Source organism: Dendropsophus ebraccatus, chromosome 9, assembly GCF_027789765.1.
Source record: "Dendropsophus ebraccatus isolate aDenEbr1 chromosome 9, aDenEbr1.pat, whole genome shotgun sequence".
Taxonomy (NCBI): Eukaryota; Metazoa; Chordata; class Amphibia; order Anura; family Hylidae; genus Dendropsophus; species Dendropsophus ebraccatus.
The window spans coordinates 97,128,871-97,383,869 of record NC_091462.1 but is presented as its reverse complement, the minus strand read 5'-3'; the positions used below and the strand labels follow the sequence as shown (position 1 = coordinate 97,383,869).

Below are 254,999 nucleotides of genomic sequence, written 5' to 3'. Positions count from 1 at the left end.
TCATGGTGGACGGAAAAACTCTCCACTACAGGGCTTCCCTGTCTGTAGTGTCTGTAAAATAGGGGACGTGGAAAAAAACCCTTAATGTCCCCCATGGTGTTTACTGCTGTTTTGAAGTGAATTGCGCCTTTGTGGTAAAATAGTAGTAAAATCACAACAAAAATTCCATGTGTAAGCACAGTCTATAAACGGGTCAGTCATAGAGAAGGATACATGGAAAAGGGCTTCTACTGTCTAAAGTCTAGCACAACATGACCTCTGAGCCGTCTTGGGATAATAGTATATAGCAGGGAAGACTTCATATCTGTCTAGTTGTAAATTAGGATTAGAGGCTTATCACCGTTTATTAGGACTCCAAGGTCCCTTCATGTGTAGCCGGATAGTAATTATTCACCAAAAGTGACAAAAAAAAAATGAAATAAAGAACTCTGGATACACAATAATCACAATCTCTACCCTCTTTCCATAAACTGATAGGAGATGCTAATGTTTCAAGCAATCTGACCACACTACAATCGCCCATCTGTAACACACAGTGTTACACACACAGTGGTGCCTTGGATTATGAGCATAATTCGTTCTGGGACCGCGCTTGTTATCCAAATCCACTCTTAAACCAAAGCAAATTTTCCCATAAGAAATCACTGATATGCAGACAATTGGTTCCACATCCCAAAAGTTATGATTTATTATTCTGAATAACATGTAAAACAGATGAAACAAACATTCAGAAGCAGCAGAATATGTGATATTATAAGTTACTGTACAGTAATGGAGAGGATGGGAAACACAAGGGCGGATAGAGTCTGCAGGGGGCAGGAAGGAATGAGCAGGGCAGATGTGGGCACCGTATAGCAGCACTCTCTGTCTGGGAAGAGAGGGGTTACAGCTATGGAGAGATTACCCCCACAGTCCTGTCCTCTGAAGTAAGCCCCAGCCTGAAGTGGATCTGCCATGATTTGGAAGGTGAGGGAGACTTCCTGGGTCAGAGTACAGTGCTGTAGACCCCGCTATGCAGACCATGCCCCTCCTCCACTCGTGCTCCCACCCAGCATAGGGAGCTCTTAAGCCAAAACAATGCTCTTAAACCAAGTCACAATTTTGAAAAACTGTGAGCTCTTAAACCAAAACGCTTTTAAACAAAGGTACCACTGTATCCTCAATTCATCGAGACTTGGACTCGTAAATTAGACATGGATCAGACTTGTTTCTCCAGTGGACTCAGATTTCCAGCAGAACATTGCCCATCACACTGCCCCCACAAGCTTGACTACTTCTTAGGGTAGCTTCACACGTTTTTAACGGTGCATCTTTAATGCTGCGTTTTTGGTGCGATTTTTACAAGCGAGTTTTGATTTTCACATGAAAATCATGTGAAAATCAAAACGCGTATGTAAAAAACGCACCGTTAAAAACGCACCGATACGGTACGTGTGGAGCTACCCTAAGGCCCCGTTCCCACTGAGCAAAGGTAGCGGACAGGGCAGGAGCGCGCGCCTCCCATAGACTCCCATTATGAGCGGGAGGCTAACGGCATTCCGCGGCGGACAATTCCGTCGCGGAATGCCGTTAGCCTCCCGCTCATAATGGGAGTCTATGGGAGGCGCGCGCTCCTGCCCTGTCTGCTACCTTTGCTCAGTGGGAACGGGGCCTAATACTGCATTCTGGTGCAATCTCTTCCCCTGATGCACCTGAGTGCCCATATGATGTGAGAAAATGTGATTCATCAGGCAAGGCTGATTTTGGCCGTAAACAGGAAATAGCATGGTCGCTCTGGGTCTGTGGCTACAAAGTAAGCTACAATGCCCTATGTTCTGACATCTTTCTCTTATGGACAACAGTCACACCAGTGTTCACACACATAAAAGGGAACCATTCGGCACATTGTGCTGACTAAGCTCCTGGCAAGGCTGCATTGATGTGGTAAGCAGGTCTCCTACCATATCTCTTGGTAGCTTTATATCTTGGCCAACGTTATTTAATCTGACACCATGCGGGGGAGAGAGCTGTGAACTAGTCATCTAAGCAGTGTCGGGGCCACGACTAGTCGCGGCTCTCTGCCTGTCAGTGCGCAGTGTGGAGATGATTGACAGGCAGAGAGAACCGTTGTGGCCTCTCTGCCTGTCAATCATCTCCGCAGAGTGCGCTGACAGCCAGAGAGCTAGTCACGGGGAACTTCAGGTGACTAGTTGCCGCATCTTTTTCCCTTTTCTGAAGCTACTGCTGCAGCCGCAACTGGTATGCTGCGCTAGATGCACAGTAGATCTATACTCTGCTGATGGGAACAATCGTGCTGATTGGTTCCCTTTAAGGCCTATTGGTGTATACATAATACAAGAATCTGATAAGAAATAACTTTGCAAGTCGTAACAGACAGGGATGCTACGTATATATACAAGAATCACATGATATTTCATGTGACCGCCACCACAACTGTTTATATGCTCTCCCATCCCTACCAATGAGGAAGTGGAAGCAAAACTTAAAAATATATGGTAAAATTAAGTCTTAGTTATAGGCTAAAGAATACTCTATAATTCGGCTATCATCATTAATAGCATAATGCTAAAAATGCTTTTCCCCTCCAAGTCATATTGACAGAGGACACAGGGTACCACAACCGATCAGTTAGTTGTCCCCTTACCTGTACATAGGGGATAGCTTTGGATTTTGGGATAACCTCTTTAATTATTTTAAGATTATTAAAACATATTATGTATACATAAAGGTTTTAAGAGACAGAATAATTACAATGATCTATTTTAGGTATTTATCAACAATTTCAGAGAAACTCTAGGCCCGCAGCCAGCTCCTGGATTATGAGACAATGTTGAGATGAGAAATATGTCGGCTTACTCCCTGGAAAGGAATCTCAGGATAAAGGTGACTCACTCTGAAGTAGCATTAACTCTTATCTCTGTCATGAAAGACAGCAGGATGTCATCTGAGAGTGCAGAATTTTACACCTTGTAAGATATTTCCGCACTCGTCTACTACTTAGCATCAGCAGCTTCTCTCCCCTGAGGAGAAAACAATAGTTTGTTCCTCAGTGTCGGTCCATCTGTTGCTGTTTTTGCAAATCCAATGATTGTCGCTATGTGATTTACATAAGACTGCAACCCCCCTCCTCATAGTACATGGGAGCAGCTTCCAGAGAGGACTGCAGATGACAGGTAGGAATAAAGCTAATATATAGGGCTATCCTCTACCTAACTGCAGACACCACTATGGACCGCTATACCTTTTAGAAACTTGAGAAAGATGTCAGAAGTTTTGATAGGTGGGGGTTTGGTTTACTGATTGCTGCTCCTCTTCAGATTCATAAAAAATATATAAAACTTTCTATGAATCCATACACTGCCTCTCCAAGGAAAGGCAACAGAATCTAAGACACAGCTCTCAGCCGGGTACTTCTGTTTTGTGGCCACCAGCAATGGCATATAGACCGATGTCGTAGCTGTGGTGAGAAGGATATGCAAACCAGCATTCTCTGGAGGTAGTGCCTGACTCCGATCAGAAGCCTTAGGACATGACTGGGAATGTATGCCAAGCCAGACAACTCTCAATGTGGAAACTTATTAGGCCATTTATGCAGCCAACCAGCAACCTGTTCTGTACTGATGAGGGGTAATAACGTTAAAACAGCTGTGCACAGATGAGTGGACTCTCCCCCAGAGTTGTCTGGCTTGGCTTAGATTCCTAGTCATGTCCTAAGGCTTCTTATCAGGCACTGACTTCGAGGGAAAGCTACCCCTAAAAGGTGACACCAAATAGCTGCTTCACATATACTTCTTCCCAGAATTCTCAGAGGATCATGAAAGGCCTATAGGTCACCATACATCTTTACATCACTGTGGTGGTGTGGTCATGATACATAATTACTGGAGGCCTAAAAACAGAAACTGGCAGAGGACCAGGGAAGCCTCACCAGGGGATAAGATGCAAACAAGCCTCTGCATTATAGACACTCGACCCCAGATCTATTGACCCGCACTGACAACATTGTATGCAGTCATGTCACATTATTATGACCAAGTCCTACTTTTAACATCTGCAGAGTATGGCTCATAAGCCATGTGTGGTGAGCCGGCTTGGTGGGTATATAAGGTGTATGATAGGTTGTCTGCACACATATCCCTTATTGCTGTCATGGGTAAAGGGCGTGTTATCAGAATCGCAAAAAGAGAAGATGTTGAGGTGGTGTATAGTGAGTGGACAAATGGCACCATTGTGAAGCCTATGTGGAACTGAGTAGTTAATGCCATTGATGTGAGAAGTGAACATTGGCTACAAAAGTGTGCAAGGGCATGACCTACATGCTATAGTGAAGCAGCTCACTGCCAGAATGAAGCAGAGGCACCACACACATCTAACACTACAGATCAGTGAATCCTACTGCGTATGGGGCTGCTGACCAGAGGGGCGGTTACTGCACCTCCACTAACCAAGTTGCATCAGCAGACATGACCTTAAAGGGGTTATCCAGCGCTACAAAAACATGGCCACTTTTCCCCCTCTCTTGTCTACAGATTGGGTGGGGTTTTAAACTCAGTTCCATTGAAGTAAATGGAGCCTAATTGCAAACCAAACCTTAAAGGAGAAGTCCGGCTAAAACTATTTTTTAATATGTTATTACTTATGGAAAGTTAGGCAAATTTCTAATGTACATTAATTATGGGAAATGCACATATAGGGCTATTTTCCTTAATTTAGTAGATCAGGAAGACTTCAGATTCTCTAAAAAAAGATGACGTCACAAACGGGGGGTGTAATTACAATGGAGTGTCCAGAAGTACCATTGAATTCTACAGTATATATAGTGCACCCCTGCTGGACACTCCATTGGAATTACAATGGATGTGTATGTAAATGTAATATACAGTGTTTTTGATTGAATACATTTATGGAATACTTTGGGGAGCAAGTGTCCTTGCTCCCCAAAGTATTCCATAAATGTAATCAATCAGTACATCACAGTAAGCCCCCAAACTGCCGCCGCCCGCCGCTACCGAACGCTGCCGCTCTGGACTACACTCAACTACTACTCTCATCACCCGCTCATAGCATGAGCAGGTGATGGGAGGTGTAGTAGCTGGGTTATATCGCTGAGATCCCGCCGCCGTCACCGCTGATGCTGCTGATGCTGCGCAGGGGAGTCGCTCATCACTGTGCAGAAGCCATAACCCCCCTCCGCTCCCCCCTCCTGCTTCTTCTTCCGGGATCTGGGAAAACTCTGTGATGAACCCTCCCAGCATTACAAAGTTGCAGATAGGGACTTGTTTACATCAGCTTTCGGAGGGGGAGACAGAGATAACAGCTCACACATTTTTTTGTGTGTTTTCAGCAGATAGCAGCAATAAGAAGCTAGGAGAATTGTTATGTCTGAGTGGAATATCCCTTTTAAGTGCAAGTTTATACTCCAAAATAGAGCCTAAAAAATGGTCCCCCAGAATAATAAATCTCTGTAGAACTAAAAATGACTACGGCCAGACAGAAAAGAAAGTAAGAATTCTAGTAGAAAATTAGCTTTGCCTTAAGGGGGTATTTTGAGTTATCCTTAGAAAAGGGGAGTCTGTCAGATTACAGGGGGACCCCCCCATTATTTCCATAATGCCCCCCTTTCTTTTTAAATGAGCAGCAACTTGTGCATGCAAGTGCAGGGCTCGGCTTTCTTTGACAGCTCGATTGACAATAAATAAAGGGTGTGTGAGTTGCCACTCCATTCAAAGCAAAGGGTATCGCAGCTCAGTTCCTATGAAGTGAATGAAGGCTTGTTAATAAAACCACAAATACGACATGAGGACAGGTGTGATGCTGTTTTTGAAAGAAAGCGGACATGTTTTTCTAATCTTAAAAAACCCCTTCAACTCAGAATACCCCTTTAAGGCACAGCTCATTGTTGGAGAGTTATCAAGCAGTTTTACTGTAAGAATGTTACCTATAGCAACCAATCACAGCTCTGCTTTGATATCATATCACGTTCTTGTAAAATAAAAGCCAAATTCTGACTGGTTGCTATGGGCAACAAGTCTCTGTTTCCCATAGCAACCAGTTAGCATTTGTCTTTGATTTTACTAAGATTACTATTAGGCTTTTCTTCAGATACAAGTTTCTTTCTTTTTTGCTAAATTGTGTGTATTGGTATACACCTTCTTGTGCTGCTTTTCTCAGTCATGCGACTGTGCACGATTTTTCTTCTGTTTTTTTTTTTTTTTTTTTACACCTATAAAGGTTTATGGGATGACAAATGCTACAAAATCAGGAGAAAAATAAACACAAAAAAATCCAAAGTAGGTCTGACATTTTGGCTGGGGCAACACAGACACAAGATCAAGTGATGCCAAACTACAATGTCCAAGCAGAAAGGCCATACCTCCCAACTTTTTGGACGGCCAAAGAGGGACACTTGTTGTTCAGTCTAGGAACATTTTACAGACATTTCTATACTTTTTTAATTCAAGGATACAATCACACAGCAGATCCTGCATCCTTAGGTTCCATTCACACAACGTGTTCTGTAATTTCGGAATCATGGAAAGGATTACAAATATGTTTCAGTAACTGTTGGCATTTGCACGGACCCACTGTCACATAGGTGACACAGACGCACAATGGCTTAACCCCTAGCTGCGCCAGGATGTTACTGAACGTCCTGGTGCAGCTGTGGGAGTTCAGGGGGGTCGCTTTTGAACTGCCGCGATCCCGGGTGCTACGTGCAGCCCGGGACCGCGGCTATTAGCGGGCACGGTCCAATCGCCGTGTCCACTAATTATGTATTTAGATGCAGCTGTCCAAGTTGACAGCTGCTTCTAAATACTTATTGTATCCCTTCCCTGGTGTCTAGTGGGAGGATCGCCCCCCCCCCCCCCCCGCAACTCGATCATGGAGGGTCGATCTCCGCATCTGAAGTCGGCCGGGGTCTGCGCTGTAATGGTTCTGATCCCGGCTCGGCCCTCTACTGCTCCCGGCTGCGGCAGCCAAAAGCAATGGAGCCCAGATCTCATTGATCTATGCAGTATTACTATACTGCCTAGATCTCAATGAGAGATCAGTGTGGCTTTACTAGAAGTCCCCCAGGGGGGCTTCTAGTATGTGTGTAAAGTAAAAAAAAAAAAAATGTTTTTTTTTTATTAATATAATTCCCCTCCCCAAATAAAAGTAAGAGTCACCTCCCTTTCCCCATTTTATAAATAAAAATAAATAAATAAACATATTTGGTATCGCTGCATGCGTAATCGCCAGAACTATTAAATTATCTCATTGCCGATCTCGCACAGTAAACAGCTGAGCGCCCAAAAATTCCAAAGTGCAAAATTGTGCATTTTTGGTCGCATCAAATCTAGAAAAATTGTAATAAAAAGTGATCAAAAAGTCACATATACGCAATCAAGGTACCGATAGAAAGAACACATCAAACACGCAACACGCAGGAAATGACACCTAACACAGCATGGGAATAGAGCAATTTTAAGGAACATATATATATTTATTTAAATAAAAGTTATACAAGTTACATATCATTGTAATCATAACAACTTGAGGAACATGTACAACAAATCAGTTTTACCCTAGGGCGAACGGCGTAACCCCCCCCCCCCCAAAAAAAAAAAAAAAAGAAAAAAAGAAAAAATGTTTTTTTTCCTATTTCACCACACATATAAATTTTTTCTTGTTTCACTGCATATTTTAGGCAAAAATGACCTCACCATTGCAAAGTACAATTAGTGGCGCAAAAAATAAGAGCTCATCTGGGTCTCTAAGTGAAAAAATGCAAGTGCTATGTATGGCCTTATATACACAAGGATGAAAAAACGAAAGCGCAAAAATGAAAACTGGCTGTGTCCCCTAAGGGTTAATCATTTTTTTGTTGCAGCACGGATCATGTCCCCAAAACGGATCTGTAATACCTACAGATGTGTGTATGGGGCCATAGAAATCAATCTGTCTGCATGTGTGACATATTGTGTGACAGGGGCCATAATGTCACATGATTCATGGGAATCTAACAATGTTTAGGATACAACCTGCGCCACATGATGAAATAATATACAAGTTTGGGTCTATTATACAGCAAGAAACCAGACACTTTCTAGAGCAACATAAAACATTTATTAATGCCAATCTAATTCTCAGGCCAAAAAGAGGGACATGTAAGGGGCAAAGAGGGACAGAGGGACGTGGGTCAAAAAGAGGGACACTTGGGAGTTATGTAAAGGGGGCTGTGGTTTTGCGACAGCCGGAGAGCCACAGAGCCACAGGCACTTATATATATATATATATATATAGACTGAGAAAGGTTGCTAGACGGCACTGTGTAGGCTCTGAGGCTCAGGTGGGTGCACGAGCTCAGGTAGCCAGACCCAGGCTTCCGAATTTCCAAGTAGTCGAATGAGGCGGCACTCCAGTATAAGTGATAAAAAAGTGGTTTTTATTCACCCATAGTAAGCAACGTTTCAATCTCTCTTTGAGATCTTTTTCAAGCAACTTGAAAAAGTTGCTTGAAAAAGATCTCAAAGAGAGATTAAAACGTTGCTTACTAATGGGTGAATAAAAACCACTTTTTTATCACTTATACTGGAGTGCCGCCTCATTCGACTATATATATTTATATATATATATATATGTATATATATATATATATATATATATATATATATATATAGATATATAGATATATATATATATATACTTCCAAGAAGAATGGAGGCAGAGAAGCCAGAGTCACGTGACACTAAGGACTGCAGTGACTGCTTGGTCGCCGCATCCCCCTTGTTTGAGATCCGCCGGTCACATGACCATCTCTAGGTCATGTGACCTAACCCGGAAGCGGCTGGCAGGAGGCTGCTGTTTGCCTTGTGTTCCTGGGGAGGGCGATGACGTCACCTGCTGTCTGATTCCCAGAGAGACAGAGGCTGGTGGAGCTGCTGCACCTGTGCCTCCTGCTGCCTGACACTGTGCCCACCCGGCCATGCCCGCACCCCTGCCATCCTGAGCGATCATCCTCACCATGCCCAGGGGGAGACTGCAGCAGCGGCGGACAGGAGAGCGCAGGGTCAGCCTCCATGCCTGAGGCCTCATCTTACACAAAGACAGCAGTCAGCTGAGCCATCACCATTGCTGCCAGGGAGAGGAGGATGCCAGGGAGCCTGCCCTGAGAGGTGAGATGCCCCCCTGCCATATACCCCCATCAGCTTGCTGTAAGTCACTCATCAGATGCCACAATGCTATATATTCCTGTAAGCTTTGTGCCCCCTTCCCCATGATCAGTAGCCCTGTATGTATCTGGGGTCTCCGCTATACAGACAGGGCAGTCACTGACCTATATACATAGTTTATTTGCTGTGTAGGAGCCTTGTGGGGTCCCGATCGCCCCCTAACAATGCCATCTTCCTAATATGCTTCTTTATGTTTGTTGTCAGTGAATGGAAACCATCATAGGCTAAAATCAGTATGGATCCTGTACGGTTAACATAGGGGTATCAGTCCTTACCGTGTCAGGTGGATGAGACCCCCAGAAACTTGGCCTCCTTTAGGTTTTCTGCTGACTGTCAGTGAATGGAAACCTTTATTGTGTGCAAACAAAGGCTCAGATCCCGAGGCAGGGGCTCCAATATGATAGACGAGCGTTGTGGTCAAGAAACATCTTTGGGAACATTCTGCATCTTTCTTTATGTGTTTTTTAAGTATTTTGTTTGCTGTCGGTGAATGGAAACTTTCATTGTTTCCATCAGTTTGTATTGATCACGCACAGTTGACACTCATGGATGTGATACCTGGAAACTCAACTGGTTTTAAGATTTCTGCTGGCTGTCAGTGAATGGAAATTGTTATCCTTTGCACCCATTCTGGGACCTTCGTTGTTTCATTGTTATATTTGCTATTATATTTTTAGGTTTTCTGTTTGCTGTCAGTGATTATAAACCTCTATATCAGAGATGGGGGACCCTTCAGGCGTCCAGCTGTTGCAAAACTACAATTCCCATCATGCCTGGACAGCTAAAGCGAAGCTTTGGCTGTCCAGGCATGATGAGAATTGTAGTTTTGCAACAGCTGGAGGGCCAAGGGTTCCCCATCCCTGCTTTAGCTGGTGTATGACCTGTGTTACCCCAAACACTTGAGAATTCTGATCTATCCCATGCCGCCAAGACCTGTTAAGACCAGCCATATATATATCTTTGTTCACATTTTTACCCTGGGGGGATGGGGAATTTACATAGAATGCAAATTTCCCAGCAAAGAAAACAATGGTTTCCTGGTCTGGTAGAGAAGAGAAGGATCCCCTACCCATTGCACAACAGCGTTACAGCTTTGCATTGACCCTTTGGTCTTATTGACCTCTGTGATGGCAGGAATAACCCTCTGGACTGCAGTGTACCTGGGCCCAATAGACCTGTCCTGCCTTATATCACTGCGGGATGAGATTGACATAGTTGTCAGATAACCTGGACGTTACAATGACGTCCGACATGTTGTGTGCATATGTAACCTGAAGGTTGGAATCCGGTAGATCAGGACTGCCATAGGTCACATGGTATCTGTAGGTTATTTCTGTGCACTTTGTTAGTTTTGCATTGTGGAGTCCGCTTTGTATTATATGAAGTATAAGCTCACTTTTGTTAAAGGGGTTATCCAGCGCTACAAAAACATGGCCACTTTTCCCCCCCTCTTGTCTCCAGCTTGGGTGGGGTTTGAAACTCAGTTCCATTGAAGTAAATGGAGCTTAATTGCAAACCACACCTGAACTGGAGACAAGAGAGGGGGGAAAGTGGCCATGTTTTTGTAGCGCTGAATAACCCCTTTTAGTGAAAGGTGAAGCCTTTCTATATATTATATAGTCTGGCGCTCTCCACCTTGCAGTTCTCCAGCAAAGCTACAACACCCATCATGCTGGTAAAGCCCTCCTCTAATGTAGTTTTTCTATCTGAATTGCTCTATTTTATGACATGGGCAGCAGACAGTCAGCAGGTGTGCGCAGTTTTATGACTGTAGTATTCACTAAGGTTTGCAGTATAGTTCTGTAGTATGGTAAGCCAAACTTAAAGGTGTTTTCAGGACTCTAATGATAAATATAAAGGTGTTAACTATCACCTCGCACACTGCCTATATGGCACCCACATATACAGGAAACAGTGTCAGAAGCAGACAGCGCCAGACAGTGTGAAGTGGCCATGCTGGGTTACTGCAACTCATCCTCCATTAAAATGAATAAGGGCTGAGCTGCAGTAACCCAGCATGGCCACTATACGAAGTAAGACTAGCTGAGAGCGACAGATTCGGGTATCAGGGCGCCGTAAAGACTTGCGCAGTGATGCATATTCCCATGGACTGCAGCTGTCGGCTGACAAAGTCCATGTGGCTGCGGCCTCATCCAGGGGGGAATTTACTTTCTTTTGGAAAAGTTTCCCTCCATCTTCCATAAAGTAATGGGAAGGTCACAGGACGGTATCATTGCTTATGGAAGCGTTCCCCAATGCAGAACTACAACTCCCAGAATGGTTCAGGCTTTGGCCGTCAAGGCCTGCAGAGTAGGGGTACAAACACACACACCATATACGCAGCAGATTTGATGCTGTGTTCAGTTATTTAGATCTAATCTGCTGCGTATCGCAGCAGTAAATACGCTGCGTATACGGTGTGTGTGTTTATACCCTGAGGAGTGAAGAGTCCTACCTGCCAGCATCTCTGTAGCAATAGGAGTGTTTTCATCCGTTTTTGGGGATTATGGTGCTTTTTTTATGCAGGTTTTATAGGATTAGTATTGGTAACGACTTTCCATCCCATTTTCTGATAGTTGGGACCCCACCTATTGAGAAAACAAGGGTTCCCTGAACCCCTGGTCTGCAGGAGATCTGGTATTCTAAATAGGAGTTGATGGCAGACCCCTGGATTATCTCCCCTAAGAACAAAGGGGAGTCCAGCTGCCTATTCTCCTCCTCCCCACCATCATCATTCTGTGGGGTCGGGAGGCTCCCATTCACCTTATACTGTCAGCTGGACCTGACACCAGCCGGGGGTCAGATGACTTTACATGTTACACACCAAACATATAAATCCAGACCCCTTTGACCTTTGTGATCATGTCTTTGGCACATAGAGCAATCTACTGATTCACCAGGGAAGCGACCAGGTAGCGGATTGATGCTGAGGTATAATACTTTATATGTATATTGTCTGTATGTAAGCAACAGATCATATACCAGCCCGGTGAGCTCCGATCCGTCCAGCCTGTCAGGTCTGGATTTACGCTCAGACAAATCCTTCTTTCTGCAGGATAGATGATCTGATGTTTGTTCAGGAGATGAGATAGTGGCCATAACTGGGTGACATCAGGTGGAGGCGATATGACCCTTATGCTGCGTTTACACGTAACGATTATCGTGCAAATTTGCGCGATAACGGTCGAATTGGAACGATAATCGTACGTGTAAACGCAGCGAACGATCGAACGACGCACGATAAATCGTACATCGTGATCTTTCATCAGGTCAGCAAATCGTCGTTCATCGTACGCAAAAAATTTGCAAATCGTTCCGTGTGAACAGTCGTTCGCCGATTTAACTAATGTGTGAGATAGGCTTAAACGATCGCAAAACGATCGCAGTGCGAATTTTCGTACGATATATCGTACCGTCTAAACGCTGATCGTTATAAAAAAAAAAAAAATGGTATATCCGACATCGCTAATCGTACGATCTGGCCAATAATCGTTACGTGTAAACGCAGCATTATGCTTATTGGTTGGTTGTCATTGGTCTTTGTCCGGCAGGTGGAGGGGGTGGGGTGCTGCTATTGATCAGGCAGGCTGTCCGGCAGGTGGCTAGCAGGCCAGATGGCCCATGTATTCAGTGACAGCCTCAATAGCTTGGATACGGGCTGCAGCTTTGTAAAGAGATATGTGTGTTCAGATGTATAGCGTATGTTACATCCATATAGGTTGAAGGCTGGCTGTGCGTATGCTCGTGCTTCAGCAATGAGCATACGGAGCAACCCGGCAGTCATACCAGTGCCGTCACCCTAATGGGCTGTAATGGTGGAAAAATATGGAGTCTTATAGGGGTTATCTTCTCATGGCAGCTGCTGTGGCCATCATCCAGGAAACAACTGATCTAGATGAAGGAAACTGTGGCCAGACATTGTTTGAAATGCAAGGCTTGTCTTAATTTTGTATAACAGGGATAGGGAACGTTGGCTCTCCAGCTGTTGCAAAACCACAACTCCCATCATGCCTGGACAGCCAAAGCTAAGGCTTTGGCTGTCCAGGCATGATGGGAGTTGTAGTTTTGCAACGGCTGGAGAGCCAAGGTTCCCTACCTCTGATGTATAGACACCCTGACTGTAGTAGGGTGGGTTCATATTACGGAATCCGTACAGATAAATTCCGGCGGATTCCGGCACTAGTACGAGTGGATTCCGTGATGTGAACCCACTTTTAGAGAGAAAGCTGCTGCACTCATATACATGGGGGTCTCTCTGTAACAGTGTTCCCCATCCTGTGGCCCTCCAGCTGTTGCAGAACCACAACTCCCATCATACACTGACAGGTGGGGGTTGTAGCCATCCAACAGCCATTGAGTCCCAGGTTATCAGACTAGTGTCATCCCTCCCGTATAGCCGGGTTGCTTTGCCTTCTTACAAAGGATTGTTCCCTTGCGTGTCCCCGTCTCATGGGATGAGGGCGCAGGGTGATCACACATGTACAATTACCGCCTGTTGCCTGACAACATGGTAGTGTAAAGTTTACGAGGCCGCTGTGTACTGATGGTAATAAGGGGTGTGGATGTACTGGATGTGACGATAACAGATCCTATCCACGTGGTAATACACAATGTATAGCAAATCCACTGCATCTCTGCTATGTAACCTGTAGGAGCTGTGTGTCCGCTGATCCCCCCCCCCCCCTCCCCATACACATGCATGTTCAGCGTTCATGTATTCTCATAGACCAGGGATGGGGATCCCTCGCCCCTCCAGCTGTTGCAAAACTACAATTTCCATCATGCCTGGACAGCCGAAGCTTTAGCTTTGGCTGTCCAGGCATGATGGGAATTGTAGTTTTGCAACAGCTGGAGGGCCGAAGGTTCCCCATCCCTGTCATAGACCATGGAGACGAGACTCTTCTTATATCTGTGAGAACAAAAGGATCAGGCAATTTACCCGAAACTTTGCTACCCTGACGTCGTCCAGGCGGCCGCCATAAACATTAGGCAGTCAGCTGGTCCAACTGTCTTTCATTGAAGGGTGGTGGGACAGGGACAAGCCAACAGTAACTACCCCTATTCAGGCAGCATGAAAGTCCTGATAGGTCCCAATTAATATGGACAATGAATAGGAAGTAAAGTAATGTGCTGCAAATGAAGATTATGGGGGAGATTTATCAAACATGGTGTAAAGTGAAACTGGCTCAGTTGCCCCTAGCAACCAATCAGATTCCACCTTTCATTTTTCAAAGAGTCTGTGAGGAATGAAAGGTGGAATCTGATTGGTTGCTAGGGGCAACTGAGCCAGTTTCACTTTACACCATGTTTGATAAATCTCCCCCTATGTTCAAGACTGAGGGTAGCTGCACACGTACCGTAACGGTGCGTTTTTAACGGTGCGTCTTTAGCGCTGCGTTTTTGCTGCGTTTTTTATATGTGCGTTTTCATTTTCACATGATTTTCATGTGAAAATCAAAACTCGCATGTAAAAATCGCACCAAAAACGCAGCGTTAAAGACGCACCCTTAAAAATTCAGCGATACGGTACGTGTGAAGCTACCCTCATGGTGCGTTTACACGGAGCGATAATTCGCCCAATCGAACGATTAACGATTCCAAAGTAACAACGTGTTTTTCATAACGATCAGACGGAACGATGTAAATCGTTTGGAAAAATCGTTATTGCGATCGTTTTAAGATCGCTTAAGCCTATCTCACACATAGGGTGAATCTCTTGAAAGATTGTTTACACAAAGCGATCTGCGAATTTTTAGCGAATGAACAATGACCGTTTGCGAATATGTTGAAAGATCACAATGAGCGATTTCTCGCTCGTCGCTTGATCGTTTCCTGTGTTTACACGAACCGATTATCGATCAAAAGCGATCGTTATCGCGAAAACTCAAACGATAATCGTTCCTTGTAAACGCACCATTATCTAGGTACAGGGAGCCCAATGCTGGTTTTCTGCACCTCAGTATTCCTTCCACGTATTTGCGGTTTAGCATTGCCTTGTTTTCTATAATTGGAGCCTAATTGATGATGTGGTCTCTGCAATTATATCTGAATTGACTCTCTGTGCTCGGCCATGTGATCAGCACCAGGCCGACTGTCATCAGTGATTATCGTCTGCGGGAGCGTTTCCTGCTGTCAGGGTTGGGATGTGTTAAGCAGCGAGTGATCAGCCAGGACTTGAAGATGACGTTGGAAGCAAGGAAAATGAGCAAGAGTGAGCGACTGACAAGGGCCCAATAGTAAAGTGTAGGTGACCGGGTCTTGTGTGGGGTAGCTGGTATGTAGTGGTTAGTATCTACCAAAAGTGCCCAATGGAAAGACCCTCGGTGTACGGGGACAAATCTTGGGTCTTGATAGAGAGTAAAGGGTTGCCTGCCTGGTAAAACTGTAAAGCGCTGTAAAGCAAGCTGCTGAAAAAGTTGGCTATGATAAAAAGGAGTCAGATCAGAGAGAGGGGTTAAGTAGTAAGGAAGTTAAAGAACCGTGGAGTCTGGAAATGCTGGGATCTAGACAGGTAGAATCTAGCTCCGCAGTCCTTTGGGGACACGTATGGTAGACAGCTGTTACTTTCCTACAAGGCCTTTTCTATTTCTGACTGTAGAGAACACGTCCAGTCTCTGCCCACCCTCTTACCTGCCGTGATCCGGTCTCCTGGTGCAGCTTTCCTAGTGATGCGTTGTCTCCGGCCTGTATAATGTGTCAGACGCTGCTGGGTCAGGTCTGGCCTGTCATGTTACCGCGCTCTCCAGGGTTCTCTCCGGCTGTCAGTCTCTCTCTGTGTTGGACTGTGTGTGTGTATGTGTATATATTAATATATATGTGTGTGTATGTGTATATATTAATATATATATATATATATATATATATATATATATATATATATATATTATCTCACTTCTGATCTTTTACTTTTTACTAACTAAGAATTATAAAATACATAAAATGCATCAGTAACTTGACGGCTTCATATAGGATAGCTGAGGCGAACTTAGTGGATGGTAATAATTGTAATATGGGATTTGAGGGTGTCCATAGATCTGTCCTGCTCTATCCCCTACATGAGGTCAGTGTGATATCACGTATGGGGGCAGACACTGCATTACTCTGCCGTAAACACAGCATTTTTATAGGAAGCTTTGTGTCACCCATGTTGTATGAAGTCCTAGGTTATTGGACCTTACTGAGATGTCGGTAATGAGAGAGCAATTGTGCTTAATAATGTGGAGATGTGATCTAAGGGAAATGTCTGTTTTATGTGATGTGGAATGGCGGTCAAAGACAGGAGAGAGAGAGGGGGATGGAGACAGGAAAGAGAGAGAGAGGGGGGATGGAGACGGGAAAGAGAGAGAGAGGGGGGATGGAGACGGGAAAGAGAGAGAGAGGGGGGATGGAGACGGGAAAGAGAGAGAGAGAGAGGGGGGATGGAGACGGGAAAGAGAGAGAGAGGGGGGATGGAGACGGGAAAGAGAGAGAGGGGGGATGGAGACGGGAAAGAGAGAGAGGGGGGATGGAGACGGGAAAGAGAGAGAGAGGGGGGATGGAGACGGGAAAGAGAGAGAGAGGGGGGATGGAGACGGGAAAGAGAGAGAGAGGGGGGATGGAGACGGGAAAGAGAGAGAGAGGGGGGATGGAGACGGGAAAGAGAGAGGGGGGATGGAGACGGGAAAGAGAGAGAGAGGGGGGATGGAGACGGGAAAGAGAGAGGGGGGATGGAGACGGGAAAGAGAGAGAGAGGGGGGATGGAGACGGGAAAGAGAGAGAGAGGGGGGATGGAGACGGGAAAGAGAGAGAGAGGGGGGATGGAGACGGGAAAGAGAGAGAGAGGGGGGATGGAGACGGGAAAGAGAGAGAGAGGGGGGATGGAGACGGGAAAGAGAGAGAGAGGGGGGATGGAGACGGGAAAGAGAGAGAGAGGGGGGGATGGAGACGGGAAGAGAGAGAGAGGGGGGATGGAGACGGGAAAGAGAGAGGGGGGATGGAGACGGGAAAGAGAGAGGGGGGATGGAGACGGGAAAGAGAGAGGGGGGATGGAGACGGGAAAGAGAGAGGGGGGATGGAGACGGGAAAGAGAGAGGGGGGATGGAGACGGGAAAGAGAGAGGGGGATGGAGACGGGAAAGAGAGAGGGGGGATGGAGACGGGAAAGAGAGAGGGGGGATGGAGACGGGAAAGAGAGAGGGGGGATGGAGACGGGAAAGAGAGAGGGGGGATGGAGACGGGAAAGAGAGAGGGGGGATGGAGACGGGAAAGAGAGAGGGGGGGTGGAGACGGGAAAGAGAGAGGGGGGATGGAGACGGGAAAGAGAGAGGGGGGATGGAGACGGGAAAGAGAGAGGGGGGATGGAGACGGGAAAGAGAGAGGGGGGATGGAGACGGGAAAGAGAGAGGGGGGATGGAGACGGGAAAGAGAGAGGGGGGATGGAGACGGGAAAGAGAGAGGGGGGATGGAGACGGGAAAGAGAGAGGGGGGATGGAGACGGGAAAGAGAGAGGGGGGATGGAGACGGGAAAGAGAGAGGGGGATGGAGACGGGAAAGAGAGAGGGGGGATGGAGACGGGAAAGAGAGAGGGGGGATGGAGACGGGAAAGAGAGAGGGGGGATGGAGACGGGAAAGAGAGAGAGAGGGGGGATGGAGACGGGAAAGAGAGAGGGGGGATGGAGACGGGAAAGAGAGAGGGGGGATGGAGACGGGAAAGAGAGAGGGGGGATGGAGACGGGAAAGAGAGAGGGGGGATGGAGACGGGAAAGAGAGAGGGGGGATGGAGACGGGAAAGAGAGAGGGGGGATGGAGACGGGAAAGAGAGAGGGGGGATGGAGACGGGAAAGAGAGAGAGAGGGGGGATGGAGACGGGAAAGAGAGAGAGAGGGGGGGGATGGAGACGGGAAAGAGAGAGAGAGGGGGGATGGAGACGGGAAAGAGAGAGAGAGGGGGGGGATGGAGACGGGAAAGAGAGAGAGAGGGGGGGGATGGAGACGGGAAAGAGAGAGAGCGGGGGGATGGAGACGGGAAAGAGAGAGAGCGGGGGGATGGAGACGGGAAAGAAAGAGAGGGGGGGTGGAGACGGGAAAGAGAGAGAGAGGGGGGGTGGAGATGGGAAAGAGAGAGAGAGGGGATGGAGACGGGAAAGAAAGAAAGAGAGAGAGAGGGGGGATGGAGACGGGAGAGAGAGAGAGGGGGGATGGAGACGGGAAAGAGAGAGAGAGGGGGGATGGAGACGGGAAAGAGAGAGAGAGGGGGGATGGAGACGGGAAAGAGAGAGAGAGGGGGGATGGAGACGGGAAAGAGAGAGAGAGGGGGGGGATGGAGACGGGAAAGAGAGAGAGAGGGGGGGGATGGAGACGGGAAAGAGAGAGAGCGGGGGGATGGAGACGGGAAAGAAAGAGAGGGGGGGTGGAGACGGGAAAGAGAGAGAGAGGGGGGGTGGAGATGGGAAAGAGAGAGAGAGGGGATGGAGACGGGAAAGAAAGAAAGAGAGAGAGAGGGGGGATGGAGACGGGAGAGAGAGAGAGGGGGGATGGAGACGGGAAAGAGAGAGAGAGAGGGGGGATGAAGACGGGAAAGAGAGAGAGAGAGAGAGAGAGAGAGAGAGAGGGGGGGGGATGGAGACGGGAAAGTGAGAGAGAGAGAGGGGGGATGGAGACGGGAAAGAGAGAGAGAGGGGATGGAGACGGGAAAGAGAGAGAGAGGGGATGGAGACGGGAAAGAGAGAGAGAGGGGGGGATGGAGACGGAAAAAGAGAGAGAGAGGGGATGGAGACGGAAAAAGAGAGAGAGAGAGGATGGAGATGGGAAAGAGAGATGAGAAAGCGAGGAAAGAAGAGCTAGATATGTATAATATTAGAGACTTTATGCTTTTCTTATGTTTCAGTGTCTGGGGGTCCCTCTCTGGGGTCTGACACTCTACAGTGTCAGAGGTCTTTTGTACTCACACTATGAGGGTCCCTGTCTGTCGGCCTGTGTAGGTGGACCCTAAAATACAGGCGTATTTTTTACTTTGCTCCAAGAAAATAGAAATACCTTTAAAGCAGAGAGAGAGGGAGAAAACACTATGTCACAGCTGAGTAAACAGAAACAATAAAAAATGTCACCCGCTGACAGTGAGCGAGTGGCATGGTCGCAGTATGGGGGTATTCACTCTCCGTACAGGAAGGCCGCACTGCTGGTTATATTTCTCCTACATAAGCATCTCATTGTTATCACTAGGGACGAGCAACGTTATCCATTATAGAGGAGATCAGCCGCCATTGTGACATGGGGAACATCACTCCAGAACAGGGATGAATACAATTCACAAGCCACGGTACACAGTTCTGCAGAGCGTCTCCCCACGCCCCAAGAGCCAGGACCTGCAGAGCATTGCGTCACTCCGGTTTTATTTCTGGAATGCGACATCAAAGTGTTCGAAGTGTGCAAACTTGTGTGCATAGCATTGCACCACGGCCTGCTTGTGTCGCAACCCTCTGCGTCATTGAGCGCTCCCTTCCCCCTGCCGAAGTATTCCGCCTAAAATTCTAGGGTACTTCATGGCGACAAGTGCTACCTGTTCTTAGAGAGATGGCCTGTAGGATATTCTACTCAATCGGAGGAGGGAGGGAATAGTCACCATCAAGTACATTACACAATACAGTAGAGAACCTCTCTTCTGTTACTTACCCTGTATTTCTTCTCCACAGCCTCTGAGTGAAGGTCGTCTAGGTGAACCACAATGGCCGTGTTACGACAACTGCAGCTCCTTCTATGGAAGAACTACGTCCTACAGGTAAAATATAAGGTCATCATGGGGTGGGGTGGGGATATATGTGAGACAGTGCCCATTACAAGGTATGGTATAAAATTGCTGCAGTACACAGATAAGTTCCTTTACATTTGTTTTCTTCCTAAGGCTATGTTCACAATACATATATTTTCATAAAACTACGTCCGTTGTTGCGAATTATACAAAAATATACGTTACCTTGCCATCTATGGAATCTCTAGCGGCGCCACAAACAACTGACATGTCAGTTTTCTGCGATCGCTATTCATTGAAAAGCGGCCGCAGAAAAACCTGTCAGTGCACACAACGGAGCGTGCGGCTCCGGCTGCCTGCTCCATCGTGTGCAGTGGAGAGTTCTGATGTGGGCGCGCACGGATGCAGTATCAGCTGGGATTATCTTTTCTGAGACCGGCCGCTCCGTGACGGCCAGTCTCATACGTTGTATAAACATAGCCTAATTCTGGATGCACAGAGCAATGCCTTTTCCTTAAAGTGTATATCAAAGCTCTTTTCTATCTGTTCTCTCCCCTCAGAAACGCCAGGTCCTGGTGACAGTGATTGAATTGGCGCTGCCGCTCCTGTTTTCCGTTATCCTTATTGCGTTGAGGCATAGGGTTGAGTCTGAGAACCACCCCAATGCTACCATATACCCCAACATGGACTTTCTCTCCTTGCCCAGTGTCTTTCGGAATATGGAACCTTGGGAGATAGCCTATGTTCCATCTGATAGCAAGGCCGTGCAGGAGATTGTGCGAACAGTGGAGAAGAAGCTGGATATTCAAATCAAAGGTAAATGCAACCAAGTCCTGTTGGTCCCATTTCTGTAAGTCCGTGTTTTCCAATGTATGGCTTTCTTGCTGTTGCAAAACTACAACCCTCAGCATACCTAAAAAGCTGGAGACCCACAGGTTGGGATATACTTGATGAGATTTATGAAGACACTTTATATGTCATTTTTAAAGGGGAACTGTTTTTCTTTCAAGTCAACTGGTGTCAGAAAGTTATATAGATTTGTCATTTACTTATTTCTCAAGTCTATTTCTCAGTACTTACCAGCTGATGTATGTCCTGTAGGAAGGGGTGTATTCTTTCCAGTCTGACACAGTGCTCTCTGCTGCCACCTCTGTCCATGTCAGGAACTGTCCAGAGCAGGAGAGGTTTTCTATGGGGATTTGCTGCTGCTGTGGACATTTCCTGACATGGACAGAGGTGGCAGCAGAGAGCACTGTGTCAGACTGGGAGAAAGCACTTCGTTCCCATTTTTCCCTGCTTGTTTTAGCAGTCTGTTAGGATCTGAACACCCAGATCAAAACTTTTGACAAGTCTCCTCTCACCTGCCAATCTCCATATGATGAATTAGGTCTCCGTCATATAATCTACACGCGTTCAGTCTTTTAGGCTGAACACACAGGACTCTTGCATTATCCCATGTCTGACTCTCGCCTTTGTCCGCAGCCCGGGGGTTTCCCACAGAAGAAAATTTTGAGAAGTTTATAAGACATGACAACCAGTCGGGCCAAGTGCTAGCAGCCATAGTCTTTGACCATACCTTCAATAACAGCGATGATCCATTACCGCTACAGGTAAGGAGGATCCAGTCATGGAGGATATGGGAGAGATTTAGGGAGGGGTACACAGGGATACAAGTCATGCAAGAGTGTAAGAACAATTGTGTGGTGGCCAAAATGTAATCTCAAAAAATAAAAAAAATTCTAATGGAATCTAATACACAGAATCAACTAAGTCTTCCTTTTCTATGTGGCTTGGCACAGGTCCGCTACAAGCTGCGGTTTAAGTACAGTCCTCGCAACGTTCCGATCAGTGAGCAGTCTGCACTGAACCCAAATGTGGACCGCAACTGGCACACAAGATACTTATATCCACTCTTCCAGCTCCCGGGGCCTCGTGAGCGGACTGATATAACTGGAGGCACACCAGGTAAGCTTGGGGCTCAGGACTCTGTGTGGCCGTATTTCCACAGGTTTAAAGCGTACCTATTATTTCATGCTGGCGGCAGGATGCACTGTGACAACCCTGCCAGTGTGCTGTAGGTTCAGGCGTGCCAGAGATGGAATTCTTCTTGGGGTGGGAAGGTGAAAGGTACTAGCATTGGGCCTACTTGCCAAACTGTTCGGGATCATCAACAACCTCTGAACCAGAACGCTCTGCATTTGACTCCCAGTGGCTTGAGAAGTTGGTTGCGGCCCTAGGGAGTCCTGGAAAACATGGATATGTTTTCCTGGCACTCTTGAGACAGTGGGAACCTACAACTGGACAACCCCTTTTAAGGACCACATCATAGGGTCACTGATGGAGCCTTCTACCACCAACTACTTAGGTACTTAGGGCTGGGGTTAAAGGGGTATTCTCATCTCATTCATTTATCTCTTATGCACAGAAAAGGGAAGAACAAAGTGATTGTTGGGGGCCTGACTGCTGGGATCAGGAACAGGATCATACGTAGCATAGATCGTACTAGCTGTGTGCACAGAATTACTTGAATGGTTGAGGAGACCTTGAATAGTAGCCTCTAACTCAGACGTTAGCCTAACATCTTTAGGGTATAAACCCACACACCGTATACGCAGCGTATTTACTGTTGCGATACGCAGCAAATACGCAGCAGATTAGATCTAAACAACTGAACACAGCATCAAATCTGCACCATCAAATCTGCTGCAGATCTGCTGCGTATACGGTGTGTGTGTTTGTACCCTTAATTAATATATATATATAGGTTTTAAGTAACGATGGGAGGGAGGCGCAGCCAGCTGTATGGTTGCCAAAGCCGGAAGCTTCTCCAACAAGATTACTAGTAATAAAAGATAAGCTTGTGTCATTGTAGCAGCCAGTTCTATGCATCTGCCCTCAGCCTGTACTAGCCATTCAGGACATACTTGTTAGTTATATGGGGAGAGATTTATCAAACATGGTGTAAAGTAAAACTGGCTCAGTTGCCTCTAGCAACCAATCAGATTCCACCTTTCATTCCTCACAGACTCTTTGGGAAATGAAAAGTGGAATCTGATTGGTTGCTAGGGGCGACTGAGCCAGTTTCACTTTACAGCATGTTTGATAAATCTCCCCCATGGTGTCTAAGCTCTGCCTGAGGTAGGAAATGCACAGAAATTGAGCTCTGGTCACTTGACTGCTTTGTACTTAGCCTTAATGTTATTTTATCCACCCAGGATACTACAGAGAGTGCTTTCTGGCAGTGCAGCACCATGTGGACCGGGCCATCATTCACTACCATGCCAACGAAACAGGACGGGCCCTTCTGGAAAACATTGATGTCTCCATCCGACGGTTTCCCTTCCCGTCCTACGTCAATGACCTCTTCATCCTGGCTATCCAGAACCAGCTTCCTCTGCTGCTTATGCTCAGCTTCACCTACACCTCCCTGAGCATCGTGCGAGCCCTGGTCCTGGAGAAAGAGCGGAAGCTGAAGGTGAGGACAGCGGTCACATGGCGGTGGATTATTTTGGAATATGATGAGGATTATTTATCATAGCTCATTGACTGACATATACATGACTTATGTTACAGGAATACATGCGTGTGATGGGACTGAAGTCCTGGCTTCACTCTACTGCCTGGTTCATCCATTTTTTCCTATTACTTTTTGTGTCCATCTTTTTCGTCACTTTACTTCTGTGTATTCAGGTCAGTAAAACTTAAGTTTAGTTCAGAGCAATGTATATCTGCTCAGTGTAAATTTGTGGGGCCATCAGACCCCAACAGATTTAAACTTTTGACATGAGTTTATAATATTTCAAAACTTTTTTTTTTTTTTTTAAGTGACATGTACACTTTAATGTAGGTGATAAGTTTGATCTCTGCGATCTTTAGGTGATAGCAAATTACTGGAATCATATGATGAACCTGCCCCTTTAATTCCGCCTTAAAGTGTCACTGTCATTTCATTTCTGTTGCAGAAATCAATAGTACAGGCGATTTTAAGAAACTTTGTAATTGGGTTTATTAGGCAAATATGTTATTATCTGCATTCAAAAAGCCTTTCCCCAGGTCCCTTCCCCTCCTCTCTCATTTACTGCTCATTACTAGGAAATCTTGACTTTTTTACACAGTTTTGCCCTGTGTAACCTATGGAGAGGGGAGGGGGAGGAAGGAGATTAGTCGGCAGCAGAGAACAAAGGATTACACAGCAGGAACTGTGTGAAAGCCAGTATTCATAGAGGTCAGTGCTGACCCCAGAGTAGATAGCCCAGTGAGGTGCCTCATCTCCCTCCATGGGACAGGGGGGAGAGCTTCAAACTGCTTTTTCATGATAAAAATTCATTTTTCGGCTAATAAACCCAATTACAAAGTTTCTTAAAATCGCCTGTACTATTGATTTCTGCAAAAAAGATTTAAACGACATTGACTCGTTAAAGATAGAAACATTGTGATGCATTGTGCACATTGTCTATACTTTGATTAGAATTAATCCTGGACATCCTTACACCCTGATGATCATTCAGCCAACAGTTATCTCTCCCGTCCTCACCATACACAGGAACCTTTGGCACAGCTGAACATTGCTGTGTCTGTATGGGGAACAGTAAGCCACAGCCAGAAGTGCTCTGGCTGCAGCTTATCTCTCCCAGAACAAAGGGGTCAGGCACTGAATCTTCATCACACCCAACCCGTCTCCACTAACATTATATGTCGTCAGGTATGGTCAACAGAAGTATAAAGTGTATGGGGACCTCGAGCGGCTGCCCATTGTCTTTCATTGCTGGGTGGCTAATGAATGACTTTCCATTTCCTTTCAGGCCAGTGAGCAGGGAGCAGTACTCACTCGAAGTGACCCCACTGTGGTCTTTGTCTATCTTCTGATTTTTGCCATTTCCACCATCTCCTTCAGTTTTATGATCAGCAGCTTTTTCTCACGAGGTAGGAATGCAGTCATAGTGCGTCCCTATAACTATAACCAGGCATGCTGGGAGTTGTAGTTTTGCAACAGCAGGAGGGCCTGTAAGGTGAAAATACATGATCTTTTTATTCCCTACAGCAAATGTGGCAGCGGCCGCCGGTGGGTTCCTGTATTTCTTCTCCTACATCCCCTACTTTTTCATCTCCCCCCGATACGACAGGATAACTCATAGCGAGAAGCTGACATCTTGTCTCATTTCCAATGTGGGCATGGCCATGGGTGCACAACTGATCGGAATGTTTGAGGGGAAAGGTGAGTGTGAACCAATGTATCCTTATTCTCTGTTACTTGTCTCTCGATGAAGCAGCCAGTTTAGAGAAGTCTTATGTTATTTGTTCCTCTTTAGGTACGGGAGCTCAGTGGTCAAATTTGCTAACCCCAGTCAGCGTGGATGACAACTTCACTCTGGGTCAGGTGATGGGAATGCTGCTGCTGGATTCTGTGCTGTACTCCGTCATTGGGTGGTATGTGGAGTCTATCATGCCAGGAGACTATGGAGTTCCCCAGCCCTGGTACTTCTGCTTTCTGGTAAGAACCATTTTTACAGCTTAACCACTTTCAGCTAAGCCATCAGTTCTTTACCCCTAACATTGGAGCATTAAAGTGATGAAGAAAATCTATTGTGAGCATTGATCCAGTGTGTCCGCATTGCTTAGACATGATTTTTTTTATGGGTCTCTTTGCAGCCTTCGTATTGGTGCGGAACTCCTAGAGATGCAGAATTTGTGGAGAAGGAAGATGATGAAGATCCTGAAAAAGCTTTAAGGGGGGAGTATTTGGAAGAAGAACCCGCAGACCTTGTCCCAGGCATCCGTATTAAACACTTAACAAAGGTGAAGCTCTAGCAAATGTCCACTAGATGTCACTGTGTTACCCTTTATTGTAGCTCTGATACTACCATGAAAACCTCTGACATGGCACTATGACACATCATAAGTCTATAAAACACAAAGCTGAGACCCCCTACCGACATGGAGAATGAGCAACGAGCAGTGTGCGGCAGTGAGCTTCACGTCCCCAGTGTCAGTCATCTCTGTCCAGCAACCCCATAGACTTATAATGGAGCCTCCTGTGAGACAGAGTGACATTCATTACTATGGGCTTCTCTTGGCAAAGTATTAATGTAGACACTGTTCTACTGCATTTCTAATAAAACTATTTGTGCTTAATTCCTAATACAATCAACCGTAATAGCCTGACTATGATATAGCGGCCCTATCACTTTGTTCTTCGCTCCTCAGGCATTCCGTGTGAACGGTAAGAGACGCGTTGCTGTACGGGATCTCACACTTAACATGTATGAAGGACAGATTACTGTACTACTGGGGCACAATGGAGCTGGCAAGAGTACCACCTTATCTATGCTGACAGGTATGTGATGTGATACACTGCAGGGGATAGATAGATAGATCTATTGTTGTTTTTTTATTTTTATTATTATATATATTCTTTTTCAAGTCTTCATTTTCTTTAAAACCAATGAAAGGCAATCTGATAATATTCATTATATAAAGGAAACCCATCCTCACATTCATGCTGCCTGAACCATGCATCATCTCCCAGCGGCAGCTTCTTCCCATTCCACAAGACATGATTGATATATCTCTCCCTGTTTGGGTATAGGGAGAGATCTATTAAAGGAGAAGTCCAGCGAAAATTTTTATTAAAGTATTGTATTGCCCCCCAAAAGTTATACAAATCACCAATATAGACTTATTACAGGAAATGCTTATAAAGTGCTTTTTTTTCCCTGCACTTACTACTGCATCAAGGCTTCACTTACTGGATAACATGGTGATATCTCTTCCTGGATAACATGGTGATGTCTCTTCCTGGATAACATGGTGATGTCTCTTCCTGGATAACATGGTGATGTCACTTCCTGGATAACATGGTGATGTCACGACTAGAGATGAGCGAACCTGGAGCATGCTCGAGTCAATCCGAACCCGAACTTTCGGTATTTGATTAGCGGTGGCTGCTGAAGTTGGATAAAGCCCTAAGGCTATGTGGAAAACATGGATATAGTCATTGGCTGTATCCATGTTTTCCAGACAACCTTAGAGCTTTATCCAACTTCAGCAGCCCCAGCTAATCAAATGCCGAACGTTCAGGTTCGGATGGACCCAAAGCTGAACCCGGTTCGCTCATCTCTAGTCAAGACCCAACTCCCAGAGCTGTGCGGGGGGGGGGCTGCTGGAGAGGATGATGGCAGGGGGACACTGAGCCCTCACAGCTCTGGGAGTCGGGGCATGACATCACCATGTTATCCAGGAAGTGACATCACCATGTTATCCAGGAAGTGACATCGCCATGTTATCCAGGAAGTGAAGCCTTGATGCAGTAGTAAGTGCAGGAAAAAAAGCACTTTATGTGCATTTCCCGTAATAAGTGTATATTGGTAATTCTTTTAACTTTTCGGGGACAATACAATACTTTAATAAAAATTTTCTCCGGACTTCTCCTTTAAGGCCGATGGGCAGGAAGACGTCACTGGATATGGGTGACTTGTGGGTCAGGCAGTATAAAGGTGATGATCGGTTCCCTATAAACAATATTCTGATTTCCTTTGTCCTGATCATGTGATGTCACAGCCGCAAGGTTGTTATAGTGCAGTTATCAGAGATGACTTTGTTAGGAACCTTGCACTTATATGAAGCCGATGAGATCTATCCATAGAGTTCCAATAAGTTGCATAATTTTTTTCGCTATACATCCAGCTTTCCCAGACCTTCTAAATATAATATCTGTCAAGTTTTGAAGACATTAGGGATATCTCACTGAATGACTTGGAATACCAGACAGTGGCCATGTTTCTGAAGAAAAAAAAAAATCATGACTTTCTTAATCCCCAACAAGCTATTTGCTTTTCATCAGATGAAGTTGTTGTCTTGTTGTTTTTCAGGCCTTTTCCCTCCATCTTCTGGTGAATGCTACATCGGGGGGTATGAGATCTCTCGGGACACCGCTCTTATCAGACGCAATCTGGGACTTTGTCCCCAACACGATGTCTTATTCCAGGGTCTTACCGTGGAGGAGCACTTATATTTCTATGCAGCTGTAAGGGTCATATAAACCAATGAGCGTTTTGACGATAGTTTTTGTGTCTAACATGGGCTGACCCTTATGTCTGTGTCCAGCTGAAAGGTTGTCCCCGTTGGCGCTGCCCGGAGGAGGTGGAAAAGATTCTGGAAATCCTAAGAATTGAGGAGAAACGTAACGCTTTGAGCACTCAGTTGTCAGGAGGAACCTGCCGGAAGCTCTCCATTGGGATTGCCTTAATAGGAGGGTCCAAGGTAATAACTGTATGCAATGTAGCTGCGGTCCATAAGCCATATTGTATAGGTACCTGATCTGACTACAATGCTATACATTTCAGGTTGTTATGTTGGATGAACCTACCTCTGGAATGGACCCGGCCTCTCGCAGGGACACATGGGAGCTTTTACGGCAGCACAAACATGACCGCACTCTCCTTCTCACCACGCACTTCATGGACGAGGCCGATATTCTTGGAGATAGAGTGGCCATCCTTGCCCAGGGACAGCTGCAGTGTTGTGGGTCACCGCTCTTCCTCAAATGCAAATATGGTGAGGGAGAATTCTGTGAATAGGATAAGTCTGTCAATGGCCATAGTTCAGTGAACTTATTCTTTTATAGTATATCCATGGATAAATAAGCCACATATATGAACAGTCTTTCTACATATGCTTTGTTAAATCCTGTATGTATATTATGGCCCCGTTCACACATTCTGTAGCTACAGTGCTTTAACACAAAGTTCTCTGACAGATCATTGAAGCCAAAGCCAGGAACAGACTATAAACAGAGAACAGCTCATTTAGGAAAGACTGAGATTTCATCTCTCGTCAAATCCATTCCTGGCCTTGGTCTCAAAAATCTGTCAGATAATCTGTGTTTAATTTAAAGAAGGTATCCAGCGCTACAAAAACACAGCCTTTCTTCCAGAGACAGCACCGCTCTTGTCTTTAGTTTTTTTTTTTTTTTGGCGCGGGGGGGGGGGGGGGGGGGGTTGCTTTGTTCCTTTGAAGTGAATAGGGCTTAATTGCAAACCGCACCTGAACTGGAGACAAGAGTGGTGCTGTCTCTGGTAGAAAGTGGCCATGTTTTTGTAACATTGGATAACCCCTTTTAAGTGACACTGTCACCCCCTTTTTGCATTCCGACTTCTCTACACAGCTGTAAAGGGTAAATTTAGCAGTTTTCATACCTTATTTTACATCAGGCTGGCCTAAAGGTCTAGGCCCCACCCCCTCTAGGTCGGCCCATACCAATGGGCGTCGAGGCGGCCTATGTTCCGATGCCGTCCTGGAGGGGTGGGAGCCAACGGTGGCGCTGTGGGCAGGGCTAAGTGGCGATGTTGCCATGAAGCCCTGCCCACGTAGCACAATCTGCAGTTGATAAAAGATCACTTTTTACTTGAACAAGCACCATGACGTATGATATAAAATATGGTATGAAAACTGCAAAATTTACCCATTACACCTGTGTAGAGAAGTCAGAATGCAAAAAGGGGGTGACAGTGTCACTTTAAGTTTTGCAACTCTGTATAGCCCCATTCACTTGGGTGGGACTGGGTTGAATTTCCTATTAGTTCTGTGCAGGAGACTTCCATAGGGACTTTATTCTCCAGTTCTCCACTTTATTCTCCAGATTGAATGTTATGACATCCTAATCCTAAGGACAGGAATAACCCTTTAAGGGGATATTCTGTGTTAAAATAAGTGCTGCTGAAGGTAGCAAGGCTCTGTCCTTGTAAATCTTAAGCAGTTTCATAAAGAATCAAGACAGGAGCAGCATGTATATGCGAGTCCATTCATAAGAAAGACTAATGGCCCTATTATGTAGATCGCCTGGGGATCCCAGCTGTTAGATCCTCTGCCATCTTACCAAAAACCTCTTTATAGATACCTGGTTATTGTCAGAATCTATGGACTACAAGCCTCTCCCTCACCAATACACCCTAGGTCTAGTATATAATCCTGTCTGTACGTGTATTAGTAACGCCTGATCTATGCCGGGTCACTAACTAGTCGCACATCCTACTTTCCTGTCCTGGCTTTCTGCAGGTGCTGGGTACCATATGGTGATGGTGAAGCAGCCGCACTGCCAAGTGGAAGAAATCACAGACCTCATTACCAGCTATGTCCCCCATGCCACTATGGAGAGTAATGCCGGGGCAGAACTATCCTACATCTTGCCCAAAGAAAGTACCCACAGGTAAGATTAATATAAATGACACTAAGCACCCATCATTTCTGTGCATATGACATCTAATAAATGTGAGGGGCAGCATAGTACCAAATACCCTGACCTCTTGTTCTTGCTTTAGCGATTGGATGAGTTCTCAACCCCTTTCTCCTCTTCTCGCCCATCTTCCTTAGGTTTGAGCCACTGTTCTCTGAGCTGGAGCTTCGTCGGGATGAGTTGGGTATCGCCAGTTATGGAGCGTCGGTCACCACTATGGAGGAAGTCTTCCTAAGGTGAGGGATACTTTTTCCTAATAGTAATGCAGTGTTCCCCAGCGACATTAGAGCAGCAGATTGGGGAACACTCCATTAGTATTATGGAAAGTCGTAGTTTTGCACAGGTTGGAGAACACTAATGTCTCCTCGTACAGTGGTTCCTGTCCTGTCCTGTAATAGATCTGATTCGACTTGTTCTACATCGTAGGGTTGGGAAATTGGTAGACAGCAGTTTGGATATACAAGCAATACAGCTACCTGCTCTCCAGTATCAGCATGAGCGACGGGCAAATGACTGGTCTGCAGAGGAGTCCTGTTCTATGAGTGACTGCACCGAAGACAGCGGGGTCCTGATCACTGAGGACTGCTCCAACGTCAAGCTTAATGGAGGGGTAAGCAAACAGAAGCATTCGTACAACGCATTACTTACTAGGGTGCTTAAAGGGGTTATCCTGCGAAAATCTTGTCCATGTCAGGAACTGTCCAGAGCAGTAGCAAATCCCTATAGAAAACTTTCCTGCTCTGGACAGTTCCTGACATGGACAGAGGTGGCAGCAGAGATCACTGTGTCAGACTGAAAAGAAAACAGCATTTCCTGCAGAACATACAGAAGCTGATAAGTACTTTAAATAGAAGTAAATTACAAATCTATATAACTTTCTAAAACCATTTGATTTGAAAAAAAAAAAAGATTTTTGCTGGACAACCCCTTTAAAAAGAGGCCAAAGTTCTCTTATATGTGAGAAAGCAAAGTATAAAGTACATATGATGTTACTTCTCCTTGCTATCCTAAAAAATTCATGTTCGTAAGATGCAGGGGAAAGATAAAAGGGAGTATGGCCGCAGGACCAGACTACACAGGGTTTGTTTGTAGTCTGTCACCATGGAGACACACTGCTCATATGGAGACAATTTTGCTTCCAAATTTTAAAGGAGAAGTCTGGCCAAAATAAAAAAAAAAAACCATGGCTAGATGGGAGTTGCGGGAATATAATAATGAATCTACACTTACCTGTCCCTGTGCCGCAGCAGTACTGCATCATCGCTTACAACGTCCGGCTCTGGAATGCCCGCTCAGCCAATCAGTGACTGGCTAAGCGGGCCCTTCCTGCTGGGTCATGACGACATCGGAACTCGGAAGAAGCTGGAGCCTGGTGGCGTGACGGGTTATCCGTATAGATGCTTTTTTTTTTTTTATGTTCCCCCACCCTGCTGCTGTCACAGGATTTTCTATTTTACCCGAAGTTCTCCTTTAACTACATTTATATTAATGTCTTTATGTACTGAGCTGTGTATATAAGATGTTGCACACTTGAAATCATCATGTAAATGACACCTTTTTATTCTCCTTTCCCTCCCAGTGTTCCCTGTGGTGTCAGCAGTTCTATGCCCTATTTGTAAAGCGAGCCTCTTATAGCTGGAGGAACTGGAAGATCGTGGTGGGGCAGTTCTTAGTTCCCTTGGTGTTCACCACATTGGCCCTGGTTGTAGGAAAAACATTCCCTGGACCTCAAGACTCCCCACCGCTGGAGCTGAGCCTGTCACCATACGGACATACAGCAGTGCCCTACTCGCTGCCTCCTAATGCCTCTCTCCTACTGCAGACCCTGGCAGAGAACTTCAGAGACCAGCTGGATGAGAAGCACGCTGAGCCCCAGGAAGTGATAGGTATGTTGTGGAATGACAGGGGTTAGAATTGGCAGCTTTTGGCACTATAACGTACACTGTTATCTGTATTTTTATTTTTATTTTGGACCTGTTCTTCCCAATGTGATAGACTACTATAATTCTAGGGCAGGGGTAGAGTACCTTGGCTCTCCAGCTGTTGAAAAAGTACAACTTCCATTATGCCTGGACAGGCAAAGCTAAAGCTCTATACCAGGCATGATAGGAAGTTGTACCCTGTTCTAAGGTATGCCTAAAGGCCCTATTCCACAGGCCGACTGACGGGAGCAAACGAGCGCTATTAGTGGCTGTTTGCTCCTCGTTCCCCGCTCACTGCTGCCACTATTCCACGCTGGAGCAGCGAGCGCATGAGTCTGGTGGGGGCTGCCCGAGGGATCGCTGATTGTCCGGGCAGCCCATAGGATACAGCAGCGTCTGCTGCCGCCGCTCCTATTCCGCAAAGCAACTGTTCAACTGCAACAATCAGCCAATATGAACGATGTCGGCTGATCGTTGCTGTCAATTCCACGGGACTATTATCGTTTGTAACGTCCGATATCGTCCAAATACGGCCAATTATCGTTCCGTGGAATAGGGCCTTAATTCTGTTTTATTGTACTACCTGCAGTACCACTTTTCACTACTGGGTTAGGTTGAACACTTAATATGTTGGTGTAATAACATATGTTGATCATGAGGGTTTAGATCAGGCATGGGGAACCTGTGGCCCTCCAGCTGTTGCAAAACTACAATTCCTATGATGCCTGGACAGCCAAAGCTTCGCCTTGGCTGTCCAGGCATGATGGGACTTGTAGTTTTGCAACAGCTGGAGTGCCGAAGGTTCCCCATCCTTGGTTTAGATGCTGGATCCTTGTAGATCAGTTCACTGATGCTTTATGAAAGCGGGTTGTCTTGGGTGATCAGTCCCTTGAAAGAATTACATGATATGAAAAGTTCTTTTTATCAAGTCGGGGCTGGGATGTTCAGATCTCTGCCAATCACTAGATCTCCCCAGCCTCCAGTCTTCCCTCCATACAGGAAATGAGGTCAATAGTATTTCTATGGACCCTGCCTCAAGATAAATAGAACAGAAAGCTGAGGAGAGAAGTGCAGAGCTTAGTGCTTCTCCTAGCTCTATCTACCAACCAGCGGGGGCCTAAATACCCTGACTTTGTGACATGTAACAGTGACATTTTAAGTAATAATTGTTACTTAAGGAAGCTGTAGTATAGGATAACTCCAGGATAACTCATTATTTGACTCTCTTATATCTCTGTGATGGATACTACATAGTCAGTCCGCAGACCACTGCCATATCTCTCTGTTTGGCCCCAGGTGACCTCGATGACTACCTTCTGGCTAAGGCCACCGTGGAGGGTGCCCTGTTTGCTGAACACTGCTTGTGTGCCGCAGAGATCCTAAGCGTTGGCACACGTTACAACATCACCGCTCGCTTCAATAACCAGCCCTATCACACCGTAGCTGTTGCCCTGTCACTGGCTGATAACACTCTGTTCAGACTGGTGGCTGGCGCCAATGCTTCTATTTCAGTGACAAACTACCCGCAACCACGAAACACCACCGAGACCGCTAGGGATCAGCTTCTGGAGTAAGATGTCTTTTATTTCATTTACTTTTCAAAAAATTATAGATTGCCCTCAGTCTAACACTTTACACAGGTGATCCCCCTCCTTCCCTTACCTTAGACCTAAATCCACAGCACTTCACCTTTCTACAGGTTGTAAGCGGTATTGCAGCCCAGTCCTAGTCACTTAAATCAGGGGTAGGGAACCTCTGCCCTCCAGCTGTTGCAAAACTACAACTCCCATCATGCCTGGACAGCCAAAGCTTTAGCTTTGGCTGTCCATGCATGATGGGAGTTGTAGTTTTGCAACAGCTGGAGAGCCAAGGTTCTCTACCCCTGACTTAATGCTGAGCTGCAATATAGCTCCTAACCTGTAGGCAAGTGCGGTGCTGCTTTTTATCAACACTGCAAATATAAAATATAACATGCGCTATGTGGTAACGGACCACTAGGGGGAGCTAACTGCATTATGGACATTTACAGCTAGCTGTGTAGAGCTGCATGTTGTGAACGTCCCCTAGTGGCGGCTGCAGGTATCTACTGTTACACTGTGAGATGTATAATGAGTCATATAGAAAAGCTTTCTTTTAAGATATACATAATAAATTCTTTTGTTTTCTTCTACAGAGGTCAGACAGGATTTGCCATCGCCATTAATCTTCTGTATGGTATGGCCTCTCTGGCCAGCACATTCTCCCTGTTGCTAGTCGGGGAGAGGGCAGTGAAGTCGAAGCACGTGCAGTTTGTGAGCGGAGCGTCGTCCTTTAGTTACTGGCTGTCAGCACTCACCTGGGATCTGCTAAACTTCCTAATACCGTGTGCGCTCATGCTGGTAAGTGACTGACCTATTGTCTTCATTTCCTCTTCAATCTTACAGATTTCTTTAGTCGTTTTCACTGAAAACTTAAAAGTGATTGTGCGCCATTTATCATCTGGCATTTTAAGGGCCAAAATTATATTCTGCATAATATGTACAAAGTCATCAATTACCTAATGCAGAGCTTCAGACCTTCATAGATTTCCTTCAATCTTCCATGTTAACAAGTTAGGGCCCGTTTACACTGCAGAAAACAGGTGTAAATCCGAGCGGAATCCCCACCTCGGACTCCGCTTGGAATTCCGCCTGCCTCAATGTTAAATATAGGGCGCCTCTACTCTCTGCGGCTCTCTGCTGAACAAATTGACATGTCAAGGTTTCCCACTGAAAACTAACTTTTTCCCTATCAAGTGAGAGATTGTGGTGGTCTGACCTCTGTACCCCTTGGCGATCTCCAGATTGGCCCTCGGCTCCTTTGTTTTGAATACAGCTGCGGGTTGGTACGTGACCTGCGGCTCTATTCATTCTCTATGGAGCCGCTAGAGAGAGCTGAGTACAGTACTTGGTTCTTTCCAGCAGCTCCAAAGAGAATTGATAGAGCTGTGGGCTCGGCATGGAGTCAAAACAAGGGAGCTGGGGGCAAATCTGGAGATTGGCAGGAGGTTTGGAGGTCAGTCATTTAAAAAATCCTTTTTGATTGGTAAGGGTCTGGATGCTTTAACCCCCACTGATCAATAGAAGTGCTTCCCTGTCTCTCTCCTCGCTGCAGGATACGAGCTCCATAGACCTCCTATAGAATCTGCCCCCGCCCTGTCCTCCTCATATAGACTTCTTACCTCTATGTTTTTCCTTATACCTACAGGTGGTGTTCCAGGCCTTTGGAGTGCGTGCGTATACGGATGATCACCACCTGGTGGACGTGATGCTGATGTTACTCCTGTACGGCTGGGCCGTTATTCCTCTTATGTACCTATTCAGCTTTCTCTTCACCTCCACTGCCACTGCATACACCCGGCTCACTATCTTCAATATTCTGTCAGGCACTGCCAGCTTCTTATCGGTCACTATCATGAGCATTCCAGGTAAGAGCAGAGACTTTCTCATCATGTTCTTGGTAGATAACATTATTTCCAGCCATTCATCTCAGGCTCTCCAGCTGTTGTAAAACTACAATTCCCATCATGCCTGGACAGCCAAAGCTATGGCCTGAGTTTGACACCTATGTTGTAGACAATGCAGAACATTCTGATATAATAGGACAGTATTTATTTGCAGCCAATCACAGTCTTGCATATTGGTTGGAGTATTTTTTGGAGAAGTTTAAACTGCACTGTGACTGAGTTTCCCCAAAAGCACAACCTCTGCCCATAGGCCCCATGTGATGTTATAGAGAGGGTCCGTTGCTTGGTGTCCTCTTTCTTAGGCTGAGCAGAGAATCTATGGCAGGCCCAAGGTGACAATATAATTTATGGTTGGCCATTGAGTTCACTAAGAGTTATACTGATCGGCTGCTCATATACTGATCGGCTGCTCACCAGAGTGACTTACCTTTTGAGGAGGTTTTTGAATGTTTTTGCTTTCCCCCCTTTTACCTGACTTTCTGTTTTTCGCCAGCCCTGGGCTTGGTGGACCTCTCTCGCACCCTGGACCTTGTTTTTTTGGTGCTCCCCAATTATTGCATGGGACGATCATTCAGCGACTTCTACCAAAACTACCACTTCCTGGAATTCTGCACATCATTTTTACCGCTCTCTGATATTGTCTGCCAGAAACTGAGTAAGTAACTTGCAGCTGTCTGTCGTCAAGACTAATCATTGTCAGAGTCAGGTAGGAGTGATGTCAATGTGCTGCCACCTACAGCTGGTGTCTGTGGAGGGGCTGTTTATAATCTTACGGTTTTATTTTAATTGGCCTTTTTTTTTGTCACTTTAAAAACTTTTGACACGTTACATAGACATGTCTAAAGTTTTGATCAGCCAGGGTCTGGGTGTTCAGACTCCTTTGATTGTTGGGTAGAGTTGCTGTGCACAAGTTACAGGAACAGTCTCTAGTTTTTACAGCTCCCATTCAAGTTAACCGGGGAGACAAAAATGCCTGCACTAAAAATCTTTCATAGGATCTGAACCAAATTGTGTTTTATATATTGCTGCCCTTATATACAACATAATAAGCAGTCTGTTCTGACCTTACCATGCTCCCCTGAGGTCTCCAGGTCCCCTACTGAATGCTCCCACCGCCACTTCCAAAATGACTTGGTCTTTGCAGTGACAGCCTGCTCAGCCAATCACTGGCCGCTGCGCTGTCCTGTGTCTGTCAGTGATTGGCTGAGCAGGCTGTTACTGGCGAGACCAGTTCTTCTGAAAAGTGGCGGCGGGAGTATTCAGTAGGGGACCTGGAGACACCGCAGGAGGACCCCAGGGAGCATTTTGTGGTCAGAATAGGCTGTTTTTATGTTGTATATAATAGGGCAGCAATAACACCCATTGACACTTATAGTGGTGGCATTCTCAGGCATGTTGAAAGCCGCTAAGTGCCGCAGCCTTCTCTCCCCTGACATCTGCCTTCAGTGGATAGTCAGGAATACTCCATACACATTACATGTTCAGAGGGTTAAGCTGTGATGTTCTCTGTTTTGTTCTTTCCAGATATCACCTATCAGACCAACTATTACTCTTTCTCCGCGCCAGGTGTGGGGCGCTACCTGACGTCCATGGCTGTTCAGGGCCTGGTCTTCCTTTGCCTTCTCTTCATTATCGAGAGCCAAGTCATCTGCCAGCTCTGCCGGTTCAGACGCCATCGCTGGGTATGAAATCTGGGGAGGGTGGAGGTCCTCCAGAGAGTAGTGATCTGTAATATATGATAACTTGAGTTATTGTTGAGTTTCTGATTCCATGTTGTATAGACTCTCTTAGTATATGTATATACCTATAACCTGTGCTGTCTTCATCTTAGCAGTCTTCACCCCCTGAGTCTCCAGTGACTCCTTCGGAGGATCGGGATGTGGCCGATGAGAGAAAGAAGGTGTTGGAGTCTCCAGTGGAGCAGCTCTCGGCACTTAGTAGCCCATTGGTTATCCGGGAACTCAGCAAGGTCTGTTATAGGGGATGTGACTGGTTATAAAAGTATGTTGGCGGGCCTTACCAACATTGGGACAACCAATGGGGAGCCATGTTCAGTGGTGGTAGAGCATGCTTACACTGTAGTTTAGATGACATGTGTTGGTGGCTGGAATCCCTTTAATTGTATGTCTTTTATTCTGAAGGTTTATGGCCGCCGCGCTCTACTACTCGCTGTTGACCGCATATCTTTGGCTGTGGCTCGTGGAGAATGCTTTGGGCTGCTTGGTTTCAATGGAGCCGGTAAGACGACCACATTCCGAATGCTGACTGGAGATGAAAGCGTCAGCTCTGGGGACGCCTACATCGATGGGCACAGCATCCTGCACAACACAAAGAAGGTAGTGGGGAGACGAGTAGACCAAACATTTCCATGGGTCGTTTCTCGTATCCTTATCTTATCAAAATGTCCTTGTATTTTTAAGGCCCAGCAGCGGATTGGCTATTGTCCACAGTTTGACCCTTTACTGGAACACATGACTGGCCGAGAGACCCTGTGCATGTATGCCCGTCTACGGGGGGTCCCTGAGCTGTACATCAATAGCTGTGTGGAGAACATGCTGCGGGGGCTTCTACTGGAAGCTCATGCCAATAAACTAGTGAGGGCCTACAGGTAAGTAGATGTGACCACTGGGACGCCTCACATTTGGGGTCTTAATTTGATGGAATGTGATTTATTCTGTCCAATATTTCTCAGTGGTGGAAACAAGAGGAAGCTCAGTGCTGGCATTGCTCTGATCGGTGGGCCACCTGTCATCTTCATGGACGAACCATCTACTGGAATGGACCCCGTGGCTCGGAGATTACTGTGGGACGCAGTGACCAGAACACGAGAGAGCGGCAAGGCTGTAATCATCACGTCACATAGGTGAGACACTATTGTAAACTATTGAGTACATTCTCTATTCTTCATAAGAAGGGTTCTTTCATAACCACCTATTGTCTTTCAGCATGGAGGAGTGTGAAGCTCTATGCACGCGGCTGGCCATCATGGTGAACGGTCAGCTTAAGTGCCTCGGCAGTCCTCAGCACCTCAAATGCAAATTTGGTAGTGGATACACGCTACTAGCCAAGACTTCTAGAGGCGGAGATGATCTGGTTGCCTTTAAAGATTTTGTGGAGACCGTTTTCCCAGGTGGGTATGTTAGAACAGTAACATCATGGTAACACTATGGGAAAGTATTAGGTCAGAACCTAGTGAGATCCCACCTAGAGAACCTTCTGTACTGCCCTGATGGGGGGCTTCCTATGACAGATAACTTTGTAACCCATGGTGTATGTTTTGTTATCTCATGCAGGTAGCCAGCTGAAGCACGAGCACCAGGGTATGGTCCATTACCATATAACAAACCAGGATATGAGTTGGGCACAGGTAAGAGCGTCATCGTGTTCCCATATGCACATTACATTTGTGAGGAGATTCTTCTTATATACTAGTTACAGACCCCATTTCGCTCTTTCCTGCCTCCTACTTGTAAGAGCCGACAGGAATAACCTATAACAAGTGCATAGGATGAAGCTGCATCTCATAGGAATTACTTGCTGCATTTATATAGGAAGTTCAGTGTTGGGACTCCAACATCATGGGAAATATAAGTTGCATTAGGAAGCCATAACTGAGGGAAAGAAGTCAAGATGACAGACAACAGGAATATGCTGACCCCTGCGGCCTCCTACGGAGCTGAGCACTGCGGCCTCCTACGGAGCTGACCACTGCGGCCTCCTACGGAGCTGAGCACTGCGGCCTCCTACGGAGCTGAGCACTGCGGCCTCCTACGGAGCTGAGCACTGCGGCCTCCTACGGAGCTGAGCACTGCGGCCTCCTACGGAGCTGAGCACTGCGGCCTCCTACGGAGCTGAGCACTGCGGCCTCCTACGGAGCTGAGCACTGCGGCCTCCTACGGAGCTGAGCACTGCGGCCTCCTACGGAGCTGAGCACTGCGGCCTCCTACGGAGCTGAGCACTGCGGCCTCCTACGGAGCTGAGCACTGCGGCCTCCTACGGAGCTGAGCACTGCGGCCTCCTACGGAGCTGAGCACTGCGGCCTCCTACGGAGCTGAGCACTGCGGCCTCCTACGGAGCTGAGCACTGCGGCCTCCTACGGAGCTGAGCACTGCGGCCTCCTACGGAGCTGAGCACTGCGGCCTCCTACGGAGCTGAGCACTGCGGCCTCCTACGGAGCTGAGCACTGCGGCCTCCTACGGAGCTGAGCACTGCGGCCTCCTACGGAGCTGAGCACTGCGGCCTCCTACGGAGCTGAGCACTGCGGCCTCCTACGGAGCTGAGCACTGCGGCCTCCTACGGAGCTGAGCACTGCGGCCTCCTACGGAGCTGAGCACTGCGGCCTCCTACGGAGCTGAGCACTGCGGCCTCCTACGGAGCTGAGCACTGCGGCCTCCTACGGAGCTGAGCACTGCGGCCTCCTACGGAGCTGAGCACTGCGGCCTCCTACGGAGCTGAGCACTGCGGCCTCCTACGGAGCTGAGCACTGCGGCCTCCTACGGAGCTGAGCACTGCGGCCTCCTACGGAGCTGAGCACTGCGGCCTCCTACGGAGCTGAGCACTGCGGCCTCCTACGGAGCTGAGCACTGCGGCCTCCTACGGAGCTGAGCACTGCGGCCTCCTACGGAGCTGAGCACTGCGGCCTCCTACGGAGCTGAGCACTGCGGCCTCCTACGGAGCTGAGCACTGCGGCCTCCTACGGAGCTGAGCACTGCGGCCTCCTACGGAGCTGAGCACTGCGGCCTCCTACGGAGCTGAGCACTGCGGCCTCCTACATTATTGACACCCATGGTGTTTATTTATTCCGAAAAACGTATTAGGACTAGAATCAACTGTGCAGGTTTTGATGCAGGTTTTTTTTTTGTTTGCTTTTTGAGCCACAGTCAAAAAGTGGATCTGGCAGGAAGAGGAAAAGTCCTTTCAGTATATTCCCCTTTTTAGTTGCATCCACTTTGACAAAAATCTGCTCATGTCATTCCAACCTAAACAGTTTTTTTTTAGATTTGAGATAGAACAGAAAACAGTTCCAGTGTTCCATCTACAATAGCATAATCCCCATGAAGCTCCTAGGGTGACTTCTAGTGCAGTGTTACCTTGTAGTAACATGACGCCCATGTGAAGCCAAAGTAACCACAACATGCTGCCATTTTGGCCACACTCCTATAGAACATTTATTAGCCTGGGACTGACTATGTTGGGGTTTACCAAGATTTCTAACCAGTCGGTTTCCGGATTGTTAAAGTGTTTGTTTTTGTGCTTTTCCTCCTCTCTCAGGTGTTTGGAACTTTAGAAAAAGCCAAAGAGAAATTTGATCTTGAGGATTACTGTGTGAGTCAGATCTCGCTAGAGCAAGTCTTCCTGAGCTTCAGTCATTTCCAGCAGCCACCCGAGGTGGTCGTAGTATAAAAGACAGCAGAAGAACCACAGTTTGCTGTGAACTATCTCCACGGACTGCAGACGCTGCCTTTGATGCAGATGGACTGTCTCATAAGTGACAGCGCCCTCTTCCTCTGTTCGTCCATCCACGGTTTACCTTCCGTACCACTTTCTCCGTCCACGGCTTCTACTTTTGTTGTCTAGCCAAGACTTGCACCTTCCATAGTAGAAGAACCAAGATTTCCGTGTCTGTCTAACCATTTCATTGTGAGAATTATCCGTCCACGATGATCCTGATCCTACTTACCGCTGGACTTTGCAACCAGCTTTTCCTATGCTGATGACCAATCTCCTTCAGTGCCTCCTCCTGTCATCAAACACCCGCCGCCCCAGCCTCTAGTATTACTTCCGTCATTCTAAGCTGGGAGTGACTGCACTGAAATCTACATCTACCACCGACTACTTCACACTAGACATATGAGGCACTGATGGATCTACTAAATGATGATTGTAATATTGCCCCCGATTGTTTTATCGCTGGAATGGAAATTATGGCGATCACTACGTTGATTTGAAAAAATGCTATTTTTTTTCTTTTGTTTTTAAATAATGGGACACTTAAAGGGAGTTCGATAGAGAAGGGAATTCTGAGCACTAAACAATGGACTTATCAATGCAACTGCCATCATACCATTACATGGACTGCTAACTCTACTCCCGCAGTGCCTTCTAGCTCCACTGAGTACCTGGACAGAGGTGCCAGGAGCTTTAAGGAATGTCAGCTTCAATTTAGGGTACTGTAGTATTCTCCATCCTGCGGCTCTTCAACAATTGTAAACCTATAACTCCCATTATGTACTGACAGTCACATCCTTCTATGGTATTTTACTATAAATCACCCACAAGCACAGTATCAGCTCGTTCAGCCCAGTGCAGTTTCACCAGCACTATGTCATGGCATAACAGTAAAGACTAGCTGCTGTGCTGTGATTAACCAGACAAGTAAGGGAAAGGAAGCCTTGTCTGGGTACTACTGGTGAACAGCCCAGCTCTCGTTTCTCCCCTTAAATAAAGAAAAGGAAAAATAAGGGACTCTCAGGGGCTTAATAACAGGCTGTCAGGGCATGATGGAAGTTGTAGTTATGCAATTGCTGGAGAGCCACAGCTTGGGCAGTGCTAATCTAGGGAGTGCCACATAACATATTATCCTTTAGCCTTACACAAGGCTGAAGTGAATGTATGTGCTCTGTATGGACAGCTGTGCATGGTCGGCACCGATATGACCCTCGTTGCAAAACTAACCCCAAAGCTTGTGTTCTTGTGCAAACAGCCAGGGAACAATGTGTGTGATGCTCTGTCAGGTCCCGAAGTCCTTGGAGCATTTTGATGGCTCCAAGCAGACGTTTGATTGTAAAAACTCAATAAATCTTATTTATGCTGCTCTTTTGAAAGACACCGACTTTGTATTGTTTATTCTATGGGAAAACACAAGATTCCCAATGGCCATGATACCAAGGAGCAGGAGATTCATGTGTTGCCTATCTCTAATAAGATAAATTGGTCACACTTGCACTGGGATAAAAAAAAAGTGCTATGATTCTGTATACATTTTTTTTAAACTTTAATTGTAATAAAACAATTAGGAGTACTAATTAAAGATATATTGTTTTGCGTATACAGCTCCTATGGATAGAGAGTAGGGATGGTCCGAACCGAGTTCGGTTCAGTTTCGTACGAACCCGAACCCTCGGTACAGCTAGGCTGTATCCCAGTTTTCCAGGCGTTACTCCCGCTGTATCCGCCCGCTCCACGGAGCAGGCAGACAGCGGGAATCTGCTGCCGAGCGTTGGGGTTCATACGAACCCGAACCTCGGCAGGTTCGGACCATCCCTAATAGAGAGACTACAAACTGTAGTTTGCCTTCTAGAGCAATCATGTCAAACACTGGCCCATGGTGCCATTATTTTTGGCCCGCCACACTTTTCCATTGATGTGTTAAATCTGGCCCTCCTGACGTCGCAGCAGATTATAATATGGGTGGTCCGGATGGCCGCTCAGACCACCTATTTAATAATCTCATACTACTATATAAGAGACTATTTTAGGGACTGGCTTCTATATAAGACACTTGGGGAGGGCTGGCTACTATATAAGAGACTATTTTAGGGACTAGCTTCTACATAAGAGACTATTCGGAGGGCTGGCTACTATATAAGACACTATTGGTGGCTGGCTACTATATAGGACTCTATCAGGGGGCTGGCTACTATATGGGGCACTATTGGGAGAGATGGCTACTATGTGGGGCTCTAATAGTAGGCCTGGCTAGTATGTGGGCCACTATGGGAGGGCTATAATTGGATATAATGGGTAACTACCATGTGGGGACAATTACTTTAGGATAGGCAGTGCCAGAAATGCGACATGCATTTTCCATTAAATATTAAGGTTAGCCCGTGACTTTGTCCAATTTTTTAATTTTGGCCCACTGTGTATTTGAGTTTGACACCCCTGTTCTAGAGGAAACAGAGTATGTATAGATACGATCACTCTGGGGATTGCTTGTAGTGTGTAATTCTGGAGGTCTGCATAGAAGAGGTGGACACAAAACAGTAAGTTATTGGGGCAGTCTCAATTAGATCCAGCTTTTCCAGGCACCCAGGGAGGAGCGGCATGGAGTTCAAAGGCAGCAGGCCGATGGCCGAGCTAACAAAGTGATTTGCTTTGCTACTTAAGGCTCGGTTCACACTACGTATATTTCAGTCAGTATTGTGGTCCTCATATTGCAACCAAAACCAGGAGTGGATTAAAAACACAGAAAGGCTCTGTTCACACAATGGTGAAATTGAGTGGATGGCCGCCATATAACTGTAAATAACTGCCATTATTTCAATATAACAGCCGTTGTTCTAAAATAACAGCAAATATTTGCCATTAAATGGCGGCCATCCACTCAATTTCACCATTGTGTGAACAGAGCCTTTCTGTGTTTTTAATCCACTCCTGGTTTTGGTTACAATATGAGGACCACAATACTGACTGAAATATACGTAGTGTGAACCCAGCCTCATACTGTAAATTTGCTCATCTCTAGTGTTCAAACATATAGTCCAGAGCTAGATTCACAGATCTGAATGCTTCAGAGCTGGAATCTACCAGTATTCCTTGCCGACAAAAACTATGCACAGAGCTTACTCGGATGGGTCCTTTACATTGTAAGGTCATGATCACTCAAACAAAGAAGAAGTCATTGATGAAAATCCAAGGTGTAGTCTATTTGATGCAGATTTTTTTTTTTTTTGAGAATTTAAAAAAATCTGAGCAAAAAAAACTGTGACATTAGAACTCTGATTAATCCTACTGAACCATGCCAACTGGCAAAGTCCATGGGTTTCTTACATTGATGCTGGATTTGATGGAAACAACTCAAGGGCATAGTCACATGGACTCTAAAATCCATGCGAATATGCCCTTTGGGTTGTATCCGTCAAATGTTTCAACTCCTTCCAGCAGAATCTTGAATGCAGCTCTAGAGTATAAAACAGTCAGTAACCTAAATAAATAGTGATGGTGCACTATGCTATTTTCTATGTAGAAAGATGAAACCCTACTATGTTAGGGTATGTGCACACTACGGAATCCCGGCGGATCACCCGCAGCAGATTCCGCAGCTCGCCCCTGCTCACAGACGCGCACATCTCCGCTGGTCCCATAGGCTTCGTTATATAGTTTGCCAGATTCCTCCGTCTGCCCGAAGAATGAACCCGCTCATTCTTTGGGCGGATGGCGGAATCTGGCAAACTATAGAATGAAGCCTAAGGGACCAGCAGAGATGCGGGGGCAAGCTGCGTAATCTGCGGTGGGTGATCCGCCAGGATTTCGTAGTGTGCGTTTACCCTCAGGGTGCCTTTACAGGTGTAATGTACAGACTTGTAGGTTCCATGATCCCTATTATTGCATATATCAAACAAATGTAAAGTACTAGCAGCAAGTTAAGTAGCGAGAGTGCAGACATTGGATAATGTATTCTGAAAAGGTTATTTGGATGGATTTTTTTTTTATTAAATAGCACCAATTTCAGGCAAACAATTTATTTAGAAAAATAGACATTTCCCGCTCTGTACAGATCCCTCTAATACAAAAAATGAGGACAAGACATGAGTGAGACCAGCTGTGGGCATCACAGGTTCATAGCTCTTATAAGAGGCCCAGGACCCTACAGACGCAGACAGGGAACGATAAGGGGAAATGATCTGCTCGCCGCAAGCAGAGAGTTAATGGGGGGAGGAGGCGATCAATGTGTGCGTGTGAGACCGTTCAGGTTTAGACTGAGCATTAACATCGCTCAGTGTCAAGTTTTCACTATTGCCCCATCCGTTATCTAGGCAGTGGGTCGACAAGCCGTGGTGAGACTACAACCCTCAGCATCCCCCAGCTGCATGCTGAGCGTTGTAGAAAGCCACAGGCTGCCAGTTACCGCTGTAGTGCATAGTAACACCTTGCTGGTGTTCCCTTCCCCTCTGGTGATGGGTTTCGCCATCTGTGTCCAGTAAAATAACCCACCCATAGTGAACCATGAAGCCCGGAGGACATCAAGGACGGTATCCAGTACCTAGTTGTTGTGTGCTTTCTCAAGTAACCTTGAATACTGTAATCCTTGTAGAGCAGACATCAGAGAAGCAGTCACAGGAAAGGCACATTGTCAGCACTGCAGCGTCTCGCCGCATCCATCTTGTAAGTTCCTATAGTGTGAACAATGCCCCAATGCACAAATGGATTCTTGGATGCTACTGCAAGAGGCAAAACGTACATAATGGCAGAGGTGGGATTCTTCAGGCACAGTTCTCAATGTTGGCCAGAAAGCGTTCAGCCCACCAGTCCTCAAGGTCAATAGGAACAAAATCTGTAAAGAAGAAAGAGGTTAAAAGATTGCTCCATACAACATACACTACTCCCCAATGGGTCTATAATGGTGGTTTGCTAGCTGGCCCTGGATCGCCATGTTCTCAATAAATATTCTAGATTCTGCCAGTCCAATAAAATCTTCCCTGTTTCTAGGAGAATCTGATCATCCAGGCATAGAGGTTAGGCATGAATGGCCAACCAAGCTTTGCAAGAATCCATGTTATTTCAAACATCACTTCAAGTCTTGGCCACTAGGTGTCTCCCTTTTCTACTTATTACCAAGGGAAATCTGTCTCTGTAATTTAGAATACAATTACTGGAAGTGGGGGCTAAGCTTAGCTTGTGCTATGTGCAGGAGAGTAAAGGAGTACCTGAGAAAGCCTAGCCTATATACCTGTAAGCTTAGCCAGTCTTACTATTGATAGTGATCCACACTGTTCCTCAAGAAGGTAAATCAAAGCTTTCCTCTCATCTTTTACCATCCATAAAGTTCTGGACAGCAGTCCTTTGTTTGTAAATGCCAGTGTACATACTACTACTGTATGTGCTGCTGTGCTGTAATCTCCACTTCCCTTAAGCTTCTAACTAACAGCAGAGCTTAGTATAACTATTTGTATTGATCCTGTAGCTACTTTCCCTTCTGCTTACATAACACCTTGCAAACGCAGTACATCAGTAACCCCTTCTCTCCCATATGCCATCTAGTTAGGGGCCTATTCCACGGGAGCAATAATCGGCTGAATCGGCCGATTATCTCTCGGTGGAATAGAGAGAACGATCAGCCGATGATTGTCATCGGCTGATCGTTCATTTAGGTTCAAACTTAAAATCATCGTTCGCCACCCGCACATCGCTATGGTGGAATAGTGGTGTGCGGCAGCGACCAACGATCCAAGCAGCATACATTACCTAGCAGGCCCAGAAAATGCGTTGCTCGGCCCGTGGAATAGGGCCCTTATACACCACACAGCACAATACAGCCTGTTTACTCCATTTCATGGCATAATAGGGAAGAATGTGTGCTATTTTAGCCTCCATAATGCAGCTGCAAGATCAAAAGCACATATAGATACATCCTGGCCTTACAGCTTACTCCAATCCTTAAACTAAGATTTCATGCGCCACCATCATGAACTTTGTACAAAGTGGTAGTACAGTGTATCTAGTTTACTATTACTGAACGCTTGAAATACTTCTTCATAATAAATCTTTATAGGATGGTTTAATGATGAAGAAGTGTTACATGTTAACAAGTATGTGGGCAGTACGGCTACGCTGCAGAAGAGAGTGTTCTTACAAACCCATAACCACCGTAGAATTGTGTATATGCTTGAATATGGTGGAAACCATGGCTCTGATTTGCTAGTACAAAAGGTGCCAGAATTCTAGAGCAATTTGTACATGCCAGACACAACAGGCCGCATTCACTCGTACTGTGTTTCCCCTGCCCGGGCAGCATCTGTGATAAGATGCTGGAAGCGGGGGAATTGTACACATATGCACCGTCATTATGGCAAGGTGCATATCTGTACAGTTCCCCTGCTCCCAGCATCTTATCACAGATGCTGCCCAGGCGGGGAGAAGTCCATTACAGGCATTCCAAGTCCGTGTGGACCACAGAACGTGTGAATGCGGCCTAAAGGGATATTCCCATTTCAACTAATATAGATAAATTTGTAGGGCTAGTCGTTCATTTAGCAAACTTGTCTCCTTCTCCTGATACGCTGCTCTTTCCATCCCATTGTTGACAGCTCTTTGTCTAGGTTACCAACCACCACTCTGCTCTAAAAGCAGTGTTCTGGCATATATATGGCCAGTCACAACTCCGCTTTCGTGTCTCACATTGTTCTGGTAAAATAAAAGCCGAGCTCTGATTGCTTGCTATCGACAACAAAGAAAATCTGACTATAAGACAATGTGACAAATCTCCCTCTATATCTCTATACATCTACACCATTTCCATGCTTTTACAGCAGAGTGGTGGTCGGTAACTTAGACAACGAGCTGTCATCAATGGGAGGGAAGGGCTGGCATATCAGGAGATAGAGGCAAGTTTGCCAAACGTCTGCATCCGACATTGACCGCTACACTGTCCGTCTTGGTCTGTCAGCGTGAGATGCAGAGACATGGCAGGAGGAGGACACCAGTGGAGCGTGGAGAGGAAAGTATAAAACATGTTTAGTATGCAAAGCTGCATGGACGTCCCCAACACCGTCCGTACAGCTCCACTCACACGAATATTGAGCCGTCCAATACGGCCTTTAGATGCAGCACATTCACTACAGTGGTTCAGGCTGACTGATACATCCACCACATCCTTGGACTGCCTAGACTTATTATTATTACATGCCGATTATGTACCCAACCGGGCAGATCTTGCCCTGTGTAATAGCAGTTATCCCTCACTTTTGACATGTCAAAATATAATATGCCGTTAGCCACACGATTATCGTGCCATGTAATATGGCTGTAAATGGGAGCCTAATTCTATCTTAAAGGGGAGCTGTCACCAAGACAATGCTATCTAATCTTTTTGCCATCATGTTACAGAGCAGAAAGCTGAGCAGATTGCTATATATCTTTGTAGGAACAGTTTCAGTATAACTTGTTGTTTGAAATCCCTGATCCTTTGTTTTAAGGAGTCCAGTGGGCGGTGTCACTCTATGGACTGGACTCTAACATGGAAATACAGATGTCAATCAATAAATTACAAGGTATTCTGAATCATTCTTAAGAATACAGTATATACACACACATCAATCTGCTTAGCTCCTTCTATAACATGATGCCGATGGCTTAGGTGGCATTTTCCTGGTGTCTGGTTCCCTTTAAGTTTGCACTGTTTTACTTTACACCAACTATTAGCTGCCTTAATTCAGGCAAGGGTAGTGTGCCATAATAAACCAAACCAAAATCATAGGTTTGTAATCTCCTCATATCTATGATGGATTTTCCCAAACACCAATATAAAAAGCTTAAGTTTTATAGTAATTCTGTACCAGGGCCTTAAGTATCATCAGGCCTTCCATTCGCCATTTAGAACACTGGTGTCCTATGTGGCAAACGAACAATGGACCCCCTGGGCCACCAGGGCCCAGGTAACACTGCTCCCTCTGCACCTTCTATAGCTGGTGTAAGCTCTAGAACAATCTATACACAGCCATACAGTGCTGCATTGTATGATGAAACAGTAATGACACTAAGAATTTTAATGTACATTTCTGAGCTCAGCGCATTGCAGCCATCTTTTCCTCCGGTTGTCATGGTTACCACAAGCAGGGCACAATAGCAATGGTAGAAGTCTGGGGTGTTAAAGGGAGACAGGAGTTTGAGGCCGATTTACAGGACGAGTCTACGTCATACGACTAATCGGCTTACATAGCTTATAGCAAATACATTCACTTTTTTCCTATTTAGATGGCTTGTATATGAATGGCCGGGCTAGCAAGCTAATGAATGGTAATAACATTGCAAGACTAACATACAGTGTGGGAAGTGGCCCAGTCACTAGGAAACTACATGGTGGTGGTATACCTCTGCCTCCAATTGGACAGGAAATGAATAGGATATAGGCAACACAGCTACAACACTTATAGGTTCTTACTCTTAAGAGATGGATTTGGTGATTGATCCTGGTATTGCTGGGGTCTAGAGCCGTTAAGTTCTGGCTTCTCCAGCTGATGCTGCACCTCTTGCCAGGCTGACGGACACATGTTAAAAAAAAGAAAAAAAAAAGAAAAAAAAAAAGAATTAGATATCAGTAAGTGGAGAATTTGAAAAAAATCAAATAACTTGCTAAAGTGCGTATAGCCTTTAGGCCCTAGTTACTTGGTGACTACAATGAGACACAACAGTCACAACACTCACAGCGATCCTATGATTTCATGCAGCTCAGACATTACTGGTAGATAAGGAGTGATAAACATTAGGGAACAGCAACTTAAAGGGGTACTCCAACAGGGGTACTTTCAGATCAACTGGTTTCAGAAAATTGTATAGATTTGAAATTTATTTCTATCAGCTGTTGTACATCCTGCAAGAAGTGTTTTTTTTCTTTCCAGTCTGACACAGTGCTCTCTGCTGCCACCTCTGTCCAAGACAAGAACTGTCCAGAGAACAAGAACTGTCCCAGAAAAAAAAACATCTCCTGCTTTGGACAGAGGTGGCAGCAGAGAGCACTGTGTCAGACAGGAAAGAAAACACCACTTCCTGCAGGACATACAATAGCTGATAAGTATGGGGAAACTGGAAATAGAATTAAATTATAAATCTATATGACGTTCTGAATCTGAAACCAGTTGATCTGAACAAAAAAGGTAATTGCTGGATAACCCCTTTAATAGTTGAATGCAGGTCTGAATGACCCATAGAGCAGTGCAGCAAATTAAAGAGAGGGTGCACATACTTGTAACAATAGTTAAAGACACTAGCTCTATTCATTCAGAGCACAATTTTCCTTCATTCTTGCAATTGGTATTGATTCCAACAATCAGACCCCCATCAATCAGCTTGACATCACCTTGGCCACTGAGGGCACCTTGGTCATAACTGGATTTACCAGCAAGTTTCGTTGTGCAGCTAAAATCTTACAAGATGTAACCGATAGAAGTCAGTTTGTAACCTCAGGCAGTGCAACTGCTAAAACATACAGATTTAACTGGTACAACATAGGGTTAAGGTGATGTCCTCTTTATTAGAACATGTGGACATCAGAGGTTGGGGGTTCCCAAGTCAAGGCCCACCTCTATGCTTCTGAGATTGTAAAATAAGAATAGAATTTCCAACTCTGGAGGACTTGGTGTGGCCACGTATTACATCAGTGGTTTCTAGCTGTAAATAAACTACAAATTCCCAGCTAGAGATGATCGAACATCGGAAAATCTTAGGTTCTATCGAACTCGAACTTTGTCGATCCTTCCGCATTTGATTCCCGATGCCTTTCTGGTCCACGGGGAAGAAGGAGACAGCCCGGGTACGGCCTGGAATTCCGGGATTCCGCCTATTACCTAAGCTGAATCTCAGGCGGCACCCGGACTGTCTCCTTCCACACAGACCGGAAAGGCATCAGGAATCAAATGAGGAAGGATCGACAAGGTTCGAGTTGGATAGAACCTAAGATTTTCCAATGTTCGATCATCTCTACTCCCAGCATGCCTGGACAGCAGAGTTTTAGTTTCTCAACAGCTGAAGATCCACAGCTTGGAGATCACTTTATTACATGGTCACCCATACACCGTAATGGTAATTTCATCCCTGCAACAGTCCAGATGTTTCCACATGGGGAACCACAGCTCAAAGGTTAAATAAAAGGGCACTTTTGACATGTAGTAGAGGGTCAGGGTCAGTCTCCACCAAGAGGGAAATATAGGCAGGGGAAGAGTATACTAAGCATGTTCTCTCCCAGCTCTGTCCGTGCAACAGAGAAGTACTTCTATAGACCTGTCCTGCGGACAAAAAGGGGAGAAGCTCTCGTCCTTGTGCTTCTCTTCCCAAGTTTTGACTTTTCACAAAAAAAGGTTAGAACAGGTGCACTATAAACCCATTCCATATGAACAGTCCCTGTACTGAGACCCTCATACACTGCAGTTACCTCGCTTGGTCTTACCCTGGTATACAAAGCGGACGTTCTCCTCATGTGCTGGTGTGTAGATTTCCTCTTCTGACGTGGGGCTAAGAGAAGCGCTGCGCTTGCCATTCACATGATTGAAAACTAGCTTTGGAGTAGAAGAAGAACTATAAGAGAAAAGAGATCCATGTCAGAATATTACTGGCTGTGAGCTAGAACATGAAAACATAATATATAGACAATTATTATAATCATATACTCAAACATTATCTTATTTGTCTATGATTGCACTCTGGATGACCAATCTCCCCACTTTAGCCAAGACATGAGGGTCCTTAAATGTAGACAATCCCCCCATTCACCATGGCCTAATAGGGTGTATGAGAATTTTTTTCTCTTCACTGAACAACCCCTTTAAGTATATGGATAGGAAACACAGCTAGCATCCAATAGAGAGAGAGGACACAGCTCCTGACCCTGTGGGACCTGTAACACCTGCTCCTTCCCCCATAAAAGTGCAAGATACACTGGACGTTTTCAAAACAGTGACTCTCGCTTAAAGAGGGGTTATACAGGATTAATACCACATAGCCGCTTCCTCCAAAAACAGCACCACACCCGTGCTCAGGTTGTGTGTGGCATTGCAACATTGGATTTTGCTGAAGCGTTTGACACAGTTCCTCATGGACGTCTGATGGGTAAGTTAAAGTCTATCGGTTTGGAAAGTGTAATGTGTAACTGGATTGAAAACTGGCTTAATAATCGTACCCAGAGAGTGGTGGTCAATGATTCCTACTCCGAATGGTCCCCGGTAATAAGTGGTGTACCCCAAGGGTCAGTACTGGGCCCTCTTCTGTTTAACTTGTTTATTAATGATATTGAGGATGGAATTAACAGCAATGTTTCTATCTTTGCAGATGACACCAAGCTTTGTAGTACAGTCTATGGCGGATGTGCAGATGTTACAGGATGACTTAGACACTTAGGGGGACATGTATCAAGCAGTGTACCTTGTGCTCCTTAGTATTTTTTGGCGTAAGTGTGATGTGCACAGCCCTTCGTCAGATTTACTAAACAGTGTAGCTCGGTGTATGTGTGAATATGGCAGCTTACTCCAGTTTTTTGCCTTCTTGACATTTGTGGGCGTGGTTATCCGTAAGAATATTCTCAGCCGGGATTTATCATGTGAGAATTTTGAAATTTTCGCATTTTCGTTCGCATCTGTACTCCAGTCCCAGGGTAGCGGAACTTTTTTAACCAGGGTCAATTCATGAATACCTGCAGTAAAATGCACAGCGCCAGGGAAGCTATAGCAGGTGATTTATGAACCAACATGTGAATGTTCATAAATACCTTACTAGGCTGCAAACATATAAGCCAGTGCACAGTGCTAAAAATATTCGCAAAAAAAGGTGCAAATGATAAATGTCCCCCTTAGTGTTTGGGCGTCCACTTGGCAAATAAGGTTCAATGTGGATAAATGTAAAGTTATGCACCTGGGTACTAATAACCCACATGCATCATATGTCCTGGGGGGAGTTACTCTGGGAGAGTCGCTGATAGAGAAGGATCTGGGTATACTTGTAGATAATAGACTACAGAACAGCACACAATGTCAGTCAGCTGCTTCTAAGGCCAGCAGGATATTGTCATGCATTAAAACAGGTATGGACTCACGGGACAGGGATATAATATTACCGCTTTATAAAGCTTTGGTGCGGCCTCATCTGGAGTATGCCGTCCAGTTTTGGAACCCGATTCATAAAAAGGATGTTCTAGAGCTGGAGAGGGTACAAAGACGGGCAACTAAACTAATAAGGGGAATGGAGCATTTTAGTTATGAGGAGAGATTAAAAGAATTACATTTGTTTAGTCTGGAGAAGAGACGTTTAAGGGGAGATATGATTAACTTATTTAAATATATAAATGGCCCCTACAAGAAATATGGGGAAAAGATGTTCCAGGTAAAACCCCCTCAAAGGACAAGAGGGCACTGCCTCCGCCTGGAGAAAAAAAGGTTCAATCTCCGGAGGCGACAAGCCTTCTTTACCATGAGAACTGTGAATCTGTGGAACAGTCTACCACAGGATCTGGTCACAGCAACAACAGTAGAGGGCTTCAAAACCGGCCTAGACAAGTTCTTAGACCAAAATAATATAAATGCATATGTATAGAACTTATCACCCCTCCCCCTTCCCTGTATCCATCCCCTCCTTGGTTGAACTTGATAGACATGTGTCTTTTTTCAACCGTATTAACTATGTAACTATGTATGTAACTCAGCTCTATTCAGATCAATAGGACTGGGCTGCAATACCGCACACAAACTGAGGATAAGCGTGGCGCTGTTTCTGGTATAAAGCAGCTATATTATGATAACCCACTTTAACATGGCCTAAATCTTCATAAGAATTCGCCGGCTTTATCTGTTATCCTATTTCTTTTACACAGTGAAAGTGATTGTGCAGATTTTTTTTTTAAACATTTTTTGTGCTTTTTAAAAGGAATCCAAGCCAAACAAGGATATTCATTAATTGACTCATCCGAGACTTTCAGATTCTTTTATTCTGCAATTTTCCAAGTAAACACATTCAGGACGTCGCATAGCAACACTGTCACATGCAGGCAAAACAGACAGGCGTCCAGGCACTGGCAGCGTGTACTGATACAATGAGCAAGTGGTGCCGTGCCAGAAGAGGGCCATCCCATCCCAGGGGGCTTCATTCTGTGACATCACTATACTTATAAGAGCCATCTAGAAGGGGGCAGGCATACAGAAATCCTGTTGCAGGTCTTTCAGCACCTTACAGCTGTCATATACAGATCCTGTGTTCTATGCACAGCAGAGGGGCTGCTGCTTTGTGCTGCCAGCCATTATAATGGCCCCTCTAAGGTCACATGAGGTCAGCTATTCAAAGGAACCATAAGAGGGTAAGGTACTACTACTATAAGCCAAGAAAACGCAGAGACATTGGATGTCAACAGCAGATGCCCCCACTATAGTCTCTATTTACTATGTCTTTCATTTCTATATCTTTAAAGGGATACTCTGACGTATGGACCAGCAGGGGTAGGGAACCTTGGCTCTCCAGCTGTTGCAAAACTACAACTCCCATCATGCCTGGACAGCCAAAGCTAAAGCTTTGACTGTCCATGCATGATGGGAGTTGTAGTTTTGCCGCAGCTGGAGACCCCAGGTTCGCTACCGCTGGTTTAGACTGTTATGTCTATGCACACACTGCGGGTACACCATGGTATATGTCAGGGCACCTTATTGAATGCATATCGTCAAATTTAGACCCCCAAAGTGTGACAAAACTAAAAATAGGTGTTCCAGTTCTCCTTCCCACTCCAACACAATCCAGCCGTCATACACTTTCAGTGTTCTATGCACAGCAGAGGGGTCGTCACTTTGTACATTTCACATTACAAACCTATTGAATGGTTTTTCTAATCTGGATTAAATATTCGTCCTCTACAAGGACAGATCAATGTCAACGCAAAGCCAAGATCTTCCTTCAATAACCGGATTGTATTCTATAAACCCCCCACCCCACCCCCCCTAGACACACATGTGACCCTTGCAGGCAGCCAGCACTGTGATCTGCCACTGATAGGGTTAAAAGAATCCAACCCTCCTGTCACACCCCCCAGCCTAGCCACGCCCTCCCTGTAAAGCCATGTGACAATGACACCGTGCGCATGGTAACCTCTGCACAAGGTCATGCAGCGCCGGTGCCTTTCACCCCTACGTAAATGGAGCCCCGTTGCCAACACCAACCCACCACAGCCGTGCACTCTGGAAAGGAGGCGATTAAAAAAAAAAAAAATTCTAATAAATTCTAAATCCGGGTTCCTCCCGTACGGAATCCCGATTAAAATGCGTCATTAACCCTTTCCTTTCCAGGGCACACACTTAAAGGGGTAATGCCCGAAACCCCCATATGTACAGACCTTGGGAGAGGGTCCCAGCCGTTGGACAAGGTGGGGATCACCAGCTGCTGCTTGCCTTTCAGTTCCTGCAGCTTAGTGTCAATCTGCTGTTTGGGACCTGGAAAAGAAACAAGATAGCGTCAACACTTAACAGAGAGATACATTGTAATAGATGCCGGATATTGTAACATTATATAATATTACAGACTACTACATAACAAAAAGGGAACTATCATCTGCATAGGAGGGGATAGCCGGACAAGGCTGGTAGGATATAGAGTTATATCACTACAGGGTAATGTAATAACCATATAATACACATGCTGGAAGGTCAGCGCACACACACACACACATCCAGGCTAACCTGTTCTCCTCTGGGTGGTCAGCTTGCTGGGTCCTCGAGTGATGGTGTACATGACGGGGTACGGGACCACTTGTAGGGTGAGCCCCCTGGTACCTGTAGGGTGAGCAGGCTGCCTGTGACTTTTGACTGCAGCAGCTGGCGCTTTAAGAAGGCATGTGCAGCAGGCCACGCCCCCTCGTCTCTCTTAAAGGGACAGCACTGCTTGCTTATCTAATAACATTGTGCAATGGGAGCTGCCTGTAGATAGTGCTGCTGGTGCTACAGACAGGTCACTGTATATACAGTACACATGTAGGAAGCGTCCATCAGGAACAATAAAACCCCTTAGTTGAATCATTCTGAAATTTGCAGTTCCCCTAAATCTGAGGTGGCAAAAGTAGTACTTTTGTTATACAGTGTTGCAAGCAATTTTAAGAAATGTCTGAGGGGAGAGAAGATGAAATGAGCAGCATGTGATTTAGTATTTGCATCACCCCCCCCCCCCCCTTTCCAAAAATGCGTCGCAAGTGAGTTTACAGCTTACATTGAAGTCTATGCTCGCAAAGTTTTGTGCGACCAGTGACCTTTAACCCCAAATCCAGCAGCTTTGAAAATTTTTGCAACGGTCACATGTATCAACGTGATCGATCACATTCATTATTTATGATTGTGATCTTCATGTCGCGAGATCAAGGTGGCCGTGTCCCCTTAGCCCATGTGTGATCTCTGCAGCTCTGTGATCACTGGAGAACTTTAGATGACTTGGCCAATGTGATCTCAAGGTCATGTGATCAAACATGTTGTGTATGTTGTTTTATTGATGACCTTCTATAAGGATCAATGGAGTATGAACACCCAGATCCCAACCGATCAAAACTTTTGACTTCTCTAGGATGTGCGAAAACTTTAATGTAAATGGACAAGGGACTGGGAAAGCTTGGAGTAAGGACAGCATGGTACCTGGTGGGAAGGGGTGTGAGGGAGGGGCAGAGAGATCCCTGGTGGGAGGGGGGAGTATGGCTACTTGGTATGGGGACAATTAGGCACCTCATGGAGAGGGGGAATACTGGGGTGGCCCCCCAGGGGGTGGCACACATGTGTAATCTAAAGGGGTATCCCGAAGGATCTTACCACTCAGACCCCCCCCCCCCATCTTGCCGAAATGGAATAGCAGGTTGGGGATGTATACTGACACTCTAGCTAAACAGGGTTCTGTTTATTACCACCCAGGCTGCAAAGTTGTCCGAACCAAATAATTTAGGTGAGATCATCCGAGTATCTACAGTAATGTGCATGAGGCCTTTAGACTTTCTTTCAATGGCAGACGTCATGGGAATGAATGGTTAGAATCCAATATGTTCAATCCCTTTGTTCTCGGGGGGAAAAAAGCTGCCACCAGATGAGTCTCTGGTTCAGAACAATTGGAAGCTCAGTTGAGCGGAGCGTGCATATGTATAGGGGGATTGGGAGAGGAAGCCGTCAACAATCCATTCGCAGCGTGTAGGCCGATCCTTATGGCCTGCCCTGCAGTACATGAACCATGCTGAATGCTCCCCCTTTCCAACACCTTGGCACCCTGGGCGGTGGCACCTATGCCTGGTGGTGGAGATAGGGTTCTTGTTTCACTGTAGAAAAGGAGCAGCCACAATGCTGTTCCAATGTAAGTCAGGGCCTGGATTAGTGACCACATGTCAGACCCATGATGGCGGTTTTCTATAGATGCCGCTCCCAGACCTGGTATATTGCGGTGGCTGCAGACACATTGGTTATGTAGTATATGATAGCACTCACTCCTGCTGCTTATCTATGTAGAGCACAGACAATGGGACCGGCTCAGCTAGTATTACAGTGTTACATGTGCTTATTGCATCAGTGCGGACTGACTGCTCTGTTATTACATCCATGTAATCCATCGCTCTGCATAGGAACACAGAGCCCTGCCCTCACCTATCCTCCCCTAATCCTTATCAAACATGTTCTTTCTATAGAGCTGAGAGGATAAGCAGCAATCAGGCGCCCCCTATCTGCAGATAACATTGTATCCAACATGTCCAGTCTCCAGTGTTTTCCTCCTGATAAGGGATGGTGGGATCCAGTCAGATTCAATAGTCTCATATCTAGAGCAGCCATAAGATATCATCCAACAATCTTATATCTAGGGGCAGCAATGTGTATGGGGGATTTATAGTGCCCAGCAGCGGATGAGTGCTGCCATATTATCTGCTTGCTGTCAGTGACTGGTAACATTCTTATTTATATTCAGAATCTGTATAACCTAATACTTCTGACAGCTGAGGGTTTGCTACAATTGGATCCAGTCTAGACTGTGCTACATCTGGACAAGAGAGCTTTAAAGGGGTTATCCAGGACTAGAAGAAAAAAAAACAGCACCACCCCTGTCCTCAGGTTGTGTGTGGCATTACAATTCACATAGAAGTGAGTTGTAATACCACATCCAAACTAAGGACAAGAGTGGTTCTGTTTCTGGAAGAAAGTAGCTATGTTTTTCTAACCTTGGATAACCTGCCCTTTTCTGCTGGGTACCTCCATCGCACTTTCCATCAGGCCAAAAGACAATAAAATGTCAGGCACCATGATGAAAACCCAACAGATACTATTAAAGTCAATGGGGTCCATTAGGCACAGTTTGAGTATGACATGGAATGGATTTGCTGGTGCCATTTTTTTCTTTAAAGATGGAGCAGAACAAGGGAAAATAGAATGCAGGCACCAGATATGGGTACAACTATACCCCTAATATCTCTTACAGCTGGAATCTGCAGCTCATGGCTCAATGCCCAGAGCAACACCCCTAACCCAGATGCCAGACGTCTTACATAAGGTATTGCGCAATCTCCAGAGGAAACATAGCACTCACTTATACCCAAATCACTGTGACTGAGCAGAAGGAAAGTCTGGACCCCCCACCTTAGTCCATAAAGGGTTAAGGGATTCCCGAACACATTTGTTGTTCTATGACAGGTGGCCCTGAGCGTGGAGGAGACAAGGTCACGGCCAGCATCACAGCAGGGGGTGACAGGCTGTTTAGGTCTAAACCTGCAGTAAATCTTATAAGACCGTCAGCTTGTTATCCTGACAGGGCTGATAACAGAGAACAAAACCTCACTACCCACGGCTGGGAAATGGAAGGTGTCCTTAGACCACATCAATGTTTTCCAGGACTCCCTAGGGCTGCATCCAACTTCTTCATCCACCGCTAATCTAACGCCGCACGTTCGGGCTTGGATGGACCTGAGTTGGCCTTCTCTGTATTGGACACATCTAATATAAGAATATCACATAGCCTGTACTCCACTGAGCGACCTTTTTCTCGATCTTTATATACATCATTATATACATAAGGTACTGTAAAAAAAAAAAATATATATATATATAAAAAAAAATATATATATATATATATATCATAAAAAAAAATAATTTCTTAATTTTTCCAGTAAAATCCTATCGGAAGCCTCATGCAATGGGAAATGTTCCGTGAGCCATGCTGCCCAGCATACAGGATAGAGAGGTTCCCTCCATTGACCTTCACTGAAGGACGTCCTTGGAGGCTGCAGCGTCTCCCTCCCAGCATGCTTTGCTCATTGACAGTACATGGGAATTCAGGGAGAACCAGTCTCTTTGATCAGCCATGAAGTTAATGTCACAGGTCAGTAGTATCCATATACATGAAAGGATGGGATCAGCTGCTTTACAGAGCGTACACCATAAAATAATCTTTATAAATTTATGGGACATCCCCTGTAATGAGACTGCAGGAAATTCTATTCCAGGAACCAATATGGCTGCCATTACAGCTCCATTAGAGGCTGTCACCCAGCTTTCCCAGACGTTTAAAATGGTACTCCAGAGACAAAAATCAACTGATGCCAGAAAGTTATACAGATTTGTAATTTATAAAAAAAAATTATATATATATTTATTTATATATATCTATATCGATTCTTCCAGTACTTATCAGTTGCTGTATGTCCTGCAGGAAGTGGTGTATTCTTTTCATTCTGACACAGTGCTGAACTGTCCAGAGCAGCAGCAAATTCCCATAGAAAACTTCTCCTGCTCTGGACAGTTTCTGACATGGACAGAGGAGGCAGCAGAGAGCATTGTGTAAGACTGGAACGAATACACTAGTTTCTGTAGGACATACAGCAGCTGATAAGTACTGGAAGACTTGAATTTGTTAAAAAATAAATATAATTTACAAATCTGTATAACTCTCTGACACCAGTTGATAGTTTTTACTATTTTCTTTCTCTGGAGTACCCCTTAAATTTTAACATTCACCTTATACAATAATTTAGTCTTTGTATATTATGGTATACCTCTGGTGCGTGGGAAAGCTAAGGAACAATTCCTATGGGGGTGGAACAGGCGGCCATATTGGTTTTCACTTTGAACTGAGAAATGTGCTCATACAATTTGGTAGAACTTAAGGACAACTCAAGGACTTTGAGCCTCCTGACTTGTTTCTCCTAGTAACTACTTATATTCACTATTTAAAGGGGTTATTCAGCAAAACGGTTTTTGTTTTGTTTTTTTCAAATGAAATGGTGCGAGAGATTTGTTATTTACTTCAATTAAAAAAATCTCAAGTCTTTCAGTACTTACCAGCTGCTGTATATCCTGCAGAAAGTGGTATATATATTTTTTCTAGTCTGACACAGTGCTCTCTGCTGCTACCTCTGGCAAGTCAGGAACTGTCTAGAGCAGAAGTAAATCCTCATAGAAAACCTCTCCTGTTCCCCCTAATACACTTCCTGCAGGACAAACAGCAGCTGATAAGTACTGGATTTTTTAATAGCAGTAAATTATAAATCTCTGGCACTTTCTGGCCCCAGTTGTTTTGAAAGAATTTTTTTTTTTTTTTAAATAATTCAGGTTTGCTGCTTGTCGGCTGATCGCTGGCCCTATTACTAGGAGCACTCATTTGCCCAATATTTGACACATTTAGAGCGTCTTTAGAATTCTGAATGATTCAGCTCCTCTGTTATTCCTAATGGAAATGTATTTGTAAATTGACAACTGGATGATGGCACATGCCCCTATGCAGTGCCCAGTCCTGTAAGGGAACAGTCAACTATCACAAGAGCAGTGGCTATAGAGGCAGGGTAGGCAGTTGCTATGGCGCCCGTGCAGGAGGGGGGCCCAGGAGAGAAGGGTCTGTCATAGTCACGTGACACAGATCTGGGAGAGAATGCACTTGGTTTCCTGATCGATCACCGTCAGAACGTTCAGCCCCCAACCGATCAAAACTTTTGATGTGTCTCTATGACACCATTTTTTTTTTATAATGTCGAGTATTCTAATTATACGAACATATCCTCTACCTACAGACTGACTCGCAGATCAGTGTGGGTCTGACCATGGGGCTCTGTTCATTCCATGTCACTATTTGTTGTTGTTTCATTGGAAATTGAAAGTGTTTACTGAACCAGCCTGGTGCCTTAGACTCCATCCATCAAATATGCCAAATCTTAAAGGGGTTGTCCAGCGAAAAAATCTCTATCAACTGATGCCAGAGATTTGTAATTTACTTCTAATTAAAAAAAATCTCCTGTCTTCCAGAACTTATTAGCTGCTGTATGTCCTGCAGGAAGTGCTTTATTTTTTCCAGTCTGACACAGTGCTCTCTGCTGCCACCTCTGTCCATGTCAGGAACTGTCCAGAGCAGCAGCAAATCCCCATAGAAAACCTCTCCTGCTCTCCAGACTGGAAAGAGTACACCACCTCCTGCAGGACATACAGGAGCTGATAAGTACTGGAAGACTTGAGATTTTTAAATAGAAGTACAGTAATGACTCTGTTCTCAAACACAATCGGTATTGGAAGGCTGCTCCAGAATCGAGCAGTTCAAGAAAAGAACAGTGTGTTCCCATAGGGAACAATGTAAATGTCTTTAACCCCTTAAGGTCAATGGCAATTTTCGTTTTGGCGCTTTTGCTTTTTACACTTTATGTTGAAAAGGCCATGATATTTACTTTCTATCGGTACCTTGATTGCGCATATGCGACTTTTTGATTAATTTTTATTACATTTTTTCTGGATTTGATGCGACCAAAAATGCGCAATTGTACACTTTGGGATTTTTTGCGTTTACGCCATTTACCGTGCAAGATCAGGAATGTGATTAATTAATAGTTTGGGCGATTACGCACGTGCCGATACCAAATATGTTTGTATATTTATTTATTTTTCTTTACAAAATGGGAAAAGGGGGTGATTTGGACTTTTATTAGGGGAGGGGGCTTTTTATTAATAAAAACACTTTTTTACTTTTTTTACATTAACAAGAAGTCCCCCTAGGGGACTTGTATATACACAGCACTGATCTCTCATACAGATCAATGCTGTGTATATACACAGCAATGCTCATTGTAATCGGTGATACATTGCTTTGGCCTGCTGCAGGCCAGAGCAATGTACTGCCGAGCTGGGATCAGCGTCAGTGCGACGCTCCGGCCCGGCCCGGCCACAAGAACAGATCTCTCCCACGATCGCATCACGGGGGGGGAGATCCGTCCCACTAGACACCAGGGACATGCAGTACAAAGCATTTCAAAGCAGTTGTCAGGTTTGACAGCTGCATTAAAAATGCTTAATTAGCTGCGCCGGCTAACAAAGGCGCTCCCCGGCTGCAGATAGCAGCCGGGAGCGGTGCCGTTCAAAGCGGGGTCCCGGTGGGATCCCTCTCTGAACTCCCCCAGCGCCACTATGACGTACCAGGTACGTCATGGGACGCTAAGGGGTTAAAGGGGTTATCCAGTGCTACAAAAACATGGCCACTTTGTTTCAGAGACAACACGACTCTTGTCTCCAGGTCAGGTGAGGTTTGTAATTAATGGGGTTATCCGGCGCTACAAAAACATGGCCACTTTTCCCCCTCTCTTCTCTCCAGTTCAGGTTTGGTTTGCAATTAAGCTCCATTTACTTCAATGGAACTGAGTTCCAAACCCCACCCAATCTGGAGACAAGAGAGGGGAAAAAGTGGCCATGTGTTTGTAGCGCTGGATAACCCCTTTAATTGTTTTTACACTCAATGGGTCAGGTGCAGAGCGCCCGGCCCACACTGTGTAAAGACTAGCAGTAAGTACAGTAGCTGTGCATCCTGCACCACCACTTACTGTAAAGGAGAAGAGATTCTCATCATAATAACCGGAATCCCACTCAAAAGGTGGTGTTCCCCACAGTGGAAGTAGAGAAAGACGCAGCAGCGGGCGGCTGTTTGAACTTGCTGTACTGCCCTTACTTCTCTCCGCTCTGGGGAACAGCTCCTCCAGCCTTCCCCAGCTCTGTGGACCTTTCCCTGGGCCCTCCCCACAGCCTCCGTCCAGGTCTTCTCCCTGTTGCGTAGTACAGCTCCTCCAGCCTTCCCCAACCTTGTGGACCTTTCCCTGGGCCCTCTCCACAGGCTCCGTCCGGTTCTTCTCCCTGTTGCGTAGTACAGCTCCTCCAGCCTTCCCCAGCTCTGTTGACCTCTCTGGGCCCTCCCGACAGCCTCCGTCCGGTTCTTCTCCCTGCTGCGTAGTACAGCTCCTCCAGCCTTCCCCAGCTCTGTGGACCTTTCTCTGGGCCCTCCCCACAGCCTCTGTCCGGTTCTTCTCCCTGCTGCGTAGTACAGCTCCTCCAGCCTTCCCCAGCCCTGTGGACCTTTCCCTGGGCCCTCCCCACAGCCTCCGTCCGGTTCTTCTCCCTGCTGCGTAGTACAGCTCCTCCAGCCTTCCCCAGCTCTGTGGACCTTTCTCTGGGCCCTCCCCACAGCCTCCCTCCGGTTCTTCTCCCTGCTGCGTAGTACAGCTCCTCCAGCCTTCCCCAGCCCTGTGGACCTTTCCCTGGGCCCTCCCCACAGCCTCCGTCCGGTTCTTCTCCCTGCTGCGTAGTACAGCTCCTCCAGCCTTCCCCAGCTCTGTGGACCTTTCTCTGGGCCCTCCCCACAGCCTCCGTCCGGTTCTTCTCCCTGCTGCGTAGTACAGCTCCTCCAGCCTTCCCCAACCTTGTGGACCTTTCCCTGGGCCCTCTCCACAGCCTCCGTCCGGTTCTTCTCCCTGCTGCGTAGTACAGCTCCTCCAGCCTTCCCCAGCTCTGTGGACCTCTCTGGGCCCTCCCCACAGGCTCCATCCGGTTCTTCTCCCTGTTGCGTAGTACAGCTCCTCCAGCCTTCCCCAGCTCTGTGGACCTTTCTCTGGGCCCTCCCCACAGCCTCCGTCCGGTTCTTCTCCCTGCTGCGTAGTACAGCTCCTCCAGCCTTCCCCAGCTCTGTGGACCTCTCTGGGCCCTCCCCACAGCCTCCGTCCGGTTCTTCTCCCTGCTGCGTAGTACAGCTCCTCCAGCCTTCCCCAGTTCTATGGACCTTTCTCTGGGCCCTCCCCACAGGCTCCATCCGGTTCTTCTCCCTGTTGCGTAGTACAGCTCCTCCAGCCTTCCCCAGCTCTGTGGACCTTTCCCTGGGCCCTCCCCACAGCCTCCGTCCGAGTCTTCTCCCTGCAGCGTAGTACAGCTCCTCCAGCCTTCCCCAGCTCTATGGACCTTTCCCTGGGCCCTCCCTACAGCCTCCGTCCGGTTCTTCCTGCTGCGTACAGCTCCTCCAGCCTTCCCCAGCCCTGTGGACCTTTCCCTGGGCCCTCCCCACAGCCTCCGTCCGGTTCTTCTCCCTGTTGCATAGTACAGCTCCTCCAGTCTGCCCCAGCTGCCAGCACCCATCTCCAGCCCTTAGGCCTGGCACCAGTTAATTAGAAAGAGTACCCCATTAAAGGGATATTTTTGGAGGATGGGGAACCTGTGACTACATTTATACAGTCATACGTCATACATACAGTCCGCACTATTCCATCCACCAAATGCCAATCTATACGGCCCAAGCAAAGGACAAAATGACACACTTCAGGCCTCCATCAGGTGAACAGAGCTTTATGGACCATTTTGCAGATGCACCGGGACTATCCGGGAGTTTATTTTATGCCCAGGCTAAGTGCGGTCTAACCAGGAAAACACACCTATACATTTAGGACAGGGGGCTCAAACTGCGGCCCTTTAGCTGTTGCAAAACTACAATTCCCATCATGCCTGGGCAGCCAAAGCTTTAGCTGTCTAGGCATAATGGGAATTGTAGTACTGTAACAGCTGGAGGGCCTGAGATTGACACATCTGATTCAGGAAATAATCACTGGTTGGCAATATTTAGGCCATTTAAGTCAATGGGACCTGTGCGCTCATGTCCATCAGCATCCTATTTGCAAGCATTGGATGCACTTGTCTACCAGTGCAGGCACCTTCCAGTAGGTGGCGCTGCTATACACCAAGGCAGCATGAGTTGGGGTCTGGAGCTGCATGCAGGGGTCCTAATACTGAGGAACAAACTATGCATACAATTATATAAGGAGCATAGGGAATAAACTGTTGAAGGGTAATGGAAATCCATGCAGGCCACTACAAATCTAGAAGTCTGAAACTATAAAACCAGTCTTCCAGTACTTATCAGCTGCTGTATGTCCTGCAGGAAGTGGTGTATTCTTTCCAGTCTGACACAGTGCTCTCTGACACAGTGCTCTCTGCTGCCACCTCTGTCTATGTCAGGAACTGTCCAGAGCAGCAGCAAATCCCCATAGAAAACCTCTCCTACTCTGGACAGTTCCTGACATGGACAGAGGTGGCAGCAAAGAGCATGTGTTAGACTGGAGAGAATACACCACTTCCTGCAGGACATACAGCAGCTGATAAGTACTGGAAGACTAGATATTTTTTAAATATAAGTAAATAACAAATCTATACAACTTTCTGAAACTAGTTGATTTGTAAGAAAACGATTTTTTTCTGCAATACCCCTTTAATTCGGATGCAATATGTAAGTTAGGGAGCACAGCGGCCGCCATAAACCAGGAGCGGTACTGTCACTTTAAGAAGCTGCAGTTCGCCATGACTGTGGGATTCTGGGAGTTGTAGTTCCGCCCACTACCCCGGAGTAACAACGCAAGTCACAGTGAAGCTGGGTAAGATGCTGGTGGCCGCAGCCGCGGATAGAAACAAGGAGCCGATCCTGGACGTCCTGCGGCAGTATGTCAGCCCTGCTGCCCCCGTGGTGCGGGTACTGGAGGTGGCATCGGGCACCGGGCAGCACGCCGCTCACTTCGCCCGGGCCCTGCCCAACGTGCGCTGGATTCCCTCTGAGCTGGACCAGCGCTGCCTGCGGAGGTGAGTCATGTGACCAGAGTGGGTCATGTGATCAGAGCGGGTCATGTGACGGGGATGAGACTAGATAGGTACTATCTAACGTGCTGAGGAGAACCAATCAGGTCTCTACTTTCACTTTCCATAAGGTCTTTCATATGAGAACAAACTTCTGATTGGTTGCCGTGGGCAACTTGTCTTTTTTTTTTTTTTTTAAGTATTCCTAAATTGTCTTTTAATGTTTGCAGAGACTACAAATCCCAGCAAGCTATTTTATACTGGGACATAAAAATAGAATACAGGATGTATTAACACTTTAATAACCAGACATGGTTTAGCTATTTTATAGGCTGGTCATACATTATGTAATTTTTTTCCACATATGAGCATAACTTACAGTAACTCATGTAAATGGACCTTAACATGTACTCTTCTCAGTTCAACGTGAAGAGACGCAGCTCACATAAGGGGATCCGGTTGCCGAGGCAACCATCCCGTGCCCAGCACGCTCTTTGTATGAGCCCCATTCATTAGAAGTTGCCTTGGCAACCCGATTCCTCAGCATGAGCTGCATTTCTCTATGGCCAATTGTGTAGAGTACATGGCAGCGCATAGTGTCACATACCCTTAACTGTCCACAAATGCCCAGAAGAGTCAGAAAAGGGTACACGCTGGCAAATCGCTGCTCATACTCGCCTTTCCCTGTTCCTGCACTTCTGTCTGGTATCACTGTCTGTAGTAATGACAGAGGATGTGCAGGAACAGGGAGAGGTGAGTATCTGAATATGTCATGCTGCTAGTGCGGGGAGATGCTCCTGCAGATTCAATAAAATCCTCAACACACCACCTTTTTCTCATGGACATTGAAAAAAAAAAAAAAAAAAAAGTGCTATATTATGGACTATCCAGGAGTTAAAGGGAATGTGTCAGAAGGTTATAAAAAAAATAAAAAAATTATGACTAAATGTTGTATACTTCTGTTAATTTTATATATATATATATATATATATATATATATATATGCAAGGAAATATGAAAAATGAACTTTCAAATTTTTCATGATTCCCAATGATGGCCACCGGGGGGCAGCACTAGCAGAAAATCTGCTTTTTATTGCAACCTGAAATACGGTTGCTGAAAAGGAGGCTGTCCCTGCTGTGATGTCACTGCCTCCCTCCTCAAAGAGGAGGAAACAAAGAGGGGAAAGGCTATCACAGGTGTATTGCAGTGCAACGCCATTTTGTTGTTGTCTGCTCAGCAGTGCTCAAGCAGCCAGCGTGTTCCCAGCTAGAAGACCTCCAAGTGTTATTCGTCTTACAGCGGTAAGAGTTGAGCAGAGCATGGCGGCTGGGGAACTGAGGGGGCAGTATATTGTGCAGTGGAGGGGGAAGTCCGGCAATTTTTTTTTTTTAAGTATTATATTGCCCCCCAAAAGTTATACAAATCACCAATATACACTTATTTCGGGAAATGCTTATAAAGTGTTTTTTTCCCTGCACTTACTACTGCATCAAGGCTTCACTTCCTGGATAACATGGTGATGTCACTTCCTGGATAACATGGTGATGTCACTTCTTGGATAACATGGTGATGTCACTTCCTGGATAACATGGTGATGTCATGACCCGACTCCCAGAGCTGTGCGGGCTGTGGCTGCTGGAGAGGATGATGGCAGAGGGATGCTCAGTGTCCCTCCAGTGCCCTGTGTCCCCCTGCCATCATCCTCTCCAGCAGCCACAGCCCGCACAGCTCTGGGAGTCGGGGCGTGACATTACCATGTTATCCAGGAAGTGACATCACCATGTTATCCAGGAAGTGACATCACCATGTTATCCAGGAAGTGACATCACCATGTTATCCAGGAAGAGACTTCACCATTTTTATCCACGAAGTGACATCACCATGTTATCCAGGAAGTGACATCACCATTTTTTATCCAGGAAGTGACATCAGCTTGTTATCCAGAATGTGACATCACCATGTTATCCAGGAAGTGACATCACCATGTTATACAGGAAGTGACATCACCATGTTATACAGGAAGTGAAGCCTTGATGCAGTAGTAAGTGCAGGGGAAAAAGCACTTTATAAGCATTTCCCGTAATAAGTCTATATTGGTGATTTGTATAACTTTTGGGGAGCAATACAATACTTAAATAAAAAAAATTTGCCGGACTTCTCCTTTAACAAACAGTTGGCAGCATGGTGATTGGCTGGCAAAGTCCTTGGATCAAATCCAACCAAGGGCATCATCTGCATGGAGTTTTTATGTTCTCTCTGGATTTGCATAGGTTTCCTTTGGGTGTTCCAGTTTCTTTATATTTCGCTCAAAAACATACTATTTAGCTTGTGAGTCCTACTGGGGCAGGAACTGAAGTAAGTGTGACAGTGATGCTGTACAACGTAGTGGAATATGTAAAATAAGTTAAACAGTGTGTAAACAGTGTGTGTGTGTGTGTGTGTGTGTGGGGGGGGAGTCTATATTTATTAAGGGGATCTGTATTTGTAGGTATGTGTGATTCCCATATACCAAAGAGGGGTCTGTGGAGCCTCTGTTACGAGTCTCAAAACACAGGAATAGCCAGATATCCCTCCAGGGGAGGGAAGCCTATTGCCAAGGGGGTGCCTCCCAGTGGGGAGATCACCAAACCACCCTGATACGTAGCCCCTTAAATCCCACTCGGTTGCGAGTATTGGAACATAAATAGGGAAACACCAGGGTGGCCCCTTGTGCGTCAAAGTCTAACTCTGTGGCGAGTATTACGACATGACAAGGGTCTACCAAGGCAGGCATCCATCCACAGACGATTGTTTCGGGGTAGTTGCCCCTCATCAGTGTGGAGTAGGGTTCTGGCTAACAGGGGCAATGAAAAATAGACCAACAAAACACCGTAATCGCTGAACTCAGGGAGACCAGCTACAAAAAATCAAATGGAGTGCTCACTGAAGAGTCTCCACTGATGCATTGCCCCCTATAAATTTAAATATGCAAAAGAACGCTCCGTGGAGCCTCAGTTACGAGTCTCAAAACACAGGAATAGCATGATCCCCCCCCCATGAACCTTACTGATATTCCCAGGGGGGTGCATAGATAGATAGATATGAGATGATAGATCGATTGACTGCTTGGTGGACCTGCGGCATTGGCACCTATACACAGCAAACAGTGCTAGAAACCTAGCGTTGTCTATTATGTAGTGGTGGCTTCTATTACTATAGCTCCAGTTCAATTCAATAGTAGCAGCAGTAACCTGCGCCAGTACTACACTGTAGCTGGCGAATTGCCTCTGGTAACGTTTCCTGTGTATAGGTGCTGGTGGCACGGCTCTATCAAACAGCTGATTGGCAGGGGTGTTGGATGTCGACACCCAGGGGCGGTCTTGGCATTTCTGGGGCCCCAAGCGAAGATATGTCTGGGCCCCCCCCCCCCTTGACACGCGTTCCAAAACAATTGACCGCTGTGTGTTGCCCCCAGTAGTATATACCCCTTGTGCGCTACCGCCAGTAATATATACTCCTTGTGTCCTGCCCCCAGTAGTATATACCCCTTGTTTGCTTCCCCCAGTAGTATATAGACCCCTGTGTGGTCCCCCAGTTATATATAGCCCCCCGTGTGCTCCCCCAGATGTATATAGACCTCCTGTGTGCTGCCCCAGTTGTATATAGACCCCCTGTGTGCCGCCCCCAGTTGTATATACCCCCTGTGTGCTTTCCCACTAGTATATAGGCCGCCTGTGTGCTCCCTCAGGGGTATTTAGCCCCCCTGTGTGCTCCCCCACTTGGATATAGACCCCTGTGTGCTCCTCCAGTAGTATATAAACCCCCTGTGTGGTTCCCCCAGTAGTATATAGACCCCCTGTGTGCCCCACCAGTATTATATAGACCCCTTGTGTGCTGCCCCAGTAGTATACAGACCCCTGTGTGATCCCCCAGTTATATATAGACCACCTGTGTGCCTCACAAGTAGTATATAGACCCCCTGTATGTTCCCCCAGTAGTATATAAACCCCCTGTGTGCCCCACCAGTAGTATATAGAACGCTGTGTGCTCCCCCAGTAGTATATAGCCCCCCTGTGTGCTCCCCCACTTGGATATAGACCTCCTGTGTGCTCTCCAAGTTGTATATAGACCCCATTCTGCTGCCCCAAGTAGTATATAGACCCCCTGTGTGCTGCCCCCTGTAGTATATAGACCCCTCTATGAAGCCCCAGTAGTCTATAGCCCCTTTGTGTGCTCCCCCTGTTATATAGCCCCCCTGTGTGCTCCCCCCATTTATATAGACCCCCGATGTGCGCTCCCCCAGTTAAACAGACCCCTGTGTTCTCCCCCCCCCATATAGTATATATCACAATAAAACAAACACTTATACTCACCTGGGTCCAGGCGTCTCCTCCTCTCTTCACTCTTGTGGCCACAGGAAGGGTTTTCCTTGCGATCACAAGAGGCCGCACTCCCCTTGTCCTGGCGCCGATGCTCCAGTGATGTCACTGGAGCGCCGGCACCACAAGGACAAAGCTGCCACTTGTGACCGCAGGGAAAACCCTTCCTACGGCCACAAGAGTGACTGACAGGAAGGGAGCCAATGTCTCCCGCCCTGTCAGTGCTGCTGCATGTAACTATGAGCGCTCATTACAAATGCTCATAGTTACAGTTCAGATGGCAGCAGCGAGCGGGGAAGCGGCCCTGTCCAGCGGTCTTGAGCACAAGAGCGGAGAGTGGGGGCCCCCCTGGATGTTGGAGGCCCCAAGCGATCGCTTGGGGTGCTTGGTGCCAAAGACCGCCACTGTCGACACCTTGCTGATCAGACATTGATGACCTCTCCTGCGAATAGTTTATCAAGGTTACTAACCTGGACAATTCCTTTAAGGAAAAGGCATTAAACTGACATTGACATTGGCAACAGTGATACCTTTAATATTCGTTATATTTGCGCTGCGGAATCTGTTGGCGCTATACAAATAAATTTATTATTATTATTATTAAGAGGTTCACTATTAAAGATCTGGAAACTCCCTTTAAATTGATCACACTTGCTCCAAAGCAAAGACTTAAAAACTGCTGATGTTAAGTTTTTATGCGCCGTTACTAACGCCGTTGTAGTTTTATGCTGAGGAGCAACTAACAACATTTTATTTGTTGCATATAAAACCATTTGGATTTTTTTATTCTTGCAGTATAACCGAATACATCTCCAGGTGGTCTCTTACCAATGTGGAGCAGCCTCGCACCCTAGATGCCTCCCGCAGCTGGGAGACATGGGGCCTGGAGCCCAATTCACTGCAACTGGTTGTCTCCATCAACATGATTCATATATCTGAGCCCAGCTGTACTCAGGTTAGAGCCTCATTGCCTAGCAAACCCATTGGTCGAAAGACGTCACTTGCTATACCAGTGTACATTTTGTTTATCCTGCGGCTATTTGTCAGCGGAATACAGAATTACTGGAATACACTTCTTTGCATTCTTTAAGCTCATGTATCATATGCTGTGTTTTTACCACAGGGTCTGTTCTATGGGGCTGGACATGTACTGCAACCCGGAGGTGTTCTCTTCACCTATGGGGTAAGGCTATGTGCTGTACTGCCCTACATGTTATTCCTAAGGTTGTCTCACTGTACCCTTAGCCAAGGCAATGTGTGCCGTTCCCTCCTTCCCCATACACACTATCCTTTGTTTGGTTTACTTTACATAGGGAAAAGGGGGTAAGGGGCTTCCAGACACTTGGTGCTGCTTATCTACTAGACAGCAGAATAAAATGTATCATGTCTCTGCCTTATTAACTTCAATGGCGATAGTGATCTAGTGATTTTCCAACAATTTTTTTTTGTGCACAATCCACATCTAGCCATATGTAATACTGATTGGGGGGCGGGGGGCTACTATTTAAAGGGCCACACAGTATATGAAATATGAGAGCATACATGAACACATTGTCTCATCTATGTCTAGTCTTAGATCTAAGTAGACCTAGCAATCACTGTTCCATCGCGTCCCTGCATTCACTAACCGTTATCCCTATTTTTCCCCAGCCGTACTCTGTTAATGGCGTCCTCACCCCGCAGAGTAATATTGACTTTAACCAGAGTCTGAAAAACAGGTATTACTCAATGTATATTCTCTGCTTTCTCCACACTCCAGCAGCGTGGTGTGCTATATCCTATAGCAGTCACCTGTTTACATGTATAGGGGGCCTCCGCTAGTAGAGCCGTCATGTTTATTTAGCAAAGTACGGGATGTGCTCAGACTTATGATCATTGTGGCCACAGGGGGGTTTAGTTTTGCCTACGAACAGTCGTCCATAGAGGTCCCAGAATATACTGCTCTTATGTGGCTGTACTGAAACACTGCCCTGCATCACAATCCCTACAATCAGATCTTTTAGGCTAAAATTATGAGGGAGATTTATCAAACATGGTGTAAAGTGAAACTGGCTCAGTCGCCCCTAGCAACCAATCAGATTCCACCTTTCATTTTCCAGAGAGTCTGTGAGGAATGAAAGGTGGAATCTGATTGGTTGCTAGGGGTAACTGAGCCAGTTTCACTTTACACCATGTTTGATAAATCTCCCTCTAAGTGTATAAATTATATGACAGTCAGATTAGTAAAGCTGGTTTCAGTAAAGCCATTGTTTTTTACTCCACTCTGTCCTCAATGACACTTTAGCAGTGTGATGGTTGCTAGGGACCTGTTACTTGACAACCCACTTTAAACTGTGTTGCTGTCAGATTGTGTATCCTAGCAACCATCCATCCTACGTGAATCAGACTGGCGCTGTGCTCGTAACAGAGAAGGGAAAAGCAGCTTGTCAGCAGCCGCATTATACAGTCCAGTATATAGCTACTCGCAGAGAACCCCTTTATCCGTACCCATAGACACCCCACCCTCTGTATATTGCATATGACTGACACGGCTTAATGTTTTAAAGCAATCCAGCCTGGGGAATCTGGGATACAGCAGATCTGAATGTGCTGGCAAAGAGCTGTGGGATGTCACTGGAGAGGATGGTAAGGAGGCCGTACATAGCCATTGCCAAAGGTTTTACTTCCAGCCCACCTATGCACATGCATGTTTGGTTCAGCTGGGCAGCATGTTTTTGTAAAGCTGCTGCCGGACTCCTCCAGGCACCCCTGGCGGCAGCTAATCTCCTATGAGAACCAAGGATTTTGCATGGTAAAATGCTGAATCTTTTTTTCTCAGACGTGTGCCATTGCGGAGAGTTAGAACACCTCCATACACAGTCCTGCTGTATAGGGTGGGTTTGGCTGATGTTCATCCAATGTGTACAGGGGTTTCCCAACTCTGGATAAAAAGTGAACCTTCTTTATCCTATTTTGGACACCTTCTTCAGAATGGTAATGGATAGTGTTGAGAAGACCTGTCAAACTGTTTGGGGTCGGCAACGTTCTCCAAACCTTAACGATTCCATGCAGAAGTTGGATGCAGCCCTAGGGCTGCCAGGTAAACATGGATACAGGCTTTGGCCTAGGACTGCATCCAACTACTGCAGCTGGGCGGTTAAAATGTTTAACGTTCAGGTTTGGAGAACGTAGCTGAACCCAAACAGTTTGACTGGTCTGCTTAACACTAGTATTGGGGTCACCAGTATCCATCCATGGAAGAATTACAGAGATCGGAACAGTCAAAGTACATAAAACCCTCTGTATGTGTATACATTGATCATTCCATATGGAGGATTGTGATCGGAATAGAACATTTCTTTATGCCAGTGGCTATATGGAGAGTGCCTGGCGTCTGCATCTTGCATTGGCACACTACATATATACAGGTTAACCTGTTCCAAGCAAATTGCTGGCGTTATGTTTTAGGTTAATGGTCTACAGGTCAGCCGCGTGTATGACAATGTGACATTGACAGACACAAAAGCTCTAAATATCTGCAGACTGCTCCTCCCCCTCGCACGGGTTACCATTAACCAATACCTGTCACCTGTCATGTGACGCTGTGACACACAAACCTTTGTGCCACTGATCTCCGGCTCTTATGTTGTGTTGCAGGTGGACATGCCGGCGAATAACAAGTGTTTGATCTTCCGTAAGATGTGACCCAAGGTCATGGATGAAGAATGCAGCAGCATATCAGCCTTTACTAGTAACTTCTCAGTGACACACGCAGCAGCCATGTTTTTTATATAAGTATCTTTGTGTATAGCTATGTGCTATGGATGTATTTGATATCTGTAATAAAAAAAAAAAAACAGCATATGGTCAAATCTGATTGTCGCTCTTCAATCTGGTGTGTGGGAAGAAATGTATCTATATTAAATTCATTCAACACCAGTTCATAATAGTGAATAATTTAGAGATGGACTGTTTTTATTTTACGCCATGGTCGTGTTATAGAAGTGTGGTGCATGCCTGATTCATGTATGAGGTAGGTGCCAGCTAACACCCACAATCAGCACCCATTTAAAGGGGCAATCCAGCGAAAATCGTTTTCTTTCAAAAGTTTTTTTAAAATTTTTTAAATTGACAGTTTTGCATTAAAGGGGGACTCGTGAAAATCTTTTTTTTTTTTTTTATTTAAATCAGCTGGCATCAGAAAGTTATATAGATTTGTAATTTACTTCTATTTCAAAATCTCAAGTCTTCCAGTACTTATCAGCTGCTGTATGTCCTGCATAAAGCGGTGTATTCTCTCCAGTCTGACACATTTCCACCTCTGGACAGTCAGACTGGAGAGAATACACCACATCCTACAGGACATACAGCAGCAGATAAGTACTGGAAGACTAGAGATTTTTAAATAGAAGTAAATTACAAATCTATATAAGTTTCTCAAACCAGCTGATTTGAAAAAAAAAAAAAAAAAGATTTTCACGAGAGTCCCCCTTTAATGCAAAACTGTCAATTTAAAAAATTTAAAAAAAACTTTTTTCCTCATTATGAAGGCTGTAAATATGAACACCCCCCTGGAAATAGGCTACGTCCTTAAAGGGAACCAATCACCCAGAAAATCAATGTAAAGACAAGGATATGTGCTGATAGATCACCCAGCACACTTCCCAAATATGCCCCTGTAACCTCTGTGCCCGCCTCAATTAGACAGTAATCTTACTTTGTTCAGGTCACGCGCTGTATGTAAATTTTTGCTAAGTAGTCCTGGTGGGCGTATGTAGTCCTGGTGGGCGTATGTAGTCACGGTCCGGGGGCGTATCTAGTAACGGTCCGGGGGCGTATGTAGTCACGGTCTGGGGCTGTAATCACGCCCAGAGGGGCGTGATTCGGAGGCTTGCGGTCCAGTGACGTCATCCGGCGGCTTGCGTTCCGCGTCGCGGCCGCGCCGACGTGTTCGGGAACCCGCGCATGCGCAGTACGGCGGGAGACGACGTCAGTACGTCTCCCGCCGTACTGCGCATGCGCGGGTTCCCGAACACGTCGGCGCGGCCGCGACGCGGAACGCAAGCCGCCGGATGACGTCACTGGACCGCAAGCCTCCGAATCACGCCCCTCTGGGCGTGATTACAGCCCCGGACCGTGACTAGATACGCCCCCGGACCGTGACTAGATACGCCCCCGGACCGTGACTACATACGCCCACCAGGACTACATACGCCCACCAGGACTACTTAGCAAAAATTTACATACAGCGCGTGACCTGAACAAAGTAAGATTACTGTCTAATTGAGGGGGGCACAGAGGTTACAGGGGCATATTTGGGAAGTGTGCTGGGTGATCTATCAGCACATATCCTTGTCTTTACATTGATTTTCTGGGTGATTGGTTCCCTTTAATGGGTTAACTATAGAGAAAATCAAGCCTCATTTAGAATGGGAAATGCTGTACTTTAAGCCTGGTGCTCCCTCGTGTGGCCATTCATGGTACTGCACTAATTTTTATTCTGTAATGGTGTGATGGGAGATTTAATTTAAACTTATTTTCACTAGATAAAGTTTTAGTCCGTTAAAATTAGATTATCAGTGCATTTAACCAGCTTACTGAAAGGCTTAGGCAATGGACGGAATTGATGTGTTATTTTATTTATACCATCAGAAAGTAAAAAAAAAAAGTTGCATATAAAATTATCCATAGAATAGAAAAACAAGTTAGATACTTAACAGGTACAGTGTAAAGAAAAGCTGCGACAGTTCCATCAGACACGTTTAGCATTTAGCAGTCAAAAAGTTACATATAAGGCAATGTCACACACATACATTGCTTTCAAGGAATTTTCCTTGTACTTTTTATTGGTCCAAAAGCACTGGCCAGATGTTACATGAAAGACCATAGTGAAATCTACTAAGCGTTTTTCTTTCTGGTATTTTGCTGGTGTTTTGTTGCATTTTGTGAATCCACTGTGCCTTTTTTAACACACTACTTTAGGTATGGCTTTTTCTGGTGTTTTTCTCATAGACTTCTTAAAAAAATGCACAAAAATAGCTACCAAAACACATGATGATAAACACTTGATATGTAGTATGTGTGTATGATGGATCTAAGATTATTAGGGTTTGCCTGGTTAGGGAATTTTAAGCTAACTGGATCCCCCCCCTCCAATTCAGTATTCAGATGTCTGAGCATTACATAGGAAGTCTATTGATTTGGTGTAATTAGCATTTCATCATTTCAAGCAACATAAATCAGTAGTAAATGTGAATATAAGGAACTTTGTAATATATCTTATCAGAGAAAAATGCCCTTTTCCACATATTGGCACCTCACCCTCTTCCCTAATTCTTGTCTGTTCATCATTAAGGGGGTACTCTGGAGAGTAATGAGTTTTCAATAACTTTTTTTTTTAAATACATTGCTTTAATTTTTTTTGTATTTATACATGATTTTACGCTCAATTGCAGCACTAAGGGGTGACACAGGACCCTCTTTGTGTTGGGAGCTGTATAAACTTTATAAAGGCAATGTTTAAAAAAAAGAAATGGTTACTTTCCGGAGTACCCCTTTAAATGTCAGTAGAGTCAAGACAGCTATCAGTTTCTCTGAGAGATCAGGTCTATGGAGACTGGAGAGTTCGGTAAGAAAGGGAGGAGAAGGAGGGAAGAAAGTAAAGGGAGACATGCACACAGAGATGCTGCAGATTTACTTATACCAGAGGTGGATTAACAGCTTACACTAGTCAAGTATGGCTCTGTAATGTTCTCCATGCTGCTTCTACTTCTGAGGGTTAGCTCTAGAGAGGTAAAAAAGCAGGGTCCTGTTTTTGCAGTGTATGTAGTGTATGGGAGCCATCATCCACTAATCATAGCTAGTCAACCATCAACTCAGAACTACATGAGCGAACCTGGCACTAAGCGGTGGAGCCAGCCATATGGAAACTATATAATTATATAAAGCACAGAAATAGTGCTGCCCCTCATGTACACACACGGGACAGATTATGTTGCAAAAGTGCCTGAAATGACTGATCTGTGGCATTTCAGGGATTTTGAGCACCTATTGCCTAGTAGCAGGACATTCTGTGATCAGCCAATTGTCAGGGGATCCTTCTAATACAACTGATTGGGTTCCCCCTTTAAGGACGATTGTAGCCTATAAATTCACTAGTGACAGAATGGAGTTATGATCGCCCGTTATTGGGATCCTTATAAATTCCTTATAATATGTCACCAAGAAGAGCACTGTCTTCTATAGGTATAGGTTTCCATAGCATCCCTCGTATTTTTAGTCCTGGAATCGGTTTAGCATCTGACATGTTCCCTTTTCAAGCATATCTTTGACCTTCCTCAGTCTTTTCTCATTGACAGGCCGGACGTAGCTTGAGGGTCCTAATAAAGCCATGCCATCTTGTACTTCACCCATGATCAGGAGCTGACTATCTCCTGAACCAGCAAGACTGCTGCACATGCAGCCGCCATCTCCACTGTCCCCGACTGTTACTTCCAAGTACTTGGTATGGAAAAGACGAAGACCCATGTAGTCATCCTTTAGTACCTCCAGGAGTACCACCCGTAGGACTCTTTCTTCACCAGAATCCTCAAGCCTCCCCACAATCACAAAGTCACTACGACACAAGCTAGGCACCAGCCGTCCACGTAGATGGCATCCTTGGCATTGCTTAGAGCGCGGCAAAGGGCAACGATCATCGCATGCTTGTCTACTCTCAAAGTTGTTTTGGTTTCCGTGACACCCACCAAAAATGAAAGAAAAACACTGGCGCATGAGAGGACTATAAGCCCACCTCCACTGCAGAGCCTTGCATGGTCCTCTTACAGGTGGTAATGTACAGAGGTCGGGTGGTCGAGGTTGGCATGATGATCTGCATTCTTCATAAGTTTGGAATTCATTGGTACTCCCGGAACATCCCTTGTTGTAGACGGTCTGGCAGTCGCCACTTTGTGAGTCATAAAACCAGCGAATGACTCGAAGACCTAGGCAATCTCTATGATCTGGGGTCTTGAGACATTCAGAGGCGTGCACCGGACGTCGGTTAGTTGGCGCCCCTGAAGACATACCCTTCTTTACCACAGAAAGTGGAAACTGGGCACGGAGAAGTCCTGCAGAGTTCCGTGCCATGCAGACGTACACACCAGCATCTTCTGGCCGAGCATTGTAGATGACAAGTTGGCCAGAATTGGTCACCACAAGGTTGCCATACATCTGGTCTGGTCGCATGAGTGGTGCAGCAGGGCCCTCGCCCAACTTTTCCCAAAGGATCTCAGGTCGGGGCCGGCCACTAGACTCACATTGTAGCCCTACAGTACCACCTACAATTACCGATTGTGGTGATGGAGAATGGTACAAGGCTGGTGGCACTGGCACTTCCAAGGGTGTTGATGGTTGGGTTGGCTGGAGGGTGGTTTCAGAAGGCGCCATGGTGGTCAAAGGCCAAGAAGATACAAACTTGCATGGCACTTCCATTAGTGTGATACCTCTGGCACAGGCCTCAGCATCCATGTAGCAGCGATTATAATATGTCAGACCATCTGAGGCACAGGTAAACCCTGGCTGCTTCCCACAGCGCTCCCGACATCGGCAGACTGGACGCCCTTCCCACAACTCACAGATGGAGCCCTGCTGAGCACAGACAAAACCCGCACAGGTGGCAGGATGGATGGCGCCAGGAGCCGGCAGGCCGGAATCAGGGTAGCGGGCCGCCACGCAGCTCTGTTGTCCACAAACATTGGTGCAACATTTTTCAAAAGGTTCACAATCCTAAAATGGAAAAAAGTGAAAAATTATTCTAAAGAATGAGCCATAACCCATTGTTCTATAACTATGTCAGTGCTACAGAGAACAGAAGCCATCTTCCCCTGGCATCTGTATTTGTATCTTGCTTTATGTGATGCTTTATGGCGGCAGTCTCCAGTCTGTGGCTCTACAGCTGTTGAGAAACTACAAAAGACACCCTGTAACTATCAGATCATGCTGGGAGTTGTAGTTACACATCTAGAACTTCTACTGATCTAGAGAGATCGTGTCCACTTCTATGGATCATATTTTGAGACCTTACGTTCACACATGGAAGATTCTTTGCAGATATTTCTGCCACCGTCCCTTAATTTTAATAGGGCTTGCAGAATTGCATATACACGATACCGAAACAATTCACATGGATGTAATGGAGTCTTTGTCGGTGGAAATTTCTGCAAATATTTTGCTGAGGGTCATAGGAAGATACAGATAGATACAGAGAGATACAGAGAGAGAGAGAGAGAGAGAGAGAGAGAGAGAGAGAGATAGGTAATAGATAGATAGATAGGTAGATAGGAGACAGATAAACAGATAGATAGATAGATAGATAGGTAATAGATAGATAGATAGATAGATAGGTAATAGATAGGAGATAGATAGATAGATAGATAGATAGATAGATAGATAGATAGATAGATAGGTAATAGATAGATAGATAGATAGATAGATAGATAGATAGATAGATAGATAATAGGAGATAGATAGATAGATAGATAGAAGATAGATAGATAGATAGATAGATAGGAGATAGATAGATAGATAGATAGAAGATAGATAGATGATAGATAGATTACATAGTAAATAGGTAGTAAATGTAGAGATTGATGGATACGTAGATAGATGGATGAATAGATAGACATAGAAGAGAAGAAACATATGGTCGTTGTCTAGACATATAAAACGTGCAAGAAATAGCAGAGCTGAGTTTGTTGTTTAACTCTTTAAGCTCCATTGTTGTGCTAAATCCAAGATAATTCCTTTTGTACAGTATATCTGCAGTCCTATGTAAACCAGACATAGCTCATTGTGATAGCACCGTACCAGATGTTCACTCACCTCTGCTACATCTATCCATGTTAGCCGGTTACGAGGACGTGATATTCTGTGTTAGTGTGTCAGACAATCACCGGGCAGAATAAAACCTCATCCACATTTCATTATAAACTGAATTCAATAGCTAAAGGCGGGTTTGGTGGGTTAACCCATTCTTACCTGATCGGCTTGACATTCCCTTTCACAGGTGCTCTGGGCGTCCACCCACAAGTTGGCATTCAGCTGGTTAGGGCAGATGCCAAAATGCCCCCTGGCGGAAGTGGAACTAGAACGTTGGGCTTGTAGGCAAAGCAGAACAAAACAAAGTATAGTCCTCATCTCCCTTCAAGTAGGAGTGGCGATTACGCACATGTATGTGCAGCGACACGTGTCCTGGGTTCTATATCTTAGCCATGTTTCGGTTCTGCATGTCAGTCCTGAATGACATATTTTATACTGATATTACATAATGACCTATATGAATGTGACAGGACTGGGGCTTGGAGTACTGCATTATGTATGATGGGTGCATGTATCATAGTCCGTGTAGGTGCCAGTGTCACATACATGTGTGCTGACTATATCTGGGGGCATCTAACCTTTCTTGGGTATAATCCTTCAAGGGGTATGCATGCCAGGTGACTTAGAATGCCAATCCAGACGGCTTGAGGAGACAGAAGGACCCAGGCATCTAGTGGGCACAGTCTCCAGAGTGTTGTGTGAGTGCCCAGTCGCTCCCCTCTTGTCCTCCTTTCACCCGCCCCTGATGTGGGACAGAATAACTTTCTAAACAGGATCCTGGATGGGAGGGAACAGACCCTGTGTCTGTGTGAGGAGGGGGGTAGTGTGTCTGTTTTTATAGGGGATGATGAGGACAGCAGGCAGGAGTGCCAGACTGGTGCATGTGTGCGTGCCCAGGTTGCTCACTACTGAATGAGTGGCACAGGTCGTACGTGACCGGTAAAAAACAAACAGCTGTGCCACCTAGGTGTGTATATGTGCCACCCAGGGCATCGTACCATATGCACCCAGTGAAGTGTGCCCCAGCAACTAGTGTGTGTGCCCCCAGGGCAATGATGCCTTTGTGTTTTACGTGTGAACCTGCGGATGGTGTGGCACACTTAAAGCAGGAGTGTGCCCATTGTTAGGGTAGATCTGGGAATGCGTGTGCCAGGCATGGCGCGTGTGACAGAGGCGTAGTGTGCTGGTGAGACAGAGGGAGTCTGTCTACATGTGTGTGCCACAGAGGTGTACAGTGTGGAAGGGAGGAGGAGGAGGAGGGAAGGAGCATACAGCTTCCCTGTGATAGGGGTGGGTGATGGGGGGAGTAGCCTAATTCCACCCCTTGTGTCTCCTTTCATTCAGTGTTGGTGGCTTCCAGTCTGTAGCCCCCTCCCCTCTTGCAGACATTAAATGAGGGGGGATCAAAGGCCGCTGCCATTTAACCCCTTCCCACGCATACTCCTTCCCCACATTGACATCTCCCTGACAATCCAGCCCATTCCTCCTCAAGACCCTGTAAAAGGATCCAGGGAACTACAAGATCCACAATGCACTGGGGCTGCAATGCCAGGTCCTGAAGTTACGAAACAAAAAGTCTTGTCAAAAGGGAAGGAGCAATAAAGCTTTGTACATCACATTTTAATTACATATAGTGTAAAGATAACTGTATGGATAAATGGTGTAAGGCAGGGATGGGGAACCTTCGGCCCTCCAGTTGTTGCAAAACTACAATTCCCATCATGCTTGGACAGCCAAAGCTTCGCTTTGGCTGTCCAAGCATGATGGGAATTGTAGTTTTGCAACAGCTGGAGGGCCGAAGGTTCCCCATCCCTGGTGTAAGGGGTGGGGGGTGATTGGTTGCTATGGGCAACAAACATTTACTACTAGACAGTGTTTATTTCCTCAGTGATCGTTCGTGTATTGTTATCGACCACACATCCCATTTATACAGGTAGATCTGCGGCCGATAGCGATATATTTTACCATCCGCACATAAGATGTGATCAGCCGACGAGCGGCCATTTTCCCACTCCCACTTTTACTCAGGGTGATGATTGCCCAAAGGAGCGTTTCTAGCAACTCTCCCTGTCCATAATCGGCCCATGTAAAAGGGGGGAAATAGATCCACTGTGATCTATCTGTGTATTTCCTAGAAAAGCACGTGAAGGCTTATTGCCAATCGTCAATGACTTTATTCTCAGGATGGACAGGGGCTCATGTTTAGGACCACCATTAAACGGGTTGTCCAGCGAAAATCTTTTTCTGTCAAATCAACTATTGTCAGAAAGTTATATAGATTTTTATTTACTTCTATTTTAAAATCTCAAGTCTTCCCATACCTATCAGCTGCTGTATGTCCTGCAGGAAATGTTATTTTATTTTCAGTCTGACACAGTGCTCTCTGCTGACATCTCTGGCCGAGACAGGAACTGTCCAGAGCAGGAGAGAGTCCCATAGAAAGGCTCTCCTCTAGACAAAACTGTGCAATGGAGAGCACTTCAGTGGTCCCATAGAGAATGAATGGAGCACGGGCCACATACATATGGCGCATACTGTTGGACCCCTACAAGTTAGCTTACTATACCTCCTTTTCCTTTAAAGGTTGGCAAATATGATATTGTTATGGTGTTTCCTAACAATATGCCATTACATTAAAATTACTAAATTTCCTCAGTTCAGTGTGTGGTATTACAACTTGTCTCTCTTCATTTTGATGGCACTTAGCTGCAATACCACTAACACACTGAGGACAAGAGTGGCGCTGTTTCTGGAAGAAATCAACTATGTTTTCTCTGATCCTGGATCGTCCCTTTAGAGGAAATTGTTGTAGATAAAGTTTTCATTTTGGTATTTTTGGGCCCTGTAATATAACATATTATATCTGTTTTGCCTGGAGAGCAGTCGACAAAAGACAATATTTAAATGTGTCAAAGGTCCATGATCAGCCAACTAAGGGCCCTTTTACACAGAAAGATTATCTGACAGATTATCTGACACAGATTTGAAGCCAAAGCCAGGACTGGATTTGAAAAAGAGGAGAAATCTCAGGCTTTCATGTATGACCTGATCTCTGTTTATAGTCTGTTCCTGGTTTTGGCTTCAAATCTTTGACAGATAATCTGTCAGATAATCTTTCTGTGTAAAAGGGCCCTAACAAGTGTTTGCTTTTTCATTGGCTAACTCTGGGCTTATTACAGGGCAATTATTATCCTGTTTGGCCGATAATTTGGTGGAAGTGTATACATTTATGTGTACTGCTATAGTGCGGAGAGCAAGGGGCCTTTAACCACTGGAGCCCAAGGGCACACTTTGTACCCTACATCATATAGCAGCAATACATTATCCATTGATATGCTGAAGAGGCCCAAAATATCCAAAAGACTAGGGGTTCGCCCATGGGTTAATATGCGCCTGTGGGTATGTCCAGGCAAGCACAGCCCCTGCATAGAAGTTGTGGTATTACTCCTACTCTATGGGCCACACTATAAATATATGGTATATAGTAAAGGAACACCACCAGTTCTATTACAAACAAACCAATAGTGGGCTGGTGGAGTAGTATATGTCTTTGAGGAGACTGCCAAACTACTACAGTGGTGCCTTGGATTATGAGCATAATTTGTTCCATGACTGTGCCTGTAAGGTATATGGATTCTTACAAGCCATGCAATGTCCTAATGGAAAAAATATGCAAAGTAGCTTCTCTCCAGAAGGAAAAGAACTTGCTATACTGTGCCATCTATTGATCCTTTAAGGCCCTAAAACATGACTGGGGATAAACCTGCGGCTCTCCAGCTGTTGGAAAGCTACAATTCCCGCCATGCCTACCCAGCTAAACCAAATTTTTGGTTGTCCAGGCATGATGGGAATTGTAGTTTTACCGCAGCAGGAGGACGAGAATTTTACACCACCGCTGTAGGGCAAGTTATTTTCCATCTGGAGAAGAGCTACTTGTCCATACTTTTTCCCATAAAGCATTGCATGTCTTGCCAGTTTGGCAGTCTCCTCAAAGAGGCACACTATTACTATTCTGCCAGTACCACATTAAAAGTCACCCAATAGCCAATCAGTACCTTACTCTGTACAGATGAGGGGTAAGAACCCCGAAACAGTTGTCTACAGTTGGGTAACCTCCTTTTTGGGAAACATTCGGGTTTGGCATATATTCCCTAACCATGTGTTAAGGTCTTTAAAGGGGTACTCCAATATTGGGTAAAATATAAACACGCTGCAGTAGCATATAGCATTACTTACCTGTTTGCCCCAGTTCTGAAACAAACAAAACAATTTATTTTGTGGTTGTACTTTCTGGTTGAACAGTTGTTCAGTACTAAAATTCCCAGAATGCACTGCATTTCCCTCAGCTGCTGATCACACTCCTCTGCCCCAGCACTCCAGCCCAAAGTTGTTGCAGAACATCTAATTTCACTGCAGACAAGCTCCAGCCAAGCCTCCTGTGACATCAGATGATGATGCGTTGTCCTGGGAGAGAGGGAGGAGCCAGGGAGCTGTAGACAATACACATTGTGTAGCTCTTATTTTCCATTTCCTGTCATTGGCGAAACCAATACTATTAGTGATAACACTATATCAAAAAGTTATATACCTAAGGGGTGATAATTTTATTTAAATATAATTTTCCAAAACCAGAATACCCCTTTTAAGAGTTGGCCATTGATGTGAATGGACGCTACCTCCAGCAGGTGGCACTGTAGAGTCATTTTTTTTAATTCTGAAAATGAGCTACTGGCATAAATAAACCAATATAGAGACATCAAGGCTTTACTGGGATTGGCGGTCTATGATTGCGATATCCTCAATCTCTCAATCCAACCAGCCGATTGGCCTGATATAGCGAGTAATAATAATAGTAATAATTTATGGGTTGTTATACTCATGAAGCAACAGCTTTTAATAGAAAGACAAAGCCATCTTCTCCATCTGCGTCTATTACGAGGCGGTGACAGATAGAAGATTTGTTTGCCATCCTAGACGTCTCATTTTCACAGGGAGACGGATTTATGTTCCATTAAGTCTGTGGGCGCAAAGTCGTCCAAGGCGGTCCCATCTGTTTACCTCGCTGAGGTCTGCGGAGTGACTGCAAACAAAGGCGTCCTCACTACCCCACACACCCTGGCCTGCTAATAGCGAGGGCGGCCATGACACAGCCATTAGCAGACCCCAGCTGTGGCCCTACATAAGTATCTGGTCTACAATCCATGGGGACAGTGACATCATGTGGTCGGACATCTCATACACTCCATACATGTGGGCTTAGGGGGAAGACAGGGTCCCGACAAGGGAATTTGGGGTCAAAGGTGTAAATTTAGGGAAAGACAATGATTGATGGGGATGTCAGACTGAAAAGCAAACTCATTTCAATAATAATCACATATTGGTGGGTGGGTGGGGTCGGAAGACCCCTAAATACAGGTACATATTTTATATACTGCTTTGTTTAATGCAGTTGCCCATCATACCCGGCCCTGACCCCACGGAGTGGATGACAAAGCCTTGTGAATTCAGCATGAAAGGAATAAAAGCAGCTTCATAGATGGGAGCATTAAGGGGGCGGGTAGGGAATTCCATAGAAGAATGGCAAAAATGGGGGAAAAGTCCTGGAGGCGTTTATGTGAACAAGCCGTGTGAGTGGCCGAGAATAGTCCGTCATTGTTGGACGCCTGGTAGGGTGTAGGAAGGTATTTAAGCTTACTCTATAGATGAGTGGCGAGATTTTATATTATATAGTCACCAGCATGAAATCCAGAGGAGTTTGGAGCAGGGGAATCAGAAAGGGGAAAGAAGGGATGCAGTACTACATCTGAACAGCAGGGGGTCTATACCAAACCCTTTCATAATGAACCGATGCAGGGCTACTCCTTCTGTAAGGAGGATTAAAGGGGTAATACATTGAAAATCTTTTTCTTTTAAATCAACTGGTTTCTACAAGTTATATAGATTTGTAATTTACTTCTAATTAAAAATCTTAAATCGTTCCATACTTATCAGCTACTGTATGTTCTGCAGGAAATGTTGTTTTCTTTCCAGTCTCACACAGTGCTCTCTGCTGCCATCTCTGTCCATGTCAGGAACTGTCCAGAGCAGCGGCAAATAAATCTCCATAGAAAACCTCTCCTGCTCTGGACAGTTCCTGACATGGACAGAGGTGGCAGCAGACAGCACTTTGTCAGACTGGAAAGAATAGACCACTTCCTGCAGGACATACAGCAGCTGATAAGTATAGGAAGATCATTTTAATAACCAATAGACCTTTTTCAATAAGGACCTCACTCCCTTCAGGGAGAAGGACCAAGCACAGATTCCAAACTCTATGTCCTGCTGAAGGAATGTGACTGCCCCAACCACATTTTTACTTCAGCCAAATGACTTCCACTTTTACAAGCCTATTAAACAGGTATAGATTATGCTTAGAGCTCAAATGTCAGAGGTGGTGCTGAACCACAGCATGCATGCCTTCTCCCTCCCCCACCTGTCCTGCATCATTATGTACTGAACTTGACACTGAGCCATGCATGCCAGTCAAGGCACGGAGGAGTGGAGGAGGGAGCTGTACATGCTGCAGCTGGTCTGACTTCTGACACCCCTGCCGACCAACTTAAAGATGATGAGGAACATTTGTCACAGCCTCCAATTAAAGGGAATCTGTCAGCTCTATCATGCTCAAGGAGACATTACTGAACCTCAGCATGTATGCATGCTTTCTCCCTCCCCCACCCTTCCTTGTCTTTACTGACTGACATGCATGGCTTGGTGCTGCAAGCCAAGCACTGTACATCAATCAGGTACAGCAGGGAGTGTAGGGGAGAGATGAGGCATGCATTCTGCAGTTCAATACTACCTCTGGATGCATGTTGCATGTGTCCAATATTAACAGTGACAGCTCTATAGAATTAAAGTTACTTTTTCCATGCATCTCCCTGAAATCAACATTTAGCGCCTCCACAATTCATTCAATTATTGCTAAGTGTAATAGGGCCCTAAGGCAGCATGGACATCATTAGTGATGTCCGTGCAGCCCTTGCCTTTAGTATAAAATAATAAAGTAATAACTCACCATACCACATTCGCAAGTGTCCTCAGAGGCCTTCCCAGTGTCTGTAGCTCTGCCTTCTCAGCACTGACAGGCCGCAGGCTGCTTAGCCAGTCACTGGCAGAGACAGGTCGCGGGCTGTGATTGGCTGAGCAGCCTGCGGCCTGTCAGTGCAGAGAAAGAGAAGGCAGAGCTGCAGACACTGGGAAGGCCTCTGAGGATACCTGGGAACGTGGTAAGGTGATATATTACTTTATTATTTTATACTAAAGGCAAGGGCTGCATTGACATCACTAACAATGTCCGTGCAGCCCTTGCTGCACGGTAATCGGCCTGTATAATTGCTCAGTAAACAAGCACAGATTTAGCAGATCAGGGCTTGTTTACAGTTTATGATCGGGCCGTCTAATTTCTGGCCCTTTATAGTAACACACTGATGTGAATTTAGCAAAACTCCTGCCATGTAGAAAGTAGAACTACAGACCTCTAAGAAACTCCACATACACCGGCTTTATTTTACACAGGGGTTTAATTTATTTAGAAAAAAAATATATATATATCATGTTTTCACAGTTGGATAGTTCAGCCCTATACCATACAGGGGGCAGAGCAGGAATGCTAGACTGGCAAGGAGCAGCAGTAACTAGAAGAAACAAGTCATGGCTCAAATTAGGTTTCCAATCCATCATTTGAGCCTTTACTAATCTTCTATCCGAGCTAAAGATTGGAGGTAGGCAATGTGCAATATATTTACCTCTCCGGCAATGGTGGCACTATATGTCCTAGGATGCCCTCCTGCGTGAGTGGCTGGTCGGGCATGCTGGACATATAGATGGGCATCAACCTGAGAGCAACAGGTTACCTAAGCCTGATATAAATGATGCATATGAATGATCTCACCCATCAAATGCTATAAGATTACCGAAAACTAAGAGACAAAGCAGGGGATGGGAGGTCTACTCCTATGCCAAACCCAATGTCCACAGCCTGTGATATCAGACACATATGGATGGATAGTATCTGGAGATATGGGACAGTCTCCAGGGAATTCTCTACATTAACCCTCCGCATTCTGGAATGACACAATGAAGGAAGATGTTAGACCTTAGCTGTGAGGAGGATTTATTGCTCCTTCAGTTATTCGATAATACACAGAAAGGTGATGGTAACCCCAGACTAAAGGGGGGAAGCAAAGAAGGGGTGCACAGTGATAAGATGGTATAGACAAAGACTGATGGTAGAGGGTGGAAGGAGTGAGGGGGCAAAGCCATTAGTGTTTTCAACCCAACTCGGATGCATCTCCAAACAGTGGAAAAAATATGTAACCCACAATGCAAACCACATGAAGAACCTAAAAGGGGGTATACCAAGTCAAAAGTTATCCCCCTATCAACATGACAGTGATCGATCAGCCACCCAATCACAAAAACAGAGGTCAGTAGTCCACCAAGTGACTGAGGCCGCTGTGTACAACCACTACTCCCTTCACTGTGGCGCTAATGAACATCATTCAGTGAAGTAGTAGCTGAGCACACGCACTGTCACCACATCCACTTGGGGCATCACGGACCTTCCTCATCATCGGTGGGAATGCCAACAGTTGGACTGCTAGATGCCCCATGGATAGGGAATAACCTGTCTTTTTGGGATACCCCCTTTTAAAGAAGAAACCAGCCATGTTTTTCCAGTATCATACAAATCGCTTTAAGTAGTTCTAAAGCATACGCTCGGATAGAAGGACTCACGCTGGTTTTACACACGGCAGTTTGTGCCAAAGCCAGAAGTGGATTCCAATAGGATGGGAAATATAAAGGGAGGACTTGTACTTCGGTTTCCTGTTGGATCCACTTCTGGTTTTGGAACAAAAACTGCCGTGTGCTAAACCGGCATCATACATGGAACTGCCTCCCGACCACCCACCATGCACAGCATCCCTCCACAAATCATGCAGGACAGATGAGAATCAACGACCAAGGCACGCATTAGGATTGTAAAGTCACATTGGGCACACAAAGTTATAGCTAGTACCCCTTCCCTGACCTATAGGAACAGTGTCTGGTGGCTGAGCACCCACAGAAACATATTCAGCCAAGTTGGAAATAGTTTTTGGCTGACAAAAACGTTACAATTCAGTATGAGACTGAAAACGGGAGCTTCCCCTTCATGAAGGTTTGCATGGTGCGGAAAGCATTGACTAAATATATATGTATGACCTGTAATCTGCATGCACTATGGGACATACAAGATCAGCTTTCATACCATCAACATTTCTCCTATGAAAAGATGACGACTGCAGATATTCAAAACCCTATGGGAAAAAAAATAATCGATACCAGTCTGGCAGCAAATATAAAACATGGGATTTAGGAAGTGAGGGTTGTAGTTTTGCAGCAAGCAAATAGGAAAAAGTGGGGTTGTCACTTTCTTCACCCATTACAACCAGATTCCAGTTATCCAATTGGTTGATTTCCCTGTCACCAACACCTCTAACTTTTAACTTAATTTTTTTTTTTTAACTTTTAAAACCTGACTGGAGTCGCCCTTTAAATTTCATCCTCCCCCTACAAATCATGGGGACAGCCATTTTGTAAAAATTCATTATTGTCGGTCACACATCTCTCTGCGTAAACAGGGGATGTGCAGCCAACAGCAATATATGCAAATGGCGGCAGGGATTATTCGTGCAGCCCGGTAGCGTGATTGATCATGAAGGTGCAGCAAAAGAGCGTCAATCCCAATAACCGGTGCTTGCCTGCGTCCTTGCATGGCGCCGCATCAGGACCCTAACCTGGAGAGGTTACAGCTTCTTAATGACAGACAAGCGCATTCTCATGCTTTACAAGATGGCTGCCCCCAGCACTGCAGACTGGCCCGCTTTTATAACCTATTCTTCATCTATCTGTCATTGACAGCACTTTCATTTACACCCTGAGTTACAGAAAGAGGCTAATATACCCAGAATCATTTTCTGGTGAGAATAATTTAGTTTGGTTTGCAGTAACTACTGCGCACAAGCTTTGGGGGAGTGATATGGAAGAGCCTGTGTATGAGGGCCCGGGGATGCCCGATTTCTCAGCAGTATTGCTGGCATTCTGCAAAGAGTCTTCTTGCCAGTAACAAGCTTCATAGACGGACAACTGGAGCGCTAAACAATTCAATGGACAGCAGGGTAATAAAATCAGGGGAACATGTGAATAAGCAGTCAGGTGACTTCTAATAACACACATTGGGGTACATCCAAAGTCACTGACTACCCCAAGCCTGTTGCCTACTTCGTAATCTCATCCTTTACAGCAGCGTTACCTAACCTGTGGTTCTCCGTCTGTTAGGCCTCATGCACACTGAGCAAAAGGCGAGGAATTGAAGAGGAATCCGCTCTTAAATTCTGCTTGAAATTCCTCCCGTAAAAGAATGAACAGAGCAATGTCTCATTGTGTTCAATGGGATTTCCGCTCCGTTGTTCACACTGCAGAATTTCCAAGCAGAATTTTCTGCCGCAGATCTGCTTTCCGCCTCAGGGTATGTGCACACTGAGGAAAAGGCGAGGAATTCAGCTTGAAATTCAGCTTGAAATTCCTCCCGTAAAATATGTACAGAGCAAAGTCCCATTGTGTTCAATGGGTTTTCTGCTCTGTTGTTCACACTGCAGAATTTCCGAGCAGAATTTTCTGCTGTAGATCTGCTAGAGGAATCCTATAGAAGTCAATGGGGGGCTTAAATTCTGCTTGAATTCTGCCTGAAAACTTTCAGCTACAATTCCTCGAGAATTGCTCAGTGTGCACATACCCTAAAGTAGTAACATGTCACTACTTTTGGCAGAAGCTGCTAGAGGAATCCTATAGAAGTCAATGGGGCTTGAATTCTGCTTGAATTCCACTTGCATTCTGCTTGAAATCTGCTCAAATTCAGCTCCTATTCTGCCAGAGCAGAGCAGTGTGCATGAGCCCTTACAAAGACACAGCTCCCAGCCTTTGGCTGTCAGGGCATGCTGGGAGTTGTAGTTGTGCAACAGCTGGAGAAACACAGGTTCCATCTGGAAAGAATACGATGGAACAGCGCAATGCAAGGAAAGATGTTCTATAAGCATTTACTCATGTCCGGAACCTCGGCAAGGCCAGATGTCAGCATTCCCATGAACCCCTGAATTATACCTCTGCTGTGTGCAAGCCAGGCCCCAAATCAACAGGGGACATGTCATATATAAGAAGGTGGCAAGCCAACGTGGTGCTGAACGTTTCTTACGTTGCTTATAGAGAAGGTCTTCATCCAAAAACGCTGAGGTAGAATTTACGGAATTTTCCTTTATGTCTCATAAACAGGTAAAATAGGGCCCAGCCGCACTTGTGTGCCCTGCTGGCAGCCATATTGTGCATACAAAAGGAAGCCATTACTGAAGGTGACATGACGCTTGCCATACATACACACACTCCTGTTAATGTTGAGTCTACGGCTCTGAATGACTGGTTCATGTGGGGTACTGCAAATTTATATCATGTTAATAAAAAGATCTACGACAAATGATCCATGTTGGTCCCTGCCATAAAGGTGTGTAAAAAGATTATTTACAGCATGATACAGAAGGGGCGTATAGTCAGGCATTACATTTATAAAAAAGTGAGGTGTCAGTTATGATATACTTATAAATAAAGGGGGGTTTCCTTTAGCACAGTGCACGTCTGCGGGAGTGAGGCACGTCCATCATGCAGTGTTTTTTGTAGGATGGGTTGGGTGGTGACTGAGCAACAGATGAATGACCTCTTCTAGGGTCATCTACTCCTGACGCTCTTAAAACAGGGCACCTAAGTCCATGCTGATGCCAACTACAGGCTCTCCCGGCCGGATCGCCAGAAGCTTTACCGACGTGGTAGGGTTTATTGCCTTTAGCAGCCTCACGTTTGCCAGATCCCCGCGGCTAGGAAATCTTACAGTTGCTTCTCGAGCAGTTCTGTGGAGGGCTCTGAGGAGGCCGAATAGACTTTGATCGCTTGAGGCTGTTTCCTTTGCTTCCCCCACTGCTGCCGGCCGCTCCGCCGCTGCCGCCAGCCACAGAATAAGATCGTCCGTGCATCATCACAGCATTCATTCCGTTGGCCATAGAAAATGATTTGAGGTGGCTCTTGATAGCTACTGGAAGGGGAAGCTTATCGATGAGATGTACAGGGGTGCAGGAGACTATCGCCCGGCAACACAAATCCTGCAAGCTGAATACTAAAGGGAAGGAAAAGAGTCATGTAAGAAACATGCCATTATGTTTTATTCCAATTTTCAACCCATCTTATACCCCAAATCCTCCACTCAGGTGACACTGACCCCTGTTTGGTCTCCAGATCTTCTCCATGCCATGCCTCATCAGCACTATCCGAGACAGTTCTGTAAAGGACTCCGTCACGTTGAAGTTACATAGCGGGCTGACCTCAAAAAACGTCATTCCATTCTTCTCTGCATAGGCCCGGGCCTGCTCGGTGGGTACTTGCCTTTTAAAGGCCAAGTGGAGTCTATTTCCCACTAATATACGGGGGACGCCAGGAGCGTGCTGGAAAACAGAAGATATGAATAGTTGATGAATTCACGTGTAGGTGGAGCACGCAGGTGGGGAGGGGAATAAGGCTCTGCAGGCGCCAAATGTTACCAGGACATTGTGGATGCGGTTAGTATAGATTTCCCTTAGTTTGATATACAGTACGTTTTGCTCTCCATCTAATTTAAGGTGAAATACACGTTGAATCATCCCCCTCTTGGAGGCTAACAAGTATGGAACGAATTGTTAGTCTCCAGGAGGGGGATAATTTAATATGTATTTTACCTGACAGAATAACCCTAAAAAGTCCCTAGAATTGCTTTAGTAATATCACCATTAGTTCACACGTACAGGATCCGCAGCAGAAAATCCGCTGTGTGATCCAGTACGTGTGAAAGTACCCTTAGGGTGCGTTCACACTGAGCAAAATCAGCAGAATTCCGCATCTCTATGGGAGGGCTCACATGCCTTCGACATGCCAATTCTTTGAGCGGAGAGCTCCCATAGACAAGCTACTGGACACTGAGGCAGGCGGGATTCCGTCAATTTAGCTCAGTGTGAACATACCCTTAATGTGCAGGTATCATGCCATTAATCCTCCGACATGTTATGGTGACATGTGAGAATTTGTAATGATGGTGGCTCAGGTGCTAAGACCCTCACCTTGCCTTATTTCTGCTCTGCGCACCTACGGAAGTTTAAAGGGGTGGTTCACCAAATATTTGCCAGAGATTTGTAATTTACTTCTATTAAAAAAAACAAAAAAAAAAACAAAAAAAACAAACAAACAAACATGTTTTCCAGTACTTATCAGCTGCTGTATGTCCTGCAAGAAGTGGTGTATTCTTTCCAGGCTGGACAGTGGGATAGGTTTTCTATGGGGAGGTGGCAGCAAAAAGCACTGTGTCAGACTGGAAAGAATACGCCACATCCTGCAGGACATACAGCAGCTGATAAGTATGGGAAGACTGGAGATTTTTTTAATAGGTAAAGTACAAATCTCTGGCACTTTTTGACACCAGTCGATTTGAAAGAAAAATTTTTGTGAACTACCCCTTTAAGTGACTGGTATACGGATTCACACTATGGGCCCTTTTGCAAGTCACTATACCACTCACTTTATCTTCCCAAACTATGCAGGGCAGAAATGGAGTTGAGCACTTCTGCCCCTTCATTCTAGTGATCAGTAGGGGTCTCGGCACCGTTTGACATGTCAGAAGTCTGATGAAATGATACGTACACATTTCCTTAGCAAAAGAATCCAACAATGCAGCATACCTCATCGATCTCTTTGATCCATCGGTCTATTCCATCAAAGGACCATCGATTGGTGATATCATAAACCAGGAGGATACCCTGCAATAATAGAAAGAGCAAACCTCAGACAGATGATAGAACACTACAGTCTATCGCTGGATCTATGTCCATCACCATCCAAATGCTGAATGATCAAGCTTCGGCCTACTGAGCGAGCCTGACAGGAGAAGGTTCTTACCTGAGCTCCTCTGGAGTAAGAACGGAAGATGGTGCAAAACCTTCCCTGGCCGGACGTGTCCCTGAAGAAAAAGCAAACCACAATAGGTCAACAGAGAAGGCAAAGGTCCCCATCATCCATACATTAGATTGGTGAGCAGCATCTAAATATCTGGTGGTGCGATACCACAATTTTCCTATATGGCCGCGGTTTTAATATAAGAAAATAGATTATTGACTAGCGAAAATGTAAAGATGAGAAGGAAAACTGAATGGTGGCCAAGGGGCAGAGCGAAAGGTTCCCAGACACGTCTAAGGGTGGGTTCACACGTAACTGATCCGCAGCGGATTTATATTGAAATCCGCTGTGGATCCCTTCATTGTCACTTTCAATAGGCTTACATGCTCATAGCGGAATTGTGATATGTAAGAGGCAGCCCCTTTAACCCCCCGTGGACCGATGCATACATCGGTCCACTCTCCAGCTGGAATTCTGGATGCCGCGCTCAGCCAATCAGCTGATGCTGACATACTCACAGTGGGATATGCATCCCGCTGCGAGTTTGTCTGCCCATAGAGTGTACACAGCAGGGATCTGCGTTATGAACGCTGCGAGTTGGTACGTGTGAAGCTACCCGGGGGCTGGGTTCACACTATGTATATTTGAGGCTGTATTTGGTCCTCATGTCAGGTCCTCATAGCAACCAAAACCAGGAGTGGATTGAAAACACAGAAAGGATCTGTTCACACAATGTTGAAACTGAGTGGATGGCCGCCATATAACAGTAAATAACTGTCATTATTTCAATACCACAGCCGTTGTTTTAAAATAACAGCAAATATTTGCCATTAAATGATGGCCATCCACTCAATTACAACATTATGTGAACAGAGCCTTTCTGTGTTTTCAATCCACTCCTGGTTTTGGTTGCTATACAGCCTCACAAATACAGCCTCAAATATACATAGTGTGAACCCAGCCTTATGGTGTAAATTGTGTTTCTTGTTCTCTATTCGAAATAGAAAATCTTTTCACTGAAAACACCAACATTTCTGCTTCTAAAGACTTTGTCGACAATGTGCCCAGGTAGGAGAGGAAGGAAACATGTCTGCATTCAGTTTCCATACAAAGTGTGAACAGGGATCTAGGTCTCTACATCTTGTCATCTTCTCTTACCACAACTCAAGCTTCACCCGTCTGCCGTCTAGAAGGATAGTAGTAGTTTTGTAGTCAATACCTGAAAAGTAGAAAAAACTAATTAGTCAGTGTGGTAAGCAAGAGAAAAGATTTATCCGGGATCCCATGAAGAACCCATTTCTGTTCTGTAAAGTCCATGACTACATTGACAGGCTACTTTTGTTTTTTTGTGGACTGTATATTAGTGTTAAAACTTTCAGTCCACGTACCGCAAAAATGCATCTGTAATGCGTCCGTATTTTCTGCGACTCTATAGTGGAAAGTACTTGATGCCACTAGTTACAATTACAGATCCGTATTTCCCGGATGTTACCTCCACAAATTAGGGGGGATCCTATAGACTTCTATTAGTGTGATGCAATTGCAGTCTGCGCTAGGACATGTCAGTATTATTTTTGCGGCATGGATCACGGCCAAAATACGGATGTGTGAATAAGGCCATAGAAACCTATTGGACTGTACTTTGTACTTAATTATGGAAAAATACAGACATGTGAATGATGTATAAAAAGTGTATGGGCTCCTTAAAGGGGGTTATCCAGTGCTACAAAAACACTTTCTTCCAGAGACAGCCTCACTCTTGTCTCCAGCTTGGCTGGGGTTTTGCTGCTCAGTTCCATTGAAGTGAATGGAGCTTAATTGCAAACCGCACCTGAACTGGAGACAAGAGTCGTGTTGTCTCTGAAAGAAAGTGGCCATGTTTTTGTAGCACTGGAAAACCCCTTTAAGACTAAAGTCTGCTGCTGGTATATGAGGGCCTCCTGACTTTTCACTGACAGATGACGTCTGTGAAGAGAAGGGTTGAGTGTGATGGATTTTCACTGCTTAACCCTTTTGTTCTTAGAAGGATAAGGCTGGGTTTACATCTATCCGACGTTTTGTGACAAACGTTGCCACAACTGGTGGCAGAAATGCATCAGTAGTCCTATCTTTTTTTTACATTAAAAACCAAGGACATATGGCAGAAAGCAGCAAGCAGCGTACTGACATACGGCGTGTCCGGTCATCTGGCAGCACTATTAACACGCTAGGTGCTTTAAACAGTCCCACTGAAATGAATGGGATCAGTTCACAGGAAAAAAAAAATGCTGCCACATCGCCTGGTGAAGGTAAATCCGGCCTTAGTCGGCACCAGAGCTGCTTATGGATACGGTCCATGGCAAGCTTGCTCATCTCTACAAGAGCATTCCTAGAAGCGCTCATTCACGCTCATTCTTGGCCTGTGTAAAAGTGCCAGAGACCAGCCAACAAGCGGACATTTGCTTGCTGATCCGATCTTTTGTGCAGCCGGTAAAATCACCGTTATCAGCCGCACATCCCTATGTCTAAACAGGAAACGTGCAGCCGATAACAATGTAACTTTAATGGATGCATGAACGATGCAGTGATTGTTTGTGTGGCCCGGCCACGGGATTAATAATAACTTGTAAAACCACTGCATGTGAGTTGATCTTGCTGATCGACACTTGTTTGCTGTCAAACGGCCACAAAAAAATGGCCCCTAAGAGACCACTCACCCATCTCCTGCTACATCTATATTTCCTATATATCCAATGAGTAAAATGGGCATCAGTAAAGCTTGATCTGCAATTACGTGGCCAATGAAAACAGCCCTGCAAACCTAGGCCCCTGTCTGCCATCACCTCCCTATTCAGCTGCTTGCCCTCGCTCTTTTTATATACGTCAATTATTGATAAACCAGATCTTGAGGATGAAGGGCTCTTGAAAGGCAAAGCTTTTCCTGCTATTAATAAATGCCGGGCCCTCCTGCCTCCCGTCACGTGTGTGCGGTTTGCTTTCCTACATTATGGTCATCATCAATTATTTAGAGAGTACAAACAGTTCAGAGAGCTGCCGGCCCGTGTTACCAAACAGCTGAAAACAAGCACTGATGGATGCCGCTCCGCTCATAACGCATGGGCCGCAGGAGAATTACAGGGATACAACCACTCCTAAGCCTCCCATCCTAGGATGACCTAAAAATGGAAGGATAAGCGGCCACCAGACATTGCAACTCATCCTTTTCAGGGTTTTTTTTTTTTTTACATACCATACCAGTGCAGAGGATTCCAATAGAATTCAGTAGAAATGGCCTGGAAAAAAATCTAATATGCACACAGTGTGACCGCTTTTGGATCTGCTGAAAAGCAAATGGGGAACAAAAAGCGTATAGGGGCCGAAACAATGACCTACCCTCCAGCTCAGCAATCTGGTACCCAACCTGATCGGAGCATTGTACCGAAATAAAGGTAAAGGGGGACTGTGCCTTTAAGAGAAGGAAGCACGCTGACAGCTATAAAACGTGCAGTGACCCCGGCATAGGCTTTCATCTCTATAAGGAGGGGAAGACATATGCTGCTGGTTTATGGCAATAGTAGCACCTAAGTGATGTTAGTATAATCCCTGTTGTAGCTTTTCCTTTGACACCGATGCACTTTCTTAAGCAGTAAATGTTCTTAAGCACAACAACCGTACAGGTTCATTATGGGGGTGAGGAAATCCTAGACACGACCCAGCTTCAGATCAGTGTCCGGCATAGGAAAACCTTACAACCCAAATCACCTTCACAGAAATCGCCTTAAAGGGTTAAAGATGTAAGGAACTTGCTCAGAGAACCATGGTGATCTATAAACCCAAACAAGAAGAAAAATCTAGGTTTATGTAATCAGGTATATGGGGATAAGCAGCTGCTGGACAGCTCCATTGACGCTTATCGCTCCCTGGACAATGGGAAACTTCAGTTCTTCTGATCCCGGTTTGACAGCAGAAATCATAAGGATATTACAGACAATAGACGCTATATAAACCTCATCTATGGTCAACATCGAATTACACAGACCCTCCATTACTACACAAGACCCCACAGAGCTAACACAGTGGTCACCTGTATCAGCAGTACTGCTTACAATGACTGGGTATGGCTGGAATTGTTCCAGAATGTGTGCACAAAGGCGATGCATGTGCTTTTTTTCCCTTCCTTTTTCTTTTATTTTACGCAACAACAAAAATAGAAAATCGGAGCCAATACCCAATAAAGGGGGGGGGGGGGGGGGTGGAGTCTAACAGCAGTGAATCTGGAGCAAACAGCAACAACTTTTCCCTTGAAAATAAAGCAGATTTCACACTGCATTAGTGGCATCTGTCGCACACAGGATCCCATGGTATACAGCATGCTTCTTACTATATCCGGGAGACTTACCCTGGGGCTGGGTTTACTCAAGTGTATTACATGCAGCAGTAATACAGATGCAAGCCCGAGCCTGACTGGGGGTCATCAGCCTGGAAGCAGTCCCTGTAACAGGACCGTGTAAAACCAAAAGGGTCCGGCCGTACACCGCAGAGGGATCACAGCTTTTGGTGCCTATGGATGAGATTTTTTTTAAAGTCCCTTCAACTTCCCGGTCACTGTAATCGCTGCAGATTTTCTGCACAGGAATTCCATGTGGAATAACCAGAGCAAATACATCCCACATGTGACCCTTCCCTCATGGCGGCCATACATCTTAGACGACTGTCAGCTGAACACTCCCGTTTTCTCCATATGTCGTCAATGTGGGGAGGTGAATGAACCGCTGCCAGACACTTCTGGCTGGGACTTATCTTCCTTGAGAACAAAGCATCAGGCTATCAGAGGTAAAGTCAGGAGAGCCCTATATGCATGAAATACAAAGGGAATAGATACAGCTCACCATGTCGGCTGGATATCACCTGTGCACGGCCCCGCTGCGTGGAGGCAGCAACCCAGAATGAAGGCAAGGAAAAGGGGAACGGTCCAGCAACTTGGTGACATATCAATGTAAATGTATTTATTAAAGTAAAACTGCACACTCCATATATCCACATCTGACCACCATTGCGTTTCAGGCACGTTATGTCATGGTTAGAGATGAGCGAACCTGGAGCATGCTCGAGTCGATCTGAACCCGAACTTTCGGCATTTGATTAGGGGTGGCTGCTGAACTTGGATAAAGCCCTAAGGCTATGTGGGAATCATGGATATAGTCATTGGCTGTATCCATGTTTTCCAGACAACCTTAGAGCTTTATCCAAGTTCAGCAGCCACCGCTAATCATATACCGAATGATCGGGTTCGGATCGACTCGAACCCGATTCGCTAATGTCTAGTCATGGTAGGTCCACATGCAATGATTAAGGGCCTGTGTGCCTGAAACGCGTCAGAGTTCAGATGTGGATATATATGGAGTGTGAGGCTTTATTAAGACGTTTGGATGGATATTTCACCAAACTGTTGGATCTTTCTCCTTTTCCTAAAATAGTCGGCCACTCCTGTTGAAATTGGTGTGTCCAGCCAACATATGTCCAAAGTGTACGGTGCCCCCCAGGTACAGCATCATGCCTGTAACCAACTTTACATGGGAAGACGTTCATCTGCGTCCTGTGACTGAAACTTCCTCCAGGTCCATGCCTGCAATAACCTGTAAGTAGTAGAGTCATAGGGAGCTGGAAATATTCAGCTTTCTCAGACTCCTGAATATTTGTCCATCACTAGCCCTCCATTCAGGAGCCTGGGAAAGTAGATGGCTGGCTACACAGAGGATGGCATAGCTGTATACAGACATGAGAGCTGCTGGTAATACTCTAAATAATGTATATATTGTATTGTAATGGACCTGAAGGCCTCCCCTCACCCCCCGCATCTTATGATCCATCATCAGCACTGCTTTGCTCTCCAAGTCATTTCCCAGAAGCCATTAGGGGTAGAACCAGTATTTCCAATCATGCAAATGGCTTTTCCTGCAGAGCCCCGTGAGTAATACTATCCTCCGAATAGCGGGGAAAGAAGATCTTTCAGCCCAGGGAAAACTTGGCTGCAGCTTTGCTACAGAGAATAAAACTTTATTAACCATTTAGGTTGCAAAACAACCACCAGCTCTTCAGCTGGACGGCAGCTTCTCCTACCTATAAAGTCTGTGGTATCAGACTGGCGATGACTAAGAAAGGCGACTGCCATTTCCGATTTTTAACAACCTGCCATGTGTATTTTTATACCTGTGTGTGCAGCAGGTTGCTATTGTTCTTTACGCACCACGGGGTGTGAGCCGGACCAGAGAACAAATGATCTGCGGCCTTGTGACAGCATTGGAAAAAAACTGGTCTGACTCACATCCCGAGGGGAATCTCATGTGAGAAAAACACTAACGGGTGGAGAGGAATCTCATTTTTAGGAATAAGCGTCAACCATGGGAAAGTCAGAAAATGTGAGTGACTGTATGGCCAACATAACATTGTCACAAAAAAAAAAATCAGAGATAGCGATTTCCGCCATTGCAGAGTGTAAAACACATGACCCATTTACACTATTAACAGTTTGGGGTCATATACTCATATGTCTCAGATATTATAGACTGCGATGCTGACGCAATGCTTGTATGTAGGAGGCCTGACAGCTAGTGACCATAGCGCTGGTGAGGGATCCAGGAAAGAACATGTGGAGGAAACCTCTACACTCCACCATAACCCGCTAGCCTGGTTGCACAGACTGCTTGGCATATGATCTCTTGTAATGGCCAATAAACATAAGTATCCTGGTGTCCAACGTACAGGCACGCTCCTCCATCGAGACTAACATATAACAGGGGATCCTCTTTGACACGTGGTGAGCCCTTACCTGTGGCTCACATGTGGTTTCAAGACTACAACTCCCAACATGCCCTGACAGCTAAAGGCTGGGAGTTGTAGTTCAGTAGGATGGGGGATTACAGGTTAGAATGTTTCATGAAGCGATAACATAGGACTAGTATACGCCATTACTATAAGGGTGGGATATGACCTCTTAGAGAGAAGGGCAGCTGATTTAGCACAGTGTCTCCTACTTTCATGGGCTTTTAAAGCAATTGCATATCCAATGAAGGGTGATAGGAATGCCCCTTTAAAGAACTCTCAAATGCACAGCCCCTCCATAAAACAATGTGTAAGAAAAGCTATGATCCAGAAAGTAAAGGGACAAAACCAAAGTTTCTCACACCTCCATCTGTTGTGTGGCTTCACATACTCTATTGCTCCCTGTTATCACTCACATAATATAGTGCTGCTTAATGTGACGACTGAAAGGACGCCCAGAGAGATTCAGGTCCCCATTATAACTACTATATGTCACTTGTGTGCACAATCCTTAGCATATATAGGTGTGAATGGTAGAAGGTTGTCTACACACATTAGATATTTGCTGGCCAAACCTTCGGATCGGACATGGTGGATTTCAACTAACTGATCCTTTTGTTCTCAGAGAGAGATGCTGCCATAGGAGCCTAGCAGTGACTTAACTACTCTTGTTCCTTCAGAACACATAAGCGTATGGGGGGGGGGGGGGGGGGGGGGGGGAGTCACGTAGGAGAGCTGCTGGCCAAAAAACACTAACACATCGCTGTACAAGGCTTCTTCAAGGTTATAACTTATGCAGGGTGCAAAGAAAACTGTGTGCTCAGACTATAAGGACAGGCTGCGTAGATTATTTTTACCCATAAAAATCCACAATTCTGCATGTAAATTTAGGTAATGTTCACACTGCAATAGACCATAAAGTATATACAATGGAAGATACTTCTGATAAACAGACCAAAGGACATGTGAACTAAGCTAGGAGGGACGCAAGCCCTGGACGGGGAGAGGAACTGCTGGGCTACAGAGATGTCTGAATTACAAAGAGATCAATAAACAAGAGTGCCAATTACACCGGAGCGGTGACTCCGCGTCTGAGGGCAGCCAGCGGAGGCAGGGCTGAGAAACTGGTTGGATTGGAGTCAGAGGCATGGAGGCAGGGTGAGAATCTGAAAACCTGAGCCGCCAATGGTTCATAGTCTCTCAAAACAAGGAAATCAAGGGGCGGACTGAACATGTTACTTTTACCTGCAGATCAGGATCAGTGCCGCAGTATAAACATGGAGAGGGGAAAACACTGCCGTCCTGCCGAAAGTTCCCAACCCCCAACTTGTTTCCATGAACAGAAGAAAGGTGAGCAAACATTGCAAATGCAGCACAGCTCATCTGAGGTGAAGACAATAACCCCCCCCCCCCTTCCATTGGGGGGAAAAAAAACAAACAAAAGGGACGGGAGCGTTTTAGCCCGCCACGCCCCCTATGTGTTAGGGACCCTCATACCCTATCACTTACTTTGGTTGGGAAATCTCTATATACAATAAAGGTGCAGTATACAAGTGCATATAGCTAAGGACAGAATCAGGAAGCCCTAATCCAGCATAATGCTGTCATACCGGTAAAAACAACCCATATTTCAACAAAGCCAAAAGGGGGAGTCTGTGTTCATTGGGGGTCCCAGCAGTAAGCAGTGATGTGTCTTACTTGCTATACTCTTACCATTACTATAGGAGTAAGGGGACTCCGAAGCTCCGTCCTGCAAACTCTCCAAGATCTCTCCCTTTCCGACATCGCTATCTCCCACCAGCAAAAATTTCAGGAGGTAGTCGTAGCTCTTCACAGGGCTGCCCTGGGTGCCCATTATACCCCCTTCAGGAGGCAAACGGCATGTCAGGCTCCTCCGAATCGTCCTTTTGCCGGGAGCTGTCAACCAAAGATGTCTGGGAAAGGCTTCTATACACTGCAGATGGGATGTGCGCTTCACTACCGCCTCATCTAAATATCCCAGAGAGACCGGGCGGGGAAGAGATCCTGGAAAACAGAAGGCAAGAACTTAGAACATATCCATACATGATACAAGTATACTAAATATGTCAGACAATCAGATACTAATGCATACTATAAGACGTACTAATACATCAGATCACACCCTGGGTATATGTATTTACCAATGTTATCCCAGCTACCGGACCCTTGGACTATGGGATAGCTGGCCCTCCGTCCATCCTCATCCCCCGGTTATAGAGCATAAAAGGCTATTCTTCCCATCAGGAGGCAGAATGATGAAGGGAGAGGTACAGCGGCGTCCTCCAATGGCAGAGCAGCAGGGCTGCAGCCACTCCTTGGCAGGGGAGCGGATTACAGAACTATTTGCATGAAGAGCAAAACACAGGCAGATGGCTCCGCATCTTAACCCCTGCATGGCTGCCACAACCAGCTACGGGTCTGTACAAAGCAATAGGACGCATAGCACTCCGGCATCGAGGCTGTTAACCCATTGACAGCCAAAAGAAAAAAAAAAAGGCACGCAGTAAGCCTTTATATAAAAAACCATGAGCAGACTCAAAGCCCATAAGAGTGAGTCAATCGATGGACTCTCATTGTCATTCCCTCCTGTTTTAGTGTATGGAAAGAAGGGGGGTGTATTCTTGTGCATCCTGCCGGCAGGGTGGGAGGGGACGCAGCCCACCTGCCTCCCCGACCCCAGACAAAGCAAACATACACAACAAGGCAAACACCATCACAAAGAGCGGGGCAACATAGTACTATACACATCATCTTCCATTACACCAGAATAAATGCATTTAACACCTTAAATCCTGGTCTGATATAGACAGGCCCCCACAGACTTTGTCCTCAGGATATAGGGGGTCCATCTGTTGGGAGATAGTGGTCCCGGCAGGAGAAGTAGCCATGCAGAGATGATCACTCTCTATTTCAAAGGAGGATTAAAACAATCGACATATGCCATTCACTTTAATAGAGCGTGATGGCTTTTCCGCAAGGGACTGGACCCCCACTGTCCTCCCTATGGTCAAACATTATGTATACGAGAACGCTGTACACACAGAACAGGCAGAACTGGTTCCTGAGGTATTTCCATACACAATCACTTTCCATTGCAGGTATGCATGACGGCGGTGTGTCACCTCTCTACAAGGTGATAGTCACTAACATACTGATATATAACTAGCCCTCCAAATATGACTCATATCGGCCACACATATATGTGAATTAAGGAGAAGGTCCATTTAAATGTGTATTTGTCAGCACTGTTACACACGGACATGAGCGAGATGCGGCATATGGCCAGTGCAGCAACAGACATATGGACCCAAAGGGAGGATCTGGCAAACAATAGTCCTGGAACAAAGAATCGCTGTGGCCGGTGTTAATAGGAAGTCAGGATGTGGCAGCTAATCTGCTGTTTTGACAACAAGGATGACGTCCCCATGTGACGGCTTTATAGACACTCTCTGGCTTAGATTTCCATTGGAGTTAATAGAAGGGGGGAGGGGGGGCCTTCCCTGTTTAGGATCCAAGAGTGGCTACAAAGAGCAAGGAACTGTCCTGCCCGGTAACAAACAGGCATCTTACAGAGAAACCCTTTAAATTGTATCTGGCTAGATATTATTCCTGATTTTACCAGGATTGGGTAGGGGGCAGCCAGCCCTGATTTATGTGCAGGAGGGGGTCTAGGCCTATCTATCTCATTATATATATATATATATATATATATATATATATATATATATATATATATATATATATATATATATATATATACATACACTATCTCTCTCTCATATCTATCTATCTATCTCATATCTACCTACCTACCCTGTGGACACCACTGACAACACCCCTCTATTGGCCACAATATGCAATATACATCTCCTAATTTATAGCCCTCATACACCGTCCAGGACCTCACATGTTTCCTCTGACAGATGACACCAGGGTTAGCAGGATCAGACTTGCCGAGTTTCAACACTTGATGCTCTCATTCTCAAGGGAGATAAGCCGCCGCCAGAGGGATCTTTCAGCAGCTTATTCCCATATCCCTACTGACAAGGTATGAGCGCTCAGCCAAACTGAATGTGAACATGTGTGGAATCGGGAGCAAAGGATGACAACTATAGAAGGGGTCAGGGCACCTTAAAGGGGCTCCCCAAAAGTAAAAATTATCTCCTATACACAGGATAGATGATCACTGAACATGAACATCATGTCATCCAAGTGAATAGGAGGGCAGAACATGCTCATCTACGGCTTTATTGATTCTCTATGGAGCTTCAGACCATGCTGGTGCTGAAGGTGGTCGAGCACGTGCGCTGCTGCTCCATTCACCCAGTTATCTGGATTGTGGGGGTACTAGTGGCCAGAGCTGTACTTATCTGCTAGATATCCCCTGTCCTGTGGACTTTTAAAGCGTAACTGTCATGTTTTTTTTTTTTTTTTTTATTGCAGTAGTATAAGCGATTTTAAGAAATTCTGTAATAGGTTTCATCAGCCAAAAAAGCCTCCTTCTGTACTCAAGAAGCAATCTCCCAGCCTCCCCCCCTGACTTCTTATCTGTGCATTATCAGGCAAACACGTCTTCATTACAGAGAAGCCAGTGAAGACGGGTTCTGCTCTCTCCATTGTAAGCCTATGAAGGGGGGAGGGGCCGAGGGAGATGAGGGAGCAGGAAGAGGAGACATGAAGGTCAGCTGTTTGTAGACTCTCTGGGCACCTAAAACGCTAAATTCAGGTGTCATAAAGGTCAGTGCTTATCTATGAACTTACTGAGAGAAGATTGCAGGGTGTTGTGCTGTGCAGGACTGCTCCGTGCTCAGTCACTCCTAACAGCCCCTCCCCTCTCCATAGCCACATAATGGAGACAGAAATCCTGCTTCATCTGATGTGAGGGGGAGGCTGGAAGGTTGCTTTTTCAGTCCAGAAGGAAACTCTTTAATGGTGCGTTCACACCTACAGGATCTGCAGCTGATTTTCTGCAGCAGATTTCATTTAAATAACTGAACACAGCATCAAATCTGCACCATCAAATCTGCTGCGGATCCTGTAGGTGTGAATGTACCCTTAAGGTGCCCACACACCATTAACGCACGCACAATTCAGGGGAGCGTGCACTTGTTCCGAATGGGGAGAAGGGTATAAGCTGTTACCTTAACCCCTTAACGACATCGGGCGTAAATTTACGTCCTCGCGCCCTAGTACTTAACGCATCAGTTAACGCATCAGTTAACGCATCAGTTAACGCATCAGTTAACGCATCAGTTAACGCATCAGTTAACGCATCAGTTAACGCATCAGTTAACGCATCAGTTAACGCATCAGTTAACGCATCAGTTAACGCATCAGTTAACGCATCAGTTAACGCATCAGTTAACGCATCAGTTAACGCATCAGTTAACGCATCAGTTAACGCATCAGTTAACGCATCAGTTAACGCATCAGTTAACGCATCAGTTAACGCATCAGTTAACGCATCAGTTAACGCATCAGTTAACGCATCAGTTAACGCATCAGTTAACGCATCAGTTAACTTAACGCATCAGTTAACTTAACGCATCAGTTAACTTAACGCATCAGTTAACTTAACGCATCAGTTAACTTAACGCATCAGTTAACTTAACGCATCAGTTAACTTAACGCATCAGTTAACTTAACGCATCAGTTAACTTAACGCATCAGTTAACGCCCGATGTTTCCCCGATCGCTGTGTGATCGCACACAGCGATCGGGGAAGATGGCCTGCTATAAATCATAGCAGGCCATCTTAGCTTCTCGGCACGGGGGGTGGTTAACACCCCCTGTGCTTACGATCGCCGCTACTGGCTGATCAATTCAGATCAGCCAATAGCGGCGATCGGAACCTTTCCGGGTCATCAGTGACCCGGAAAAAATGGCGGTCGGTGCCGTCCTCGGACGGCACCGACCGCCATTACTGTAAAAAGTAATGGTGGTCATGGTGCCACCGGCCCGATCGCCGTGAACGGCCGGCTGTTCACGGCGATCGGGCCAGTGGCACGGCGATCAGAGTCCACAAAAATAGTAAATACCTGCTCTGGACGCCTCAGCTAGGTAGCTGAGGGGTCCAGAGCAGGTATTTGTACATTACTCACCTGTCCCGGGGTCCTGATCGGCGTCTTCCGGGTTCGCGGCGTCCTCAGTCTTTTCGTCGGGTCTTTGGCTATTTCCGGCGGTCCCCATCGGCTTTTTTTCGGCTCCAGCCTCGTCTTTTTCCGGATTTTGCGCTCTGCTGCCCTCTAGCGGCTGATATGTGTAATACACTTAGCAGCTACAGGGATGTTCAGAATGTAGAAAAAGTTCTTCTTTTTCTATTTTCTGCACCCTATCGCCGCTGAGAGTTGATCAGCATCGCACGAAAGTGCGCTGCTAATCAGCAACTCCTCCTTTTTGGCGCAGGGTGTTTTTTTTCTATATTCTACTGTCACGGTCTGCTGATAGGTGCCGCACATAAGTGCGGCATTTATCAGCAACTCCTTTGTTGGCGTAGGTTTTTTTTTATACTTACTGTAAAAAAACACGTAAAAACACTACATTACACCACACTACATTGAATAAAGTTTGACACTACACCACTACGTACCCCATATACCAATCCCCGTATAAAGATGGCCCCCAGGGTGTTTTCGGCGTCAGAGGGATACATTATTATTGCCTCCGACACCGAAACAGCCAGTGAGGATGAATGGGAGGGATCCTTCTTTCCTCCATTCATCATCCTCATCATCCAGTGACGTGTCTGGGGGGTAGCGTAGCGTACGCTGCCCCCCAGACACGTCTTTTCCGCCAGTACCGTCCCAATAAGAGATCACGGTATGAAATTCTACAAACTCTGTGAGAGTACCTCAGGGTACACTTACAGATTTAGGGTACGTGCACACTGCGGAATGGCGAAGGATAACCCTTTGTGCATTCTGCAGCTGGCACCCGCCGGCGGACTAATGCGGGCGCGTGTCTTCACCCGTGTCATAGACTCCAATCTATGCATTGGCGGATTCCATCATCCATCCAAAGAATGAACACGTTGGACGGAGAGCGGAATCCGCCCGTGCATAGAATGGAGTCTATGACACGGGTGGAGACACGCGCCCGCATTAGTCCGCCGGTGGGTGCCAGCTGTGGAATGCAGGAAGGGTTATCTGTCGAGATTCCGCAGTGTGCACGTACCCTTAGAGTGTATGTAGGAAGGGACCCCCGAATCCAGCCCCAGATGCCCCCTCCCCCCCATCCTCCGAACAAGTGGGAAGATCGTGCGGGAACTGATCTTCCCATTGCTGGATAAAGGTTACCACCTGTACGGGGATAACTTTTATACCAGCACCCCCCTCTTCCGGTCCCTCGCTGCCCGAGCTACTGTAGCTTGCGGCACGATGCGAAAATATCAGAAGCAGTAATAAAGCCCTAATATTTAGCAGCCATGGAGCGGACCCAGCGCTTCTGGATATGAAGGACCCCGTATCGCACCAGGACAACATTTTCCAGGTGACGTCCCCCACACTGGAAAACAGGAGACCCCAGAAGAAGTGCAGTGTGGCGTAACAGGGGGATCAGAAAGGACGCCATTTTCCAGTGTGACACCTGTCCTGATCACCCCAGCCTCTGCATACTGGATCGCTTCAAGGCGTACTACACGTCATCGGAGTTCTACATTATCTAAATTCTGTCCCTTATTCCTATTTCAGGGGTCACGTTGATCCAGGGATTATTCTGATTGCCATTATGGAGTCGGGAAGGAATTTTTTCCCTGTGATGAGGCTACTGTTGTCTGCCTTACGAGGGTTTTTTGCCTTCCTCTGGATCAACACAGATTGAGTTTGATGGACACCTTATAAACCAATAATTGGCCTAATACCCCCAAATAAATTAATAATTGTCCCTTTTCCCCAGCTAAATAGGTATGGCCGCCATTTCCATTAGAGGATGCCATGATGCAATTACAAAGCCTCTGTGCTGCCAGGACAGTAGAAACCCCCCACAAGTGACCCCATTCTGGAAACTACACCCCATAAGGAATCTAACAAGGGGGGCAGCGGGGATATGGCCCCCTGGTGACGGCCACATTTGGGACGTGAAAATGAAAAAAATGGTATTTTTTCTTTTCTCGGCACATGTTCTACGTAAGTGCCCGTCACCAATATGCCCACATGTGGGGTATTTTCGTACTCAGGGGAAACTACCCTACACATTTTGTGTTCATTTTCTTTTTTAACCCCTTGTGGAAATAGAAAAAATCAAGGCTAGACCAACATTTAGTGTAATTTTTGTAAAATTTTTACTCTTAAATCATTAATCTTGTCATGATTTTTTTCATTTTCACAAGAGGCTAAAAGATAAAAAAAAAAAAAACACTAAATGTGTAGCGCAATTTCCCCTGAGTACGGAAATACCCCACATGTGGACATAAAGCGCCATGCGGGTGCAGGGTAAGCCTCCGAAGGGAAGGAGCGCCATTTGGTTTTTGAAGGCTGGATTTGGATGGAATGGATTTCGAGGGGCCATGTTGCATTTAAAAGGCCCCTGTGTTGCCAAGACAGTTGAAACCACCCACAAGTGACCCCATTATGGAAACTACACCCCTCAAGGAATGTAACAAGGGGTGTAGTGAGCATATGGACCCCACTGGTGACGGGCACAAATGTGGAACAATGCGGCGTGAAAATGAAATATTACATTTTTTACACTATAATGTTGGTTTAGCCTTGAATTTTCACAAGGGGTTAAAAGATAAAAAAAACACAAAATGTGTAGAGCAATTCCCCCTGAGTCCGTAAAACATGTGGACATAAAGCGCCATGTGGGTGCAGAGCAAGCCTCCGAAGGGAAGGATGCTCACCGCACCCCTTGTTACATTCCTTGAGGGGTGTAGTTTTCTAAATGGTGTCCCTTTAGGGGTGTTTTTTAGGTTTTGGCACCCCAGAGCCTCTGCCAACCTGAAGTGGTACAGTCAAAAATGACCAAATATAACGGAGGCATTGAAATTCACTAGGCGCTCCTTTATATCTGAGGCTTGTGGTTGCGTCAAATAGCGCAATAGGGCCACATATGGGGTATTTCTATAAACTGCAGAAACGGGGCAATCAATATTGGGGTGCATTTCTCTGGTAATAGGTTTATAATTATGAAAAATATTGGATTACAATAAAATCTCTGCACAGAAAATTAAAATTTTCAAATTTCTTACACACTTAGCTTTTATTTCTGTGACTCCCCTAAAGGGTTAAAACACTTTCTGGATGTGCTTTTGCAGAGTGTGGGGGGTGCAGTTTCTGAAATGGGGTGCTTTGTGGGGCTTTCTAACATACAGGCCCCTCAAATACTCTTTAAACCTGAACAGGTCCCTAAAAATATCTGATTTTGAAATTTTACTGAAAATTTGGAAATTTGCTGCTAATGTTTTAAGCTTCCTATTGTCTAAAAAAAATGAAAGATTGTTTAATAAATACTGCCGTCATAAAGTAGACATGTTGCTAATGCTATTTAATATATAATTTATGTGGTATAACCACTTTCTGTATACGCAAAGAAGTTTCAAAGTTGGAAAAATGCATTTTTTCATGTTATTTGGGGTTTTTTCATAAAGATTCATTATGAGTATCGACTCCAATTTACCAGAAATGTAAAGTACAATATGTCACGAGAAAACAATCTCAGAATCAGCCGGATAGGTAAAAGCATCCCGAAGTTATTAATGAATAAAGTGACACTGGTCATATTCATAAAATTTGTCATTAAGGCCATTTCAGGCTCTGTCCTTAAGGGGTTAAAGCACTCAATGACTGGGCCATAAAGGAAAAGGTGCAGCTGACAGGTTACCATGATGCTGGGAGTTGTAGTCTCACACCAGTGCTCAGCAACCAGCACACTACAATCCCGAGCAGGACAGGACAAAGCATGCTGGGAGTTGTAGTCTCATACCAGTGCTCAGCAACCAGGACACTAAAACCACTAGAAGGACAGGACAAAGCATGCTGGGAGTTGTAGTCTCACACCAGTGCTCAGTAACCAGCACACTACATCCCCTAGTAGGACAGGACAAAGCATGCTGGGAGTTGTAGTCTCACACCAGTGCTCAGCTAGCAGGACAGGACAAAGCATGCTGGGAGTTGTAGTCTCATACCAGTGCTCAGCAACCAGGACACTACATCCCCTAGTAGGACAGGACAAAGCATGCTGGGAGTTGTAGTCTCACACCAGTGCTCAGCCAGCAGGACAGGACAAAGCATGCTGGGAGTTGTAGTCTCACAAGTCCCGGCAGCTCCAGGTTAGTAAGGTCAGGGCTCCACACTACAACCAGACAGACAGCTATGGCATAGGAAGTGTAGACATGCCGGATGCTCCATGGAGTAACTGACGGAACTCACCGACAAGACTCCCATGCAGGAGGCCTGACACCGGGGACACAACCTAGGCGAGTGTCGGGCTGCGGCCTTCCCTGCACACACGGTCCTCGGGACACAGTACCGCCTGTAGCGGAGTGCCGGGGCTCAGAGTGCGGCACAGCTCCGGGGACGAGCAGGCCCAGATCATCAGTCACAGCTTTAGCGCTCCAATCTACCTTCGCCTTTCCACTACACTGCGCAGGCGCCGGATGACGCAATCGACGTCACCAGAGAGATTGCCTCCTCAGTGTTAGAGCTCCACCCCGCTCTGTCAGCAGCGGGGAATTGCGAAGAGCGACACCTATCGGAAGGCAGGGAAATGACAGCGTCTATTGTGACCCGAAACAGTGGCCGGATCCTCGGGGCTGGCTCGTCCGGCACGCCCTGGTCACTGAGGGAGTGTTCACACGCAGCTGATTGTTCTTACCACAAGAGGGCAGTAATGTGCCTCTCCTACTGCCCTATAAAAAGACTCCCAGAGGCTACTTCTGGGTAGTGTACTTCTTGGTGAGAGATCATTGACTGCAGGACAACTCTCTACCACACACTAGGGTATGTTCCCACTGTGGAATTTGCACAGTCTGCGCGGACTCTGAAATTTCGGTGCAAATTCCGTAGTGGGAACATGAGAGGAGTAACATGAGGGCACCCATGTTTGTTGGTGTGATGATGTGGGGAGGACACACTGCCCCCTGCTGGTGTGATGATGTGGGGAGGACACACTGCCCCCTGCTGGTGTGATGATGTGGGGAGGACACCCTGCCCCCTGCTGGTGTGATGATGTGGGGAGGGCACCCTGCCCCCTGCTGGTGTGATGATGTGGGGAGGACACACTGCCCCCTGCTGGTGTGATGATGTGGGGAGGACACACTGCCCTCTGCTGGTGTGATGATGTGGGGAAGACACACTGCCCCCTGGTGGTGTGATGATGTGGGGAGGACACACTGCCCTCTGCTGGTGTGATGATGTGGGGAGGACACACTGCCCCCTGGTGGTGTGATGATGTGGGGAGGACACACTGCCCTCTGCTGGTGTGATGATGTGGGGAAGACACACTGCCCCCTGGTGGTGTGATGATGTGGGGAGGACACACTGCCCTCTGCTGGTGTGATGATGTGGGGAGGACACACTGCCCCCTGCTGGTGTGATGATGTGGGGAGGACACACTGCCCCCTGCTGGTGTGATGATGTGGGGGAGGACACACTGCCCCCTGCTGGTGTGATGATGTGGGGAGGACACACTGCCCCCTGCTGGTGTGATGATGTGGGGAGGACACACTGCCACAGGACACAGGATAATGCTACACACGCACACACACAGACACACACCAGATGTATCACTGATCCAGGATCCAGGGTGGGACCTGTATCCTCCATGCCCAACCGTATCTCATCTTGTATCCAGGCTAGAGGTGCCCAACTGTATCTCATCTTGTATCCAGGCTAGAGGTGCCCAACCGTATCTCATCTTGTATCCAGGCTAGAGGTGCCCAACCGTATCTCATCTTGTATCCAGGCTAGAGGTGCCCAACCGTATCTCATCTTTTATCCAGGCTAGAGGTGCCCAACTGTATCCCATCTTGTATCCAGGCTAGAGGTGCCCAACCGTATCTCATCTTTTATCCAGGCTAGAGGTGCCCAACCGTATCTCATCTTGTATCCAGGCTAGAGGTGCCCAACTGTATCTCATCTTGTATCCAGGCCAGGGGTGCCCAACTGTATCTCATCTTGTATCCAGGCTAGAGGTGCCCAACCGTATCTCATCTTGTATCCAGGCTAGAGGTGCCCAACCGTATCTCATCTTGTATCCAGGCTAGAGGTGCCCAACCGTATCTCATCTTGTATCCAGGCTAGAGGTGACCAACTGTATCTCATCTTGTATCCAGGCTAGAGGTGCCCAACCGTATCTCATCTTGTATCCAGGCTAGAGGTGCCCAACTGTATCTCATCTTGTATCCAGGCTAGAGGAGCCCAACCGTATCTCATCTTGTATCCAGGCTAGAGGTGCCCAACCGTATCTCATCTTGTATCCAGGCTAGAGGTGCCCAACCGCATCTCATCTTGTATCCAGGATAGAGGTACCCAACTGTATCTCATCTTGTATCCAGGCCAGGGGTGCCCAACTGTATCTCATCTTGTATCCAGGCTAGAGGTGCCCAACTGTATCTCATCTTGTATCCAGGCTAGAGGTGCCCAACCGTATCTCATCTTGTATCCAGGCTAGAGGTGCCCAACCGTATCTCATCTTGTATCCAGGCTAGAGGTGCCCAACAGGGTATTACTGCCCCCTCTCCATTGTACGGTCTCCTTCTAATATCACTTCCATAGACCATCATTACATTCACATATACAAAGTTTCATGTAATTGCGCTATCTCCTCCTCGGTTATATTAGCTTCTCTTTCCCAGCGGCCTCAGATTCCTCCCTATATATTTCACCACATATTTCTTTCACCCCGTTCCATGAGGTAATCCATGTCGTGGCTTCCCGATGTTTTCTGCAGGGAGCACCCATGAATAATAGACGTGTCACTTACACACCCATACACTGAGATGGACCTCCGATGTATACGCTTTGACCAGTATACGCTCAATAACACAGTCTGCTGCACTACTACTATAACAAAATAACCGAGTACCTGAAGGAAGAGCTCCAGCGGCCACTGACTGACTACATTCAGGCCAACGAAGGGGGAGTTCACAAAAAAAAAATTGTTTTATTTCAAATCAACTGGTGCCAGAGATTTGTAATTTACTTCTATTATATAATCTCAAGTCTTTCAGTACTTATCAGCTGCTGCATGTCCTACAGGAAGCGGTATTTTTCCAGTGTGGAGGTTTTCTATGAGGATTTGCTCCTGCTCTGGACAGTTCCTGTCAAGGACAGAGGTGGCAGCAGAGAGCCCTGTATCAGACTGGAAAGAATACATCACTTCCTGCAGAACATACAGCAGCTAATAAGTAACAAGTTTTTTTTTTTTTATAAACATAAATTCCAATTTCAAATCTCTGGCACCAGTTGATTTGAAAGAAAATAAAATTGGGCGAACAATCCCTTTAATTCAGTCAATATAGAACACAATAAAACATATCCATCTATCAATTCCAAGAATGTGTTAGCAGGTCAGAACAAATTTCTCTGTTCCTTTCCCATAAAAAGGAATGGGGGGGGGGGGGCGCCATATGTTGCTTGTTGGCAATAGAAGTAATAAGCGATAAGTGATGCCCCCCGCCACGTCCATCACCTGCAGACTCCTGACACGGTGATCAATCACATTGGTTTTGCTGCGGCTTCTTCACCTTGTGCGGCTGTGTTTCCTCTGGCTGGCATGGTTGGCACAGCAGGAGAATCCTTACAGGCAGGGAGGTCGCTCCACTATTGTTTGTGCTAATCTGACAGCCTGACTTCTCTTCCAAGCCGAGCTGTCAGATCCCAATATGTCTGGTCATCTCCACTATACATCACATCTACCTATCCCAGCTGGAGGAGGACTGCATGTAATACCACCCTGTCCTCATATAATAGATGGGCCCTGCTATACATCCCCGGACTCCCTGCACTATACTGGGGCCAGGCTCCGCACAGATACTTGCAGCGATTTGTCTGTTTTCATGTAGCTCTGTTGCGAGGCGCGAAGCCTGGAGAGGCCAAAGTGGTAGATCACCATCTGTAATGTACAACGCTCAGCAATGAGCTGTAGACGGCCAGCAGTAAGGGTTAAAGGGGCACTCCGGCAAAAGTCTTTTTCTTTTAAATCAACTGGTTTCAGAAAGTTATATAGATGTGTAATTTTCTTCTATTTAAAAATCTCAAGTCTTCTAGTACTTATCAGCTGCTGTATGTCCTGCAGGAAATGTTGTTTTCTTTCTAGTCTGACACAGTGCTCTCTGCTGCCACCTCTGTCCATGTCAGGCACTGTCCAGAGCAGTAGCAAATCCCCATAGTAAACCTTTCCTGCTCTGGACAGTTCCTGGCATGGACAGAGGTGGCAGCAGAGAGCGCTGTGTTAGACTGGGAAGAATACACCACTTCCTGTAGGACATACAGCAGCTGATAAGTACTGGAAGACTTGAGATTTTTAATAGAAGTAACTTCAAAATCTCTGGCACTTTCTGGAACAAATTAGAAAGAAAATTTGTTGGGTGAACTATCCCTTTAACACAGGGTAAGTCAAAAGTCTCAGGAAACCCTTCCAAAGGGGAATATGTCAAAATGTAAATATCCCATCAAGTAATAGGTGAGAAGGCCTAGCTTTTATATGATCTCAGATATCTATAGCTGCAATCAGATTTGCAATATTCCTTGTAGTTCAAAAGTTATCAACACAGATTGCTTTGTGTTCAGCACCAGGGGCAACACATTGAACACGTCAAGCAGCTGTGCATCACAGGGAACGTTCACATTTGTTGTTGCAACTTTCTGTATTGATAACTTTTGAACAAGGGATATAGAAAATCTGATTGATTTGGGCAATTCTGCTCTTCTTTGATATGTACGTGACCGCATTCCCTTTGGAAAAAACTCGCCCTTGATCCAATATGGCGGCCATGTTCTGGAGACACTGGTCTGTTATCTGCTGTTTGAAAGCAGATGACATTGTGGTGGGGGGGGTGGTTTCGGCCACATGCAGTAACCGCACTTACAGCGCTCTGCTCTCACACGTCCTTTCCAGCTTGTGCTAGGCAGTCAGTACACCGGCCCTTTGGTGCCCATATTAGCTTTGTCACTGCCACGTAAAAAAACTTTTGACTTTTTGAAAAGTTTTGATTTAACAGGGTGTTCAGACCCCCACTAATCCTTAGAAAAAGTGGGGAGAAGTGCATGGCTGTATGCTTCAATGCCTGGTTCGCTGTGCTGCTATGGAGCCCATCTAGTGTAAATGGATAAGGGGTGAAACACACGGCCGCTCATTCTCTTGATTGTGGTGGTCTGACCACCCTGCCCAATCAAAACTTTTGACATGTCTCTTTAACATGAGAAATGGAAATTTGACTGCACCCATAGTTGTCCCGCATGTGTGGTCAGTACATATTTGTCTTGGTAATCAAATAAATGGTTGAAGCATTAGGGCCCTATTACACGGAACGATAATAGGCCAAATCGCTCCGTGTAATAAACACAACGATCAGCCGATGACAACAATCATCGGCTGATCGTTGATGTAGGTTTGGACCTATAATTGTCGGGCGATGACCGCGCATCGCTACGTGTAATAGCGGTGCGTGGCCGGCGGCTGGCGATTTCCAAACTCTATACAAACGCTCCTCTTGCGCTCTGCTTCTCCCCGGGTCCTGCACACTCCAGCTTCAAAGCTGCCTGTCTGAGCTGACAGGCCGCTCAGCCAATCACTGGCTAGGACCACCGCGGCCAGTGATAAGCTGAGCAGCCTGTCAGCTGACAGGCCGCTCTGGAGCTGCAGCACGCAGGGCCCGGGGAGAAGCAGACCGCAAGAGGAGCCCTGCAGCATGGATAGGTAATGTATAGAGTTCAAGCAAGGGCTGCAAGGACATCGGTAACGATGTCCATGCAGCCCTTGTTAAACAATTATCGGGCCGTGTAATAGGTCCAGTAAATGAGCGCCGATCTATCAGATCAGCGCTCGTTTAAAGTTATTATCGGGACCCCCTTGGCCCGTGTAATAGGACCCTTACACCTATGGATGCTGTCAGATCTCCTTTTCTACAGAGTGACAACTTTTGGGATTGTTGGCCTTCTGGTGTGCATCCTAATGGGGGATGTTGAGCCTAACCAAGTGTTGTTGGAAAATTAATCTAGATAATAGATGATGTCTCTTTGACAGGTCAAAAGTTTTATTAAATGACAGGGACACTTTTAGCCTTAAAGGGGTACTCCAATCTCAACTTTAATCGTTCATCTGGTAGGACTCATCAAGTTAGATATTTTTGCAAAGACATTTAGTTACCAAACTTGTCTCCTTCACCTGATATGTACATTAACAGCTCACTGTCTAGGTTATCGACCACCACTCTGCTCTAACAGTGGTCTGGTGCGCATATATATATATATATATATATATATATATATATATACACAAAATTATATATGAGATAGATAGATAGAAAGTCGGTAACCTAGATGAGCTGTCAACTATGGAAGGGAAAAAGCAGCATATCAGGAGAAGGAGACAAATTTGCTAAATGAATGTATTTGCAAAAATATTTAACTTGACGAGTCCTATGAGATTAATAGAGATGAGTGAACCGGGTTCAGGTTCGAGTCCATCCGAACCCGAACGTTCGGTATTTGATTAGCGGGGGCTGCTGAAGTTGGATAAAGCTCTAAGGTTGTCTGGAAAACATGGATACAGCCAATGACTATATCCATGTTTTCCACATAGCCTTAGGGCTTTATCCAACTTCAGCAGCCACTGCTAATCAAATGCCGAAAGTTCGGGTCCGGATGGACTCCAGCATGCTCCAGGTTCGCTCATTTCTAGAGATTAACTCTATTAGCCAAAATGAGAAGGTTATGTTATAGAATATCTTCCATATTTCAGACACACAGCTCGGTATTACAATGTATTGCTGCATTATAAACTATAGTTAGACATCGACACAGACATTTTTTTTTTTTTTTAACAGTGCAGCCTTTCCTGCATCCATTTAATTATTTTTTTCTATATTAAGAAACCAGAAAAAAAAAATCCAGAAGAAAAAAAACAAAAAGAACCATTAAGCAGGTTGACATCCCTCCATGACTGCGGTGGCAGATACTAAATATAAAGAGAATTTGTGGAAACCTTTGCCGCACTCTATGAGGGGTTTCTTGGTGAGTCCTGAAGGGGTCCCTGCATGCGGTGAAGAAGTGCCTTCTGCAGGGGGCGGTGTTCCAAGTTTTGCAGGTTGTCAGCATCAAATCACTGCTCAGAAAGACCTATACACTGGGTTCGATAGAAGTCTTCCCTAGCAGTACAAGGGATTTAAAGTGGGTGGGGGAGGGGTAAAAAAAAAAAAAGAGGTGATTTGCTTTATTGACTTGGATATATGGCTGACGCCGCTGCAGGCGGGATCCTGCAACGTGCAAAAGTTAAAAATGTAAACTATTTTTGGATCTGTCACCTCTGGCTCCTATAAAATAAGCCTTCTCTGTCCCACAGGATGTTTTGCAATGGCAAAAGTTCCACCCTTGTAAGATTCCGTGGAGCAGTGGAGAAAAGGATTGGATTGCAGGATCGGGGTATTGGTGATGAGGATGCGGGGTGAGAAAAGGTGTGGCTGGCGGTTGGCTCCTCCCACTGTCTCGTGTCCTGTGCCAGAGGTGAGCGTAACTTCAAAAATACTGCCATTTCCCTAACACTGTGTCCTTGATGGCATCCACATACTGTGCTGGCACCCAGTATACCCAGTAGTAAGATGCTTCAGTAGGACCCAGCTGAAATGCCTGCCAACGAGAAACAACGATTCAGCAGGGGATAGAGAGAACAGGCAACATTATGGAAAGTCACAAGTTATCGGGTAATCCCAACAAATGTACAGGCAAAGACATGACAGCCTCGCGTCTATCAATCTGTGTCCAGAGACGGCTGTCAATTTAACAGAAAACCGTTGACATGTTGTAGAGATAGGTCACATGTTTTGATCATGTTCTGACCCGGACAGATCACTAGAACAAGTGGGGAGAGAAGTGTGAAACTAAGTGCTTCTCTCCCCACTCTCTGGACGTGATGCAAGGACACAGACAAGTGCTGGTCAGCTAGATTGGCACCCGTCTGGAGCTCCTTTTAGAAGGCACAAGTAATGCACAGCCGGGCCACACGAACGAACACTGTATCATTCATGCGGCCATTTAACTATATTGCTATTGGCCGCACATCCCTCGTTTACACAGCAAGATGTGCGTCTGATACTAATGAATATTGAAGCTGCACAAAAGATGTGATCAGCCAAATATCGGCTGATCGCTGACACTTTTACCTGGGCCAATTTTTTTTTTTGTTAACGGACAGTGCCTATTTTAAGGGAATCTTGTAGCAGCTTAAGGCCCTTTTACATGGGCAGATTATCGCTGATGAGCGTTCCTAGGGATGCTCATCACCTAATAATTGGGCTGTGTAAAAGGACCAGCGATCAGCCGCCGAGCGAGCAAACACCCGCTCATTGATGGATTTGATCTTCTGTGCGGCAGTAAAATCATCGTTACAGGGCGCACATCTCTCCCTGTCTAAACAGGAGACATGTGGCTGATAACAATGCATTTAAATGGCCACACTAACGATACAGCGATCATTCGTGCAAAGCCAATGCACAGTTTATCGTGTCTTGTAAAGCCGCTGGAAACGAATACGGATCTCGTTGATCGGCGCTCGTTTGCAGCTGCACTACACGGCAATACACTGAGCTGTCTGAGAGGGTCCTTAGATAATCCTAACTGGTGACCCCCGACGCACTGAGCCCCCTCATTTACACAGTAATAAAACTTAATGGCAGAGCACACCAACATAATAAAGGTACATGCAGCTTTTCTGTCCCCTGCCCTATTAACTGCTGCTAGATCCCCTGTAAGTAGGGCTGCCCACTGGACTTCTAATTAGAAAATAAGCACTACTAAATTATACTGAAACCCTCACAAAAACAACTATGGGGGAGATTTATCTAACATGGTGTAAAGTGAAACTGGCTCAGTTGCCCCTAGCAACCAATCAGATTCCACCTTCCATTCCTTACAGACTGTTTGGAAAATGAAAGGTGGAATCTGATTGGTTGCTAGGGGCGACTGAGCGAGTTTCACTTTACACCATGTTTGATAAATATATATATAATATATCTCCATCTGCTCAGCTACTCTTCTAGAACATGATGCTCCTGATCCATCTCCATATTCAACATGATAGGTTCCCCGTTTTTGTGAATGAAGTCCCAAGCCTCTCACCATCATATGATAGTCATCATGTTCTTCAATTGGCTCGGAGACTACATTTTTAATAGAACCCATGGGAATTTTTTCTGTTCTTTCTGCAAGAGGGAAAAAAAAAGTTAGATTTTTTAGTATACTATGCAACCACAAGTGAGTATACAGTCATTGTATAAGCCCTCAGTACTTCTCCCTGACACACGGCGCCGCTCACGCCATTCCAGCTCTTTAACGTAGACCTGAATAACTGCAGTGTTGTACTATATTTACCAATACAGAGTTGGTTGAATCCTCCCCCTGGAAAAATCAGCTGTGTTCTGCGACCTAAGCCCTCATTTGCTGATCACTGCTGTGGCTTCAAGATTAAAGGGGATTTCTTGTGATCAATTACTTTAAATGGACACTGTCCCCCAAAATAGCTTTAAAGAAGTCATAGAGACATTTCAAAGAGTGTACAGACGGCGACCAATCAGAAGAAGGAGCCGGGAGAAGCCGCAATGAAAGCATTCTCTCCGGGCTCTGTGTCACATGACCGAGATGGCTGCATAATGTAAAGGCCGTCTTACACGTAGCGATTATCATTCAAAGATTCGCTGTAACGATCGTTCGCTAGCAATAACAAGTGATTTTGTAGCGAACAATTCTGAGGTTATTACATTCACTGATTACTGTTATGAACGATCGTTTTCACGTTGTTATATGGTCATTAATCGTTCCTCAGAACGACCCACACAACATGTTTCACCCAACGATCAAACGACAAATGAAAAATCGTTCAGTTTTGTCTTTCAACTTGTTGAAAAATTATTGTTCATAGTTCACTGATCATTCGCATATATCAGTGAACTATGAACAATAATTTTTCAACAAGTTGAAAGACAAAAATTAACGATTTTTCATTTGTCGTTTGATCGTTGGGTGTTATTACACGGACAGATAATCGCTCATTTCGATCGTTTTAGCGACTTTTTTAACGATATTCCCTCCATGTAATAGGGCCTTAAAGTGACTGTACCACCAGGCCCATGCAGAAGCACTGGAGGCGGGACGACTCACCCTTAGTGGGAACAAACCCCAGCCCCTCCATGACGTGACTCCATTAGAAACAATGGAACCCTATCATAGAGGGGCTAGGGTTTCCTCCCACTAAGGGTGGGTCTGCCCGCCTCCAGTGCTTCAGCCTGGGCCTGGTGGTACAGTCACTTTAAGTCTAAAGGGCGTTCACTCACACAGACACAGCAGGGAAAGAGATGCGTTTCTGTATGTTTTACTACTTCTGTGTAATAAAAACACCTTAAAAAACTGTCTGCAGGATTGATCATTTCCTATCCAACACACAGCATAGTTTCTCCTCCCACCATCCATCACTCTACTTGTTACATAAGTCATGGAGCCATCACTTACCCTTTGTACCAATCCATAGCTGGTCTTGCTCCAGTTTAAATGTCAGTCTGACTTTCCCTCCAGATTTATTGTACATACCGGATATAGGAGTAGTGGGGAGTCTCTCCTGGAATAAAACACATAAATGGTAATAACAATCAGATATTTTATCACCCATCCTGTGGATTGCTGGGATGGTATAACCTTAGGATAACCCTTTAAAGGGGATGTATCATATCATCTGAATGTGAATCTTACATGGGGGCCATAATACAAAAGCAGCTCAATCACTCCAGGGCACCACTCAGTCTCTTCTTTGGAGGCCCAGAGCAGGGGACCCCCACTATGATGTCCATAAGTCCTAACAGGTCATCTGTTTGTCTTTATTGGACATCCCATTTAATGGATCACATTGAAAAGGTTTATGGTAAAGCTGACCTACGAAGTAGAGAAACGGCTGTTCTCATGTGACATGCACCACCAGAAAAACATGACCCTTACCTGCACGCCTTTCAGGGATGGCATGACATCTTCCGGTTTGCCCTTGTCCAGTACCTTTCTGTGTTGCTTAAATTGACAAAAAAAATAAAAAGGAAGATATAAGAAAATGAAAAATACATTAAAAATAAAATCCTGGTCTGCCAGGAGGTCTCATCACACTGCTGACACTTGTCCTTCAGAGGCTTATGTCCTTACCTTCTGTCTGCACAGCGGCTCCTTCTTGTTTTCCTCCTCCATCACCTCTTGCTGGATGGTCTCTTTGGGTGTGGTAACAGCTAGTACGTCATTGATGGTGGAACCTACTACCATAACCTTTGCTCCATTGGTGACTTTGATTTCCCGTAGTGTCTTGTCCTCGGGAAGCAGACCCTTAAACATGACTTTCTGCATAGCTGGTGGAAGACCTGGGAGAATAAAGGAAACAGGTAGGTTTTCATCATTGTGGGTTATGTTGTGCCATAGAGTCCATTGACTGCAGCATCTAGTGGGTTATTTCTCATCCTGGCTGCTGTCTAACCCAGCACATACCCACCATGTACAAAGAGCTAAGGTCCACGGTTCGCTCCAAACTCCCTTAACACCTCCATTACATAATGTTATTTTATGGTAAGAAGGCAAAGTGTCCCTCCAATGTTAACCTCCCCCAGATCTTCAGATCAGACGTGGGAGGCTACAATACCACATTGGGTAGTCACATTGCCGACACGACCACACAACACCCAGTACATTTTGAGCACAGGTCTTATTCTAACAGGACCCATGAACAAAACTCTCTGGGCAACATACAGATGCTACATGCCTACCATCACGCAGCATGAGTTGTGTCTCTCCACAGCCAATATGATGATTACACAGAGCGATAATCTGCCGAATTAGGACGATTTGGTGTGCTGCAGTCTTTTCCCGTTCACCGCTGACGCTTCTGGTCCCGTCTCTTCAATGACAGGCCACTCAGCCAATCATTGGCTGTGGTGCTGTCCCATCTCAGCCTATGATTAGCTGAGCAGCCTGTCACTGAAGAAACGGGGCCTGAAGCGTCAGGGTGAGTAGGGAACATGGGCAAAAGGATGCAGAACACTGGGAGAAAACAGGTAAGCATAAACTTTATTATTTTTCATGTAAAAATCAAGGGCTGCACGGACATCGCTAACTATATATACACAGGCCTTGCTGCACGATAATTGAGCTCGGTAAGGTAGCGCCGATCCAGCAGAACAGCACTCACTTACTATGAGGGATCACTGGAGGGACACTTCAAAAACCTAACATCATCCAAATGCATTCATTAACTTTTTGACTGGTCTGCTAAGACCCCCACCGAACAAACAGGGAGGTCTAGAGAACGAACCTCCCTGCTATCAATCATCTCTGTCCGTTAAATCGTTCGAATCTAAACGATAATCGTTCGGTTGAAATGCAGTCAACGATTTAAGACCGAACAAGAAATCGTTGATCGCTTTATAAAACCTGGGCCTATTTTTATCGTTGCTTGTTCGCAAATCGTTCGCATTGAATAAGACGTAGTTCGATCGTTCGCAGTAGATACGAACGCAATAGCGAAGATAAAACAATGGCAAATACGATAAGTAACGATTATCGTTCCATGGAAATGAGTGAACGTTGTCAGGTCTTTCGCAATAGCGGCCGTTTGAGATCGTTAAACATTAACGGTTATGCGAACGATAATCTTCCGGTGGGATAGGGCCCTAAGGGCCTTATTACATGGGACAGTTTTCGTGCAAAAAATTGTTACATCGTTTGAATTTAATTGATAACACTGGTCAACAGCCAAAAAGATTTTGACATGAAAACAGTTGAACCTTACTAATTTTGGGGTGCTGAGATCGAAAATGATGTTCAAATTTTGAAATTGGCTCTAAATTTTCAAGATAATAGATGTACTTTCTATATACCTCACAGCCTGTGATACAATACTGGGAAAAGTTAGCATCATCAGTATTGCATCATCAACTGGTATATTGCATCATCTTAGAAGGACCAATAGAAGGATACAAAAGACCATGGGGGAGATAATAATAAACTGTCTAACAGTAAAACTGTCTTAGTTTATAAAATAATATTTATATAAATAATTTGTAAAAATTCTTAGATTTGCCTGTAAATTGTAGTTGATTTCAGATAGAACTAAGTTTATGAACAGTAACCTTTCTTCCTTATGATTGCAGAAGTAATAAATATGTCGGCTATTATACTGTATTCTATACAATTCACAAAACCGTAACATGAGAACTCTTCCATATCATAGACACTAGAGCCATTTAACATTTTTCCTTGTGATATTTGAATTCAGCACAAAAAATCATTAAGAAATGGATAATTTTATTTCTGAATCAAACAACTTTTGAAAATTTGTTGGCCAGTGTAATCGTTCTGTGTAATTGCAGGCAACGATCAAAAAAAACGTTCGTATGTCAGTGATTTAGATCTGAACCTAAGATTATCCTTAATCGTTCGCTGTAATTCCACATTCGCTCGCTCAAGTTCCGCACTTGTTTAATAATTGTTCAGTGTAATTGCACATTGTCCATTGTTTTGCTGGGATCAGATGGAGGAAACAATCAGAGTAACAATCGCAATAACGATCGTAGTAATGATCGTATCTAACGACCAACGTTCTGTGTAATATGGTGAACAATTCCAGGTTAACGATAAACAATCTCGTTTGTGATCGTTTATCTTAGTCTTTAATCGGTAAAAATCGCTCTGTGCCATAGGACCCTAAGGGCCATATTAGACAGCCTGAGATTTCAGAGAAAGTGAGTGCCGACCTGTTATGTCAGCGCTTGCTTGCTCCTTGTTCCCTGCTTGCTGTTGGTGCTATTCAACACACATAAATATCTAGCGGGGAGGAGCTTTTTTTTGTTTTTTAAGAAATACAAAGCGAAACTTACACAATGTGTGATGTCTAGGGCTTGGTCTAAGAAGGTGGATCACAACACATTAAACCTTTTTGAATCCCTGTGTCATGCACATTTCACTTAGACCATGTAACAGTGTTTGCTATGTGAATATTAAAAGTGTGTGTTTGACTGGTCGGAGTCCGGGTGTTCAGACCATGTCCGATTCCCAGACTGAGTGGGGAAATGCGAATGGCTTAGTGCTGTTTCTCCCCACTCTGTGTGACAGTAACATAGACTTACTATGGAAGTTACGTGCACAGAGCTAGAATATGTGCACTTCTCGTCACTCATACATCAGGGTCTGAACACCCGGATCCCATTCAATCAAACCTTTGGACAACATAGGCACAGTGTCCAATTCGGGATCACATACACAGGTTTGACATTTCCCATAGATCTAAACCACCAGGAATGAAGGTGAGCATTGTTATGTGCATAACTAAAGGGGAAAGTGATCAGAGAACTTTTTCAGGTGTACAGAGAACCCTTTAAGAAGTGACTTTGTGTAAGAACTGATCTCAGCGGTGCAGCAGTCCCCTTTAAAGGTGTCTCTCATAGTGATGCCCTTCAGTATGGTGCGGTCCTCACCTGTGAGGGTATGAATCTTCTGTTTAAGGCTTGCTCCTGTACTGTCCAATGGAAGTTTTACATCGTACTTGTTCTTATTCCAAATGATCTTAAACTCTACAAGCTCCTTCTCTGACTCAGAGTCCCCTCCGTTACTGACGGCGCCATCTGCTTCCGCCTGTGCCGAGCTGCTGTCCTGAGAGGCCTGAGGAGCTCCGTCTTCACCTTCCTCACAGCTCAGCTGTGCCTTTGGTCCATCCGCCTCCATCCCCAACTCTTCCACTTCTATAGGGGACAGGAACATGAACGGTTACTTTAGCCGTGCACAAAACAGATCATTCCACGAGCCGGACAACCGTGTCAGCAGAATGAAGGTGGCAGGTCTGTACTGTCCCCATCACTGAGCCGACACCAGGGGCAAACAAGTTCACTGCCTGCTGCAAGTGACCCCAGGAAGATGTAAAGACCCCATAGGAGATATCAATAAGACCAACATCCGGAGAGGATGGATGTGTCTGGCAGCGGCTCTCCCTATTGACAACACCAGACAGATCATACATATGTGTGGGGAGGACAGAAGGAATAGCTGTCCTATAGACACCTTTACTTCCAATAAATACCATTAACTTTATGCATGCCACGTCCAAAACGTGCCACTGATTCTGTAGCGTCTGCATTTGCTATGCGGTCAATTGTTCCCTATTATCAGTCATTTTAGGCTGACTGTATTGTTCTTTAATGAGATAATGGACAGAAAAGTGATTGTCGCTTTACCTCCCAGGTGCCCCCTATACTCACCTTTACCCAATCCTGCACTTCCGTCTGATACCATTGTCTGCAGTAACAGCAGAAAGCAGCAGAAGTGCAGGAGCAGGGAGAGGTGAGTATCTGAACATGTTATCTGTGAGTACTGTCAGTGCACAATGTGTGCTATAGCCCCATAAAGTCATCGCCCTAGGACAGTGTTAACAACCTGTGGCTCCTCAACTGGTGCAAAACTGCAGCTCCCAGTCGACAGCTGCCAAGGCATGGTGTGAGTTGTAGTTCTGCAAAAGGTAGAGAGTGACAGGTTTTCACTAAAAATCTTTTTTATTTCAAATCAACTGGTGCCAGAGCTTTGTAATTGACTTCTATTTAAAAAATCTTGAGTCTTTCAGTACTTACCAGCTGCTGTATGTCCTGCAGGAAGTGGTGTATTCTTTCCAGTCTGACACAGTGCTCTCTGCTACCACCTCTGTCCATGTCAGGAACTGTCCAGAGCAGCAGCAAATCCCCATAGAAAACCTTTCCTCCTCTCCAGACTGGGAAGAATACACCACTTCCTACAGGACATACAGCAGCTGATAAGTACTGGAAGGCTTGAGATTTTTTAATGGAGGTAAATTACAAATCTCTGGCACTTTCTGGCACCAGTTGATTTGAAAGAAAAAAAATAAATAACTGGTGAACCCCTTTAAGGAACACTGTAAAATTAAATGCCGATAGTAGTAGTCAATATCAGATTTCCCACAATGATGTATCGGAGGGAGACATTTAGACGATTTAGTTTCGATGTCCCTTTGAGAAAGTAATTCAGATTCTGACAACTACTACAGCAATGTAATAACTCTTCTGCTATCAGACTGTTCAGCACATTCCTATGCATAGATAGTGCTGGAATCCTGAGATGCAGATCAAAGCTGTGTGAACATGACAAACGATAAATCATAGATCATCCCGGGGGCTGGCAGTGATGTCATCTGTCACCTGGCAGCTCTGATGGCTCAGTCACATGGTGTGGATCTGCATTACATGACATCATGGGGTCAGATGACATCCCACACAAGTGATACATGACAGTGTCCTCTTCATCGGCCGTCATCAGGCAGATTACGTGAAATAGGTCATCGGGTCAAATGCTAATTTATGGAGGTGGGGTTATAGCAGGCATAATAATAGCATTGTACATGGGAATCATTAATATAATAACATTATATACAGTACATACATACACGGGCACTGTCACTAAAAAAATAACTTTTAACAAGCAGGCGGTCTCCCAACCTGCAGCTCTCCAGCTACAACTTCCAGCACCCCTGGATAACTAAAGGCTGTCTGGGCATGCTGGGAGTTGTAGTTTAGCAACAGCTGGGGCGCCACTCTAAACCAGGGATAGGGGAACATTGGCTCTTCAGCTGTAGCAAAACTACAACTCCCATCAGCTAAAGCTTTGGCTGTCCAGGCATGATGGGAGTAGTAGTTTTGCAACAGCTGGAAGGCCAAGGTTCCCTACCCCTGCTCTAGACAGATGAAGATGGGCCACAGAATATAACGTCCATGTCTTCATTGGTCGGCAGAGGCTAATGACAGATGAAGGGGCACAACTGGAGCCCATTCACGACTCAATAACACTGGCGTCCAACCTGTTGCAGAACGCCAGCTCCCAGCATGCCCTGACACCCTTCACCGGCATTCTGCAAACAGATGGAGTGCAACAGGTTGGATGCCACCGCTCTATAACGCCAGACTTAGGTTATAGTCACACATTGCAGATTTTAAGCAACAACCCCCTCCTCTAGCATCCGTCCTGCTTTCCCGCTATACATAGTCACAGTTATATGGCACATAACAGGCGGTATACAACCGATACATGGGCAAGCTATACTAGTGACCATACAGGTAACATAGAATATCTGCCATCCTCATGGTGCCCAGGGATGGAAAAGATGCCAACATAAGAAAACCTATGGCACAAGCTGCGGGCATGACCACCATTGAAGCGTGTGCTGTAATTGTCAGAAAGTTGCAGTAAAGTGAAAATTCTGCCGCCGCCACCATAGTGCGCCCCCAGAGGGGAGGGCCGGACAGTGACATCACCTATAGAAGTCAGAACCCAGCGCCCAGCCCACATAGAGGACAAGGTGGCGGTCTCATACAGAGACAGATGGCCCACCAGGTGGTCATGCCAGCAGATGGCACACAATAGGCAGCCCTGGTTTACATATGGCACAGAAAGAGCTAAGATAGGCAGGGGAGCACAAAGTGGGCACACCAGGATGGTGGGAAGGAGGTGGCAGCTAGGAGGGCATAGACAGCAATGGTGGTCAGTGAGAGGGGCATAGGGGCAGGGAATGGCTGTGGCAGCTGGCACAACAGCCTAAGTGACAGGGCTACACACAGTCACACATCTCAGAAAGGGTTAACGCACAGCGCTGCCCTCGGGGGACCCGGTACCCACCGTCCTGGGACGCCATGATGATTGTGTACAAGTCGCCAGCGCGAGTGCTGCCGGGAAACTCACAATCAGACGTTTTTTGGACCCAGTCGGCAACCGTAAGCCCGGAAGGAATGGCTGATACCATAGAGACGAGTCATAGGCTGTCACTTCAGTGATTCGCCAATCTTCCGGTTTCTTTTCTTTTGCCAACCAAATGCAATAGAGATCTAAGCGCTGCTGCTGCCGCCATATTGTTGAGGACTAAAGTAATACAGATATAGTGAGTGGCTCCGAAAAAATGGCGCCTGCGCTGAGGACATTTTTATAATGCCGGGTTGTTTAAGCGTGGCCATGAGCTACAGCTGCTGACAAGGGCATAGGCTGGGGAGATGCGGCTGCTGCTGAGCAGGGTTCTGCTTCCAGCAGTGCGTCAGGGCACCAGGGGCTGTACTCGAGGGCCACATGAGGAGATTCGGGTGCGATTTGCCCCCAGCCCTACAGGTAAATTCACACTTGTGGACACAACCCGGTTCTGGTACTGACAGAACAGCGAAACACTTCTGTGCATTATTCTCCAGCTGTTGTAGAACTTCCATTAGGCCATGTTATCGCATTTTCTTTCACTTCTATTTTTGGAGGCACATGGAATAACATGACTACACGTGAGGTTTGCAGTCTGTTACCATGGGAACACATAGGTCTGTATAGGAGCTGTATACACAAAGTGCCATATATTTAACCCCCTAGATGCTGCAGTCAGACTATGGTATTCAGGTGGTTAAAGTGACTGTACCACCAGGCCCAGGCTGAAGCACTGGAGGCGGCCGACCCACCCTTAGTGGGAGGAAACCCCTGCCCCTCTATGATAGGGTTCCATTGATTCTAATGGAGTCACGTCATGGAGGGGCTGTGGTTTCTTTCCACTAAGGGTGGGTCGGCCCGCCTCCAGTGCTTCAGCCTGGGCCTGGTGGTACAGTCACTTTAATTGCAAACCGCACCTGAACTGGAGACAATAGTCGTGTTGTCTCTGAAAGAAAGTGGCCATGTTTTTGAAGCACCGGATAACCCCTTTAAGGGGCTCTCTGTTATCTCATCACCAATCTGTCTCACTAGTTGCTGTTAGGTTGTCATGGCTTCTGGGACCTAGTAATGGCCGACCCTATAAGAGCAGTAACAATTACAGCTCAGCCTGCAAAAAACGAGCCCCCTACACAGCTCTGTACATAGAAACATGCATTACATTACTGTATATGGCAACATGAAGGGTGCCATTAAGAACTTGTCCAGCAAAAAAAAAAAAAAAACCTTCATAAAATAAAGTTATGGCTCTTAAAGGGCTTGGAGGATAACACAAAAGTGAACTGTTAATGTTGGTGTATTGGTTATCCCCATCTTTCTTCCCTCAGGGTTCCTTCATCTTGGTGGTCTGCGCACTGCACTCTACAATTACCTTTTTGCGAAGAAACATGGAGGAGCTTTTATTCTGCGCCTTGAAGACACAGACAGGAGCCGCCTGGTTCCAGGGGCAGCGGAGGCTATAGAAGACATGTTGGAGTGGGCAGGTAGACATTTGTGTTTTTTAACACTTTAAATGAGTTATCTAGGATTTGAAAAGGCACAGCTACTTTCTTGCGAAAACAGCACCACCCCAGTCCCATGGTTGTATGAGGCATTACAGTTCAACTTTATCCACTTATATGGAACTGAACTGCAAAACCCCCACACCCAAACTGGTGGCACTGTACCTGGAAGAAAGCAAACATTAAATAGGCGCTATCATTCTAAAGTAACTTTTGACATGTTGTAGAGACAATCACTAGAACAAGCAAGGAGAATTCTGCCCTAAACGTGTTATCTCGTCTATGCACATGACCAAGCTGGAGCCCTAATGTAAGTCTATGAGTTGCTCTTGTGTCCTATGGACACGGCCCACATTTATCAAACTGTAATATCACAGCTTAAAGGGGTATTCCACTCAAACATAACTTTTGATATGTTGCTGCCCATGTTGAGGCTCACAATTTCTTCCATACTTGTTATATCTATTCAGTCTCCTACCACCAGGTTTTAATTGCTACTTTTTGCTGAAGACACAAAAATCTATATGTGAGCTTTTCTCTCCGTCTTCCACCTCCCTTCTGAGACAGCTTATGTAAACAATTCCCTGACAGGCTTTATCTGCAACATTGTAGCTTCTTTGTAATTCTGGGAGGGTTAATCTCAGTGAGCATTAGCAAATTGACCTCAGATTAACCTTCACAGCATCACAAACACGATAAATGTTGCAGATAAAGCCTGCCAGGGACTTGTTTACATCAACTGTCTCTGAAGGAAGGGGGAGACAGTGAGAAAGGCTCACACAGATTTTTGTGTCTTCAGCAGAAAGCAGAAGCTCCGAATTGGGAGAAGGAGACTGAATGGAAGGAATTGTTAGTCTCACTATGGGCAACAACATATGAAAAGTTATGTTTGCGTGAAATACCCCTTTAATAGAGACCTGTTAGGGTCGAAACGTCACTTAATTATTTTTCGCACTATATTGGATGCTGTTGGGTTCTATATGTGTCTACAACATGTCAAAAGTTTTTTTTTTTTTTTTTTTAAAGACAGGTACACTTTAATTTTTTTAAGTAAAATCCTAAAGATGTGACTGATACATGCCCTATAAATGTCCCCTCCAGGGATCCCACCAGATGAAAGTCCCCGGCAAGGAGGTCTGTATGGTCCGTATGAACAGTCGCAGCGTCTGAGTTTGTATCATGAGGCGGTGCAGACATTGCTGGAAAGTGGAGCAGCGTACCGATGTTTTTGCACTCCGCAAAGACTGGAACTTATCAAGAAAGAAGCACTGAGGAGTAGACAGACCCCTCGGTAAGATGGTGCACCCCTACAACAGTGTTCCTCAAGCTGTGACTCCCCAGCTGTTGCATCACAATTCCCTTCAATCATTTGATTATGCTCACCTTCTGTATGTCATTATAGTTATTGACTTGGTTATTCGGTCTAGTTTGGCCTTCCCCTTTGCACTTGTTAGCTTCCTTGGGTCTATATGGGGGTTCTGCTGCTGGGACCCCCGTTGATTGGCTATGTAAGTTATGTATGGATGAAAGTGCCAATCTGCACCCACACTTAAAGTGTAACTTTCATTTTTTTTTTTTTTTTTTTTACAGAAATCAATAGTACTAGCGACTTAAAAAAAACTCTGTAATAGTTTTTATTAGGCAAAAAAAAGCCTCTTTCTGTACTCAAAAAGCAGTTTTCCTACCCCCCCCCCCCCCCCCCCCCCCACACACACACTTCTTATCAACTCATTATCAGGCAAACACGTCTTCATTACAGAGGAGCAAAGTGAAGACAGGTTTGCTTAGTCTATTATAGGCTATAAAGGGGGAGGGGCTGAAGGGGACGAGTGAGCAGGAAGAGTAGACAAGCAGCTGTACAGTTTGCAGACTGTCCAGGCACATAAAACGGTGGATTCAGAGGTCAGAAAGGTCAGTGCTTATCTGGGAGCTTGGTAAGAGAAGATTGCAGGATGATGTGTTGTACAGTCCTGCTTTTCTCCTCTCCCTCGACCCCTCCTCTCTCCATAGAGCATAATGGACACAGAAATCCTGCTTCTGTATTGAGGGGGAGGTAGGAAAACAGCTTTTTGAGTACAGAAGGAAACTTTTGCTTAATAACCTCTTTACAGAGTGTCTTAAAATCGCTTGTACTATTGATATTTATTGATTTCTGAAAGGGGACATTTGAATGACAGTTTCCCTTTAAGTCTATCATACACAGTGAACCATGATGGACACAGATGGCTGACACATAAATACTAATGTCTGCTTTCCTCTTCTCTAAAGCTATGACAACCGCTGCAGACATCTTACCTCAAGCCAAGTGCAGGAAAAGCTCTCACAGAATTTGCCCTTTGTGGTGCGGTTCCAGTTACCTAGCGGCGCTCATTCTTTCCAGGACCTGGTTTTCGGCTGGACGCATCACGACGTGGCAAGTGTGGAAGGAGACCCAGTGATCTTGAAGGGGGACGGCTTTCCCACTTATCACTTGGCTAATGTGGTGGATGACTATAAAATGGCCGTGAGTCACGTCCTGAGGGGAGAAGAGTGGCTGATCTCTACCACCAAACATCTGCTGCTGTACTGTGCCCTGGGCTGGCAGCCTCCAGCGTATGCCCACCTCCCGCTCCTGCTCAACAAAGATGGCAGCAAGCTGTCCAAACGACAGGGGGATATATTCATCCAACACTTCGTCCAGAGAGGATACCTGCCGGACACCCTGCTGGACATCATTACTAACTGCGGATCAGGATTCGCTGGTAACGACAGAGCGAGACTTCATATGAGAACAGGGTTAGAACCTTACTTTGCAGGGGGATAAGAGGAAGCAATAACACCTGGATGGACAAGTGCCTGTTTGTGAAACCAAGGTGTTAATGATATCTTAAAGGGGTGGTCAGGTTATTTTTACCTGCTTAATACTTTAGCGCCACATCACATGACTTGTAATGTCGCTGTATGCCAGGATAGGAGTCATCCCCTAGTCCACAGTATACAGGGCCTTATTAACACAGAATGAGTCAGCTTTAGTCTAGTGACTACTGCAATACCTGACACAGCCTATGGAAAAGATGGGTGCTGTTTCTGGAGGAAAGCAGCCCTGTTTTTTAAACTTCAGAGTAGGACCCATACAGAGTAGGACCCATACATAATACTTTCTGGAGCCTCGGCATAATGTCCACCTACCGCATAGTTCTATTCCACCATCTTCCTCGTCAGATGAAGTAGGAGAGTATTCCTTTAATCCAGCATTTTATTATGCTATGTAAAATCTCTTATTTCTTCTCTTTCATCTAGGAAATCAGATCGGCCGAACTCTCCCTGAACTTATTCGGCAATACAACCTGCGGAGTATCAGCACTCACTCTGCTCTCCTGGATCTGGAGAAACTTCCAGAATTCAGCAGGTAAATGTTCTGTATGCTGGGAGTTCTCTACTGATACTACATAATCGTCCTACAACGTCCCACTGTCTTGTAGGGTTCACCTCAGCAGGTGGATTGAGGGCGCTGACACCCGGGCACAGCTGGTGACACGTCTGCAGACGCTACTGCAAGAGAAGTACAAGGATTTGATGTTTGAGAGAGACCATATTGAGAGGATACTGGTGCTGAGGAAGGTGTGTGGACGTGTTTTTTTTCTTTGATTAAAGGGATTATCCTGAGATTAAAAGGTATCCCCTATCTATAGGTCAGGGGATAACTAGCTGATCAGTGGGGGGATGAGATAGCAGCATACATGCGGCCACCTCTCCATTCCTTGCCTGTGTGACTACAAAACAGAAATCCCATAGAGAATGAATGGTGCGGGGGCTAAGCATGTGTACTTCAGTCTGGGGCAGCCATTCTTATAATCTGATATTTGCAGTATAATACTTAGCCACCAAGACATATATACCCGTCACCTATCCCGAATATCCACACGCACGCAAGACGTGCACTGCATGCAAATCACCTTACCCAAGAACCACAGGGGGGACGCCTCCTGTGCACCTGGACCTGCATGAATGAACGCTGAATACTAAACCAGCTTCCCATATGGGAAAACAAATCTGATACAAAGAAACAGCTCAGCAGCGGAGAGAGCGGAGGACGCCAGTTACCGTGTCACAGATATCGCGCCTATAGAAGCTCCTATATCTGCAGAGACTGGTGAGGGGTGGATATCCACCATACAGATTTACCTAACTCCTTATACATTTGATTTATTAACAGTGACAGGTGAACGGGAACCTAACAACACAGTATGCGGTAAAGCAAGGGCCCTGCACCGCTTTTTCAATTTCAAGAGTGGCAATACTTATCTTTTAATATACTTATTTTAATATACAAAGCTTTTGATATATATGGTTTAATACTGCGTGGTGAAATAGTGATACGATGATGAAATATTAATACGAGAATCGATACGTATAGTTAATCAAATATACAGATAGACCAACAATAGGAATATATGTTGTCATTCGACTGTGTGTATATATATATATATATATATATTGTTTTTTATGTGTCGTTTTTTACATGCTGTAATATTATTTTACATTCTTATTTTTCCCTTTTCCTTTTATATATAAAACTGGATTTTAAGTTTATAACCTAAAATTTATGACATTCATTGTGTGTTGACCAAATCAGAACACATTATTCCGATACACCTATGCCAATTGTCTTTTGATAGCCTACCACCTTCTTTTCTTAATACCTTAATTCCACTATAGTTCTAACAGGTGCAGAACTAGGTAGTGCACTCAAGATTTTGACATATATACTAAAAACTGTCCATAGACTTTAAGTTGAGCACACCACCCTATTTTCTTTATAATCTGATATTTATCACCTATCCTGTGGATCTGGGTGTTGTGACCTCCACAGAGGACGGACCTTGCCCTTTAGGCTATCATCAACATCTCTAACTTCTTCTGTCATGTGACCCAACATGTGACTTTCTAGCTGGTGCAGAACTACAACCCCTATCTTGCCCCCCAATTGCAGCACTTTTTCTTTGCACCATTTTTGTTCTCCATCGATGTGATTGATAACGTATATTTTTTTCTCGCAGGGACATTTGACCTTACTGACAGATCTGCTGTCTCCCGATTACTCCTATCTGTGGGTCCGGCCCTCCGTTCAGCAGGAAGACCTGCATCGCCTCTCAAGTGAAGCCAGCGAGATTGGGAGCCTTGTTGTGCGGTATGTATTACTCTCAGCATCCAGTTTCTCTTTAAAAGGGTTAACACAGGATTTCTTCAGGATAAGGTTTAACTGGCTGATCGGGGGGCATCAGACTGCTGGGACCCCCTCTGATTATGAGAATAGAGGTCAGTTGTCCTCCAGATAAATGGAACAGTGGCATGCATGCTCAATTACCTCTGTATTGATGGTCTATGGGACTTCTGACCGTTTTCAAAGGGAATCAATCCCGCTAAAAGTGCTGTTACCGCTCTGAGTATGTCCCTATATGCCCCCAGCACTTATTCCAGACAATCACGCCTCCCTGGCAGCATCGGTGCTCAGGGACCCCTGTGTGCTCCTATACGCCGACACTCCGAGGGAGGCGATTTCCGACATAATTTCCCGCTAGCCGTGACTACTTAGGAGCTCTGGACTGCCCTTATGACTAGATGGGCGAGTTTTACAAAGTAGCTTTTCTGGACATATAAGTAATGCTGTAACAGTGTCCAGAAACAGTGCTGGGGGGCATATAGGGACGTGTTTAGAGGTGTAGCAGCACTTTTAGCATGATTGGTTTTTTGTAGGTTCTATAGACAATAAATGGAGTGGTGAGTGTACAAGCTGTCGTTTAATTTACATGATAGGCAATTGCCCTATGTTCGTGCTCTCAGGGGATTCCCAGCAGTCATAACCCCATTAATCATTTGGTTAATAGAGATGAGTGAACCTGCTAATTGTTCAGGTTTACAGGAATCCTGTTGGATGCAGCCATAGCCTATGGCTGTAGCCATGTTTTCCAGGCAGCAGGATTCAATTGCCGATCTTGCGCATTCGTGCAAACCAGTAATACGTCTTGCAAGGGTTCTATCCTAAATTCAGTGGGAACCTTAGAATATGACAGGGCTTGTCCTCATATACTTATACCATACCGAAATTTGCATTGATGATCTCTTCTTAGGATTCTCCAGAACAGTCACAATGACGCCAGCCTGGAAGTGCTAAGTAAGGAGCTGAAGAGCCACCTGCAGCAGCTAAAAGCCACAAAGTACAGCACGTCCATGAAGCTTCTCCGACTGGTGCTCAGTGGGCTTGAGGTGCAGTAAATATAATTGCTAATAGTGATGAGCGAACTGCAGAAAAGTGTCCGGGTTCGGCTGGACCCAAATTCAACTCCTGGCATCTGGAGAAATTGGATGCTGCCTTAAGGAGTCCTGGAAAATATGGAGGCAGCCATAGGCTGTATGTTTTCCTGGGAGCTCTAGGACAGCATCCAATATTTGCAGCCGCCTGGACACTTTTCTAAAGTTTGCCCGTCACTAAATGATAACAATTACCAACACATAGAATACAAGTCAGAACATACTTTGTGACCTTCAAGTGGCTGCAGCATGGCAGTCAAAAGAACTCCCAGTAATGGACGTCTCTTTGTTTTTTTTCCTCTAGAAGGGGCCTAGTGTCGCTGAGATGATGCTGTCCTTAGGAGCTGAGGAGTCCATTCTACGTGTGCAGAAGGCTCTGTGCAGCTGATATCCTGATATTACACTAGAAAGTTGGGGACTCTCTGGTTTCACAAACCAGAAACCAGAAGTTTGTACATAAGTCGCTTTTATATTTGACTTAAAGGGGAACTCCAGCGGTTTTTTTTTTTTTTTCATCAACTGGTGTCAGAAAGTTATATAGATTTGTAATTTACTTCTTTTTAAAAATCCGGTACTTATCAGCTGCTGTTGGTCCTGCAGGAAGTGGTGTATTCTCTCCAGTCTGACACAATGCTTCTCTGCTGCCACCTCTGTCCATGTCAGGAACTGTCCAGAGCAGGAGAGGATTTCAGACTGGAAAGAATACATGACTTCCTGCAGGACATACAGCAGCTGTTAGTACTAAAATACTGGAGATTTTTAAATAGAACTAAATGACAAATCTATATTACTTTCCGCCACCGGTTGATTAAAAGAAAAAACATTTTGCCGGAGTACTCCTTTTAAAGATTTTGTAAAAATGTAAATATAAAGCTTTATAACAAGGAGCTGAGTTTTCTTTCTTTTAATGGCAGGGACTCACCATACATAGTGTCTCTGATGGAGGAGTGTGGTGGTGGAGTGAATGATGGACAGGTGGTTAGGGGTAGTTACTTTCTCAGCTGTTTCCATAATTCTCATTAACTAGCACATGTGCGGCCATTATTCCATTCAGTCTTTCTCTTGACACCGCAGTGTATATTGGGATGTTCCCACAATTCAGCCATAAAAGGGGTAAGGATTATGCAAACACACTTGCAAAAGTGCTGCAGTGAGCACCTCAGCACTTACACACGATCTTCCCAGTGAGGCTCCTTCTCTACCAGTCACGTCCTGAGAGGTGTGATTATAGCCGAGGAGTTATCTGGGCAAAGACCAGTCACATTACCACACAGTGCAGGAAAGAATAAAACAGCAATTTTAGCATATTATGCCTTGACTGATTCCTTTAACCGTATTGAAAATGGGAAAAAAAATCCTTGACTTTCCATGTTTAAAAGTCCATGTTTTTGCAGTATCTTCACTGCAAGGCCTAGCGGTTCGACTATGCAACAGAGGTACATAGCAGGATCACAGGACTGTTATTACGCAGCTCTAGAGGTACCTTTACACGGTGAGATTTATCTGACAGATTTAGTCTTTTTTTAAGCCAAAGCCAGGAACAGACTATAAACAGGGAACAGGTCATAAAGGATAAAGATTGAGATTTCTCCTCAAATCCATTCCTGGCTTTGGCCTCAATAATCTGTCAGATAAATCTCTGTGTAAAGGCACCCTTAAAGTGACACTGTCACCCCCTTTCTGTATGAGGACTTCTCTACACAGCGGTAAAGGCTAAATTCTGCAGTTTTCATACCTTACTTTGTAATAGATTTCTTGGTGCTTGGTTCAGTGAAAAATGCTTTTTATCACTGGTGGCTTTTGCCACCTGGGCGAGGCTTCACATGCCGCTATTTATTAAAAATTAAAATAATATTGTGACCTATGGAATCCTGGCCGGAGTGTATACACTTCGGCTGGGATTCCATGCGGCCGCATGGGAATGGACATATTCATTAAATAGTGGCCGCACAAAACTTAAGTGCGGCTCCTGCCACACTTTGCATTGTCTGTTATGGTGATTTGGAATGCGGGCACACCTGAATGAGCCCGCATTTCAAATAAGAAAAGTGAAGTTCATCTGGCCAGTACTAGAATCTCGTCCGGCGTGAACTTCACCGACAGCGGCCGTTCTGTGACACAGTGAGAACGGCCGCTGTCTTACAAAGTGTGAACCCGGCCTAAAGGGGTATTCCCATCCAATAAACTTTTCCCCTATCCATTTTGGGATTTATTTTCAAGTAAAATTCTCTTTTGCTTCCTGTGTCATGGAAAGTAGGCACAAGAGCATCGACCAGTTAACAAGTAGGAGTCCCTGCCCCAGTGCAGTGAAGTGTATATAATATACTTTACCTTTAAATTAAAATTCCCTGCTCCGGGCACGCAGAGCCTGGCTCAGCGACTGTACAGCTGCCTGGAGATAAACAGCACTGCTGTATGCATCACAGCTTCCAGTGGAGGAGGCACGGCATACAATGCTCCTTGCTTCATTAGTGGAGTGTGCAGCAGAGCACAAGCTGCTCCCCTGCTCTCAGACCTCCTCTCCTTCCATCCCTCTCAGTCAGTAGCAGCAGCAGCAGTAGTTTTCTTCATGCTTCTAGCTCTTATGTTCCTGCAGTCAGGGTTCCTGCGTCCTGTCCAAGGGAGCTGACGCTTCATTCTCTGTGCTGTTGGCTGCTTCTCCCTCCTCATTTATAAAGGACCCATTTGTATCTGATGTAATTCTCTTACAGATCCTGGTCCTCATTCACATGTGCAGTATTAACAGCCTTATTGTCAGACATTGATGATGTGATTTCTGAGATTTCTAGCCTCTCCCTGCAGATACATGGCAAGTGCTGTGTCTATGAGAAGGAAGAAAGAGTCTGAATGCAGAATCAATGAACCTGTTCACAAAGAGAATGTACGATACAGTTTTTTTCTATGAACTATATAGTTTGTCTCTTCACTTCTTTCCTGATCCTTCAAAGAAGCTCCATCAATGTGCACCTATAGTGCAGATCATCTTGTACTAAGGGTTTTAATAACACCATGAGATGTTAAATATGCAGTTCAGTGTGAACCTAGTCTAAACCTTCTAACATCCTAGAAAAATAAGGGAAAATATTGTTATAATGGATGTAAATGAGTAAGTATTGATGGTATGACTGGTTTAGAAGCAGAGAATTTGAAATGTTAAACAGTTGTGAGATAAATAAATAATAGCATTAGAAAGCTATATACCTATATAAAGTGGCACATGTCAGATTTAAAATATGGCGCATGTCAGATTTAAAATATGGCGCGGTGTCCTATAGGCCAAAACTGTCTGTGTTGGTAAAGAGTTAATCCTCATTTTTCTCTTTTTACAGTGATTGGAAAAATGCAACCAGTAATTTCTTAATGGCCACCTGGGGGCAGCACCTGGTCTATTATAGAACTTTACATTGCACGCACTACCCTGTATTTACCACTGGAGGTCACTGTTCACCGATTAGCAAACTTAGGCGATACAGTCAGTTTAGTTTACAAGGCAAATGAACTTGTATGAAGCTTTTTATAATAAATGGTTGTAAATTGCAATGAGCATGTCAAACTAATGAATTGTTTCCAGCCTATATGGATATGTGTCATCTAAATCAGTCTAAAAAAAAAAAAAAAAAGGTCCAAGATCCTGTGGTGTGTGATGTAACCCCTACAAGGCCCTTTCTTTTTTGGTGGAGCTTAGTACTATGGAGAAGGACACAAGAAACAGCTTCATATGGTGTTCAAACTCTGTAAAAGATCAGTCCAATACAAAACATCTCAACAGAGAGAAGAAGAACGGCCCTTATTGATGCAGTGTGCAGTTTTTCTTATATTGGTTAACAAAGGCAGCCATACAGACATGGGCATGGATAGTGTAAGTACATTGTTGACAGCTGTTTCGCATGAAGCTACGCTTCTTCAGAAGTGCCATTATCAATGTGGTTACCCTAGTGTTTGTGCCTGCATAGGTGCTATTTGATATATAACACCATGGAGAAATCACAGGGCATCCCTGTCATCCTGGTCATGGCCTCCATACACTAAACCAGGTAGTTTATTTAAAGGAAAAGTCTGGCAAAAATATTTATTAAAGTATTGTATTGCCCCCGAAAAGTTATACGAATCACCAATATAGACTTATTACAGGAAATGCTTATAAAGTGCTTTTTTTCCCTGCACTTACTACTGCATCAAGGCTTCACTTCCTGGATAAAATGGTGATGTCACTTCCTGGATAAGATGGTGATGTCACTTCCGGGATAAAATGGTGACATCACGACCCAACTCCCAGAGGATGATGGCAGGGGGACACTGAGGGACACAGGGCACTGGAGGGACACTGAGCATCCCTCTGCCATCATCCTCTCCAGCAGCCACAACTCGGAGTCGGGTCGTGACATCACCATTTTAACCAGGAAGTGTCATCACCATGTTATCCAGTAAGTGACATCACCATATTATCCAGTAAGTGACATCACCATGTTATCCAGTAAGTGACATCACCATGTTATCCAGGAAGTGACATCACCATTTCATCCAGGAAGTGACATCACCATGTTATCCAGGAAGTGAAGCCTTGATGCAGTAGGAAGTGCAGGGAAAAAAACACTTTATAAGCATTTCCCGTAATAAGTGTGTATTGCTGATTTGTTTAACTTTTGGGGGGAAATACAATACCTTAATAACAATTTTTGCTGTACTTCTCCTTTAAAGCACTTACAAACACCACCATAATTCCCACAGTGACATCTGATTCATCCCAGCTCTGCTTCCATTCATTTAATTGCTGTAGTATTTCAAACAGCATCTTCTTCTTTTCAAATCTGCTATCAGTCCTATGATACATCAGCAGAGCATCACATCAGCTGCTAGAGCCAGTACTAGTAATAATCCACGGTGGCTCACTGTAGCCTTGCAGCACTGGGGTCCTGGGTTCAAATCCCACCAAGGGCAACATCTGTAAAGAGTTTGTATGTTCTCTCCGTGTTTGCGTGGGTTTCCTCCAGGTACTCCGGTTTCCTCCCACACTCAAAACATACAGATAGGTGGATTTAGATTGTGAGCCCAAATGGGACAGGGAGCAATAATTGGCAAAACTATGCTGCTGAATCTGTGTGCGCTATACAAACAAAAGCATCCAAACTTTTACAGCTCTGCTACATCTATACGATAACATTGGTTCTGAGAATAGAACGATTTTCATGTTTCTCTCTGGATATGAAATCTTGATAGTCCTTTGCTGGTGAGTCCTCGGCCATCTCTAATGAGAAATGATGTCTGGAACACCTGGCAGCTCTCTATTGGGCTCTCTAACATGTAAATACCAGGTCTGTGCACATGACATGATGCATGATCTCTGCACACACAGCCACCAAATGTTTCCGCTTACATCTGGGCTTCCTGCAGCTTTCAGGACTAACCAGACTGTAAGTGCCGGTCGCTGCACAACTAATACATTGGGCTGTTAAACATCTGACTGGCGTTAATGTGTCCGCTACTGCTGCGAATCAGGAAAGTGTTCTGTTTGCTTACATTGTTGATCCTGAATTCAGTTCTGCAAGAATTAGCCTGTTGTCATCCATTACTTTGGTAGGCTTAAAGGGGTACTCCAACAATTTTCCTTCTTTCAAATAAACTGGTTTCAGAAAGTTATACAGATTTGTAGTTTACTTTATAAGGGTACTCTGGAGATTTTTTTTAAAATCAATTTAAAAATCTCACTTTTCCCATACTTATCAGCTGCCGTATGTCCTGCAGGAAGTGGTGTATTCTTTCCAGTCTGACACAGTGCTCTCTGCTGACACCTCTGTCCATGTCAGGAACTGTCCAGAGCAGTAGCAAATCCTAGGCCTATACCTGCCATCAAATTTGAATAAAATCCTACAGCTGATTCCAGCAAGTTTCGGGAGATACACTAATCTCTACGTAGAACAAAATGCTTATGTTTACTATAAAACAATATTATAACTTTTATGTTTTCGCTTTATGTTGGTCATGCGTGAGTGTTATATTAGTCATTGTATAGCACATTATTTTTGCATTGTATGATGCTTTTTTTAGGTTCTGTAGACCGGCGTACGAGTCCCCTTTCCCCCCAATGGATTCACTAAGAGGTGCATGGCTCTTAGTGAATCTGGGCATGCACCCGACCCTGCGCCTGGCGTACCAACCCTCACAGCAGGTGTAGATTGAATCATGAGCAGGCGTAAATCACGATAAATGGGGCGTAGAGTGAGGCCATGCCTTCTCCCTGCCTTGCCAACCCCCAAGGACCCTCTGCCTGCCCATGGGGTGAGCTGGGGATACGGCAGGCATATGCCCCTCCTTCCTGGCGTACTCCCCACTCGGCTCTTTGATAAATGTCCCCCTCTATGTTGTGTGCATGGTTGGGATTTTATCGTCCTGCTATCTTTTTGCTGATGCTCAGTATCACTGCTAACCACATCTTGGTAGGACCGCACTGATTTCATTTCCTCTATCCCACAGAGGAATAGGCCACGTGATCCCAATAAGCTCTGTGATGGAAAGAAGTGCTTAGCTGCTCCCAGACAGATTCAATTACATGCCCCAAATTCTGTTTGTAGGAACAATCATCCTATAACATGAAGGCACAGATTTCTTTTTAACACTTGCATTGCTGACGTGCATAGGAAAACACCGGCTGACTATCACGTTCTAGGATACTCCATAACAACTCTCTTGGGTTATTATTTTAACATGAATATCCCTCCTTGTCTCCCAGTTAGAGAGGGACTTAGAAGCTAACTGCATAATGTTTCATATTGTCTACACATCGAGCTCAACAATACAACTAAATGCAGTATGCTTCCTTTAGAGTAGGGAACCTTGTCCCTCCAGCTGTTGCAAAACTACAACTCCTATCATGCCCAGACAGCTAAAGCTTTGGCTGTCTAGGCATGATGGAAGTTGTAGTTTTGCAACAGCTGGAGAGCCGAATCACTGCCGCCGTCCCTGAAGCCGGCCCCCCTCTGCCGCTACATAACTGTGCTCAGCCGCGATTGGCTGAGCACAGTTATGCTCAGCCAAAGGCAGCTGAGCATCTGATGACGCAGCAGAAGGCGGCCGGCACAAGGGACGGTCGGAGCGGTTTGGCCGTCCGTCCGAAGATGACGTCTTGGCACTAGATGGCGGACATGCGTGACACGGATCAGGTAATGTATAATGCACCACACTTCCGGGTACACGGGCGGGGGTGGTGAGACACGGGAAGGGGGCGATTCACAGACATAACATACATTACAAAGTTGTATAACTTTGTAATGTGTGTTATTCTGTGAATAATTGTTTACCGCCGCACTACCCCTTTAATTACAAGTTTCTGACACTAGCTGATTTGAAAGAATTTTTTTCTTTGCTGAACTACCCCTTTTAAAAGTATGTCAATAACAATAAATCAGATGATTGGTCTCCAACAAGTACACAGTTTCTAGTACGCTCTATCTGCCCCTGTGTATAATTCAATTAAAAGGCTATCTTATTGAATATATTCCTTAATATATTATAATCCTTTAAATTGTTAGCCTAATATCTGCTGGCGATTTCACGTCAAATCATAACTTTATTAGGTTTAACTACTTTGCATTATATTCAAGTACAAACAGCCTAATAACCCATTAGCGCAACTGGGCATCTGCAAATGAAGTCAATTAGATCAAATGATCTGCACACGAGCTGCTCCTGGATAGTTCCCAGCCTTTCTATTTTTTTCTGGAGTATAGTTACTTGATTTATGGAAAATGTGCTGTAAATGCGGTTCAGGGTTTATAAATAAGAACAGATTTATATAGTAACACCTGAAGGCCGGTCGGCGTTTATATTGTAAATCTATAATCAGGTTGAGTAAAAAGTGAATTATAACATTTAAGAGGCTCTGTTGCAAAAATATCAGCTAGTGCCAGAAAGTGTCAGAGATTTTTAATTTACTTCTATAAAAAAAATCTCCAGTTTCTAGTACTTATCAGCTGCTGTATGTCCTGCAGGAAGTGGTGTATTCTTTCCAGTCTGACACAGTGCTCTTTGCTGCCACCTCTGTCCATGTCAGGGACTCTGCAGAGCAGTAGCAAATCCCCATAGAAAACCTATTCTACTGTCCAGACTGTCACACAGCACCAAAACCTGCACTCCGTGGTCTCTTCTGGCAGAAGGCCACAGTATGAGTATCTTCAATCAGGATTCTTATGGAGTCAAGCCATCCTGGCAGAGTAATGTTACTACTTAGACAAGGCCCCTAGGCAGCCCCTTAGCCTACCCAAGTCAAGTCTAACTAAGCTAAGCCTAACTTAAACTACCAAGTCCAAAGTAAACAAAAGCTTTCCACACTTATATGCCTCAAGTACCCAGTCTAACTATTCTGTGTTGTCCACAAGGAGAATGGACTGTTGTTCCCTGTCTTTTGTATTTTTGCTCCGTATTGCCAAAAGCTCTGTATTGTATTGCACTGAATACAGAGAGAGAACTGTAAACTGTTCTTTGTGGTTAAGCACTGGACTCTGTGATTACTTAGCACCTGCACTTTCACTGGTTCTAACTTTACAAAGCCTAGTGTCCGTGGGCATACTATGGTGTCCCACCACGGGTGTTTCTTGTCTGAACCTGTTGCAAAAGCCTTATACTCTAAAGTAAGGTGATGATGAGGTTGTATATGAGTCTCACCACCAGATGTCAGTGTTCTATGTATAACCTTGTATGTGTATATTGTACAGCTGTAGTCACTATAGGGTTACTGGTTTTGTTATGTGATTGTGTGGACCAGTGGAGATGCTTCTTTCCTTTCTACCTATCTCTATTCTCCTTTCTCTGCACACTCTCTTCTCCACCACTCACAGGGACCCTTACACACCCTGTAGGAAGTAGTCACTTGGAGAGAGGAAGTGTAGCGTCAGTTTCCCTCTAATTCTCTGAGGAGTAGAACACACACAGAACAGGCATCCCTGCTGAACTTAGCCAGGGCCTGGCTCTGCCAGGTTCCCTGTCCAGGACAGACCAGCTGTGTCAGTAGTCTGACACATGTATATCACCCCGGCCCATGTTGTGAACCTCTCTTAACAGTGCAGGGCGGTATCCTAGGACAGAGGAACTGACCTGGATAGAGCAAAGCAACTGTAACCAAGGTCTATATACTCTATCTTGCAATGCAGGTAAAACTGGGACACCCTCAAAAACTTTGCTTTGCCCCGGTAACTTAGTCTGGGGCTTGTGTCACCCTCGTAGGAATGGAAAATCAGTAAAACCACTTTATTTATTCTACTGGAACTTAGTGTTCATTGCACCAGCACCTACACATACCGGCTACACAGTCCTTGGGTTACTCTCCCCTTTCTGTGGGTGGCGGTACCGACACTCCGGGTGGATCATCTTTCCACTCCATACCACTGTGACAAGAGCCCAAGGGACTCATCACAACCTGACAGGTCACCGACCATTGGGGGACAATATAGCCAGCCATAACATAAAAGCAGGTGTAACACCATACCTGTCTGCTGAACTAGCACTGGCGTCACGACAATATTTTACCTCAAGACAAAAGCCACATCACCAAAGAAAGGCAATTGCTGTAGGAGAAATCTAGTTCTGCTGTCTTTGACTCATACAGTATATGAACCAATCTCATTTTACAGATAATACTAATACTTTACCTGAACCAAGCTTAGAACATAACTGGTGTTAGAAAGTTATACAAATTTGTAATTTACTTCTATTTAAAAATCTTAAAAATCTAAAAAAATAAGTCCTCCAGTACTTATCAGCTGCTGTATGTTCTGCAGGAAGTGGTGTATTCATTTCAGTCTGACAAAGTGCTTTCTGCTGCCAACTCTGTCCATGTCAGGAACTGTCCAGAGCAGGACACTTTCTGACTGATCGTTTATTTAGGTTTAAACCTAAACTCATCAGGCACCGACAGCGCATCACTGCGTGGAATGGCTAAGTATGGCGGGCGTCCTACGATTTCACAAGCACCATACTTTACCTAAGCATGTTGCAAGTCTTCTCCTGCGCTCCTTCTTCCTCCTGGTCCCGCGTGCAGCAGCAGCTTCGGTGCGGCCTGTCTTAGCGTACAGACCACTCTGCCAACCACTGGTCAGGACCTCCGCGGCCAGTGATTGGCTGAGCGGTCTGTCAGCTAAGACAGCCTGCACTGAAGCTGCTGCTGCACGCGGGACCAGGAGGAAGAAGGAGCGCAGGAGAAGACCTGCAACATGTGTAGGTAATGTATGGTGTTTAACAAGGGCTGCAAGGACATCGGTAATGATGTCCCTGCAGCCCCCGCTAAACGATTATCAAGCCGTGTAATAGGCCCATAATGCTATCTAAGGCTGCATTCACACGTTCCGGGAAATTGTCCGTGCTCACGGATCCGGACTGTTTTGCACGGATCACGGAGGTAGCTACCGGACCACAATCACGGACCGGGAAAATCACTGAACGTGTAAATGCAGCCTTAGTCTAATGCTATCCTGAGGATATACCTGAGTCTAATGCTATCTAAGTCTAATGCTATCCTGAGGATATACCTGAGTCTAATGCTATCCTGAGGATATACCTGAGTCTAATGCTATCTAAGTCTAATGCTATCCTGAGGATATACCTGAGTCTAATGTTAAGTCTAATGCTATCCTGAGGATATACCTGAGTCTAATGCTAAGTCTAATGCTATCCTGAGGATATACCTGAGTCTAATGCTATCCTGAGGATATACCTGAGTCTAATGCTATCCTGAGGATATACCTGAGTCTAATGCTAAGTCTAATGCTATCTAAGTCTAATGCTATCCTGAGGATATACCTGAGTCTAATGCTATCTAAGTCTAATGCTATCCTGAGGATATACCTGAGTCTAATGCTAAGTCTAATGCTATCTAAGTCTAATGCTATCCTGAGGATATACCTGAGTCTAATGCTATCTCAGGGTCCGTTTACACAGACAGATTTATCTGACAGATTTTTGAAGCCAAAGCAGGAATGGATCTGAAAAGAGGAGAAATCAATCTTTCCTTTATGACCAGTTCTTTTTTTATAGTCTGTTCCTGGCTTTGGCTTCAAAAATCTGTCAGATAAATCTGTCTGTGTAAACGCACCATAAGTCTAATGCTATCTAAGTCTAATGCTATCCTGAGTGATCTCGGGCTGTTATCTCATCAGGTTCTCAGGTGAGAGATTGATGTTTATCCAAATATTTACAGGCATTGTAACCCCAACTTCCCATTATCACATGATATACGAGTAGTCGGCAACAACAACCGCTCACTTTGCGGCTTTTTTCCATTTCTCCCTGTGCCCACATCCATCTGTGTATCTTACCTCTGACCTTCTCATGGTGGTAAATATGTTTTTGTAGTATTTCAGCCGGCAGGCGTTATGAGTCCGGCTACCATCCCTTAATGACATACACTTAATATTGAAATATTGAGTAAAACCGAACAGATTGAGTTAGTCCATTAAGCAGGCCTCATCAGCTAAATGTCTCAGCGGAAATAGCTGATATTTCTAATAGACTTATTTGTGCTTCTGGATCGTAAACCACAGAGGGAGAGATAATGTGCTCATAGGATTCATCAGGAGCGGCAGATAACAGGGAACAGCTCCAGGAGAGCAGGTAAAAAATGAATTGCTGTCTGTCTGTATATTATGGTGTATGTATATTTAATGTGAGTGAAATATGGGCGAGAGATTTGAGAGTTGTTAGTGAGTCCCCAGAGTCCACCTAATTTTATATATATATATATATATATATATATATATATATATATATATATATATATATATGGGTTATTATAATAGAGGTGAGGTGAGTGGTCAAGTTTCTTATTACATCCTAAGATATAACTTTAGGATATTCTTTCAATACAGAATAAACATTTCCTATACTATAGAACTTTACTATATCAGTACTAAGATTATGTTGAGCTACGCTAATGGACAGAATCATCTTTGTTACACTTGTACTTGCTTTATGATTTGCTTAAGAAAAGTACAGGAGCAGTAGTCTGTTAACAGTACAGATGTAGCAGAGCTGATTTTTTTTATTTTAGTTTGTAGTTGTTTTTTTAAATTACTTTTTTTGCATTTTAACAGCAAGTTATCAGTTATACCAAGTGACAAAGTTAGCTCTGCTACATCTGAATCAGTGGTATACCTCTTTAAATGCTTACTACAAGTAATTGTTATAAAGCTTGCCATAATGTGCGTGATGCAGTTAAAATGATATTACTAAGTCGATGTAACATAGTAGATATAGCTCAAATATACATTGCTACATTAAAGGGGTACTCCAGTGATTTTTTTGTCCTCTTTAAAATTAACTGATGTCAGAAAGTGACAGAGATGTGTAAATGACTTCTATTAAAAAATCTCCAGTCTTCCAGCGCTTATCAGCTGCTGTATGTCATAGACATAAATATACAGAACATACAGCAGCTGATAAGTACTGGATGTCCTGTGTATTTATGTCTATGACATACAGCAGCTGATAAGTACTAGAAGACTAGATATTTTTTATAAAAGTAAATTACACATCTCTGTCACTTTCTGACACCAGATGATTTGAAAGAAAATAATTTTTGCTGGAGTTGCCCTTTAAGGGTATGCTCACACAGCGTTTTTGAGACGAAAATATGGCTGGAAATAAGTAACATGATGATTATTTACAGTTCTAATGATAATACGCCTGTATTTTTGCCTCAAAAAACGTTGTGTGAACGTACGCTGAAGCTATTGTGCAGGTGTCGTGCTGTGATGATGAACGTTTGTAATAATTCTATAGGCAAGAGAGATTGTCAATGATTCACAGGAAAAGACATTCACGCAAAGGATTCAGCCTTTATGGTCTTGTATTGTGTGTGTGTATATGTAGGGATATGGATATTCGGCTTGGAATGTCTTGAACTTAATTTGTGCTGTATAAAATATTAGTAATTCTCTATTATTGTGGTTTAAATAGCCGGACCCAATGTTACACCTGTAAGGGGCGCTGAGCTGGTAGCACCAGTTCTAGGCATAGAAATAATAATGCACCCCTCCCTTCCCTGTCCTTACATGGTTAATAATGGCCAGATTTGTCTGTAGTGGAGCAAAAAGCATAAGCTGAAGTACTCCATTGGATCTTGTTCAGTGTACTTAGCTAATCTTGAGAGGTTAGCTTCGCCCAGTTGTTTAAGCCTGGGACTTGTACTGCCAAACCTGACACTTTCTGGACTTGTTTGGCATAAGACGGTCTCCTTCTCCTATCTCCTTATCCTAACCGTGAGTCTGAGAGTCTTTCTACACAAAGTCACCACAAACCATCCAGGCAGAGCACTGTACTACTTAGGCAAGGTCCTCAAGACAGCCCCCTAACCTACTCAACTCAGCTACACTTTCTCACCTACTTAGGGCCCTATTCCACAGGAAGATTATCGTTCAGATTATCGTTAAGTCTCTCGAATCTAAATGATACTCGTTCGGTTGAATAGCAGTTAACGATTACCGACCGAACGAGAAATCGTCGATCGTTTAATAAGACCTGGAGCTATTTTTATCGTTGCTTGTTCGCAAATCGTTCGCATTGAATAAGACGTTGTTCGGTCGTTCGCAGTAGTGACAAACGCAATAGCGACGACAAGATGACCGCAAGAATGATCACAAGTAACGATTATCGTTCCATGTAAATGGGTGAACGATTTCAGCTCTTTCCCAATAGCGGTCGTTTGTATCGTTTATCGTTAACGATTATGAGAACAATAATCGTCCCGTGGAATAGGGCCCTTAACTCAGCTATTTTTCTCAATCTACTATATCAACCTCAAGCACCCAAGCTACACACTCTGTGTTGTCCATCAAGAGACAGGACATTGTTACGTTCCATCTTCTTCTTTTGCACTCACTCACTGAAGACGTTAAGTAAAGTTATATTCTTGTTTAAGTGCTGGACTCTGGGCTCATTATTACTCGTCGCACCTGCACCCACACATTGTGCTACCCTTATAAAGCCCAGTGCCAGTGTGTCTGGGGTTGGGTATCACCACTCCTGGCTCCTGTGACAAGTGCCCAAGCAAGAACACCACCTAACCCACTGCTGTTACAGCATAGCAACCTTGCACCATGGCACTATTTTTGCAGTATCCCACCTCTGACAAATGTACAGTACTCTTGTACTGCCCTAAAATAGTGACAGAACTTAGCTAGGTGACCTACCTTAAAGAGACTCTGTCAGTAGGTTTATACTGTCCTATCTCGGGGTAGCATAAACTAGTGACAGAGAAGCTGAATAGAATGATATATCACTTACATTGTTCTGTGCTACTGATTCAAAGATATCCTCCTGAATAACATGGACAATAAGCAGTCCTCTCCATTATGTGTGTGAGCCAAGTAGTCCTGGATATTCATGAGAAGCAGAAAACTCCGCCCACAGCTGCTGATTGGCAGTTATCTATCCATGCTGTGTGTAGGAAGTCAACTGTCAATCTGCAGCTGGAGGGCGGGGGAAGGGTGTGGCAGGAATCCTATTCTCCTGCATATTAGGAGAACGGCTGATCAGAAGTAATACACCGATCTGTTCAGCATTTCTGTCACTAGTTAATTTAAGACAGCATGAACCTAGTGACAGATTCCCTTTAAGCAGGTCCCACTATGACTCTGTGTTTGCTGTGCATACACTTGTGAGACTCTGACTTCTGTTTTTAAGCTATCTCCTTTGGGCCCACAGCTACTGATAAAGGAACACAGACTCCCCAGGCACTCCTTGTGGTCTCAACCACACGGCTTACTAACTTTGCTGTTTACAGCTTTATATAATATATGGTACCATAAAAGCTTGTAGTGGTAGTTGCTGACATTGTTAGTGTGCATTAGATTCAGATAGTGGAAAGCACATTACCACAAAATATTGAGCAGCGTGAAACATAACAATACAAACTAGTGGAGGCAAGTACAGGCCAATAACAGTTCACTCCACACTCCGCTCTGCCATGTCATTGTCTCCTGTATTGTTTTTAGTTATATTTAGTTGCTGGCTGTAGTATTGGTTTTTGCTGGAGAATTTGAATCATGTGAAGTTCTTGTTGTTTTTAAATGTTGGTGTTGCTCCTGTGATATTATGTGCCACGGGTAATGTTTATCTGCCAAGAATGGTCTGTGTTTTCTGTCTTGTCAGTACCTGGTGTAGTTAATATCTAGTTTGTGGATACTTCATTTTTGGCTTACTTCTATAACAGTACTTATGTTGTATTGTGTTGTCCTGGTATATGGGATATCTGTTTATTACTTCCCGCATCCTGGTGCTATAACCGTCATCTGCCAGGGTACTGCAGCTCGGATTCCATTGTAGTAAATGGGAGCTAAGCTACAGTACAGCCACTATACAGGAAAGCAGCAGATGGATTTTCTGGTTTCATTCATAGTGTACATCTGGCTTTGATGGTTTTGCAGGTGAGAATAGTAATGTGTGTGGTGTGTTCTACTGACTGATATGTGTAGTGAGAGTGATAGATGTATTGTTGATAGTAAATGTCCTTTGTATGAGTTTAAAAATTTCTAGGATACCAGCCCTTTCTTCTGGGTGCCTTGCGTAGTCTGGCCTCTCCCCATTGACCTGTCTGGTACGGGTGACCCCGCCAGGAGTACTACTCCTACCAGCTTAGCTCATTGGATCACCAAGGCACACAAGCTCCCTCACCACGTGAAGGTGAAGGCACCATGAGCGAGCCCCTCCACCCTAACCCGATTACCCATCCTAACCAATAATTTACCTGTCCTTTGTTTAAAAACCCCCCTAACTCTGACCTTCCTGGCGCCCTTCCTAGCCCAGGCCCGTCCCAGCCACCTAACGTTGACCCTCCTAATGCCCTTCCCAGCCCTTGCCCACCCCAGCCCCCTAACGCTGACCCTCCTGTCGCCCTTCCCAACCCAGGCCCATCTCAGCCCCCTAATGTTATCCCTTCTGGTGCCCTTCCCAGCCCCCAAATGTTATCCCTTCTGGTACCCTTCCCAGCCCAGGCCCGCCCCAGCCCCCTAATGTTATCCCTTCTGGTGCCCTTTCCAGCCTTGGCCCGCCCAAGCCCCCTAATGTTATCCCTTCTGGTGCCCTTCACAGCCCCCTAATGTTATCCCTTCTGGTGCCCCTCCCAGCCCCCTAATGTTATCCCTTCTGGTGCCCCTCCCAGCCCCCTAATGTTATCCCTTCTGATGCCCTTCCCAGCCGCCTAATGTTGAGTGAGGAGCTGGTGCACTACTGTACTATAATTGATGGATTTATTGAACATTTCTTGTTTTAAAGTACAGGCAAAAGCCTGTACTTTAAAGTATCAGCGGTGGTGGGGTATTACTTACGTTTTGCCACTAGATGTCGCTAGTATATGTACTGTATGCCTAAGTATTGCACAGCTGTGGTGTCTAAAGGGTTATTGGTTCTGTGATCTGAGCACCAATGAGAGCTCTTTCTCTTTTCTACCTATCTCTATCCTTTTCTTTTCCTTGCACTTGCTTCTCGCTCATTCACAGCACATGTTACATATGCTGTAGGAAGTTGTCACATGGGGAGAGGAAGTGTAGCCACACCTTAGTGAGTCTTACTTTGGATTCTGTAGAGGACGGATGCAAACAAGAACTCTCCCTACATCAGTCAAGCTGGGCCCAGGTCCCTTACACAACAAGTCCAGTGTAGTCTTAGCTGTGATAGTGGACAGACGCACATGGGGACAGACACTCGTTTCTTGAAAGCAGCACTTCTACACGCTATGCAGTGCTGAACACGCACTTAAAGAGGACAAGTCAGGGATGATCTCAGCCCACACCGAGAACAAGTCAGGACAGTATTCTAAAGAGATAGGAACTGATCCAGATAGAGAAAAGTTGCTAGAAGCCTACGTACTCTATCTCGCAGTGCAGGTGTCACCAGGAAACCTTGGCCACTCTGCTCATTCCAGGTAACAGGGTCTGAGGCTTGTGTCAGCCTCTAGGATCGGTCACCCGACACTGGTGGGCAAAAGGTGGTGCGAAGACCAAAAGAGTCAAAACACGAGCACAACTATTCTCTCTACTCTCAAGTATTCTACTTATTGTACTTCTCAAGTTCCAGCAGAGCACAGTACTACTTCGGGTTGGGACTCGCTCGACATCCTCCTCTCTACTTCTGTCCAGGGGCGGTCTTGGCATTTCTGGGGCCCCAAGCGAAGTTATGTCTAGGGCCCCCCCCCTTTGACACACGTTCCAAAACAATAGACCGCTGTGTGTTGCTCCCAGTAGTATATACCCCTTGTGCGCTACCGCCAGTAATATATACTCCTTGTGTGCTGCCCCCAATAGTATATACCCCTTGTGTCCTGCCCCCAGTAGTATATACCCCTTGTTTGCTTCCCCCAGTAGTATATATAGACCCCTGTGTGTTCCCCCAGTTATATATAGCCCCCCCGTGTGCTCCCCCAAAAGTATATAGACCTCCTGTGTGCTGCCCCAGTTGTATATAGACCCCCTGTGTGCTGCCCCCAGTTGTATATACCCCCTGTGTGCTCCCCCACTAGTATAAAGGCCCCCTGTGTGCTCCCCCACTTGGATATAGACCTCCTGTGTGTTCCCCCACTTGGATATAGACCCCTGTGTGCTCCTCCAGTAGTATATAAACCCCCTGTGTGGTTCCCCCAGTAGTATATAGACCCCCTGTGTGCCCCACCAGTATTATATAGACCCCTTGTGTGCTGCCCCAGTAGTATACAGACCCCTGTGTGCTCCCCCAGTTATATATAGACCACCTGTGTGCCTCACAAGTAGTGTATAGACCCCCTGTATGTTCCCCCAGTAGTATATAGACCCCCTGTGTGCCCCACCAGTAGTATATAGACCCCTGTGTGCTCCCCCAGTAGTATATAGCCCCCCTGTGTGCTCCCCCACTTGGATATAGACCTCCTGTGTGCTCTCCAAGTTGTATATAGACCCCATTCTGCTGCCCCAAGTAGTATATAGACCCCCTGTGTGCTGCCCCCAGTAGTATATAGACCCCTCTGTGAAGCCCCAGTACAGTAGTCTATAGCCCCCCTGTTTGCTCCCCCTGTTTGCTCCCCCTGTTATATAGCCCCCCTGTGTGCTCCCCCCATTTATATAGACTCCCGATGTGTGCTCCCCCAGTTAAACAGACCCCTGTGTGCTCCCCTCCCATATAGTATATAACACAATAAAACAAACACTTCTACTCAACTTCTACAAACATACTCATCTAGGTCCGGGCGTCTCCTCTTCTCTTCACTCTTGTGGCCACAGAAAGGGTTTTCCCTGCGATCACAAGAGGCCGCACTCCTCTTCTCCTGGCGCCGATACTCCAGTGATGTCACTGGAGCGCCAGCACCACAAGGACAAAGCTGCCACTTGTGACCACAGGGAAAACCCTTCCTACGGCCACAAGAGTGAGTGACAGGAAGGGGGCCAATGTCTCCCGCCCTGTCAGTGCTGCTGCATGTAACTATGAGCGCTCATTACGAGTGCTTATAGTTACAGTTCAGATGGCAGCAGCGAGCGCAGCAGCGGCCCTGTCCAGCGGTCTTGAGCACAAGAGCGGGTTGTGGGGGCCCCCCTGGATGTTGGGGGCCCCAAGCGATCGCTTGGGGTGCTTGGTGCCAAAGACCGCCACTGCTTCTGTCAACTTCTTCTACCTCTCAGTATGCAACTTGGTCAGCACGACTGTACTCCTTCTTAGTTCTCACAACAGATCCGGTTACTAAGGTCTAAAGTAACTTATCAAGCTGAAAATTACTGTGTATCACTGTATCAAGTATTCTGTCAGTAAAGAAGAGTTTATTTATTTTAACTGGACTTTGTGGTCCTTATCCAAGCAACTACACAGCTATTACACTTTCCATGGGTCATTTCCCCTTTCTGTGGGTGGCGGTACCACTAGTCCGGGTGGGTCACTACTCCGCTCCGGACCACCGTGATAAGCACCCAAGGGACCCCAAATAGCCTGGCAGATTACTGACCACAGGGGAAAGGGTATAGCCAGCCTCACTAAAATAAAAGCAGGTGTGCCATCATACCTGTGTGCCCAAGCGGCACTGGCGTCACGAAAGTATAACACCTGGCTGAGCTTTATCTCGACCACCCACTACACTAGTGGAGTCATGCTACACCATCTGGCAAGTGACCGGTAGCACCTCCCAGTGGGGCTACACCACAGTAATGTACTGTAGTGATTAAACTGGGCACTTTTCAATGTAATAAATGAGTACTGTAGGTAATTATTGGTGTGTGCTGGAACCAGTTAATCACATTTACATTATTTCCTATGGGAAAACACTGCTCTGTTCATAAATTGCCTTCCTGAACCAATTAAAGGACAACTCTGGCACTAGGAAAAAAAAAACACTGACAGACACAGATCTTATACTCACCATCCCTCCTGAAATGATCGCCATTCAAAACACCCGCCGGCCACGGTCCCCGTCAGCCCAGGTCTACGTTTTTCAGTTCTTCTTCCATTCCGGGTTCCTCTGCAATGAGTGAGATGCTTTCCAGCCAATGAAAAGGCCGTTGATGCGCATGCGCACCAGTAGCCTTTTCTCTCCCATTCCTAAGGCTACGTTCACACAGAGCAAAAGGAGCGGATTACGCAAGGAAATATTTCCGCCTGAAATCAACTGAAGCTGAATTCCGAGCAGAATATAAGCAGAATGCAAGCAGAATCCCTGCGTATTCTGCTAGGAAAGTGTTCAGCTCGTAATCAGCTCTTGACAAATTCAGCGCGGAATACTCGAGGAATCCGCGCTGAATCCGCATGCATTCAGCGCTGAAATTCAGCGAGTATTTGGCGAGTAAACTAGACTATACCAGAACATATACTAGAATCCTCCTCCCCCCCCTTTTCCCCATTTCCGCGCTGATTCAGCGAGTAATTTCCGCTTGTATTACGCTTGTATTCCGCGCTGAATCCGCGCTGAATCCGCGCTGAAACAGAAAATCAGAGCCCCATTGATTTGTATAGGCTTCCGCTAGCGGAAGAATGAACATGTTCATTCTTCTGGCGGAAAGCGGATTAGTTCAGTGCGGAAATTCCACTGTGTGAACTGCAGAGCAGAATTTCCATTCAACACAATGGAAATTAGCTCTGCACCTATTTTAACGGCTGAAATTTCAGCGCTGATTCAGCGCAGAAATTCAGCTGCTTTTGCTCAGTGGGAACGAGCCCTTACAGAGGAAGAAGCTGAAGAAGAGGAAGACTAGGAAAGCCGCCCTGCTCGTTATGATAGTGACGGTAGAATGAGAAATAGTCGATAGTAAATGGGTAAGTATAGCTAACTGGTATCACTGGTATCTCTACATTATACATCATACCACATCAGGGTTAGTGATATGTAAATGTACCTGGACCAGAGCTTGTGCAGCCCTTCAGTTCCAGACACAGCCATTGGTGGCAGTAGAGGTGCCCTTTACTGCTGCTACTTCATGCAAAAATGTAGAAAAAAGTTTATATATTCTTTAATAAAGATATATGAGTTTTTTGAGAAAATGTAAAAAAAAATATTTTATATGCTGGAATACCCCTTTAATTAGGGGAACTAAATCAGACTCTAAAATGCATCAGTATTATGACCATGTCATAGTTGCCAACAGCCCTAAATTTTCCGGGATTGTCCTGATTATAACGAGACCTGGCAAGCGGATATTACATTCCATGGGTCAGGAGCGGAGCATCACCACTCATCTTCATTAATTTTGAATTTGAATCTGGGCAAATAAGGGTGTGCCCGTATTCCAATTCACCATAGCTGACAATGTAAAGTTTGGACGGAGTTGCACTTTACATTGTCTGCTCTGTCAGTCTTATGCTGCCACTATTCAATGGATAACGGCTGGACAAAACTGACATGTCAGTTTTTTCTGCGGCCTCAAGGAATCCGGGACAGAGTGTATACAGAGTGTATACACTTTGGCCGGGATTCCATTGAAATCAATGTGATCGGCAATGTCATTAAATAACGGCTGTGGTAGCAAACCTGCAACTACAGCCATTGTTTAATAAAATCATTTGTAGTGTAAACTTAGCCTAAAAAATGTAACCTAATTTTAGTGGCGTTCCAGCGCCTACCGGGGGTGCCGATAATATTTTTTTGTGAACTGCTTCTTTATCCTCTCTTTAAAGATCCCTGGGTTTTGCAGTATGGTGCAGATTATAGTTTTTGTTCTGTGCATTTTTTCCCAGCATTCTTGGTTTGTGAATTTATTCTATTTTTTACCTAGTTATGGTTCAAACAGTTACCTAGTTTCTTAGATTGTTCATTTCTGTTTAATGTTGCTCTTGTCTCTGGGTCCTGGCATCTTTGCTGTCTTGTTGCTTTGTGAGGGTTAGTTTGTAGTTATCATAATGGAAGAATCGTGTCCAGGACTTCAGAGAACAGTTAAAACAAGCTTCATAAAATATTTGCATCAATAGCAGACATCTTACAGTGAACGCCAGGGTCTGAGGAGAACCTCTTCAAAGATGTAAGATGTCTGCTGTTTATGCATACTCTTATAGTGAATGTACCATCAGGTACATTGCCATCGCTTTGGTTTTTTTATGTTATCGAATTGACCCTGGCATGGGGATAGCGTTGGCATAGGGTTTTTTTTGAACCGCCGCCCGGTTCCTGCACAGGGCACCGTTCTTTTCCTGAGCACCGACACAGAGCACTGGGGCGGGCCCGTTGGCCCCCAGTGTGCCGAAACCCCCTCCCCTCTGTGACGCGGTTCCATTGATTCTAATGGAGCCGGGGCCCGCCCCCAGCGCTCTGTGTCGGGATGGTGTTTGGGAATAGACCAGTGCCGTGTGCAGGAACCGGGCAGCAGTTCAAAAAGGGGCATCCCCGCGTCGGTGCCAATCTGTTAACGTAAAAAACCCAAAGCAATGTACCTGATGGTACATTCGCTTTAAGATTCTGATGGTACATTCGCTTTAAAGGGGAACTCTGGACAGGACACTTTTTCTTATATGCCCGGGAAGGGGGTGGGTGAAAACAATTACATCCACTTACCTTCCCAGCTGTATCACCGATGCCCGCAGTCCGCCGCTCTGTTACCCAATCCCCGGCTGCTTCCTGGTGTTGACAAGGCATCTGGGACGTGATGTGGCAGGCCTGCCCAGCAATTCAGCAGCAGAAGCGGGACATTGCTGAACAGGCCTCCCACATCACAGTCAGGGACTGGAGAGGCATACTGCAGGAGTCAGCACTGCAGCTGGGGAGGTAAGTGGATGTTATTGCTTTTATCCACCCCTCCCTGGGCATTTAAAAAAAAAAAAGCGATGTACCTAGTGGTACATTTACTTTAAATGCTGTTTGGATTGTTTACCTCTTGGATGGAGCCAATGCGCCTGGCCAATCCAGGGAGCAATAGAACATGCAGGTGGTGAGCTGATATTAATCTATCATTTTATTTGCATGGTTATGATAGTGGTATTGGCAGGGACAGTGAGGCTTAGCATAGTCTGGTGTTAGATCTATAGTGTTTAGGGATATATGTAGGGAAAGATTAGGGTCAGTTTTTGTATTTATCTGTACTCATTGTATTCTATTCATTACTACCACAAATGATCTCTTTTTACTTGTGACTTTCTGCTTGTCATACAGTTCGGCCATACTGTAAATTCTGGAGGTATCTAAATGCTGACAGCCAAAATTAGGACCCAGGAAAATTGATAGGTGAAGACTAGTTCTGACCGGCCAGCATTGTTACAGCTTGATGGACTCTCACTGACTGTCTGGGCTCACTTTCAGATCTAACACTGGAAAAATGGCTTTGTCCCATGATCTCTGTTATTCCATGGAGGATATACATCTTCTCCTTGAAAATGATGACTCTTACTCATCTTTCCTCCAATACTTCAATTTTGTGATGTCCATTGTGACCTGCCTGGTGGGATTGGTGGGAAACGCAGTTGTCATCTGTTTTCTTGGATTTATCATGAAGAAACACAAGTCTAAATACTGGTTTCTGAATTTGGCCGTTGCTGATTTCTTCCTTCTCCTCACCTTACCCTTTCATGGCATCTCAGCTTTTAAGGGCACCTGGACATTTGGGCCTTACATGTGTAAACTGTACCTCTTCTCTATATGTGCTAACATGTATTCTAGTATTTTAATCCTTATCGCCTTAAATATTGCCAAAGTATTGTCTGTAGCAAAACCAATGTTTCACCTCAAATTCATGTCCCAACGTGTTTCTGTTTGGACCTGTTCTTCAATCTGGTTTAGTACAATAATGTTTAGCTTTATGACCTTCTACTATAGCGGGGAAATAAAAATTGGAGAAGTCACCCTATGCAGCTACTTAGGTAGTAAGTCCTTCCATTCTGTTGTAGTCAGTAATGGGTATAATGTGAGTGGTGGGAACACTACCAGATCCATCTTCACCAAGTTGAAGCCCTTCATTGAACACTGCCCATCTGACACCTGTTGTGGTGGTGAAGAGACTCTTAAGTTTTGGAAACATTTGAGGTTTACCATACAAAAATTTGTAATACCTCTCAATATCATTGGATACTTTATTCCCCTTTGTGTCGTAATCATTTGCAATATAACTATTGTTCTCTCTGTGAGAAAATCCAAGACCATTAATACCAACAAGCTGTATCGGACCGTACTCATAATCATCATGGTGTATTTTATAACATGGACTCCACTGGTCATAGCCGACACACTGTTATATACGGCTGTTATCAAAATGAACCTCATAGTGGTGTTCAATATCCTCCTATTCAGGCCGCTCTTTATTAACATTGCTTATACAAATAGTTCTTTGAACCCTATTGTATATGTGTTGAGCGGTGGGCGGATGCGAACAGAACTTTCCGATTTTATAGGCAGCATCAGAAATAACTACAAATGAATGTACAATATCACGCTGTATCCACCATGCTGTATCCACCATAGAATGGCCACCAACCATATTTGACCAAATCAAAGTCCACTGTACTATATTTTTACTGTGTTGTGTCCACCATGACTTCATACCATTGGCCATGCTTTGGAACAAACATGGCCAACAGAAGCTCCAACTAAAGACCACTCCAACTGGAGTTGTATAAATGGTGGGTAGACCGTCAAAATAATTTTATCTGCTGGGCAAAAAATACTTTCCGTCCTAAACTTTTACAGTGTCTACAACACAAAGCTACGGACCTAAACTCTTCCTTCATATCCCATCTTTTTGTTACCATGACCTCTGCCCTTCTCTAACCCTTAGAGAAGGTTGGTCACTAGTATGAAAGACAGGAGAACATGTCCGTAACCACATTGCACATCGAGAACCCAAGAAAAACCTAAACATGTGTGTGACTCTCAATTTTTTTTTTTCCCGCAAACAGACAAAACAATTTACCTTCTATTGCTCAACAATATCCATTGATATTTTTCTGTATAAATCATGACTTTCAGTCTATGTTCCCAAGTAGAGCCATCTACAAGAGCATAATTTCTAACCCTCTGAAGCTCCTGACCTACTACACGTGACAAGCTTATTGAGTATTGGTGTAATGACTGTGATAGCTATAGTAGTTACACAGGAATGGTTGTTATGTATATAGCAATTACTATGAATGAGGACATTATAGTTTTTCAGCTCTTTATCATACTTTAGATATATGCCACATGATCTATAGAAACAGAAACGTTCCTGTTGTGTTTGACATTCTACTATTTCTAGTAGGAGTATACCGATACCATACCATTAACAACTGTAGATCCTGGCGAAAAAAAAAAGAAGAAGAAAACAGCTTTGTAGGTGGAAAACTTAAAGGGTTCTAGGGGTCACAATAGAACAATTGTAATTATATTTACTTATTTGTAAATAAAAAGTTGTACAAATAGAATATTAGAAAAGCTATGCAAACATGGGTATCGATGTATTCGGACTGACCTACAGAATAAAGATCATGGGTATCATTTACAGTGCTTCAGTTTTAAGCTATTATAGTGTCGGCTGTGTCAGCGTCAGATTCATTAACCCCTTGCCTCCGCAGACTGTTTTGGCCTTAATGCCCAGGGCCTATTTTTCGAATCTGACCTGTCTTTCTCTTTATGTAGTGATAACTCTACGATGCTTTTAACGGTTATATCGCTGTTATTCTTAGAATGTTTTTTCATGACATGTTCCTCTTTATGTTTGTGGTGTACTTTGGTTGATACACTCAGTAGTTTTTTTGTAAAAAAAAAAACAAAAAAACACAATACTTAAAATTTAAGTTTCTTTATATTCAAAATTCTCTTTTTCTAAAAAAAAAAAATAGTCATGTCACATGAACTAATAATGCAACATCTACAACATGTCTTCTTTATGGTGACGTCATTTGGTGAACGTCCTTTTACTTTTTAGGATATTGGAGGGCTTTGAAATTTTGCAGCGAATTTTCAAATTTTCTGGAAAATTTGAAATTCTGACTTTATTAGGGACCAGTTCAGTTCTGAAGTGGATTTGCGGGGCCTGTATGTTAGTTATCCCCATAAATCCCTCCATTGTAAAAACTGTACCCCTCAAAGTATTCAAATTTACATTTCATAAGTTTATTAACCCTTTAGGTGTTTCGCAGAAATTTTGGCAAATGGAGAGGAAATTTAAAAATCACATTCTTCTGGCAGCTTTTCCATTTTAATCCATTTTTTTCCTCTAACACAGCAAATACTAACTGAGAAATGTAAAGTGGAGAAAAGTCCAGCACTCACCAGGAGACGTCTTCAAAGCTTTATTATGCAGAAACCATAGCAGGGAGGGGAATGGTAGATCAGTGAAGGTGCAGGCGCCTGCTCACCTAAGCACCCCAGTTGTCTCCATATCGGACTGTCATTGCTCAATCTGTTTGTATGCAGTGCGGGCTGGCTGTTTCTCAACTCCCACTAACTGAGAAATACCACTCACTAATGATTCTTATTCAGTGTTTCTAGAAATCCCCCATATGTGTCCGCAGTGCGTCACCTGACTTAATCACAGGCCTCAGACACGACAGAGGCCTGGGGAATTAGGGGGCTTTTTTTCATTTCAGTTTTTTTTTCTATAGCCATTATATTAAGTCACAGAGGCCTTGGGGTGCCAAAATATTTTAGCAAGACAAGTTGACGTTTCCATCGGTACCATTCTGGGGGACATATGACTCCCTGATCATTTTTTATTTAATTTTTTATGAGGTGGTACTAATAAAAAAACACTTTTTTTTTTTTGTACGCCGTTTACTATACGTCACATATGACATGTTATCGTTATTTGTAAGGTCGGTACGATTACAGTGATATCTATTTTATATGGCTTTTGTTATAGTTTATAGCATTTATACTATAAAAACTGTTTGTGTCTTGCATATTGTAAGGGCAGTAATATTTAGATTTTTTTCGACAATGGAGTTATGTGAGGGCTTTTTTTGTGGCATAAGTTGACGCTTTTGGTGGTGCACCTTTTGGGTACATGTGACGTTTTGATAACTTTTTTCTATATTTTTTAGAGGGCTGGATTAACAAAAAATTGTCTTTTGGTTGTTTTTTAATTTATTTTTTTACAGTGTTAATCAGGCGGGATAATTAACCCTTAGGTGACCCTGGACATACCTGCCCGTCCGGGGCCGCCCACAGGTGTTCAGAGCAGGGCCACGCTCTGAAACGCCGCCGTCCCGGGTGCCGCATGTAGCCCGGGACCGCGGCTATTAGCAGGCACGGTCCGATCGCCATGCCCGCTAATTAGATAATCAGATGCAGCTGTCAAAGATGACAACTGCATCCGAATACCTGATGCAGCCGTTCCCTGGTGTCTAGTGGCGGAGGTCGCCCCCCCGGGACGTTGTCCTGGAGGAGCGATCCCCGTGTCTGCACCCGGCGGGGGTCTGCGCCGTAATGGTGCTGATCCTGGCTCGTCATTTGGTTGTTTCCCCCTGCAGCAGCGGGAAGCAATCGATTGCCTATCTCATCGATCTATGCTGTATTACTTTGCAGCATAGATCGCAATGAGAAATCAGTGTACTTATACTAGAAGTCCCCCAGGGGGAATAACCCTAACCCGAGGGGGCTTCTAGTATAAGCGTAAAAGTAAAAAAAAAAGTGTCATTAATAATAAAAAGCCCCCTCCCCTAATAAAAGTGTGAATCACCCCCCTTTCCCCATGCTATAAATAAAAATAAACAAATTAATATATAAATAAACATGTTTGGTATCGCCGCGTGCGTAATCGCCCGAACTATTAATTAATCACATTCCTGATCTCGCGTGGTTAATGGCGTCAGCGCAAAAAAATCCCAAAGTGCAAAATTGAGCATTTTTTGTCACATCAAATCCAGAAAAATTGTAATAAAAAGGTATCAAAAAGTTGCATATGCACAATCAAGGTACCGGTAGAAAGAACACATCATGGCGCAAAAAATGACACCTCACACAGCCCCATAGACCAAAGGATAAAAGCGTTATAAGCCTGGGAATGGAGCGATCTTAAGGAATATATATTTCTTAACAATGGTTTGAATTTTTTACAGGCCATCAGATTAAATAAAAGTTATACATGTTATATATCGTTTTAATCGTAACGACTTGAGGAACATATGTAACAAGTCATTTTTACCCCAGGGCGAATGGCGTAAAAAAAAATACCCTCCAAATAAAAGAAATGCGTTTTTTTTTTCAATTTCACTACACATTGAATTTTTCTCTGGTTTTGCAGTGTACTTTATGAAAAAATTGCTATGGCCTTTTAAGCACAAGGAGGAAAAAACGAAAATGCTAAAATTTAAATTGGCCCGGTCCTTCAAGGGTTAATGTAAGGGGTTTATAGATGGGGTCAATACGGACACGGCAATACCAAATATATGTATCTCATTTATAGGGGATCATTTATAATGGGGGGGATGTGTATATTTATTTTTTTATATTTATTTTATAATTGATTATTTAATTAATTTTATTTATTTATTATTTGTGTTTTTTTTCACTTATTTTTCACACACACATATCATGCATTAGAGCACAGATCGATCTGTGCTGTAATGCATTATAACTGTATCAGCTGTCAGTTTTACACTGACGGCTCATACAGTACTTATGATCAGGTCCCTGCCTCCCTGCAGGGGCCTGATCATTAGACAACATAGCAACCCCGACGCACTGGGCAGCATCTGGGTTACTATGCTTACCCCTGGAGCCGCGCAATCGCTCTTGCAGCTCCGGGGGGGAGGGGTCGGAGGGAGTGAATCTCCCTCAGGATTCTCCATAGACGCTGCGGTCACACTGACCGCAGTGTCTATGGGGTTAACTGCCCGGGGGAGTGCGGCTCCTGTCCGGGCAGTGGCGGCAGGAGGAGGGGAGGCAATGTTCGGCAGCCTCCTCTTGCTGCCCGATCTCACCTAGGAACAGTGGGGGGAGGCAGGGATAGTATGACGTCCAGGGACATCATGAGGCAGTCTGGCACTGCCTTTTGTGACATCCCTAGACGTCATTTTGGGGGAAGGGGTTAATGTGCTGCATGTCATTTGTAAATCTGGAAGGTTTTTCAGAGGACAAAACTTTAAACGAGACCATCCCGCCACTCTAGAAACGGCTGGGTTTTAGAATAGAAAACGCATCAAGAAAATGACGGTTTGCTTAAAGGGGTTATCCAGCGCTACAAAAATATGGCCACTTTTGCACCACTCTTGTCTCCAGGTTGGGTGCAGGTTTTGAAACTCAGTTCCACTGAAGTAAATGGAGCTTAGTTGCAAACCGCACCTGAACTGGAGACAACAGTAGGGGGAAAAGTGGCCATGTTTTTGTAGGGCTAGATAACCCCTTTAATAAATCTGGTAGTTGTGGCAGGTTTCAAAGGACACACCCAAGATATGCTCATTTGGCATTTTTTGGGGGTAAAAATGACTGGTTCATCGTTTTTTTTTTTTTTTATTCTGTTGCACATCTTTAGTAAATATGTCAAACACTAAACCAACAGGGGAAATGGACTAAAATCTGACAATTTGCTGCTGGGAACACATTAGTATATTGACCCTGATTTTCTTATTTTTTCTGTAAGAAATGTAATGTAAGAAATTTGCACAAAAATAAAATTTGTGTCCCCCCCCCCAATTTCACCATACAAATAATATTTTTGGGGTTTTACATTTTATGGTAGATTGAAAGGAGTCATTACAAAGTGCAAAAAAACCCAAAAAACTAGCCCTTATATGGCCCAATAGATGGAAAAATAGGTTATGGTTCCAAGAGGAAAAAATTACACAAAAATGAAAATTGCTCTGTCCTCAAGGTCAAAGCCCACCGTGTCCTAAAAGGGTTAATGGGTGTTAATAATTTAGCCGTATCTGTCTATATCACCAACCATGGAACATGACGGACTATGACTGAATGTCTGTGCTTATTTTCAGATTTAACACTAGAAAAATGGCTTTGTCCCATGATCTCTGTTATTCCATTTCGGATATTCGTCTTCTCCTTGAATACCATGACTCTTACTCATCTTTCCTCCAATACTTCAATTTTGTGACGTCCATTGTGATCTGCCTGGTGGGATTATTGGGAAACGCAGTTGTCATCTGTTTTCTTGGATTTATCCTGAAGAAACACAAGTCTAAATACTGGTTTCTGAATTTGGCCGTTGCTGATTTCCTCTCTCTCCTGACCTTACCCTTTCATGCCATCTCCGGTCTTAAAGGCACCTGGTTATTCGGGTCACACGTGTGTAAACTTCTAATCTTCTCTTTATGTGCTAATATGTATGCTAGCGTTTATATTCTTACGGCCTTAAATATTGCCAAAGTGCTATCTGTTACACAACCCATCTTTCACCTCAAATTCATCTCCCAACGTGTTTCTATTTGGATCTGTTCTTTAATTTGGCTTATTACGATACTATTTAGCCTCCCGGTGTTCTACTTTAGCAGCGAAGTGCAAATTGGTGAAGTCACACTATGCAGCTACTTAGGTAGTAAGGCCTTTGGTACTGTCAAAGTCAACAATAACGATAATGTGACCAATGGGAACACTACAAGAGACAGCTTAGTCTCTGACATCTACAACAAGTTGAAGCTCTCCTTTGACCACTGCCCATCTGACACCTGTTGCGGTGGCGAGGACACATTCAATTTTTGGAACCATTTGATGTTTACGTCGAAGCCGTTTGTGATACCTTTGCTTATCCTTGGATATTTTATTCCCCTTGGTGTTATAATAATTTGCAATATAACTATAGTTGTGCACGTGAGAAGATCCAGCACTGTTAACACCCACAGGGTCTATCGAATTGTGCTCATGATCATCATGGTGTTTTTTATAACATGGACTCCAATGGTCATTGGGGAGATCGTGTTATTCATCGCTATTCTCGATATGAACCTCATAACCATGTTTAACGTTCTTGCATTCATGCCGCTTTTTATCAACATTGCTTATGCAAACACCTGCTTGAACCCCATTGTGTATGTGTTGAGTGGTGGGAGAATGCGAACTGGACTTCGTGATTTCCTAAGTAGCATTAGAAATTCAGTAGCCACTCATGATCAGTAGCTGCTATAGAATGATCATCAACCATATGTAACCGAGTCATCATCAAGTGTAATATTCCTGTTTTGCTTCTTTTTGTAATGGACAAACAGCTGCTCGGACCCTGTTGTGTTGAGTGGTGGTAGAAATTATATGGACTGTCCGATTTCATTGGTAGCACAAGAAATATCTTTTAATGCATGGACTATATTCAATGTATAGTGTTGAGTGAACTCGACAAATTGTTTGGATTCGACAACGTTCTTTGAACCCAAACGTTCGGCATTTGACTCCCAGTGACTGGAGTCAAAGTTGGATGCCCTAGGGCTGCCAGAAAAAACATGGATACCGCCTATGGCCTATGTTTTCCAGGGCTCCCTGGGCAGCATCCAACTTCTTCAGGTGTCGGGAGTCAAATGCCAAGCGTTTGTGTTCAAAGGACGTTGCTGAACCCAAACAGTTTGTCAACTTCACCCAACACTAATGAATCAGTGTGACTTCTACTATGTACTATATTTGACAAAGCTTATTATATGTTACTATGCATGGGAATAAACATGGTGCTATAGAAGGTTTTGGGTTTTTTTTGGGGGGGGGAGGGGATTTAACAAAAACACATGAAACAATCATAATACAACTTTTTCTTACTGTCAAAAGAGTTATTAGTGGCCTAGTATGACATGTCACATTGGTGAGGATCCTACTGTTGGAATCCCACTGCACGTACCAGCCGCGGCTGCAGCAGAAGCTGGAGAAAATAAAGTTTAATTCCCTGGTGCAGCAGGCAGAGGCAGGAAGGTAGTCATCTTGGCGACTTCCCGCCTGTGTGTAGTCACAGCTCTCTGCGTGTCAGCGCGTTCGGCGGGATGAGTCACAGTTTTCACCAATAAAAAAATCTCATCCCATAATAAAAGTTTGAATCACTCCCCTTTTCCAATTTTATAAATAAAATAAAAAACAAACAAACCATATTTGGTATCGCCACATGCGTAATCTCCCAAACTATTACATTATGGAATTGCTGATCTTGTATGGTAAATGGCGTAGCGTCTAAAATTGCTGATTTTTGGTTACATCAAGAACAGAAAAATTGTAATAAAAAGCAATCAAAAAGTTGCATACACACCAAAGGAATATAAAATCATTATAAGGATGGTAAGGCTGGGTTCAGACTACGTTTTTTCAATCCCCTTTTTTCATTTGCTTTTGCAAAAAACGAATCAAAAACGCAATCAACCTCATTTTTGTGTCCGTTAAAAACATAGATCCGGATGCACACAAAAGCATGTGTTTTCCCATCCATTTTTTTTCAGCTATTTTTGTGCAAAAACGGATGGAAAAAAAAAACGTTTGCAAAATTGTAGTGTGAACCCAGCCTAAAAGAGCAATTTTTAGAACATTTTTTTTTATTTTTTAAAAAAGGTTTTAACCTTTTAAAAGCCATCAAATAAAAGTTGAGAAGTTGAGAAACATGTTTTTCGCTGCATATTTTATAGAAAAATTAAGTCTGTCATTTCAAAGTACAAATAGTGTCGCAAAAAATACGGGCTCGTGTGGGTCTGTAGGTGAAAAAATGCCAGCGCTATGGCCTTTTGAACATGAGAACGAAAATAGGAACGCGCAAAAACTAAAATTGGCCTGATCATCAAAGGATTAAGGTTATAAAACCCTTTTTTATCTCTGTCCCTCTCTCATTTACTAGTGACTAATACAGTGATTTCTAGAAAGACAGACACTGCATATCCAAGATCTAATAAAATCCTCCAGAATATGGGTGGGAATGTTTAACTGTGTTTCTTAGAAATGAGACAGTAATGGAAGGACACAGACAGAACCAAATTAAATCTGTCATTTCTTAAAGTTCACTGTAAGTATTGCATCAAGTATTCCTAAAAACTGGTATAAATTGGTTCCCATGAGAAGTTCCGGCATATGTTCCTAAAAAGAACAATCTACAAGCTGAAATCTATGTAGATATGTAGAAAGTCTGTGTAGGCCGCCGGTTCCTTATGGGTGGTGTAACTGAAGGTATGACATGTACAACTGCATGCAGTGCCATAGAGGTTGTCCCACTTTATTCCTACAGTACCCAGTTAAATTGGTTCCTGCTGGTTTACAATGAACAGTAGCGGATTATAATAGATCCGTTTCAGGCGGTAGCCCAGGGCTCGGAGCTTCTGAGGAGCCCATGACCACCCAAATAGACTTATACTTTCAGTGTTGTATTATCTCCAGACTACAGTTCAGCCATGATTTGCATAAAAATTGCTTTTTACCGCAATTTTGCACAAATCAGGGCAAAACTGCAGCCAGGAGACAATACAGTAACATTAGAGAATATATTGAAGGACCTTATCATGTGACAATGATGTCACCACAGGTCCTTTACAAGCTGCATTATGGAGGAAAAAGACTTAAGTTAGTGCCGCCATAGTTACAGTGGGTTGGGGGGGGCCCAAGCTTGGTGAAAAGCCCGGAGCCCCTAGTAAATCCGCCCCTGACAATGAGAACGCCATATATATCATATTCCATAAAAGACATAAAATATATTAAACACCACCCTTCCCTAATTTACATGTATTTTATAACTGGCATTTCTAGTGGGGTACTTTTCTAGCTCTCAAGGAAACTTTTAAGATCCTGTCTATTTAAAGTTGTTTTCCAATTAAAACATACTTTTCCCTTATCCACAGGATAGGAAACAAGTAAGAGATTCGGGGAGTCCAACCTCCGTGCCCCCTTGCCAGTAGCGGCATATAATAGGTCCTTTTCGTGGCCCATGACCACCCAAAAAGACTTATACTTTCAGTGGTGTATTGTCTCCTGGCTACAGTTCGGCCATGATTTGCAGAAAATCGCTGTTTTTTTACGGCAATTCTGCACAAATTAGGGCATCATGACATTATCTATCCTGTACTAGTGCTGCCATAGTCACAGTGGGGTGGGGGGCCCAGGCTTGGTAAACAGCCCGGGGCATATGGTAAAGTTAATCCGCCCTTGCCCCCAGCAATCTCCAGATTGCCCCCCAGCTCCTTTGTTTTGAAAACAAAGGAGTCGGGGGCTGACCTGGAGATTGCTGGGGAAAAGAGGGGACACAGAGGTTGAACCCCTACGATCTCTTCTTTTAAGTTTTACAAGTACGTTTTAATAGTAGAACCCCTTTAACCCCACAGGATACTCTGTATTGATCAAATCTAAAATAAATAAGGATGGATTCCTGTGGAACAAGCGAACGTTGAAGGGTGTAAATACTTTTTCTTGTTAGGGTTTGTTCACACTTACCGGATCCGCAGAGTATTTTCTGCTGCGGATCCGCAGCAGATGTCATTTAAATAACTGAACACAGCATCAAATCTGCACCATCAAATCTGCTGCTGATCTGCTGTGGATCCTGTAGGTGTGAACGCACCCTAAATCTTTACGTAAACAGAGATAAAACAAGGATCTGTTCTGGGTCCTGTTCTTTTTAATATGTTTGTAAGTGACATAGGAGAAGGTTTGTCTGTTTGCTGATGACACAAAAGTGTGCAATAGGATTGATATTCCTGGAGGTGTCAGTAATATGCTTGCATTACTAGATAAGTGGTCAAGTTTGTAAGTGTAAAATAGTGCACTTGGGGAGAAGGGATTCTCTATTCAAGTATTGTATCAGCTGTTCTGTTTTAGCAAAGACTTCAGAAGAGAAGGATTTAGGGGTAGTTGTGGTGACCGTGGGGTCTGGAAGGGGGTGTAATGCAGGCTAGCAGGTGGTGTGGTACAGCTGTGGCACTTGTCAAAGGGTCTGAATGGTATACTAACTTTCCCAAAGTCCCAACAACCACATTGACAACTGAACTCAGATAACCCCTTCCTACACTGTGTTGGCAGAGGATATCAAGCTCAAGGAGTCTGTGGAAAATTATAACTCTTTACTGAAAGCCCTTTAAGGTGCAGGTTACAAGTAACACAGTTCACAATCCTCATACACAAGGCAATAAAACTGGGCCAGGGGAGTGGATCTGTAAGGTAGTTCCCCTTTAAGATAGAGTACCTCTGCTATACGCAGGTTGACTGAGGGTTTAAGGAGACTTTGAGGTAAGAGATATACAAAACATACAGTCTCTGACTTGGGTTAATGATCAGATAAGACGTTTAGCAGTTAAAGCAGGGTGACTCCTTGAGGGACACTGTCCAGTAAGTATTAGGCTTTGCTGGCGAGGGTCTTGAGAAAACCATTAGTCATGGAAAATCCGAACTTGTTGTGACACAACACCTATGGAATGCATCCAGGAGTACTTTGCACCAATGTGATATCTGGTAGAAGCTGTTCTTGGCATCAAGAAAAAACAGGACTTTTTGGCGTTTTGGCAAGATGCATCTTCTCCAAGTAGACTTTTAGTAACTCTGCACAGGATTTGACTTGAGAACGATGACCCCCTCAGCATGGACATGCTGGATACTGCAGCAGTAGTCGCATCTTTGGTGTTCTAGAACTGCATACTTTGCCAGTGGCCAGACCCCCGGAAGATATCCCTCTTGTTCAGGATACAACTGGTGCAGTCTCAGGGAAGAAACCGGAGAGAACAAGGAGAGCCTGGAGAACCCACAGGCCTGCTCTACCACCATTTTTATACTACAGAGTTTCTCATTGGTAGAGGCAACCTTAAAAAAAATTATGACCCCTATCAATTTTTTTAATTTTCTGATGATAGAGTTGTAATGGGGTTTTATTTTTTGTGCAATAATCTGTAGTTTTTATTAGTACTATGTTTGCATAGCTCTTTAAATTACTTTTTTCCCATTAATTTTGCGATATGATGGAACCAAAAAAGTGCAATTCAGCCATTTTATTTTACATTTACGTCATTCACAAGTCTACCAGAGAAAAAAAGGAGGGGGGAAGCAGTAGCAAGGGGGGAGTCAAAGTGCTGAGGTTTAGAGGCTCTAAGACAGTAGGTTAGTATCCCAGGATCTGGTTAAAGCCCATCAGATCTGGTGGCCTCATAAGTTCTTTAAAAAGTTAGTTTTAAGAAAGATAATATACATAAAAGACATTTGTGCATGTGTCAAAACCAGACATGTGTATGTTGAATTGTTTTTTTTGTTTTTTTTTGTTAATTAAAGTGAATCTATGGCCATCTGACTGCCTACTTATCTGACAGAACAGCTGGATAGATATTAATGAATTTATTTATTTTTTAATACAAAAACACCTTTATTTGGGCTGTGAATGGTGTCAAAGAGGCGGTCACTCGATTGCTCATGTAGATCAATGCAGTAATTATGTTCAGCATTGATCCATTGGATTGACAATATTTTTATTGACCTTTGGGTAACAAATACTTAGTAAATAAGGATGGAGTCTTGAATATTAAAGGGTGTGAATACTTATTGTTGTAACAAACACAGAACATGACGGACTCTGACTGAATGTCTGTGCTCATTTTCAGGCCCTAACACTGGAAAAATGGCTTTGTCCCATGATCCTTGTTACCCTATTACGGATATACGTCTTCTCCTCGAATACCAGGAGTTTTACTCATCTGTCCTCCGATACTTCACCTTTGTGATGTCCATTGTGATCTGCCTGGTGGGATTGGTGGGAAATGCAGTTGTCATCTGGTTTCTTGGATTTATCATGAAGAAATACAAGTCTGATACTGGTTTCTGAATTTGGCCATTGCTGATTTCCTCTTCCTCCTGACTTTACCAATTTATGCCACCTCAGTTCTTAAAGGCACCTGGACATTTGGCCCACAAATGTGTAAACTCTTTTTCTACTCTTTGAGTATTTATATGTACTCTAGTATTCTCATTCTTATCGCTTTAAATATTGCCAGAGTATTGTCTGTAGCAAAACCCATATTCCACCTAAAATTCATGTCCCAACGTGTTTCTTTTCGGATCTGTTCTTCACTCTGGATCCTTACAATACTTTCTAGCCTCCCTACATACTACTATAGTGGTGAACTAAAAATTGGAAACGTCATACACTGCAGTTATTTACATACTGAGAATTTTAATAGTTCTGTAGTAGTCAACAATGGGCATAATGTGAGTAGTGAGAACACTACGAGTGGCGTCTTAGTCTCTGACATCTACACCAAGTTATACCCATACATTGAGCACTGCTTATCTGGCACATGTTGTGGTAAGGAGACTCCAGATGTATGGAACCATATGATGCTTACATCAAAGCGGATGTTGATACCCTTCCTTATTGTTGGATATTTTGTTCCCCTTGTTGTTGTAATAATTTGCAATATCACTATAGTTGTGCATGTAAGAAAATCCAAGACTGTTAATCCGCACAGGCTCTACCGACTCATACTTGTGATCATAATGCTATTTTTTATAACATGGACCCCATCCGTCATAGCAGAGATTGTGTTTTTTACCGCTGTTCACAATATGAACCTCATAACCATGGTCAAGGTCCTTACTTTCATGCCAGTATTGATGACTATTGTCTATGCAAACAGCTGCCTGAACCCTATTGTGTATGTGTTAAGTGGTGGGGAAATGCAAACTGAACTTTCTGGTTTCATAAGTAGCTTCAGAACTAACTCCAAATGAATGCATAACATTACATTGTCTCATCCAGATTTACAATGCTCCCATAGGATGACTACCAACCATATAAGACCAAACCAATGTCCACTGTTCTGTATTTTGTCTATAGTTTTTCACCCATTGAACAGACAACCTGAAGTGTGGACAGTGGTGTAGCTACCATGGAGGCAGACCACGCAACTGCTATGGGGCTTGTGTGGCAGGGGGCTACAAGCATAGACAAACTGTAGAGGTCAGCACTTTCACCAAATACAAAACATTTATTTGTAATTCCATAAAATAGTAGCCAAATGTTTTCTATTTTTTGGAAATTTTTGGACATTTTGCAACTATTTTTTTGGAATTACAAATAAATGGATTTTATGCGGAGAAAGTACTGACCTCTACAGTTTGGCTATACTCAAGTCCTCAGGATTAAAAAAGTCCCTTGGCCGTACGCTATCCAGATGAGATGGTTGCACCCATCTGTTTCTAGGGGGGGCCCAATCGCCCCAGCGAAACGTGGCCTGCTTCCATGGTAGCTACGGCTCACAGCTCTCCCTGTCCTGCCAGTCTCTCTTGTAGCCAGTGGCAACGTTGCACCTCCAGCCATAAGAGCCCCCCCCCCCACACATGTACATGCTAACTAGGGATGGTCCGAACCGAGTTTGGTTCGGGTTTGTACGAACCCGAACCCTCGGTAATGATTCCCGCGGATCCAGCGGGAGGACCGCCTGGAAAACTGGGATACAGCCATAGCCATAGGCTGTATGCCAGTTTTCCAGGCGGTCCTCCCGCTGTATCCACCCTCTCCACGGAGCAGGCAGACAGCGGGAATCTGATGCCGAGCGTTCGGGTTCATACGAACCCGAACCTCAGAGGGTTCGGACCATCCCTAAATTGCTAACATGACCCTGTACAGTCCCTCTGTGTTCTGTTCTCCCTGTGACATCACTCGTGCGCCAGGGATCTGGGAGAACAGAATGCAGTGGGACTGCACTGGGTCATGTGAATATAGGGGGGGGGCTGTACAGGATTCATGGGGCCCCTGACAGTTTTTTGCTATGGGGCCCCATGAACTACCTAGACCCCATGTGTGAAGCTTTGTATTATTAACTGTGCATTAGAATAAACATATCCATCTACATATCTGAGGCAAGTCAAGCAGAAGACAACTATTTAGAGCTGAATCCTTCTTCAGGATAGCCATAGTGCCGGAGAGCAACACATTTCCTCTTATGAGCGAAAGGAACGCTAATCTGAAACTTTTACAGTATTTCCTTTATATTGTCCTTGAATGCACTGCTTCTGAATAAAGAAGATAATGAATTTTATGAAAACGTTTTATTATTATTGTCATCGTCATCACCACCGTCATCCCATCTGTTTTGACTATAGTGATCCCTGTCCTTTGACCTCTCTTACTCTCTGAGGTCATTCAATAGTAACAGGGATTACAGCGATTTGTATAGAGACAAGCCCATTGTAAATTCTGCATCTAGAATATTTGACTCTCAACTTTTTTTTTTTTAGAAATAAGATATTATTGTAATTACACAGCATGAGCTATTTCCTGTTATTCGCTATAAACATTGTACAAAGTAAATCCAGATTAGGTTTTCCATATAAGTAACTGGAGATGGTGGAGGTGGTAGACAGAGATGATGGAGGAGATGTAGGTAAAAGTGTAGCTTTGTGGAAAGCCTGATGAGACTAAAAGGGTACTCTGGCGAAAAAAAACCTTGTTTTTAAATCAACTGGTGTCACAAAAGGTATACAGACTGTAATTTACTTCTATTAAAAAAATCTCAAGCCTTCCAGTACTTATTAGCCGCTGTATGTCCTACAGGAAGTGGTGTATCCTATCAAGTCTGACACTGCTCTCTACTGCCACCTCTGTTTGTGTCAGGAACTGTCCAGAGCAGTAGAGGTTTATTATAGGCATTTGCTACTGCTCTGGACAGACAGTTCCTAGCACTGACAGAGGTGGCAATATAAATATATAACAACTAGAGATGAGTGAACCTCGAGCATGCTCAAGTCGATCCGAACCCGAACTTTCGGCTATGTGGAAAACATGGATATAGTCATTGGTTGTATCCATGTTTTCCAGACAACCTTAGAGCTTTATCCAAGTTCAGCAGCCCCAGCTAATCAAATACCAAACGTTCGGGTTCGGATAGACTCGGACCCGAACCCGGTTCGCTCATCTCTAATAACAACATATTTGATATTGCCATGTGCAAAATATATGCAAAGTATATGCCAAAAAAGTCCTTATAAATGCATATCACTGATCAGTTAGATCTGTGAACTGCTGGTAAAGTCTGCCTAAGACAGCAGAGTCATTATGGCTGATATAAAGGCCTCCAGCTGCCATAGTAACCGATTGGCAGGTGATTGGGGGCATTTAAATGTCATGATCACCATTGTTCATGGCATTAAAGTGGTTAAATGACAGTACCCACCAGATGTGATGCAAGCTCACAATATATCTCTATCTGCTATTCTTCCAGCTTTTATTAGTCTAGTCACAGCTCTCTGCCTATCAGTCATCCTTGCACTTCGCACTGATAGGCAGAGAGCTGTGACTAGTCACTGGCAGCTCCCCGCCCAGATGACTAGTTGCCATTCCTCTCTTGTCATCGTGCAGCAGAGGATTCAACCGGTCTTTAAAGTGTAAAGCTACCACTGCAGACGTGGCTAGTAACTTCAGGAAGCTGCATAGTATAGCTCTGCTGTTGGTTCCTTTTAACTCTTTAGTAAACCATAGAAGATTCCTCTTCCATTTTTTTTGCTAGTTTGTAAGCAAGGAAGTATGTTGTAGCATGGGATTGGTCACACAATTATAGCTTCCTAACGAACAAATGAACACTAAAGGTGTACTCCGGTGAAAAGTATAAATCCAGGGTTTGCAGGGTGGGAAGGTTGAAAGCATAATAAAGACGGCATACTTACCTGTCCCTGTGCCCCCTCAGCGCAGCGTCACAAGCTCGACCTCAGCCTACAGTGTCCAGTTTCTCCAGCACTGCAAGAGATGGGGACTGGTAATTATTTTCTGCCCAAACCCCCCGCCCTACCTCACCACTGACCCTGGATTTTTACTTTTCTCTGGAGTTTTCTTCTAAAAAGTGTGAGTATAACTCCTCCTTACATCACTGCATAATAAATGACAGAAGGTGACAGGCTCTTACTGACTGTCTGTGCTCATTTTCAGGGAAACTGCGGAAAATGGCTTTGTCCGATGGTCTCTGTTATTCCATTACGGATATTCGTGTTCTCCTTGAATACCATGACTCTTACTCATCTGTCCTATGGTACTTCACTTTTGTGATTTCCATTATTACCTGCCTGGTGGGATTGGTGGGAAATGCAGTTGTCATCTGCGTTATTGGATTTATCATGAAGAAACACAAGTCTAAATACTGGTTCCTGAATTTGGCCATTGCTGATTTCCTCTCTCTTCTGTTCTTACCACTTCACACCATGTCATTTCTTAAAGGCACCTGGACATTTGGGTCACACATGTGTAAACTTTTTCTCTTCTCTTTAAGTATTAATATGTATACTAGTATTTATACTCTTACAGCCTTAAATATTGCCAGAGTATTGTCTGTAGCAAAACCAATGTTTCACCTTAAATTCATCTCCCGACGGGTTTCTTTTTGGATCTGTATTTTCATTTGGTTTATTACAGCTCTGTTTAGCCTCCCTGTGCTCTACTATGGTGGTGAAGTAAAGATTGGAGACGTTAAACTATGTAGCTTTTTAAGTAGTAAGACCTTGGATGTTGAAGTAGACAGGTATAACGTGAGTAATGAGAACGCTACACGAGACATCTCAGTCTCTGACATCTACACCAAGATGAGGCCCTACATCGAAAATTGCACAACTTACACGTGTTGTGGTGGTGAGGAGTCGCTTGATTTTTGGAACCATTTGATGTTTTCTTCCAAACGATTTATAATACCTTTACTTATCTTTGGATATTTTATTCCTCTTGGCGTTGTAATAATTTGCAATATGACTATAGTTGTTCGCGTTAGAAAATCCAGGACTGTTAACACCCACAGACTCTATCGAACTGTACTCGTGATCATCATGGTGTATTTCATAACACGGACTCCAGTAGTCTTAACCGAGACTGTGATATTCATCGCTGTTCATAACATGAACCTTCTAGCAATGCTCCATGCCCTTATTTTTTTGCCACTCTTGATCTCCATTGCTTATACAAACAGCTGCCTGAACCCTATTGTGTATGTGTTGAGCAGTGGGAGGATGCGAACAGGACTTTCCGATATTACAGTTGGCATCAGAAATATCTGCAAGTGAATAGACAACCTTACATTATATAACCTGGATCCACTATGTTCCCATAAGATGACCACCAACCATATGTGACCAAATCAACATCTACTCTTCTGAATTGAGTCTACCATTGATTTTTTATCTTAATTGATTGAACAAAAGATTTGTACCTCGAAAGATGCATACTCTTTGGACATGAGAAGAGTAGAAAGAGCAACAATAACAAAGAATACACTAGCAAGGGAACTTAAGGGCCTATTACACGGGTCGTTTAGAGGAGCTCGTTTGCTCCTCGTTCCCCGCTCGCTGCCGCCGCTATTCAACGCGGCTGCAGCGAGCAGGTGAGTGTGGGAGGGGCGGCGGGGACCTGCGGGGGGGGGGGGGCTGCCTGTGTGATCGCTGATCGTCCGGGCAGCCCATAGGATATAGCAGCGTCTGCTGCCGACGCTCCTATTCAACGGAGCGACGGCAGCAGATCGCTGCTATATCAGGTGACTGCAACGATCAGCCGACATGAACGATGTTGGCTGATCGTTGCACTCTATTCCACGGAACGACTATCGTCCGTAGCCGCCGATATCGGCCGAATACGGACGATAATCGTTCCGTGGAATAGGGCCTTTACATCAATACTAGCTTTTAGTATTTAAAGGGGATTCTGGTAAACAACTATAACCTGCCATGACAGACACAGTGATTAGGATTAGAGATGAGCGCAACTCATAGAGCATAGTTGTATCCATGTTGCAACTAACTTCTTCAGCCAACAGTATTCAAATGCCAAATGATTTGGCTTGAGCACGCTTGAGTTGCTATCATCTCTAGTTAGTATCCTTATTTTGGAACATATGGGGCATCACCATGGGAGACCTTATCATTTTTCTTAAAGAATTTGTCAGGGCTTCTAAAAAAGTCTGTTTTATAACCAGAAAAGTTGTACTTGCCAATGAGTTCAATGGGTAGCTTATTCAATGAGTTCAATGGGTAGCTTATTCAAATAAAGAGGGCTATCAAACGTAGACTAATTCTAGGAACAAAGTAGACTTTCTAATTTTTTTTTTTTTTACAAAACCTTTAAAGATGTCTGTCAAAAAGATTTTTCTGCAAATATTCTTCGGCTGGCTGATAAAAGAAAAGAAACCTGTACTTACCTCCCTCACAGCCTATGACGTCATAGCTCCTGGCCTCCACTGTGTTCCACTTCTTGAGGTCAGCAGAAGACATTTCTGCTAAGGGCCGTACTACACCTAGTGATGTAGAGGAGGAAATGAGCGCCGACCTGTCAGGTGCTATTGCATGCACAGACAACAAACAGGGAGGAGTGGGGGATGTGTTGCGGAGATCAAGAAGTGGGGCTGCCGCTCCTATTGCACAGAGTAATGGCCAGCAGACCGTTGATCAGGATTATTCAACCTGTTTTAAGACCGCCATGACAGCTCATTTTGGTCTTTTCACAGGCGCTATTACACCAAGCAATTAAAGCCCGGAATGACTGGTAATTGGCCAATCGTTTGGTGTAATAGGGCCCTAAGCCAATGACTAGCTGAAGTGGGACACAGTGTGACACCAAAGGCTGTGGGGGAGCAAAGGAGGTAAGTACAGTATAATTTATTTTAAAGTCAGCCTGGGCATATTTGTAAAAAAAAATTTCACCATTCATACCATTTGTTACCATTGGAGAGATGACCTATGAACCGTTATTTGTTGGGTTAAGAACCCATTTTTTTAACATTAAAAATTATGTTACACATAGGAGTTTCTCTACACATAATTGGAAAACCCCTTTTCCAAGCCCAGATGAAGTCCTAACCCACAGAACGGCCATTGCTTCAGTGTGCACTTGTGTTTGTACCTGAGACAACTGTGTGAGTGCTGGTACCTTTTTTTCTTTTTTTATGTTACTCACAATGGTGAGGGGACACTCAGTCTTTGGAAACTTTTGATGTTTTCTTCAATCCAGTTTGTGATACCTTTGCTTATTATTAGATATCTTATTTCCTTTAACATTGTAGTAATTTTGCAATATAACCATAGTTGTTCATGTGAGAAAATCCCCAGGCTCTATCAAATCAGACACCATAAAATCAAGGTGAAATATGACAATAATTTTCAGGCGGTAATTGATTATGAACATCAAAATAATGAATACGCTCATTATACATTATCTGCTTTTGCAAAATACGACTTTTCTTTCACCTATTCACACTTTTTATTTTACCGTGTGTGAACCTAGCCTTATGGTGTATTTACATGGACTCCAGCAGTCATAGCCGAGATTGTGTTATTTATCACTGTTTACAATATGAACCTCAAAGTCATGTTCAACGTCCTCGGCTCTTTATCAACATTGCTTAGGCAAACAGATGCTTCCATCCGATTGTGCATGTGATTGTACATAGCTGTAGCTCTACACATAATGGGAAAACACTTTTTCTGATTCTAAGATGAAGTGCTAACCCATGAAACATCCGTTGCTTCAGTGTACATTTGTGTTTTTACCCTCCAGTTGCATGTTACTATAAAAGAGAAGAAAAGACTGAGTTACCTGGGTGAGTGCTGCTACCTTTTTTATATCATTTCTAGATGTTGGAAACCACCTTTTATGTCATGGTATAGTGCTTATCATTCATTTACACAAATATGGGAGAAATACAATTCCTACTGCATTGTATTTACTATGAAAGAATGGAGAAAAGTCCTTGTTGTCAATAAACAAACAATCAATCAGAGTTCTACTTTAATTTTTAAATTGCCCTAAAACTGAAATGTAGTCACAGATTGGTTACTATGGAATTACAAGACCATTGTTGCACAGAAGTCATACTGAGCAGGGTTTCTCCTTGCCCACCAAAGTACCATGAAACCCCCTAGTGCATGGGGTGTCAAACTTGCGGCTTTCCAGCCATTACAAAACGTAATCCTCATCGTGCCTGGACAGCTAAAACATTGGCATGATGGAAATGGTAGTTTTGAAACTGTTGGAGGGCCATAAGTTTGACACCTGTGACTTAGTGGGTCCAGACTCTAATACAATAATAGGTCTCAAAAGTCCAGCAGAAGACGACTCTCAGATGGGCAAAAGGAACTTCTACATTGTCCGTGAAATTCCTGCGTCTGACTAGCATAGATAAATCATTTGGTGCAAAAATTTCAGGAGGTTATGGTTCTAGTTTCATCATGTGTTATTGTGATATCAGTAAGTTCTATCAAGAAATTAGGCAGAAAATAATATATATATATATATATATATATATATATATATATGTGTAAAATGTCCATATAACTGAAAGTGTGTCCAATAATGCATGGACCTGTGTAGAAAATTGATAATTTCAGATCTGAGAATTGAGCAGATTCGGATTATTTTTGGAGTTCCTCTTTATTTTGGTTAATGCTGAATTCATACATATTGGCTTACAGCGATTTTGTGTGGAACACTAGTTCAAGGCGTGTAATATGAAATACTGTAATATTGTATCCTGGTTCGTCCACCAGTATAATCTGGGTCATTTGTAACCCTTTGCTTCCATTTACTGACATCTTGTATGTGATAGGCTCATGGATCAGGGGTGTCAAACCCGCGGCCCTCCAGCTGTTGCAAAACTATAATTCCCATTATGCACGGTCAGCCAAAGCTAAATCCTTGGCTGTCCGGGCATGATGGGAATTGTAGTTTTGCAACAGCTGGAGGGATGTGGGTTTGACACCTGTGTTATAGACTGTTGGTGCAATGGCTGTAATAACTGGATACACAGCAATGGTTTGTATCGACCAGTGCCTATCACCAATGAGGTGCGCTTTAGTTCTTTGTAAACAATTGTTTTAATGCAGCATTATTGCACTCCTCACCTGCCGAGGGCCACAGAAGTTCCAATGAAAGTGTGTTCACAGCAGTAGCGGATTATAATAGGTTCGTTTCATGCGGTAGCCCGGGGCCCTAGGCTCCTGGGGACCCATGGCCACCCAAAAAGACTTTTACTTTCAGTGGTATACTGTCTCCTGACTATATTTCTGCCATGATTTGAAAAAAAAAAATCGCTGTTTTTTTACCGCAATTTTGCACAAATCAACGCATCATGATGATATTATCTATCGTGTACTATGAACACCACTCTAGTGCTGCCATAGTTACAGTGGGGTTGGTCGGCCCAGGCCTATGGTAAAGTTAATCCGCCCCTGGTTCACAGGGTTGTTATTGTTGGTAAGACATAGCTGAGGCAACAGTTTTTATAAGGCTGGGTTCACACTACTTATATTTCAGTCAGTATTGTGGTCCTCATATTGCAACCAAATCCAGTAGTGGATTAAAAACACAGAAAGGCTCTGTTCACACAATGTTGAAATTGAGTGGATGGCCGCCATTTAATGGCAAATATTTGCTGTTATTTTAGAACAACGGCTGTTATATTGAAATAATGACCGTTATTTGCTGTTATATGGCGGCCATCCACTCAATTTCAACATTGTGTGGACAGATCCTTTCTGTGTTTTTAATCCACTCCTGGTTTTGGTTGCAATATGAGGACAACAATACTGACTGAAATGTACGTGGTGTGAACCCAGCAAAACTGTAGATATCCTGAAGATATGCCATATGTGTCCTAGATGGGTATACCCCATTAATTAAAATGATATATAATATATAGTAAAATATTCACCTCACAGAATTTAATTGGTATAAGGTAACAGAAATTAACCCGATGGTCCGACTTGTCTGCCCATATATCATAACAAGCGTCTACTACGCTATGTGTGAAGCAATGGGGGAGATTTATTGCACAGATTTATTATATAATAAGGGACTATTTGTTGCCCATAGGAACCAATCACAGCTCAGCTCTTATTTCTCATATTGCTCTGGTAAAATGAAAGCTGAGCTGTGATTGGAGAGAAAAAGATTGTTACCATAAGATACCCTAATAAATCTCCTCAAAAGTTTTCTTATATTGCTCTTATTCTCCCCCAAACTAGTCTCAGATTGTGGCCCCTTGTACTGTTGTTTAGAGGGAAGTTTATCAAGCCTTCTTTTAGTAACACTGTCCTTTGTTGTCCATAGCAACCAATCACAGCTCAGCTTTCATTTTACCAGAGCCTATTCATTTTTGGAAGCTGAGCTGTGATTGGTTGCTATGGGCAACAAAGGCCAGTCTTACTGAAAGAGTGCTTGATAAATATCCCTCTTAGCATACATGTCTGAATACTGGTTTCTGAATGTGGCAATTGCTGATTTCTTGGCTCTTCGGACCTTATCGCTTACAGTAGGAGCAGAGCTGCAGTTACACATCGCCACCACTACACAATGAATGGAGACAAACTCTGTTCACTGTGTAGTGCAAGGTGCCAAACAGCTGATTGGTGCAGGTGCCTGGCGTCGGCATCCCGCTGACCGATGACTGATGAGCTATCCTGGTCCATTTTTTTTTTTTAAAACCCCTTTGTATCGTCTGTAGCAGTGATTTTCAACCTTTTTTGAGCCGCGGCACACTTTTTATACTTAAAAAATCCCGGGGCACACCACCAACCAAAATGGCACAAAATGACACGAAAACAGTACATATTATACATATAGTTAATAATATAGATTCTAAGGGTGCGTTCACACCTACAGGATCTGCAGCAGATTTGATGCTGTGTTCAGTTATTTAAATGAAATCTGCTGCAGAAAATCAGCTGCAGATCCTGTAGGTGTGAACGCACCATAAATGTATTTATACTCACTCAGTGTGAAACCTGGGCCTGTTTTCTTCCCCCCCCCCCCCCCTGTGCTTCTCTCCTGTGCTTCTCTCCACCATACTTCTCCCCCCTACTTCTCTCCTGTGCTTCTCTCCACCATACTTCTCCCCCCTGCTTCTCTCCTGTGCTTCTCTCCACCATACTTCTCCCCCCTGCTTCTCTCCTGTGCTTCTCTCCCCCATGCTTCTCTCCTGTGCTTCTCTTCCCCGTGCTTCTCTCCTGTGCTTCTCTCCACCATACTTCTCCCCCCTACTTCTCTCCTGTGCTTCTCTCCACTATACTTCTCCCCCCTGCTTCTCTCCTGTGCTTCTCTCCCCCGTGCTTCTCTCCTGTGCTTCTCTCCTGTGCTTCTCTACCCCATGCTTCTCTCCTGTGCTTCTCTCCACCATACTTCTCTCCACCATACTTCTCCTCCCTGCTTCTCTCCTGTGCTTCTCTCCCCCCTGCTTCTCTCCACCAAACTTATCTCCCCCCTGCTTCTCTCCGCTGTTTCTCTCCCCCATCCCCATGTTTCTCTCCCCCCTGCTTCTCTCCCCTGTTTCTCCCCCATCCCCAGGTTTCTCCCCCATTGTTTTCTCCTGTTTCACAGGGGCACCATAGTTTGGGGAACTTTCCCCGCGGCACACCGACCATGTGTCGCGGCACACTAGTGTGCCACGGCACACTGGTTGAAAATCACTGGCCTGTAGCACAACCAAAGTATGACCACAAATTCATCTCTCGACGTGTTTCTTTCTGGATCTGTAGCCTCCTGGAGTTTTACTGTAGTGGCAAAGTAAAAATTGAAGTCTCTTTATGCAACTACTTAGGCAGTAAGACCATTGATACTGTAGTAGTAAATAATGGGTATTATACGTTTGTGTTTGGTGATGAGGGGACACCCAATCTCATTACAGTTTGTGATACCTTTGCTTTGTCATTAGACATTTTATTCCCATTAACATTGAAATGATTTGCAATATAACCATAGTTGTTATTGTAAGAACATCTATAGGGTCTATCAAATCCTCCTGGACTCAATGACTGACAGTCATTGCAGAGACTGTGTTATTTGTCACTGTTCACAATTAGAACCTTACGTACAATGTCCTTTCATTCCTGCCGCTCTTTATCAACATTGCTTATGTGAACAGCTGCTTCAACCGTAGACGTAGGAGGATGCAAACAGGACTTTCTGATTTCATGAGTGACAGTGGCCACATGTGAATAGACATTACAACATGTAGATTCACTATGTTTCCATAGAATAATCATCAACCATATGTAACTGAATCAGCATCAACTGTGATGTATTATGCCATTGTTATCTTCGCTGATTTTTTTTTTCATATGGAAAACATATATTATGTTTTCCATATGAAAAAAAAAATCTGCGATTTTATACGCTGTAAGATGCATATTCTTTGGACAAGAGTAGACCGAGCAAACATAACAATAAATACGTTGACTTTCAAAAGCAAGGGAAATTCACAACTTTTTTAAAAGACTTCTAAGACGCCCCAAGCTGCTTACATGGCTACATAGCGATGTAAGCAATGAGACTATCCATACCTTTATTGTAGTTGCCCAAGGCTGCAATTACTAAACAAGAAATGTTTTTTATTACAACTCTGAAGTGTCATAGAGGCGTGGCCAGGGCACTATGGTTAGGGTGGTATTACACTGGATGAGTTTTTCGTCGATTAACGATTACCGATAAATGATCTCAAACGACTGATATGACGAGCGATCTTAAATTGCTTACCCTATTACAAAAGACAATGATTGTTCTTGTGCTCGTCCTTTTCTGGCTAATAGACCAGGGAACAACTAAATGGTGTATTACACTCAACGATGTTCGAACAACTTGTGAGCGATCAATGATGAAAATAGGTTCAGATTCTATCAATCAACGATTTCTCGTTGGTCGTTTAATCGTCGCCTGCTATTATATGAAACGATTATTGTTCAAATCTGAATGATCTAATGATTTTTCGAACGATAATCGTCCCGTGTAATACCACCCGTAGCCATACATTAGTTGATACTGTAATTAGGAAGGTGCACCCTTACACATATGCTTTCTAAATTCACTGTGCACATGTTCCCTGGTGCTTGGAGTCCATGTCCTTTTGACTTAACAGGTCTGCGCTCGCTTCACCTGGATTATCGTGTAATACTGCCTTAAGTTATGGACTCCTGAAGAGCTAATACACATTAAAGGGTGTGAATACTTTTCTTAAAAATGTTATTCCATTTTGGATATACGTCATCTTCTCGAATACCGTGACTCCTACACATCTGTTCTTCTATACTTCACTATTGTGACGTCCATTGTGATTTTCCTGGTGGGATTGGTGGGAAACGCAGTTGTCATCTGGTTTCTTGGATTTATCATGAAGGAACATGGGTCTAAATACTGGTTTCTGAATTGGCCTGTATTGATTTCTTGTCTCTCCTAAACTTACCATTTCATGAAATCTCAAATCTTAAAGGCACCTGTATATTTGGACCGTGCATTTGTAAACTTTATCTCACTTTTTGTGTTAGCATGTATGCTGGTCTTTATATTCCTATAATATTGCCAGAGTAGCAAAACCAATATTTCACCTCAAATTTATCTCTAAATGCCTTTTGTTCTTTAACCTGGTTTACTATACTGTTATACGGTACGTTTATAGATAATAAAACCTTTGGCACCATGTCCCTACAGTACAATCTTGCCGCTCTTAACTAACATTGATTATGTAATCAGCTACTTCAGCCCCATTATGTATATGTTGAGGGGTGGACAGATGCGAACAAGACTTTCTGATTTTATAAGTAACATCAGAAATAGCTACAAATAACTAGATATTGTGTCACTTAGAATGATCGCCAACTATATATGACTAAATCAATGTCATACGTTCTGTACTATGTCCGTGTCCATCATTGCTTTTAAATGGACAATCTAATATGAGAATCTTCATACAGTACTGTACCTTGGAAATAAACATGGCCATCTCCATAGCAAAGCCAAGTGTTTGCCAGATGATGATGAGTTAAGTGTGCTCAATCTATACCTATGTTGCATATTCTTTAGCCAAAACAAGAGTAGATCGAGTGATAATAACACAAAATACTCTGGTCATCAAAAAATTGAATGACTTGTATGAATTTAAAAGGTTTCTGAAAAACAGTTGTCATGGCAGTCACAACTTTAATGATTCAACTGTTGGATACTGGAATATGCATAGGCGTATAGAACTCTCCCCAGGGAGGGGGTAGAGCGCACGGCGCGCGTCCTGCCTTGCCTCCTGACCCCCGCTGGCCTCTGTAGCTAGAAACCGGAAGCCTGAGGCTTCCGGGTTTCTATGGCTACCATCGGGGCTCTGCGATCAGTTCGAAGAGCCCTGATGCACACCGGAGAGACAATTCTCCCTCTGTAGAGGGAGAATTGTCTCTCCGGAGCCCTATAGATACTGCGTTCTTGCTGATTTCATGACAAACTTTCTAACCCATCATTAAAGCTGTATGCATGCTTCTTACAACAAAAACAGTAAAGATAAATCAAAGACCATTTATGGTGGCAAATAGGGAGAAATAGAGAAAGAAGAATCAATGAAAAGAACAATACACAAAGATTTTAGTGCACAAAGAACTAGGGGAGTGGTGGGTGGTAATGTCACCAGCCCAACTGCTGGATGAGTAACCCCTCCCCTGTGCAGGATGGGGGCTGGGTTTGGTGGGGGAGGGATCCCACCTTAGGTGCGGTGGCTGTGTGTTTTGGGTCAATGTTATTCTTGAGCACCCAGCCACGACCCACCTTCCATGCTCTTACTGAGGGAAGCAGGTCATTGGCCAAAATCTTGCGACACATGGCTTCATTCCTCCTCTCTTCAATACAGTGCAAACGTCCTGTCCCCTTGGGGGGGTTCTTGGGGGTGTACTCATCCTTTTTCTTCCTCCAAAGATGGTGAGTGAAGTTGATGCCAAAAATTTCTATTCAGAATTTTAAAAAATATATATTTTGTCAGTTGAAGTGTACCTACGATACAAATAACACACCTCTCCTTTATTTGTAGACGGGGAAACATGCAAAATCAGCAGTGTATCAAGTATTATTTATAGTAGTATTACTTTTCCCACTGTATATTTACTGTGTTTCTCTGAAAATAATACCTACCCCAAAAATAAGACCCTAGCTTTATTTTGCAGGCTTTTGAAGTAGCCTTAAAATATAAGCCCAACTACAAAAATAAGCCCTAGTTAGTCATCTGACCCGATATGGCGGACTGTTACTGACTGTCTGTGCTCATTTTCAGGATCCGAAACTGGGATAATGGCTCTCTCCCATGATCTCTGTTATACCGTTGTGGATTTATGTCGTCTTCTTGAATACCATGACCTATACACATCTGTTCTTCAATACTTCACTTTTGTGATGTCCATTGTGATCTGCCTGGTGGGATTGGTGGGAAATGCAGTAGTCATCTGGTTTCTTGGATTTATCATGAAGAAATACAAGTCTAGATACTGGTTTCTGAATTTGGCGATTACTGATTTCTTGGCTCTCCTGACCTTACCCTTTCGGGCCATCTCAGATCTTAAAGGCACCTGGACATTTGGGCCATTTATGTGTAAACTTTATCTCTTCTCTTTTTGTGTTAGTATGTATGCTGGTGTTTATATTCTTATTGTCTTAAACATTGCCAGAGTATTGTCTGTAGCAAAACCAATGTTTCACCTAAAATTCATGTCCCAACGTGTTTCTCTTTGGATCTGTTCTTTATTCTGGTTTATTCCAATACTGTTAACCTTCCCAGTGTTCTACAATAGTGATGAAGTGAAAATTGGAGAAGCCACACTATGCACCTTTATAGATAATAAAACCTTTGGCTCTATAGTCAACAAAAAGTATAATATGAGTCGTGAGAACAATACAAGAGAAGTGACATTCTGTGACATCTACACCAAGCTGAGCCCCTACATTGACCACTGCTCACCTGACACATGTTGCGGTGGTGAGGGGGCTCTTGAGTTTTGGAACTACTTGATATCTATGACAAAGGCGTTTGTAATACCTTTGCTTATCATTGGCTATTTCCTTCCCCTTAGCGCTGTAATAATCTGCAATATAACTATAGTTGCGTATGTGAGAAAATCCAAGACCACTAATACCCACAAGCTGTATCGACTCGTACTCATAATCATCATGGTGTATTTTATAACACAGACTCCACTTGTCATAGCGGAGATTATGATACACAGCGCTATTCTCAATATGAACCTCATATCCATGTTCAATGTCCTTACATTCATGCCGCTCTTAACTAACATTGCTTATGTAAACAGCTGCTTTAACCCCATTATGTATATGTTGAGTGGGGGACAGATGCGAACAAGACTTTCCGATTTTATAAGTAACATCAGAAATAGATACAAATAAATAGACATTGGGTCACATAGAATGATATATATATATATGTCACATGTTCTGTATTTTGCCTGTATTGTATCAGTCATTGCTTTTAAATAGACAATCTAATATAGAAAGCTTCATACTGTACTGTGACTATGCATGGAAATAAACATGGCCATCTTTATAGCTGAGCCAAGTGGTTGGCAGATGTTGTGTTGTCTTTAGAGAAAACAAAGGGTTGGTGTGCTCAATCTTCAAATAACAGTAGATGGAGCGATAATAACACAAAATACATTGCTCATTAATATTTAGGAAAGCTCACATTTTTATAATTACTTGTTGCATGGATTTAAAGGGTTTTTGAAAAACATGTGTTGTCAGTCACAATGATGATCATCCTACTGTTGGAACATATGATCTATTATTACATATGCAAGGCCTTTTGAACTTAAAAGTATAAGTCTTGTGAAATAAAAAACTATAGTGCAGGCAGATGTGGGGTGGAACATAAAAAGAATGTATACTTACCTGTCCCCGTGCCTCCCATCTGACTGCCACTGGAACTAATTTTCTCCTGGCTTCCTAGTAAGTCACGACTGGCTGATGGATTACCTACTTAGCCAGTCAATGACTACAATGATGTCCAGCCCGCTGAGTGGGCAATTGAGCCGAGCTGTGACACTACAGGAGGGAGAATGTTGGTGGTCCAGTAGTGGTAATGTGGTGCTGTGGGAGCACAGAGACTGGTAAGTATAAATTCTTTATTATGTACCCACACCCCACTGCCTGCACTGTAGTTTCTTTTTATTTCTCCTTCAATATTAATGTAGGTATAGAAATACAGAAAAGCCCTCATTCCAATGGCACCTTTACTTTCTTTCTATGTCTCCTGTTCCTGAGATATAGGGGTGTTTACTACTTACTGCCTTTTTTTAACAATGGACTGTTTGGGACCTACCAGTATGATATGTGCTGTATACCCCTTTCAGGTACACTCTGAATGGGGTATCATTGGGTCCAATTTCTGTTATCGCCCAATTTCTCTCTGATATCTGTGTCAGGTTGTCTATTGTCTCCCTGATGAACGCTACAATTAGGTTTGGAGAATTTGTAAAAAAACCTCTTTTTTTGGCCAGTACCTAGACTATTGTTCCGTACTGAAATAGGATGACTTTAGGAGAGTGTAGGGTAAGTCTGGAGCTGGGAATCACTTGTTTAGGGGAGAATTCATCAATAAATGGTAGAATATACATGGTGCATTGGAGTAAGATTAGAGTTTGAATACCTACAGAGATCATATTTTAATACTGAGATGTATGTTTCTTTTGTGAGTCTCTATTTTTTAAGGTACCCTTTCTTTTGGTTAATGCAAAGTTAATCTTTGTGGTTTACAGTCAGTTTGTATGGAACACCATTACCATACATTACTCGGCTCAAGGTGTGGAAACATTATTACCTCCTGGTTCCTCCTACAGTCTAAGGGCCTTATTACACAGGGTGAATACCTGCCCAATCAGGCAGAATCGGGCAGATATCGTCCTGTGTAATAAAGACGACGATCAGCTGAGGAACCAATCATAGGCTGATTGTTGTCTTTCAGAATGCTGGGAGGACTATGCAATGCTCCAGTGTGCAGTTGGTGGCTGATTAAAGTATATAGAAATTAATAAAGATAAATTAATAAAGATAAATACTTACCAGTATAAAGATAAAGATAAATACCTACCAGTCCCCACTCCCCCAGTTTCCTCCTGCCTCTTCGCAGCTGACTGGAGCCGCCACTGCAACTTCTACACCTGTCTCTGAAGTGACAGGTCACTTAGCCAATCACTGGCAAAGAAACAGATCGCTGATCTCAGGGAGACCAGCCAAACGATAACGCTGCCGGCTGCCGGTCAAATCGCTCAATGCAGTGAAATCCTAGGTGCATTGCTCCCTGGGAAACATGAATATGCAAAAGAAGAGCCCGTGGAGCCTCATTTAAGAGTCTCGAAACACAGGACTAGCCGGATATCCCCCCGGGAAGGACACAGCCAAGGGATGGCTCCTGTAAGGAAACCACCAAAACCACCATATTAAGTGGCCCTATAAGTCAATGTAATTACAAGGGAAAAACCAAGGCCAGGTAACCATTCACAGACAGCTGTTTCAGGGTGTTGCCCCTCCTCAGTGTGGAGCAGGATTCTGGCTAGGTGGGAGCAATGCCTAGTAAATCACTGGCAATGGCGCTTTCCCATCTCAGTCAGTGATTGGCTGAGCAGCTTCCCACTTCTGAGATGGGTTTGAAGCTTCAGAGACAGCTCCAGTTAGCCGGAAACAGACAGGAAGACACTGGGGAGCGTGGCTAGTGGATTATTTTCTATATAAAGCAAGGGCTGCATGGCCATCCTTAACAATGTATGTGCAGCCCCTGCCGCACGTATAATAGGCTCTGTAAGTGAGCCGCAAGGGAATATCATAGCTCTTGGGGCAACCTTAGAGTTCATGTCCAGAAAACTTGTCATTGACCTCTGGCTAAGAAATGCAAAGTAACAAATACCTGAGAAATAATAAAACATTAAAGGGTGTGAATACTTTTCTAACAAATGTTTACATCACCAATGCCAGGACATGTCGGACTGTTACTGACTGTCTGTGCTCAATTTCAGGGTCTAACATTGGAAAAATGGCTCCCTCTCATGATCTCTGTTATTCTGTAGCGGATCTACGTCTTCTTCTTGAATACCACGACTCTTATACATCTGTTCTTCAATACATCAATTTTGTGATGTCCATTGTGATCTGCCTGGTGGGATTGATGGGAAATGCAGTAGTCATCTGGTTTCTTGGATTTATCTTGAAGAAATACAAGTCTAGATACTGGTTTCTGAATTTGGCCATTGCTGATCTCTTGATTCTCCTGAACTTACCGTTTCTTGCCATCTCAACTCTTAAAGGCACCTGGACATTCGGACTGTACATGTGTAAACTTTATCTCTTCTCTTTTTGTGTTAGTATGTACACTGGTATTTATATTCTTATTGCCTTGAACATTGCCAGAGTATTGTCTGTAGCAAACCCAATGTTTCACCACAAATTCATGTCCCAACGTGTTTCTCTTTGGATATGTTCCTTAATCTGGTTTATTACAATACTGTTATCCCTTCCGGTGTTCTACAATAGTGATGAAATGAACATTGGAGGGGACATGCAATGCACCTATGTAGACACTAATACCTTAGCCACTATAGTTAACAAACAGTATAATGTGAGTAGTGGGAACACCACAAATGACGGCTCGTTCTCTGACATCTACACCAAGCTGAGCCCCAACATTGATCGCTGCTTCAATGACACATGTTGCAGTGGTGAACGGTCTATTGATTTTTGGAACCACTGGATACTTATAACAAAGCGGCAAGTGATACCTTTCTTTATCATTGGATATTTTATTCCTCTTGGTATTGTAATAATTTGCAATATAATTATAGTTGTGTATGTAAGAAAATCCAACACCACTAATACCCACAGGCTGTATCGACTGGTACTCACAATCATCATCTTGTATTTTATAACATGGACTCCAGTAGTCATAACACAGACTGTGCTATTCATCGCCATTCTCAATATGAACCTCATATCCATGATTAGAGTTCTTACATTCTTCACGCTCTTGACTAACATTGTCTTCGTAAATAGCTGCCTGAACCCTATTGTGTATGTGTTAAGTGGTGGCCAGATTAGAACAGGACTTTCTGATTTCATGAGTAACATTAGAAATAGCCACACATAAATGAACATTGTGTCATCTGGATTCACTGTTTTCTCATAGAATTACTATCAACTATATATGACCAAATCAATGTAAACTGTTGTGTGTTTTGCTGTGTTGTATGCATTATTGCTTTGCTTTTAAATGGACAATCTAATATGTGATAAAGCTTTATACTATACTGTACCTTTAACTATCTATGAGGATGAGCATGGCCATCTTCATAGAGGAGCCAAGTTGTTGGCAGATGGTGCATATTCTTTACATATGATAAGAGCATATTGAGTAATACCAACACCAAAATAAACTGGCTATTAAAATTAAAGGGATTGTCCCAAGAGCAACAGTTGTTAAAATCATGTGATACATATATATATATATATATATATATATATATATATATATATACATATATATATATATATATATATATATATATATATATATATATATAAATGCTGTTTTAGTTAGAGTGTACCTGTTGTTATAAAACACTTTTGACATGTCACAGAGACATATTAAAAGTTTTGATTGGTCCAGGTCTGAGTGTTCAGACCCATACCGATCTGGTGAACATAGTCCTCTACTGGCTCTGTGTCATGTGATAAGTCAGCCTCATAATGTAGTGATTACGCACTATAGCGCTGTCCTCTCCCTGCTCGTTCACCCGATCAATATGGGTCTGATCACCCAGACCAATCTAAACTTTTGACACGTCTCTATGACGGGTACACTTTAAGTAACTTACATGACTGTACTGTTTTTCTCCCCCATGGAACCACTCACTTCCTGGTTTACAGTCCACAAACTTTCCCATGACCCTCCTTGCCTTAGTGGGTCATAACCAAGGGTAGCAGAATATTCGTTTAGAATTAGTATTAGAATAGTAGTGAGTGTATAGCTCTCAAACAGTACACTATCAGAACTGATTGCACTTTTGAAATATATTTAATATCACATTATGCATCAAATTGGACCTAGTTTTTTAAAGGGGTATGCCCATCTCAACTAATATAGTTATAATTGTAGGGCTTGTCAAGTAAAATATTTTGCAAATACATTAATTTAGTAAACTTACCTCCTTTTCTAAATATGGCAGCTTTAAGGAGAAGGCAGCTTTATTTTTATAGAAAACTCTCATGACATGTTATAAGTGTTACCTAGATTAGCATTCTACAGTTGAAACACATGGGAATTTACTAAATATGCAATGCTGTTTGACTATTCATATTAATAGACAGGTCCTTTAAAGTGTACGTGCTACGAAGCAAGCATAACCGGTCAGTGGGAAATCCATTCTGTGGCCAGAAGTTTGGGTATTCATAGATACGACCAAGCCAGGTTGATACCCCTGTTTTGATCCAATCATGCACAGTATGGCCCAGCATATTCATATCCATGGATACCCAAATTTCCCATGTAAAAGAATGGATTTCATGGTCAGTAACAGGTACACTTTCCAAAAGATCATTAGGAGGGCCTAAGCTCTTATATAACAATGGGTTCCAAATGTCTGGTAGAAGACAACTACATTTCAAGATAAGAGGGACATTTATGATGTGGCGCAGTGGGCACTTTCTGGTGCAGAGGGCCCCCTTGCGCAATAATCTATTAAAGAAGCAGTTCACAAAAAATTATTATTGGCCTTTTTTCCAGAGGGGTGGGAAGGGGATGCCCCTTTACATAACTCCCGCAAACCTTGGCAATGCAGGGACATTTTTAAGCCTGGCGCAAAAAACGGCGGCTATAATAAATGTCCCCCTAAGTCTTTACTCTTTGCCCCCAGAGTTATTTCCTCTGTACCAAAGAAACCCAAGTTGACCGTCTACAGTTTTTGTTGGCATTGTCCACTATTGGTCTTCCGCTTATTAAAGTAGACTTTAATGTTAAAGTTATAAGACACAAAAGCTTCGGACTGTTGTGTTTCCCATCTTTATTAAAATTATCGCGCTCCCTGTCCTCCTACCCATCCCGTACTCAATAAAATCCTCCAGAATTAATGTGTTTTGGGAATGAGATATTATTGGAAAGACATCTATTTCTAGTCCGTCATTTGTTTCAGAGTAGTATACGTATCATCAAATGAATCCTTAGAAAACATTCCATAGCTATAATTTCCCAGCTACAACCAGCGTATGTTCCCAATAAGAACAATCTACTACAGAAAAAATCATGGGTAGAAAGTCTTAATAACTGAAGCTGGGCAATTTAAATACCTATAAATTAAAAGACACAGGTTTTCTTCAAATGTATCGTTATACATTAAACTTTTTTTTAGATCCCTATAACCATGTAGTGCCTGTCTAAGGTGTATGTAATATCTGTTGGAGTATAGCAACAGCTGCAGCTTATGCTGGGAGGACTATGTTAAGAAGACAGCAGATGGCATCATGATAGCTTTTAGGCTTGTTATATGTAGTTCTTCTAGACCATGGAAACTTCCCCCCTAGGACTGCATCCAACTTCTGCAGCTGCAGTGAGTCAAATGCAGAGCATTTGGGTTTGGAGAACAGCCTTTCTGCTCAACACTAGTTGTTTCCTATCCCAAGTAAGAAATATCTGCATGTTGATGATTTTGATCAAAGCTGAAATCTGTAATGGGTTATGGACCCAAACACACCATAACTCGGAAATAAATCTGATAGAAGGAATCTTCCAGATACAAATCAAATTTTATGTTAAACATATTTTTAAAGAATCTTGTGATTTTCTTTTCTAATTTTCCATTTTACCATCTATAGTGTTAAATAATATGGAAATCTTGCAGTTTTCATTCTTACCACTAATCCTAAAACTAAGCTGAGAATTCCTGTTCTGTAGAGATCACTTTCCAGTAGTGCCCTCCTTATAATTCCAGACATGATTACAGTAAATGGTAACTCCAGTATAGAAATAGCAGAAGATCTACTACCATTCAGAATAGCTGAAGCTTGCAAATCAGACTCCCCCACAGTATAACATTATTAGTAGCAAATATAGGATTTGTATAGTAGATAAATACCAGCAAAGAAAGCAGAAAAATAGCTGATCTGTTGGAGCTACAGAGTAGAATAACAATTTTTGCAGATGACACTAAATTGGGTAAAGTAATTGCCAAAGAGAAGGATAATATTATATTAGAGATGGATTTGAAGAAGCTGGAGGCTTGGGCAGATAAATGGCAAATGAAGTTTAATGTAGATAAATAGTAAGGTTATGCATTAGGGCTGTATAAACAATAAGTACAGTTATGTTCTATATAATAAAACCCTTGGTAAAATTGCTTCTGAAAGGGACCTGGGGGTATTGGTGGACAGTAAACTCAACTTTAGAGATCAGTGCCAGGCAGTAGCTGCCAAGGCTAATAAAATAATGGGATGCATCAAAAGAGGACATAGTTTTGCCTCTTTATAAATCACTGGTCAGACCACACATGGAATACTGTGTACAGTTTTGGGCGCCGGTATATAAGAAGGACACAGAGGAGGGTGACCAAGATCATTAAGGTACTGGGTGGGTTACAGTACCAAGAAAGGTTATCAAGCTTGGGGTTATTTAGTTTAGAAAAAGATGTGTTAGGGGGCAATCACAATGTACAAATATATGAATGGACAGTACAGAGATCTTTTAAGGGTCCTATTTCACGGGCCGAGGAGGGCCCGATCAATGATTTAAACAAACGCCGATCTGCTAGATCGCCGCTCGTTTACTGGGCCTTATTCACGGCCCCATGATCGTTGAGCGAGGGCCGCGGGGGTCCCGGCCTGTGATTTGCTGAGCACTCCATCAGCTGACAGGCCAGGTCTGAAACCAGAGCGCGCGGGACCCGGGGAGGAGGACGGAGCGGAGCAGAAGACCTGACAGGTAATGTATGCTGCTGCTTCTCAAATCATCAATGGAGGCCTGGATGCTTTTCTTGACAAGTATAATATTACAAGTTATGGGCATTAGATTGCATGTGATAGGACATTGATCCAGAGATTATTCTGATTGCCATTTTGGAGTTGGGAAGGAATTTTTTCCCTGTGATGGGGCAATTGACATCTGCCTCACAAGGTTTTTTTTTTCTTCCTTTGGATCAACACAGTAGGGTTTCTTTGGGTTGAACTTGATGGACTTTTGTCTTTTTTCAGCCTTATTAACTTTGTCACTACACTTTCAATTTGAATCTGTCTTCTCACAGAGCCAGGAGAGGAATGCACTAAATGTGACTTTTCCTGGCTCGTTCTCACGATCGGTTGAGGTCTGTAATCTCAGACCTAGCAAAACTTTTGATGTGTCTCTCTCATGCTTGATAAAGACCCACATAGGGTTAAAATGTTGCATGTTCTGTACCTGGCTGTGCTAATAAATCCTCGAAACCATACTACGTATGCTGTTAAACCTTCTTCCTTCCATAAATATATGTCACGATCGGCAGGTGAAGACAAGACACTCGACAGTGGGCCCTAAATCTGACCCCACCCACTGTCACCTGCCTACTTGCCTCAGTCGACCCTAGGCGGTCGCGGACAACCACGAAGACAATCCCTATGCTGTATACGTGCAGAACATAAAACGCAGACAGACAGACAAACAAAATGCGGAGAGTCAACTAGCCGAGTCAGGAACCAAACGAGCAACGCAGTACAAAATCAGAACCGAGCGGAGAGTCAGGGGACAGGCAAAAGGTCAGAATCCAGGCAAGACAAAATGGAAAAGGATAGGACAGAATACAAGGGACTGGGGAGCTGGGATCAGAACAACTAATAGCCAGCGATTAGAGGCTGACACTGAAAACACTTTATACTGGATCAGGAGCCCGGACCAAAGACTGATTGGTCCGGCCTCCTGAATCCAGACACATAGCAGCTGGTGCGCTGCAGGCTGAGTGGCAGAGAGATCCGTCACTCAGCCTGAGCTCAACAGCACTCAGCTGCTTGGCCGGTCGACGTACACTAACGCGAGACCCGCGGCTTCCCTGGTTACTAGGGACGCAGTCGGGTCTCCGTGACGTCACCCGGCTCGGCCGAGGAGGGCGGCGCTGCGCTCCAGCCGGACCAGACGACGCTGGAGCGCGGTCAGGTAAGTTACTGACATTACCCCCCCCTTCAGGAGGGGCCTCCGGACCTCTACCTAAGGGACCAGGCTTAGATGGATTTTGCAGATGAAACTGTCTAACTAGACGTGATGCATGCAAATCTCTACTAGCTACCCAAGTGCGCTCCTCTGGTCCAAATCCTTTCCAATGAACTAAATATTGCAAAGAACTCTGAACCCGACGAGAATCCAGAATTCTCTCCACCTCATATTCCAGTTCACCTTGAATGACCAACGGAGCGGGAGGAGCAGACGGAATCACTGGATTAACAAATTTTTTCAATAGAGATTTATGAAAAACATCGTGAATTCTAAGACTCCTAGGCAACAGCAGCTTAAATGAAACTGGATTTATGATTTCTACTATAGGATAAGGACCAATGTATTTTGGAGACAATTTACCAGATGGTGTCTTTAATTTCAAATTTCTAGTGGAGAGCCACACCTTGTCACTTACCCTGTACTCAGGGCCAGATATGCGTCTTTTATTAGATTGTTTTTTACAATTCTCTTGAGCTTTAACCAGGTTCTGCAGAGCCTGGGCCCAAACTGTGCACAGTTTTCTGTAAATTCTTTCGGCGGATGGATTAGTGGATTCGGACGCATGTACAGAAGAACAACGAGGATTAAACCCAAAATTACAAAAGAACGGCGACATTTTGAGAGACTGACTTTCACGATTGTTCAGGGCAAATTCAGCCAATGGTAAGTATTCTCTCCATTTCTCCTGTGAGCCTGCAACGAAACACCTTAAGAATTGCTCCAGTGACTGATTTACCCTCTCCGTTTGTCCATTGGATTGTGGATGAAAGGCTGAAGAAAATGACAAAGATATACCTAGGCGACCACAAAACTCTTTCCAGAATCTAGATATAAACTGTACTCCCCGGTCAGACACGATATTCTCTGGTACCCCATGCAACCGTAAGACATGACTAATAAAAAGAGAGGCCAAAGTACGAGCATTGGGAAATTTGTTGAGAGGAATTAAATGACACATCTTCGAGAACCTGTCAACAACCACCCAAATCACCGTTTTACCCTTAGAGGGTGGTAAATCAGTTATAAAATCCATGGAGATGTGGGTCCAAGGTCTAGCAGGCAGAGGCAGGGGTTGAAGAAGTCCCTCCGGTAACCTGCGAGGAACCTTGGACCTAGCGCAAATCTCACAAGCTTCTACAAACAGTTTAGTATCCGTAGCCCAGGATGGCCACCAATAATGACGAGACAGTAGATATTTGGTACCAGCAATACCTGGATGACCTGCCAGTACTGAACAATGTGTTTCTTCCAACACTTTCAACCGAAGATTAGGGGGAACAAATAGTTTATTTTCCGGGGTGTTTCTAGGCGCCATGGACTGAGACTGAACCACCTGAGCAGCCAGATCGGGCTGCAGAATTGCCACCACCACCCCAGGAGATAAGATGGTTTCGGATTCTCTTACAGGGACCTCTTTAACACTGAAACTACGAGATAAAGCATCTGCCTTTACATTCTTGGAACCTGGTCTGAAGGTGATTTCAAAATCAAACCGTGCAAAAAACAATGCCCATCTGGCTTGCCGTGGAGTAAGGCGCTTGGCTTTATCTAAATAAACGAGGTTTTTATGATCAGTAAGAACCTTAATTTTGTGTTTAGCCCCCTCTAAAAAATGTCTCCACTCATCAAATGCCCACTTAATGGCAAGGAGCTCTCTATTGCCAATGTCATAGTTGCATTCGGTCTTGGAGAACTTTCTAGAGAAGTAGGCAACGGGTCGGAGGTTAGTGAGTGTTACGGGACCTTGTGAGAGGACAGCCCCTACACCCACCTCTGATGCATCTACCTCGACAATAAAAGGTAATTCAAAGTTAGGTTGAATCAACACCGGAGCGACAGAAAAACATGTCTTGAGTTTGTCGAAGGCCAGAATGGCTTCAGGAGTCCAGTTATCCATATCGGAACCCCTTCTGGTGAGATCAGTTAAGGGTTTAGCAATTACTGAGAATCCTTTAATAAATTTTCTGTAGTAGTTGGCAAAACCCAGAAATCTTTGAAGAGCTTTAAGATTCCTGGGGCGTTCCCATTTTTCAATGGCTGCCACCTTAAGGGGATCCATACCAAAAGAACTAGGGGTGATTTTATATCCCAGAAAAGAGACCTCCTGAACACCAAACTGGCACTTCGACAACTTCGCAAATAACTGATTGTGTCTTAACAGTTCCATAACTCTGCGAACATGATTGACATGTGAAGACCAATCTGGAGGAAAAACCAAGATATCGTCCAAGTATACCACTACAAAACGACCCAGGTACTCACGAAACACATCATTGACGAAGCGTTGGAAAACTGCAGGCGCATTACACAACCCGAAGGGCATGACTAGGTATTCAAAGTGTCCCTCAGGGGTATTGAATGCAGTTTTCCACTCGTCACCCTCTCTTATTCGAATCAAATTATAGGCCCCCCGGAGGTCGATCTTAGAAAACCACCGGGCCCCCACAATCTGATCAAACAAATCTGGAATCAAAGGGAGCGGGTGTTGATTCTTAATGGTGATTTTATTTAGCTCCCGATAATCAATGCAGGGACGTAATCCACCATCTTTTTTGCCTACGAAGAAAAATCCGGCCCCAAGGGGAGAACAGGAGGGACGGATGTGACCCTTATGTAAGCTTTCCTTAATATAATCCCGCATAGCTTCCCTTTCTGGTCTAGACAAATTAAAGATACGCCCTTTCGGGTATTTAGATTCAGGAACCAAATCGATAGCACAATCGTATGGACGATGAGGGGGTAGTTCATCCACCGATTTTTCATCAAAAACATCACGAAAATCAGACAGAAACTCGGGGATCTCCCCTTCTAATGAAGAACATCCTGTTAAATTTAAAGAAAGACAGTGAGCAGCACACCCGGGCCCCCATTGGACGAGTTCTCTGCTTGCCCAATCAAAAACAGGGTTATGCTGGGTCAACCAGGGCAAACCTAAAATAACATTGGAAGACAAATTGTCCATAACCAGAAAATCAAGACACTCCGAATGGATCGACCCCACTTTTACTTCTAGAGGAGGAGTGATATATTTCACTCTACCTTGAGCCAGTGGTGTAAAGTCCGCCCCAGTAATACTCAGCGGGCATTTAAGCTGAAGTGGACATACCTCCAGACTGGACCAAAACCCGGAATTAATAAAATTAGCGGATGCCCCTGAATCAACATGGGCCATTCCTGAAATACACTTCTCACCCAAACATAGTGAGATGGGGACCATTAATTTATTCTTATCGAGTGGTACCTGTGCGCCTGAGTGACCCCCTCGATAGTCACTCAGGCGCTGGAGTTTTCCGGCGATGATCCAGGCTTGGAAGTACATTCCCGAACACGGTGTCCAGCTTTGCCACAGTACAGACACAGATTATGTTGCATACGATGGGCCCGTCTAGTTTTCGCATCGGTAGCCCCGATCTGCATGGGTTCCTCCGGAGGTGGTAACGGGGAAGGAGGAGGTTTAGAAGGAGACAGAAAAGAGGTAGGGGTTTTACAGAGTTCAACGATTCCTTTCTCCCTACGTCTGTCCCGCGTACGACGATCCACCCTGATGGCTAACGTCATGGTCTCTTCTAACGTTTCAGGGGGAGAATAAGCTACCAACCAGTCCTTTAGCTGCTCAGATAGGCCCACCCGAAACTGATAGCGCAGAGCAGAGTCGTTCCAACCGGATGGGATACACCACTGGCGGAACTCTGCGCAATAGTCCTCAACTGGCCTTTTACCTTGTTTTAAAGATGTCAATTGTCGCTCGGCTACAGCAGTCCTGTCAGGGTCGTCATACAATAATCCCAAAGCTGAAAAGAAATAATCAACCGAGGTTAACTCTATGACGTTGGGAGGAAGAGAAAATGCCCACTCCTGTGGTGGCCCCTGCAACAGTGACATGATAATCCCCACTCTTTGGGACTCGTCCCCTGAGGAGCGGGGACGTAGTCGAAAGAACAGTCTGCACCCCTCTCTGAAGGTCCGGAAATTCCTTCTATCGCCCTTAAATTTTTCTGGGAGTTGTACCGGTGGTTCAGGGGGGGGAAGGGGTGGTCATAGTAACTTGTCGGGGAGCAGCCTCCTGCTCCTGAACCCATTCAGCAAGGCTCTGTACCATTGAGTTTAGGTTCTGCATTTGCTCCAACAATGCTTTCATAGGATCCATAATAGAAATCCTGGTGCACGTCACGAAACTGTACTGGCTGGCTATTCTGTCACGATCGGCAGGTGAAGACAAGACACTCGACAGTGGGCCCTAAATCTGACCCCACCCACTGTCACCTGCCTACTTGCCTCAGTCGACCCTAGGCGGTCGCGGACAACCACGAAGACAATCCCTATGCTGTATACGTGCAGAACATAAAACGCAGACAGACAGACAAACAAAATGCGGAGAGTCAACTAGCCGAGTCAGGAACCAAACGAGCAACGCAGTACAAAATCAGAACCGAGCGGAGAGTCAGGGGACAGGCAAAAGGTCAGAATCCAGGCAAGACAAAATGGAAAAGGATAGGACAGAATACAAGGGACTGGGGAGCTGGGATCAGAACAACTAATAGCCAGCGATTAGAGGCTGACACTGAAAACACTTTATACTGGATCAGGAGCCCGGACCAAAGACTGATTGGTCCGGCCTCCTGAATCCAGACACATAGCAGCTGGTGCGCTGCAGGCTGAGTGGCAGAGAGATCCGTCACTCAGCCTGAGCTCAACAGCACTCAGCTGCTTGGCCGGGCGACGTACACTAACGCGAGACCCGCGGCTTCCCTGGTTACTAGGGACGCCGTCGGGTCTCCGTGACGTCACCCGGCTCGGCCGAGGAGGGCGGCGCTGCGCTCCAGCCGGACCAGACGACGCTGGAGCGCGGTCAGGTAAGTTACTGACATATACACCTACCTATGGTACAGTAGGCTTTACCAGTGTGTATCCATCTTCTTCATTTGGGCATTATCTGGATATCGATCCCCTGGTGCTATTGAAACTCGTTTGTTTGGTGTTTATGTTTTTCTGTTAAAGTTTTGTTTTGTGACAGTGCCTCTTGAAGTATGACTTTTCAGAATTATTTTTATATTCCATAATTGTATATTGCAGTATTGAGTATTATATTATTGTATCATTAAAAATTGTAGTTGCTATACTACTAGCTGTACATGAATTCTTCTTTTCACTGGCATCTGTCTCCCACATGATGGTTATATTAAACTGTTTCAGTCTTTAGGGAGCTGTTAAGTTTGTTTAGTTTCATGAAACTTTGTGCCTTACTGTGTATATTTCCATTGGGGAGAGTTATTGGCGTAGCTAAAGGCTCGTTGGCTGTGGTGCAAAATTTCATCTTGCCCCCCCCCCCCAATCACACTCAGTCAGAGACAGAATAAACTGTTGTATCCATTTACGGACTAGCAACATCAGAAACATGATCAGCGTTTATTTTTTACTTCTCCATTTGGCCCACGCAGCCGTGAAAACGACTTCATGTCACATCTTCAGGTTAGATCCTTACTATTTTCTACTTCTGTCACACAATGCCGCACGGGTGATTTCTGATGTGAATAGTTGTGCCACTATGACCCTTAAAGGGAAACTATCAGCAGGTTAGAAGAATCCAACCTGGTGATATGTCCCTATTGGGCATGTGGTGCTGAGGATGAAGGTAAGTGTCTTACCTTCATCCTCAGCACCGTTTCCATGCTATTAGGAGTTTAATCTTTACATTTATTAGGATTACCACTCCAGGGCACCGATCCGCCCCCAGCTGGCCAGCCCCTCCTAATGAATATCAGCACAGTGGGACGGATGGACCGAGGCGGATCGATGCACTGGGTCGAGTCCCACCAGTCTACACTTTTACCTGACCCCATGATCTATCACAACTGTTGTGTCAGTGAGCCTGAGGCAAGCCACCACCTATATTACTCCTACAGGTAGCAACCTGGTGGGCCACTGCAGCAAGGTTTAGAACCTTGTACAAAGCATAAGGGGTGGAAACCCGTGAAATAGAGATGAGTGCAACTTGAGCATGCTTGAGTTGGATTGCTTGGCATTTTAATACCAGTGGCTAAAACAGTTGGATGGAGCCCTAGGCTAAATTCCTGTTTCCAGAATTGAAAACGTTGTCAGCTGGTCGCACTCTTCTCTACAGGGAACAATGTCCTCAGGAATGTCCTCAGATGGTGTTGGGGAAAGAAAAGATTGGTCATGTTGTATTTGTTCCCCCTGGAGATAAGCCACTATCAGAGGTATCTGCCTATATATTTGTCTTCTCCCCCCATTGATAACACTCACGCTTGTCCGAAATGCAAAGATGAGATCCTGAGAAACAAGTCAATATTAAAGGGTGTGAATACTTTTTCCTGTAAATGTTTACAACGTCCCCAATAACATGACAGACTCTGACTGACTGTCTGTGCTCATTTTCAGGATTTAACACTGGAAAAATGCCTTTGCCCCGTGAACTCTGTTATTCAGTTACGGATATTCGTCTTCTCCTTAAACACCACGACTCTTACTCATCTTTCCTCCAATACTTCAATTTTGTGATGTCCATTGTGATCTGCCTGGTGGGATTGGTGGGAAACGCAGTTGTCATCTGGTTTCTTGGATTTATCATGAAGAAACACGAGTCTAAATACTGGTTTCTAAATATGGCCGTTGCTGATTTCTTGGCTCTCCTGACTTTACCCTTTCATGCCATCTCATCTCTTAAAGGCACCTGGACTTTTGGGCCACAAATGTGTAAACTATTTTTCTTCTCTTTATGTGCTAATATGTATTCTAGTGTTTATATTCTTATTGCCTTAAATATTGCCAAAGTATTGTCTGTTACAAAACCAATGTTTCACCTCAAATTCATCTCCCGACAAGTTTCTGTTTTGATCTGTACGTTAATCTGGCTTATTATAACATTGCTTTGCCTCCCAATGTTCTTCTATAGTGGTGAACTGAAAATTGGAGAAACCATACTATGCAGCTACTTAGCTGGTAATACCTTTGATACTGTTGCTGTCAACAATACATATATTATAAGTAGTGAGAACGCTACAAGAGACATCTTATTGTCCAATATCTCCACCAGGTTGAGCCCCTACATTGAACACTGCGAATCTGACACATGTTGCGGTGGTGAGGAGACTCTAAAATTGTGGAACCAGTTGATCTATCATTCAAAGTGGATGTTGACACCTTTCTTTATTATTGGATATTTTATTCCCCTTGGCATTGTAATAATTTGCAATATAACAATGGTTGTGCATGTGAGAAAATCCAAAACCATTAATACCCACAGGCTCTATCGATTTGTACTTATAATCATCATAGTGTATTTTATAACATGGACTCCAGTAGTCATGGCGGAGTTTGCATTGTTCATCGCCATTCTCAATCTGAATTTCATCGTCATGTTCAACGTTCTTACATTCGCCCAACTTTTGATCAATATTGCTTATGCCCACAGCTGCTTGAATCCTATTCTGTATGTGTTGACTGGTGAGCGAATGCGAACAGAACTTTCTGAATTTCTAAATAGCATCAGAAACATTTGCAAATGACTGGACAATTTCACGTTGTATCATTTAGATCCGCCGTGCGCCCATAGAATGATCGAAATCCATATGTCACCAAATCAGATTTACCTGTTTTGTATTACGCCTGTGTTGTGATAACCATTGCTTTGCTTTTAAATGGACCAAGTAATATGTGAAGTTTTACACTTTTGACTTTGCATGAAAATAAACATAGCCATTTATATATCCAGCATTCGGACCTAACGTTCTTTTTGGTATAAATAGCAGATGGACTTTCATAAAAATTTCCTGTGTTGAGCAAACTAAATCCAAGCCATCATCATCATCAAAGTCATTTCCATACAAATTCCTAACTATTGTTCCACACAGTAACTGTTCTCCCTCTGTGCCCCCATATAGCAGTTATGCCCAATATGTGCCTCCAAATAGTAGTCAGGCTGCTGTGTCCCCATATGGTAAACAAGCCTCCTCTATGCCCTCATATAGTACAGACCCTCTCTATGCCCCCGTACAGTATAGACACCTTTGTGCTTCCATATAGTATACGCCCACTCTATGTTCCCATATGATATTGGCCCTCTCTGTACCTCCATATAGCATAGAGCCCTCTATTCCTCTCTATGGTTCCATCAAATATAGATATTGTATAAGTATAGGGAATCCTACTGTAGTAAACTTGTATGTAATCCAAAAGTGGTTAACCACCGCTCCCCATAGGTAATCCCAATGTAGTAACCCCACCCTACCCATAGTTAATCCCACTGTAGTAACCCCCCTCTTTATAGACAATCCCACTGCAATAACCCCCCCCCCCCCCAATAGATAATCTCACTGTAGTATCCCCTTCCCCATAGATAATCACGCTGTACTAACCGTCCCCATAGGCAATCCCACAGTAGTAAATCACCCCTGGTAAATCACACCCTATGATTAACCCACTACAGCTAGAAAGCAATAAACTCCCTCTGGTGGAGACCTGAAAATGGGAGAAACCATACTATGCAGCTACTTAGGTGGTAATACCTTTAATACTGTTGTTGTGAACAAATATAAGATCAGAAACAGCTAAAATGACTGAACAATATTACATTGTGTCATCTGGATACCATACAATGACCGCCAACCATATGTCACCAAATCAGATTTGACAGCTCTGTATTACGCCTGTGTTGTAATAACTATTGCTTTGCTTTTAAATGGACCAGTTAATATGTTTGGTTTAGGACCTTTTACTTTTCCGTTTTGTATAAATAGTAGATGGACTCTCATAATCATTTCCTATGCTGAGCAAACTAGATCTAAGTCACTTCAGTTTTTTCTTTGCATCGTCCATGACCAATACACAAGTTATACCCAGTAAAACTATGAATCTATATTTGTTTTGGTTGTGGTCTTTTTCTTTCTCCGATGCTTCTCTGAGGTAAATGACTAGTGACTAACACAGTGATCTCTTAGATCACACCCTGCTACAAAGGACGCACAACAATTTCCCACATATTTGATTAAATTCACCCCTGATCTATTGCATTGTTGTTGCGGTGGCTTTGAGGCAAGACACCACCTATACTAGGACAACTCCAACAGGTAGCGACCTGGTGGCCCATTGCCGTGAGGTTCAGAACCTCGTACAAGGGATAATGGGTAAAAACCATGCAACAATGTCCTCAGGAGTGGTCCAAAACTATGTTGGCTAGCTAGCACAGTGAATGCACATTGTTGGTATGATCCTGCATGTTGAAAGTTGCTACACATCCCAAGTAAAACAGTTTGTCTTAGGGTGCCCTTACACAGAGAGATTTATCTGACAGATTTCTGCAGCCAAAGCCAGGAATGGATTTGAAAAGAGGAGAAATCTCAGTGTTTCCTTTATGATCTGTCCCGTTTATAGTCTGTTCCTGGCTTTGGCTTCAAAAATCTGTTAGATAAATCTCTCTGTGTAAAGGCACCCTAAGTGGTGATTTTAAGTGTAGTAGCCGCGATACACAGGAGTTTATTGGTATGGATATTGTATAGTACAGATGAGACCATTATTTGTTTCCACATGTCTATCATAATAAATTATCTGATAATCAGCCTGCATTTCATATGATCATTAGAAAAATATATTTGCTTGCTATGTTTCACATGTTAGCTCAGTTTTTAAGAGAAAAAGCTTAAGGATGCTCTTACACAATGCAGTTTTGGATCTGTCAGAATTCACTTACCTGGTCTGCTTCAAGTCCTGACTCCTGGGATTCTCCGCACGGAGCAATGCTCTGCAGCTGAAAATTCTCCAGCAATGTGACCACACCCAATGAAACATTCTTCTGGAGGTATTTGGAGTGACAGAAGAACAGTCATTCTGGGCAGGGGATGTATCACACGGGCCAATTGGAGTGCTAAAAGCCTGCACCAATCAGCTGTTGGGGCAGCGTTCGGGTACTCCATTTAAAGGTGAACTCCAGGCTGAGGTGATTTTTGGGAGGGGGAGAATGAAAGAAGTAACATGTTCTCACCTGCTCTGCTCCAGAGCTGGTGCCAGTATCTCATAGCTCCGGTCCCGGAATCTTCTGGGTCTGAATGGGAGCCTGGGATGTGACGTGTTAGGCCCGCTCAGCCAGTCAGCAGCCGAGGTGGGACTCAGCCTTGGAGTTCCCCTTCAAACCTGCCTGTATCTGGCTGCTATACCTGTCATTGTCATACTGTGACTCACTAGCGTTCCTTTTGTATATTATACTGTTTTTCTCTGATCTTTTGCTTCTGACTTCATCTCTTGTCTGGTGATGTTGTACAATAGCTCGCTGCCCTCTTGGTTTGACCCGACTAGTTCACCTGATGGCTGTCTGTTTTTGTGTGTTATTCGTCCTCCATCATTGCTGTGCACTAATCCAGTGTAGGGTGTGTTGCTCAGTTGTCGCTTGTGGCCTAACAGAAGACCAGCAAGTAGGCAGGGATGGAGGCTGTGGGTGAGATCAGGGCTCACTCCGTCCCTCTGTCATGACAGGATTATGATAAAAAATGGCGTTTTCCCTCCATTCCATTGCAGCATTTTCTCTTGGTATTAGATGATATAGCGTATTGAATCACCTGTTAGCTGTATAGCTGTACTATGCAGCGAATGCTGCCCGAGGTGAAAATGAAAATGGCCCCCACCCCCGCCCATCAGATCCTAGAAACAGATCCTATAAGTTTCCTATAGAACTAGTATACAGATCATATATGCAGAGGTGTAGCTAGGCTCTCCTGCACCCGGGGCAAAGATTCAATTTGGTGCCCCCCCTGTATGCGCAGTAAGCACAGGGGGGCCCATGTATCTATATATATATATTTTTAAGGGTACAAACACACTTGGCGTATTCGCAGCGAGAAACTCGCTGCAGATCCCGTCCCTGTTTACTCAATGGCAGACAAACTCGCAGCAGGGATGTACATCCCTGCTGTGAGTATGTGCGCAGCCCGCCCCGTTAACCCTCCGGCCGCTGAAGGCTATACATTACTGGGTCCCTACTCCTGCTTGCTTTTGGCGGTTCGCCGAAGCAAGCAGGAGCGGGAACCCGGTAATGTATAGTCTCCAGCGGCCAGCGGGTTAACTGGGCGGGCTGCGCACAAACTCGCAGCAGGGATGTACATCCCTGCAGCGTGTTTGTCTGTCATTGAAAGTATAGGACCGGGATACGCAGTGAGTCTCGCTGCGAATTCGCAGCGGAAGACTCGCTGCGGATATGCCAAGTGTGTTTGTAGCCTTAATGAAGTTTATATGAGCGATTCGGTCATCTCTACTGGCAGCACTAGTGTGGTGTTCACAATATGGGATACATAATGTCATATTTACTGTGTACCTGGAATGTTCCCATTTAAAATTTGGTTCCTAAATACCTTAACGGAGGTGCCGTTGTCTCCGCTCCCTGCTGTCTGTACCTGTGGAGGCGCCGTTGTCTCCGCTCCATGCTGTCTGTACCTGTGGAGGCGCCGTTGTCTCCGCTCCCTGCTGTCTGTACCTGTGGAGGCGCCGTTGTCTCCGCTCCCTGCTGTCTGTACCTGTGGAGGCGCCGTTGCCTCCGCTCCCTGCTGTCTGTACCTGAGGAGGCGCCGTTGTCTCCGATCCCTGCTGTCTGTACCTGTGAATTATGAGGCGAAGCTTCCTGATCTATCTCCAGTGTGACACCCAGTGTAATGTGATCCTATGGTGCCCTCTCCTAAGGCACAGGTACGCTCAGCAGTAGAGTTGATCAAACTTCAGGAAATCCTAGGTTCGATTGAACTCGAACACTTACGAACCTGCCGCATTAGATTCCCAATGCCTTCCTGGTCCGTGGGGAAGGAGGAGACTGCCCGGGTACTGGAATTCTGAAATTCAGCCTAGGTAATAGGAATTCCAGTCGGTACCCGGGCACTCTCCTCCTTCCCCACGGACCGGGAAGGCATCATATATATATATATATATATATATATATATATATATATGTTCTTGTAAATTAGACAGTACATGAAAAATTTACTAAGGAGGAGACACCAAAATAAATGACATGGGGTCTACCCGGCTTTAGCTGTAAAATTTACAGTACAACCTATTCTTGTACTTATTCATTTTTCCATCATGTTTCCTTCACTGACTTAAAATGTTCAAACTGCAATGTATTAAAAAAAATATCTACACAATAAGTAAAATAGCCCCCCCCATTAGCATGCATGTTTTGTCATTGAAATACAGAGTTAAAGGAGTTATCCAGCACTACAAAAACAAGGCCACTTTTCCCCCTACTGTTGTCTCCAGTTCAGGTGCAGTTTGCAATTAAAGGGAACCTGTCACCCCCGATGCCGGGTGACAGGCTCCCAACCGCCCGCTAGAGCACCTTATACGTACCTGATCGCGCCGGGTCCCGCTTCTTGAGACGGTCGGGTGACGGAGATTTCAGCGCCCGAAGCCCGGCGCGCGCGCTCCTGAGATGAGTCCAACGCTCATAGAGAATGACGGAGCGTCGGACTCACCAGTCATTCTCTATGAGAGTTGGACTCATCTCAGGAGCACGCGCGCCGGGCTTCGGGCGCTGAAATCTCCGTCTCAAGAAGCGGGACCCGACGCGATCAGGTACGTATAAGGTGTTCTAGCGGGCGGTCGGGAGCCTGTCACCCCGGCACAGGTCCTCTTTAAGCTCCATTTACTTCAATGGAGCTGAGTTTCAAAACCCCACCCAAACTGGAGACAACAGTAGGGGGAAAGTGGCAATGTTTTTGTAGCGCTGGATAACCCCTTTAAGTATATGGGGGTCTCCTGACTCTCTCACAAAAGATGGCGTCAGGGGAAAGAAAGATTGGGTATGTTGTATTTTGGGACCAGATCCATTTGTTCCCCCTGGAGATAAGCCACCATCGGAGGTGTCTGACTATGGATTTCTCTTCTATGCCATTGAAAACACCCACGCTCAACCAAAACCCAAAGTTAGTTATGAGATCCTGAGAAACAAGTCAATATTAAAGGGTGGGAATACTTTTTCTTGTAAATGTTTACAAAGTCCCCAATAACATGACAGACTCTGACTGACTGTCTGTGCTCATTTTCAGGATTCAACACTGGGAAAATGCCTTTCCCCCGCGAGCTCTGTTATTCCATTACGGATATTCGTCTTCTCCTCGAAACCCATGACTCTTACTCATCTTTCCTCCAATACTTCAATTATGTGACGTCCATTGTGATCTGCCTGGTGGGATTGGTGGGAAACGCAGTTGTCATCTTTTTTATTGGATTTATCATGAAGAAACACAAGTCTAAATACTGGTTTCTGAATATGGCCATTGCTGATTTCTTGGCTCTTCTTACCTTACCCTTTCATGCCATCTTATCTCTTAAAGGCACTTGGGCATCTGGGCCACAAATGTGTAAACTTTTTCTGTTCTCTTTAGCTGCTAATATGTATTCTAGTGTTTATATCCTTATTGCACTTAATATTGCCAGAGTACTCTCTGTAGCAAAACCAATGTTTCACCTCAAATTCATCTCCCGACAGGTTTCTGTTGTGATCTGCACTTTAATCTGGTTTATTACAACATTGTTTTGCCTCCCGATGTTCTTCTATAGTGGTGAACTGAAAATTGGAGAAACCATACTATGCAGCTACTTAGGTGGTAATACCTTATATACTATTGGCAACAATACATATAATGTAAGTAGTGAGAACGCTACAAGAGACATCTTAGTCACCGATATCTACACCAGGTTGAGCCCCTACATTGAACACTGCGAATCTGACACATGTTGCGCTGGTGAGGAGACTCTAAAATTGTGGAACCAGTTGATCTTTCAGTCAAAGTGGATCTTGACATCTTTCCTAATTATTGGATATTTTATTCCCCTTGGCATTGTAATAATTTGCAATATAACTATAATTGTGCATGTGAGAAAATCCAAAACCATTAATACTCACAGGATCTATCGATTTGTACTTATAATGATCATCGTGTATTTTATAACATGGACTCCAGCAGTCATAGCGGAGTTTGTGTTATTTATCGCTGTTCTCAATAAGAATTTCATATTAATGTTTAACGTTCTTACATTAGATCCGCTCTTTGTCAGTATTGCTTATGCCCACAGCTGCTTGAATTCTATCCTGTATGTGTTGACTGGTCCACGGATACGAAGAGAACTTTCTGAATTCCTAAATAGCATCAGAAACAGGTAAAACGACAATAATATTACATTGTTTCATCTGGATCCGCTATGCGACCACCATACAATAATGCCAACCATATGTCACCAAATCAGATTTGACTGCTCTGTATTAGGCCTGTGTTGTAATAACCATTGCTTTGCTTTTAAATTATTATGTGAAATTTTACACCTTTTATTTTCTATGGAAATAACCATTTACATATCTGAGACAAATCCAGCATTTGGACCAGTCTGTTTTGTATAGATAGGAGATAGATAGGAACTGGACGTAAGTGGCACTACAAGTCCAAGAGAGGTGGGTGCCGAGCAGACTTGGTTCCGACCACAAACCTCAGTCAGTAGGGTAAGCAATGATCAGCAGCACACGAATCGAGTGAAAAAATTGGCTGGGTCCTTCCCGGAGGGATATCTGGCTAGTCCTGTGTTTCGAGACTCTTTGATGAGGCTCCACGGGCTCTTCTTTTGCATATTCATGTTTCCCAGGGGGCAATGCACCTAGGACTTCACTGCTTTGAGCGCTTTCACTAGCAGCTGGCAATGTTGTCGTTTGGCTGGTCTCCCTGAGATCAGCGATCTGTTTCGCTTACAATTTACAGGATGACTGGGACAAAAATTTAAAGGGAACCTGTCACCCGGCATTGTGGCGCAGAGCCCGCCTGACCCCCCCAGTAGAGCCCCGGATATTTACCCTTTCCTGCAAGTCCCGCTCCTGGACCCGGGCCCTGGACGGACATATCGGTGCCAGAAGGTGAGCGTGCGCTGTATGTGAATTACCAGAGAAGAGTCCGATGCCCATAGAGAATGACTGGAGCCATCATTCTCTATGCGCGTCGGACTCATCTCTGCAGAGCGCGGGCACAGCTTCCGAAGGCGAGATCTCCATCCCGGGACCAGGTCCAGGAGCGGGACTTGCAGGAAAGGGTAAGTATCCGGGGCTTCACCGGGGGTCGGGTGGGCTCTGCACCGTGGCAGGTTCCCTTTCACCCTTTTACCAACAATTGTAACTGTGAATCAGAGAGTATAACAGAAGATATATTTACCACCTTGGCATCACCTATGATGTCATCCTGCTGAGATCTCGCGATCCCGCTTATAACCTTACATGCCATTTGAAGATGCCAGGTCTAGGAAATGTGTTGAGTTACTCTCGAACAAATACGCTTTGAGATGAATCCTTTTGCAGCATGAAAACACAACTTAAGAAGATTAATATACAATATACTTCTGCAAAAGAGACTCTGAGAGCAAGCCTCTCACGAGAAGAACATGAAAGATTTGACAAATATAAAAAGGAGTTACGAGAATTAAAACTACATAAATGGTTCAGGGACTCTCAGGACTATAACAATGGAAAAATCTACTACACGGACTACACAGGATGAAGGAACACAGAGCGTACGGGAAAATTAAAAAAAGACAACATGAAACATACACAGAGGAAAATGGAGTGGAGGAAGGCGCCCGACAAGGAGAGGAGGGAAGAAAAGACATAGATCCATCAATAAACAAGATACAGCGGGGCAGCTGGACGACACCATGGGTGATGCCACGAAAGAAGATGAGGTGGTAAATATATCTTCTGTTATACTCTCTGATTCACAGTTACAATTGTTGGGAAAGGGGTTATATTTCTGTCCAAGTCATCCTGTAAATTGGTTTGAGCTAGACTTGGACATAGCTGAATTCACTAGAAAACTGTGTGGTTTAGTAAGAATCCTGTAACCAATACTGTTGCTATTACTGATAGTAAACGCTTCTCTTGTGACAATTTAGACATTAGGATCCGGAGTGATTTTTCTCCCCCTAATATGTCTTCTGCTATCGACACATTTAGTCAGTTAATACGTAATGCTCTTAAAATGTTACAAACTCACATGGAGGAGGGTGAGGTTTTACACTCCAATTCGTCATCTGCCGACATTTCAGCGATGAATAACCTTGTCCATGACCACAATTTGGTCAACAAACCTGCCAATAAGGGAGGGGCCATTGTGGTCATGGACAAGGCGCTATACAGTATCTTAAAGAAGTATACAGACAGTTGGGTGACACGGATGTATATGTTCCTTTGACACGTGATCCTAAGTTCAAAACTATGCACCACCCCAAGATGGCTTCTCCAATCACCCAGGTATTGATTTGGTTAATACGCTGGCAAAGGCAGCGGGCCTATAGTGTGTACAGTAACGGATTGGTGGATTAGATATGGATAGATATTGCTGTTTATTATAGATATTAATTTTGAGTGTTCATCATACCCCCCTGTGATCCTTCTTTGTGTGTATACTACATATAGCTTGATATTAAATGCTTTCTTTCTTCTGATGTGAACTGTGTGCTCAGTTGTCCTTTATTTACCCACTTCTGGACTAGTGAACATCCTGTAATATACTTTATCTTCCTGCTTTACATACTAGCTTGGAATTCTGCCAGTCCTATGGGGGAGAGTTCTGTGGGTGTAGTGGGTGGGCTTATAGTCAAGAAGGTATAGTGGGAGGGAAAGAGATTTGGCTGAAATCCCAGCTATAATGGAAAACAAGAACAGGAAGTCCATTACAGGATTTAAACTAGAGAGGGGCATCAATAAAGCAATAAAGAGCAGACAGTTTATATCAAAAGCTTTAAAAACAACAGAGATAAAGTAAAATAGGTTTTATTATTGGAAAACTCTTTAATTAGCAGCCAATGATACATGAACTGACACGTTCTATGGAGGGCACCTAGTCTGCTCTCTTATCCCTCGGACTCTTGTAGCATGTTCGCACTTACATAATATTCAGATACACAAATACAAATTGAGAAATAGCAGAAGATGCCCACGGCAGCGATATCTGGAGGTTTAGTTGTGTAATGGGACCTCAGAATTCACGTGTATATGAACTCAACACTATTTTATTAGTCATTAATTTAAAAATTGCAGGAAAAAAGGGCAAATGTGAAAAGAACAAGTGAACCTTAAAGAGTAGGAGTATTTTTATTTATTTATAACTATTATTATACATTATCAATGTCATAATGTTACGGACTCTTACTGACTGTCTGTGCTCATTTTCAGGATCTAACACTGGAAAACATGTCTCTCCCCGTTGGTCTCTGTTATTCCATTGCGGATATTCATGTTCTTCTTGAAACCCATGACTCTTACTCATCTTTCCTTCAATACGTCAGTTTTGTGTTGTCCATCGTGACCTGCCTGGTGGGATTGGTGGGAAACGCATTCATCATCTGGTTTCTTGGATTTATCATGAAGAAACACAAGTCTAAATACTGGTTTCTGAATTTGGCCGTTGCTGATCTCTTGGCTCTCCTGACCTTACCCTTTCATGCCATCTCAGCTTTTAAAGGCACCTGGACATTTGGGACACACATGTGTAAATTTTATCTCTTCTCTTTACTTGCTAATATGTATTCTAGTATTTATATTTTTATCGCACTAAATATTGCCAGAGTATTGTCTGTCGCGAAACCAATGTTTCACCACAAGTTTATGTCCCAGCGGGTTTCTCTTCGGATCTGTTTTTTGATCTGGTTAATTACAGGTCTCTCCAGCCTCCCGGTGTTCTACTTTAGCGGAGAAGTGAAAATCGGAGACGTCACCCTATGCAGCTACTTAGGTTTTAAGTCTTTTAGTTCTGTAATAGTGATCAATGGGTATAATGTAAGTAGTGAAAACACTACAAGAGGCGTCATAGTCTCCAACATCTACACCAAGTTGAATCCCTTCTTTGACCACTGTCCATCTGACACCTGTTGTGGAGGTCAGGAGACCCTCAATTTTTGGAACCATTTGATGTTAATATCAAAGTGTTTTTTGTTACCTTTCCTTATTGTTGGATATTTTATTCCCGTTATCATTGTGATATTGTCTAATTTTTCTCTAGTTGTTCATGTGAGTAAATCCAAGACTGTTGACCCCCACAGGCTCTATCGGACCGTACTCATGATCATCTTGGTGTATTTCATAACATGGACTCCACTGGTCATAGGAGAGTTTGTGTTATTCTTCGCTGTTCACAATATGAACCTCATAGCCACACTCAATATCCTTACATTCACACCGCTCTTGATCACCATTGCTTATACGAACACCTGCATGAACCCCATTGTGTATGTTTTGAGTGGTGGGCAGACACGAAAAGGATTTCTAGATTTTATGAGTAGCATCAGAAATAACTACATATGAATGGACACTTTTAGGCTATGTTGACATAACCTGCAAACAACGGACATTGTATTGCATTGAAATCGATGCACAATGGCCGGAAATAATTCACATGCTTATTATTTTGACGGCGATATCAAACAACGGCCGTTGTTCAATGCATTGCGTGGACAATGGCTGTTGTTTGCATTGACTTCAAAGCAACCAATTTTACTATCCATGGACAGCCATTGTTTTGATTTGAAAACAATGGCCATTCTTTTCACAAAATGTACGTTGTGTGAACATAGCCTTACACTGCCTTTCATCAGGATCCACTATGTTGCCATAGGATGACCACCATCCATATGTGACCAATCTTTTCTGTATTTAGCCTGTGCTGTAATAACCATTGCTTTGCTTTTGCATAGATCAACTAATAATGTAATACCTATTAATAATTGTAAAAATACGCCTAACCATCTACATATCTGCAGGGGCGGTCTTGGCATTTCTGGGGCCCCAAGCGAAGTTATGTCTGGCCCCCCCTTGACACGCGTTCCAAAACAATAGACTGCTGTGTGTTGCCCCCAGTAGTATATACCCCTTGTGCGCTACCGCCAGTAATATATATTCCTTGTGTGCTGCCCCCAATAGTATATACCCCTTGTGTCCTGCCCCCAGTAGTATATACCCCTTGTGCGCTACCGCCAGTAATATATACTCCTTGTGTCCTGCCCCCAGTAGTATATACCCTTGTTTGCTTCCCCCAGTAGTATATAGACCCCTGTGTGTTCCCCCAGTTATATATAGCCCCCCATGTGCTCCCCCAGAAGTATATAGACCTCCTGTGTGCTGCCCCAGTTGTATATAGACCCCCTGTGTGCTGCCCCCAGTTGTATATACCCCCTGTGTGCTCCCCCACTAGTATATATGCCCCCTGTGTGCTCCCTCAGGGGTATTTAGACCCCCTGTGTGCTCCCCCACTTGGATATAGACCTCCTGTGTGCTCCCCCACTTGGATATAGACCCCTGTGTGCTCCTCCAGTAGTATATAAACCCCCTGTGTGGTTCCCCCAGTAGTATATAGACCACCTGTGTGCCCCACCAGTATTATATAGACCCCTTGTGTGCTGCCCCAGTAGTATACATACCCCTGTGTGCTCCCCCAGTTATATATAGACCACCTCTGTGCCTCACAAGTAGTATATAGACCCCCTGTATGTTCCCCCAGTAGTATATAGACCCCCCTGTGTGCCCCACCAGTAGTATATAGACACCTGTGTGCTCCCCCAGTAGTATATAGCCCCCCTGTGTGCTCCCCCACTTGGATATAGACCTCCTGTGTGCTCTCCAAGTTGTATATAGACCCCATTCTGCTGCCCCAAGTACTATATAAACCCCCTGTGTGCTGCCCCCAGCAGTATATAGACCCCTCTGTGAAGCCCCAGTAGTCTATAGCCCCCCTGTGTGCTCCTCCTGTTATATAGCCCCCATGTGTGCTCCCCCCATTTATATAGACCCCCGATGTGCGCTCCCCCAGTTAAACAGACCCCTGTGTGCTCTGCCTCCCATATAGTATATAACACAATAAAACAAACACTTATACTCATCTGGGTCCGGGCGTCTCCTCTCCTCTTCACTCTTGTGGCCGCAGGAAGGGTTTTCCCTGCGATTACAAGAGGCCGCACTCCCCTTGTCCTGGCGCTGATGTTCCAGTGATGTCATTGGAGCGCCGGCACCACAAGGACAAAGCTGCCACTTGTGACCGCAGGGAAAACCCTTCCTGCGGCCACAAAAGTGACTGACAGGAAGGGAGCCAATGTCTCCCGCCCTGTCAGTGCTGCTGCATGTAACTATGAGCGCTCATTACGAGTGCTCATAGTTACAGTTCAGCTGGCAGCAGCGAGCGCGGCAGCGGCCCTGTCCAGCGGTCTTGAGCACAAGAGCGGGGCTTGGGGGCCCCCCTGGATGTTGGGGGCCCCAAGCGATCGCTTGGGGTGCTTGGTGCCAAAGACCGCCACTGCATATCTGAGCGAGGTAGAGTACAGGTTTAGCAGGAGTCCACCCTGTTCTGAGCTGACTGTATGCTCTGTATAGATGAAGAATAGGCCTTTAGAATCATTTGTTCAGATGGGAAAAGAACACCTAGAATTGACCATAACTGTTAGGCTATGTTCACACATTGTTAGAGACGATCTTTTCAGAGACCGGCCGTTCCGTGACCCAGCCGGGTCACGGAACGGCCGGTCTCTGAAAAGATCATCTCGGCCAATACTGCAGTACCGGACAGAAGATCTTTTCAGATGCAGCGTTCTAAAGCAGGCGCATCTGTGCGAACCCGCATCACAACTCCCCACTGCACACTATAGAAAGTGCTACCGGAGCCGCTTGCTCCACAGTGTGCATTGACAGGGTTTTCTGCGGCCGCAGAAAACTGACATGTCAGTTGTTTGCAACGCCGCTAGGGATCCTGGCCGGAGCGTATACAATGTGTATACGCTCCGGCCGGGATCCCATAGACAGAGAGGTAACGTATATTTTCGTAATAATCACAGCCGTTGTGCAACGGCCGTGATTTTACGAAAATATACGTTGTGTGAACATAGCCTCATACAGCAAACATAACTTGATATTGAGATTGGTGCAAAACATCAAAGATTAAAGCAGTTTTCCAGCGTTAGAAAAACATGGTCACTTTCTTCCAGAGACAGCACCACTCTTGTCTCCAGTTCTGGTGGGGTTTGCATTTATGTTCCATTCACTTAAATGGAACTGAGTTGCAATGCCCCACCCAAGCTGGAGACAAGAGTGGTGCTGTCTCTGGAAGAAAGTGGCCATGTTTTCCTAACGCTGGAAAACCCCTTTAAAAGTTTTTTATTGTTAGAGTATCGCTACTGTAATTGTGATTCCTGTCTATTTCTCCTCTAATAAAGTCACTTCTATAAAGAAATGGATATATGTGTGTGACTCTCATAATGTATTTTTTTGCATAGATGAGAAGAGTATGGGGGTGATACAGACAGAGCTGTTTCTATCTGTCATTTCTTAGAACTCATTATAATCACTACAGGGACAACTGTATCTAAAATTATCCTAATAAAAGGGGTTATACAGCGAAAATATGTTTAGTTCAAATCAGCATTGTTTCAGAAAGTAATTTACTTCTATTTAAAAATCGCCTTCCCATACTTATCAGCTGCTGTATACCCTGAAGGAAATGTTGTTTTCTTTTAAGTCTGTCACAGTGCTCTCTGCTGCCACCTCTGTCCATGTCAGGAACTGTCCAGAGCAGCAGCAAATTCCCATAGAAAACCTCTCCTGCTCTGGACAGTTCCTGACATGAACAGAGGTGGCAGCAGAGAGCACTGTGTCAGACTGGAAAGAAAAAAAAATTCTCTTACTCATCTGTCCTTTGGTACTCCAGGTACACTTTTTATGTAGTAACACCTTAAGCACCCTAGTAGGTATTAGAGATGAGCAAACTTACAGTAAGTTCAGGTTCACTCAAACATAAACAGAAACAGTACTTGATCCCGCTGGCTGGAGAAGAGGGATGCAGCCCTAGGACTGCCTGGACAATATGGATACAGCCACAGGCTGTGAAATCCTTGTTATTAAGTTACATGAATATAGAAGAATTTATATAGCTGTAAGTATCTGATTGGAATGTTTACTTAAAGGGGTTATCCAGTGCTCCAAAAACATGGCCACTTTCTTTTAGAGACAACACGACTCTTCTCTCCAGTTCAGGTGCGGTTTGCAGTTAAGCTCCATTCACTTCAAAGGTACTGATGGTACATTCACTTTAAATACTATGGACCAGTCAGATTGAATGTCATAAGCCGCATATATCAAAACAAGGAGAAGGGTCCTTGTTATCTATAACAATTGATAAGCATTAGAATTATTGCTGAAAACAGAAATTTAGAAAGATTTATTGTCATGGGCAACATAACCATATTTTTTCTAAGGCAGGGTTCACAGGGTTTTAGCAAAATACGGATGCAATTGTGTGCAATCATTTTGATATGTTTTCCCATCGACTTTTATTATAAAAAAAAAATCAAAACGCATCTTTTTACATTCACAAAAACGTGACCTTATTTTTGTGTACTTTAAAAAAAAAAAGGATGCGTTTTTTTTTTTTTTTTAATAATGGAAGTCAACGGAAAAATGCAAAAACGAATGAAAAAATGTAGTGTAAACCCAGCCTAATAGATTAAATGTGGCAGCAGAGTAGATAAACGAGGGCCAACTGTTTATTACAGCTGACACCTTTGGTCCGATCAAATCTAGATCTGCTTTTACAGTCTACTTCAAGCAGGCTGCACGAATAGAGCACTCATTACACTGATCAATATCAATTTAAAATATTGCATATTAAAGTCCCCTAGGGAACTCAAAAAGTAAAAAAAAATTATAAGTATAAAAAAGTCTCCAAAAAAAGTTATGACCAGCCTTTTCCCATTTTTCACAAAAAAAAATAAAGAAAATCAACATGTTTCGTATTGCCGCATGGGTAATTATTAAAAACTATTAAAAACTATTAAAAAGTAAAACTATTAACATGTTATTAATGCTGTACGATTATTAGAACAGAAAAATGTAAAACCAACAATAAAATTGCACATTTTTGTTTATATTATATTTCAGATAAAATTGAATAAAAAGCCAACCAAAAGTTCCATGCACCCAAAAAGAACTAAAAACTACAGGTCACATCACACAAATTTAGTTATCATTTTTCTCCATAGATAAAAAAAATTTTAGAGGTCAAAATATGTATTTTTTATTTCCATTTTAGTTTTGCAAAGTTAAAAATTATATAAAGTTGGTGTTACTTTAATGATACTGACCTGCAGAATCAATGTAACATATTAGTTGAATCGCGCAAAATGAAACACCTTAAAAATAGCAGAACAGCAGGTTTTTTCCTCTTTCAGCAAACAATCCAAAAAAATACTATTGGTTCCACAAAAAACAAGCTCTCATATGGCTCTTAGAAGTTGAGAAGTAACAAATGTGCCAAAAACTGGAGGGGTTGACATACGAAGGCTACGGCTCGGTGTTCAAGCTGGCCCACCAAAGAATCTGAAGATCATCTGGGCCCAGGCTTTGATCTTCTAATAGTTGTCAAAGGTTAAGGAAAAGATAACTCCACTCAGAGCCGACTGTTCAGAATCCATGACAGCTGGACCTTCTGAACAATTTCCTCAGAAAGAGCAATAGTCTGAAATCTCTACAGTTTTTCCATTGAATTGTCCACAAATGTTCTGCCCTTCATTGTTAGCCCATATTTCTCATTGTCATGTTCTCTGACCTTATTCGACCCTAGAAGTGACTGATGCACATCCTGTCACCCAATAACAATATGTGTCTGATCCTATTAAGATGTGTTTTTTTTTTTCTGAATAAGATATTACTGGGAGGAAACAGGCGGAATTATTTCCCATCATTTTAAGTATTCCAAGGAAATGATTTCGTCTCAGAACTTCCAGCGTATGTTTCTGGTAAGGATAGTCTACGGGGGGGGAATCATGTTGATTGTGTAGAAAGTCCATGTATCTCATAGAATGTACAATATTGCATTCAAGTATACAGAAGTTGTGTTGTTTTACCCTTGAGTTCAGGTTATTAGGCGTTGCCCTTGAAATTGGGTAGTATGGGTTGGGGGGGTTGATACTGGTTTAGGTTATGTACCCACCGCAGGATTTTAACGTAAAACGACAGCCATAAAAAATAGTCATGAACAATATTTGCAGTCATTATTATAAATAGACGCCCGCCAGTTGTTTTCAATTTACACAATGGTCACTCTATTCATAATGCAATGATTTGCTTTGAAGTCAATGCAAACAACAGCCGTTGTTTCTCACAATGTATTGAACAACGGTTGAAATAATCGTGTCAGTTATTTCTGGCCATTGTCCATAGACTTCGATGCAATTTGCAATGAAAACAACAGGCGTTGTTTGATATTTAAAATAACGGCTGCTGTTTTGAGTATTAAATAACGGCTGTTGTTTATACGTTGCATGAACATACAATGGACTGCAAGATACAATGGACTACAAAATTTTCAGCATACAGTGGTCTTTCCTGGACCATTGTAACTTGAAATCAGACTTAGCATACAATGTCACAGACAATCTAGATCTGTGGTACATGTGAGTGGCTAGATGATGACCAATCAGAGAGGATATTTAAAGTGTCACTGTCATTATAACGGTCAAAATCTAAATCAACAGTAGATGTGATATAAAACAAATTAGCAATTTACATTATCATGAAAACCACAGCACTTCCTGTTTTCTGACTCTTTTTTCCTCAAAAAACAGGAAACAGTCAGAAAACAGGAAGTCCTGTGTATTCCAGGCCATCTGAGCGCTCACAGAGAGAAGGCAGTCATGTGACTGATGGACACATTGAGCTGTGACTCTCTGTACTGGCCGGATTTCCTGTGTTTAGTCTGTTTTTCTAAACCAGAAGAAAATCTACCTTCAGGAGACTGGATCTGGATTTCTGGTAAATTCAGCTTTGTTTTACAGCAAGATAACAAAAAAATAATGAATGTATAGTGCAAAATTGCTTTATTTCACATCTACTGTTTATTTAGATTTTGAGGTATAATGACAGTGACACTTTAACCCCTTCACAAGGACGTAGGGGAGTTCAGAGCGAGGCCAAGCGGTGACCCGGCTCTAAACTACCATAATCCCGTGTGCTATTAATACCCTGGACCGCGATTATTAGCGGGTGCAGTCTGATCGCCTCACCCACTAATGAGCCATTTAGATGCAGCTGTCATGGCTGACAGCTGCATCTATAGCAGCTGTCAGCCATGACAGCTGTCCCCTCCCCTAATAAAAATGTACCCCCCCCCTTTTCCCATTTCATAAATAAAAATAAATAAATAAACATATTTGGTATCACCGTGTGCATAATCGCCCGAACTATTAAATGATTACATTCCTGATCTTGCTTGGTAAAGTGCAAAATTGCGCATTTTTGGTTGCGTCAAATCCAGACAAATTGTAATAAAAAGCGATTAAAAAGTCGCATAAACGCAATCAAGGTAACCATAGAAAGAACACATCATGGCGCAAAAATGACACCTCAACCAGCCCCATAGACCAAACGATAAAAGCTTTATAAGCCTGGGAATAGAGCGATTTTAAGAAACATTTAGATTTTTAAAAATATTTCCATTTTTTAAAAGCCATCAAATAAAATAAAAGTTACACAAGTTACATATTGTTGTAATTGTACTGACTTGAGGAACATAGATAACATGTCAGTTTTACCATAGAACAAACTGAGTAAACACAACCCCCCCCCCCCCCAAATCGCAGCTCGCAGCAGCTCTTTGGCAATGTTATAAATAGGAACTTACCTTATTCTTCTTTTATTGTCATTCAGAACCAATTACCAGATTTCCAAAGAGTTCTTGCTTTGAGGACAACCTTTTTAACATACAATGGTTGTCCTGGAAACAGTGAATATCTTAACAGCGAGGGGATGATAATGATAATAATAATAATAATAATAATAATAATAATAATAATAATCAACCGTTATCCCTTATTGGCACCATGATGAACAGTTCGTCACGGTGTGGTTAAGGAGGTATAAAAAGGGCTTGAGAGTTAAGGTGGCCATATACCTGCAATAACTGATGGTCGATTGATAGTTTGCCTTCAGTTATCTCTCCTGTCTGGACCCCATCCTCCCCATACACAGGAACCTTTGGCACAGCCGAGTGACCAATCAATGGTTGAGATTTTTCACTGCTGCAATGATTGGCTGAGCAGGCATTTCCTGTATGGGCAGTGTCAAATGTCAAAGTACCTGTTGAACCATTGGGAATTGGCACCATCAGAATCTTTTACAATCTTTGTTCCTTGTGGAAAAATCTATAAATTATTGAGTAGTACAACTTGACATGACACCTGATCAGGACTTAAAGGAGAAGTCCTGTGAAAATTTTTATTAAAGTATTGTATATCCCCCCAAAAGTTATACAAATTACGACTATAGACTTATTATGAGAAATGCTCATAAAGCGCTTTTTTCCCTGCACTTACTACTGCATCAAGGCTTCACTTCCTGGATAAAATGGTGATGTCACGACCCAACTCTCAGAGCTGTGTGGGCTGTGGCTGCTGGAGAGGATGATTGCAGGGGGACACTGAGGGACACAGGGCACTGGAGGGACACTGAGCATCCCTCTGCCATCATCCTCTCCAGCAGCCACAGCCCGCACAGCTCTGGGAGTCGGGTCGTGACATCACCATTTTATCCAGGAAGTGACATCACCATGTTATCCAGGAAGTGACATCACCATTTTATCCAGCAAGTGAAGCCTTGATGCAGTAGTAAGTGCAGGGAAAAAAGCACTTTATGTGCATTTCCCATAATGAGTATATATTGGTCATTTTTATAACTTTGGGGGGGGGGGGGGGAATACAATACTTAAATAAAAAATTTTGAAGGACTTTAATGTTAAAGATAAACCTAAATCTGAAAAGTTTACATGATCTTCAGATGATTAAGCCAGAAAAATACCCCTTTTGCCACCATTTGCTGATGGATAAGCATATATCAGGTAATAGCCTGTTCTGCCAATAATAGCTACATATAATAGGGCTTAAGAATAAACGAAATGTCTTACAACGTATATGCAGTAAAAATTGTGATTGTGTTGAATATATCAGTATACTTAGTATATTATATTTATATAGCTTTGAGGTTAGTGATAACAATTTTAGATTACATTCTAAATTTCTCCTACATAGGGACCACCAGAAGGCAACTTCATTCCAAACTTATTGTTTAAATACATCCTAGACATATGTTTTAAGAATTTTTTGTGACATTTTTTCCAATTTTCCATTTTATTATTTATATTATAAAATAATCCAGAAATCTTGCAGTTTTCATTCTTACCACTGGGTCTAAACCTAAGCTGAGACTCCCTGTTGTGTCTGTGATGATAAGAGGAGGCTGCAGTAAAGTGATCTGTACAACATTACAGCAATATGTGCCACCAGTAGATAGAGATTGGTTGTTTTAAATCTCTGGTGTTTCCATGCTAAAGAGCCCAGTCCATTGAGTGACACCTCCCACTTGACTCCTTAACACAGAGGATACATATGAATCTGCTCAGCTCTTCCTGCTCTATAACATGATGGTGATAGATTAGATGGCATTTTTTTGGCGACAGGTTCCCTTTCAGGGGAAATTACTGGAAGGTTCCTTGAATCACCTACATGGACCTCCCCTTGCAATAAAGTCTATCTATGGCATTCTGAATACCTGTACATTGATGCCATGCTATAGTTTCTTAAAATATTGGGAAATTTCATTCCTTACTTGTTTGCCCACTAGCACATAAACCACAGGATTCAAGAAGGTGTTAGTAGCGGCTATACTGGATAACAGCGGCAGATATACAATAACTTTAAACATCAGATGGTACTGCCGAGCATAAGCAGCCATCAGGTAAATAACCTGTGCTAAAAGTAATGGAACCCTGGTACAGAAGAAGACCAGGACGGCCGCAATCACCACTTTATATAGTCTGGAAGATTGTGTCTTCTCTGATTTCTTTACGTGAACAGCAATGGCGACATTGGAGGATAGGATAAGACAAAGAGGAATAATGCAACCAATGACTGCGAGGGGAATGACAAGCGCCATTGTTGTCGATAAAACATCTTTCCACTCTATTAGCTCTCCCATATTTTCATAGCTTCGATTACAGTCCTCACGCGATAACTCCCTCCACTCTTCACTTGCATTTTGGTCGGTATTAGAATAGGCAATGCCAGTGAGATCATTAGAAAAGAGAAGGCATTGAGGTATCTCGCTGAAATCATAGACGTTGCTGTAGATGGCGGCCGGAATGCTACAGATGACCGATAGCGCCCAGATGAGCGTACATATACTATAAGCAAGCTTCCGAGAAATGAACTTCAAGTGCCATATTGGATTAGCTACAGACAAGGCCCGATCAATATTTAGAGCTGTGAGGATGTAGATGCTGGCGTACATATTAACAAAGGTGTAGAAGTTGTAGAGTTTGCACATGCTGGACCCATATGGCCATCTTGCCAATAGTACGGAAACGGCGTGAAAGGGGAGAAGAAGAAGACAGATGAAGTCTGCTACAGCCAGATTCAGGAACCAGACATGAGATCTGTTCTTCTTCTTTAAGAATCCAGTGATAAACATGACCATAATGTTGCCAACATATCCGATGATACAAGTCAATATGGACAGCGCGAAGCTGGAGTACTGGACGGCCGTTGGGTGCATCGTGTTAGGAGATAAGGCCAGAAGCTCGGGGACGTTGTGTATATCCCAGAAGAAGTAACATAAGTTTTTATTCACTTCATCGAGGACGTGCAGGTCTTCCATCATGGTAAGAATCTGCAGGACAGAGACAAAGCACAGATACTGCTATCACAGTGTTCATGAAATGACCTGATACTTAAAGGGTTTCTATAAGAGAAGTGAGGGGTAGGATGTGCTCTTCTTCCAGAAACAGCACCACTGTTTGCAGTAGTGTCCAATCATTAGGAGGAATGGAGAACAAAACAAATTCAGAGAAGACAAGAAAGTTTTTTTTCTTTTAAATTAACAGGTGACAGAAAGTGCCAGAGATTTGTAATTTACTTCTATTAAAAAATCTCCAGTCTTCGAGTACTTATCAGCTGCTGTATGTCTGGCAGGAAGTGGTATATTCTTCCCAGTCTGCTGCCCTCTCTGTCCGTGTCAGGAACTCTTCTTCTCTGTTGATACCAATGGCTGGGTAGGGAACTACAGGGCTGCACAAGAGCACTAGTGTCTATCGTCATGCATGTTAGCCTTACAATATACATTAGAGTTAAAGGGGAACTCTGGCAAAAATCTTTTTATTACAAATCAACTGGTTTTAGAAAGTTATATAGATTTGTAATTTACTTCTATTTAAAAATCTCAAGTCTTCCAGTACTTATCAGCTGCAGTATGACCTGCAGGAAGTGGTGTGTTATTTCCAGTCTGACACAATGTTCTCTGCTGCCACAGAGGGGGTTAATAATATACATGGGATGCATAGAGGGGGTCAAATCTATAGGTGGGCTGCATAGATGGGGCTAGTACTATACCGGGGCTGTTTGGGGGATATACTATATAGGGCTGCACAGAGGGGGAAATACTATGGGAGAGCTGCATAAAAGAGGTTAATACTAAATAGGAGTTGCACAGAGGGGACTATTACTATATGGTGGTGACACTGATGGAGTTAATACTATTTAGGGGTTGCATGGAGGGGGTTAATATTATACAGAGGCTGCACAGAGTGGTCTAATATTATATGGGAGCTGCACAAGGGCGTTAATACTATACAGGGCTACACAGAGGGACCTAATAAAATACAGGGATTCAGAGGAGGACTAATACTATTTGGGGGCTTCACAGAGGGGTATAATATTTGGAAGTTATGAAGAAGTCATCATTTATTTAGTTAAGATGTGTATTCATCCATTACTTATTTCTTCATTTACCTGGGATGTTACGTTCTTGAAAACTAAAATCTGTGCAAATCTTCTGTCTTCAGTATGGTTTTGCCTGTGATGGATAGCAAAGATTAATGGAACACAGCATCTAAATATGGGTGGTGGTTCACATCAAACCATTCATGTATAACCACACAAAACTACATATGTTTTCATTTAACTAATACTCCATCCAATATTATAATGTCATCGAAGAATATTCAGCATCTAAGGGAAATTGTTTCCGCCTAAAGATATTATATCCTTTCTTACAGACGATAGAAAAGTAATTGAAAAATGTTCACTAAGTCAATCTAAAACCAGTAGCTCAGGTCACAACACTGTCTATCTATCTATCTATCTATCTATCTATCTATCTATCTATCTCCTATCTATCTCCTATCTATCTATCTATCTATCTATCTATCTATCTATCTATCTATCTATCTATCTATCTCCTATCTATCTATCTATCTATCTATCTATCTATCTATCTATCTCCTATCTATCTATCTATCTATCTATCATCTATATCTAGCTACAATATGTACTTTATCTACTGCATATATATCTATATATCTAGTACATATCGTTCAGTGTACCTATATATAAATCATACTGCTTGTCTATAGATCTTGGAAAGGTAAACCCTATTTCCTATCTACTGTATCTATCTTCTATATATCTATTATCTATCTCTCTGACTCTATCTATCCATCCATCCATCTATCTATCTATACCACGGAATATAGGCAGCACTGTACCAATGTGGAAGTCCGAGTGCCAGCAGGAACTGTTCTGACCAGGAACCAAGCAGCTAAATCAAGGAATTTCCCACGACACGTCTTGCAGTGTAAAACATAGTCATTTACTCCATTCCAAAGTTAAAAGCAAATTAGTCCAGCACAGCAAACAAAAGTATCATATATACTTTTGTTTGCTGTGCTGCACTGATTTGCTGTTAACTTTGGAATGGAATAAATCACTCACTACGTTTTAGACTGAAAGACATGCTTTGGGGAATTCCTTGATCTATCTCCTATCTATCTCCTATCTATCTATCTATCTATCTATCTATCTATCTATCTATCTATCTATCTATCTATTATCTATCTCCTATCTATCTATCTATCTATCTATCTATCTATCTATCTATCTATCTATGTCCTATCTATCTATCTATCTATCTATCTATCTATCTATCTATCACATATCTATCTTTCGCAGTCTCTAAATAACAGGTCTACATAGTTTTAAAGAAATACCAGAAGGAACAAACACGGATATGAAGTCTGTATGGTAGCACTGGTGGGCATTGGTTCCCTTCCACTTTGAAGTCTAAGTCATTGGTAGTTCTTCTCCAGGACTCTCTGAGATATCTTGGCACGTAGAGCTGGCAGAGTCAATAAAAATCCAAAGTGGAATGTGAGACTGAAGAGTGAGAATTCCCTATAATTCATGCATTGTCCATCCTTTAGTAGAACCCTACAAGTCCCTCCCCGGACGGAGTCTTTTCCACCCTCTCCAATGAATACACAAATCCACAAGAAAACTGGAATAAACAGCAAATACATTTACTGAAAATGTTGTAAGACATCAGGAGTCTTCCAAATGTAAGATACATTAGAAACCATAAATATTTGAATAAACTCAAAGAGGGAGATAGATAAAAGTGTGCGATCCACAATACTGGCTTGCCTGACTTGCACCACATTTTTGATGTGTTTTAGACACTTTTAAAGCATCACTGTCACTTCAGAAAACTTTTGACATGTCATAGAGAAATGAAAAAAATGTTGATCAGTCCGGGTCAGACCCATACCGATCGGGAGATCGCTGCGGAGCACCCTCTCCCGACTTTGAGTCATGTGATCAGTCAGAGTCACGTGATAAATGGAGCTCTATGGAGCCCAACTCATCAGTCCAACTGAGCATGTGACTCAGAGCCGGGAGAGGATGCACCGCAGTGCGTCTTCTCCCGACCCTATCTTCCGAACACTCAGACCTGGACCAAATAAAACTTTTGATGTGTCTCTAAGGCAGTGATGGGCAACCTTTTGAGCTTGGTGTGTCAGCATTCGGCGAAAAAAACAGTATAACTCGAATGCTGTGTCACTTCGAGAAAAAACACCATAATTTTGCGTTATTTGTAGTTTAAATGACAAAAATACTTAATTGTAATATATAACTGTACTTAATAAACCAAAAAATAATTATTGTGTGAAGTAAACTAAAAACCACACATACACACTACCCCACCTGACCCCATCCCTCCCCATACACTACCCCACCTGACCCCAATCCCTCTCCATACACTAACCCACCTGACCCCCATCCCTCCCCATACACTACCCCACCTAACCCCCATCCCTCCCCATACACGACCCCACCTGTCCCCCATCCCTCCCCATACACTTCCCTACCTGACCCTCATCCCTCCCCATACACTACCACACCTAACCCCTATCCCTCCCCATGCACTACCATACCTGACCCCCATCCCTCCCCATACACTACCCTACCTGACCCTCATCCCTCCCCATACACTACCCTTCCTGACCCTCATCCCTCCCCATACACTACCCTTCCTGACCCTTCCACATACACTACCCTACCCAACCCCCATCCCCCCACACTACCCTTCCTGACCCTCATCCCTCCCCATACACTACCCTTCCTGACCCTCATCCCTCCCCATACACTACCCTTCCTGACCCTTCCACATACACTACCCCACCCAACCACCATCCCCCTACACTACCTTACCTGACCCCCATCCCCCCACACTACCCCACCTGACCTCCTTACCCACATACACACTATCCAACCTGACCCCATCCCTCCCCACACACACAGACACACAATACCCCACCTGGCCCCATCCCTCCCCACTCATACACACAATACCCCACCTAGCCCCCCCCCCACACACACACAAACAATACCCCACCTGGCCCCATCCCTCCTTACTCATACACACAATACCCTACATGGCCCCATCCCTCCCCCCCACACACACACAATACCCCACCTAGCCCCCCCCACACACACACACAATACACCACCTGACCCATCCCCCGACGCCCATCCCTCCCCACACACACTTACAATCCTGCTGCGGTCCAGGATGCGGGCTGTGGCACCAGGAGACGACGCTGGAGGCAGGAGCAGGCGGGGCTGGAAGTAGGAGCAGACGGGGCTGGAGCGCGGCACTGATCCGGCTGGCCGTACGCTGCTATTGTGCCCGGTGACGTCACAGTAGCTGCGTCTGGATAGTACGTGGGGCGGTGAATACGTGGGGTCGGGCCGCACTGTAAGGACGCTGAACTGCCTTGGACCTTGCATGCGGCTGCACACTTTTCTGTTTGCGACCGCATGGCGGATGCGTGTCAGCGACTATGGCTACATTTGTCATAGGTTCGCCATCAGGGCTCTATGGCATGAGGACCAGGAATCCAAAAGCATTAAAGTGTATGTGTACGTTTCGGCTACACAATGAGCCTTTGTCAAGTATGCCGTACTGTCTGCTTGATTTTGCGATAAAGCTTTAAAGGGAACCAATCACACCGAATATGCTCTAATGTTAAGGAAACGTGCTGGTACATCTCCCAGCATACACCCTTCCCAAACATGCCCCCGTATCCTCCGTCCCCTCCTTGGTTATGCCGCAATCTTACATTTCCCGCGCTGTATGGTAATAAGGTGTAAGTAGTCACGGTGGGCATATGTAGTCATGGTCAGGGCGGCTGTAGTCATGGTCCTGGGCAGCTGTGAACGCTGTAATCACGGCCAGAGGGGTGTGATTGAAGGAGCTGGCGCTGCTGACATCACCCGTGGATTGTGTTCCACGTCTGCGGCGCGGCGACATCTTTAGCATGCTGATGTTCTGCGCTTGCACGGCGTGCGGCGGGACTTCAAAAATGTAAGATAGCGGCATAACCAAGGAGGGGACGGAGGGTACAGGGGCATGTTTGGGAAGCGTACTGGGCGATGTACCAGCACGTTTCCTTAACATTAGGGGCATATTCGGTGTGATTGGTTCCCTTTAAAGATTATTACACTTGGATGCTGTTGGATTCCTGGTCCTCAAGTCTTCTGGTCCACCTGGAGTTTTGGACCTTCCAGCGTGCATCCACCACCTAGCTGCATTACCTGGGACTACTAGTGCTGTTGGAGTCTCCTTTGCTCCTGGTGTCTCTGAAGTGTTTTCTGAAGTGACATTGACACTTTAAGCCCCTTATGTGCTTCGCTTGATAAAGGGATGCGGCTTAACGGGAAGTGGGTGTGGCTTTATTTAAAATGGACAAGGCTTAGAAAAGAAGCCGTGCACCTATAGTGTGCCAAATTGTGACCCACGTGTTTGGCATAAATTATGTTATGAATATAGTATTAGAAGTTTGAATTAAAATTTTTGCTTTGTCCTACTGTCTTCTGGTTATACCTCTAGCTATACAGCCCAGCATACAATTTGCTTTCCCTACCACCTTGTGGTGACTCCTTTTAAGGCTGTTAGAAATCACTACCCCTAAATCCTTCTCTCCTGAAGTCTTTGCCAATACAGAACTGCGATATCATATTCGAATACTGGATTCCTCCTCCCCAAGTGCATTATTTTACTTTTGGAAACACTGCATCTTATCTAGTAAAGCTAAATCATTTTCCATATTACTGACATCTCCAGGAATATCTACCCGATTGCACACCTTTGTGTCATTAGCAAATAGCAAAAAGCTTACCTAGTAAACCCTTTTTTCTATGTCACTTACAAACATATTAAAAAGAATAGGACCCAGAACAGACCCTTGTGGCACACCACTTGTAACCAGTCTCTGCTCGGAATATACACCATTAACAACAACCCTCTGATATCTATCCTTCAGCCAACCACAAATCCACTGAACTATCCAAGGAAGGGGAACTATCATCAGGTTAGATGAATCTAACCTGATAAAAAGTCCCTATTGCACAGGAGATGCCAAGAAGGAAGGTATGTCTCCTACCTTCCTCCTCTGCGCTGTTCTGATGCAGTTAGTGATTCGCTCCACAGTCCAATGAGACGATTAAGAACACTAGGATACCCGTTAGAAACACTGCTGCCCGCTCCATTATCATAAGAAAGGGTCGGTTCGGCACTATGGGGGTGGGCACAGGGCGTATTTACCATTAGGCACCCGTGGTCCTGTGCCTAGGGCAGCACCTTGCAGGGGGGCAGCACCAGGGAGCAGGGGGACAGAACAAACTATTTTTTTGTTTGTTTTTATTTTTTTAGTTTCCCTCCTCCCGTTCAGACTTGCCAGTAAATCTGGTGTCTTTTCCAGGGGGGTAGGGGGTATTGGTCAGTTTTGGTATCACCAATAGGTGCGTGTAGATGGGGCATCTTCAGGTTTAGTGCCTAGGGCAGCAGCAGCTGTTAATACAGCCCTGGGTGGGCAGTGCTCCCAAAGGGTGCCCCAGTGCTCCTAGCGGTCTTACAGGACCGTGGAGCAAACTACAAACTGCATTGGAACGGCACAGCGGAGGAAGGTAAGAGACGTACCTTCCTCCTCTGTATCTCCTGTGCAATAGAGAAATATCAACAGGTTAGATTCGTCACACCTGCTGATAGTTCCCCTTTAAAGTGCACCTGTCGTTACAACTTTCAAAATCTAAATCAACACTAGATGTGATATAAAGCAAGTTTGCAATATACATTCATTATTATTTTTTTTATCATGGAAAACACTGCACTTCCTGTTTTTTGACTGTTTTTTTTCTTCTCAGAATACAGGAAAGAGTCAGAAAACAGGAAATCCTGTGTATCCCAGGCCATGTGAGCGCTCACAGAGAGAAGGCAGTCATGTGATTGATGGACACATTGAGCCGTGACTCTCTGTACTGGATGGAATTCCTGTGTTTAGTCCGTTTTTTTTACCGACTTGAGGAACATATATAACATGTCAGTTGTTCCATAGGACACTCGGCGTAAAAACGAAGCCCCCCCCCCAAAGAAAAAGAATTGCACTTTTTTTTTTTTTTCAATTTCACCGCGCATATCATTTTTTTCTGGTTTCGCAGCATATTTTATGCAAAAATTCAGCCCATCATTGCAAAGTACAATTAGTGACGCAAAAAATAAGGGCTCATGTGAGTCTGTAGGTGTAAAAATGCAAGTGCTATGGCCTTTTAAGCACAAGGAGGAAGAAACGAAAACGCAAAAACTAAAATTAGCCCGGTCCAGAAGGGGTTAAGATGTGTTTTTGCCTAAATATTAGAAACTAGAGGAAAATGCTAATACAAAAACTGCGCAATATGAACGCAGCCTTAGAAAGCAGTAAAAGAAGAACTTGGAGGAACCTAACTCACTTAAACCTATAGAAAGACTACATAGAAATACAGTATGGGAACAAAGCATGAACTGTTTTTCTACCCATATAGCTGTGGTCACACAATGTTTTTTTAAGCGAAAATACAGCCAAAGTTTCATAATTAAGCCATAAATAATAGGCATGTCCTTTATTTTCCACCGTAATCAAAATACAACTGTATTTTCGCTTCAAACACTGTGTGTGAATGCAGCCTCTAAAACAAAGCAGTAAAAAGCCCCCACAATTATCGCAGATATAAACAGCAATGAATTACCTAACAATTCTTCATGTCGCCATTCACACAAGAGAACTCGTTTCTGTAGAAACTATTGGAAAGAAGAACATGAACGGCAATTGCACGCAGTAAGTGTAGGGACATACTCACAGCAGACAGATATGAAAATGCAGCGTAAAACTACAAGGGAAGTATACATTATGAAGGTCTGACCTTGTGGTTAACTAGTTTTCCCCAGAAAACAACCTATATTATGCAATTATTGCGCAAAAATTAGTTAGTGTATACATTACAGCCTTGATTCTATACATTGTAATTGTCAGGAGAGGCAAATAGTACACACAAACAAGGACAGTGAGCCCTGACTGGTCCCGCCCACTGTACCTGCCTCTTGCCTTAATGGCCCTAAACGGCCGCGGACAACCACGAAGATGTCCCCTACTCTCAATAGGTGAAACACAAAATGCGGATAGACAAACAAACACAATAAGAGCAGTCAGACAAACCAGGTCAGCAACAGTCGGGCAGCGTAGTACAAAAACAATAAGCAGGAGAATAGTCTGGGTCAGGTGCATCAGAGACTACCTCCAACCCTGATCCCAGCACCAAGTTCTGCTGAGCAGATCTAGCAGTGAGTAACCCCTGCACCGCCAGATCTCTGACAGGCAAGGTGGGTGTGGCTGGCAAATTTAGACAGACACAGTTGCAAAAAACACAGACAGAAACTCAGCGCTTGCTTGGCTGCTCGGGACGGACCAAGGAGCGCAAAGTTATATTCCTAACAGTAATGTCATTGATCAATGCCATTAAACAACGTCTGTTGTTGCAGGATGTTTAATGCCAAAATACAGTGTGTGAACATGGCCTAAAAGTTATCAAAGGATAGGGAACCCTTCCTGTGATGTACAGCTATTTGATGTGCTGTCCATGGTGCTGAACACAGAGCTGAAGGTGCTTGGTCCAATCTTTATGATTGATGTTGATAAGTTGATAACTTCTGAACCACAATATATATTGTAAATCTGAATTACACCAACCGATTTCTGAGAGAATTATGATACATGACCAACTTCCTATTGGAAAAACTTGCCCTTGTTACAGCATGGTGGTTTTTAATACATAATATAGTATGGATTCACAAAACTGTCAGCCATGAGGGTATATGCCATGTTGTAGGTACGACTGGCTGTAACTATATTGGGGGTACCAGAGACTTCCAAGCTGTAGTAGCTGTAGGGTAGTATTAGACGGGCCGATGGGGGCCTGATATTAACTGTAAATGAGCGCCGATCTGCTAGATTGGCGCTCATTTACTGGGCCTATTACATGGCCCAATAATCGCTTAACAAGGGCTGCATGGACACATTACCGATGCCCTTGCAGCCCTTGCTAAACTGGCATACATTACCTATTCATGGTCCAGGGCTCCGCTTGTGGTCAGCTTCTACCCGGGCCCCATGCGCTGCAGCTTCAGAGCGTCCTGTCTTAGCTGACAGGCCGCTCAGCTAATCACTGACCGCAGCGGTCCCAGCCTGTGATTGGCTGAGCGGCCTGTCAGCTAAGGCAGGACGCTCTGAAGCTGCAGCGCGTGGTGCCCGGGGAGAAGCACAGCGCAGGAGGAGCCCTGGACCATGGATAGGAAATGTATTTACTTTGCTAATTGTCAGCTGCTGGCCGCACACTGCTATTACACGTACCGATGGGTAGTCGGTGGCCGACAATTATAAGTCCAAACCTATATTAACGATCAGCTGATGACAACGATCATCGGCTGATCATTGTGTTTAGTACACGGAACGATAATCGGCCGGATAGGGCCGATTCAGCCGACTGTTGTTCCGTGTACTAGTACCCTAAGACTTGGACATGGACGTTGGTGGTAGCAGAAAGCACTTGTATTCTATTGATGTTGCCACTCAACATACAATGATGCATAAATAAAAATTATACAATTATTTGAATGAACTTATATTACATGGTAATATAACTGTATTAACTGTATTAAGGCAATGTATTAAAAAGAAAAATGTAATCTCTGGAGTACCCCTTTAATATGTTACATCTTGAAGACGCTACCTCAGATGCCATACCACTACAAGTACAATGGGAAGGTTACTTTTGTGTAAATGATTATAGTAATTATAAGAGAAATTATATGAAATAATATAATGATACAGTATAATGGTTTGGAAAATGAATTTATCTAATGGAGAATGGATACAAATTAGAACATTGAATAACATGAAATATTCAGCTACTGTTCTTTCTTTATTAATTACTGAAAAAAAATTATGATTAAATACAAAAACTTAAAGGGGTTATACAGTTAGGTAAAATACATGCTGAATCATCCCCCCTCCTGGAGTCAAACAATTCATTCCATACAAGTCTTTACCTTATCTGTCTCCTTCCCTCAGTTTTGAGCTGCTGCTTTCTGCAAAAGAGATGCAAGTTTCACTCCAACAACCCCCTGCTCCCCCTCCCATCCAGATAATCACAGTGAGTTCATCAGCAACTTGACCTCAGATTAACCCTCTTGGTATTACAAATAAGACACACACTTGTAAATAGGGAGTTGTTTACATCAGCTGTCTGGTTGGGAGGGGGTTGTCGGACTAAACAGCTCAAAGAGAAAAGTATATGTGTAAATAAAAAAAAAAGTATTGTTTATAGTAAAAAGCCCCCTCCCCTAATAAAAGTCTGAATCACCCCCCTTTTCCCAGGTTTTAAATAAAAGTAAATAAATAAATAAACAAACAAACATGTTTGCTATCGCCGCGTGCGTAATCGTCCGAACTATTAATTAATCACATTCCTGATCTCGCACGGTAAACGGCGTCAGCGCAAAAAAATCCCAAAATGCAAAATTGCGCATTTTTGGTCGCATCAATTCCAGAAAAAATGTAATAAAAAGCGATCAAAAAGTCGTATCGGCGCAATCAAGGTACCGATAGAAAGTAAACATCATGGCGCAAAAAATGACACCTCACACAGCTCCATAGACCAAAGGATAAAAACGCTATAAGTATGGGAATAGAGCGATTTTAGGGAACGTATATTTGTTAACAATGGTTTGAATTTTTTGCAGGCCATCAGATACAATATAAGTTATACATATAGTTTTAATCGTAACGACTTGAGGAACATGCATAACAAGTCATTTTTTTTTTCAATTTCACCACACTTTTAATTTTTTTCTGGTTTCGCAGTATACTTTATGCAAAAATTCAGCCTGTCATTGCAAAGTACAATTAGTGACGCAAAAAATAAGGGCTCATGTGGGTCTGTAGGTGTAAAAATGCAAGTGCTATGGTCTTTTAAGCACAAGGAGGAAAAAACGAAAACGCAAAAACGAAAATTAGCCTGGTCCCAAAGGGGTTAAAAAGTAAACAAAGCAGCTAAACAACATAGCGCTGGACTGACCTGCATCTGATTCGCCTACCCGGATCAATCGCTTGATTCACTATACTACTGCCCTTTTAGTGATTTAGCGGGACCTGAGCTTAGGAGCAGGCATTTCGCAAAAATTTACACCCGGTGTAAATTTTTGCCCGGTTTACGGCTGTTTCCAGAGGTGAACCTGGATAAATGAGGCATGAGGAAGAGAGAACGCCTCCTTGCCACCCTGCCACGCTGCCCCTGGGTATACAGCTGGTGTATGCTACAGAATAGGGGCAAATCTTACCCTTCTTTGTGGCGTATGCAAGGGCATTTTGATAAATGGCAATTTCCGTTACTCCTCCTTGTAATGTAATGAGTTCATTGTAATAGTTCTTGACCACTCAGATCAGAGCTCTGTATCTGCAAAGAAGTCGTCATAATTGTAAGCAGTTGTTCCTCTTGTTGCACAAACTATTTTCTGCATCCTTGCACAAACTACGACCTTGTACCCAGCAATAGTTTCCAGGGTGTCCAAGCGTATGTTCACATATATGAGGACAAGTGTAGAGAAGTTTCTAAGAACTCACCTTAAAGGGGCTATTCAGAGGGCAGAAAAGGTTGTATCTCTTCTACTCTCTGACGCTTCACTTCCTCCCACTGACCATCTCTGCTGATAACTTCTGCAGACGAGAGGGGGGTGTTGTAGGCATAAGTAAAAGTGAGTAAAAAGAAAACATAAGTAAAGTAAAGTAAAAAAAAAAAAAAGTAAAGTAGAAAAAACATAAGTAAAAAGAAGACGCGTGAGTTGATGAAGGAACAATTCTTTAATGTTTAGGTCAGATATAGAGAAGTAGTTGGGAGAGCAAAATAGAGAAAAGGGGAAGGTTAGAAAAAAAAAATGGGGAACAACGGGGGAAATCATCAAACATACATAAACTGCATAACGAAAGGGGGCGGACCAATCAGAGCAGGTTGTGTACTCTTTATAAGTATATTCAAGTCTTCAAGCCATAAGATGTTCATTATACGGCTATGTTCACACAACATATGTTTTATGACAAGAACAACCGTTGTTTTCAAATAAAACAACGGCCTCTCTTGTCATGAAGAAATGTGTTGTTTATGGCTGCTGTTCAAACAGTGTATTGAACAACGGCCGTTTTTTGCTACGGCGGTGGAAATAAATGTCAATTATTTCCGGACATTGTGCATTAATTTCAACGTAATTTGCAGTGCAACAACGGGCGTTGTTCACACTTTGTGTGAACATAGCCTCAAAATCCAAAAAGACTTACAATTAAAGTGAATCTCTTGGCAGCTTTTTGTGGACTAAAGTAAAGGCAGAAGACAATAAGGCTTCTTACCCTGAATTTGAAGATATAGCTTGTACTTCAATCCATCAATCGGTGGGTTCTGAGCACATCTCAATCAGATGCAATACAGACAGTTTAAAAACACAGACTGAGATCCCTTGTGGTGTATTTTTTTTTGTCTGACAGGGTCCTTTTTGCTGCCACCTCTATCTGTGACAGGAACTTTCCAGACCAAGAAAGCTTTTCTATGGGGATTTGCTGCTGCTCTGTTCATGTCATGGACAGAGGTGGCAGCAGAGAGCACTTTGTCAGACTAGAAAGAATACACAACTTCCTGCAGGACATACAGTAGCTGATAAATATTGGAAGAATTTTAAATAGCAGTAATATACAAATCTGTATAACAGTTGATTTGAAAGAACAAAATTTTCACTGGAGTACCCCTTTAGGGTAGAGAGAAGAAGCATGTACTAAAAAGGGTCCACCCAATCAGAACTTTGAGACCAATATATCCCTGTAGATATGGAGGAAAAGAAAAATTACTATTAGGTCAGTACAGATTCATCTGAAAAATGGGAGGCAACAAGTAATCTTTGAAGCTGTACAGATATGCTTGTCTAGGTTTTACAGGGCTCATCAGAAATGATGGTTATCTCATAGATACAGCAGTTACTGTAGTGGTGAGCCATCTCCATGCACACACTTCCTTCTAGCTAATCTCACAAAGAACAATACCGTCAGCTTCCCATTGCCAAAACTGCTGCACTCGCAATATTACTCATGCACCTTCACATTTCACACTTTGATTGTTGTGCAGCTATGAAAAGCACACAACAGATTCTGACACAATCATTGGCCCTGTTCACACTGCCACCATGTGAAAAACTTCTCCTCAGTGCTGTATAGACATCAGGTTCCATGCACCTTCTCTAGAAATTTGGCTTTCAGAGGAAATCAGCATGCTGTGGATTTCACAACTTTCCTGCATTGTGTGAATGAGGTGTAGTAAAAGCTAACGACAAATCCACTGTGTAAAATCCACATTATGCATTGTGGTGACCAGGGGTTGTCAGGTGGTGTTGTAGTATAGCTGGGCAAGATGGTGGTGTACCTCTGAGGCACTTGTCACGGTGGCCAGGAGTGGTATGCGCCCAGCCCTGGATATACCAACACACACTTTTTAGTTAGCACAGATGTAGGAGTCTCTGTTGAACTTAAAGGGGTTATCCAGTGCTACAAAAACATGGCCACTTTCCCCCCTCTCTTGTCTCCAGTTCAGGTGCAGTTTGCAATTAAGCTCCATTTACTTCAATGGAACTGAGTTTCAAAACCTACCCAATCTGGAAACAAGAGAGGGGGAAAAGTGGTCATGTTTTTGGAGCACTGGATAACCCCTTTAAATAGGAACCAATTTACTATAGACCCTTAAAGGTGTAGTACAGAGTATACAGTTCTCTCTTTTCAGTAGGAGCAATAATAAAAAGTCAATCCCTTGAGCTGAGTACTTGGACTTGACAATACTTGTGAAGAATATAATTGAATGCAGCTTCTCGCTGGAGGAATACTAGTTTTTAAATCTCAGCTTCTCACAAGAGAAATAATAGTTTAGATCTCGGCTTCTCAATGGAGGAATAAAATTTTATTTACTTGAAAAGTGTCTGTGTTACTTTAGCTTGAACTTAGTTTGGTAGGCGGGCTTTAGTTGGAGAAAGGAGTGAACTAAGGGCTACTTTAGGGTTATGGGGGGGCCCTACCTAGACCCTAAGGTACTCAGCTGTGGTCTTTTAGAGAAAGAGTACCTGCGCCCATGGGTATCACCTTTTGCTTTCTATGGGCATGGAGTGACATAGAAACAGGGACATAGGCCCCAACTTGTGAGTAGAGCTAGCCGTCGAGGGGACCTCTAAGGAAACCTAGCAACAGCAGTGGAGTCTTTTGGATTTATGCACTTACCTAGCCATTGACTTAAGATCCTGTCTCAGTTTTCAGTATGAATAGAGAGCAGTGTAGCTAGAGCTGTTCCTTTTAGTCCTGTTCACCTCAGCCTCCTCTGTGTGCTTTCAGCCAGGCATGGGCAAAATAGAGCTGTTGCAGTGTTGCAGAAAATATAGGAAAAAAATCCTTTGACTCATAGCCAGGCCTCGAAAAGAAAAACCTCAGCAGGAGCTCCCTCTGGCGTGAACCTCCCTCAGAGAAATCCTGACTGACTAACTAACTAGATTTCCCTCAGAAACAAACACAGATAAAAAAAAATACAGTTAGGCAGTTAGACAGTTAACGCTTTGTAAGCAATCTCCTTCAGCTGTGCACAAAATACAGTGACATCTATTGGTAGAAAATAGGAAGTGCAGGCAGAAATAAATACAGCGGTACCTTGGTTCTCAAACTTAATTGGTTCCGGAAGGCAGTTTGAGAACCAAGCAGTGTTTTTCCATAGGAAATAATGTAAATGTGTTTCATTGGTTCCAGCACCCACCAATAATTACCTACAGAACTCATATATTACATTGAAAAGTGTCCAGTATATTCTCTAGGACATTCTCAGGACATTACAGAACAGCACTATACTGTACAGGACATTATACACAAGAAACATTCAACAAAGCCAGCAATTGTAGTACAGTAGCCACCAACTCCTCACTCATCCTTTACTGTATAGTGCCCCCCCCCCCATCCCAGCACTGTAACGGATGGGAGATGGTGGTGCACTGACTGTACTACTACTGTACTGTATATACACTCCAGCAATCATATACAGTACTGTACTGTATGTGAAGTCTCTCCAGTGCTAAACTCACCAGGTATAACCCACCATCTACACTCACAAAAACATTCAGATACCGAGTAGTTCAAGACTGGGTGCCCGAAAAGTCTTTGAGAACCGAGTGAGAGTTTAAGAACCAAAGCAATTGAAAATACAGTTTGAGTTCCAAGCAGTTTGAGGACCGAGCAGTTCTAGAACCCAGGTACCACTGTACAGGTTACCAATAGGAAATGTAGGTAGAGTGGATCCACACACTACACTTCACACAGAGGATCCTGTACAAAGGTACCTTACGGGTACAAACCCACACACCGTATACACAGCAGATACGCAACAAATACGCAGCAAATACGCAGCAGATTTGTTGGTACAGATTTGATGCTGTGTTCAGTTATTTAGATATAATCTGCTGCGTTTTTGCTGCGTATTTGCTGCGTGTTTGCTGCGTATTTGCTGCGTATCGCAGCAGTAAATACGCTGCTTATACGGCGTGTGGGTTTATACCCTACAACAGAACAATAGCAAGAACCACACCCACTCTGGGACACTGTAATATGACCGAATGTGAATGAACTTTTAAGCTTCCCAGTCACTACATAAACACTTGTAGTGAATAGTGCATATTGTCACCCCACCTGTAGTGAATAGTGCATATTGGGTGAGTTTTTGCACTTTTTTTTTTGAGTTTGTGGCAGTATCCTTCACTCCTTAGCTTGTCAAAAATCCATCTCCTCATAGACTATAATGAAACAAAAGAGTTGGACCTGATTGACAGCCAGGGAAGACCTAAGATGCCGCCCAGTCCCACTGGCTGTATTTCAGGATCGCTGAAGGTATGTCTCTTACCTTTATACTCAGTGGCGTTCCTATACTGTTAGTTGTACCCAGTAAACCATTGCTACCACCCGTCTGCCCCCGGTTGGCCCCCTCTATTGTAAATCATTAGAGGGGGCGGGCTGGCGCCCCCATGCGGTGATCCATGCCCAGGTGCTTGGAGGGGCGGTAGCCAAGCCCCCAGTACTTCTAACTGCTTACCCGGCACAACTAACACCACAGGAACGGCACTGAGGATTAATGTAAGAGATATACCTTCATCCTTGGTGCCCCGTGCCTACTAGGGAGCAATCAGCAGGTTAGATTCATCTAACCTGCTGATAGTTCCCCTTTAAGGCAGCACAGTGCTGTATAACTTGCTAAGGGAGCACAGTGCATTATGTAAAGGCCCTATTCCACGGATCAATTATCGGCTGTATTCGGCCGATACCGACCGTTACGGCCGATAATCGTCCTGTGGAATAGACAGCAACGATTAGCCGACATCGTTCATGTCGGCTGATCGTTGCGTCGTTTGTCTTTCAAACATGTTGAAAGACAAAGACTGATAAAGAAACGATCTGCTGCCATCTCTCTGTGGAATAGGAGCGTCGGCAGCAGACGCTGCTGTATCCTATGGGCTGCCCGGATGATCAGCGATCCCTCAGGCAGCCCCCCCGCAGCTCCCCGCGTCCCCCCCCCCCCCAGACTCACCCGCTTGCTGCTGCCGCATGGAATAGCGGCAAAAGCGAGCGGGGAACGAGGAGAAAACGAGCGCTAATAGAGCTTGTTTGCTCCTGTCAGTCGGCCCATGAAATAGGGCATGGGTCTCCAAACTGCGGCCCTCCAGCTGTTGTAAAACTACATTTCCCATCATGCCTGCACAGCCAAATCCAAAGCTTTAGCTGTCCAGGCATGATGGGAGTTGGGGTTTCGCAACAGCTGGAGGGCTGCATTTTGGAGACCCATGGAATAGGGCCTTAAAGGGGTTATCCAGCGTGGGGGCACTTTTTGGGGGGGACCGGGGAGGAGGTGGCTGAAATAAAAGACGTCCACTTACCTCCCTGGTTCCAGCGGCGGGTCCCGCATCACAGCGCTCCGGTGCCCAGTTCCCGACCGCTTCCGGGTGTCTGACGCCGCCCGAGACACTACGTCTCAGGGTCGCTCAGCCACTCAGCGAAGGAGGCGGGATCCGAGCGGACTTCAAACGGATCCCGCCTCCTTCACTGAGTGGCTGAGCGGCCCTGAGACGTAGCGTCTCGGGCGGCGTCAGACACCCGGAAGCGGCCGGGAACCGGGAACCGGAGCGCCGCGACGCGGGAGCCGGGGAGATAAGTGGACGTCTTTTATTTCAGCCACCTCCTCCCCGGTCCCCCCAAAAAAGTGCCCCCACGCTGGAGCACCCCTTTAATGGTTCCCTATGATGCACAGCAGTTTGATGTGCTGTCCATGATTCTGAACACAGAATTGAATGTGTTTGATCCAATCGTTATAAAGCCGCTTGAGAACTTCCCACATTGGTAACTTTTGAAGAGATATTGTTAATCTGATTGTAGTCGATTTTTCAGACAATTCTGGTCTTCCTTGAAATGTTACATGATGTGTTACACACTGCACCCAAGGATGAGTGGAGCAAAGAAGATTGGCTAATGGAGGTAACCATCCCATGGATCATTTGCCAGAAATGCCGGATGGTCAGCCTGGCCCTGTCCTTACCTCTAGTAGTTATGACAGACTGAGGTTTTGATCTTAAAAATGATCAAAGAGGCTGAATAAAGTATTATAATGATGTTAATTATGTAGTCAACATACAACAGGTTGCACTACACGTTCAAATTTTAACGATAATCGTTCTGTGTAATTGCAGGCAATGATTGAGAAATCGTTGGTGTGTCATTGATCGTTGATTTAGATCTGAACCTAAAATCATTGTTAATCGTTTACTAATCTTTCATTGTAATTCCACATTCGTTCGCTGTAGTTCCGCATTTGTTCACTAATCGTTCAGTGTAATTGCACATTGTTCATTGTTTTGCTGGAATCAGATGGAGTAAACAATCATAGTAGCGATCGCAATAACGATCATAGTAACGATTGTAACTAACAACTATTGTTCTGTGTAATATGGTGAACGATTTCAGGTTAACGATAAACAATCTCATTTGCAATCGTTTATCGTTAATCGTTAAAAATCGCTTTGTGTTATAGGACCATTAGTTATTGTAGTGTACCAGCGCAACCTGCCTAACACAGCACAGTACACAGCTCTATGCATTTTTGCATTGCGTTAGGTACTGTACATTTCCTGGGCCAGGTATACGGGGCCTAACCCATGGAATCTCTGTAGCATACTGTATACAGTAAATTAGGGATGTTTTCTGCACCTCTAGTTTGCTGTCAGTAGATTCTCTGGGCTGTGGGCATTGCACCCAACCCAACTACAGCAGTTATACAGCATTGGCTTGCTGACAACTGGCAAAGGGTTTCTTAGCGCACACGTTCTTCTTCTGCCAGGGAAACCCCATGGCAGTAAGCACAGACATTGCTGGAGAGCTAATGAAGGATTTCATTTATTTATTTTATATTTCTTTATTCTTTGTATTATAAAAATTTGAATTTGACATCCCCTACAAGTTTACCTATGTTAGTTGAGATGGGAATACCCCCTTAGGGTACATTCACACGTACTGGATCCGCAGCAGATTTCTCGCTGCGGATCCTGTACTGTGAAGCTGAATGCAAAGCAAAGCATTAATTGGCTGATGGGAAGGGGAGCCGGGAGCTTCACTCACAGCTGCGGCGCCGAACAGGTAATGTATGCTCGGGGCCAGGGCTGCGGCTCCCTGCCACTCCTCCCAGGATGCCAGGAAAAGCTTTGAGCTTTGAGTACTTTGAGCCTCTACATATATGTGTTCTTACGTTGTCTTCTTAAAGAAAGTCACTATTTCACTCCTTACTTGTTCTCCAGCAAGAACATAAACAACTGGATTAAGACAACAGTTAATAGCGAAGATGCTGCTTAACAACGGCAACATAAGAGAAACCTTATACGCCAAAGTAAAGTCCCCAGCGTACAAATATATCAAGGAAATGATGTATGTTAAAACATATGGAGTCCTGGTACAGAAAAAGCTTAGAACCTCAATGATAACCACTCTGTACAGTCTGGATGAAGCCGCCATCCGAGAATTCTTCACGTGAAGAGCAATGATGATATTGGAGATTAGGATGACAGACATTGGGATAAGATAACCAAAGACTGAGAGAGACACTACAACATATGTCTCTGCATAAAGCAATTCCCTCCATAAGGAGTCAAATTTCATTATTACAGACGTTGGCAAGTAGTCAGATAGAAGTTTACAGAATTCCCGTGGAATAGATTCGAACCATTGTAAATTAGTTTTAAAATCAAAATCATAGTCATTGGACAGTTGCATAGAAATGTTAAAGTCTCTGACAAACAGTACACACTGTACATCTTCACCCAGTCCATATAGATCACTATAGATGATGATGGGGACGCTACATAAGACAGATGACACCCAGATACCTGCACAAATACAGCAGCAAAACCTCCAGGAATGAAACCTCAGGTGCCATATTGGTTTAGCCACAGACAAGGCGCGGTCAATGTTCAGCGCTGTGAGGATGTAGATCCCGGCATTCATGTTAAGGGAACTAAAAAATTCATAGAATTTGCACACGGTGGATCCATACAACCATCTTCCTTTTAATTCAGACACGGCATGAAGTGGAAGAAACAGAAGAAAGATGAAGTCTGCCAGAGCCAAGTGCAGGAACCAGATTTTATATTTGTTCTTCCTCATTAAGAATCCGGTGGTGAAGATGACGATAATGTTGCCGACATATCCGATGATACAAGTCAATACGCACAGCGCAAAGCTGAAGTATTGGACAGCACTTGGGTCAGCTGTGCCAGAAAGAAAGTCTTTTAGGTTTGAGTAAGTCATCATATCCCAGAGCAGATAGCACATGTTTTCATATAGTTTACGTTCCATGGTTAGAATCTGCAGGAGAGAAACAAACCATTAACATCTAATCCTAAACTTTTATTATAGCAAAGAAAAATATCCTGTCAACTGGGTGGCGACCACTTGTGAGTTCTTAACAGGTTCTTACCCTGTTGGTGACCAGCAGTGGTGACCACCCCCTTGACAGTCTACAGATGTTGTTGTAGTCTATTGATTGTTAAGATGTAGTATAGCAGAGTTGTACCTGTAGAGCTGGGCCCAGGATGGAGCCTCTTAGCTGATTTACTGCCGTTTTATTAACGTTATGAAGCAAGTTATGTTAATAGTGTAATGTATTGTATTTGTTTTCTGAATATCAGTGTGTCTGGCAGGTCTAGAGATGGGCTACATGGCACACACACCTACACAGCAGTAGTGCCACCAATGATTCCCTGGATGCATTACAGATTGTAGATTGTAAGCCCTCTTTACCCATATCCCCATGTTAACCCCTATCACTTGTATAGTGCTCTGGAATTAAACAGCAAACAACATCAAGGTTCAACATCTTGATATACCCTTGGACATTTTATAGGATGCAAAACATAGTGGTTCAAGCCTGGCCTAGATACTCAGTAAGGACTCTTGTCTAAGGACGTTGGCTTTTATTAAGAACTTAAAGGTACCTAGTTGTGCAAGAACATGCCTTAAGGGTGCCTTCACACATACTGGATCCGCAGAGGATTTCACGCTGCGAAATCTGCTGGGGATCCAGTGCCATTCCTCCCTATGAGAGCACATACTCACAGCAGGATTGTTGCAGGACCTCACCCTTGTCTCTCTGTAGTCTGACTTAATCATCTGACCCTCACCAACAACAAGAGCAACCCAGTCACCGTGTCATCAGCCAGTCTGCAGTACTAGGGAGCTGGCCCGGCGGAAGCATAGTGGTCCTCTACATCGGCCTCCCCTAACTCTAAAATCTAGGTGCAGCCCACTCACAACCTATACAGTGGACCCCCAGGAGAGAGAGAATTCAGGGGAAGGCCAATGAGTAGACCTACCCCCTGCAGTGGCCCTTGATATCACCTGTGACCAAGGCAGAAGCAGTCCTTATCATCCTGCAGGGATAGGGGGTCACTCCACAGTAGTGGATTATAATAGGGGCGTTTTGGGCGGCAGCCCGGGGCCCTGAGCTCCTGGGGGGCCCATGACCACCCAAAAAGACTTATACTTTCAGTGGTGCACTGTCTCCTGGCTACAGTTCCGCCATGATTTGCATGATTCACTGTTTTTTTATGGCAATTTTGCACAAATCAGGACATCATGACATTATCTATCCTGTACTATGAACGCCAGGCTAGTGTTGCCATAGTTACAGTGGGGTGTGGGGGCCCAGGCTTGGTGAACAGCCCGGGGCCTATGGTAAAGTTAATCCACCCCTGTCACTCCATAACAATCATTGGTTCAGTCAGAATCCCCTCATGACATGGCTGCCTAATTCACCAGCAACCCTGTCCCCTCTCTTCACCTATCTAACCCGCTGCAAAGGGGATGGTCACCACTGCAGTTAATGGGGCCAATAGCTAGCAAACAGGAAAGGAGTAAAAAAACAAACAAATCTGTGAAGCCCTACATGGATGATGACTGCCTACATCTTTGTGAGAGTCTAACATACCCCAATCCAGGCTTTTACTCACCTCTTCATAAAAAATCATTGGGGCTTATTTACTAACAATGCATCAATTTTAAGCCGTCATGCTGCTGTTTGTGCCAAATGTGAAGCAAGCCCTGTGTAAGTTTGGAATTTAGAATAAAAAAACTATCAAAAAAATCAGTTTGCTTAACAGATCTGACACACCCGCTGACACACCCACAACAGGCCCACTTGGAGGGTTTTTGAACAGAAGTGACAGGTTTGTCGGGTTTCTGGAAAAATTGTGTTTCACACCTTACAATATGTGTTAAAATACTAAACCGACAGTGAAAATGGACAAAGACCTAACAATTTGCTGCAAACAATCAGCCCCATTAGTTTTGTTTGAGAACTTTGTTTCTTAGTAAAACCAACTTATAATACTATTACCACCTACATATTCCCTTACAAGCCCCTCAAACAGTTTCCCCACAATGGACGTTAAGCTTACCGTTCTCTGGGGAGGTCCTAGAGCCTTTTTTGACCATTGGCACTACATTTGCCTTACGCTAGTCCCTCCGCTTTGCTTACATTCAGTTTATTTGTCAGATATGTCCACAATCTGAGGAAGGGGTATGATATGGACGTACTAAAAAGTTGTTGGTTAAGATATTTGGACTCTGGTGACATACTACAAGGAGCACAATCTCGTCATTTTTTTTTATAGGATTGAGTATTTTTGTGGTTGCCCCGACCTCAATTGGGAGTGTGGATCCCAACCTGTACAAAGACTGCTGCACTGGTGGACTACCGGATGTGTGGTTTTAGCATTTATTATTATGAGCTTGTCGGTGTATTGGCTCTGGATTCCAAAACCTCTAAAGGTGTGCAGTTTCCTGCTTTGCTTCATGCATTACTGAGCGATACTACTCTATGAGGTGCTCTGCCTTTGTTTTTCTTTACATAAAAATAGAAATAGACAGACCTAAACGAATAAAAATTATAGCTAACAATCTCGGGCCATCTATGGAGTCAAGTATTGGGTTTCATCCATTTTTGCCATAGTATTTCAATATGGCGGGCTATTTCCCTCTCTCTATATTCCCCATCACCCCTTGTCAATGGAATTACATGTGACCCACAACAACCACTAGTTTAAGGGGAATTTAAAGACATTGTAAACCATACATCCAAGCTTCCATACCTTATATTCACGCCTCGGCCAACCATGGGATGCGAATGTATTTGAGTTTGCTGACAATAAGACATTCTCTAACAGTTTATCACAGGACGTTACACGCTACAATCTTACTGGTTCCTACAATACGATAAGTGTCATTCTACAGTCATATGTTCTCTATCACATATCTTTGGTTTATAAACTTGTCTTCAGTTCCATCAGCTGCATGACCATTTATCTGTACTTACATCTGCATGTGATTATTGGCCAAACTTTGCCCCTTTCCTAGTTTTTCTCCTGTGTCTATTCAGAGGTGCTAGAGGCCATGTTATTATGGGGTCCCTATAGCCCCAGCTTATAAGTCTGATGCATCTAGCTACACCAGATAACGGGTGCACCTTTCTGAGGTGGGTATTAACCCCGGCTTATTTTGGACTTTAGTTACCAAGTAATTTTTTTTAATCTTTTTCATTGCCACTTTCCATGGCACCGTTGTTTTATTTTGGCCGAAATAGTCATATGATGGCTTGTTTTTTGCTTGCCGCATTTCAAGATCCATAGCGTTCTTATGTTTGTTATGCTTGTGGGCTGATTTTTTGCAGGAAGATGTATCATTTTTATTGATAGCAATTTTTTATACATACTTTTTGATCTTGTTAATGTTGTTTTTCAGGCGGTAAGATGGGGAGATTTTTTCACTCTTTCTTTTACTCTTTTTTTTCTACTTTAACACTAGTTCCAAAAAAATACATTACTGACCGCTGTAGTGTAGTGTATTGTATATGTCAGCATATACAATACTTATATCCGTATCAGAAGCCAGACTTCACTGCTGGACTTCTAAACATACTTTATGACCCCATTGGAACCTGTTACATGTTACATCTCCCGCAATGTTGAAACAGGAGTGCAACATGGTCTTGTTCCGATACCGTCGTAAAAAGGATAATTGGCTGCCACTAAGGGGTTAAAGCAGTATGCCTCCACCAACATGAGACTGAAGGGGTATAGGCTACACAATGCAATGTAGCCCTCTATCTGAAGGGTTGGACATCAATCACTGGATTGTTTGGGAAGCCCTTTAGTTCTATCATTGCCAGCCTTTCATTCCCTGTTGTGTGCAGCTGGTGGGCTTGGGGACAACTTGTCACAGTGGTCAAGAGTGGAAGTAACCATTCTCGGATACACGGTCACCGGACCTTGGTAGAACTAATGTGAGGTGCAGGTGCAGCCACAGTGATGACAGAGTCCCGACTTAACCAGTAATTTAAGTTTACTTGAAACAGCTTCAGTGCAATACAATATAGAGTAACAATACTGCTCACAGATGCTAGTGTAAAAATACAACAATACTTCTTTAGTTTCTTGTAGTAGAAAGTAGTGGTAGAAGGAACTTGTTTGTGAGGGTAGTGTAGGGGCTAGATAGAAACCCTTGTCTAAGTAGTCACAGTACTCTGCTGGGATGTGTGTAGAACGTAAAGAATCTTGAAGAACTTCTCGTACTCATGTTTAGATATATCTCTGATATCTGACTGCCTTCTGCCTACACAGTCGGTGACCGCCCTGTGAGGTAGTATGAGTCTTTGTCTTTAGTTGAAGCTAACTGGTAAAGGTTTCCCCACATAGTCGAGCGTGGTGTCAGTAATGTACTTCAGCTTAGCGCACTTCTGCTTTACTGGGGATCAGTCCCTCTTCCTTTCCTTTGGGGGTGACTGTCCTAACTGTAGCACCCATGGTGTAGACAGGGATGATCCTGTTTCCCGGTTGCCCCACTGCTATGGTCTAGCAGCGCATAGCTGCTGTTAGTCAGAACTCACTCCTGACTGAACTAAACTACTTTCTCAACTCCTCTGTCCCCTGACAGGAACTGAACTGCACAGGAACCCCACTACTGTGTACAGAGGGTAAGACACAGTTTAGGCAAACATACCAACAGAGCCAAACCTTCCCCATAGACTGCAGCTGTGCACAGGGGGAGTGAGACACCTAGTGGCTGAAGTGGAAATCACAGCTCACAGTACTTGGTGTAGCACCTGAGAGTTACTTTACCTGAATAGTATAAGAAGTTAGGGAACCACCTGTGGGGGGACACTATACATAGACATGTTAGGCTGATGAACAATGGGCACGTGCCAGGGTCCTCTGCTCCTTGGTTGGGCTGACTTGATCACCGGTGCTTCTCCTAGCCCTTTAACTGTAAGTGCTACTAATAAAAACTTACAAATAAATGTATAGTCTACTTTGTGAAAGCTACATTTAAAGCAAAAATAAAGTTTGCGTGCAAGTTAAAGGGTTTGAACTAATTCCTAAAAACTTGAAATACTATGTCACTATATGTGGGGTTGCTGTGGCCTGGGGCCCTGGATACTGGTGTTGAACCATCCGGTGGGCTCTGGTGTTTTGGGGTGACTTGTCACAGTGGCCAGGAGTGGTAATACCCACCCCCTAGGCACTGGACCTTTGGTAGGACTAGTGTGAGGTGCAGGGTGCTGCAACAGTCCCACTTAAACAATGCTTGAACTTTACTTGAAAAATATCTTCAGTGCAATACAAAAATATAACAGTGCTTTGGTACATAGTGCTTTACAACAGTAGATATCTCAGGAGGCAACTTGAGGTGAAGGTAAAGATGAAAAAAAGCTGTAGCAGTAAATACGGGCCGGATAGGAGCCCTTGTTTAAGCAGTACTGTACTCTGCTGGGATATGGGTGAAGTATGTGTCTTGAAGAAAGTCTTCGTACTCATGTTTAGATAAGTCTGCATTATTTGACAACCTTTTGCCTGCACAGTATCGGTGACTGCCCTGCAAGGTAATACAAGTCCCAGGCCTCTGTCTCTTGATGAAGCTAGCTAGCTGAAGTTTTCCCATGTAGTCGTGCGGAGTCAGTAGAGAGCTGCTAACTTGCATCTGTGCTCTACTGCGGATCAGTCCCTCTGCCTTTTCTCTCTAGAGGTGACTGTCCTAAAGTGAAGAATCAATGGCGTAGGCAAGGGTTATTCCTTTAACTCAAGGTTAAGTCTAGCAGTGCATAACTGCTGTTAGTCTCTGACTAGAAAAACAGGTTTCTTCTCTGTCTGGAACTAAACTACTCACTGCAGAGGAAGTGACAGTGTGTGTGTGTAATTGGCTAAACCTTACCTCCTGAACTGCAGCTGTGCACAGGGGGATTGAGACATCTAGTTGCTGGAGTGGGGCACAGCAACTACCGTATTTTCCGGAGTATAAGGCAACTGGGCATATAAGTTGACTCCTGACTTTTAAAGAGATTGTCAGGGATTTGCCTTATACACCAGAAAATGTTAACCCCTGCCTGACTGCAGCCCTGCTGAGGTCAGGCAGGGGTTAATTGCAGCTAAATTAATAAAACAACAAACAGTTAACTCACCTGGGCCCGTGTATCATATACAAACCCCACTACAGTATGTCACATGTAGTAGTGCTTATTATAGGAGTTTAGTGCATTATATCTTATTATAAGGGTACAGTGCACTATATCTCATTATGTGGCACAGTACATTTTAGCTTATTAAGGAAGCGTAGGATTATGCATAATCTCAGGTTTCTACTGTAATGAAGTAAAAGAGGAGTTGGGGCTCAGTGTTTGTGCCGCACTCTGGCACACCTCAACACTACTTCCATCTCCCTCTTCTTCATGAATAATCAATGCTGCCCAGCCTCCTGCTCACTGTCAAACAGTGTCTCTGATTGCAGATCAGTCCTCTGTAGGCAGGTTATGTCTGAAAGAAACACTCACATATAGTTGAATTTCTGAGCCTAAATGTGTTGGAGCTGTAGTTTAGGGGTAACTCACCTGTCTAGAGATCTGCCAGCAGTTCATTCTTTAGTTCAAATACCTGGGGGGGGGGGGGGGGGGGGGGGGGGGGGGGGGGGCGGGGAGGGGGTGTGGAGGGGGCAGAACGGGGGGCGTGTACTCTACAAGGCAGCGTGTCTTTTCGTACAAAGTACGGCCGTTATTGCCGATTGCAACAACAGCCGTACTTTTACGAAAAGATACGCTGTGGGAACATAGCCTTACAACCTTTCGATCATTGCCTGCAATTACACAGAACAATTATTGTTTAAATGCAAACAATTTAAAAAATTTTCGCACGATAATCGTCCTGTGTAATAGGGCCCTTACACTATTTAGAGTTCACTAAATATACATCTGTACTTTGAGCCACTACATATATGTGTTTCTTACTTTTTCTTAAACAGAGTCACTATTTCACTCCTTACTTGTTCTCCTTTCAGAACATAAACCAATGGATTGAGACACCTGTTAATAGCGAAGATGCTGCTTAACAACGGCAACATAAGAGAGACCTTATACATGGAAGTGAACTGCATGGTGTGTGTAGATATCAAGGAAATTATGTTTGCTAAAACATATGGAGTCCTGGTACAGAAAAAGCTCAGAACTTCAATGATAACCACTCTGTACAGTTTAGACTGAGCCGCCATCCGAGAATTCTTCACGTGGAGAGCAATGATGATATTGGAGATTAGGATGACAGACATTGGGATAAGATAACCAAAGACTGACAGAAAAACTACAACTCTACATAAAGCAATTTTCTCCATAAGGGGCCAGATTTCCTTATTACAGAACTTGGCAAGAAGCTATATAAAATTTTGCAGTATTCCCGTGGAAAAGATTTGAACCATTGGGCATCATTTTTAATATTATGGTTACTTAATACTTGTACAGAAAGGTCCAGATCATTAAAAAATAACCACATTGTGCATATTTACCTACCCTAAGTACATCACTATAGATGATGACGGGGACGCTACATAAGAAAGATGACACCCAGATAACTGCACAAATACGGCAGCAAAACCTCCAGGAATGAAACCTCAGGTGCCATATTGGTTTAGCCACAGATAAGGCGCGGTCAATGTTCAGCGCTGTGAGGATGTAGATCCCGGCATTCATATTCACCGAACTAAAAAATTCCTAGACTTTGCACACGGTGGATCCATACGACCATCTTCCTTTTAATTCAGACACGGCATGAAGTGGAAGAAACAGAAGAAAGATGAAGTCTGTCAGAGCCAAAGGCAGGAACCAGATTTTATATTTGTTCTTCTTCATTAAGAATCCGGTGGTGAAGAGGACGATAATGTTGCCGACATATCCGATGATACAAGTCAATACGCACAGCGCAAAGCTGAAGTATTGGACAGCACTTGGGTCAGTTGGGCCAGAAAAAATTTCTTTTACGTTTGAGTAAGTCATCATATCCCAGAGCAGATAACACAAGTTTTCATATAGTTTACGTTCCATGGTTAGAATCTGCAGGAGAAAACAAAACAATTAACATCTGTGGCTGAACTTTTTTAATATCAAAGATAGATAGTCTGTCCACCCCTTCCTCCCAAAATGACTCTGCAGCAGCTGTCACCTGGATGGTCGCCACTGCTTAGTTCTTACCAGGTAGAGCGCTCAGGTTCTCGCCCTGTTGACTACTGAGCAGTGGTGACCACCACCCTGACAGTCTATGGACATTGTCACAGTCTAAGGATGGGATGCCCACCACTGCTGCCTGAACCTGAGCTCTCTCCCCCTTGAGCACTGAGAAGTGGTGACTACCCAGGTGACAATCTAGGCCCTCAGTAATATACCT

General features: G+C 44.2%; 11 protein-coding genes across 24 annotated transcripts in view; 5 read left to right on the top strand and 6 right to left on the bottom strand.

Moving 5' to 3' along the window:
• Positions 1-8,865: 8,865 nt before the first annotated feature.
• ABCA3 (ATP binding cassette subfamily A member 3) lies at positions 8,866-42,402 on the top strand. 3 transcript variants are annotated; one of them, XM_069983945.1, is made up of 31 exons: positions 8,866-9,158; positions 19,884-19,969; positions 20,500-20,755; positions 21,422-21,549; positions 21,739-21,904; positions 23,155-23,414; positions 23,513-23,629; positions 24,742-24,862; positions 24,981-25,154; positions 25,249-25,430; positions 25,589-25,735; positions 26,144-26,273; positions 27,808-27,962; positions 28,043-28,198; positions 28,282-28,492; positions 29,993-30,143; positions 30,308-30,406; positions 30,597-30,780; positions 31,750-32,056; positions 33,389-33,662; positions 34,266-34,470; positions 35,318-35,537; positions 36,070-36,231; positions 37,101-37,258; positions 37,411-37,545; positions 37,718-37,912; positions 37,997-38,184; positions 38,269-38,439; positions 38,522-38,706; positions 38,870-38,943; positions 40,848-42,402. In XM_069983945.1, exons 2-31 carry the CDS (start codon positions 19,916-19,918, stop codon positions 40,977-40,979), a joined length of 5,097 nt encoding a protein of 1,698 aa, XP_069840046.1. In that variant the 5' UTR covers positions 8,866-9,158; positions 19,884-19,915; the 3' UTR covers positions 40,980-42,402. The 3 variants fall into 3 exon arrangements, with proteins under 3 accessions (XP_069840046.1, XP_069840043.1, XP_069840044.1); XM_069983942.1 differs by having other exon boundaries at positions 37,408-37,545; XM_069983943.1 differs by having other exon boundaries at positions 8,866-9,197; positions 37,408-37,545.
• A 2,622-nt stretch (positions 42,403-45,024) lies between these two features.
• On the bottom strand, positions 45,025-55,859 carry MCRIP2 (MAPK regulated corepressor interacting protein 2). Its single transcript, XM_069983946.1, has 5 exons — positions 55,718-55,859; positions 55,375-55,471; positions 51,460-51,587; positions 49,459-49,554; positions 45,025-45,852 (listed from the first exon to the last, which is right to left on the bottom strand). The coding sequence occupies exons 1-5, from the start codon at positions 55,767-55,769 to the stop codon at positions 45,782-45,784; spliced, it is 444 nt and encodes a 147-aa protein (XP_069840047.1). The 5' UTR covers positions 55,770-55,859; the 3' UTR covers positions 45,025-45,781.
• Positions 55,860-65,646: 9,787 nt separating this feature from the next.
• On the top strand, positions 65,647-74,105 carry METTL26 (methyltransferase like 26). Of its 2 annotated transcripts, XM_069982064.1 has the most exons (6): positions 65,647-65,899; positions 71,050-71,209; positions 71,378-71,437; positions 71,905-71,972; positions 72,801-72,879; positions 73,891-74,105. In XM_069982064.1, exons 1-6 carry the CDS (start codon positions 65,703-65,705, stop codon positions 73,936-73,938), a joined length of 612 nt encoding a protein of 203 aa, XP_069838165.1. In that variant the 5' UTR covers positions 65,647-65,702; the 3' UTR covers positions 73,939-74,105. The 2 variants fall into 2 exon arrangements, with proteins under 2 accessions (XP_069838165.1, XP_069838166.1); XM_069982065.1 differs by lacking the exon at positions 72,801-72,879.
• Positions 74,106-76,706: 2,601 nt separating this feature from the next.
• Positions 76,707-81,664, bottom strand: WFIKKN1 (WAP, follistatin/kazal, immunoglobulin, kunitz and netrin domain containing 1). Its single transcript, XM_069982061.1, has 2 exons — positions 80,251-81,664; positions 76,707-78,999 (listed from the first exon to the last, which is right to left on the bottom strand). The coding sequence occupies exons 1-2, from the start codon at positions 80,407-80,409 to the stop codon at positions 77,509-77,511; spliced, it is 1,650 nt and encodes a 549-aa protein (XP_069838162.1). The 5' UTR covers positions 80,410-81,664; the 3' UTR covers positions 76,707-77,508.
• A 5,970-nt stretch (positions 81,665-87,634) lies between these two features.
• On the bottom strand, positions 87,635-111,525 carry RAB40C (RAB40C, member RAS oncogene family). Of its 2 annotated transcripts, none has more exons than XM_069983940.1 (7): positions 111,324-111,525; positions 102,649-102,960; positions 95,293-95,353; positions 94,138-94,198; positions 93,921-93,998; positions 92,435-92,657; positions 87,635-92,332 (listed from the first exon to the last, which is right to left on the bottom strand). In XM_069983940.1, exons 2-7 carry the CDS (start codon positions 102,788-102,790, stop codon positions 92,037-92,039), a joined length of 861 nt encoding a protein of 286 aa, XP_069840041.1. In that variant the 5' UTR covers positions 102,791-102,960; positions 111,324-111,525; the 3' UTR covers positions 87,635-92,036. The 2 variants fall into 2 exon arrangements, with proteins under 2 accessions (XP_069840041.1, XP_069840042.1); XM_069983941.1 differs by lacking the exon at positions 111,324-111,525 and adding an exon at positions 103,098-103,174.
• Positions 111,526-117,927: 6,402 nt separating this feature from the next.
• On the bottom strand, positions 117,928-128,907 carry UBFD1 (ubiquitin family domain containing 1). 3 transcript variants are annotated; one of them, XM_069983937.1, is made up of 7 exons: positions 128,802-128,907; positions 125,606-125,869; positions 122,292-122,500; positions 122,097-122,162; positions 121,617-121,722; positions 120,231-120,313; positions 117,928-118,742 (listed from the first exon to the last, which is right to left on the bottom strand). In XM_069983937.1, exons 1-7 carry the CDS (start codon positions 128,815-128,817, stop codon positions 118,632-118,634), a joined length of 855 nt encoding a protein of 284 aa, XP_069840038.1. In that variant the 5' UTR covers positions 128,818-128,907; the 3' UTR covers positions 117,928-118,631. The 3 variants fall into 3 exon arrangements, with proteins under 3 accessions (XP_069840038.1, XP_069840040.1, XP_069840039.1); XM_069983939.1 differs by having other exon boundaries at positions 128,865-128,884; XM_069983938.1 differs by having other exon boundaries at positions 128,772-128,834.
• EARS2 (glutamyl-tRNA synthetase 2, mitochondrial) lies at positions 128,902-140,134 on the top strand. Of its 3 annotated transcripts, XR_011364595.1 has the most exons (10): positions 129,073-129,281; positions 130,187-130,342; positions 131,462-131,651; positions 132,629-133,101; positions 133,640-133,748; positions 133,822-133,960; positions 135,400-135,530; positions 136,471-136,606; positions 136,956-137,099; positions 139,981-140,134. XR_011364595.1 is itself a non-coding variant. In XM_069983933.1 (9 exons), exons 2-9 carry the CDS (start codon positions 130,327-130,329, stop codon positions 137,037-137,039), a joined length of 1,278 nt encoding a protein of 425 aa, XP_069840034.1. In that variant the 5' UTR covers positions 128,902-129,060; positions 130,187-130,326; the 3' UTR covers positions 137,040-137,538. The 3 variants fall into 3 exon arrangements, 2 of the variants coding, with proteins under 2 accessions (XP_069840034.1, XP_069840033.1); XM_069983933.1 differs by lacking the exons at positions 129,073-129,281; positions 139,981-140,134 and adding an exon at positions 128,902-129,060 and having other exon boundaries at positions 136,956-137,538; XM_069983932.1 differs by lacking the exon at positions 139,981-140,134 and having other exon boundaries at positions 136,956-137,538.
• An 8,083-nt stretch (positions 140,135-148,217) lies between these two features.
• Positions 148,218-189,239, top strand: LOC138801291 (N-formyl peptide receptor 3-like). The gene is made up of 2 exons (XM_069983934.1): positions 148,218-148,249; positions 187,946-189,239. Exon 2 carries the CDS (start codon positions 187,963-187,965, stop codon positions 189,067-189,069), a length of 1,107 nt encoding a protein of 368 aa, XP_069840035.1. The 5' UTR covers positions 148,218-148,249; positions 187,946-187,962; the 3' UTR covers positions 189,070-189,239.
• On the top strand, positions 180,421-193,084 carry LOC138801292 (formyl peptide receptor 2-like). The gene is made up of 2 exons (XM_069983936.1): positions 180,421-180,475; positions 191,691-193,084. The coding sequence occupies exon 2, from the start codon at positions 191,708-191,710 to the stop codon at positions 192,812-192,814; it is 1,107 nt and encodes a 368-aa protein (XP_069840037.1). The 5' UTR covers positions 180,421-180,475; positions 191,691-191,707; the 3' UTR covers positions 192,815-193,084.
• Positions 193,085-225,119: 32,035 nt separating this feature from the next.
• Positions 225,120-241,159, bottom strand: LOC138800404 (C3a anaphylatoxin chemotactic receptor-like). Of its 6 annotated transcripts, none has more exons than XM_069982060.1 (7): positions 240,955-241,159; positions 238,276-238,368; positions 237,993-238,108; positions 234,347-234,398; positions 228,994-229,121; positions 227,738-227,801; positions 225,120-226,619 (listed from the first exon to the last, which is right to left on the bottom strand). In XM_069982060.1, the coding sequence occupies exon 7, from the start codon at positions 226,608-226,610 to the stop codon at positions 225,522-225,524; it is 1,089 nt and encodes a 362-aa protein (XP_069838161.1). In that variant the 5' UTR covers positions 226,611-226,619; positions 227,738-227,801; positions 228,994-229,121; positions 234,347-234,398; positions 237,993-238,108; positions 238,276-238,368; positions 240,955-241,159; the 3' UTR covers positions 225,120-225,521. The 6 variants fall into 6 exon arrangements, 4 of the variants coding, with proteins under 4 accessions (XP_069838161.1, XP_069838158.1, XP_069838159.1 ...); XM_069982057.1 differs by having other exon boundaries at positions 229,010-229,121; XM_069982058.1 differs by lacking the exon at positions 237,993-238,108 and having other exon boundaries at positions 229,010-229,121.
• A 4,334-nt stretch (positions 241,160-245,493) lies between these two features.
• The window catches only part of LOC138801827 (chemerin-like receptor 1), an 11,157-nt gene continuing 1,651 nt past the window's right edge, over positions 245,494-254,999 (bottom strand). Inside the window, exon 4 of the mRNA XM_069984925.1 lies at positions 245,494-246,609. Within this exon, the coding sequence (XP_069841026.1) occupies positions 245,494-246,609 (1,116 nt within the window). The remainder of the gene's footprint in view (positions 246,610-254,999) is intronic.

What these genes read in the sequence shown, in the direction of transcription:
- ABCA3 (XM_069983942.1), top strand. Translation starts at nt 19,916, where the DNA reads ATGGCCGTGTTACGACAACTGCAGCTCCTTCTATGGAAGAACTACGTC. An exon ending in CAGCAGCTTTTTCTCACGAG is followed by an intron (nt 24,863 to 24,980) that starts GTAGGAATGCAG and finishes TATTCCCTACAG; the next exon opens with CAAATGTGGCAGCGGCCGCC. An exon ending in CGGAATGTTTGAGGGGAAAG is followed by an intron (nt 25,155 to 25,248) that starts GTGAGTGTGAAC and finishes GTTCCTCTTTAG; the next exon opens with GTACGGGAGCTCAGTGGTCA.
- MCRIP2 (XM_069983946.1), bottom strand. Translation starts at nt 55,769, where the DNA reads ATGTACACCATCACTCGAGGACCCAGCAAGCTGACCACCCAGAGGAGA. An exon ending in GACCACCCAGAGGAGAACAG is followed by an intron (nt 55,472 to 55,717) that starts GTTAGCCTGGAT and finishes TTTCTTTTCCAG; the next exon opens with GTCCCAAACAGCAGATTGAC. An exon ending in ACCAAATCCATCTCTTAAGA is followed by an intron (nt 45,853 to 49,458) that starts GTAAGAACCTAT and finishes TCTTCTTTACAG; the next exon opens with ATTTTGTTCCTATTGACCTT.
- METTL26 (XM_069982064.1), top strand. Translation starts at nt 65,703, where the DNA reads ATGCTGGTGGCCGCAGCCGCGGATAGAAACAAGGAGCCGATCCTGGAC. An exon ending in GACCAGCGCTGCCTGCGGAG is followed by an intron (nt 65,900 to 71,049) that starts GTGAGTCATGTG and finishes TTATTCTTGCAG; the next exon opens with TATAACCGAATACATCTCCA. An exon ending in GTGTTCTCTTCACCTATGGG is followed by an intron (nt 71,438 to 71,904) that starts GTAAGGCTATGT and finishes ATTTTTCCCCAG; the next exon opens with CCGTACTCTGTTAATGGCGT.
- WFIKKN1 (XM_069982061.1), bottom strand. Translation starts at nt 80,409, where the DNA reads ATGAGGACTATACTTTGTTTTGTTCTGCTTTGCCTACAAGCCCAACGT. An exon ending in GGGAATGTCAAGCCGATCAG is followed by an intron (nt 79,000 to 80,250) that starts GTAAGAATGGGT and finishes TTTCCATTTTAG; the next exon opens with GATTGTGAACCTTTTGAAAA.
- RAB40C (XM_069983940.1), bottom strand. Translation starts at nt 102,790, where the DNA reads ATGGGCACCCAGGGCAGCCCTGTGAAGAGCTACGACTACCTCCTGAAA. An exon ending in CGGGTGAAGCTTGAGTTGTG is followed by an intron (nt 94,199 to 95,292) that starts GTAAGAGAAGAT and finishes CTTTTTCTTCAG; the next exon opens with GGACACGTCCGGCCAGGGAA. An exon ending in CTTACTCCAGAGGAGCTCAG is followed by an intron (nt 93,999 to 94,137) that starts GTAAGAACCTTC and finishes CTATTATTGCAG; the next exon opens with GGTATCCTCCTGGTTTATGA.
- UBFD1 (XM_069983937.1), bottom strand. An exon ending in GAAGATTCATACCCTCACAG is followed by an intron (nt 122,501 to 125,605) that starts GTGAGGACCGCA and finishes TTATTCTCCCAG; the next exon opens with GTCTTCCACCAGCTATGCAG. An exon ending in CATCCCTGAAAGGCGTGCAG is followed by an intron (nt 121,723 to 122,096) that starts GTAAGGGTCATG and finishes GTTTTATTCCAG; the next exon opens with GAGAGACTCCCCACTACTCC.
- EARS2 (XM_069983932.1), top strand. Translation starts at nt 129,170, where the DNA reads ATGCGGCTGCTGCTGAGCAGGGTTCTGCTTCCAGCAGTGCGTCAGGGC. An exon ending in ATTTGCCCCCAGCCCTACAG is followed by an intron (nt 129,282 to 130,186) that starts GTAAATTCACAC and finishes TTCTTCCCTCAG; the next exon opens with GGTTCCTTCATCTTGGTGGT. An exon ending in AGACATGTTGGAGTGGGCAG is followed by an intron (nt 130,343 to 131,461) that starts GTAGACATTTGT and finishes TGTCCCCTCCAG; the next exon opens with GGATCCCACCAGATGAAAGT.
- LOC138801291 (XM_069983934.1), top strand. Translation starts at nt 187,963, where the DNA reads ATGGCTCTCTCCCATGATCTCTGTTATACCGTTGTGGATTTATGTCGT.
- LOC138801292 (XM_069983936.1), top strand. Translation starts at nt 191,708, where the DNA reads ATGGCTCCCTCTCATGATCTCTGTTATTCTGTAGCGGATCTACGTCTT.
- LOC138800404 (XM_069982057.1), bottom strand. Translation starts at nt 229,044, where the DNA reads ATGCCCACCAGTGCTACCATACAGACTTCATATCC. An exon ending in ACCATACAGACTTCATATCC is followed by an intron (nt 227,802 to 229,009) that starts GTGTTTGTTCCT and finishes TATCCATCACAG; the next exon opens with GCAAAACCATACTGAAGACA. An exon ending in TCAAGAACGTAACATCCCAG is followed by an intron (nt 226,620 to 227,737) that starts GTAAATGAAGAA and finishes TCTGTCCTGCAG; the next exon opens with ATTCTTACCATGATGGAAGA.